Here is a 247,854-nt window from a genome sequence, read left to right as displayed (position 1 = left end):
TGGTTCCCCCTGCACGTGGCGGGCCATACCACAAGACTCGTGGGGGGGGGGGGGGGTGCTTTATGTTTGTGATCCACTTTATTATCTGCACAGAGGCCACTAACAAGACTGCTGTGGTCTTAGGTTGGCCCTCGCACTGTAAACGATGCTGCAGAACATTTCTCTGTGGCAAATGAACATGGCAAGAAGCGCCACAGAATTAGCAAGCTGTTCCCACAGTTTAATTGCGGTGAATTTGCACTTGGCGGGATGCCAGGTCTGATCTCTGGCTAAGCCGATTTTTGGTTGTCCAATGTTTGGACATGGTCCTGAAACAGATGGCATTTCAGAGGGGGATTTAGGGAAAAAAATGGAATAGGAACAGCATATTTTACGGACCAATGGGAGTTGAGACTGAGTAGTGAGGTGCATGCAGACGACTGAGGCATTCACGGAGGATACTTAAGCCCTACACGCCCCAGACGAGATACACTGTTTGTCTGGAGAACTCTCATTTTAAATTTCCAAACAACTTTATACTTCAATTCTTGGCTGTTTATTTTTTAAGGACTGGAGTGAACCAACCAAGTGAGTCAACCAAGCCAGCCTGTGCACTTCTGTGACTGGAATTATTTAAATTCAGGGACAGCCTATGTCACTGATCACAGAGCAACCAGACTTCGGTTGTGTCCTCCCTCACTGGAAGCCCTCCCAGTGTGTTATTTGCAAAGACGGTCAGTGGTTCGAGAGTCCTACCTTCAAATAAGGACAAAGGTAGGAACAGAATTCACTGCGCTGGAGGTAGTGAGGGAGCATTCGGGCTTTGTCCACAGGAAGTGGCTGTATCCGCCACATGTTGCCAGCTATTTTGCAAAGGATAAGAACATTAGCATTTGTTTAACATTTAGCCAGCCTCCACAGTGAACACATGACCCACCGGCAAGGTCAGTGTTTGGGCGAGGGTGACGGAGTAATAATGAAGCTAAAATATGTTAACGGACAAGAAAGTATGAATGTATGCAAAGAGATGGAGGGCACCAAACAAAGGCAAAAACCAGTGCAGTATGATAGATTATGTGACATACAGCTGTCCAATAACATATTACTAGCTCGCTGTTGCCACAGAACACCACCATTTCAAACTCAAAGATGTTAATTTGATTTCTTTTACCAAGCCTATCATATCATGAAGACTTTTCCACTGGGCGAAGCCCTGCACGGTAAGATCAGTACTGTGATGGGGCATGTGTCAGGCTTCCTTTCTTCATACCGCTTCTGTTAAGATGGACCATTTCTTCCCACAGAGCATAAATAAATGCCGCCATCTTTCTAAAATCTCTCATGATCTTACAGTTCTTGCAGCTAAATATAACATTTTTGCTTTTACTATACTCGTGAGCTACATATTACGTATCTTGACACATCATCCAGCTAATAGTAATAATAATGATTCATGAGCTTTAAAAATTCAAAATCTTTATACACTCAGAGAGTAGTAGGAATATTTAAAGGACATGTGTAATTTGTCTTACTTTAAGACAAATTGCACATGTACAATGGCTATTTGGTATTTTGAACAGAAATACAATTTAACTGCATGATTTATGACTTAAGTAAAACATGTAACTACACCACATCCTGCGGGAAACACTTGTCTACATCCCCACTCTCCGGCTCACGCAGGAGTGTGAATTCTGATTAGGCGCAGGCTGAAGAGTACGTCAACAACAAACAGTGACACTCCTCTACAGGTTTAAACAGGCCCGAGATCTAGTTAGGAAGGATTGATGTCAGGTTCAGAGAACAGAGACAGAGTCACATGCAGTAAAACAGAGGTAAGCTGTGGTCAAAAGAACAGGCAGAAGTCAAAGGCAGGGGTCATACAATAAGTAAACAAATCCAACAGAGAACAGACATGAGAGTAATCCAAATATGCAGGCAGTAAAAAACACCAGGAGAAACATACAACAATAAACAACAGCTCAGAAGCGTAAAGCAGGCAAACGAGACTTTGCAAAGACTAACTGAAACATGTAGGGCTTATATAGGGAAACACATTAGGGAAAACAAGACACAGGGACTTATGTGTAACTTAGTCCACAGTAGACGGTGTCCTTACAGAAGGCTATATGGTACATTACTATGATGAAAACACTTTATGATGTGCTCTTGCTACATTTAGTTTGCCTGAACCCCATATTTGATACATGAAAAGAGGTTGATGCCAGTTGGTCCAGTGTGGTTGTGGATTTACTATCAAAATACAGGCTACAGGTCAGAAGAGACTGAAAGCAGGGTCGACCAAATATGTTTAATTAGTCAGACAGTACAGTAAGTTGAAAGTCTGATTAAAAGTGTGTATGCAACTATGAGATGGTGAAATGTTTCCAGGGCCATAACCAGGAAGAAAATTTTAAGGAGGTCCATACTGGAGAAATGCAACCCACTCTATGTCACATTAAATAATTAACAACACTTCTTATACTGCATGTTCTAATCACCTGTAGGTTTTGCACTTTTCCATGTTCTTATTTTTACCATAATTCTACTTTTGAACATGAAATGCAAAATTACGTAGGCCTACCTATATTTAATTTACAGTTCAAAAATTTCCCATCATTCCAATAAACTGTATTTTTACATAAACTGTGTTATATTGCATGTATTTAGTTCAGAATGTATTTGAGTAGATTTGATTCATTGGTTTATTTAACTTATTTTTTGCTTATCAAATTATTTTAGATTGGTATTACACAATGAAGCGTAAACTAAATAAATCTCTAGTTTCACAATGGTTTTAGTTTATACTATTTTTAAGCTGGGTTATTTATCCTACCTCTCTAAATTTACACAATAAATAAATGTACACAATATTTACAATATTTTTGAAAGTAGTCCGATCACAAAGATAGTAGCAACAATGAAAATAGTGGGTTGTTAAAAAAAAATCTTATATACTAGCCTGTTTCTAGTTTGGCAGCTAAGTACAACATACAAATGCATGGCAATTGAAGTCCAGGTAAGCCCCCAGCTACCAGCCACCAGGTCAGCAGCGAACCAATCATGTCATCGCTAATTGGGAGGATTTGCTGTTTCCACATTCAGTTTCCTAACTGTAGTTATGTAGGCAGGGAAAAAAACACAGAGTGCTGAACCTCAGTGCCTTCATAGCTAGTTACGCCCATAACTGTATCATTGAGTCAGGTCACGTGACTGTCACATTCCTGGGACACTCTGCTTAGCCTAATTCTGCTCAGCCTTTGGAAACAACACATGGAACCTTTGACTCAGAACGACCCTGTTGTAGTGCGCGGAGACGGGGAGTGGTTTTGGAGAACATGGCTGAGATTTTCATGAGACAGGAGTCAAATGACAGACAGGCAGTCTGCTGCTGCATAGTTCTGCTGCTGAGATTCTCCTTAATGAACTCCAAGACAGCCATCTTCGTTTCTGAGCAGCCTGGGTTTGCTGGACTATAAGTGTGTGAGAATATGAATACGCACAGCAGTATGTTTTCAGCATAACATTCCATTAACATTACTCCAGCACAACATTTAACATTTATTACCCAAATAAGAGACATCAGTTATAGTTATATAGTTATAACTATGTAGAGTTATAATTATAGTTATAAATTATAGTTCCTCTCTATGTCATGAGTGTAAGTTTTTTGTTTTTTTTCTGAACTGCACTTCCCGCATTTTGTATATGCAGTCCAGACTTATATCAAACATGGTGAGCTTAGATAAGATTTGCTGCCCTCAGGATTCACTGACCCAGCAGATTCTCTATTGAGCTGAGGCCTCTAAGTACAATAATGGGAAATATATTTGTTCCCTGTCTGGTTATCAGGAGTAACCTGATTCCATTAGCAGTTTTCAGTATGCTATAAGGTGTAACACTATAAAGCATCTTGATGGCGTAAACATTTTTTAATCCACCGCATTTGGTTAAATTACTGCCTTGTTGGCGAGAAAAACACTGAACAGACGACGTAGATGTCTGAGTATGGAAGTTTAGGAGAAAATGTCTGGATGTTATTATAGGTTAAACAACAGCACTCACCCTCTTCAGCTGTGAGTTCATTAGCAGCAGCCATGACAGGCGAGCTGGACCTGCTGCATATTCAAACAAAGCCTGGCTACTTATGAAGCAAATAAACGCCAGCTCCCATTTATTATCGGCCGGCAGAGTGGCAGTCATTTCGAGCTAATATTGCGGTTGCCAAAAGAGCTGCAGTCTGGGACTCTGAGAGATTTCTCTCCTTTTTCCCAGCTCAGCACAGCAGTTCGTCTGTTAGGCTGCAGTCACAATAATCACAGTCCAGCGACTGATTGAAGAGGAACAGCGAGAATCAGCACTGATGAAACGATCACCGAGCATGTGGCCTTGCATTATATCCTAAGGCAGGCACTATCTAGCAGATATGGCTCCGCTGGTATTAATCCAGGATCTTGAGAGGTGATGGTGAGGGCAAGGTCTGTTAACCTAATACTCAAGCACCGCCACCAATTCAGACTCTCATTAGAAGAAACAGAGCTTCGATATTGCGGCTCCACCAATCTCCAAGTGGGCAATTAATTAAAAAAACCGTGACAGACATGTTCTAAGGGACACGGTGAGTGGTAGGCTACAGCTGTGCACCCATGGCCAACTGTGCAGAGAAGCCTCCGGAAAGCAGGATTTGTAACTCCAGAATTTATAGTTTTAGACTTAATAAATAAGTTATATACAGTTTCAGTTTTCATTTGGACTTTTGCTCAATAAAAGTACATAGAGCTGCCAACCTGTCACAGTCCCCCGGTCGCCTGCCGGGATGGGGTGTACACACCTCAGCCAGACCAGGACCGGACCACTTGCCTCCCCCGCTCGCAATCACCTGACAGGAGACACCTGCGTCTCATTAACCCCGCGCACTATTTGCGCTCCCGCGGGTTCGGAGGGACAGCGCCGCACATTAGCGGTCAGGACCACGATCGTCTACCGGTGTAACGCTGCTCCGATCCTGGAGACCACCTAGACTCATCGTCACTACTTTAATGGTAAATGGAAAATAAAGAACATGTTAGTGCAACTTCACCTCTCGCTTCCTCCATGCTGCCCGCGTCACACAAACATGCTGCCTCCAAAGATTCGACCGCTCTGCTCAGGCCAAACGTTTACATGGAATCATACACATTTTCAAGAGTCAATCAGAATAAGTCTGACATTAAACACGTCCACTTACTGCTGTTATCACATTAAACCCATTTTTTGGTTGAGCAACAAAATTAAATAAGCACATTAATGTTCATATACACACATTGCTCTTGCTTTTACCATAGTAGCAACAATATTTACTTGATTTATTCTGATATTTACTGTATATTTTTAACAGGCTGACATTTACAGTTCTATGTATTTTTGGCTTTATGCAGTTTTTGTAGCCTGTATCTAGGCTTCCTCACTGGCACCCTTAAACTGAAAATAGTGGAAGGCCACCAGAGACTCTGCAGTCATTGTTCATTGCCTGTAGAAGTGGCTATTCCCAGGCACAGAAGAATATAGGGAAGCACCGGATGACATGTTCACAATGAGGATTTATCCTCCTTTTCCCTTGCACACATACATACATAATATGGAACCCGAGAGGCATTTTAACTGGAATTGTTAGCGGCAAATGGTGCAAGTATCCCCCACCCTCTCCCCTTTCTCCGAATCTGGATAATCAAACTTAACGCATTCGTTCTCAAACAGCATCTGACACTGTATTGTCTTCTTGCCCCACTCTCCCAAAGCCCTGAGGATTCGGGGCCTCAGTCAGTGCCTGTGTGGCGAAATATGAGCCCAGTCAAGGGCCTGGCGTGTTGTAAAGACCCTGGAAATGTGCACGGTCAGAGCTTCTGCTCCTCACACAGGACAATAGTGCTGTCTTGTCCCACAGTGGTGCATTTCCTCAGTGCCCATTCTCTTCCTCCCAAACGTCAGTTATGGAAGAGGACACAGAGGAGCTTGGAGATTCATCCCCGCATACAGAGGCACATTAGTGCACTGCTGCAGCAGGCTTTGATTCCCCTCTCACTGCCCTCTCCCATGTCTGTGTTTGAGGCATAGAACATACTATACACATATACCTGCAGGCACGTGTGCTGACCTTTTGGCTTTTGTGGGGCAAGAACCACTGAAACAACTGGCCTGAGGCAATTCGCACCACCACGGGAGTCTGATTTACTCACACTTCATTTCAACAGCCAAACAACCAGGATGTTAATTACTTAATAATTACTCACTAAGTCTGGATGTGTTTCACCTCTGGAGAAAAATACATTTGAAATAATATGGTTAGCCATGGGGGTTCTGAGGCCCTGGGACCTACCTCAGCCAAAGCAATGCTTTCACTGGATCTTCTCTGTGATCCACAGTTTGAAGGTGCTGGGACCAAGGCTAACATGGCTTTCACAATTACATTTACAGCCTTTGCTAGACATTCATATCCAGAGCATCTTACATGTTCATAATGGTACCTGTTCTCCCTGGCAGTCAAACCCAGTATTCCCTGGAATGATTAGTACCTTGTATTACCTGTTCAAATAGGTGAGGTATACAGTAAGGTAAGCAAAATCAAGCTTTTTGCAACTTTTTTGTGATACAATGCTATTTCAGTGCTGCCCTAAAAAGTTCCAATTACCTATTAAACTTATTTTCTTTCGACTACTTAATGGATTTCTCATGAATATAGTTATTCATTATCTTATTTGCATGTGCAAATAACTCTCTGCCTAGAGTTGCCACCTTTTCAACAAGCCAAAACCAGACATTCCTGTTCCATTAGATTGCCTACTAATGTGAGTTCCACCTGCCCTTTGAATTTGACTTTGCCTCATGACTACTGATTGGCCGAAAATTTCCAGTGGGAGGGGGAAAGGACAAGTGACACACAAACTGATCAGGTATGACTGCGTTACCTGCAAGTCACACCTGGACAACCAGGTGACAACCGGCCGAGCGGCAATGCAAGCTCTGTCCAAATATGCTTACTGAAATGTGGGAGACTGCACATGATTCTTGGGAAACACTAAGCACATTTTCACACCAATATCACGAAAGACACAAAAACTGAAGGAAAAGAGGCAAACAAAACAGAAATAAATCAGCTATCAAATCCCCAAGCTTCACATGTGAGGATCTCTGAAGTTCTAAGTGCTAGCCATGTGATGTCAGGTTGACTTCCACAGATGATCATGGAGGACAAATCCGAAAAGTTATTTTTACTTGAACAATCACCATCAGTGTAGCCATGACTCACAGCCTTTGCGTGTACTGCAGCAACAGACGTTGAACAGCTTGACATCTCTCAGTGCAGCTCTCAACATGCTGTAATTTATCAGGTAGGGTAGTGGCTGTACTTGTCCTGCTGATTTATTTAGATCTCCACATGCCCCCATTCAAAAACCAGAGGCTTGACATAATCGCATGATTTTGCTGATAAGACATGTTCTATCCAGAAAATAATTGTGTAATCTGAGCTGAAATGTGATAAAGTGTGGCCTACGTTCTTTATGAGTTTAATCGTGGGGCTGATTCAGTTCATCTCGGTCAAAAATAAGAGACATCAACATATGATCCACCATGCAATGTGTGTTTACCTCACACTAATGCTAACATTAGCTCGGTTCAGAAACAGGAAGTGTTATGTTTTGTTATCTTTTGATTACTGCAGGGGAATTAGTGCAGGTCAGTAACTCGCTAGTAGCAATTCAACTTTAATGAGCCATTCAGAACCTCACAAGCAAGCTGCTGGCTTTTGCTACCATGATGTTTTTAAAGGGGAATTCCATTTGAAATGTACCACTTAATGTGAATTCTTCAGTAATTAATCATGTCAATATGAATTCTAAAAATTGTGGCACTGACATTTTGCTATATAGCATCCAACAATTTCATAAACATTATGGAAGAAATAAATGTGTAATTACCGTGTGGTGCTCAGTGTTATTCTAATGAACCTTAATGTGATTTTGTTGCTTTGGCATACCTTATGTAAGAATCCATTTAGAAATTAAATGTCATTTCACATTCCTGGAGCTATTAACCTTTCATATATTAAAAAGAAAACACCTACAATAATAAGTAGCGCAACAAGGTTCTTATCAGTCTAGAAACCATCTGGTGTTTCATATCTAAGGTTTCATATAGCATATTGAGATTTATGACCATTTAGTCTTTCACAAACATTGGATAAGACTTTTCAAACAGGTACAACACAGAAATCGTCAGGAATAATCTACAGTGTACCATTTACATCCTCTCAGAAAGGTCATTAGTCCCTTAAACAAAGGCACAAATGGTAAGTTGCTCTTCTACAGTGTTTGTGGATGAGTTAATATGATGAAATTGGACAACCTCAGTCTGAAACAGATCAGTGGTGACTGGAAATGTCAACATGATTTGGGCATAACTGCTGTGGTAAGTGGCCCTCAGTTATCTGCAAATCCATGTTTCAATCTTAGCGTTGATACCTGAAATGGAATCATTAAAAAATCATTAAATACCCATGGAAACATGTAGTGAATGTGGTTAAAAAAAAAAGAAGAAAAAAAAAGATCAATGCCTGTGGTGATGTTGATTGCTTCCTATCAGGCCAGGAGTACATGATGAGCCGAGTCTCAGTCTACGCCCCGGAGGGTTAAAAGCTGAGGTAGAAAAGGTTGTTGGTCATATGGAACCCGAAGCACAGTACAGAGGAGAAGAAGCTGTCTCTGCCTGGGATGATGACACGGCTAAGCTTACAGCAACTCTGCATGACCACATGCTGCTGCAATGTCCTACTGTTACACACACAGCTTAAGAGGGGGCAGACAGGGGGAGAAACACACACACACACACACACACACACACATACACACACTGATCCGCATAAAATACTTCAGGGCAAAAACACTGCTGTTTAATTGGAGGCAGATATGATGATGGATGATGGCATGAGAGGGTTATGGAAAAGTGTAAGAAAGTACAACTCCAACTTCAACTCCCACCTGTAAGTAACATTGAGGGCAGGACTCCCACACAGTAACATTGAGGACAGGATAACATGAATTTAATTTATCTTTTAGTAATCTAAATTTTTTTTTTTTATGTATGTATGTATGTATGTATGTAATGTATACAATTGGGGATAATTATAATTTATTTTGAAAAAAATCAAAACTGGTTACTCCCACCCAGCTGTGTAAACATGTGCACAGTACAACAATGTCTTTACATTGTCCAGCTAGTCTTGTATCAAAGAGTGCTAAATAAAATTCTACTCTTTAACCAACTCTTAAACCAACTCTTTTTCCCATCTGTGAGCCCCAGGAATGATGTTGGTTCACCAGCATGTCCTAGGAAGGCTTAGATATGGTTGATGTGATTGATATTGCTTCAGTCTTTCTTGGGAATCATGTTACACCGACTCCTCTGTATTTAGTGAACAAGTCTTGAGTTGACGTGAGTCCTCTCAGTGTAAAATTAATGCTCCTTGTCTAATTGATTCTGCCTTTAAGGGATATCTTGGCAGGCATCTTCACACAGTCTGCTGTCTGCTGCTCCCCCACTAACACTACAGGGAATTATTCTCCACCTGGCACAGAGAGCATCTGGGTCAGAGATCCGCTCTCAATTTAAGCCACTTTCTTCACCTCCTGGACGAGAGAGATGACTACCGCGCATCTCAGCAGTCAGCCGAAAGCAGCATGCAGAGCTGAAAGGGGAAGCAGGCTCAACAGACCCTGAAGCATAGGCAGAGGGTCCCCCTGCCACACCTCAGTCCTCGCAGGCACCAGCCACTAGAGATTCTCCAGCACTGCAATCGAAGCTTTTTTATGCAGAGTGGCAGGTTAAGCAGGTAGAACGTAGACAGCCACCCGAGAGCAGTTCCAGTTCGTTTGTCTTTTTTTGCTGCTCGTTTGGAATGCTGGTCTTCAGAGAGCTTTTAGCTCTGGCTGAGTTGAAGTTAGAGGATGACATGAGTCAGCAAATTTACATTTACATTTCTGGCATTTAGCAGACGCTCTTATCCAGAGCGACTTACAAAAGTGCTTTGTCATTTACTAATAGAATATATCCAAGTACAGTAGGTTAGAATCAAACATACCAATGAACTAGAATACTGTAGAATACAGGGATGAATGCTGATACCTAGAAGTGCAAAATACATAAGGTCTATCTTAAACAATGATAAGTGCGATAAACAATAAGTGCTAGAGTTTGTTAAACAACAAACACTACCCTACAATAAGTACTAAATTAGTCAGTCAATAAGGGAGCAGTGTCAGTTGTCTTTTAAATATTCTGCAAATAGATGGGTCTTCAGTCTGCGTTGGAAGACTGCAAGGGACTCTGCTGTCTGGACAGCAAGTGGGAGTTCATTCCACCATCTTGGAACCAGGACAGAAAATAGTCTCGATGCTTGTCGTCCATGAGACCTTAAGCAAGGTATTTCAAGCCGAGCCGTATTTGAGGTTCGAAGTACTCGAGGTACAGATCGGGCTTTGACCATTGACCTCGTGTATGAAGGGGCTGGTCCATTTTTGGATTTGTAGGCAAGCATCAAGGTTTTAAATCTGATGCGTGCAGCTACAGGGAGCCAATGAAGGGAGCACAGCAGTGGGGGACTCAGGGAGGGGTCAAGGTAAACTCTGGGGTCGAGGCAAACTTTGGATTATGCTCATGCATAATAGTGGCCCAAAAATGGGTCGGCAAAAGAGATTGCTCTCACACACATAACCTTCCTAGAACTAGGAACAGACATGTGCTACATACAGAGAACGAAGGTTTGCCCTGAAAGATGCTTTTTTTTTAATGACAATGTTTTACCTATAGCCTATTGTAGACTGTGCGGTCTGAAGATTTCATTAATAGTGGGAAGCCGATATGAATGAGCATTATGTCACTGTAGCTTTGGGACTGTGTGGAAGCTGAATGAGAGGAAGGAAAGAGGAAACAGGCGCGGTGAAGTGGAAGTAAAGGTGAACTTGCTTATCTCATTGTTACGACAAGCACGAAATAAAAAGGACAGTACGAACAAGGCTATTGGAGGTTAGAACACACCAACAGTTTTAAGTGTCATTGGCAATAACAGCGGTTTCCATGAAGCCACTGACTCTTGGTCCATGCACATCAAACTATGAACGACATTGATGACATACCTCCAGCTATGTGTGTCATGATTGTTGCTGTGAAATCATATGGTGTTGCATTAAAAGTTGTTTTATTCAACAACAGCATTTGAAGCCTGTAGGAACTCAGAAATAGGAACAAATACAGAGCCGCTGGGGAGATTGGAGGAAGGTGCAGTCAGCGAAGAGAGAGACGAGTGGGCCGGTTGTGGGAGAAGCAGTCACTTAGCACACACACACACACACACACACACACACACACACACACACACACACACACACACACACACACACACACACACACACACACACACACACACACACACACACACACACACACACTCATAACTGCCATGCATGCCAAGGTTAGGGGGTTAATGTGTTGCCATGGAAACTGAAACACTGGAGCCGTGAGAGTGAGATTTGCCTTTCTTTCTTTTTTGCAACAAGATGAGGGGGACAGATAAGTAAAGTAAACCACAAAAGATGTGGACACAATGGGACTTACCGTTTTGTGCATCCATTTAGGCTAGATTGTCAGCTTCCTGACCATTACTCTTTGTAGACAGTAGGCAGGAAAATGGCATGATTACAGTGTTAGGACACTTCACCCTAGCCAGAACTGGGCATAAGCTGGTCAATGCCCACACACTAAATCTCCATGCCCATTTATTCAAAGTGTGAATGGGACAATTTTTCAGTAATGTGTATATCATAAAAAAATTATTCCCACAAAGTCTTAAGCACAACTGGGAGAGGTCATAAAAAATGTATAAACAAGGTTAATAAAGAAAAATATATATCCTGTGTTTGGTTCATCGCAGTATCAGGAATGTCCAGTTGCTATTCAGTGGTGCAGTAGCCTCTGAGTCACACTACTGGCTATATTGAAGGGAAAACAGACACCACGGCTCTGAGTAGTACTCAGAACGCAAGCACATACAGAAACACATGAGTCTAAAGCGGCAATACAAGGATGTCATAGCCTCAGGGGTCCAGTGGAACATATGAGTCTTGGCAGGGGTCCATATGAGTCAAATGCAATCTGGTGAGTTTGGTATAGAGAATGGTATCCATGCATGAATCACATATGGAAAGGCAACAGGACAGACCCAAGCAGAAAGCTGTGCATCTAAAATATTCCTCATGTACAGGGAGTGCTGAGTAAGCCTTATAAAACTGACAAAGATGCACATGAAGACATGCATCTGTAATATGTCTTGGCTTATAAAATGTCAAACTAGACCAAACAAAAATAAACTCACTTTATTTTTCACTTTACTAGTTAGAACATAGTATTAAATGTAAAATTTACATTTAATGAATTCATATGAAAATTCCTGTCAAATTCAAAGGTTATAATCCATTACACTGGCAAACATAGGAAACTGAAGGATATTTCATATGTGGTATATCTGATATGATCATATAACATTACTGTTTTAGCAAACATTTGGGAATGAGTTAAAATACTCCAAATATGAATGTAGAAATTATTTCTTGTGACCCAATTTATTCTGTACTAAACTGTCATGAAACTTTAAAGTTTATAAAGTATAATATTAGAAAAGTTGCACAAAGGTAAAATGTTAGCTGATAACACAGTGTTCCAAGAGGAACATGAGAGGCAAGTCAATGAATATGGTAAGAAATGAAAAAGAAAATTCTACCACCTAGTGGCTGATTTTAGGTGTCCTTCAATAATACCAGAAATTCTCAGCCTGGCTGGCACACCAAAGCACACAGCACAACAACAAACCCTTTGTAGTTTCAGTGAGCAGCAAAACCAGCTTGTGCCAAAATAGGGCTCACACAAAGACTCCTATGCTATTCACAGAGAATGAAGGGCCACTCACAATTCATTATTGTTCACCATGGATACAGTACCCAAAGAATTAGATCAGAGCAGGCCCCACTAGGATGTCAACTGCTAAAAGCAGAGTGAGAGAGAGTGTGTGTGTGTGTGTGTGTGTGTGTGTGAGAGAGAGACTTGCTTCCTGCACACAGAAAACAAACATTTACATTTATGGAAGTTAGCTGATGCTTTTATCCAAAGCAAATTACAATTATGTCTGAATACCTCTTGAGCAATTGAGGGTTAAGGGCCTTGCTCAGGGGCCCAAAAGTGGCAACTTGGCGGTGGTGGGGCTTGAATTGGCGACCTTCCAAAAACAAGTGGGGTACCTTAACCACTGATCTAATAACTGGACGTGCAGATCTTCAGGCCGCAATATTAGAATCCTGGATAGAGGGAACAAAATAGAATACCCATTACGAGGCATACTGCACATTAAAAGGATTCATTAAATGGTTCACCCTAAAGAAGTACTGAACCTAGACCAGCATGAGCACTTACCCTGAGCAGAACCACCAACAGGGAGATCAGCAGGGCCAGAGCCAGCAAGGAGGAGACGACAGCCCAGGCGCGAAGAGCCTGATCACAGCTCCCTGATCGGCTGCGCAGGAAAAACATGGATGTGCGCAGGCGGGACGGGGTCATGGGAGGGTAGCGGGCCATGTTCAGCCTCTCCATGGCCAGCGACTTGATGAGGCAAGCACGGTGATGGCTCAGCTGGTCAAAGGTGTGCTTCCCATGGTATCTACCTACCCCACTGTTCCCTGCCAGAGAGAGAGAGGGAAGCAGTGATAGAGACACTGGCTTAGTGCATTTATGAGTAAGAAATAAGATTAGAAATTATTGCATGCTTAATATAAAGGAGTCTAAGTGTTCAGGCACTTCTACAACTTATAGTTTGCAGAAAAAAACGTGTTTACAGATCAAGGCAATTTCAAAGGGGATTGCCTACCTACTCCCCCAAAGGGTAAAGCATTAATGGTGTAGTGCACCATGACATCATTAACCAACACTCCTCCACTGGTTGTCTCATTCAGCATTCTCCTGACCACCTCCGCAGAAAGAAAATTGATCAAAGGTTACTTGAGCAAATTATTTCTAGCAGAAATGAAAGAGGAATGCCATGGACCGCTCTGAACAATACCTTCTTATTAGAAGAGAAGACATATAGAGCCAATGGCTTTGGCCTCTCGTTGATAAAGCGTATGACCTCATTGACATCACCGGCAGTGACTATCGGCAGCACGGGTCCAAAGATCTCTTCCTGCATTATCCTGGCATGCGGCAAAACATCCTTCAGGATGGTCGGTGCTGGGAGGGGGCAAGAAGCGCACGTTATAGCACACAGCCTTTGTGAATATGTAACACCGACCAAATTATCAAACAAACGTCAACATTTCCAGAGAAACTGACTGAGCCTGTGTTTCATGTTTCTTTCCAAACCACTTTAATCCCTTACTGATATAACACTGCGATTTATCGCTTTCTCCTCCAACAGCCACGGTGCATCCCTCTATTAGGGCCAGCAAACGGTCAAAGTGATGCTGGTTGATAATGCGTCCATAATCTGGAGAGGTTTTAGGGTCTTCCCCGTAGAACTCCTGCAGAGAGTACAGACACTGGATCATATGCAATCTGTATACTTGATATATTATTCCCAAAATAAGGTACCAGTGTGGTTCTTGAACAAAATGGCAGAGAACAGACCAGCAATGTCTGACGAATCTCTTCAATCACTCTATGCTGAATGTTGGGATGACAGAGAATGTAGTCTGGAGCGATGCATGTCTGACCACAGTTAGCAAACTTCCCCCAGGTAATTCGACTGGAGCAGGAAAAATGCATCCGATATAAAGCCAATGTGCAATGCGCACTCTCACCATTTTATAAAGGACCAGTTCAAGCTGTAACTTAGAAGCTGCCAAACTTGTAAACGATGCCTTACCGACAAGCAACCGCAATGTCACAGTCTTTATCTATGTAACAGGGGCTCTTCCCTCCCAGCTCCAGAGTCACAGGTGCGAGGTGCCGTGCAGCTGCTTCCATAACCAGTTTTCCCACCGTGCTGTTCCCCGTGTAGAAGATGTGGTCAAAACGCTGCTTCAGCAGCTCCTGGGTCTCAGGAACTCCTCCAGTCACCACAGGGTACATCTCCTGAAGCATCCAAATAACTGTCACACTAGGGTACATATTGAGTGGCCTCCCTCGTCATGGCCTCTGGCTAGATGTTACTCCTTAATGGTGCTGGACAGTCTCCCCTTTCCCCAACCCTAATGTATTCATCCTAACAGCCCAGCTCTGATCACGCACCGTATCCAAATACTGAGGAAGCAGTTCTTTCAGTAGACTGGCTGAGCTTTTGCTCACTTCTGAGGGCTTCACCACAGCTGCATTACCTTACGGAACAGATGCAGGAGTCAGCGTGAACACCGGCAGAGAACACCAAGAGCTGCATTCTGACACACATCAGATCACGAGGGGATTTATAACTACCACCTGACTTTAATCAGACCAAAACAATGCTCATGAATAAAGTACAATGAGCTTAGAAATACAATGCTTTTTGGAAACTGGACACAGTTCTGGTTAAAAAAAAAAAAAAGTCAGATTCTTTACTGAATTCTTGAATATAAACTGGATTTTTACAGAAGAAAGCAGGTAAGGCAGTGTACCTGCTGCAATGGCTCCAACCAGGGGTCGCAAAGTGAGGGACCACGGATAGTTCCAGGCTCCTATGATCAACACTACACCCAGAGGTTCTGCTTTAATATAAACATCGTCTGTTATGGTGAGCAGGGTCTTCTTCACAGGTTGAGGAGCCATCCAGTCAGCAAGGTTGCGTTCAGCTAGTTTGATATCATTTTCAATGCCAATCAGCTCAAAAATTGGTGTATCAAACTCACTCTGCAAAAAGTTAGCATATCACATACATATAGTAAATTCCTAATATAATACATATTGTGAAGAATGTGAATTATTATTATTATTGTTGTTGTAACACACAGAAATTCCTCACAGCTTTATTCGAAAAGATATTGCAGTTCACATAAGCGACTAAACTCGCATGACAGGAGTCATTTCTGTCTGAACGATCCCGTCGCGTAATGGAGTGATGGTGAAGATTACCCTACTGATGTCTCGCTTGAGAGCAGATACGATCTCGGCTTGGCGTTCACGGATCAGCCTGAGTAAAGCGCTCAGCTGCTGCTTTCTGTACTGCAGGGGCCTGGACCTCCCTGAATTGAAGGCTCTACGAGCGCCGTCCACCGCTTGCTTCTCCATTTCTTCTGTACTTAAACGTCAAATATTTCGTGTCCTGCGGAAAAACAAAAAACAAAAACACTGCGCGCCTCCTGCTGGTTGTAGGTGGAAAGCTGCTCTGCTTTTAGCGCAGTTACGGAAAATCTAAAGAAATGGGTCCTATAGCTTTATTAAACATATCTTTTAGAGGTCTAATGCACCAAAAATGTTTCTAAAATCATATATGCGTTAAATACTATGTAGAACAGCAAAGTCAATTTTATGAATTATGGAAAGTTACAACACCTCTGTTATGAAAACCAAAAAAGTAGTTATTTTCAGTTAAATCCACTATATAAAGATCGCTTTCCTGGCTATTGATGACAAGACTTCCTTTTTTGACTTTCATAACGTGGAGAAATATTAAATATTTTCAAATGGCAAAATATCACAAATGGCTAATCAGTTCAATATTATGTATTTTTGAAGTGCAATTGAAAACACAAACCAAATTGTTATCAAATCACTCCATTTTCTTGAAGAACACTTTCCCACGTATTCAAGATATTACTATCAAACCTTTGTACTGTAGGTGTTTGGAATCATAGGATACCATTCATGTAAAACGTCTATTCGTTTCTGTACATGCCACATTGAAGTTCTATTGAATAAATATAAATCACTCAATTATATTCTTGAAATACACTTTCTCGCGTTGTCGTATGGCTTTCAGTTATTTTATTCTATGGGAATTTGGAGTGATAGGATTGCAAAATCATGTAAATATCTTTTCTGTATAGATCACTTTTGACGATCTACAAATTAAACAATGCAAATTATTATAAAAACGACTCAATATCATGAATTCTTTTTCGTGTACTCATGATACGACTAAGTGATTTTTTTCTTTAGGAAGAGTAATAGGATTTCACATTAGGGTAAAATATATATCCGGTTTTATGTCAATATGTTACAAAATAAAGTCGTCAAATGATGAAATCACTCCAATATATTCTTGAACATTGTTATGTGTTTTAATACGGCATTTTAAAACGTACCACAATGAACTGATTAGCCATTTGCAGAATTTTAGCCACCTGATTTCTCCACATTCTCGCAGTATAAACACAAAGAAATCTCACCAGGAACAGCTAGGAAAGTGATCTTTTAAAAGTGGATCTAACTAAAAATAAATCGTTTCTTTTTCCTATAACAGAGTGGCATGAACTTCCAATATAGAATTTCCTCGTCTACGACGCCTATTGGATTTAACGCATATTTTCTTTCATATGGTGTTTTGTGCATCAGACCTGCTTAAGACATGTTTAAGATGCAGAATATAGATCTCCGCACTAAAAGCGGTACCAGCTTTCCCCCCTTACGCCATTTCACAAACGGGCCAACGTAATATTTGATGTAGACGCGCACTGTTGGCATCGATAGCGCAACCGATCTATTTCAAAGTACAGGTATAGTCCGAGGTACATCTCGCTCAAAGGTCAAATATAGATGCACCTTCTTAAATAATTTACGTTATGCATTACGTTTACTTTGTCGTGTCGGCTAGATCTCATCAAGCAAGGCTCTAATCATAACGAACAGTTTACATAACTCCTCAGTTACTTACTTGTGTTCGAGAAGCTGAAGCCAGCACCGTGAGAGATCGTAACAGCCAAAGGCAACCTCGCAGCTCCGCCAGGACGGTTCAATGGAGCTATTTATTGTAAAGTTTAGGGTGGTGCATCTGTGACAACGCATTTACATCAGGAAATTATTAATGAATAAGACAGCCTGCGAGAGGGGTATTGCTTTTGTTTCAAAAACTTTAATAATCCTTCAATCTCTCGTGACAAATTGCATACTCAATTTTTTAATTCTCCTACAAAAAAAGTAAAAACCATAGAAATCCAGGCATGCGTAATGATGGTTTAAAGTTCCACAGTTGTTTCTTTATATTGTCGTTTGCACAAGTATTATTTAGAATCACATCAATCTCACCTTATTAATGGTACAGAAGTGTTTTCTGTGTAAAAACCCCTGCATTTTATTTGGCCTTCAATACCCTCATTGAAAACCACATTTAATCATTTATAACCTATAATGGAACATAGTAATTCCTTCTTGTAGTGCCATAACATTTTCAGCTGCACCTTATCAGCTAAAAAGATAAAAAAGTGTAACAGGACTATTACGTGAATCCAACGATAAAGGTGACAAACTACCAGAAGACCCATGGACAAGAGTTTCACTGCCTGCTTTCAGCTGCCTTATCGCAAGAATCTCTGCAAAGCACACAATACTTAGTTAGCTCACATAATACAAGGCCAACTATATTCACCACATACCCACAAACATCAATGCAACAAGTAGTAGCATTTCTCCAGTTTAAAGAGGAAACGTTTCTCATTACAGGTTGGCAAGTAAGCAATGACGACTCATCCAACCCACCCTGCCCCCTTGTAATTACTGCATGAGTGAGCTGGACATGAGAGAGAAAACTACCCATGCCTAGATAGTAATTTTCTTACTGTTCAGTCTACTGTGTTTAATTAGCAGGGGGAAAGAGGAGCCTTGGTCAGCCCTTTAAGAATGACAGAGACTCATTGTGAACATTTTCTCATGTGTCCGCTCATTGTGCAGGTTATTTTCTTGAAAGAAAGAAAAAAAAAAAAAGGCGCAGATAACCTATACTAGTGGTGAACCTTTCTGATATTAAGTGCAAAACAAGGGGGGTCTCAAGCAAATATCTCCTAACTAACATTAGTGTCCACAAATGGTAAATCGAGGATCAAATGTAACCTCATTAGACTATTAGCTACTTTTCCCCACAAACACTTAACTCATTTGTAACTGGAATGCAACAGCTTGCCTGTTTTGGAAGAACCCAAAAGAAAGTATTGTGAGTGGGGAGTGCTCACCTGCACCACGAATGCCGCGAGCATGATGAGCGTGGTGGCCTGCACCAGGTGCCGCACGCGGCCCAGACTGACTTGCTTGAGGAGGAGGAGGCGGGCCAAGCGCAGCTTCTCCGCCGTGTGGGGAGGGTAGCGCATGCCATTCAGCTGCTCCATGCCTAGCCTTTTGATGAGGCAGCTGCGCAAGTGACTCAGCTGATCGAACGTGCTTTTGCCATGGTAACAACCCATGCCACTGTTCCCTGTTTGGGGGGGTGGGGGGCACAGAGTTGACGACTATGACAGTAAAGGACTCCTGACTGTTTTGACAAGGAGTCAAACGCGTCATGGTCACACATGCTTACCAACACCACCAAAAGGCAAGTCACTGATGGTATAGTGAATAAGACAGTCATTGGCCAGCAGTGCTCCACTGGACGTCTCTGATATCATCTGCTTGATTACCTGTGAGAGAATACAATGAGAATACAGAGAGAATACAGAGAATACCTTATTACTGGAAGAGAATACATAAAGTGCTAAAGGCTTCTCTCGCTCATTGATAAACTGGATGGCTTCATTCACTCCCTTTATTGGGACGATGGGCAACACAGGCCCAAAGATCTCCTCTTGCATCACCTTTGATTCTGGAGTTACATCCCTCAATACAGTTGGAGCTGATGCACAAAAAATAAATCCATAAGACAAACTTGGCAGTGGTTTGTTAAAGCCTCAGTCAGAGTAAAAAAAAAAAAACAACAAAAAACAAAAAAAAAACAAAAAAAAAAAACAAAAAAAAAAACATACCAATGTAGCATTGGGATTCATCATTTTCTCCCCCTATAGCCACTGTGCTACCCTCAAACAGAGCAATTATCCTCTTGAAATGACGTTGGTTGATAATACGTCCATAGTCTATAAAGGTCTTGGGGTCATCTGTATAAAATTCCTGTTGATTGGAATAAAGAAAAGTTTCAGATGGAATGTGGAAAAGAAGATCTCATATTCCATAAGCAAAACAACCCAAAACATTCACAAACCTTAATGGATTTTCTAATCTCCTCCACCACTTTATCTTGTATGCTGGGCTCACAGAGAATGTAGTCAGGTGAAATGCAGGTCTGTCCACAGTTAATATACTTCCCCCATGTAATGCGGCTGAGGCATCAAAAACAAGAGAACAATAGCACCTTTGAAGTCAACACATGCAATAGTCTACATTGTGTTCCTGCAATGAACCTAATACTTTTCCTTTAATGCAGAAAGAAGGAATGAATGGCGCAATAGAAGCTGAGTGCGTTTACACCCATCGGCCTCTTGGTAAAGACAGACCTTCTCATAAAACCTGGAGCCCAGTGATACAGTTCCAGATTATTGGACTGTGATTAGCGTGATAACGCAGAGACCATGAGAAGCTCACCGGCAGGCGATTTCTAGGTCACAGTCTTTATCTATGTAACAGGGGTTCTTCCCTCCCAGCTCCAGAGTCACAGGTGTGAGGTGCCGTGCAGCTGCTTCCATAACCAGTTTTCCCACCATGCTGTTCCCCGTGTAGAAGATGTGGTCAAAACGCTGCTTCAGCAGCTCCTGGGTCTCAGGAACTCCTCCAGTCACCACAGGGTACATCTCCTGAAAGCATGAACAGATATTTCAGTACAATCAAGTAACCATGTGCTTGGATTCCCAGCATGTGTGTGCAAAAAATGGACTCAATGTCAGAAACTGGAGATGGTAGTGACAATTTAGTAGTGTAAACTGTCTTGATCTAGCAGATAGCAGTGAAGCCAATTCAAGTTTTACTGGGTCCAAGTAGAGAGGCAAGAGCTCCAGGACTTTGGCTGTGTGACAGCTGACTTCTGATGGCTTCACTACCACTGCATTTCCTACAGAAAAAAAATACAATAAAATAAAAATAAACATACGTTACAAGATGAGACTAGAAATACATGACTGTATAAATTGCAAATTGTCTCTCATATACTTATAGCAAACTTCTACAACATTAGCACCATTCTGCAGCTGGTAATTTTAAAGAATTTCCTAATCTGATATGCAGGTAGTAGAATGCTACATTAGCATATTTATTCATTTTATCCGTCCAACTGGCAGAGTTGATGGAGATTTGTGTTTTACCTGCAGCAATAGCCCCTACAAGTGGCTGAAGGGTAACTGTTATCGGATAATTCCAAGCTCCAATGATGAGCACAACACCAAGGGGTTCTGGCTGAATGTACACCTCATCTGAGATAGTGAGAAGGTTTTTAGCCACAGGACGAGGGGCCATCCAAACTGACAGGTTGGCGATGGCCATGTTGATCTCTCCCTCAAGGCCAAGGAGCTCATAGAGCAGTGTTCCATTCTCACTCTACTTATAAACAAAAGAAAAGAGTAGTGGGCCACAATGTTGTCTTTCCTGTGCAGGACCAGGGTCAAAACCCCATCTCAGGAAGTGTTCTGTCATACCAATAAAAGTCCTTGACCGAAACGCCTAAGCACTACATATGCCTACCTCTGTAACATACCTGAAATTGTAAGTAGCTCTGTATAAGAGCATCTGCCAAATGCATAAATTGTAGCTCAACAGAAACCTTTTGTGAACCGATTTCTCTTAATCAAGTAAAGTGAAATTCACCTTGTGAAGGTCCTTTTTGAGAGCATCAGTGATGTCTTTCTGTTTTTCCGTGATGAATCTTTGTAGGTTTTTCAGCTGCTGGACTCTAAAATCGATGGGTTTAGACCTCCCAGTTTGGAAGGCCTTCCTGGCCTGCAGAGCGACCAATGGCAGCTGCTCTAGAGGCATTCTTGCTTGGCAGGAGCTGTAAATGACCGTAATGAGGGAGTGAAAGATATTTGTCTAAGAGCAGAGGCCACATATTACCACTGTTGGAAGAACACGCAGAAGATAACTGGCGCTAGCCAATTAACAAGCTTTTTACACACACCTCTTGTGCTAATGTCTGTAATTCCTGATTTTTAGGCAGCACACAACAGAAAATCTCTGAGGTTCGTAAGCATACACATTAGCTCCATTTTGTTTTAGGTTCGTGTGTACATTTCTTTGGTCGCACTTGTTATAACTTATGTTAAATACCACGTTGTACACTGAATTCAGCAGCTATATAGCTAGGTTGTTCCAGGAATTAACTACACTGTATTGAGGCCAAAAACTGCAAAATAACTTGATTTTAGCAACCGAATGCTGCTTCACTGGCTGGTGTAACAAGCAACTTACCTTGCAACTTAACTTGTGTTAAGATACTAAAATACAGAATGTAGTTACGTAATGCAGCTAATTAGCTAGCCATATTCTTAAGCAGCTACTAAATGCAAGTTTTCCTCGATTTCCACCGGTGGCTGGAGACTTAAGTAATATGTAACACAGTGCCACCTACTGTCTATTAATGTAAAAATGGTAGTTGGACATTTTACAATTTTTTTTTAAAAGATTATGTAATAATAAATAAATAAATGTGTTTATATATATATATATATATATATATATATATATATATATATATATATATATATATATATATATATATATATATATATAAAATTTGTTAAACACAGCTTAATAAACGATAAGTGATTTTAAAAACCTTTTGATGAATTTAGGATACAATTAATAGTCTCGCAAAGAATTGCAAATGTTGGCTTTATTATAAGATTATTATACGATTTTAGAAATGTCTGCTTATATTTTAAATGTATTTATTTTCGGAAGTTTAAATGATAACTAGTGAGTTTTGGTGCTGGGCGTATGAAACATACTATGTAACGCTCCGACACAATTACGCTACTCGATTACAATTCTTCGTGAAACTGTTCGATGCACGATAAAATTGAATCATGATTCATCTCATAATTCTATTAAAAATACCGCGAATACACAAATTCTGCTGGAGGAACACTTCACATACTATCGAAATATAGACAATAAAACTCAGCGTATTTTTAAATTTGAAAATTGGCAATTCCACGCTGGCTATAAAATGAGCGCATATTTCATTGAATATTAATAACAATTCCTAACAATAAAAAGCCAATTGAATCGCCAGTTTCAGATCAGGCCACCGTGACGCATTCAGGCACTTTTACAATCCTAATAACAAGAAGGTGGAATTTGCAACCTCGCACTCTGCGTACTAGTTCAGTTCTGTTTGTTCCGTTATTCTAGGTATTGTACTCACTTCACAGTCTGCTTGACTTTGGCTTTCATACACAACCAGTCTTTAAGCGAATAAATACAGTAAATGCCTACTCTACATGCAGATTTACTAAGGCGGTTAAACTCCACCGATGTTGAATATAATTTAATTGAGAGTATGTTTTAACAGGATTTTAACCGCTATTTCTGTGAGGTCTGTGCACTTATGCCTACTGTAACAAAATGATAAATGACTTGATTTTGACTTTTTGGCTAGATTCACGTAGAGAAACAGTGCTTCGTGAAACTAATAGATCCAGACAGACTAACTGACACGGTCAATGCATGTTTCAGTAGACATAGTAGCCAACAGCTTAGTGGTTGTTTGGAAGACTGTGTTGTTCCAGTACCAAACACTAACCAACACTTATTTAATCGTTTTATCTTACTATCTTAATTTAAATCGAATTTAACATTTCAAACATTTTCATAGATACGAACTGTTAGTGTAGTATGAACATTCATCAACAGGGGGTGAGATTGAGCCAGTTGCGTGTTTCATTACTTTATTTAATTAATGTCCCCTGATAACGGGCAGTCTCATTGTCATGCGTTCATTCCTTCAGTACTTTCCTAGTTTTTATTTACCTATTATGGCCTGTTATGTTCTGCTATATATTTTCTTGTTATCGCCGCAACAACCTCTTACAACTTGATAGACTTTATTGTCATTGTGTAGTACAATAATTCCCCGCCGAGACTACAATAAATTACAGTTACGAATAAAATATAGTAATGAAAAGCACTTTTTCAGAATAGCCCATTGGAATTTTAATACAGGCTGATGTAATGATAAGCGCACATGAAAGCAGACTATACACTGATACGCATAAATATATAAAATATCACTAATACTACTTCCATATAGTCTTTGTTTTACGATATACTGGGACTATCCTTTGTAGCGGAGGGAGACGCAAATAGATATGCGGAGGCACACACATCTTCAGGGGATGCTCATGTTGTAGAGCATTACACTTACAAGACGTCTGTGTTAAAAACGGATCGGTGGAGGATCTCTGGCACATTGTTCAACAAAAAGACAATGGAGTATCATTTCTTTTAACTTGTAGCGATATTTTCTAAGGAGCAAAAGCACTTGCTTATATGAGGATAACACTGACATTGAGCTGAGACACCTAACGAGGAAAAACGGCCAGTACAGTATGTGAGCTGTAGAAACGATAACTCACCTAGTCTAGCTGGACATCTTCATGGATCTTAAAAATAGCGCATATCTTGGAACTGTCAAGGATTCCAACAACAATCGATGGAGCAACTTCACATTGTGACATCATAGCTAGCGTCGTAATTCACATGGCGTCATAGCTAGTATGTTAATCGTTTGTACACTGTATGTTGCTTTCAGAACTGAGTACACTGTCATAAGACTGGAAACCTGACTTGCTTGCTATATATATAGTATATTTAATTGCCTCTTGCTCTCTTTTGAGCAGACTTACTTTACTAGGCATTCCTAAGAGTGTTGCATTTTACACCGTGTGTTTTTATGTTGTCCTTTTTGACGTTCAGCGAATACTAGCTAGCATGGGCAACACTCGCTGCGCTTCGTTATTGATTCAGCTGCACACCGAAGGCAGCAGAGGGTTTGGCAACTTGGCCGATACCTGCTTTGTCCTGCTGAACTGACATCATGTTGCTTGTCAGTCTAGAATTTATTTACACGATTGGTTCCATCGGAAATAGGGTGCAGTGTGAAGGGGTTAGCAAACAGGGTTGCTAGCTAGCTTGCTAACTAGGTCAGAACATGACAGGTCAGGAAACTAGCTAGCTAGCGCTAACGACACTACAGCCGTATTGCTGCTGCAGTGTGTGCTCTAGCGGTTTAGCTGATTTAACTAGGGGAGCTAGCGATACTAATTTAAATTAGCAAGCCATCTACCTTGCTTAGAATCCCACAAAGAAGTCTTGTTAGTAGTGGCTATTGTTAAGGACGACTTGGGGATTTATTATTTAATTTAAAATAAAAGCAACAGCCCACCGCTGTACTATTATTATTATTATTATTATTATTATTATTATTATTATTACTGTTGAACATAACTCGACTATCTCGAGTTAGCTGGAGTCTTGGGAATGAGCAGCTTTTCAGCAGTCTGCCTTTTGGTTTAGCCAGTTACAGAGCTAGCTAGCCAGTTTGAAACCTCCGTCCCCCCACAAACGTGAACGACCTCGACGTCGGTTACGGTCCAAGTCTCACTGGACACCCAAGACATGGAGACCGTGGGAGACTTTGAATACAGCCGAAAAGACCTGGTTGGACATGGAGCCTTCGCAGTTGTCTTCAAGGGAAGACATAAGAAGGTAAACGAAGTCGTACACTTCTTCACAGGTCTTGCGATGGTCTGTTTTCTCTCCAGGCTCTGCAGTGACAGGGCATCTGTTTACTGATGCATTTTGTAAATCTGGGTCATTGGGGTTTTTTTTTCGTTTGTTTTTTTTTTTTTTTTTTTTTTGGAAAGAGCATTATTTTTAATAAACACGCTTCTATAGATATTATTAATAAATTGCATATTGTGTGATTTAGCAAAATATTGTTTTTCGGCAGTGGTAGCTATGGTTTTATGAAACCAGTATAAGATATATAGAAGAACGAGTTACTCATTCATAAAACGGACTCTGTGTAAAAGCCGTCTGACGTAAGTGGGACAGTCATGTCTCCCGGCAGCGTTTGGGTCTTGAATAAATGGGTGGAGGAACATTTTATTATATATTTATTATATTAATTTTGCCAGCATTTCTTTTAAATTAATTATGCTGCAGATCTCTATATTTGTGAATGCTTCATTGATGAAGAAAACAGCGGTTTCGAGTAAATCCACGTTTTGTCAATCTGCGCTAGATGAGGATTATAGATGTCATAACGGACATAAATTGTTTGGATTTGTTGCTTTTTTCTGTCCATTCATGCAATCACTGTTATACAGTATGGTCTACATTATTGCAATGTCTGTGTATTTAGTGGTGTAGATTTCACTAGACACTTTGAGCTCCTTGAAGGCTGAATTACACTATAACCCATAGTTTGCTGTGGACCTTTCATGGATCAGCCATAACATTAAGACCACCTACACAATGTTGTGTACATCTCCCTTGGACTGCCAGAACAGCTCTGACCCATCATGCTTGGGACTCCACAAGACCTCTGAAGGCATCCTGTGGTGTAGCAGCAAAACCTTTTAAATCCTATAAGTTGCGAGGTGGGGCCTCTATGGATCAAGCTTGGTTTTCCAGCACATCCCACAGATCCTCTATTGGATTGAGACCTATGGAATTGGAAGCCTTGTCAGCTTCTTGAACTTGGGGTCATGTTCCTCATCAATTCCTGAACAACTTTCACAGTATGACAGAGTGCATTATCCAGCTGATGAGATCACTGTAGGCAGGGAATACCATTGCCATGAAGGGGTGTACTTGGCCTTCAGCAATGTTTAGGTAAGGTGGTACATGTCAAAGTAAGATCCCCATGAATGCCAGGACCCAAGGTTTCCCAGTAGAACCTTGCCCAGAGCATCACACTGCCTCTGCCAGCTTACCTTCTTCCTATAGTGTGTACTGTTGTCATCTCTTACCCAGGACAAAGACACACTCACCCCCACCATCCACATGATGTAAAGAAAATGTGATTGATCAGACCAAGCCACCCTCTGCCGTTGCTCCATGGTTCAGTTCTGATGCCCATTGTAGGTGCTCTCAGCAGTGTTCAGGGGTCAGCATGGGCACTCTGACCAGTCTGTCGTTACATACACCGAGAGCTGCGATACACTGGGTGGTCTGACACCTTTGTGTCAAAGTTATATAGTGAAGGATGAGTATAGCAACCACACCGCAGTCTCAAAGCTGGGTCTTTCAGGTGGCAAATGTGTGCTCTGACCACCAGACCAAAGAACCAGTTCGCTGGCACAGCATCCAGAACCTTCCTGAGTGACGGTCTCCATCTCAAGCCAACAATAACATTGCCAGCAAATTGTGCTACAGTAGCTCTTCTGTGGGATCAGACCATATGGCTAGCCTTCTCTTCCTTTGCACATCAATGAGCCTTGGTTACTCATAACTCTGTTTGCAGTGCACCAGTTGTCCTTCCTTGGACCACTTTTGGTAGGGACTAACCACTGCATACCAGGAACACCCACTGTTTGAGATACTCTGACCCCAACGCAAAGCCATCATGATTTGGCCCTTGTCAGTATAGCTCAGATCCTTGTGCTCACCTGTTTTTTTCTGCTTTCTGCACATCAGCTTTAATAACTGACTGTTCATATGCTGCCTAATATATCCCACCCCTTGACAGGTCTCATTGTAATGAGATAATCGGTGTTATACACTTCACCTGTCAGTGATTTTAGTGTTGAGGCTGATTAGTGTACTGTGCGTGGAAAAAACAGTGCTGTAACATGTGGACCAATAAACTAGCAAGTACATTTTCTATAAATATAAAAAATTCTGCTGAATAAATGCCACAATATAACTGTCACTTAAGTGTATACAAAAGGCATGAATGACTAGTGATATAATTACAGAGACTGTTATTACTGTTTAGGAGGTTCAGTTCCAAATGCAATTACACCACAATTCCACAAGCTCCACCACACTTTGCTGTGATAAGTTTTTCAGCATCTGCCAAATTGTTAGTTATCAAAAAAGGGAGAATCCTGACATAGAGAACATGCAGAACATCCAGAATAGAGAACATGGCCAGTCACACCCTTAAAGACCCCCCAGCCACAGATACCAAAAGGCACCGCTGGAGTTCAGTTGAGCTCTTGAGGGGACAGCTCATCTCTGCAGACGCGGCACTTCTACTGGGCAAGCTTCTCAGTTCTAATACACATCCCATTTTTGTGAGTTGGGGCAGAAAAGCTGAACAGAGGCAGGGGCAAAATGGTTAATGTGGACAAGCAGGGCAGAAGCACAGTGCTGAGAAAGATTCTGAGCTGAAATTAGCATTGATCAGCCTTTTATAGATTACCCTTTTGCTGTATGGAAGATGCTGTTTCAGTTTGATTCAGTGCCGGGCCAAGAAAGAAACGAATTGAGCGTAAATTGTCATGAATCATCAAACCTTTGGACTGCAAAATTAATTTAGATTTTTGCCACCCAAGCACAGCTGTGGTAGTAGCACAGTAGTCAAGTGTTTTACTTTTTATATGTTTTAGAGAGAAAATGTCCCCTGTAATGGATCCCTTTATACATTTAGTTAACTAAATATATGGAATACCTATATCATCACATGGCTGATCGATTTTCTCAGCTACCTGTAGGTTGTTTGTTGAAGTGCCGATGTAATGCATACAGGTTTGCTCTGGTCATAAGGTAGGCTAATGTCACAGTTGTTTTTCCACGAAGGTTTGGCTGGACATGCAGAAAAGCTCTTCTCTCTGGGATAGTCATTGGCTGAAAAGGGGTCACTCTGCAATCACATGGTCTTTCTGCATTGCTCTAAGCATGCTTGCTGAACTGACTTTTACTCAGACAAATAGAGTGATGCTGTAGGAAAATATTCTATTAACCCAGACTTATGTGAAACGTGCCTCCTATTTGTAGATTTCCATTCAGGTAGTCATCTGTCATAGTCACACAACTGCATGTCATTTGTTCATTGAACAGCTTCAAGCTGTTAGTTATTTCGTCATTGGTCATTCACCCTGACTAAATGTCTCCCGGTGGCTAAAATATCTTCATCACAATGAGTTTAATACTGTTTCCTCTGCCAGGTCAGGAGCTCAGAAGGGATATTCTATTCCTAAATCAAATGTAAGCTTGTAGAATTCCTTTCTGCACTGGTAAGCTAAAACAGACCTCATTAAAGGATCTGTAATTGTCGTTGTGCTAAAAGCTTTACAGGAAACAATAACTAGCCTGTGCTGATGACAGATTAAAAACTGAATCTTGTTCAGTGCATGTTATGACCTTTCTCTGTCTTCACCATCTGCATACTATAGAGATGCAGTCAACCGTGTCTCTCTTTTCATGTCAATCCATTATCAGAAGACCGACTGGGAGGTTGCTATCAAAAGCATTAACAAGAAGAACCTCTCCAAGTCCCAGATTCTGCTTGGGAAGGAAATCAAAATTCTGAAGGTGAGTCATTTGTCAGAGTTTAAGGATACTATGAAAGAGCTAAACCAGACATAAGCAGAACTGCATCTGGAGAGTTTTTTCCAGACAGCTCTTCAGACTATCTGTTTATTTCTTCTATTTAGGAACTGCAGCATGAGAACATAGTGGCGCTCTATGATGTCCAGGTAAGCTAGCATTGACTGCGCACTTCTGGACAGAAGGTGGCTGCCAAGTTCCAGAATGCCCCTTGCTAAATGTTCTGTTTCCTCACTGACTTTGAAAAGACTTGTGCAGAGACTGTGCCTGGTGAATAACCTTTAACCAAGAGACAAGCTTTGCTGTTACATAAGACTGTCTCTCACATGATATTGCATGACATTTAGCCTTAATTATTTCATAATTTGAATGATGTCATTGGATAGATCATACATGTTGTGTTGTTGTTATACAAACTCTAAACAATGAAGAAACGTTCGTCCGTGACACTATTGCACATTACCAATGAAGGCAGCTTATATAAGGAAATAAGATTTAACGGTACAAATCTGACGGCAAATGGCAGAGGTCCGCCAATTCGGTTAGCTAGCTAAGCCCTTTTCCCTCTCAGTTTCCTGACTACCTCCTTCTCCCTGAAATACCGCCCTTCCACACCCAGGAGTGGTTTGAATTCTGTGGTCTAGAGCAGCCCAGCTGTGGGTCACCCTGCTGGCTTTGAGCCTCAGCTGGGAGGTCAGCTCATGCTCTGTCTTTGCACTGAAGTCTACAGCGGGATGAATGAGTGGATTCTGAGAGGTGGGCCGTCCGCCATTCCAGCAGTGTGGGCTTGATGGCGCTCATCCTGATCCAGGAGCGTGTCTACTGTACTTTTTTGTGTTTTGAGGAGAAAAATAGACCTACATTTGGATGCGCTGGGGAGAGCAGTTGTTGAACGTTGAATATACTGCTCTTCCCACATAGTGTGCCTTCCTGTCCTTATATAACATGCCCACCTCATCCCCATGGTGCTGACAGGGCCCTTTAAGATGCCAAGTTCCTCCTTTAATGTGACCTGCTTCAGTGAGCCCTTGCTGTTTCCCACTCCATAACTCACCAGCCCCAGCAAGGATGCTTTCCTCTTGTCACTGAAATGGTGTCTTTGTGGGACGTTTTCTCATAGCCATGCGTCTGTGATTCAGAGAAGACTCCTCAGCTGTCTCTGCGCCAATTTCACCTGGCACCACAGCTGATGTGGCCCTGAGCATTGTTCACCTAAGGCCAGATCTTGCGTCTGTGGAAGAAGAAACTTGATTGTGATGTGGCTAACACGGCTGCGTGATTTGCCTATTTCTGTCCCAGTTGGCTGGTTTAGTGTTTTTTTTGTTTTTGTTTTTGTTTTTTTTCTTCTGTTTTCAAAATGGAGAAGTGGGCGAATGCGATGTTCTGTGGCAGCTGATCAGTGTTTGTGGTGACACCATGTGCTGCCACTAAACCAAGGTGCCATAAACACATACTTGACAACTGGATCTGTTTGCCACTAAAAGAGCAGTGTGCCTGGAGACCAATATTCTCTGTGAATGATCAGCACAAGTAGCTAAAAGCTTGCCATGAATAGGCTGCAAACACTCCAAAGAAAAGTTACTGATATCTGTTTGTCAGCGTTTAGAAAGGCTCTGGGGGCTGCCTGGAAACCCCTGCCATGTGCAACCTTTGTTTGTATGATTGCTGGTTCTAAATGATTAGCGTCATTGTACTTTATTTATGTTCTCAAGCACAACTTGGATTTGTGTGGTGTTTTAGATTTTAAGATTTCACGTACGACGCATACTCAAGAGCACATGGACAATGGGATCGTTATTTGGGTCCTTTTGTTTCTCTGCCAGATCTCTATGTAGCGTGGAGGAGCGCAGCCTTCTTGGCCAGAGTGCTCCTCTGAGCCTGGGTTACGGCAGGTTCGTGGCCGCCTCTCACTGGGAGACGTTAACGGGATCCAGTGTTTCCTGCTGCCACAGCTGCATTAATGGCGATGGCGGGCTGGGAGGGCTTGGTCTTTAGAGCACCCAGCTGTGTGTGAGGGAGGACTTAGATCTCGCCATGCACCTCGCTAATGGAAGCCATTAAGAGCACAACCGCAGACGCTGACGTCATCGCATTTCAGTGAGGAAAAAGTGTGAATGAGGGCTAACAGCATGGGGCTTTCTTTAGTGCAGACAAAGCCCAGTGCATAAGGAAGCGCATTTTCATCTGGTCTGGTGATTGGAGAGCTAATGGAACTGTATTATTATTTCTTTTCTTTTCTGATTGGAGTTGCTCATTGAACCTGTCTGCCTTGCAGTTTTAATTCTAGGCTTGCACTGAGAGCTGTACAATTCCTGCCCAAGCTCGGTGTAGACTGCAAGAGGCTTCAATCTCTGTAATAATAGAATGGTGATTCCTATTTTGAGCTTGCATTTTCGTCTGATAGAGCAGTTAGTGTTCAGCTGTATTTTTCTGGCCTAGCACAACATGTTGGGCGATGGAACGCAGACCTCATGAGCACATGGTGGGGGGCTCACGAGCAGCTTCCTGCTGTAGAACGCAGTGTCTCAGCTGTGAGGGGCTTTGTGCTGTTATTTTTCTCCAGTTCTTGGAAGAGAGTGGGAGGGGCTTGCATGAAGAAACAGGCTTTGAACATGAAGAGTCCAGAGCTGGGAAGGAGGAGCTGGAGCTTTTCAGGAACTTTTCTCTGGTTTCCAGAACCTCGTGGCTTTAACCCAGGGGGTGCAAGCCCAGAGGAGTTCTCTCTCGAAAGCAAATGTGCTACACAGTCAACACCCACTCAGATGTCTATCTGGTTGTGTAGTTTTTGTCTTTTTATTATCTGAGCTCACAAGCCCTGTGTGTTTTGCTTATCACATATTTCCTTACCTGGAGCCCCTGAAAAACCACATAGGTTGTATGTGTGTTTACATGGTTTGGTTTGAAGTGTATATGGATGTGTTTGTGTATTCATGTATGACGTGTGTGAGTGTGTGTGCCTGTAAGTGAATGTTCTCATAGATTATAAAGATCTTTGTTTGCTGGTTGTGGGTGGTGTTCCCTCTAACAATGTCATGTGACTCGATGCTTATATGCTGAGCTCAAAGGTTTCTCCCTTTCTCACAGTCTGAAAATGCAGTCATTTACATCCTCACTGTCAACAACATACCAATGAAACAACATTCTATTGTCTCGAGAGGGCTTTGAGGCACAGTTTCCATGCACTTCATGGAATGGTTTGAATTACTCTACGTATTCTAAATGGCCCATTTAAAGTCATGTGTGTCTGTTTACTTTCAGTGGTAAATACTGAGTTAGTATATGAGGGCTTGTTTGCATGCCAAGAAAATGCTTTTTATATATTTATTTTGGTTTTTATGTCATGCAGATCAATCCTGTGTGTGTGTGTGTGTGTGTGTGTGTGTGTGTGTACTTGTATAGAAATATAATTTAAAAAAAAACTGTAAAAGAAACTCTGCCTTTACAAAAAAAAAACATCTACAAATGCATATTTAATGTTTTTACTGTGATAAGGTCTAGGCTTAATACTAAACCAACTAAACTAGATTAGGGTTAGGTATAGAATTTGGTATTTACAACTCATTTATTTACAACTCGAAGTATTTATAAAAATGTCAGAAGTTATTCTGAATGTTTCCTAAAGGATTATGTTAGGATTATTTCGTATGTTTTGATATCACAAACCTGTCACTGTATTATACACATTATTATACACATTCTAGGTTTAGATATTGCAGGGGTTCTAATAATAGAGGTAAGTCTATTACCAGTGCTGCTCTAATTTCTCACCATACATCATTATGTAAACACCAGATACACCTCAGGTGGAAGGAGGATTATGTACATGACACAGCACCTGCTTCCGTTTGTTGGTTTGTTTGTTTGTTTGTAGGTTTTTTTTCCCAGCCCACACTCGGTTAACAGGTCTGCTACGGCATCTCACATCCAGGCTTGTGTGTATGTGTGTGTATGTGTGTGTATGTGTGTATGTGTGTGTATGTGTGTATGTGTGTATGTGTGTATGTGTGTATGTGTGTATGTGTAGTGTGTGTGTGTGTGTATGTGTGTGTGTATGTGTGTGTATGTGTGTGTATGTGTGTGTATGTGTGTGTATGTGTGTGTATGTGTGTGTATGTGTGTTGGGGGAGGGAGAGAGAGAGAGCTCTGAAGGCTCTTGGCAAACGCACTGCTCGAGATAGCCAGAATGTGCTGTTGCTCAGTGACGTTGTCATGACGCCACACCTCCCTCCCAAGCTGGTGTCCAGCGGGACTGCCGTTCCGGTTGCTCCCTTAGAGGCTGGCCCATGTTCCCCCTCACACTCAGCTCCAGCTGGGGGGTTTACTAACTCATCCGCTCTACCAGCACGAGGTCCGTGAGCTGACCTGAGCCAGGGCTGAGCCCCTGACGCCGGGGCCTGGCGGCGGAGTCATTACCAGAGAATAATGAAGGCTTGTTCGCATGCCGCTGGAATGAATAATGGGTTCTAAAGGTGCAGCTGACATCGCTGACTGGCCAAATGAGTAGCCTCAAGCTCAGCTTTCTGTATGCAAATTCTACTGAGAAAACCATCTTACATGAGGGAGTCAGTGAGACAGGAGTCAGCAGAGCTAGTAGGGCCACTGCACTGTCGACTGTCCTTGCAACACACGTTCCTGCAAATTCAGTTACAACACACAAAATGGCCATGCTTTGTAATGGACTGATCCAGAGTGTGAGTGAAAACCTGATAGTGGATCACACAGGCACTGAGGACCTTTTAAGTAGCGAGACAGCTACTTAAAAGAGAGTTTATGCCCATCTATCCTTTCTGATATAGTCCAGGATCTTTTGTTTACATACATGTTACCTGCTGTGTTTGGCCAGTGTCCACCATTTGAACTTGTAAACACTAACAGATATGACTTTGTCCAGTGGGTGTTTACCAGTTAATACATGCAAACCTTGACATAGGCTGCATGGGTATGTGTCTGAAAGGCTTGTATGTAATTGCAGGTAGCACTGTAGCACATGCCTTGAGTTCTACATTCCTTGTCTAAAAAGCAGAAAGTTCTAGTTATAATTTATGATCCAATTAAGCATCTGTAGCAGAAAGTGCAGCCAAATATTTAGATGTCTAATACATTTATGTATCATGTTAGTAATGAGGGATAAAAGTGAAATCTGTACTCTCTGGTATGTCCGATTCATTTGAAAAATGTAATAAGAGTTGGTCATTTAAGGTTGTTGATATGGGAGGTGCTTTGTGTTGACCACAGGGTATGGTGAGAACGCAGTTTGCTGTAGTTGTCTTACAGCTAGCTGGTTGGGAATTGCGCTATATGTGTTTGAGCTCAGAAAGACGGGTCTTTTAAGTAGTGGCCATTCCACAGTGGTGAAACAATGCCATATTTCTTTAAAATTGGTTTTATGATGGCTGCATGGACAGATTGTGTATTTTTGCCCATGGCAAAACCTCTGGCCTTAGGTACTTGGATCTTAAACTTGTTCTCAAATCTGTAGAGTAAGAGGCACTGAGAGTGTGCTTATTGCAATAAAATGCCTTGTGTTCACTGGAGTCCTATTCCTCCACTCACATTGCATCCATGTGACATGTGCCTGGGCAAAGGTAAATGGTATGTTGTTTGAAATGAGAGGTGTAAAGTGCCGTCTTCTGTTTTCTTCTAGGAAACACCTAATTTTGTGTTCCTGGTAATGGAGGTGAGTACACGATGTGCATCGTCATTAGCAGACGCCCACCCCGGCTCTCTCTCTCCCTCTCTCTCTCCTCCTTCCCAACTCTTTCCTTCTCCCCCCCCCCCTCTCTCTCACTCACTCTCAGTCTCTGTTTCCCCTCTGTCCTTGATGTTCATATCAAGCATGGTCACATGACCCAGTGTATAGAGGCTCTGTACCATATTGCTCAACACTAGAATGATCGACAAAAGAACAAACTCTTAACCTCAAGTGGCCAAACTCAAAATACCATTTCGGGGAAGCCTGCTCACAAAAACAATTTCAACAGCTTGTGTATCAGCTCTTCTTGTTTACAAGAGCTGTGTGGGAATGACGTGAGAACTTGGATGACTGTTTGAGTGTTTGGTTGCACTTAGTGTATTTGGGGAAGAGACCCTCCACACGTCACCTTGTTTTTGTAATCAGCACTGTCCACAGGAGCATAATGACTACAGCTGTGGTTGGCTCCACCCAAAGTTCTTGAACAAGTGTCTAATTACCCAGGATTTTGCAGACCAGAATGAACTCACTCATGTAATGCTGACAGTACAGTGCTGTCCAAGGATGTTTGGCAAGAATCATCTGACCAGTGCGTCATGTAATTATCAAAGGGCCTAACTGAGGTCGTGCGTGCGTGTGCATGTGTGTGTGAGTGAAGGAAGTTACACTTATATAGCACCTTTCTAAGAGCCCACGGATGTGTTACAGTCAACACACAGCTTTCACATCCAGTCAACACACCAGTGAGAAGCAGTACCCAATCGCTTACAGCGTACTCTCAACTAGAAACCACAGCCCCCTGGGGGACTGCGTAAGGTATAGGAAGAGGAGAGAGGATAACAGCCGGGACGGAGCACTATCCATCACTGGGCATAGAGGCATATAGTCATTCACACACTCACTTATACCACACACACACGCACGCTGGACCATTTTTAGGGTCACCAGTTTTTACCTATAACCACCAAACCACTGTGCTGCCCACTGGAACTCACTGGAAACCTTATAGCAGTGCAGTTGTGCCACTAAGAAGACAGTGTGCTGGTCCTTTATTCCTCGCGTTCAGCGCTTCCTGTAATAAGGAGATTAGCTATCCAAGAAAGGAGGCTGGACAGCTGTAACACTGCATCACTTCGTCAGATTAATTGAAGATCTTATTGTCATCCATGCTTCATATTACCCACAGTGCCTCATTCTCATGTCCTTGCAAACCTTGCCTTTCTGCACTCGTTTATGCGACCTTGCATAAGATACATTTAGATTTTAGGATTTAAATGAATATTTTTGTGTGTCCTGCTGCAGTATTGCAATGGAGGGGATCTGGCAGACTATTTACAAGGTAAGATCTTAAAAAAATAATCTGAAACCTTTACCACATGATATTGAGTGTAGACCCTAGACACTTCTCAGTTTAACTTCAGGGAGTGGTGGGGGTGGCAATTGGAAAAAAAGCTTGACTCTCATTAATGTGATCTAATAACACGCGGCTGAGCAGTGCTGACGTCTGACCCAGCTCTGCGGTGTCTGTGGTGAACCCCAGCTTCCAGTCCCAATCTCTGCCTCATACCTCCATGATGACGCTTAGCTCTGATCACAGAGATACTAAATGTTAATTTAGTATCTTAGTGATCAGAGGCGGCTGCTGTTGCCATGTGACCAGGGTGACATTCGCTTGGCTTACTGTCTCAAAGGGGCCATGGTGTGGTTACTTTTTGATGCTGTACATTGTGGCTTAGGCCTCTTTCAGAATGTTCTTGTCTGTGTGGCGGGTGTGTGGGTGTGTGGGTGTGGGTATGTGTGGGTATGTGTGGGTGTGAGGGGGGGTGTATGCGTGTGAGGGTTTGTGTGTGTGTTGGAGCACGTACTGACGTGCTGACTGAACTCTAGCCACTTCTGCTGTGGAGCTGTTCTTAGAGTTGTACACAGGTGAACTCTCCCACGCTGGTTGGCTCAGAGCAGTCAGCCTCAGTCTCTCAAATGCCCCACTCACTAATTATGCAATTGTTCCACTGTTATACATTGTCTACAGTGCTGCGTCTTGAGGCGCACTGCAGGGACATGTACATGTCTGACACTGGGGCTCTGGAATTCTTATTAGACCCACTGAGGGCAAATCGCATTGTTTACAGTCCGGGGTGGGGGGGAGCGATCTGCTTAACAGCTCAGTGGATTAGTGATGTTTTGTTGTAACAGGACCCCGAGTGGTGTCATGCTGCATAAGACCCTGCAGCAGATTCATATTTTAAAATCTGCACCTAATAATAGAGTTATAGCAGATTTGAAAATATTGTCTTGAATTAGTGGAGTGTGACATAAACCAGCTCCACTAATGTCTCTTGTGCAGCAAATGAATCAACATAATTTTGACCCATTAGTGCAAATGTCACCAAATGTCAGGGGACATGGGGCCCATGATCTGTAGCTGTAGTGTGCCTTCATCTGGGGAATGGTGTCAGCTGCTGAGCAAGGGAGTGGGTATTATAGTATGTGAACAAACCGTGACTTTTTCTGACCATCTCTCAGCAATAGTGCTCTCTGCTGTTTGCCTGTGCCATTCTAGCCAAAGGCACCCTGCGCGAGGACACCCTACGCGTGTTTCTGCAGCAGATCGCGGCTGCCATGCACGTCCTCCACAGCAAGGGGATCATCCACCGCGACCTCAAGCCCCAGAACATCCTCCTGTCCTACACCGGCCACAAGAAGTCCAGCATCAGCGGCATCCGCGTTAAAATCGGTAATCAGACCCAGGCAGCAAATGCTGCCAGGGTCACACTGTGCATCTTTACAAGCTGTAATAATGCTCAAAAATAACAGCTCACATTTATCGTGCATGGGACCCTCGTGTGAGCGGAAGAGCCTTCTTATTACGTAAATCTGCAGGTCTATTCAGTGCCATGGTGCTATTTCTGGCTCTCGTGCCTGTTACGCAGACTTCGCATTGTCTCTGCGGTCTCGCTCTCCATCGCGGGTCAGCCAATAGCGGCAACTTGCTATTATTACCGCAGCCGTACTGATGGGAGCTTTCTGTGTCCTGCAGCTGACTTTGGCTTCGCCAGGTACCTCCAGAGTAACATGATGGCAGCCACGCTGTGTGGCTCACCCATGTACATGGTGAGTGGCCGGAGGTTTTGCGCTGCTGCTCGTGTTGGTCCGTGTTGGCCCTTCTGCCTCCTGAGCTGAGCCCTGCTCTGCTCCTCCACAGGCCCCAGAAGTGATCATGTCCCAGAACTACGATGCCAAAGCAGACCTGTGGAGCATCGGGACTGTTGTGTACCAGTGCCTCGTGGGAAAGCCTCCCTTTCAGGTCAGGCTCTGTTTAAAGGTGTTTGCCAGCCAAATGCTTCTCTCCAGCAAATGTATTCCCCGCCATTTGCATTAGGAATGTCTGTAGTGTTGGTGTTTCTCCTGTCAGAGAAGATTAGTTTTTTTTGTTGTTGTTGTTGTTGTTGTTTGGTGGTAGATGAAGATTGGGATTGTTCTGTAGTAAAATAGCTCTGCCAATCACCTTGTTTTAATCTTAGAAATATTATTATGAAAATAAGACTTTACACCATAGGTGTGGTAACAATGTAATAAAAATAATGATGTAATAACAACAACAACAACAACAATAATAATAATAATAGCATTTATAACAATATAATTCATCAGGCTACAGCTATCTAGTTGAGCAGTATGTGGTTGTAGAAGTACTTTCATGAGCGTCGTTCTCTCCACAGGCCAACAGTCCTCAGGACCTGAGGATGTTCTATGAGAAAAACAAAACCCTGCTACCAAAGTAAGAACGTGCTTCCTCCACAGTGGCGTTCTGCGGCAGAAACATGTTCACCAGCCCTCAGTGCTGTAGTGTAATCCGCCCTCCGTTTACCTTTTCTCGACCTTACGTTGACCTTACGACTAACGCATGCGTCCTTTTCCCAGCATCCCGAGGGAGACATCGGCCCAGCTCACGGAGCTGTTGCTCGGCCTGTTGCAGCGGAACCAGAAGGACCGCATGGACTTTGGTGAGTGCGGCCCGCCCCGCCCTCACCTCGCCCTTGCACCAATCGCTTCGTGACGAAGGCCCAGAGTGTCCCAGGGTGGTTTGCCTGGACGGAGCTTGTGTGCTTCAGTGTGATCGTGTTTGTTTAACTCTCCCCTGCTGTCTGTGCTTCTCGCAGACGCCTTCTTCAGCCATCCCTTCTTGGAGCAAACATCGTCGATGAAGAAATGTGAGAGCAGTGGTTATGCACTAGTCACACTTCACCTTAGAGCCTGGCTGGCCCCAGTGTGCTGAACGAGCGACTGTCCGTTCTTTTCTTACCCAGCGTGCCCGGTTCCAGTGCCCACCTGCCCTGGCTCTGTCTCAGACAGCACCTGTGGCAGCTCGCCATCCTGCCGCTACGTCTCTTCTCCAGTGAGTTTGTCACGCGTGTCCGGATTAACGCCGGCTCTTTTCCCCACCCTGCGCCGTGCCACCATCATGGCAGGCGAGCAGGGAGGTGATTTATTATCGCTGCTGGCCACTTGAGTCCCGTTGGCGCATTCCCCCTGATCTCCCTGCTTTCTCTCCATCCCGCTGCCGTGCCCAGTCGCTGCCTGAAGATGGGCTCTCCTCCCCACCCCTCGGGCCGCCCAACTACCTGCAGCTGTCCAAGGAGTCCGGCGGCAGCACCAGCAGTAAGAACTCCTCCTGTGACACGGACGACTTTGTGCTGGTGCCACACCTGTCTGGGGAGCAGTCCTGTGAGTGAGACCTGTGTTTTAGAGGGTGTGTGTGTGTGTGTGTGTGTGTGTGTGTGTGTGTGTGTGTGTGTGTGTGTGTGTGTGTGTGTGTGTGTGTGTGTGTGTGTGTGTGTGTGTGTGTGTGTGTGTGTGGCGAGTTACTCACTCCTGTGTTCTCCTTAGATGACCTGCCCTTGGGGGCCCCGGGCCGCAGGTCGTCCAGCGAGTTTCTGCTGTGTGGAGGGTGAGTACAGCGTCACCGCACCGTGCACATGGCAGCACATCACAGTCCAACACCCAAACCAACATGGAGTAACGCTTAACACTTGAAAACGTCGCACAACCTCTTATCTGTGCAGAGTCAGATTGCTGGTTACACACACACACACACACACACAATATGTACATGTGTAGAATATGAAATGATCTGTTTGACTGGACCATACCTGTGAGCTGTATGCATGTTGGATGGGTTTGCTGGTGATGAAGTCAGCTGAGATGTTTGCAGCACGCACCCGAACAGCAGCTATCTGATAATGAAGGTGAATGAGAGGAGATTCCATTATGGGAACATGACCTGGCGTGATGCGTCTGCTATTTCTGCACTGAAGTTAACTGGCGTGGCCAGGCTGTGGTGTGAATCTGTGTGTGTGTGTGTGTGTGTGTGTGTGTGTGTGTGTGTGTGTGTGTGTGTGTGTGTGTGTGTGTGTGTGTGTGTTTTCACACTGTTCGGTCATAAGATAGCAGCCATGAGGAATGAGGAAAAACATCCCTTGTCAAACTCATTTGTGAGTGTATTGAAGAAAGCATGTAGTGTTGTTGCTGAAGCTGTCATAGTAATTTGGTAAAATATTGTTTCATGAATTCTAACTAACAATAAAAATTTGGGATTTTGAATTGCACACTTTTTACATTGAGTACTGTTTTCTTTTTTTGACAAGAAAGTGCTGTAACTCTTAGCTCCGCCCTCTTATTTTTGCACATTAGTGATATTTTATGAACTTCTTTGTGTGCTGCGTCTGAGTGTGTTCCATGCTGGCACTGTAGAAATGGGGCCACCAGCTCAGTCACTTCCTCCTCTATTTCCTCTTCTGCACGGGCATGAAGGTTAAATACATTCAGCCTACTGTCATGTCCCTTCCGTCTACTCTGAAACACACACACACACGACACACACACACACACACGCACACACACACACACACGCTTGTCTTTGCTGCTGTTGGTGTTCTCTGAATCCTGCTCCATCACTTCCTCTGTTTGAGTGGTGGGTTCCCAGTGCTCTGTGCTGAGTTTCCCAACATGTTTGTGTGTGAGCTCTGATGCAACATGTTGGGTGGGTGCCAGCTCTTCCAGGAGAGAGGCACACTTTTTTTGGAGCTCTGGAACACGGCTTCCCACGCCATTCCCATGAAGCGGACCCTGCAGTGCTTTGTATTTGCTCTATGGGGGTACTGGGAAGAGGGGCAGAGTCCTGACCTGCCACATGCCCACGGGCTGCATGTTACCTGCACTACAGAACCGCACACATATGCCCTGTGTGATTGATTGATTAACTTTAATTATTTAGATTTTAATCTTTTCTGGGTCTGTATTCCAGTTACAATGCTATGTAAAATTTGGTTAGTGTGTGGGGTGGGCTTTGACGTTCTTAAGACCAGAACTGTTTTTCCTTATGGGACATTTTTTGCATGTTGTGCTGTGCCATGCTGATCCAACTCTGGATGAAGACAAAGGAAGCCTCTCTGTTTCCTTCAGCTGGGCGTCCTCGTGTGGATCACGTGTGTGTGTGTGTGTGGGGGGCTTGCTTTGGTTCTTCCTTCCAGAACCTCCCCCACTCTGCAGTGTAATACACAATACCTAAAGCTCCAAGTCTTAACGCTCAACCCTTTTCCTTGTGCCTCTTATAGTTCACCCTTCCCCCAAAGAGACCTGTAGCTGTTCACATTTATGCCTCATGTAGATGACCCGGTCATGACATTTTTGCAAAAACATTTTGTTCCCTGTTAAAAAAAGAAAAAAATGCAAATGAGCTGTGGTTATTTGTTTATTTATTTATTTTCTCTCCTCGTGTGACTATTGGAAGTGGGAGGCCCCAGCACGTGTTGTTGGCCTGAGGTTCAGCCCACATTGTCACTGAGTCAGCCCCTAGCCCCTCCTTCCTTCCCAGTGATTGGCTGGAGCTACATGTGTTTACACTTTTCCTCTTCCCTCTGCTGCTTGGCCAGGCCCCTTATACAGGAAAAAGGCTTTCTTATACTGTATTTGCCGTGGTTTGCAAACAAAGAACTCGGCTCTCAGCTCAGTCAAATTTATCCTAGTTTTTTTGTTTTTTGTGTCTGTGTGTGTATAAATATATATTTAGAAACATGGCTTTTGAAAGAGGAGGGATCTCTTGTTGTTGGATATGTTTTTGGAACTTGTTAGTGTTTGGAAACTGCTAGTGTTTGGCTGACACCATGGTTCAGCTTGTGCATCAGCAAGCCAAGTGGATGACGCCGCTCTTCCCCGCCGTTCCCAGGGCTCCTCAGCCGCCCTCGGGCCAGACCCCGATGGTATCCCCACGGGCAGAGACCACCCCCATCCCTGTGCCCACGCAGGTCCGCAACTACCAGCGCATGAAGCAGAACCTGTCCAGCAGCCCAACCGCCACGGTCTGCGGTTCACCCAGGTAAGAGACGTCGTGTCTGGGAGGAGTCTGCACTAGTGTGACGTAACCTGACAAAGCGATTGCCTTATTAACTGCCATAGATTTGTCCTGCTGGGTTCCTTTGATGACTCACTCATTTTGTCAGCCAAACAATTCTATACACACTCTGCTGTGCTCAGTTGTGTCTGTGTGTCTGTGTGTGTGTATAGAGTTTGCAGCCACCCCAGTGTAACAGGAACGGGGGTCGGGGCGGATAGAAGTAGCAAAAAATGCCAAGTCATCTCAAATAAATGGAGGAAGACTAAGATCTGCAGCTTTTGTGTTTGTGACAACTGCCCCAGCATGGGGCTGATGGGCTTTAGGCAAGGACCTTTTGTCTGCTTTGCCTCTGCTATCTGCCCATCAGGCCCAGCCCAGCCCACTAGTTAATGGCCTTAGCCTCATTCCCTTGCCTTGGTTCTGGGCCTCAAACAAGGATTACACCCCTCACCTCATCCTGCGAGTGGCCCGGATGACAAATAATCCGCAAGCCCTCGATGCTAGTGGCTAGAGAGCAGTGCTAGCCAGCCTGCACGTTGCCACACAAGACTGGCAAGAGTCTCATTTGTTTTCTAGCACTAGAAGGCGTGAAATGGTGATCTGTCCCTACACTTAACAAGCCCTAACCGGAGAGATTACTGGTGCATGGGTGTTTCTGTTGGATGGAGTTGTCATGTAGGAGTGCAAGTGTTTTCATATTAAGTAAATGGTAAATGATGCCAGAGTAAAGTCACCTGACTAATGTGAGCCACTGCTCATCATCCTTCTGTTTGTGATTGTGTCTGTGTGTGTGTGTGTGTGTGTGTGTGTGTGTGTGTCTGTCTGTATGTACGCATGTACCGATTGTAATGGTGAAATCGTCTCATGTCGTTGGCCTGCAGGTCGGGTACGGTGCGCCGCTCCAACACCAGTCCTATGGGATTCCCTAAAGTGTCCTCCGTCTCCCCCAGCCCTGCAGACGCTGCCCACACGGTGGGCCGAAGGCTCTCCACAGGCAGTTCTCGTCCCTACTCACCTTCTCCTCTGGGTAAGAACTCTCTCTCTCTCGCGCTCTCTCTCGCTTTATTGACCCCTTGTTCCACTCTTGTTCTGTCCCTGAACATTATCTTTTCTTTCTCTCTTCCACTGAAGTGTTAATCAATGAGGTTACCACGGAGTTGTGCACCATCAACGATGGGGGGCTGTTTGTTAGTTTGAAGTGTGGATCATGTTGTGACATGTCTCTCTGTCTGTGTGTGTGTGTTTTGTCCAGTGGGTACCATTCCTGAACAGCTTGGTCACTGCTGCTGTGGACATCTGCACAGCCACGAGGCTCGCAGCCGAAGCTCATCTGGCGGTGAGTGGAGTGGAAGGTTTGTGTGTGTCACATGAGCATGGCATTTTTAATAGCTCTTTCCCCAAGTCTGTTACCATTCCCATGAGTCTTTGTGTTTCCTCTGGGTAACAGTGTTCCTCTTCCAAGGGGTTGGTCTCCATAGTAACCCCGCTTACAAACGAGAGACTGCTTTTAATGATAGCCTGCAGTGTTTAGACTGCCGGTGTGGCTCCTACAGCAGCAGGATGTTCCACTTAGTCATAACATGACATCGTGTGACCTGGAAGCATCCATCTTCCACCAGTTTCTGCAACTCCTATTCCTGTTCTCTATTACCAACAGCCTGTGTGACACTCTGCCACTTTATAGCAAGGCTCATGACCTATGCACACTGCAATACTGGCATTAGTTCCTTCTCAACTTAACAGTTAACATGAGGAACTTAAGCCACTCACTCTGTGGGTCTTCTGTTTCAGTGTTACTGGCAGGTCACTGAAGTGTAGACCTCTTAGCTGGACTGCGGTGCCATCTAGTGGGCACAGCATGCATACACATGGATTTTATGCTCCGGCCATGACCAGAGAGATGCACTTATAGCTGTTTTAATTGATGGTATACTTTTTTCAAATTTTTGCAAGACTTCAGCCCTTTGAATATCACGTGCTCCACGCAGACTTTCCCTCTGTTTACATGCATGTTTAGCACTTGGCCTTCCCTCCACGGTGTTGCATGCACACATTAAATAATTGTTAGGCTGGGACAGCTGTCACCTTTTCTACATTCGCAAGTGTGGATCATGATATGGTAATTTTTAGTAATGATATAGAAAATTTTCAATGCTAATTGCAAAGCCCATGTCCACCACTTTTCAAAATAAACTATTTAGTGAGCACTGTCAGTATATAAACAGTATATTTGTAGAATCCTAAAAAAAAGACAAATCCAAATCTTTTAGTATAGCCTTAACATTGAGTGACAAAAATAAAGACATTTGGAAAAAGATTGGTGGTGATAAACTTTAAAGTCTACAGACATGCCTGAGTGTTGTTTGTTTTGACAGGTTCCCCTGTGCCCTCCTCTCAGTTGCTGGGAGCCCGTCTGCAGAGTGCACCCGTCCTGACTGACATCTACCAGAACAAACAGAAGCTGCACAAACAACTCTCTGACCCTGTGCAGCCCTCCACGTTGGCCTATCCCCCTTCCCACTCGCCACAGCTCAGTCGCCCTGGCAACCTAGGCACCTCCCCCACCAAACACCTGGGCTCCTCTCCTCGCAGCTCTGATTGGCTGCAGAAATCCCCCCTGCCCACCATCATTGGCTCACCCACCAAAGTAGGCTTTGTGAGTCGGATCAGAGTAGCGAACTGGTTGTGTATGTTATATGGCACTAGGAGAGGATCATGCTTTGGCTTGTGGCTTCTTTACAGGCGACCGCCCCCTTTAAAATCCCCAAAACCCAGGCCTCATGCAACCTGATGGCCTTGGCCTCTCAGCAGGGGATGGTTGACAGCCCCACTCCCAGCAAGACGCTGACAGACGCCCGCAATGTCTGCACCCACCACTGCTCGCCGTATGGCGGCGGACGCTACTTCGCGCCCGAGACCAGCAAAACCACCTTCGGCAGGTAATGCAATATCAGATTCATGCAGTTTCTGTCCTGAAGTTACATAGAGCTTAGCTTAGTGAATCCTTCAGGCGACCCCCTTGTTAACGGCAGTGATGATGTTATCCCTCAGGTCTGTAAGCACAGGTCGGCTGTCCGAGCAGCCTGTGAGGATTGCACTGGGAGGCCAGCAATACCAGGGCAGCACGGACAGCCTCAACACAGAAAGACCTATGGACACAGGTAACTTGGCACTCCTGTTATAGACATGTGTCTGACTGGGTTTTATTGCTGTCATATAATTGAAACAACGTCGGTGGAAAATAAGGGCTTATCTGTGCAGTTGCACATGGTTGTTGTTTTTTTTTTTGTTTTTGTTTTTTTTTTTACTGTTGTGTTGTTCTGTTGTTGTGTCTTAAACACCACTTGAGGCTCCCTGATTGGCTTTTGGTGCGTGCTTGATTGGCCATGGCTGTGAGTGACCCCCGTGTTGTGTGTGTGTGTGTGTGTGTGTGTGTGTGTGTGTGTGTGTGTGTGTGTGTGTGTGTGTGTGTGTGTGTGTGTGTGTGTGTGTGTGTGTGTGTGTGTGTGTGTGTGTGTGTGTGTGTGTGTGTGTGACTCTGCGTGCACGCATGCCTCCCCCTAGCCCCAGCAGGGACGTGTGGTTTGGCAGTGGGGGGGGCGAGTCCCCGTACCGTAGTGTTCACGGTGGGCTCGCCCCCCAAGAGCAGCACCCCTCCCACCTGCAGCAACCTGGGCACACGCCCACGCACCACCTCAGGTGAGGGCTTCACCTTGCTCTCCTCTCCTGACCCCGCCCCTCCTCAACCAGCAGATCTGTAAAAAAGACGCAGCCCTCCCCTGATTGGCTTTGATGCAGCACATCCACAGAAGTCCTGCCTGCTGTATGGCTGACAAAAGCCCCTCCAATCAAGCCGCTCACCCAGTGCAAGTTGACTAGCTGCTGAAACTTCAGTGTGTGTGTGTGTGTGTGTGTGTGTGTGTGTGTGTGTGTGTGTGTGTGTGTGTTTCTGCAGTGGGCTCCAACAGCTCGGCCGGCTCGCTGTGCTCCACCAGTGGGAAGGTGTATGTGGGCTCTCCTCCGAGCATGGCTATTGGCAGCTCCCCTCCCGGGGCTGAAGCGGCGCCAAGCAGTCTGCGCTACGTCCCCTACGGCACCTCCCCTCCCAGCCTGGATGGCTTCATCACGTTCGAGGCCCCTGAGCTACCCGAGGAGACACTGATGGAGGTGAGCGGGCTGATGAGCTCCAGTCAGCGCAGCGCAGGAGGAAGCAAAACCAGTTCAGTAGACAGGAAAGCCGCTCGTTTAGAGGATTAGCACCGGACGACTTAAGCAGGTGCAGAGCCGAACATGCAAGTTGATCCATGAAATCGATCCATCCAATCGGAGTGAAGCAGGGAGGACAGGGTGACCTTAATGTGTGCTTATGGCTGTGTGTATTCTGTATATATATATATATATATATATATATATATATATATATATATATATATATATATGTATATGTATATGTATGTGTATATATATATATATATATATATATATATATATATATATATATATATATATATATATATATATATATATATATATGTATGTGTGTGTGTGGGTGTGTGTGTGGGTGGGTGTGGGTGGGTGTGGGTGGGTGTGTGTGTGTGTGTGTGTGGGTGTGTGTGTGGGTGTGTGTGTGGGTGTGTGGGTGTGTGTGTGTGTGTGTGCCTTCACAGCGAGAGCACACGGACACGCTGATGCACCTGCGTATGATGCTGTCCTTCACGGACTGCGTGCTGGAGATGGCCTCCTTGCGGGCAGGAGGGGCCGATCTAGGGGCATCCGTTGCTTCTCTCTACCCCCCTCAGGAGAGCGTGGTGGTGGACCAAATCAGCCAGCTCAGCAAAGGGTGGGGGTAAGGCACCCTCCCCCGCCCACGCCCAGATTCAGACTGCACATAGTGCAGGCAAGCATGCTGCTGTTTGTACATACTCATGCACACCGCTCCATGTCGCCCTCTGCAGGCAGGTGGAGCAGCTGGTATTGTACATGAAGGCTGCCCAGCTGCTGGCTTCCTCTCTGCACTTGGCCAAAGCCCAGATCAAATCTGCCAAGCTCAACCCATCCACCGCTGTCAAGCAAGGTGAGCATCTGCATTCACCACACCTCCCGCGATAGAGTGTGTAGCTCAGTGGTTAAGGTCCTTGACTTGTAATCAGAAGGTTGCTGGTTCAACCCACCACTGCCACGCTGCTACTGTTGGGCCCCTGAGCAAGACCCTTAACCCTCAATCGCTCAAGATGTACTCAGTCGTAATTGTTGCTTTGGATGAAAGCGTCAGCTAAAGGCGGTAAATGTAAATGATATGGGCTATACACAACCGTTCTTCTCCTCATCGCTGGCCCTGTCACCACCGTAGTGGTGAAGAACCTGAATGAGCGCTACAAGAGCTGCATCTCTCTGTGCCGCCGGCTCACGGACAAGCTGAACCACTTCTTCTCAGACAAGCAGCGCTTTGTGGATGAGATCAACAGCGTGACTGCTGAGAAGCTCATATACAACCATGCCGTGGAGATGGTGAGTTGCAGAGACAGGGTGTGACGTGTGTCTGTGTAAAGGGCCTAAGAGGCCTGCATCTGTGTGACTGCGTGTGTCTGAATGCGCGTGGGTGTGTCCGGGTGCGTGCGTGGCTAACAGGTGCAGGCAGCAGCCTTGGATGAAATGTTCCAGCAGACAGAGGACATTGCATACCGCTACAGTAAAGCTGCCGTTTTGTTGGAGGGTCTCAGCAAGATCCTGCAAGACCCGGTAGACATCGAGAACGTCACCAAGTGTGAGTGTCCCTCCAGCATCACTCTCCCCTGGTGCTCAGAGAAGCACTAGAGGTGGAAGGCGAGCACTTGCTGTACTTGTAATTTTTTTAAGCCGGGGCTACACTACGCAACTTTTACACTGAATTTAACCCCAGGTTTCACTCTCAGACTAAAGACTCGCTGAGTCTGGTCCTCAGTTGTTGGGTCACTCAGAGTGAGGGATCGAGTAATATGTGAGGGGATGATTTTTTTTTTATATTTTTTTTTTGCCTCTTGATTGCACTTCAGAGCAATCAGAGTATATCAAACGTTTGATTAAAAAAAAAAAAAAATGTTTTTACCCGACTGAGCGTAACCAGTAGTAATGTGTATACTGGTCTGCAATTGGTCTCGTCAATAGCCAATGAAAATTGAGCATAAGTAAACACAGATAAAGCAAAACAGCCATGTGTTCATGCTTGTAATGGAGCTCTGGAGTGGAGGACAGCACGAGTGCCTGTACATCGTCTGTACAGACCAGGCTGACTCGTGTCTTCTCACCCAAAGGCGTTTTTCTTGTATTTTCATTTTGGGTGGCACAGTGACTGCAGCATGCTGTTGTACCTCCATACCTCCAACATCACTTTTCTCTTTTGTCCTCTCCATGCCTTTAATGTGTGTGTGTGTGTGTGTGTGTGTGTGTGTGTGTGTGTGTGTGTGTGTGTGTGTGTGTGTCTGCAGATAAGGCGAGTGTGGACCGCAGGATCTCTGCATTGTGCTACTGCACCGTCACACTGTACGAGTAGAAGCTCTGCCCACCCCACCCACACCCACCTCCATCACTCTTCTACAGTTCTGTAGCAGTCAAAGCACCTTCCATAAAAAACAACAACAAAACACCCACAGAAAGTATTTTCTTTCTATAACAGACAAATGTTTGAGAGATGTGCACAAATTTACTACCAAAGAATAAATGCTACTTTGATTGAGCTTTGATTGTGGAGCAGGTATGCATTGGAGAGAGCAGGTCTGTCTGTCGCAGTGGAAGGAGTTGTCTGTCTGTCGCAGTGGAGAGAGCTGGCTGTCTGTCACTTGTTTTTACAGTTTCCTTCAGCCCACTGCACAACATGGGTGAACTCCAAGCATCAAGGAACCTTCAACTCTTTCCTGTTTTTACACTGAGTTGGGCTCAGTACACAGCAACATTGTAATGCAAATCAGCGTTTTTTTTCTGCAAGCCCTTGTTTTTATACTGTATGCTATGATGCTGTTGCAATTATTTATTTGTTTTAGACAGATAATCTGATGTGATGTAATGATAGGATCATGATTTTCATGCTAAATGACAGCTTGAGAGATATTTGGACTGTAATTATTGTAACAGTGAAGCCACACCACGATTAATATGTGCACATGTGTACACATACAAACACTCTCACACACAACACCAAATACACTTGTACACGATTCACTCAGATCCTCTCAAAAGTCTTTAGCATGGTAGCCTGAGATTTATGATGTAATCAACTTTTGACTTTTGAAACAAATGCACTTTACTGACACAAAAATAGAGAGGACTTGTCCTGGAACGCTCTGGAATGGGAAATCTGTGAGGAAAGACAAAGAAGAGGGCAGGGAGGCAGAAAAAACAAACTGAGGGCGCCACTAACCGTGGACGTCCTCTGCCTCTCGCTCCCACCCCTTCATTGTGCAACCTTTGAATCTGGCCTGCAGTGTCTCCACGTGGGACTGGTCCCCCAAAGCTTGGCTTGCTGCCTGCAGGAAGGACTGATGAGGACAGACATGGTAGCACATGGACGAACGCCGGCGTGGCGGTGAAGAGCACCTCTTAGCTCGCTCTCTGTGATCATGTGATCAGGGTCATTGCAGGCTGAGCAGTCGGCCGCAAGGTTCATCGACAATAACGCTCAAAATACTTGAGTAGTCACTTGTGTTTTCATTTGATTAGTCAATACTGAAACAAGCTTTTTTAAACGTTCATATTAATACTGTAGCTATATAAACCGAGTGCTTGCATCGTGTAAATATTTGTATGTGCATGTGTAGCTTTTCCCTTTCCCTGAATGGATGCATTTGAACTTGTGGCGCGTCAGGCGACAGGAGCCGAGGCCATGGAGTGTCTTGCCACTCGCTCCAACTGCACAAGTCTTTATTTTCTACCAGAGTTGTTTGATACTTGCCACTACTGCCACAAGTCTCCACTCAAAACCTTGCCAGACCCTCAAAGACAACAGAGAACTCGGAGCCAGTTTTATGTATGGCAGCTCTGAATTCCCAACAACTGAGTTGTATAAAGTAAATTCAGTGCAGGTCATGGATGAGAAGCAGAAGTGGTGCAAGAGAGGAGCTTCCGGGACTCCACCTGTGGCCTCCACCTGCGTCCGCTGTATCTTCCAGCAGCCACTGGGTTTGGGACTGTGGTTTTTGACACACCACTAAAGGTGCCACAGAGGCCAGTTTGAGGATACTGAGTACCTGAAAGCAGTACAGCAGTGATCTATAGCACTGATGTTGAGAGACCTGATCCAGTAATCTACTTTACAATAAGTTGTTTTTTTTTCTTCATTTCCCCCTTTAATTCCTTTAATTCTGCATCAGACTGATGCATATGTCTGGAGTCTATAGACACCCCCCCCCCTCGCCTGGCTCTGAGAACTGTACCAAGGATGCGTTGTTGGAATGAATTTGGACTAAAGTAGGAATTATCCCTGTTCTACCTGTGGACGTTAGAATGGATTTGCCTTGTTCTTAGAACCTTTCCACCACTGAGTGCGCCTGTCGGATACGATTCAGCTAGCGCAGCCGATGTAAAGCTCCTGTATTTTCAATGACACATTTTAATTGATGTTTTATCAAGGGCACGTCTGGGTGTTCTGTCTGGAACTTTACAAATACAGCCTTTGTTTATTAAACGGGTTCATTTGAGCCACGTATTCTCTCTCCCTTTTTGTATTGTATGACAAATTAATTCTGATTTTTACATGGACTGCTAATATTTTGTTATACCTTGGACTCATCACAGTATATATCATGCTAATGTCTAATAACACCAGTAAATCAGTGAGGTAAACTGCTGTTTCTGATGTTTGTGTTTAGTCTCACAAGGTGCTCAAAATGAAACCGGTAGCAAAATTTTCACATTACTGTCTGTCTTAACAGTTCAGTTACATAGATAATTCACAAACTGGTGAACACAAAAGTAAAATAAAATATTTATTGCATTTAACATACTCTGGGATTTTATAAATACATTTTTCCAGTTTATTTATCCATTGAGTTTTTGTTAATTAGAATAAAGCAGTCGCCTGCAGGAGGAGGACAGTAAGAGGCTGACGTTAGGGCTAGAATAGGTGACCACGCTCAGGTCCCATTGCTTCACTGACAACACATTTGCTTCACAAGCTGTAGCAGTTCACTGACTTGACTGTAGTCTCTCTTATTGTTTAAGACATGGTACCTGTAAGCACATTTGTCCAGGATCTTCTGAAGAGCCTCACCGCCCTTCCTAATGTTTTTAATGTTTCTGCCCCTCAGCACATTGCCCCAAGTGAAGAGCACGATTGTGCTCTTCCACACAGGTCCGAGCACACTCGTGTATTCCTCGGCCGCCTGGCGGTCTCTGTTACTGAACTCATCTACTGGGATGACCAGGAGGAAGGCCTGATGTCCACCTGGACAAAGCATCGTACTGCGCAGAAGCTCCCGTCTCACCCTCTTCGCGTTGGCCAAACCAAAAATGCTCCAGCCAGGGGTGTCCACCACTACCAGTCTCACGCCATCCACCCAGCCATGTTGTTTTAAACACACACTGGTCTTCTCCCCAGCCTGAATGTCCTTTCCGAGGATAGTATTTCACACCAAGGTCTTCCCAGCATTTCACCTGCCTAGCAACACGAGTGTCAGTAAAGAGACTCTTTGGTTTCCACCTGAGAGTTAAAAATGTTTGGAGTGAAGATTTCTAATCACCTTAAATCTGAAGATGACTGTAAAACACATAATACCCCAACTTTAGTGCTCCTAGTTTTTCCTAGTCTTCAGTGTACACACTGCTAAATAACTTCATGAGAAGCAGCCACGCTTACCACATGCCATTGAGCTTTTACCATGAATTTGCCTAGGGCTTTCCTAAACACTTCTTTTTCTTTTCCAGTCTTCCGTGCAATACATTCTTCCTACTTCTCCAGCTACACCTACTGATAAGTAACCATTCCCTGTATATATGGTTTCCAAGTTCATTTCTCAGCAACTTCCTTGGAACCTATGATTGTCTTGTAAGTCAATTAGATTGATGTTACTTTGTGGAAATGTAACCTCCATAAAGACAGATCAGTTTAAGTAATGGAAAAATTGTCAGCATGATTTAAATGATTGAATATGTGTGCAGGGACGTGTGGACACCTCTTGGCTTTCGCAAGGCTTAAGCTACAGTGATAATGATCAGTAAGAACATTATTGCTCAAACAATGTTCTTTTAACATGACTATTGAACCACAATGCAAAAGGCAGTGCATCATTTTGATTCAGAATTCTACATAAACACCAAGACACAAAGAATGGTAGTTTGTCTAAAATTTATTATTTTATATATACTTTGATTGCCACTGTTGACAAGTGACTCATCATATTTTCACCTGTAAGCATAAATAGTATCCATTCAATTTCTCCTGTTAAACTGAAAACAGTAACGGGTCATTTTCAGCACCACTGTATATTACATTCTCTATATTGCATCATATATAAAAATATACAGATATAGTGTTTTTTCAAAACATTTTTCTGATGTTCAATGGCATGAAATTGAGGATAAACCAATCCGCCTTCTCTGGGACTATTTTGGTAATTATAGTCATCTGAAGTGAACTGTCCTCTCATTCACAGCATTTAAAGTATCAGATATCAGTAGCAGCCACTCTGAATTATATATTAAAAAAAACACCCACAAACGCCTCCATGCCATAGCTACTCGGTCCTTCCACAGACCCCTCTGACCCTCCCACTTCTCGGGAGGTCCGAGGGCAGGACACAGAGGAGACTGGCCAGGAGAGATTGACAGGTGAAAGAACCACTAAACATTAGCATGGGAGAGGTAAGTAGTGCAGGGGTGGAACAGAGGCATGTCAACTAGTGTGTGAATCGCAGGTAAGGGGTTGTTCTCTCAATGCCCCAGCAGGGGGAGCCTTATACCAGTTCAACTCCCAAAGTGCAGCGATACATTTAAAAAAAAAAAACAAGAAAAAAAATGGTAAGGAAAAAAGTCTTTATACTGAGGCGATCTTAAAGAAGGCGGCTCTGTTGGGCCAGAGTTCTGCTGCGGTGCATAGCAAGGAGCTTCTGATATGGAGCCAAGAGGATTTTATTGCCTGACAGTGTCTCCCCAGGAGCTGCCCTTTGGGTACACACTCACACACAGACGCACACGGTCACCACACCTTGTGCTCCCCGCTAGAAATGAACTGGACCTGGCGTCAGAGTTCCGGTGAGGACGTTACGTTGTAGTTCTCCCAGGTGTCCAGCAGGGTCGACAAGCTCCTCGTCTGTCAGGAGCCTCCTGCAAGCCACGCAGCCTCAGAGGCCAACTCGCTCGTAGAAGAGCACATACGCGTCACTGCTGCGCACCTGGCTGGAGGACATTGGCGTTACTCTGCAGGAAGACGGAGGTTCACGTCAGGTATTGTCCTCGCCTGAATTTTTGTGCTGCTGCATTCCCACCTGTGGTTCAGGTGCAGTAAGTCATTACTGCCATAAATAGAGATAAATGCCATTTGTGGTGATAAAGATAATGATGTTGTCATTATGGGATTTGCGCAAAAAGGCGAAAGTGAAGGGGGAGGACCCACACCGAGGGGAGCAGTGAAGGACGCGGCGTGTTGACGCTTCTAAAGACGAGACAGCGGTTTTCTTGGGGAGAGAGTGAGTAGGAGAGGGGTCAGAGAACAAGAGCGAGGGAGGGAGCAGCACGCAGAGGGGAAAAAAAAACAAAACGGCTGAAGGTAAGCTGCTGAAAAGTGGTGACACCCAGCTCAGGGGCCGCGGTGAAGAGCGCGTTCCTGGGGCAGATTCTACGCCATGTGCTTGCAGCGGGAGGCTGAATTTTGGGAGACAAGCCCTGATATGTGGGGTGTAGTCATTAAACAGTGGGTAAAAGTTGCGCTAGGGCACTCACAGGCACTTTCGTAGCCACGGGGCAGCATAGGCTGTGGGTTTAGACTGAAAAAGGAAACGAGTACCTGGAGTCATTATACGTGTACCATTCTCCAGAGGCAGGGTTGCAGCAGTACGCTGTGTAGTGCCCTCCCATTGTTGTGCCTGAGTGATTGGACACTGCATACAGATTATAGACTGCACTACCTAGAAATAAGGACAGAAACAGAGGATTCAAAAGACACCTTATGCTTCACAGCACTGAGAATAGAGGATTTTTTGGGGCATTTTTAATGCAGTTTTTTGCTCTTATTCTTTCCTGTGTTATGTTGCCTATTCATTGTCTGCACTTTCTGTGTTTTTTTGTGCGTGTACAGAACTATGAATACAAGCATGATTATCTTTTGGGGTGACAATAACACATTTTGATTTGACCTGTCTTATTTGTGAATATAACGTAGGATAGGACTAACTACTTCTGTCCGAGGCAAACTCCCTGAGGTCCAGGTCCTTCAATGGGAAGCTGACAAAAGTGGACAGCTTGCTGGATCTGACTCGAGCTTCTGAGAAGCGTTTCAGATCTGCACGAGTGAATCAAGGAAAGACACAGTTCTATCCATAGACGGCAGCCATTGGTAAAAACTCCAATCTCAAGCAACCTGACGAAGACCTTGAACTCCATTCACATATGTGTGCTGGTTAAACTTGATCAGTTCTCCTAATCCTAAAATATTAAAACATTCAAACCCAGGAGATAAGAAAGGATACGCAGCACTAAGATTTTGGGGAACCTTTGAATTGTGAACTTCTTTGTACATCTTCTTCTGGCTTTACACCTGTAACACGTCTAGGGGGAAGGAGACAGACACAACCTTTTGGCACACTGGTACTCTTCCCATGTAGCAAAGAACTGTTTAACACAAAACACGCAGCAGAAGCAGGGCTGAGCAAGCATGGCTCAACCAGTTTCTATTTCTCACCGGTTTCTCATCTCCATCCAGAACATCCTCTTTAGTGAAGAGACGCATGCAGTCCATTAGACTGACCTCCCCGTACCCCTTCTGAGCACAGCACACAGAGTCAAACACCACCGCTCAATGTACCACATGCATGCTGCAAAGAATGTGTGTGTGTGCGGGGGGGCTGTCTAAGATGAACTGACCTTGGCGATTGGTAAGGAAAGATCCCAGAAGGGATCGAACACAGTGGAACAGTAGCCACAGTCGGTACAAGTCAAGGAGCTCTTCAGCTGCCCTACAAACAAATCTAAACACGCATAAATGTACATCAGAAAAACCCAGCAGGTACGGCATTAGGTAACAAAACATTTATTTGAAATCAAACTAATTTGTAAAACCATTTTGTTTGCACCTGTTTTAAGGAGTACAAGCTATAGACAATGCACTCATTTACATATTCAAGAGCTCAGAAATATTTTCTTGCTTTGCTTGTACAGACATACCTACGATTTTGCTGTCCTCCCTTTCTAGGTACTTGCTCCACATCTTTTTCCCTTTCTCCTCATCTCTGTGGGGACAGAACGCAGTGTGTCAGCACAACATGCTCCTAAGGCAGCGCTCACAATCTGGCATGTTGTCCACTAGAAACACAGCCGAGTTATGAGCACAGGGCTGCTGGTCGGTGCCATCTGCCCTCCGGCCCCCCTGCAGGACCTGGTCGGCCCAGCTCTAGAGTCGCTGAGCCGGAGTCAGACCCACCAGTCAAACACTCAGACACTTACGCTAAATGGTCAAAGTCCTCTGTGGTTGCCCGAGGCCGAACAGTAACCCTGTTCACCTCGTTGTGTAGGCCATCCAGCAGGAAACGCAGAAACTCCTGGGCATCCTGTTGGCTGGGGTAATGGAGAGAGTGTTTCTTTCAGCACAGGTGGAGCAACAGCAGGGAGCCGAACAGCAGCACAGCTAGCGCGCAGACATGGTCACTAAACTTACTTATAGCCCACAAATCTTGGGGCATATCTCTGGATCTGTGTTTTGAACTCGGATGGGCTGATGGCTTCGCTGCCAGACGATGACCACATGGTTTGAATGAGCTTGGCAAATTCTAGAATGGCAGGGACAGAGAAAAGCTGTAAGTCGGCCCAAACAAGGCTCGCGTTTATTTAAAGAGAGTTAGAGCTCAACAAACACAAACAAACAAACAAATGTATAGCAGCCGGGTTTCTTGTGCGATTGCCCTTACCCTCCATGAGTGCAGTGTTTGTGCGATTGTTGTTCTTGAGGTCTCGGCGGTGGGAGTTGTGTAGACAGTAGTCTCGCAGGCTTTGCGTGTTGCTAAGACACTGGAGGATGGAATTCATAAAGCACTGCAGAGAAAGAAAGGAGCAGGAGGGAGGTCTTCACAAACCACCACATGCTGTCATTATGCATCATAACAGGCAGAAAGGGCAGGGTCTGTTCCCCTGCTCCACAGGCCGGCTCCCCAAGATCAGCACTGCCAGGAAGGACGCCCGCGCACAACTAGTTCAGCATGCACCGTGTAGCGGTTTATTTTTGGACCGCATGATTACTGTTGCCTGGCAAAAGCTAACTGAATGTTCCAAGTGAGAAGATAGGATGACAAATAATCTCATGGAATGGAGAGATCAAAAGGAATGTGAGAGCGATATCAAAGGTTCTGAGAAGCTGCTGGATTTCCCACAGCCAGAGGATGAAGGATATGACAGTATGAAATGATTCTGTGTCCGACTCACTGTGTTCAGCACACGGTTGATGACCAAAGCAAACTGGGTATGGCAGCACTTTGCTTTGCTCATGCATGACATCAAGCAGAATAGTTATGTATGACTAATTCAGTCTCTTTATGGGACCGATTTTAATAAACTACACCATAGTTCATCAAGGCTGCCACTGATGTGACTGTGTAAAAAATCTGCAGCTTGCAGCAGACTCACTGTGTTTCCCAGGTTCTTCAGTCCCACCAGGCCTTGGGCACTCTTGGAGTTCTGAAAAAGCATAAAAGACAAACCATTAGTTTGGACCAACAGCAAATCCATACCCTGAAAACTGAGAAACAACAGCAGTTGTGTGTGTGTGTGTGTGTGTGTGTGTGTGTATGTGTGTGCACATATGCGTTTATTAATCTTTCTGTGTGGAAACTAAAAATCACCCTTACGTGTTTCTAAATTGCATGGAGGATGGGTTAGACAGAAGCCAGACATTAAAGAAGCAGACAGACTAGACACTTGACACGGTGTTGTTTTTCCGGAGCGCTGAAGCACAGGAGATGAAACGCGATCTGCTATGAGCCACAGCTCAACCAAGCAGCAGGAAGGCCGTGCTGTGCTCAGCAGGCCTCACCTAGATGCCAGCCACGGCAGCCAAGCACGCGGGCACCCGTGGGCCTCACAGCTTCCAACATAGTGCTGCCGGATGCCTGGGAACAGCTGCCTTATATCAACTACTCATACACTTGCCATCTGTCGCCTTTTCCAACAACAACAACAGCAGCTTAATTAACAGACGATTATGGAAATGATGTAAAAACATTAGGAGTTTCAGTGCATGGATACACGTGGAAGCTTTTGTGGTTTCGGTATGTGACAGTCCATGGAGCAGCTGTATGAGGGCTAACATCATTCTGCCCTCATAATACTATCAGTAGAAATCTTCTTGTTGTGCCCTGCCATCTCAAGAGCAAGCACGCTAGCTAGGTTCGTCATACACGGCTGAGTAATATCGCCAATACCAAAAATAGCATCCTCTTAGATGGGCCATCCGCTCATTGGCTGAACCAGCGTAGCCGTGGCACAGCTGATCCTGTATCAGCAGTGGGTTGCTGGGAGCCCTCCAGACGGCCTCAGCTGAGCGACTGTATTTTTACAGCCATAACCTGAAATAACATATGATCCTCCACCATGTTCCACAGCAGATGCCACTGTATGGAACATAAAGGAATGCTTTGTACTGTATTGCGGCTTCTGTTACCATGTCTACTATTACCACGTCAATTTCTGACAGAGATCCATATCTACTATATTGTAAAGTACAGTGGAACATATGTGGGAACTGCCTTGAAGACTAGTGGCCTTTTATTTGTTCAACCCTTCTGGGGGTGAAGCACAAAATTACACAACAGGTGTTAAAGCAACCCTAAATACCCTAAAACTTTGAGACTGTGTACTTGCGCCTTATGTGCAGACGACTGGATATATTTGAGAAATACCGGTTTCAAACAATATTAGCAACAAGTAAAAAAAACAAAAAAAAAACAAGAAATGGAATGGAATGGAAAAAAAAAGGAATAACAAGAAATTGGTTAGAAATCATTACAACAACTACCAAAAGAATTTCATGATGTGGTTAAAACCATCTTTGATATGGATAAACTCATGTTTATCTTAAACGTACAGGCTGAAAATTTGCATAAGTACTGGACAAACTGATTTGAGTACATGACATTGAACAAGGTGGACTGCCAATGGATTAAGGTATATAAATATAAATGTCAACTATGAAATGTGCAATTTCCTATTATGTCCTTTTTTCCCTTTTCTTGTTTTTGTATGTTTCACTCAAACTGTAGTTTTGCTCCACCCTACCATCATCATAGTAGTCACAATCTCCTCAGAAATCTTCAGGACAGCAAATCTTGTCTGTCATGTCCAAGTTATGCATGCCTAAGATCATATGTTTTGCTGACTAAAAGGACCAACCCTAAATTAACCTGTCAGAAAAACACCATAACATAGTCGCAAACGGACACCTTGCTGTTTCACTGCTCTCTTACTCCGCTTGACTGCTGGTGAGGAGGGAAGCAGGTCATGGTATCAGTGCCATCCGTAATACAGAGGTGAGGGAGACTAATCGTGCTGTTGGAGGGCCACTGCTCCCTGGCTCCATGCTCTGACCCACAGATACAGATCAAAAGATTAAATGAACTCTTGCAACCTACAGGCCTCCATCCACTGAGCCATAGTGCAGCTTTGGTTCAGGTATGTCATCAGGTGGTTACTTAAATATCAAGATATACAGTTATGCACGTCAACAACTCTCAGGTTGCTGCTGCGAGTCATTTTCAAGCATAGAATTTCAAGTTGCTTGTTCTGCTGCCTCAACACAAAAACACAAAACCAGAACCAAAAAAAGTGAAAACCAAACGAACAGGAATGTTCACTGGTATCTCTGATTTGGTTGAGATTTCCTAGCTCATAGACTTGTCACCCTGGCAGTAGGAACATACTGTTAATCCAGAGTAGACACAAAAGTGTTCCAGGATGTCAGAACAACACCGGATTATTATACTTGTGTTAAGTTATACCTCCATGTTTCATATTCATGATTTATTTTCCTATATATGCATTACTTTCTCCTAAACTGTGCTTTCCTGAACCAACAGCCAACACAGCACCACAGAGTCAGAAAACTGCTGAACAACATGATTACAAGGATACCTGAAAAATTCAACATTCCCTCATGGAGAGAGACCCTTTCTCCCCTGCAGTATGCTTGACTGCAAACGGGACTTCTCAGATTTAATGTAAAATATAGCTGAGGCTCACCTGCATTTGAAAGCATCACTTAGACCAGTGTACCCATTAGAAGCCCAGTAATGTAATTTCTAAGAGTTTCTTTATTCCATTGCCTAAAAAGAATTGCCACTTCCATGCTCAGCCTCTCATTTACTAGCAGTCTGGTTCCTGGCATGACTGGGTAAAAGATAGCTGTACACAACCACCCTGCTGCACAAACTCCACAGTGAGCTGGCAGAACATTTGTAGGTGCTGGAGAATGCCGTGTCCTCCATTTCCTGTTTTATCCAGTGGCTAATAAACAAGTTGGCGGGTTTGCTGCTCACACTCATTAGCTAACTGACACTCTGCCATCAGTGCCAGAGGCCAGGGGCCAGGGGCACTGGAGGCCAGCAAATAGTAAATAGGCTGGAGGGAAAGTCACAGGGACAACGCTGCTTTTAGAGGTTATTTGCAATACTTGTTTAAATAAACAAAGAAATAAACTAATATTTGTAAAACAATCTATAAAGATGTAATACCGAAAATTGAAATGAAATGAATAAAAAAAACTACATAAGAAGATTAGGCTGTATCCATGAGGCCTTAAAGTTCTAAAGCCCAAACAGAAAAGTACAAAACAGGAGTTAAAATACAACTTAGTCATCTCTCAGCGATGGGAGAGGCACTCCTGATACATTTAATAACAGATGATACTTCGTGATTTGACTAACACAAAATCTTCCAAGTAGCTTCCAAAGCAGGTTTTCATGTGATACCCATTAATTATCATTGCAGTCATATCACAACCAGCCTGAATCTGACAAAATTCCGCTACTTTGTCGGGCTCAAAAAAAACAACAACACAGCAAGTACACAAGTACTGGATCCATGGAGTATTACAACGATGACCATTCAGCAAGGAAACATGGCCAGCAGCTGGGAGCATGATACGAGGGGCGGGGTGGACAGAGACAGCTCTTGCGATTTCTGGGCATTACATAATGCTAGACAAGTGCACAAAATTACTTACATGCTATGAGTCATTTAACTTAAGCGGTAATATGAATCGTATACTCTGCTGTGTGGTTCGATTAACTCCCTTCATGTTGGAGCCCCACGTTTTTGACAGGGCATTTTAAACCGTGACCTCTGATGACCCCAACGTTCAATCTCAACTTTTCCCCTTTCCTGTTTTAGCCTACATAGTAGGCTGTAAACTGAAGATCGATTTCACATTGAAAAGACTGACATACCATGTAATCGGTCTCATCAACAAATAGAAAAGAGTGTGACTGTTTCTGGTTATTAAATAACCAGCTTGTTATTAATGATCTCCGACAACCAAGAGAGCGCTTACTGAAGATGGATTCACGCAACCTCCGTTATATGTTGTGAGATTCACCATGCGTCCATTCGCTAAATCAATGTTCTTTTGTACTCCCAGTCATTGTGAGCTGTACTTTAATGACATGAAAAATTCAATCTCGTTTTCCTACCCTGGCTTGGTTAATCAGAAGCCCCATGAAAGTGGAGACCAAAAGCGATCCTGACATGGCTGAGGTTTTTCGCCGCGTATCCTGCTTCAGAAATGAATACGAAGTCGCCGACTCCTCGGGGATGGTAACTGGGTACGACTGTCGTATGCTCGGCATAACGAATTATCTCCGTTAATTAACTTCTACCGACCGCAGAGCGATTTTATCTAAGATTGAACACTCTCTTTTCTTCCTTTCAAAATGTTTGGATTGTATTCAGAAATCCCATCGTCTCCTGGGTTTCACACAACCTGTGGCAGGACACTTCAGTAAACGGGTGTTTCAGGACAACACAGCCCTCGCTGCCATACCGGTCTACGATCACTCCAAAACAATTCGCCGAAAAATAAACGGTAAAGAAAACGCGAGGGGCAGCAAAAAAAGAAAAAGAAAAAAAGTCTGTCATATGTCAGCGCAGATGAGTAACTCAAGGTTGCACGATTCAAGCTGGGAGCCGGTTGCAGTGCGTTTTAGTAGGACACTCAGCGCGCAGGCGTCAGACACAGCACCCTCTTCAAACGCCCACGCCAACAAGACGGGACTCAAATAAAGAGCGACGGTCAAAGACATTACAGAAATGTTTGTGGAAGTCTGTACAAGTTGGCTAAAAAATGACAAAAACGTGAATATCGTGCGTATCCTAACATATAAACGATACCAATCTGTCGGCACTAGCCCTCCTCACTATCAGGACAATAACCAATAACGCAAATGACTGTAAACTGACATTCATCTAAATGGATCTATCAAAGTTACTGGGCTAAATTTGGCGAAAAAGCGGATTGTTAGACAATCTCCTGGGAACCACCTAAACGATATAATTATACTTGAGTATGCGTGTTAGTAGTAATAAAGGCGATGAAAGTGGGCCAGTGCGTCTGATTATCAGGTCTGGGGGTGTAAAGGAGACCTCAGCTCTTGAGAATGGTTCTAACTTTGCCGTGAAATAGTCAGGAAAGGGCAAAATAAAGTCGCACAGTCCTTCATCTCACTCACAGAGGTGGCACGCTTTGACCCTTTCATAGTTAATCTACACATCTGAAATTGGGATGATAGGGACAGAGGCTGAAAGACCAACACTGCTAGTCAGCTCTGGCTAGTCTCTTCAGTCTCCAAGCACACAAAAACAGCAACAACAAACACCAACACATTAGAACTAATAAGATAAAACACATTTCCTATAGCATGAATAGACTAAAGCAAATGAAGAGCAGGCACAGTTGTACTGGAAAATCATTTGTTTTGCTGGCATAATGCAAAGGCAGGATGCAGTTTAGGATCAAGAAGACAGGTCTCTTTCTTCAATGGAGAAAAATAGGCTGTAGAATTATCATATTGGCCGGTAACGGACAGTGCATCACAGCATGACAGAAAGGTTAAATCCAGGCAGTTTAGTATTCTCTAGACCACTTTAATTTAGTTCAGTGAGGCATCACTGCCTGACACAGAACCACGCTAACAAAACACTGCTCCATTCATGTTCAAATGATTTAAGTTATGTGACAAGACCTAGTAATGTGCATGTCATATACTGTAACCACAAACCTCAGCTAAATAACAGTAGTGGGTATATGTGAGGTAAGTCTGTTGGTGGCCCTGTCTCGATGACGAGGAGCATCCTGTTACTAATAGTCTTATGACTGTCTAAGTACAAAACAAACAGCTCAAGGTGTATTTGTGCATGTGTGTTTTGTATGTTTGTTTTTACACAGTCCTCAGCCACTACTGCCACTATTCACTGAAAAAGTAACATCTCCCAAAACCAACAGCATTCACACAACAACATAACTGCTGCTACCAAACATTTGCCAACCACTGCCACTGGATAACTAGACACTACCTATGTACCATCTATGTACTTACAAACTATAGTATTCTTATAAAGCCATATAGTCTTTTAGAACTAAATGCAGTTGGTTCTCTGAGAGTGCTTTTTACACTTATGACTTGACATTCTGTTTCTCTGCAGAAAGAAAACTCACTCTTCTCGTCCACTGCCCCCAACATACCATAAAAGAGAACAACATGTTCACAACTGTCGTCACCTCTGAGTACCACTGATATCACTAATAGCCAGGTGCCAAGAACAGACATTTGACATCTTGACTGAGATGTCAAGAAAGCTACACAAAGTTTTTTTTCCCGTCAGAGAACTCAAGGACCTTGAAGCAGACATTAAAAGCTGTAGGATGACTGGTGAGATTGTGATATCGGTGTAAAATTAAAGAAGTACCACTTTCTTTTCATCTGCATGCCAAGCTCAGAACGATGGCAGTTTGGCAGAGCAAATGCATTAATACTCTTTGCACACACACACACACACACACACACACACACACACACAATTGCTCCAATACTAGCTCAGACACTCAAACTACTGGAATTCCGCAAAGGATGCTGTTACTGGGAACGTGGCATTTGGTTCTTGTATCTGCAGTTCTCTTGAATTTGAATGATGCAACCCTTCTTTCAGATGTCAAGGGGCAGGGTCGCCACTTCATAGCTGTACAATCACATAATGCATTTCATATGAAATCATTGAAAATGAGGCATCCAGTCTTTGATGTTGCACCAAATGCTCTCCCCAGTGCAAACTATTCATCTTAGGTCCTCTCTGGTTCTATACAGTAATCACTCCCTGTTCTATCACTTGTCTTCATCTCTGTGTACCGACCTGGTTCAGTGCCATATAAATAGCCTGAATACAATCAGTCCAGGATATTCAGAGTATTAGCAGGAGAATTAAAGTAAGTTGATTAGTGCAGTCAGGCATGCACTGTTTAAATGATTGGTTTATGAAATTCCCAGATGTGCAGACTAAATCTGTTCAATCCAGACAATTCATTTTAAAGTCAGACAGACATTGCTCCAAATTTAGACACTGATCCAACAGTTTCCTGTGTTGACAAGCCAGGCATTTAATAGCAAGAATTACAATTAATTACCAATGTACAATAGCAAAGGTATTGGTAGTTCTGTTAGTAATGCTGATTTAAAGTAAAATTCTATTGGGTTGGCAAGAATTTGGCAACTACTCCATGAGGACTGCGAGATGAAGACATGAAGACATCTATCGAGATGCTGGTGCAACATTGCAACATTCTTTCCACATGGATCAATCAAATTACAAAGACACTCAGCATTATCCCATCATTCCTAATTGAAGATATAATCAAACTGACCGATGTGATTTCAGGAACCAATGAATCATGTATAAAATAATTCCTGTCCCTTGACAATACCACGGACTTGACCGATTTTAATTAGTATATCTACACAACAGTGCCCTCCATGAAGCACAAGAACACATAACCTCTGTAATTACCCATGTGAAGCAGCTAACGCTGCATCAAGCAAGCACCCACCACAGTGACTGTACTCTGAGAATTCCTGGGAGTCTTACCGGCAAGTCCCTGAGCGGCGAGCTGCAGCGGCCGCTGGAGGCTGGGAAGCGACTTCCGCTGCTGCTGCCCCTCAGGCTGTTGCTGCTCAGGGCCTCCTGCGTGGAGCTGCGTGACAGCCCGTAAGCTGAGCGCGTGCCGGTGGTGCTGTAGCAGGACTCGGCCATCTCGCTGGCCCGACTCCTGTAGGAGGGCTTCAGGCCACTGCTGCCACCGCTGCTGGAGGTCTCGGTCAGGCCGAGTGAGGCCAGGTCACGCGTCAGGTCGCTCTGGCTCACCGATTTGCGGCGGCTGAGTGAGATGTTGGCGGAGGAGGTGGGTGATGTGGACAGGTAGCTCGTGGGCGTCGGCGTGTAGCTGTAGCTGGAGTAGCCTGAGCCCCCATTGAGGCCTGAGCTGTAGCCCTTGACAGGCGTGCGGCTCAGGCTCTCACTGCGCCGGCTACCCAGCAGGTCAGTGCGTGGGACGGGACGACCCCGTTCTGGCTCTGATGAGGCACTGTAGTTCCGGGTGCGGCTGGCGCTTGAGCTCAGGTAGCTGGAGGAGGAGTAGCCCGACGTGGCTGCCTTGTAGGGGAGCTTGTCCCGGTCGTAGGAGCTGAGCGTGGGTGTGAAGGAGGAGCCGTATGAGCTATAGTGGCTGGTATAGGAAGAGCCAGCGTAGCGCTTAGCCGTGGAGGAGACGCGAGACATGCTGGAAGTTCAGCCGGAGGCAAGACGGTGGCAGGCCGCATGGACTGCAAACGAAAAGAGCAGCAAGTTGTCTGAGGTTATCAAGTGTGAACACAGCAGCACAACAAAAAGTCCTGGTCACCAATTTTTCTGTTTCTCAAAGTAGACAAAACTGAATTTCTCATGCATATCTTTCCAATGGGAAACTATGCAATCACCATTTGTGAATATTGGATGAGTACTGTGCTCTTAAATCCTTAAAGCATTGTTGACCAGTAGCCCAGGACTCTCTTTCAAACACAACTCTCATTACACATATAGGTATGCAAGTGTGGCAACTCTGGCTGCACCAAGCTGCTGCAGTAACTGCCTCCTACATGCTTTTGTGGAGGTCTCATCTGCTGGTATGCCCTGGGCTGTGTGCTGCTGACCCTGCTGTTTATGTGTAATGTGAGAGTCTCCTGAGTAGAGCTGCATGTTAAGGTGGCACAGTTCATTCTCATGGAGAGACAGGCTCTTGTTCACAAGGCAGAGCAGCAACTGAATAAATAAAGGTATCTGGTGTTGTCCATCCGTGTTGGGTTCTGTGGGAAGGCTCCCATTCTCTCTCTCTCTCTCTCTCTCTCTCTCTCTCTCTCTCTCTCTCTCTCTCTCTCTCTCTCTCTCTCTCTCTCTCTCTCTCTCTCTCTCTCTCTCTCTCTCTCTCTCTCTCTCTGTGTGAGTGCAGTGCACAGAGGCATCAATAATTCAGCATATGGATCTGGGGTAGGCAGCATGCTGGAGGCAGTCCAAAGCACATGGCACACCATGACTGCTCACATACACACTTAATACACACATGAACCCTTAAGGCTGTTGTCTAACTTGTTCCTTTGGTGTCCTTTGCAAAGTAAACAAAAATGTATCAACATCATTGAGCATTTTGCAGTTGGTTGAGTATTTGTTGGTAAGCAAAACTAGCCTAAACAGGTCCACACACAAATTGCTTTTCCTTTTTGTTATACTTTCTGCCAAGAAAAAAAAATGGTCTGGCTACTTCTAATGGTTTTAGGCTATGTCCAATCATTTCTGTACACTGTGCAGAAAATATACAGAATCAAATAATTTATGCTCAAACAGTACTAAATCAGCTGACCACACAACAGTTGATAAATATACCTTTGAAGAAGTCAATGCCAAACAAATTGTGGAACTTGAGAAATGTTGGGTTTTAGATATGTACTTCTGCCCTTACACCTGAAAGTGTTGAAAGAGCATTAAGAGGGGTGATAAGCGCTATGGCGCTATGGAGTTGTGTGTGGACCAGGGCTGAGTGAGGAGAGTGCCTCTGATCTTGGCTGACGTTGGAAGTGCACGCCAGGCATGTGAGAAACAGACATGGCCTAACAAGGACTTGCAGGCAGTGACATTTTGCAAAATAAGAACATGTTGCACTTGGATATTGCAAATAATGATACTGAAAAATGTCATACTGGTAACCGAAACTGTCAGCCCCTATTTTGAGGTCTCATAGATGGGTGTGTCTTTGTTAAAAAAACAAAACAAAAAAGATCCACAAAAACATTGGTTGCAGATTCAACAGTATAGTCTACTTTTATATAATCATACTTAAAAGTATTTATGCTTTAAATATGATACTAATACCAAACACATTCACAACACAGGGACGTCACTGTCCCACATGGTGCTTTTCGCAACGTAAACAATGCTCGTGGTCAGCATGTTGAATGCTTAAGGCAGAGTTTGGGGACAGCTATATTTACCTTGAAATGTGAGCAGATAAGAGCTCTACCATGATGGCCATAGTGAAGCCTGAGCCCTTTCTTCTGACCAGTGGGTCGATTGACTCGCCTCTCAGCTAAACTCAGCCCGCCCAAGTAAACTGACAGCACTCCATCTAATATCACACAACTTAGAATGCAGTTTGTAGCATCTTCTAGCACTAATGGTAAAGCCTTCACTGTAGCTGGTAAAATTAGATGAGTTTCACTATGTATTTAAAATGGTCCAACATGACAAACACAGTAATTCATGTGTGCCTACATATGGCTCATTAAACTAAACTAGAAATACATTTTATAGTTGACCTCTTATTATGGAGGCTATTATTATGGAGAATGTAGTTCAAACAGCCAGAAAAATGTAAGCATTCCAGGCTAAAAACACAATCAGACACAACTTCGACAGGTAGGTTGGTTTTGTTTCAACACTACTACATCCATTTGAGTGGCTTTTTGTTGTTGCTGTTGTTGTTTCTTTTAATTTAAGATGACAAGTGTTCAGAAAGGTGCTGCAATGCTCCACATTCCTTGTGCATGCGATCAGTGGTTCCCTCTCAGTGCCATGTACATGGTGTGCACTCTGGGAGAAGACAGGTGTTAGGTTGTTGGGTACCTGCTCCAAGCAAATCTGTTCTCTCAGATCCAGCTGTTGGAAAAAAAAAATTGTGGCAGCTTCTCACATCTCACATTTGCATCTCATTGCTCAACCCTGAGGAAATAGACAAAGACAGGTGGGTTATAATGGACAGCTATGATGCCATGATCACATTTACCCCAGATGAACAGGAATGTCAAAATATTAATGGATGTAAATATTTGATCAGTAACATCTGAAAATCCAGGCCTTTTCAAGACTATATAACATTTGTAATTTGGAACACTAAGAGGTACAAGTCTTTTGTACCCTTAATAAAGTTACTATAAAGGATATAATAAAAGGAGACTTTCAATTCTAAATAAAGGACAAGGCTTAAAAACCCTTATCTTAGGTTAAAAACCCTAATAACAAAACAAACACAGCCTATTCCAAATGTCTATAATTTGTTCTCTGTGAACTTAAAACATGACCAAAGAGTTAGGATCAGTCCTAGGATATTTCACACATATTGCTCAAAAATTAGGCAATGCATTCACAACACAGCCAAGGACTCCATTACAAAGCAGCAGTAAAATCCAGGGTTACCTCCATAGCCCAAATTAACACACAAGTGATTATCTTAAAAGATCTCTTCAGTTACCTTAAAAAGGGAACTTAAAAAGCATAGCCCAGGCAAAAAAAAAAAAAATAATAATAAAAAATAAACACATACATAAAAAATGAAAGGGTAAAGCATAAAGTTAGGAAAGTGGAGGTGAAGCTCACCAGTGATATTTTCAGCAGCTAGACAGTGTGCTTGCTTAGGAAGTTGTGGCCCCTGAGTGAGAAGACCAGGGAGGAATTGTATAAGCAGAGAGATCCAGAATGCCAGAGATCATGTTACTGGGACGGTAAATATAGCTATTGCCTATGACCTCGGTTGGTCATTCAACACTTAGTGGCGTTCCAATTTGCTCTTAAAGGACTAGCATTAATGCTTTTATGGGCAGGTGGGCAGTGTACTAGTGTGTTTTCAGCCAACTCATTTGAATGACTGTAAAATGGCAACTATTCTTTGATGGTTTATCTTGGTATCACCTACGTGTTCAGCCCTGATAGTCTACCTCCATACCCATGATGTACAAGTCATATATGACCTAATCGCTTGCATGATGAAGGTGGGAGAGGGAGTCTGCATAATGGTGTGATCTCATGTATAATTAATGCATAATCAATGTCCTGTTGGCTTGTGTTAGCTATTTGCGTGGGTTTTGTGAGACTGCACATATTATCTTGGAAAAAATATTGCGTATTGGAATTAAAGTTAAATATTTGGTTTGTAAATGTATTCCAGATATTACACGCTAGTTTTTTTTTTTTTACTACCCAAGATATTGGGAGCTGAAGATCAAGGTGTGATGCCGTGCAGGCACGCTAGATGCCCGGCAATCACACAAAGTTGTAAAAGCTTAATAGCTTTGCAAGAGTCTTAAGCAGAGAACGTCATATGCAATGTCATCTGTAAATTCATTAATGCCACTGACCTGCCCCGCAGATAAAATCCATTAGGTTAAATTTTGTGGTGCTTTAAGTTCGACTCATAAACTCTTAAAAAACTATCGTCTAGTTTGCGTCCATTGAATAGTGTGGACACACATTGATAGGTAGCTATCCATCTAGCTAGCTAGCTAACTAGCTAGCTGCTTACAGTTGTCGAAAGGTGAAGTTAGCCATCTAATATCTTTACTTTAATAACAGCCAGCCAATGGCCATAAAATAGAAAGCATTAAACAAATTATGGCGTCAAAATGGCAATTGTGGGTAAGGAGAAAAGGGAGAATTTGATAGCGAATAATTTTCAGAATCACGGGAAGCGCGAAGAATGTGCAGTAGGGAAATAGCGTAGCATTACTCACCACAGAGTGTAATGCATCATTCTCTTGTGGTCCCTCAGAGAAAGCTTCCCGAATTACTACTAAGCCATTTTGGGCTCCTTTAATCACCATGCAACTCAAGCAATATTACTAGGGATTACACACAACCCAATATGTACTAATGCGATATGCAGCTATTTTCTGCGCCGTTACCTTTCTACAATTCCGAGCTATTCGGATAACGGTCCTCTCACTTTAACTGTGACGTCACACACCCGTCCTATCAGTTCATTGGTTCGTTTCTTTCACATAACGTCACTTGGTGTCTCCGCCCACGCTGTCACCTTGGTGACGGAAATAAACACTTCATTGTCGCGTGTGGTGGCGCTTAACTATTGGAGGTTTTTCTTTATGTATGTATGTATGTATGTACGCACATTTTTTGCACAGCTGGTGAAGGACCTGTGTTTGAAGTGTCGTTTCTCTGGAAACCTTCTGCGCTATGCTGTATATGTAGATGGCAGTGGTAACTCAGTGGTTAAAGTACTTGACTTGTAATTGGAAGGTTGCTAATTCAAGCCCCACTGCTGCCAAGTTGCCACTGTTGGGCCCCTAAACAAGAACCTTAACCCTCAAATGCTCAGGTTGTACTCAGTCATAATTGTAAGTTGCACTGGATAAAAGTGTCACATAACTGGATAACCCACACACAATGACATACCTTCTTATGAGAAAACAAATACCCTTGTTGCAAACACACCTCAGATATTTGTTTATTTTCCTTTCACCTTCAAGACAATTCATTCAGCTACCAGAGAAACAATAACTTGTGAGTTGCCGAAAATAGACTGATTTCCAATTATTTGTGCAAAAACACTGCCCTATCCCTTAACACATGCAGTTGGATGAGTCATTTGGTAAAAGCAAATACAAAATGGTCACATTTGTTACAGTTTGGGCTTAGCTGAAATTGAGAGTGTTTTTTTTCTGGTTTTTTAATTTTTGTTGGTTTTTTTTTTGTTTGTTTGTTTCATGCTAACAGTGAGTAAATGCATTCAGCAAGTGTGAGTCTGTCCCTTTTGGCGCAAGGTAATAGGTAACACCCTTCGCAAGGTTCTAGATGATACCCATCACAATATAAATTAGTCTCACAATTCAGTAGAAAATGAAGACTTCTTTTGTAGGTTTAAAAAAGGGGATGGGGGGGCAGGGAATAGAAGGGTGGCAATATAAGGTACCCAATGCAAAGTTTCCGGACATGCAGCTCTAAAATTCTAAAGAAAACTACGCCAGGAAAACAAACACATAAATAAATTCAGTATTAACAAAATTAATTTTAAAACATAAGATCCAGCCATCAACACAAAGTTACAAAAACAAATCAATGACTGTACTTTTTACAAGTGTCCAGGTAATAAAAATAAACAACACCTGAGTACAAATGTAATCAATTACTGTAATTAACAAAATAACTAAACAAAATAAGTAAAACATCAATATAAATTAAATTAAATAACAAAAACATTTTCAATGTTTAACTCCGTTTACAATATTAAAAATAACACATAACCCTCTACAAACAAACATTTTCCTTCATTCATTTCTGGGTGTGGAAATAACTTAGTAATTTCATCAACTACTGCCAACTATACAGTTAAGTAAGCTGAATTTTTTTCAGTGGCACTACCTTTTGTGGGTGCTGAGTATAAAAGTTAACATCCACAAAGTTAAAAGCAGTCGGAACTGCTTTCTGACTGCTTTAATACTTAAGGTATTAAGGAAAAGCTGACAACCCTGTACACATACTTATCTTTAATCATCAACCAGCACCCTTTTAGATCTCTACAGTCATTTTAGTATGACCATGATCATCAGCCCCCCCAATACTTACAAGATACAATTTCAAGATCAAAAGGTCCTCACTAACCTAAGCACTTTTCCCCCATCAAAAGCAAGCTTTATAATATTAATCATTGCTCTCATTCATATTATATATATATATATATATATATATATATATATCACACACACATACATACATACATATACATTATTTATATGTGTATATATATGTGTGTGTGCCCCTTGATTAAATATACTACAGAAAATTAGCTTTTTTCCTTTATATATGGGACATTATTTACATTACACTCATAATTTCTATTCTCAGGGATAATAAATGTTTATATGTATTCACCCTAGTATCTCTTGTCTTTTTGCAATAATCTATGAGAAAAAAAACTAACAATATATCACTAATTACTTTGTTATTATTAAACATGATTTGGACACTGCCCTCTTATTAAAAATAAAAAAACACATCAAAACAATAGGAAAGTAAAAACTGGACACTGATACAGTTACACACTTCATTTTATAGCTACATAATTCACTTCACTGTACTACTGTGCCCCAGTATTTAAAATGCATCTCTTGTAGCGGAGAAATTCCTTATGCTGTTTTGCCTCCTTAATGCATTTTGCTAGCTCTTCCTGAGTTTTCAACTGGTAAAACTACCATCCCACATACACAAATCCCACAAGCGCATCTAGCCCAGCATAGAGCATTGTTCTAGTTGGCATAGTTATTGTCACAAAATATACATCATAAAAGCTATTAAATCAGGATGTAATGTATGTATGACCTATGTTTTCATCTTTTGGCTTGATGGTAAATATGTCAGAGTGAATGCTAAGAAACCAGGAGTACAAATTTTGTCTTTTTAGTCCTTAGTGATTTCTGCTTTGGTCCAGACCATGGGAGACCGTGCTACAAATATAAATGTGACCTTGCAAGTATTTTTTTTTTCACAATACATCATAATGTACTGAAGAATACTGTATGCCTACCAAAAACCACATGTAGATGGTCAAATATAGGAGCAGGGAAAGTCTTCATTGAAACTAGCAAACAGTGGTCCCACATAGTAAAACCAGGGGGAGTCATCTGGTCTGAGGCAGACAACTTACTTCAGTACTTAACTTAAATGACTAGATCTAAACCTTAATCTGTTAAATCCTATACTGTGTTTACTGAAATTATCCCAACATGAGATACTACTGATAAAGTTGTATAAGATACTATTGGTAAAAGCCGTCTAATACCCAAACACTGCTAGGTTTTGATTGTGAAAAACTACTGATTATTTTGCACTCAAAGTGAGCACTGTGTCCATTTCTAATCAGCGCTTCACCTAAAACTGATCACAGCATCTTCCCAATCTTTCTCTTTCAATAAATAATGAAGAATTATTAGTGGAACATGTTCTAGGATCAGGTTAACATCAACATGATAATACTCTGGAAAAAAAAAGGGGAGAAAAAATTATATGAAATAGACTAAATGACTTTGCACCAGTGGCTGTATAAAGAAAACAAGATTTACAAAAAAAAAAGGTTAAAAAAACCCCAAAACACCAATAGGATACAATAAAAAAAGAGAACTGAGGAATCCACATGAAATGGCACTAAGCATTAGTGTTTGACAAATCTGAGGACTGATTAATTAGTCATGTGGATGGACCTTCAGGTCATGCTGTCATATATGTCCTAAACATGGCATTTTACTTAGTACAAATAGCTGCTCAGAAACATTACTAAAAAACAAAATATATCTTTACAGCTTTAAACATATGGCCAAAGAACAAATTAGTAGTGTCCAACTAGTCCTCAATCAATAAGGAAAGGAAGAAAAGTAAGGAAAATTAGCTATCAATTGACTGGGCTTGTTAATAAACAAAGAAGAGGATGCATAAGAATACATGTGAGGCAGAATCCAAACTCCACTGTATGTTTCACTGCACACTGGGAAGTTTGATTTGCTTATTATTATTTCAACTAATTCTTCATTTACTACATACAGTGTAGTATGTGCCAATCTTACACCTTACACCTTCAGATTCACTGATAATAAAAACTATAAGATGTATTAATATTAAACATGTTTTGGCCAATATTTACTTTAAGCATAAATGTGAATGGGAACAGACTGAATTTGATTAAACAAGCACCTCTCACATAGCAGCATGGTCCTCTCCAAAGCACGATCACATCTGCTCTAAATATAATATTACCAGAATCAAATCATAAGTGATATTGATGGTTTAAGCAACTGTTGTTCCAATTCTCTTATGATCATACTTATTGCCAACCCTAACAACTAGGGTAAACTAATTAGCCTTTTCTTCATGCAACATCTGAACATTAATAAATAAACAAAAGGACACATTCAGTTCCACCATGTCCAACATTGTTCAGCATTGTTTTAAAAAACAAACACACAAACAAACGTAAGCATGTAAGGCCAGCATTGCCCCTCCATAAGATGTCAGATGAGGCCTGAGAGTCTTTTGCAAGGAAGGCTGACATTCACCGACGTACACCATTAGCAAATTCAGCACTCACCTGTTCCGACGTGAACGGAACATGTTTTCCATACCTGCACTTTTTGGACTGCCATAGCTCTTGTGCTTTCATCTTGAAGAGGCAGGCATTATTGACAGTTAGTGGCAAACCTCATTCAAGGGAATAGTCAACAAAAACAAGAAAAGCCATTTATATACACTACGGAAACAAGTGCAGGGTCACGCACATTGAGGTGTGTGTGTATGTGGGTTGATCATGTAGTAATGTGTCCAGTGACAGGCCCTTTAAAACATAAGTAGTCTCTTCAGAATCCAAGCCAGTCTGACAAGCTTAGATGCCCCCACCCTTTTCATATTTTGCACACACTGTGAAGCCTATGTAGTGCCATTTCAGAGAGGGTTCTTTTACTCCAGTCCTGGCACCCGTGGTTAGTCATTTGGTCTTGGGCACCACTAGGATTCCGTCACCATCTCGGATGCTGTACGAATGGAGGGCGCGCGTGTTATACTTCATCTCCTCGGGCCCGAAGGCTGAGCACATGTCCTTGTCAATGTAATAGAGGCGCATGTTGCTCGCAGAGAGCCGCACCACTGCCTTCAGCTGCTTCTTCAGCTCCGCCACCGTCTGGTCGAGGCGGATGCTCACCTGCTCCACGCGCTCCTCGCAGTGCACCTCCACCCTGGCATAACAGCGCGGACGTAGATCGATCTCAGCCAGTGGTGCCAGCTTCCCATATTTGGTCACCAGACAGTGGTATCTTTCATAAACGGAAAAAAAGAGACTTCATAAGTGTCTATTCTTGCCGACTTGAAAAACGTGTGAAGTGCTAAACTAGAACAAGCTACGCAAATGCCCCAAAGTGCACTCCTCTAACAATATCTGAAAGCATTGCAACATTTTTTAAAAACACCCTTACAAAGCAAAGCATGACAAAAGTTCATGTTTCCTTTGTGATAAAACTGTCCCTGTTGGTTATGGGCCTCCTGTTTGTCCTGAAGGTACCTGTGGGGCAGCTCTTCTTCAGAGTGGTCCAGATGGTAGCGGATGAAGAACCTCTCGGCGTCCTCGCGCTCTCCTTCCGTCACCACGCTCCCGTTCAGGCAGGTCACCGACGGCAATCTGGGGGGGCAGCAGGAGACAGCTGGGGCTGGTTTTTTTTTTTTGGATGTCCTTGAGGAAAACGTGAGCTTCTGTGAGCTGGGAGGGGGACAGGGAGACACTCACTGTGCGATGAGGAGGCTGCGCCGCTCCGTGTTGGTATAGGTCTGCAGCAGAGGGATTCCCTGCAGCCGCACCTCCTCCATCTTGGGGAGGAAGGTTAATCTCTCAATGTCCTCCCAGCGATTAAGGCCTACACACATACGTACACAGGAAAAAATAACGCAGGCCGATTCATTTTTGGTTGTAGGTTAAACTGACTAGACAAAGTTAAGATATTTAACAATACCACTTTCTTAAAAATTAATTTAAATAAAATAATTATACAGATTCTCTACTGCAGATTTGCAGAGCCAATGTCTTACTCCTGCACAGCTGTAAATGACAGTGGGTCCCCAGGACCGAAGCCAAGAACCCAGAAATAAAAAAGCGGCACTCTTGCCTGAGTTGTGTAGATTGATGCTGCGCAAGTTGGGAAAGAGGCGGCAGAGGGTGTCTCCGGAGTCCAGGATGGAGCCCAGGTTGTTGTTAGCCATGACAAGGGTGTCTAGAGAGGGGAACATAGAGCCAAACTTGCGCACCTCGTTCCAGTCATGGAGATTGTTGTCTGTGATGTGCAGTAGCCGCAGCGAAGGGCAAGGTGTGGCAGAGGCCATCACAGTGTTGTACTCATTAAGGCACAGGAACAGCTCCTCCAGTCTGAAGTAATATGAATGTGCATAAATATGCATAAATATGGTGAGCCGAGCTACATGTGAACCACTGGTATAAAACAAAAAAGACTCAGGTGAGAATTTTTTGCACCAATTTTCATTGCAGAGTTTCAAGATCAATAGCTACTGAGTCAGTAAGCAGGATTTAAGTGATAGTAATAACTATAAGATTACATAAATAAGGTTAAATAATAATTAAATATGCCCATATCTCTTGAATATATCTGTGTGAAAGATAATTACCTTTAGACTCTATGAGAACCCTCAAGACTCTACTTAATTCAGCTCTTCTATAGCGCTGAGTCAAAATATTGAAATTAAAATGTTTTTTGAATGGGAGAATTAATCAAAGCAGAAGGTATACATGTCTAATAAAATTATTCTTTGTTCCCTAAGGCCAAACTACAGCACTAATTCATTCAAATGATAATATTGCTGATTGTCCTGTCTGTGGAAATAATATATCATGCACTTCATATTCCTTGCTAGAATGCAGACTGCAGCTAAACCAGATAAGGTATTATCCTGTAGAACTAGTGGGCCATCACAAAAAAAGCCATATATTTTCACAAACTATCAAGATCTATTTATAATTAACACACAGAGCTCTTCAGCTGTCTAAGTGTTATTTTCATTCATATTTCTGTGCAACAAATTGATGAACACCTTCCTAAAAGCAATATGAAACACAAAATGTACCTGCGAGGTACACCCTACCAACAATACAGCAAGGTATAACAGATTATACTGTGATCACTATAATCTAATATTTGTTTGACCAAACAGACCAATTATTTTAAAGCTATAACACTGTTCTCAGAATGTAGTGTTCCAAGAGTTTAGGATACATAAAGTAAATTTTACTTGATTTCAGCTCAGTTCTCATCTAAATTTACAATAATCAGTATGACATCACAGGTCTTGAGGGCATGTCAAGGCCAGCTATACTTAAGTGCAGTGTTCACTTTCCCCTCAATCTCCATATCAGATGATACAGTTTGTGGTCACCGAAATCCTGCCATATCAGAAACGCCATGGTGATCTTACTCAGGCATCTCGCGCGTGAAGGTGTGCACAATGTCCCAGGACACCTGAGTGTTGTTGAGGACGAAACGGCGCACTCTGGAGAAAGCCTCAGCCCACTCCGGCTCTAATGATGCCTCGCTCAGCGGGTTGGAGCTCAGGTTCAGGAAGTCGAGGTTTGGAATGTTCCTAACGATCTTGCTGATCTGGAAAGAGTTGGAGGGCAGAGTGTTCATATGTGGTGTGTGAAATCGTTATTGTGAAAGAGAAAAAGAATGGTATAATCATGACTTGTAATGTTAGAACGAGAGGACACTCACTTCGTGCCAGTCCTGGAGTTTGTTATGAGACAAGTCCAGCTCGACCACATGAGCACAGAAAGCAGCAATCTCTCCTTCATCTCCTGCTTGACTGATTCCACAGGCATTCAAAACTAGCACACTAGGCAGGTTGAGTCGGTCTGGGAGGTAAACAAACAAACAACATGAATAATAATGTGAATCCTAATTCACTTGGTTTAGGATACTAATAAAACTACAAAGCAACACAATAATGGTGAGGCTTTTTTTTCTTTTCTTCTTTTTCAGTTCTCTGACTACACAGTTTTTATTAGACTATTTCTTGTTCAGATATGAACCTTACCTTTCATTGGAGATCCCTGGGGGCCAGATGGTACAACCACCCCCAAGCCTGGGCCTCGGCGACACGGGAAGTTCTCTGGACTGTACTTCTCACTGATCACCTGCATGAATGTGCGGCCTTCTCCCTCAGGTGCCTCCATGGCCCTGTCCCACGCACCCAGTCCAGCTGCTGCTCCCCAGAAGCAGGAGGACCAAAAGAGCAGCTGTTAATCAGAACTGAAGTCTGAGACAGTACAGCGGTGCTCAAGTGCTGTGTTTTTCTCAGCTGTTCTCTCAACAGTGGCACCAGTAGGTCATTTTGTAAAGAGTGTATTTTACCTGAAGCTAAACCAAAAAGCTCAGGGCAAATGGTCTGCTTAAACGTTCCTAAAGTAAAATGACTGAGATATTATGAAGCACTTAGACCTAACTGCAATGCTTAGTTTCAACAGTAATCTATCATACCAGGAATCAGACATATATGAAAGAATTCTACCTGCTGTTTATGACCACAGAACTTCCTCTACCCTGAAATTCAGTGTGGACCTATGTGGCAGTTAGCGCAAAAGAACCTGAAAACAGATCAAAGAATTTAAAAGGAGGCTCTAGCTCACCTTGACGTTATTGGACACTTGCAGAGTCGTGAAAGTCTTGTGAAGAGCCACTCAGCCTGCCTTTCCTTATAGAGGTCACAGAGGAGGAACAACAGAGATAAACACCATATAAGGGGGAGGCCAAGTCAGTGCAAACAACCAGGAGTTTTCAAGGTGGGCTTCATAACCATCCTGTATTTACTCCCCTGAAAAGTTCTGTTCTGCAAAACACCCCAGGTGCAATAGTAACTTCTTGTAGACCTTTGTTTGTGAGAAAACAAAGGCTGGTATCCTCAACAAAATGTTGTCATGGAAATGCATGCATTTGCATTCACACTGAAAGAGGAAGGTTGGGAATGGAGGAAGAGCGTTTCTTGGTCAGTTTGCAACTTTCTTATTGTTGATTTTTTAAAATTTGTCTCCAAAGAAACATTTAAATGTTAAGCCTGTCATCATTGTCAAATTACATTACAAAGAAGGTGATAAAAGAAAAAGAAAAAAACACCCCTGAAATCAAATTTTTTAAGAAATCAAATATTTTGAAATATTCCGGGTGCATTCATTTCGCAAATACCGTGCACTGTAGCGAAGACTAGCCAACATACATTTTCGTCCTCTGCTTAAACTAAGAGTCATTACCACATTAAGGTTACTAAGCTATACAGCTCCAAGGGTCACTGCAATGGCATTTCGAAATTTCAAACCTGACGAGGATTCCCAGCGCCAGCATTGCAATTAACAAGTCATATATATATATATATATATATATATATATATATATATATATATATATATATATATATATATATATATATATAAAATCGCGAAATGTTAAAGATAACATTTGATTAAACTCTAATTAATGTTGTTTCCATGGAAAAAAAAACACCCGCAAAGCAAGCTAGCAAAGCTAGTAAAGCGATAACGACTGAGACGAGAGCTAAATAAAATAACTTGGTATAGTATACTAGCAAGCTATGACAAAAGGCCAATGAAACTGACTATCATTGCATGGACCGTCTTGACAACCAGAGCATGTGCATCTGAATAATCAAGCTATCTGTGGATACCCATCTTACCAAGGAAAACGATGTGCCTGAATTATGCTTTTGAATCAGAGCACGTAGCTAGCTAGCTACCCTAGCTAACTGAGCTTTTTACACTGAATGTCATGCACATCAGAAAGGCTGGGTCATTGGTTTAACGTCACCGAATAATAAACACTCATGTCAAGTGATTCAAAGGGCTACAAAACATTGTAAAAGAACATTCACTTTTAGCGTTGTCCCGTTCCCCTTCCGTCTTGTTATTGTTGTCTTAGCTGTCACATCGACCGACTTGTGTAGGAAGTGACGTATTTCATAAGACGCACACTGCGATTGTATTTTTTTCCCCCGCCAGTAAATTTGCGTTCAACAGTAGCAGCAAAGGAAAGACGAAACACATTAGACGAACTTCGGAGTATATATGAAGTTTTTTTTATTATGTTTAGAAGGTATGTAAATGATGATGTTTTCACAGAATGGTAAAAAAACAAACAAACAAACAAAAAAACAACTTAAATCTGTACTTTTACCTTTAGGTATAGAGTCATAGAGGGAAATTCACGGAGGCTATTACAGCACCAATTAACAGTAGAGTGAAAGTAATTCTAGAAATAGTAAAACACGCTCCTTCAGTAAAAATTATACACATATAATTAAAGAATATAAAGTAAATACGACCGTATATACACAAGTCCTTTATTATTTGATTTGAAATTTAACATAAGCATTTCCTGTCCTCCAACAGTCAGTTTGTAGGAATGAGTGCAGTCTCTGGGCCTGACTGCTAAATTTGCTCGCATTATTGGCAGATTCTAATTTTCTTAAACAGCCTTCTATTTCAAAAGGGAAAAAACGCAAATATATCTTAACATGGATCAACCAGATGATATGTGGTCTGTGCCAAGTCTATGAAGCTGAATCTGTAAAATAGCAATGTAAAGTATATATACAGATACACAAGAAGAAGATTTTATTTCAAATGTATATCTGCCAGGAACATCTTGCAATGGTCTCTCCTAGTACAGTATCTTGTTGGTCTTGTTTCACAAACTGGTGACTGTCTCCACCTGCTGACTGCACAGATACTTTGCTGGAGCCATCTGAGCGGAACACTTTGGTAGAGTACAGAGCCAGAGCCTGGAGGGCCACCACTGTGTCCTGATCCAAACACAAAAACAACCATTTATACATTTTCAACACAGTATTGATTTGTGCTCTGTGTATTCAGGCCCGGTAAATACATAAAGAGTTAGAAGGAAAGCTATACTTTATACCTGGGTGGAGGAGAAGCCTCCATAGGGATTCTGCTGTCTCACCAGCCAGCTGACGATCCTGTTGGCGTAGCCCAAGTCAGCAGCAGAGAGCTGATCTGTAGTGAGAACAGCGAGCAGCACGTAGGAGCTGATCTCCACTGCTAAGGAGTCCGAGTCACCTGATGCTGACTGAAACTAGTGAAGGAGTCATCTAACTAATACAACTATACAAGGACATCCAAAACATTTTAAAATTCCAGTGCTATTTAAAATGATTGTCTTATCATAAGATATTTTTGTGATTATTTTAGGTTTAGTTAAAATTAATCACAAAGAGACTGGGTCTAAGTAAACTTTCTGTAGGCAGTCACTATCAACACTTAGAACATAGACCAATACATCCACATCGACACTCTTTATACTAATACATCAGGCAATCTAAATATGTAGTAAGTTAGCAAGCAATATCATAAATTCGTTCCGTTATTGAATATGAGTATTAGTCCACTGCATTCTAACATATTCTTAAAAATGTTTGTGTTTATTTTAAATAACCTTCTCATAATCACAATAAACCTAAATCAGTCTTGTTTAATTTCAAGCCACCACAATGTTAAACATGCAAGACACTGCCTAGCACGTGGTCCCATCCCATTACCAGGTCCAACTGTACTAAGTGTGTCATCTTGATCTTGATATTCAGTAGTCTTTGGTATCTTTTTACAGAATGAGACAGCGACTCCACAAAGAACTGCTAAAAAGCTGAAAGAAGTACATGATTTTCTCTTGATGATGCATTCAACATTTGTGGATTTGTTTGGTGACGGGAAATGGCTGAATACTGTGTCATACCTGACTGAGATTTTTCCAATCTAAATTACCTGAAACTAAAACTTCAAGGCCAGGACGGCCTTTTCAAACATTGCAAAGAAATTTCCAGAAGGCAATAAAAATGCCAACTGCAAATCAGCCCCTATCTTTCTACATGTTTCCCAGCATGAATTGAAGAAACTTGTGTTTGAGTAAACCTTTTGTCTGTGTTACTCCTTTGTTACCTTGTCATGTCTCATGTTTGTACATGCCTTTACTCAGGTGGCGTGTGTTGGATATTAGCAGCCACACCACCTAGGGGTTATGTTATTATGTTGTCTGTATTTAAGCCTGTTTAGGCTCTGGCGCTGTACTCCACCAAAGTACACAACTACATTTTGTGAATATAAAACAATTACAGAAATGGAAAAGAAAAAAAAAAACAATGCCTTTTTTGGCACCAGTTTAAAACCTAAAACCCTAATGGCTTCAGAGTTGTCGTTGTGACTGTGTGGGTAACTGTACCTGATGTCTCTTACTTCATTTTGCAGATGGCCCTTTTTTACAACATCCCCACACCTGATGAAACCAGCACACTGCGCATCATGGCTAAAACTGAGAGAAATTTCACCAAATCATTCAGTGGGGGTTCAGGTCTGGAGATTGGGCTGGCCATGATAGGGTCTTGATCTGGTGGTCTCTTCACACTTTGATTGACATGGGTGTGTGACATGGAGCATTGTCCTGTTGAAAAAAAACAATCATCAGAGTTGGGGAACATTGTCAGAGCAGAAGGAAACAAGTTTTCTTCCAGCAAAATTTTGTAAGAGTCTTGATTCATGTGTCCTTCACAAAGACAAATCTGCCCGATTCCAGCCTTGCTGAAACACCCCAGATCATCACTGATCCTGCACCAAATTTCACAGTAGGTGCAAGATACCGTCTAACCGTTACATGACCAGGTGTTGGACAAAGCTGAAAATTGCACTCATCAGAGAAGATGACTTTACTCCAGTCCTCTACAGGCTAATCCTTATGGTCTTTCGCAAACTTCAGTCTGGCTCTTCTTTGCTTCTCAATGATGAAGGGCCTTTTTTCCTAGGTTTGCATGACCTCAGCCCTGCCTCCAGAAGCCTGTTTCAATCTGTCCTCGCTTTGCAATTCTCCCCAGCTGCTGCAAGCCATTCTTTTTGTAGGTCACATGACTCATCTTACAGTTGTTAAGTGACATTTGAATGAGGTGGCGATCATCACGGTCAGTAGTCGTTTTTGACCTCTGCCAGTCTGTAGCTGTTGTTGTCCCATGTGTTTGCTGCTTGACCTTGTTATTATGAACTGTAGTTTTTGAAATTTTCAAGATAGAAGCAACCTGATGCTTACTGTATCCCTCTGCTAGTAAAGCTACACTTGAACCCTTCTTTTCCTCATTAAGAACCTTTCTTTTCAACTCTTTTGGCATGGTCTGTAGCTGTATTTTGACTACACTTACTTTTTGGGTAGTCCTAGCACTGCTTTTCTCATTCAGCTGGTTCTATAACAAGAGAATAGTGATGACAGCAGCAGTGGTTTTTATACTGTTGCTCGTTAGAATAGGACTTTGTTAAGGTGATCACCTATTCAGCATCACATTAAGTACCATTAGTTGTGTCTGTGAAGGAATTCAACAAACACTTGAATGGAATGACTGCTTTACATGTGGAGATGCTGATTTAAGAAAAGATTAGAGTGGTCTTATTTTTATCCAGAGATGTATATGTGTGTGTGGCAATTATGATATGATAAAGATATATAGAAAGATATGAAGAAGATTCCATTGTATACTGATTAAAGATGTAGAAGTAGATGTAAGGTTTCTGGAGAACACTCAATTCACTATCTGGGGTGTTTGTTACAGGTTCCAAGAAATGCTCCTACGAATTATCAAGTACAAGAATTATCCAAGAATTATCAAGAACAGTCATCAAGTCAAAAACCTGAAGTTAGCTGTGATCAAAGCTTATGATTGCTACCAAACAAGTAAGATTTTATTGATGTGTTCAAAATGTTATATTGTATTTGTTTTTATGTTGTATAAGATCATATTAAAATATGAACTCAAATCAGTATTTCAAATAAAACATTGTGTTCTAATTAAATGTAATGTGACTTTTCTGCTAAAATATGCTGTTTCTTATCCTCTTCTCAAGTTTTGGCATCAGTCTGATATGAGGACAGGACCACTTAACAAATGATTAACCAAGAAGAATGAATATGAGAATTGAACCAAGTGAGGCAACTGGTTTCAGTGGGCAGAGCTGAAGCCAATTGTATCTCTTCCTAATCAGCCTCTCAGTTAATGGACACTGGAAATGTATAAGACTTGTGAAGGCATGTGGATTGTGCAGATATCTGGCGTGCATGCACATTACTGTTCTGTTTGTAGTAGCTACTTTACAAAACGTAACCAATGACAGAGCTAAAGTAAACTGAATAGGTCAAATATTGTGAAACTGCACTAGTGATCATACCCATTAACTGTATGTGGTCAATGTACTTTGATTCTCATGGCAAACCAAACTAGCACTTTAGATTATTGGAGAACTCCTAAATGTCTCTTTTAAATCACAGCGTTATGGAAACATTATTTGTATTGCTGGGTAAAAATGGTTGTTTTAAAGCTATGAAGTGATTGTGAAGATTGTTAATCAAGTGATAGAATTTCCAGTCTACAGAGGAGAACAGGGGCTACAACACAATTCTCTTCTGGTCCTCCCATGTCTAAAAGATCACATCTGGGGGCCTGACAATATTCACAAGTTCATATTTCTGCCCAGGACTGGGCTCATCTGTCTATCCCACCAATTCAACATAGGAAAGAATCAACAGCCAGCAGTTCCTATCTAATGATGTAACAACTGACATTTTTCATGTCTGCACAAATATGTCATTTTCAACAAAGAATATCTGGTTTATGCTGCCATTAACAAACACAAAGTCTGTAATCCTGTGCAGATTCTTTAACCTTTGCACAAGAATTTGGTTGTCAATGAAAAAAAAATCTGAAAAGCCCAAATTCTCTGGTCTACACTGAAATATCCCACTTGGTACTGGAGATCCAATGACAACAGTCCTTGGTTTAATGCATGGAACTTGTATCTTGTAATTATAAATGTTTCAGTCTAATTAGTAATTACGTTTACACTGGCGTTGCACTCTGTTGTATAGTCAAGTATAAATTATGAATTTGCACAACAAACTTTATAAGTTTGTATTGCTAATACAGTCTTGAGCATTCTCTGCTTGGTAAGGTAGGCTCTGGGTTTGTACATTACTATTTGTTTGGCTTAGTCAGTTTCAGTCTTGTCTTTGTGATAATTACTATTTGATCATTACAGCTGTGATTTCAGGAGACTTAGGGCCTGATAACACCTCCCTCTGTAACTGGATCCTGAACCACAGTCAGTCCAGATCAGGAGCAGCATCTCCAGAACCATCTTACTGAGCACTGGGGTCCCCAGTTCACTTTTTCCACTGTAAAGAGAGCTCAGTTGAGAACAGCGGCAGGAATCTGGGAATTCTGCTAGCCTTCTCAACATTCCTGTTTGGTAATGCTCTACAATACCTTATACTGTTTCCTATATGTATAAATGGAATGATGGTAGCCATGTGACCTGTCATGGTATGGTCCAGGGGAGAGAATAAACACAATATACACAATAAATCCAAATATAAAGCTATCTCTAAAAGGCACAGCAAAACTGTCTCTTTTTCATTTCCCCTGGGGTTAGACAAAGTAAGGACAGTAAGGAACACACCCAAACTTATCACGACTGCCATACATGAGCAAATTGAAAAGCTGTCAGAACCACATAAGGTATGCATACACAACATACACAGCATAATGCTGGTAGCTGGTATATATATCAATACAGCGTCCATAGGACATAGGACAAATAAAACAAATTATGCAGCTTCACTGATGAGCCAAAAATAAAAAAATAAAATTTGCAAACAAACATTTAGAACAGACATTTTTTTGTTTGTTTTTAGGTACATGGCTGTATTATGCCATCACCTTCCAATGTTCTGAACTTTAAGACTTCCAGCACACAATAGTAAATATTAAATCAAATCAAATGAATCAATGGCTATCATGTTTTTTTGGTCTTTAATAATGTGTATAGTCCCAAATAAGTGAAGTATTTGCACAACATGGTGTCCCCAAGCTGAGCATAACCTTGGATAAATCAACGGTAATAACTCGTCGAGCCCAAGAACTGTCTAAACTCTTTCATATTCTTTGGGGTTCTGAATTCCATTACAACACTCACCTTGGACGGGTCTGACAGAATACCCTCAGGTTTGACAAGGTAGCCTAGAAAGAGGAGCTCACTGAGGCAAAACTGACAGTTTGAGAGACAAGCCAGCAGACTGGAGCCGGGTAAGGATTTCGCTGAGGTTTCTCAAATGCTGCTTGAACGTTGGTGAAGTAACAACAATAATGTTAAGATAAACTGCATTAATTTTGGAAGAGAGGCCAGTGAGGACTGTATTCATGAGCCTCTGAAAAGTTGCTGGGCCATTGCTTAAACTACTTTGAACTTGTATAGCCCACAGTTTTGGTCCTTGAATTTTCTTCTACTGCCACCTGCCAGTAGCTGTGTGCTAGGTCAATAGTAGAGATAAATTGTCTCTGAGCTAGGAAGTCTAGCAATTCATCAATCCATAATTGGCCTTGCTCATCACATTGGTCTGGCTTTCTGACTCTTCCCCCTGTTCTTAGATGTCATAAAACCTAAAGATTGGAATGCAGGAAGCTCTTACCAGCCTGGTTATACTTCAAGGAACTGTGACCATAAATTCCATCAGACTCAAACCCTTACCAGAACAACCAACTTTTCACATCCCACAGAGATATGTTCACAAATATATATTTTTCTTTTCGAAACAGATTCACAAAATAGCAACTTGCCATCTAACCTACTATGATGTCAAATGGTAATCAGCCAGTAATCTATGGCTATTTTAATAAAATTTTCAAACTGTAATGTTTGCTGATATTTGGTGTCTATTGTTTGATTATTTTGTTCATTACCTTATTCTTAATGCAAACAAGTTGTTAACCGCTCCTGATTGTGTTTACTAGACATATTATGCGAACCAAGTAGACAAAATATATTAGTCAGTAGTTTGTATCTTCTAGAAAATAGAAAAGGAATTAAGGTGATTATCCAATTGTTCCACCCATCCTAGGGTGCGCTGTTGAGCCAGCAACACTGCGGAAAATGGACACTCTCTCTTAAAGTTATCCAGGCGGTTTGATGGAAGAAGGACATTCTCTCTCAGTGCCACCCAGGCGGTTCGAGTCATAAGAACAGGCATTTCCCTTTTTCCGTTACTATATAAACACGACTGTTTATATATCAAAATTAGCTCAGTAACTCTTTCCTCCCGTCTGCGATGCAGCCACATCAATCCTATAATTAGTTCTCTTTCCGACAGTTTCCCCTTGTCATGGTACAGCCTCCTCCTCCTAGACGTCTCCGTGTGTGTGTGTGTGGCCACGCTCTCCCCGTGTATCACACCTGTTCCTTGTTTTATGTCGTTACTGTGCGTGCATATGAGGTCTTGTTTTGATGGTTGTTGTTCGATGTTTCACCTTACGTCAGCCTGTGAACGATGTTGTCTTCGGTGTGTGTGAATAAACAGATCACTGTGTTCAACACGGTTCGTTCCTGCTTATTCTCCCGCGTCACACCCCTTTTCTTCTGAGTCTTTTTGTTAAACTTTTAGTCATATCCTTTCACAGTCTCATTTGAGCAATAAGATTCCTTTATTGGGCTTTGATTGGTTGATCAGGAGATTGCCTAGCTGGTCATTCCCACAGGTTACTTGAAACAATTCTCTTTTCTTTTTTCCCCCTCTTATTAGCCGAGTTAGCCACCTTGGTCCACCATGAATCATTCAGGTAATTTTGGCTTGGTTACATTGTTAAATTTGTTAATTATAGTGATTCTAGTAAACTCAATACCTCCGGTTATTAGTAGAATCTTGGTTAATGATTTGTCACGGAATGCTCCCCACACGAGTCATATGGTATGGTCCGCCGCGTTCAGGGGACTTTACGTTTGTTGCCACGCCCTCCATGATGGCACTCACCTGCATGGGGTTAACGTTGAGTGTACGTCTGTTCATTGAAACTCCTGTCGGTGTGGGCCTCACGGTTGGTTAATGTTACTATTGGTGTAGAATGTTAGAGTCAATGAGTGTGTAGCCACTGTTAATGTAACCCAGCGTTTTATGTCATTTTATGTTGTCATTGTTACTGTTTATACTGTTTTTGTATTCCTGTCTATTAGTGTTATTATGTGTGAGTACCACGAGTGTCCTTTATGTTTTATGTTATTAAATGTTTCACAGCACCAAGGGCATCTGTGTGTCCTGCTCAACGCCCTGTGGCTCTCGAGCCGTGACATGATTGTTATGTGCATATTTCCTGTCTCTGCTTATTCAATAAACATATCTTAGTTATTACATCTGTGAGTCAAGAGAGACATTCTGATATTTGGTAGATGAGAAATAATCATGTATCATGAGTTGAGACTGAACGATCATTAATAAATTAGTTAAAATGAATAACTTTTCCCTGTTAATCAGGGTGATGCACCAATCAACCCTTTTAACTGTGATTGACACTTTATTAAAGGGTTAAAACCGCTACATATACATATTCAAGAGGAGATGTATAACTTTGGAATTACCTGTAAAGTTTAAAGTTTGTACAGGTCAAACACGTCACTGACTGTGCATTATTTTATAAGTAAACAGTCTGAAGTATAGCTCTTACTGCTTATGACCATTGCCATGATTTCACCCTCAGAGTTATGATTCTTATTTGATACATATTAATAAACATTTTTCAAAACACTGGTGTGTTGCATCAATATTAGAACTAATTGCTGGCACTAACTGTGGAATGCTTTTTAGTACAATAAAATACTGTAAAACCCTTTTGGTGTCATTTATATAGCTCATTGTATAAAGGTATTTTAATAATGCAGAAGTGTTGTGGTATTAAAACAAATATTTAGGCAATTTTTTTTTTACTGATGTTAAAGCAGAGGCAGTTGTCCAGTTTGCCTTCTACTATAAGGAGCAGAAAATATCTCACCTATTCAACAAAAATAACTGTCTTGGAAGATTAGCTGAATGAAAATATGACAACAGCGACTTAAAAATGTCTTCACACAATATTCTACACATTGCTCACCACGCCAATACAATAATACATTTATGCATATGTCAATAACAAAGGACATAACATAGCCTGTGGTTGTCCATATTTTAATACCTTAATCCCATTATGAACATTCAAAATTTATACTGACTATATTGTAGTCATGAGTCATATTTTAAGTTGTTTATACATCATTGAATATCCACTGAAATTGTTTTAGTGTATACTAATGTTTCATGATCATGTAATATGCGGCTATGTTTCATGCTGTCTATCAATCAGTTCATGCATTATTAAAGTTTAAAAAAATGTTATAGACCTTATTTTGTTTGCATTCCATTCTGTCTATTTCTAATGACTCTGTCTGGAAAACAGTCACTAATAGGACCTGCATGCAGTGTAGCTAAAATGTTTTGCTTAAAGTTAATCGTTAATAAGATTATGAGTCCAAATATTTATAGAGGACATTCTTTGGCTAAACATCACTTTAAAAAGGTAGGCAAACCCCAGCCTGGTGTCAGTGGCTGTACTACACCATGGATATCAATGGAATTCACATAAGTAAAAGGCTATTGTTAGCCTGCCTCCTCTTTAGCACTGTCTATGGACAAACCTCAGGACCGTAAGTAATTCTGATAGTAGTCTGGAGGTAAAAGTGAATAGCCTTTTAAGTGTGTCATATTGTAATATATTCACATCGTGTGTAGGTAGACAGACTTTAGTTTCAAACCATATAAAACCCAATATTGCATATTTCATGCTAATGGAACTTAACAAACTTTTAGAATCTAAATATAAATAACAATATTTTATTGTCTACATTTTTTCTGAACACATTGATTAAAAAAAAAAGAGATTACATTCCTTAGATGTCACTCTGATTAAGATTGACTTAAAGTTAACAGATACCCGTTTAACACAAAATGGTTATTTATGATTGAAATGCAGCTAACATTTTCACCAACTATTTGATATATGTAATTTGCAGTATTTTATGTAGTAACTCCAGATATGTGTACTGTGGCACTGAATGATTCTTTTTTACTTTAAATTGAATGATTTTAAATTAAATGACTTGTGGCTTTTTTAAAAATAATGATTTTTGCAGATTTCTCTGCCCAGTAAGCAACAGTTAGATGGTAAGAGAGATTACAAAACTATGACATTGATCACTTATTGCACAGAAGATTGTAGGTCAGTTTACAGTTTCGCAATAGTAATATTGATCACTTACAAAGTTGCTGAGTTCTCTTACAACTCAGAGTTGCAGTAATGTTACTTTTTCATCTCTTAATTGTTTTTAATCAACTGATTACAAACTCAAAATATTAATTTTGTCTGTAGATTTTTCATGGTGACATTTCCTGCAGTGATAGAGTCTGGCTCTGAGGCGAAACTCTGTGCGAGTCTCCTGAGGCCTAATGAGACTCTACAAATGACCATTTACCTGATTCACAACAATCACAGCAGAACACTTGTAGAGGAGACAGTAGAGGAAGAGTTTCATCGCTGCTCCCAATTCAAGGTCAGAAACCAGTAAGATAATTTATTTTTCCTACAGCTGTTATTGTTGATTGAAGTCTAGGGCAACATATGTCTTTATCTCTACAGGCTCCAGAGGTTGATGGCCAGTCTCTGCAGGAGATCAAAGTACAAGTGAAAGGTGAAAGTTTTGAGATGACAGAGAAAAGCAGAGTCCTGTTTAAATCCTACAACACTCTAACATTTATTCAGACTGATAAGCCAATCTACAATCCTGGCCAAACAGGTAATTCATCCTTCCTGTAATATGTGTCACTATTTCCAGTTCATGTATATGATTTATATGGAAATGCTACTGAATATACAGTTCAGAACATTTCTGTACCATTTGACTCTCACAGTGAATTTCCGACTTGTCACCATGGATTCAAATTTTGTCCCCTTTCAACAAAAGGTAAAAGGAGTCTGTGTCATGATCAGTCCCTTCCATCTTCCGTGTCCCATGTTTTCCCTGTCTTGTGTTTTTTAGTTCTGTAAATCTAAAATCTAAATCTAGTGCAGTAAATCATTACAATCAGAATGGCAGATTAAGTAATTTGCTGTATAATGGATTTCCATGTAATTACATCTTTAGTTTTTAGTGTGTTACATAATGTCACAGTAGGTATGTTGATAGTGTTTGAAGGTGTGATGATTCTTAATCAAAATGACAAAATACTGATGCACAGTCCTACTCTCTACAGTATAGCACTGTGACACTAGAGGTAAGATGATGTTATCACATACTAATTACATATATACTTCTATAATTATAATTATATTTTCATTTGAATGTGTTAAATTAGATTAAATATCAATAGATTTTTTCTTTCGTGGAACCAAACAGGATAATAATAATAACAGGATCGGTCAGTGGACAAATGTGTCCTCCTCAGGCCTGATACTGCAGCTTTCTCATAAGCTGAATTCGGAGGCTCCTCAGGGCTTGTATAAGTTGAAGGCCAACATTGGTAACAGGCTGGCCGAATATCATTTTAAAGTGAAAAAGTATGGTAAGTGACAATATTAGTGCAGTATTTTGTTTATGTATGCAATTAACATTATTGATATATATGTTATTACTCTTATAACAAATTGCATTTGCCTTCCAGTTTTACCCAAATTTGAGGTTACAGTAAAAGCACCAAAAGAACAAAGTGTTGGTGAAGAGGAACTGAAGCTAGAGATTTGTGGAAAGTAAGTGCCTCAATCTCTCCTAGGGCTTCACTTACTAGAGCATCAGAAATACTTTCCTTTTATTATTGCTATTTACATATAACCTTTCTCATACACAAGAACATACCATCGAGAAGCAGCAGCCAATTTTGCACACAACATACTCTCAACCAGAAACCACAGTCCCCTACAAGATTGAACAGGCTACACATACAGGAGAGTTTTAGTGTATCAAATCAACCTTACCATTATGTTTTTGGAATGTGGGAGGAAACACACACAGAGAACATGGCATCTCTACCCAGATAGGGACTCAAACCCAATGCCCTACTACAGAGAGGCAAACGTGCTAACCACCAAGCCAACATGCTTCCTTGTATACCTGAAGGACTCCCTGGAATCTTCCACAGTTACACACACACACACACACACGCACACACACGCACACACTGTAAGGGTAGGCAACAGGCAAAGGCCCCCTCTGGCCACCAGAGGGGGGCCTCGAGTCAACCACGCTATTAATCAGGGTAGATGCCCAACAGCTGGGCTAGATCGATAAAAGTCCAGTGACCCAGTCATTCACTGCTGGGTCTTTGCTAAAGTTTTGAGCCAAGTGCCTAGTTGGTAACTTCAGGTATTGAGGTCTGTGAGTCCTTGTGCCCCATTTTATTTCTTCCCTGTGAGGGTATTGGTGTTTTTACACGTCATTTCCCCCCTTGAGTCTATCTCTCTCCTGAGGCTTGCCTTAGCCATTAAAGTTCCTCCCCATTTTCTGGTTTTGTTTGGGAAGTTTTAGTTTGTTTTTTTCCAGTGCATCAGGGTTGCAATTCTTCCGATAGCATCCTTTGTTCTCCCCTTTTCCATGCTCTGCATGGTGTTTAGTTTTTGCTTTTGTTTTACCTGATCCAATATCTAACTTTTTCTGCACATGGGCTCACCATCATTAGAGCATGGTTGCTCACCCAGTAGGTTGTTGGTGTCATCATATAGCTGACCTTGGTTCAAGCCCACCTTAGACTACCTGTCTCTCTCATACACACTTCTGAAATATATTGTGACTTCTCTGCACTCTTTACTGTACATTTTAAAGGTACACATATGGACAACCAGTCTCTGGCAAAACACTGCTGCAGGTGTGCCGGTCATTCAGGAGGTATACTTATTATAAGGATGTCCCTATGGTTTCACCATGTCTGACTCAAACAGTAGAGGTGTGTATGCTATAATGCATTGAAGGTCATTTTGTCTCTCGCTAATGAAATAGTTCTGATAAAACATTCAAATATTTGTTTGTGGTATTTGTTTTTGGGATTTTCCCCACAGCTCAGTAGGACTGGTTGTGCCTTTCCCTCCTTCAATATATCAACGTTCATGAATCCTGAAATGGAAAGTAATTTACAAGATTCTCTTGGTGTTACTGCCACAGTGACAGAGGAAGGCACAGGTGAGCCATAAACAGATCACTGAGTCAAGAGGAAATGTGTTTTAGAGCAGTCAAAGGATTCACCCTAGTCATGCTAGTTCAGATCCTCACAATGCCACATATTCTGTTGCTGGGACTCCAGGAGAGTATAACTGGCCTGCTCTCTGGGTGGGAAGGTTGGCTTTGTTCCTCTCTCCCTTTATTGGTTTATCATGTGATGATAGCAAATATGGGCATCTGTTAGCTCACATCTACATAATGGTGTAGTTACTGTGTCTGGAGTCATGTGCCTGGGAGGAACAATTTGTGACAATGTTTTCCTCAGCCCTCCTCTCCTTGGTGGATGTTTTTCATGTAATAATAATTTCTTGTGAATTGCCAACCCAGCTAGTACATAGGAACTGGCTAATATGGAAGAAAATTGGGTAAATTGGTAAAGATCTCTATGCACCCCTGTTTTCTTTTCCTCAGTTTGGACAGAGCACTCTCAACCATTTCACTGCGAGTTATACTGTTTATGACTATGTATGTGACGAATAAACCGAACTTGAAGATTATATAGAAGATATCATGAATATTTAGCAATTCTCATTTTGCTTAATATTTTCTAGCAATTTCCATGGTAAAGTCTGAACGTATACAGCTCACTTTTCAAATTGGTAAGGTTGAGTTTCTTGATTTACCAAAAACCTTTGAACGAGGGACAGCTGTAGAGGGAAAGGTAAGATTTTTTTTATTTCAAACCTCAATTATGTCCATTATATTGACTAATTTTCCATGTTTTCAGATTTTGATACCAGAATGTGAAAAACAATGTCTTTTTCAATGGTCAACAGATCAAACTTACAAATTTCACTGGAAAAGTCATTCCCAACAAGATGGTATATCTTCTTACTGGCGAAAGGAGGTCTCCAAAACTGCTTCTTAATCTCACTACAGACATGAACGGAATGGCAAACTTCTCAATTAATGCCCCTGATGACACTGAAACACAGATGACTCTGTTTGTATGTTATGTTGACCTGACTTCTCAACACAATATGAAATCACAGAATGTATTGCCTTGCATTTAAATGTTATTGTTCTATTCTCATCTAGGCAAATGTCATTCCAAAAATCCAATCCAACACGTACAAAACACCCCATTTTACAACCAGTGAAGCCCATATACAACTGTTCCAACCTGTCACACCTTACAGTCCAGTATACAGTGAACTGTTACTAGAAAGTTTAAACGAACCACTAATATGTGGTAGAGAAGTTTCCATTACTATTAAGTATTATATTGTTGGGGAAACCAATGAGATTTTCAGCACTGATATTATATACATGGTAAGTACATGCAGAAATATTATATGTGTAATTAAAACATTGGCCATGTGATTTACTCTATTCCAACAACTATGAATGAAATGCAGAGTTTTACAGTATCATTTGTTTTGCCATTACAGGTCTTATCTAAAGGAGCAATAGTTCATCATGGCTATGAGAAAATTGAAGTGAAAGACTCCAGTCAGATGAGAGAGGGAAAACTCTCATTTAAACTGCCTATTGGTGCTGAAGTAGCCCCTGTGGTGCAGGTTCTGGCATACTGTGTACTGCCCAGTGAGAACATCATTGCTGCCAGCAAAAATTTTGATGTGGAAAAATGTTTCAAAAACAAGGTAAAATATTTTTTTGTTTTTAGCTACAAGATCATTTAGTGTCCTTGTTCATCTGTGAAAAATCTAAAACTTTTTTTTTTTTCCATTGTGGGTTTCCATCAGGTGTCTCTGCAGTTCTCTCCCTCCCGGGCAGTTCCTGGGGAGGAGAACACTCTCCAGCTCTCAGCTCTGCCTGGTTCACTGTGTGGCCTCAGCGCAGTAGATCAGAGTGTGTTCATCATGGAGCCCGGAGATCGCCTGAACACTGACAAGGTGACGTTCAAATTTGCTGAAAATTATCTACAAGTTAGTGGTGTCTTAAAATCCCACTACTGCATCTATGGTGTAACGATTCTGCCGGCCAGAATGCCGAAGGGCGTGGAGCAGGACGCACAGACTCTCTCGATAAAGTGATACATTTATTAACATCACATACGAATAGCGGTGGTACTCACACACAACATTAGTGACAGACATAATGTACACATTTAAATAAACACAGACTACATACGAGTGTTAACATACAGCAGCAAACTAACAATAACCAACACAATACACACACCAACAGAAGTTTAAATAGACAAAGAAACGGGACGTTAAACCCCGTACAGGTGCGTGCAATTCTGGAGGGCGTGGTTACACGCGGGGTGAACCCACGTGATCGGGGGGGGGTCATAATTGGGTCATTTAATGAGTTAATGAGTCAAAACATAAAATTTGTTGCAAGTAAGCTAAGGCTACTGCGTACTGAATTTACTTCATAACACTAGAGATCTTTCCTGTTACTGTAGTTTTTTTCCCCACTAGTTTCTTTATTCAATTAAGCTTTTCAAGCTTGAGTTTTATTAGGTCAGATTCTGTTTAGCTTGCAGTTGTTAGTTAGCTGTCGTAAGTTAGTTAGCTAGAGAAAGTCTGAAAGTGACTTTCAGCAATTTTAAAAGGCTATATCTCTGGTCATCCTTGTAAAAGGCTGATTAACCACAGTGGGATATGATTGCTAAATACACTTCAAAAAACTCATTTTAACGATCAGTAGCTTTAGAAATATTTGTATTTCAACTACTTAATGATCTTGCAGTTTAGAGAATCTAGTGACATCTGGGAGAGAAAACTATGTATGACAAAATGTATCAGATTATAAATGTCTTTATTTATCACAGTGTGTGATTAAAAGCGTTTTTTTTTTCAAAACACCATTATTTTTCCATAGAGAAAACGGGTGGCTCGCAATGCCAGTAGGAGGCCACCAGAGGGAGGCCATGAACAGGAGCTAATCAGGGCTTGTTAGTCAGATCTCTGACAGGTGGCCTCACCCTATGTAACAGCTTCGTAAAGGGCGCTCTGTGAAGCCTTGATGTGTGACTCTCTGTGCTATGCTTGCTGGTAACTGATATGGTATTAGGCAGTGGTCCTCTCTTGACTCTCTGACCTGGTTTCTGAGAGACTGTTTTCTCGCTCTGTGTCTCTGGTTGTTTTTCCTGGGGAGAGTGCTCTCCTCTGTCAGTTGTCAGTTTGTTTACCTGTTTTGTCTGTCTGTCTAATGCACCTCTTCTGTAGTGTGATGATGATTAAAATAGAGGTCCTTGACCAGGATAGGCACAGGTTAAATGCCTGGACTGGGCTAGTCAATTGTGCCCTACTCCAGTTTGCACCAAGCCCACCCCTTCTCTTTTTCTGAGTTTCTTTCTCTTCCCAGGGGTGTAGAGGGCAGAGTAGTGCACTCTAGTGCCCCCACTCTGTCAGATCTATCTTCTTTCCTGTAGTGATTTCATCTTTTGAATGGCTTATGCTACTTTTGTTCACTCCCCTTCCTTGCACCACCTCATCTGCACTTTGGTCCATCTAGGAGGCCCCTCTCTCCTACAGTACCCACCAGGGACACAGTCTGGCAGGGTGCATCACCTCTGATCACCCTGACAGCCTTGCTGCCCTTTAGACCCTGAGTTCCTAATATGGATCTTACACCTACTGGATGACGCAGTCTATTATAAATAATATAATAATGACATATTAAATTATATCTACCCCAGGTCTTTCGTTTGTTACCAGTGACAGCAGTAAAAGATTACATGTATGGTGTCGAAGATGAGATGGAGTGCTTGCATGTGCGCCCTCGACGACAGACTCGAGGCGATCATGTTTACAATACTTTTAAGGTAACCTTGACTGGCGTAATTAGTTTGGTATTAATGTTAATAAACTAGATAAGTGAAAAAATAATAAAAGCATTTTCTATAATGCTTGAATGGGTTTGTATTAAAGTGAATTAATATCATTGGAAACTTTAATGATCAGATACATAATTCTTTTGACAATGTATATTTGATTATGACATCACTTTGACAGAGTGTGGGGATAAAGATGGCAAGTAATTTGGCAATTAGACATCCATCATGTTTGATGTACAAAGGCATACAATATCATCGCGGCTTTCATTACGGTAATTAAATTTTTTTTTCCATGACAGTCATAAATTATTGCTTAGTAAACAGTTGGATTTTGCTTTTATTTAATTATATCTTTACTCTGTCCGCTGTGGAGAACTCAGTAACTGTCTTAGCCAGTGAGGCAGCAGAGACATGGTCGAGTGTCACCTGCAAGCCACTGAGTGAGTGAAAATAAACAAGCAGGGCTATTGCTTTATGTGTTGCACCTATGGATGAGTCTTTGGGCATATCAATCATAACTGGAGTTCCTGAGTCTGCAGCAAATTCTCCTGACCCAGTGAATAGAGGCAAGAATGCCTTGAACATACTGAATTTCATTTTTGCTATTTTAACGTCTCTCCTCCTGGTGTTTGTGAGGTGTAGAACACACTTGGGTTTTTACCCTTATAGTAATTCAAATTGATAACCCTATCAAGGCTTGGGGGAACTGTCGCATGTATCATCTAATGGTGATTCCTAGCAACCTTGTGTACAAACTTACGAAGCAAATTTTTCAGGGTTCAATTGTTCAAGCAGGCCATCTGTGTTCGGATGATAGATACTGGTTTGAATCAATGCAAATATCTCAATTACATACCTAGTTGTGTGTCAGTCACAATATCTTTTGGGACTTTGCTTGGACACAGATGAATAATTTTAGATCTGTTTTAGACCTGAATTTTAAAATGACTTGTTTTTCTGGAAACCTTTTGAACTTGACTACAGTTTTGAATATCTCTTCATGTTTTACTTCACTACATATGCAGGTGAAACCCACATGGCAATAAATCAATTAGCCTACCTTTATCTTGCTATATGGGTCATTGATGAATCTCGACCAGCCTCTTGCTTGCTACACACAATTTCTTCAAGTATTTGATACCATGACATAAACTGATAGTAACAGATGAGAAACCACACTTACAGAATCCAAAATAGAAATGATGTACATTGCGATATGTAAATGTCAAAATTATATCCAGATACCATCCTGCCACAAAATGCATGTTACTGCAAGATGTAAATGTGGTCTGTGAGCGAAAAAATATCAATTGCATAATATATGCTAATTTATTATTATTTCAGTAAGATACCGCCAAAGAAGTAATGGGATTCAAACAATGCTACGGATTCGAGAACACCGTGTCAACTTAGCAGGTGCAGCAACAGGTGTTTCAGCGCCTGTTGAAACAGTTCGCAAATTCTTCCCAGAAACCTGGATATGGCAACTTGTTGAAGTTGGGTTCGTGAATTAGCATATTAATTCATGGAATTCATTTTCCTTTGTGTATTAACATATTTTCACTATGGTATTCATTTTTGTATAGACACCATACTTTTTGTGTTTTCATAGCTTTATATTCCATATAAGTTTGCATATGGCACATTGTAATACATTGAATACAACATGTTCATGATTTTCTTTTCCAACAGGGACTCTGGATCAGCACAGGTTCCGGTCACTGTCCCTGACACCATCACCACATGGGAGACGGAGGCTTTCTGCCTGTCCCCCCAAGGTCTGGGACTTGCTCCTCCTGCTGAGCTCACTGTCTTCCAGCCCTTCTTCCTGGAGCTCTCACTGCCCTACTCCATCATCAGGGGAGAGATCTTTGAGCTCAAGGCCACTGTGTTCAACTACCTCCCCAAATGCATTATGGTACTGAATGGTCAAGAATTTTATCTTTCCCATTTTATCTTGCATTAAATATGCACAGTAAACCAATCCCCTGTGCTCCTCATACAGGTTAAAGTAACTCCAGCCCCCTCCACACACTACACTCTGAAAGCCTCCTCTGATGGCCAGTATTCATCCTGTTTGTGTGCAAGTGGTAGGAAGACCTTCAAGTGGACTCTGACTCCATCTGTGCTTGGTGAGTTTAATTCTTCTCAAGTTTGCATGATATCACCTTTTATTATATAACAGCAATACATTTCTACCACAATTTATGTGTTACAGGAGTCATGAATGTGACAGTCAGTGCAGAGGCTGAACAGTCCCAGACTGTGTGTGACAATGAGATTGTGAGCGTGCCAGAGAGAGGCCGTATTGATACAGTTACACGAAGCCTGATTGTACAGGTTGGTACCTGGAAAATATAATTAAAAGGTGAAAAATAAGTGTATAAGCTTAAAGTCAATGGTATTAGTTCTGTAAAATAAATAATAAATCACTATTTTCTCATGTAGGCTGAAGGAACTGAAAAAACCAAATGCCAGAGCTGGTTGCTTTGTCCACAAGGTTAGTCTTGCACATATTGGAATCAATGATTTACATCCCTCATCTACTTTACTACAGACATTAATGTATTAGAAACACCTCTAATCAAGTTAAACTGAATCTGAAATTCCACAAACATTCATGTTAAATCTGTAAACATTCTTGCATTCGCATGGCAAAATGATAAACATAAAGTCCAAATAGTCTTTAGGGAAAGACTTTAGAGGTTCACATTTGGAACAGTAGGCTAATTCTCCACTAAACACTAAGTTAAGCATTTCTAATAGGGTGGTTAGGAGATAGTTGTGCTGTGCCCACTGATGAATCAATATTTATTTGAACTTGTGCATAATTAGTGCATAAATTCACTGCCTGCTAAAGACCACCTTTTACCACCTGGCTGACAGGGAGCAGTGTTTCAGAGGAGCTGGAGCTCACTCTTCCTGAAGATGTAGTAGAGGGATCAGCAAGAGCTTCTGTTTCAGTGCTTGGTAAGACACAAATCTCAGGTGTATATGAAGAATTTTGTAACTTTAAAGTGAATTTGACTGATCCCCTATATAAACTATATAAATACACATAATTTTATAAAATAATGATTTTGAAGAAAAATAAAATGGATTTTATTGTGGGACCAGAAGCTTATATTTGATGTCAGAAAGAAGATAAAACGGTGTTCATTTCTGACCTCTTCTGCCTATGTCAATACTTTATTCCCATCTTTCTGAAGCATATCTGAGGTTATATATATAAATATATTTGAATATGTCTGTTAAATTTAAGACTGTTACTATTAAAAGTAAAATGAATAAGTAAAAGAAAATTAAATATTAAAAGACTATATTGTAATTATAGCAAGTACCCAAAAACACATTAGGATCCAATTGTGAGAGGTTTTATTTTAGAAACACAGGCTACAAATGCACTGCATGCAATTCATAGAAACTCAGAGGTTAAGGCCAGTGGGTGAGGCTTTTAATGAGGGCGTACCAATCAAGGGTCATACCAGGAAGGCTGAGTCCGGGAGGATTCCGAGGGTTAGGCTGGAGATGAGGTCTGGAAGGTAAGCACAGGTCAGTGCCCAGGGCAGGAGGGCAAGCGAGCGAGAAGGAGAGAGAGAGAGAAATGCTTGGTATGCTTCATTAGGACAGCAATACTTTGCAAAGAAGAAGAGGAAAGTATTCGCTCTCATGAGAAAAAAACCCTATGACTCAATAGAATAAAGCGACCATTGTTGTTATTTAACAAATGGTAGTCAGCTGAATGATAGAGGTAAGGTAAACATAATCAGACTGATCTCAGATAAACCTAGAACCCACATGGTTGGGATGCTTTTCAGAAACCCAAATCGTGTGCTAGGAACCATCTTGTATAATTAATTATGATTATTATATTATTTATATTATTATTGTATATATTATTATTATGTTATTATATTATAATGGATGATGAAAGCAGTTTCATTGTTACAAAGAGCTTGTCTTACATCATCAGAGGTGATGTGAAGCACAGCAGATAGCCCTCACAGTCGTCTGCAAACAAATCATGCTCACACTTCAGTCCACATGTCCTAGCGGCTCTGCACAATGAAATAAAAAAACAAATGTAATTGACAACATGGACATAACAATAGGTGGACTTTGAGTGCTACCTAGAACTATGAAACAGTTATGGCACATGAGATCACCAATGAGTAGGAAATGGTGATTTTCATGCTTCTGACTCTGTGTCTTTTCAAGTGACACACAGCTATACAGCTGAGGTGTAAAAATCGACTTATTTGGAGTGGGCGCTGGGTGGTGTAGTCACAACGTTGCTGCTGTTATGGACAATATACACATTATGTGGGTGAATGTGACAGGGCTACCACTAAACAAAGTGTTTTCCCAGACTAGCTGCTGGCTTTAGCTTAAACTTAAAGTGCAGCACATGTCAGTTTGGGACAACTAAAGCCAGGGCCAAGATTAAAAATTTTTACAAAATGTTTAAAATCCCAAAGGATCTTGAAAATGTGAGACTCCACACACAATACAGACTGTATTTGGTTGTTCATCAGTCCCCAGATTTTATTTCCCTAAATAAAATACTGTACACATTTTTGAGATTGTTTACAAGCAAGGGTTCTGACGATTGGGTTCAACTGTCCAAATCATTTTCCAACACTGCATTTTACCTGAATGAATCTTGATTTACATGAGAATCGCTATTCACATTAGAGAATCACATTTTGTATTTAGAGTGCCAAGAGATCAATGTGAAAGTGGGAGACCTCTTGCGACTGTCAGGTGGATCAAATCATTCTGATTTTCAGGATGATTATCACGTGATGTAGGCCTAGCCTAAGATGCACACAGCATTCTTCCACCAAAGTGCCATAGCCACCAGCAAACCTGCTGAACCTAGCACATGGCACTGTTCAAGTGGCATAAAGACAATGCTCAATTGTATCTGTTATTCTCAACCCTGGCCAAAGCATACCAGTCAAAATTACCTGCAAATCTTTTCAACAGCAGGACACACTCTGAATGCGCAAAGATCAAATTTTATGCCTGAAAGTATGAAAAATATATTCATATTTAAAAATAAACAAGCCTGTCAATGTTAATAAATAAAGACTAATGTGGTTTAATTTGTTTGCAGCTTCATACAGACAAGAAAAATGTACAAATGCTGGAAGGGTGCTGGATTGCTTATAAACTGCATGTTTTTTGGTATGGAAGCACATCATTTACTTAATTAGACTATTTTTGTTTGGTGTGCAGGAGACATACTGGGACTTGCCCTAAAAAACATTGATGGACTACTTAGGATGCCGTATGGCTGTGGAGAACAAAACATTGCTCTCCTCTCCCCCAATATCTACATTCTTCAGTATCTAGAGAACACTGGCCAGCTCACGGCAGCTATCCGTGAGAGGGCGACTGAGTTCCTTAAGAGCGGTGAGAGAGTCTTCATAAAGGAGGTGTTTGAGGTGACACTAACCACCCTTAGATGATTCTGGATGGAAAAAAAAAAAACAGGATAAAAAATAATTCTCTTTCACACAGGATACCAGAGGCAACTGAACTACAAGCATTACAGTGGTGCATATAGCACATTTGGTACAGGACATGGAAATACATGGTGAGACTCCTACATTAAATCATCACGCATACAGCTAGTGCAGAAATTTATTCAAGATCCTCTGCATTCCTTCAAATAAGACTTTTTCTGTCTGCCGATTGTTTCAGACCAGAAGCTATTTTACAAAGACACTTTTGAACATGATACAAATATCTCCCTCAGGTTAACTGCTTTTGTCTTGAGGACTTTTGGCCAAGCACAGCGTTACATCTTTATTGATCCCCAAAATATTAACAGTGCAAAGCAATGGCTAATAGGTAAACAGAGACCAGATGGCTGTTTTTTGAAAAAGGGGAGACTGTTCAACAACAGAATGAAGGTATGTGATTAGTTGTGACTGGAATAGTGCACAATACATGTTTCTGAGGAAATTAAGATAATCTGTATCTATATTGAGTAACAATCCAATATATTTTAGGGTGGCGTAAATGATCATATAACTATGACAGCATACATCACAGCATCAATGCTTGAATTGGGAAATACAGTAAAGGTAAGTGCACCAACAGACCAGTGTAAGTTCCACATACATTTCCTATATTCATATGTAATAAAATTGCTTTGGGAAACAGAGCAAAATTATTCGTTAGGATGTATTAATATTTAGACAGTATATTCACTTAGAACATATTTCAATTAGAAAGTATATTCAATGTGATACTCTTTTGCTGCTTTGTTGCTGTTTTGTTGTGGCAGTTCTAGACCCTTTGATCAGGGGTGTGGGTGGTGGAGGGGAATTGGGGCCCAGTTACTGTCTACCTCTATATCTTACTGTTACTATCAGTTAGTCTACCTTTCTACCTTACTGTTACTATCAGTTACTGTCTACCTCTATATCTTACTGTTACTATCAGTTACTGTCTACCTTTCTACCTTACTGTTACTATCAGTTACTGTCTACCTTTCTACCTTACTGTTACTATCAGTTACTGTCTACCTCTATATTGTACTGTTACTATCAGTTACTGTCTCCCTTTATACCATACTGTTCTCCAAACATTCTCCAAGTCAGCTTGCTCAATGCATTGTGGATAATAAAAGGTAAAAGTTATTCAACATTTTATTTTTTTTATGCCATCTTACATGACTATTAGAATTATTGTATAACTAAATACTAGAACTAAAGTGGAATGCTTAGACAATCTAGGCAGAACATTTTACTCACCTTTATTTATTCTTCGCTTCTCCCTTTATATATATATATATATATATATATATATATATATATATATATATATATATATATATAACACACACACACACACAGTTGGGCTCATAAGTTTACATACCCTGGCAGAATAATGATACTACAACAACTTTTCTTTTATTCATGTTTAGTGGTTGGGTCAAGCCATTTATTATCAAACAATTGTTTTTGCCCTTTTAAAAATCATAATGACAACAGAAACTGCCCAAATGACCCTGATCAAACGTTTACATACCCTGGAAGTTTTGGCATCATAACATACACACAAGTTGACACACCCATTTTTAAATGGCTACTAAAGGTAACCATCCTCACCTGTGATATGTCTGCTTGTCAATCAGTGTGTGTGTATAAAGAGTCAGTAAGTTACTGGGCTCCTGACAGACCCCTGCACGAGACATGGGGAAAGCAAACGAATTATCAAAGGATCTGTGGGAGAAGATGGTTGAACTTTATAAAACCGGAAAAGAATATAAAAAAATATCCAAGGAATTGAGTGCCAATCAGCAGTGTTCAAACTCTAATTGAGAAGTGGAAAATGAGGGATTCTGTTGAAACCAAGTCAAAGTCAGATGGACCAACAAAACCTTCACCTACAACTGCCAGGAAAATTGTTCAGGATGCAAAGAAAAACCCACAAATAACGTCAGCTGACATACAGGACTCTGGACAAAAAAAAAAAAAGTGGTGTGGCTGTTTTAGGATCTACAATAAGGAGGCACTTGAAGATGGGCTACATGGTCGAGTCGCCAGAAGAAAGCCCTTACTACACCAATGCCACAAAGCAGCCTACATACAATATGCCAAACAGCATAGGGACAAGCCTCAGCTTTTTGGCCTCAATTATAAACGCTACATTTGGAGAGGCGTCAACAAGGCCTATGATGAAAAATACACCATCCCTACACGGAGGTGGATCGCTGATGTTTTGGGGATGTGTGAGCTACACAGGCACAGGGAACTTAGTTAAAATTGATGGCAGGATGAATGCAGCATTTTGAGAGAATACTGGAGGAAAATACTGAAGTTGTTACTGAAGTATTATCATTATTATTATTTTCTGAAAAATATTTTAAAAAATCACACATTCTGCCAGGGTATGTAAACGTATGAGCACAAGTGTGTGTGTGTGTGTGTGTGTGTGTGTGTGTGTGTATAATATATATAAATGCTTTCTGATTTATGAAAGCAGCTCAGTACATCACCTCACAAGGTCTGAGTAATTTACTGTTTTGTCATTGTTGTACAGAACTACAGTTATCTACACACATGGGTCAAATCACAATATCATTTGTAAATGGTCAGTGAGAATTCCCCAGGTTGGCAGATTATTTTTCATTACATAAATTGCCTTCTGATTTGATTTCTGAATGAATGTAGCTTATGAGAAAACACTGTATTTTTCTACACCCTAATTAACATTTTGGGTGGCACAGTAGTGTAGTGGCACTGCTGTCTCAGTCTTGGGGTCCTGGGTTTGATTCCTGGCCTGTCTGTGTGGGTTCCCTCCCATGCTCCAAAGATGTGTGTTAGTTTTATTGGCGACTCTAAATTGGCCTGGAGTGAGTGACTGTGTGCATGCTCTGTGATGGATTTGTGCTCTGTCTAGGGTTGGTTCCCACCATGTGCTCCTGGAATAGACTCTATGACCCTGAATTGGTTTAGAAGATGAAATAATAATTGGTAGTTTGGTTGCAGGATCCTGCAGTGAGTGGAGGGTTGAGATGCTTAAAGTCCACTATTGGTAACCTGACAAACACCTACACAACCGCCCTGTTGGCTTACGCTTTCAGTCTGGCTGGAGAGAATGACACACGAAATCAGCTGCTAAAAGAGCTGGAGAGTGTTTCCATTTCAGGAGGTATGTAATGAATTATGGATGTCTCTCCAGAGTCAGTTATTCATTTGATCAGAGGTTCTCAACCAATTAACTGAATTATTTATGCATCTACATATTTTTAAGTGAACTATAGTTAAATATGTAGTTATTTCTACAAATGGACGATGTAGCTGAGGCTCAGTTTAATCTCTATTTATACTCTATACAAATTCTATTTTACCAAACATTTTATGCTTATGTATCATTAAACATTCTGGTTAATGAAGACCAAGGTGTATTCAACATTGGGGGGAAAAAGTGTTGAGAGAATTCTTTGCGTGGGCTCCCTTTTAGATTTGCCAAGATGATCCTAAGAAAGCTAAATGTAAACTTAAACTTTACAATCAATGTACTTATCACAGTTCAATATCCAGTCTTAAATACAGGGTTGGTTATTTATTGTTTGTTGAATCCTTTATCAGGGCATGCCTAGAGTCATTAGAATAATTTGTCAAAATTACAGCATAAAATATTTCATTTGATTTTTGGCTATATTTTTATTTGTTGGGTTATGGTTTTCCTTTTCCTTTTCTAATTTCCTTGTCTAAGCAAGCTTATTTGTGCACTTTTAATTACAGATGGTCGCCTTCATTGGTCTCAGTCAGCATCAGGTGATTCGGACTCCTTAGCAGTGGAGATCAGCTCCTACGTGCTGCTCGCTGTTCTCACTACAGATCAGCTCTCTACTGCTGACTTGGGCTACGCTAACAGGATCGTCAGCTGGCTGGTGAGACAGCAGAATCCCTATGGAGGCTTTTCGTCCACCCAGGTATAAAGTACAGCTTTCCTTCTAACTCTTTATGCATTTACTGGGTCTGAATACACAGAGCACAAATCAACACTGTGTTGAAAATGTATAAATGGTTGTTTTTGTGTTTGGATCAGGACACAGTGGTAGCCCTCCAGGCTCTGGCTCTGTACTCCACCAAAGTGTTCAGCTCAGATGGCTCCAGCACAGTAACTGTGCAGTCAGCAGGTGGAGACAGTCACCAGTTTGATGTCCACCAAAACAACAAATTACTGTACCAGGAGAAACCTCTGCAGGATGTTTCTGGCAAATACAGCATTGAAGTAAAAGGATCCACCTGTGTGTCAGTGCAGGTCAGTGTGTCTGTATGTCCTGGTCCTACATTGGGGATTTTTAAAAAATCTAGCATTTACTAAGATTTCAGTGTCTGTTTTCAGAGGAAATAGCTTTTTCTGGATCTTATTGCAATTTATTAATAAATAAATTGAGATTTGTGCTGTGCATCAAATACTGTTTACCTATAGTGGTTGATAGACTTGAAACATCACAGCAATTCTGAAGCAAACAAAAGATGACAACCTCGCAACATTATGCCACAACACAATTGCATTTTGTGAATATTAAACCATTCCAGGGAAGACAAAAACAAAGGCATCAGTTTAAAACCTAAAACTCAAACTGCTTCACAGTTGTGAATATGTGGGTATCTGTACCTGATATCTCTTACCTTATTTTTCAGATGGCCCTTTTCTACAACATCCCCACACCTGCTGAAACCAGCACACTTGGCGTCAAGGCTAAGACTGAGGGAAATTGCACAAAATCATTTGGACGCATGCTCTCTGTTAACTTTACTGTCACGTGAGAATGGATTTGTAATAAAAGTAATCTAATAAGGAAATTGTGCAACAATAACATTGATAGTTTTACATGTGGTTGGTGGGTAACAGATTCTATGGTAAATGTAAAGTAAATGAATATGTATGGTTAATAAATATATTTATTACTTTTTAGTTTAGTAAGTTAATCTGGATAAGAGCATCTGCTAAATGCTCTAAAATTATATATTCAATCACCTCTTTATTTATTGCAGTTTAAATGCAACATAACTGCAAAGATTGTGAATTATGTGTCTAATGTTGAACTGCCTATAATCTGGGATGGGTGCAAAAACAATTCATTTTTTGTCATCTGAATAAATCTGATTATCCTTTTATGATACCATCCCTGTACTGACACTGATAATTGTTTAATATTTTTTGCCACAAATGAAGTTAGTGACTAGCTTTGTTCCCTCCAGATACAATGGGGCGTTGTCAAGCACCAACATGGTCATAGTAGATATAAAGCTCTTATCTGGGTTCACAGCAGCTCCTGGTGAAGTAAGTATCAGTGGTGTTAACATTTATTTTTATACTTGTTCAGTTCCTTTATGTTCATCCATTAGAAGGAAGTAATTATATTCTTCTCTTAGCTAAAATATAGACCACTTGTGGAACGGGTTGATGCCAAAGATGACCATGTTATCATGTATATAAAGGAGGTGAGAGAAAATCAGAATACAATAATCATTAACTGAGCCATATATATAATTTTATACATATAATTTTATATATGTGTGTGTCGTATAAAGATATGAAGATTCCATTGTATTGTGATTAAAGATGTAGAGGTAGAGATAAAGTTTCTGAACACTCAATTCACTGTGTGGTGTTTGTAACAGGTTCCAAGAAATGTTTCTATGAATTATGAACTACATATAGAACAAGTGCTTCAAGTTAAAAATCTCAAGCCAGCTGTGATCAAAGTTTATGATTACTACCAAACAAGTAAGATTTTGTTGATGTGATCAAAATATGTTGTATTTCTGTGACCTGTATTACTGATTTGAAACAATTCTTTCCTCCAGGTGACCAGTCTGAGACGGAGTATTCCTACCCGTGTGCATGAGCTCTCAGATCTACAGCCTCATAGTGTCAGGCTTAAGACCCACGAATCTTTGACTCATGGATCTTTTGATAAATGCTGATTTTATTTTCTTTAATCAGGAACAACCAAATAAGATCATATTAAAATAAATATGAACTCAAATCAGTTTTTCAAATCAGCTCTTGTTTTCTAATCAGATGTAAATTGACTTTTCTGATAAAATACGTTGTTTCTTATCCTCTTCTCAAGTTTTGGCATCAAGTTTGATATGAGGACAGGACCACTTTACAAATGATTAACCATGATGAATGAATATAAGAATTCAACCAAATGAGGCAACCAATTTTAGTGAGCAGAGCTGAAGCCAATTATCACTTCCTAATCAGCGTCTCAGTTAATGGACACTGGAAATGTACAAGACTCGTGAAAGCACGTGGATTGTGCAGATATCTGGTGTGCCTGCACAATACTGTTCTGTTTGCAGTAGCTACCTTGCAAAATGTAATCAATGCCTGTAAGTGGTCAATGTACTTTGATTCCACATAGCAAACCAAACTGGCACTTTAGACTATTGGAGAACTTCTAAATGTCTCTTTTAAATGACAGCTTTATGGAAACATTATTTGTATTGCTGTTGTTTTGAAGCTATGAAGTGATTGTGAAGATTGTTAATCAAGTGATAGAATGTCCAGTCTACAGAGGAGGACAGGGGCCACAACACAATTCTCTTCTGATCCTCCCATGACTAAAAGATCACATCTGGGGCCCTGACAACATTCACAAGTTCATATTCCTGCCCAGGACTGGGCTCATCTGTCTATCCCACCAATCCAACATAGGAAAGAATCAACAGCCAGCAGTTCCCATCTAATGATGAAACAACTGACATTTTTCATGTTTGCACAAATATGCCATTTTTAACAAAGGATATCTGGTTTATGCCGCCATTAACAAACACAAAGCCTGTAATCATGTGCAGATTCTTCAACCTTTGCACAAGAATTTGGCTGTCAATGAAAGAAAAGAAAATCTGAAAAGCCCAAATTCTCTGGTCTACTTCGAAATACCCAACTTGGTTATGAAGATCCAATGACAACAGTCCTTGGTTTAATGCATGAAACTAGTATCTTGTAATTATAAATGTTTTAGTCTAATTAGTAATTACGTTTACACTGGCGTTGCACTCTGTTGTATAGTCAAGTATAAATTATGGATTTGCACAACAAACTTTATAAGTTTGTATTGCTAATACAGTCTTGAGCGTTCTCTGCTTGGTAAGGTAGGCTCTGGGTTTTTACATTACTATTTGTTTGGCTTAGTCAGTTTCAGTCTTGTCTTTGTGATAATTACTATTTGATCATTACAGCTGTGATTTCAGGAGACTTAGGGCCTGATAACACCTCCCTCTGTAACTGGATCCTGAACCACAGTCAGTCCAGATCAGGAGCACCATCTCCAGAACCATCTTACTGAGCACTGGGGTCCCCAGTTCACTTTTTCCACTGTAAAGAGAGCTCAGTTGAGAACAACAGCAGGAATCTGGGGATTCTGCTAGCCTTCTCAACATTCCTGTTTGGTAATGCTCTACAATACTTTATACTGTTTCCTATATGTATAAATGGAATGATGGTAGCCATGTGACCTGTCATGGTATGGTCCAGGGGAGAGAATAAACACAATATACACAATAAATCCAAATATAAAACTATCTCTAAAAGGCACAGCAAAACTGTGTCTTTTTCATTTCCCCTGGGGTTAGACAAAGTAAGGACAGTAAGGAACACACCCAAACTTATCACGACTGCCATACATGAGCAAATTGAAAAGCTGTCAGAACCACATAAGGTATGCATACACAAAATACACAGCATAATGCTGGTAGCTGGTATATATATCAATACAGTGCCCATAGGACATAGGACAAATAAAACAAATTATGCAGCTTCACTTGTGAGCCAAAAAAAAATAAATAAATACAATTTGCAAACAAACATTTAGAACAGACATTTTTTTGTTTGTTTTTAGGTACACGGCAGTATTATGCCATCACCTTCCAATGTTCTGAACTTTAAGACTTCCAGCACACAATAGTAAATATTAAATCAAATCAAATAAATCAAAGGCTATCTTTTTTTTTTTGGTCTTTAATAATGTGTATAGTCCCAAATAAGTGAAGTATTTGCACAACATGGTGTCCCCAAGCTGAGCATAACCTTGGATAAATCAACGGTAATAACTCGTCGAGCCCAAGAACTGTCTAAACTCTTTCATATTCTTTGGGGTTCTGAATTCCATTACAACACTCACCTTGGACGGGTCTGACAGAATACCCTCAGGTTTGACAAGGTAGCCTAGAAAGAGGAGCTCACTGAGGCAAAACTGACAGTTTGAGAGACAAGCCAGCAGACTGGAGCCGGGTAAGGATTTCGCTGAGGTTTCTCAAATGCTGCTTGAACGTTGGTGAAGTAACAACAATAATGTTAAGATAAACTGCATTAATTTTGGAAGAGAGGCCAGTGAGGACTGTATTCATGAGCCTCTGAAAAGTTGCTGGGCCATTGCTTAAACTACTTTGAACTTGTATAGCCCACAGTTTTGGTCCTTGAATTTTCTTCTACTGCCACCTGCCAGTAGCTGTGTGCTAGGTCAATAGTAGAGATAAATTATCTCTGAGCTAGGAAGTCTAGCAATTCATCAATCCATAATTGGCCTTGCTCATCACATTGGTCTGGCTTTCTGACTCTTCCCCCTGTTCTTAGATGTCATAAAACCTAAAGATTGGAATGCAGGAAGCTCTTACCAGCCTGGTTATACTTCAAGGAACTGTGACCATAAATTCCATCAGACTCAAACCCTTACCAGAACAACCAACTTTTCTCATCCCACAGAGATATGTTCACAAATATATATTTTTCTTTTCGAAACAGATTCACAAAATAGCAACTTGCCATCTAACCTACTATGATGTCAAATGGTAATCAGCCAGTAATCTATGGCTATTTTAATAAAATTTTCAAACTGTAATGTTTGCTGATATTTGGTGTCTATTGTTTGATTATTTTGTTCATTACCTTATTCTTAATGCAAACAAGTTGTTAACCGCTCCTGATTGTGTTTACTAGACATATTATGCGAACCAAGTAGACAAAATATATTAGTCAGTAGTTTGTATCTTCTAGAAAATAGAAAAGGAATTAAGGTGATTATCCAATTGTTCCACCCATCCTAGGGTGCGCTGTTGAGCCAGCAACACTGCGGAAAATGGACACTCTCTCTTAAAGTTATCCAGGCGGTTTGATGGAAGAAGGACATTCTCTCTCAGTGCCACCCAGGCGGTTCGAGTCATAAGAACAGGCATTTCCCTTTTTCCGTTACTATATAAACACGACTGTTTATATATCAAAATTAGCTCAGTAACTCTTTCCTCCCCTCTGCGATGCAGCCACATCAATCCTATAATTAGTTCTCTTTTCGACAGTTTCCCCTTGTCATGGTACAGCCTCCTCCTCCCAGACGTCTCCCTGTGTGTGTCTGTGTGTGTGTGTGTGTGTGTGTGTGTGTGTGTGTGTGTGTGTGTGTGTGTGTGTGGCCACGCTCTCCCCGTGTATTACACCTTTGTGTACTACACAGCTTTGTGTTCCATATAGGTTTGCATATGGCACATTGTAATACATTGAATACAGCATCATGTTCATGATTTTCTTTTCCAACAGGGACTCTGGATCAGCACAGGTTCCGGTCACTGTCCCTGACACCATCACCACATGGGAGACGGAGGCTTTCTGCCTGTCCCCCCAAGGTCTGGGACTTGCTCCTCCTGCTGAGCTCACTGTCTTCCAGCCCTTCTTCCTGGAGCTCTCACTGCCCTACTCCATCATCAGGGGAGAGATCTTTGAGCTCAAGGCCACTGTGTTCAACTACCTCCCCAAATGCATTATGGTACTGAATGGTCAAGAATTTTATCTTTCCCATTTTATCTTGCATTAAATATGCACAGTAAACCAATCCCCTGTGCTCCTCATACAGGTTAAAGTGACTCCAGCCCCCTCCACACACTACACTCTGAAAGCCTCCTCTGATGGCCAGTATTCATCCTGTTTGTGTGCAAGTGGTAGGAAGACCTTCAAGTGGACTCTGACTCCATCTGTGCTTGGTGAATTTAATTCTTCTCAAGTTTGCATGATATCATCTTTTATTATATAACACAGCAATACATTTCTTCCACATTTTTTGTGTTACAGGAGTCATGAATGTGACAATCAGTCCAGAGGCTAAACAGTCCCAGACTGTGTGTGACAATGAGATTGTGAGCGTGCCAGAGAGAGGCCGTATTGATACAGTTACACGAAGCCTGATTGTACAGGTAAAGATCACATCTGTTTGCTCACATTGAGATGTAAATCCTGGAGGCCTGACAACATTCACAAGTTCATATTTCTGCCCAGGCCTGTCCTCATCTGTCTATCCCAACAATCCAGCATAGGAAATAATCAACAGCCAGCAGTTCACGTCTAATGATCTAATGACTGACATTTTTCATGTCTGCACAAATATGCCATTTTCAACAAAGGATATCTCTTCTATTAAAATCATTACAAGCACCAAGTTCTTTGGTGATAATCTAGCACAAACTCCTCTCTCCTACCATCTGGGAAAAGGTGCCGAAGCATTCACGCCCTTACAGCCTGCCTTTGTGCCACGCTGCTGCCCAAAGCTAACAATGCGAACTCCACTACCCAGGATACCTAAGGCAGTCATGTGGCGAGCCAGCCACCAACCTCCACCAATCCCCAGTTACACAGACGACCCTCATCTCTGGATTATTAAATATTTATACCTTGTTTCTCATTATTTTCCTCTATATATATTCCTGTGCTTCCTCTTTGTGAGGGATTGCTGATATGCATGTTACTACTGAGAGTTTATTTTGTTCTAATAGTTCTCTGGTTCTGACATTGCTTGTTTTGTGAATTATGTCTGTTAGGATTTGACCCTCTGTTTTGTCTGTGGACAGAAGCCAACTCATAACCGAACTCTGCCTGCTCTGGTTTAAGTTGAAAAAACTCCCTGTAGGAATTGTGTGCTTTATTATGGTAATGATCCTGGAATGTTTAACAGTTACATCTCTGGATTATTCTCTTGTTAGTAATGTTATTTACCCTGACTCTACCCACTAGTGTCACGGAACGTTCCTTCCCCCACGAGTCACGTGGTATGGTCCACCGCGTGCAGGGGATTAATGTTAAATGTTAGTCTGTCTACATAAACCTCAGCCCGGGTTTGCTCCCCGTTGGTCATTGTCGCCCTGTAATGTTCAAACGTCTGTATTGCTGTCATACCCGTTTGTATCGTCTTTCGTTGCGTGTGTTATTCGTAAATGTTATATGTGAGTGCCACTGTTAATGTCTACGTTGTATGTTAAAAAACGTCACTGTCACCGTCGAGGCAGCCTGCGCGTTCTGTTCCACGCCCCGCGGCACTCAGTGTTGCAGTGAGCAACTGCGTGTTTCTGTTTCATTACACTGTGCAACGGTTTCTTCCCCCATTGCCATCAAACTCCTCAACTCGCAGTGACTGACAACAAATATGATCAAATACTGTTTTCCATTTAACAATACTCTGTTCTTAAATTAATGTACTGGCTGTCACCTCAGTGACTTCTGTATGTTATATCACAATATGGAACATCCTTAGCACACATAATTCTCACATGATCAAAAGTAACACTAACATAGACTCTGGTGAAGAGTTCAATACAAGAAAAATACACTATATACATTGCCCAGCTAGAAGGTGCAAAAAATAAAATAAAATAAAATAAAATAGATGCAAGGTTAAATTCAACATTCATCCCTGCGGATGTCAAGGTATCTAAATTATAAATACAAATCTTATTTTTTAAATTTATTTATTTTTTTGTATTAGATAATTAGGAATTGGCTTCTTTCTTCTTTTAAAGCTTTTATCTGTACAATGTGGAAATATATGTGAAAGTTCCTCATTACTCTTTGTCAACTCATACATTATGAATGAATAGATATTACAATGAGGCTATACTAATGATAAATAACAGAATTATAGCAGAGAGAGAATGAGAGTGAGGGAGAACAAAACCAAGAGTGATCTCCAAACCTCCAACTCCTCAGTCCAACAGCTTTGGCCCAGCTCCACTTAGCTCATTCAAACTCCACCTAGCTCAGAATTTCTTCAGTCTTATCTTGACCAAGAATAGGGTTTGCACATCATTGACTAAAGATAACGACATACCAGTAACAGCCCTCACTATAAAACATTAGGTATCACAGCTATACGAGCTCCCTCCTGGTAGAACACTGAAATACAGTCCTGAATAACAACTGACCCTTTGTGGTGGTGCAGGGCCAAAGTGACCACTGTGAGCAAATGTGGGGGTGAATGAGAATAGGACTTCATATACCAGTTTGCCCTAACACCTTAGTGGATGCTGAACTTCGGGATGTGCAGGATGTGATGTCATGCAGTTCTGATCTTGTTGGTAAAAGCAGTCAAGGGATTTCCTGTGGGCACTTGTCATTTTAAGGTACCAAATGAGACAATAATTCTGTTATAGTGCAAAGCTGAAGGTAATTCTTGGTGTGCAATTGAATACTTCAAGAATTGCTACTTCCTTTTATTTCTGAGTATAACCCTCAATGGTATGTCTCATCTTCTCTTATTTCAAATAGTAGAGAACATCTTGCACCAGTGAAAATATTCTGGCAGTCTGTCCATAGCAATAAAAAATACACACCTTACCAAATGAGTTTCAAAGGACAAAGAGGGCAATAGCACTTTTGTTAAATTTAAGGTATTGGAGTATAAGGTGAAGATACAAGTGTTAATAACAGTCATTGTTATTTGGGACAGAACATGACTCAGTCGTAGAATATAGTCATAGTAGACAAAAAGACAAAAATTACCAAGGCTCATATTTTTACATTTGTGTTTAGCAAGGAGGCATAGTAGCATGGACTGATCGAAGTCAAACCCTTTCAATGACTTGCCAATTCATACAATTATGTATATTGTAACACTTCTTACCCGGACCGACTAATTTACTAAGCTTGGTGGCTCAAGCCACACTCCGCTAAAACTAGTACACGTACGTTAGTTACATTATGGAGTTTACCTTATGAATGCGAGTTCGACGTAGATCGATTATACGACAGTGATGATAAATGAGCATTTGCGTTTAGCTAACTAGCGATTCTCATTAATGGCTCAGTTTGAAATTTCTAATGTTCGTTATTTAGCCTTAGCCTAAACTTAGGTTTCCCATTATGATGCAGCATCTTTCCAAACACGATTAACACTCAGTGTATTGAATTTTTTTTCAGTGTATGATTTAGCACTAGAAATTCACACAAGTCACCCACGCAGAAGAGAAGATAATGCATACAAGGCTAGAAACATGACCTGCCAAAAAACATTAGACCACTAAAGTAAATGCATTAGCTATCTTAGCTAAGACATTGGTTATTAGCAAAAGGGAGCACTGCTAATCAGGTCTCCTCATATTGATGCATAAAGAGATATTTAAAAATATCTCAACACATTCTTGGTAGTCATGCAAGCTACTACAAGTTCTCGTTGCTGAATTATTTGTGAGTCAAAGAAGGTTTTGGCCTTTTGTTTTGCCTTCATTAAATGCCACTCCTATGATTAAAAGTACAATATATATCAGTCCTTTTGCATGTGAGCAGGGGATATATCAGTCCTCTATCAGTCCTCCTGGGAAAGAGCATGGAATGAATCCCTTCTCATTCCAAATTCATGAGTGGGAGGTTTGAAGTTTGTACAGGTCAAACATGTCACTGACCGTGCGTTATTTTATAAGTAAACAGTCTAAAGTATAGCTCTTACTGCTTATGACCATTGCCATGATTTCACCCTCACAGATATAGGTCTTATTCTGTACATATTAATAAACGTATTTCAAAACACCATGTGCTTTAGCAAGATTTAAACACTGGTGTGTTACATCAGTATTAGATCTAATTGCTAGCATTACCTGGGGAATGCCTTTCAGTGCAATAAAATACTGTTAAACACTTTTGGTGTCATTTTTATAGCTTATCGTATAAAGGTATTTTATTAATGTAGAAGAGGTGTGGTATTAAAACAAAAAAAATGCCACTTTTTATTACTGATGTTAAAGAAGAGGCAGTTGTCCAGTTGCCTTCTACTATAAGGAGCAGAAAATATCTCACCTATTCAGAAAAAAAAAACTGTCTTGGAAGAGTGGCTGAATGAAAATATGGGAATAGCCACTTACACAATATTCTACACATTGCTTATAACACCTATACAATAATTTATGTATGTACATGTCAATAACAAAGGACAAAACATAGTTTATGGTTGTCTGTAGTTCAATACCTTAATCCCATTATGAACATTGATACTTTATACCGACTATTGTAGTCATGAGTCATGGTCTAAGTTGTTTATTATCATTGAATATCCACTGAAATTGTTATTCTGCATACTAATGTTTTCTGATCTTGTAATATGCAGCTCTGTTTCATGATGCCTATCAATCAATGGATTATTAAAATAAAAAAAAAAGTTCTTTTTAATGTTTATTTATTTATTTAATTTCATATGACTCTCTCTGAAAAACAATCAAGTATAGGACCAGGTTGCAGTGTAGCCAAAATGCATTGCTTAAAGAAGTTAATCATTAATAAGATGATGAGGCCAAATATTTATAGAGGACATTCTTTGGCTAAACATTTTTAAAACGTAGGCAAACCACACAGACTGGTGTCAGTGGCTACACTTCACCATGGATATCAGTAGAATTCACATAAGTAAAAGGCTATTGTTAGCCTGCCTCATCTTTTGCACTGTCTATGGACAAACCTCAGGACCGTAAGTAATTTTGATAGTAGTCTGGAGGTAAAAGTGAATAGCCTTTTAAGTGTGTCATTTTGCAATATATTCACATTGTGTGTAGGTAGACAGACTTTATTTTCAAACCATGTAAAACAGTAATGCATTTTGCATGCTAATGGAAATTATATGCAAACTGTTATATAGTATAAACATAAATAACCAGATGTTACTGGCAACATTTCTTTAAACACATTAATGAAAAAAATAATAAATTCAGATTACATTACTTAATTATTGTAATTCTTATTCAGTTTTGACTTAAAGTTAACAGATACCCATTTAACACATTTAACAATTTATAAATGGAATGCAGCTAACATTTTCACCAAATATTTGATATATGTAATTTGCAGTATTTTATGTAGTAGCTCCAGATATGTGTACTGTGGCACTGAATGATTCTTTTTTACTTTAAATTGAATGATTTTAAATTAAATGACTTGTGGCCTTTTTAAAAATAATGATTTTTGCAGATTTCTCTGCCCAGTAAGCAACAGTTAGATGGTAAGAGAGATTACAAAACTATGACATTGATCACTTATTGCACAGAAGATTGTAGGTCAGTTTACAGTTTTGCAATAGTAATATTGATCACTTACAAAGTTGCTGAGTTCTCTTACAACTCAGAGTTGCAGTAATGTTACTTTTTCATCTCTTAATTGTTTTTAATTGTTTTTAATCAACTGATTACAAACTCAAAATATTAATTTTGTCTGTAGATTTTTCATGGTGACATTTCCTGCAGTGATAGAGTCTGGCACTGAGGCGAAACTCTGTGCGAGTCTCCTGAGGCCTAATGAGACTCTACAAATGACCATTTACCTGATTCACAACAATCACAGCAGAACACTTGTAGAGGAGACAGTAGAGGAAGAGTTTCATCGCTGCTCCCAATTCAAGGTCAGAAACCAGCAAGATAATTTATTTTTCCTACAGCTGTTATTGTTGATTGAAGTCTAGGGCAACATATGTCTTTATCTCTACAGGCTCCAGAGGTTGATGGCCAGTCTCTGCAGGAGATCAAAGTACAAGTGAAAGGTGAAAGTTTTGAGATGACAGAGAAAAGCAGAGTCCTGTTTAAATCCTACAACACTCTAACATTTATTCAGACTGATAAGCCAATCTACAATCCTGGCCAAACAGGTAATTTATCATTCATGTAATATGTCTCAACCTTTCCAGTTCATGTATATGATTTATATGGAAATGCTACTGAATATACAGTTTAGACTATTTTTCTGTACCATTTGCCTCTCACAGTGAATTTCAGAGTTGTCACCATGGATTCTAATTTTGTCCCCCTTGAACAAAAGGTAAGAGGAGTTTCTGTGGCTGATTAATAAGACCAGAATAATCTTGCTGGGCTGCAAATGCAGTACATCACTATATTCCACAGATCCTGTTTTATGAATTTCCATCTAATCACATCTCTAGATTTTAATGTGTTAAATATGTGTTCATAATGTGGGATCTGGAAGTATTTTTATGTTTGATATTTTGATAGTTTCTTAATCAAAATGACAAAATACTGCAAAATGACAAAATAATGCACAGTCCTACTCTCCTCTACAGTACAGCACAGTGACACTAGAGGTAAGATGATATCACATATTAATTACACAGTATATGACAGTGATGTTGCAGTTCTTTAAATTATACTTTGCTTCCTTTATATTTTCATTTGATAAATCAGCTTAAATATCATTATTTTCTTTTGTTTTGTGGAACCAAACAGGATAATAATAATAACAGGATCGGTCAGTGGATAAATGTGTCTTCCTCAGGCCTGATACTGCAGCTTTCCCATAAGCTGAATTCTGAGGCTCCTCAGGGCTTGTATAAGTTGAAGGCCAACATTGGTAACAGGCTGACTGAACATCATTTTAAAGTGCAAAAGTATGGTAAGTGACAATACTATTAGAGAAGTTTTGTTGATTATGTCTGTAATTGACATAATTGATATATGTAATTAATCTTATAACAAACTGCATTTGCCTTCCAGTTTTACCCAAGTTTGAGATTACAGTAAAAGCACCAGAACAACAAAGTGTTGGTGAGGAGGAACTGAAGCTAGAGATTTGTGGAAAGTAAGTGACTGTCTCCAACCATCCTAGGGCTGCACTTACCAGAGCTTGTTTGCACCTCTGATGAAGGACCTCTGTCATCCACTACCATTTGAAATTTTTATTATCTCTTCTGCATCTTTACTACAGTAGACCACAGATACTCCTTGGAATCTTCTTCAATTACACTCTCCCTCTCTCTATCTATCTATCTATCTATCTATCTATCTATCTATCTATCTATCTATCTATCTATCTATCTATCTATCTATCTATCTATCTATCTATCTATCTATCTATCTATCTATCTATCTCACACACACATTTTAAATGTTCTGTGATTTCTGAAATTCTTACTGTACATTCTTAAAGGTACACATATGGACAACCAGTCTCTGGCAAAGCCCTGGTGCAGGTGTGCCGGTCATTCTGGACGTATACTTATTATGAAGATGTCCCTAAGATTTCACCTTGTCTGACTGAAACAGTGGAGGTGTGTATGTTATCATGCTTTGAAAAATACTCTCTCACTAATGAAATTCTTGTCAGCAAATATTCAAATATGTTGTTTGGATTTCCCCCACAGCTCAGCAGGACTGGTTGTGCCTTTCCCTCCTTCAATATATCAACATTCATGAATACTGAAATGGAAAGTAGTTTACAAGATTCTCTTGCTGTTTCTGCTACAGTGACAGAGGAAGGCACAGGTGAGCCATAAGCAGATCACTGAGTAAAATGATTGACATAAGATGAAATCTGTTTCAGAGCATTCTAAGGTTTCACCCTATTCATTCTAGTTTATGGCCTCACAATGCCACACATTCTGTTGCTGGGACTCCAGGAGAGTATAACTGGCCTGCTCTCTGGGTGGGAAGGATGGCTTTGTTTTTCTCTCCCTCTATTGTTTTATCATGTGATGGTAGCAAATCTGGGCATCTCTTAGCTCACATCTACATAATGGTGTAGTTACTGCACTCCTCCAGACATGCTCAGTGTTTCAATGACATTGTTTGGAAAAGATACTGTGGCTGGTGTCGTGTGCCTGGGAAGAACAATTTGTGATGTTTTCTTCAGCCCTCCTCTGCCTGGTGGATGTTTTTCAAGTAAATAGGGATGGGATCTATTTCTGGACAATTGCCAACCCAACTAGTACATGGGATTTGGCTAAACTGGAAGAAAACTGGTTGCACTTTAAACACTTACATTGCAACTTACATTGTGCTTAATTTTTTTCTAGCAATTTCCATGGTAAAGTCTGAAAATATACAGCTCACTTTTCAAATTGGTAAAGTTGAGTTCCTTGATTTACCAAAAACCTTTGAACGAGGGACAATTCTAGAGGGAAAAGTAAGATTTCTTTGATTTCAAACCTTCATTATGTCCATTATATTGTCTAATATTTTCTATGATTTTTAGATTTTGATACCAGAATTTGAAAAATTATGTCTTTTTCAATGGTCAACAGATAAAACTTACAAATTTCAGTGGAAGAGTCATTCCCAACAAGATGGTCTATCTTTTTACTGGTGATAGATGGTCACCAAAACTACTTCTTAATCTCACTACAGACGTGAATGGAGTGGCAAGCTTCTCAATTAATGCACCTAGTGACCCTGAAACACAGATGAATCTGTTTGTATGTTATGTTGACCTGAGTTCTCAAAACAATTTGAAATCAACAGAATGTGTTGTCTTGCATTTAAATGTTATTGTTCTATTCTCATCTAGGCAAGTGTCGTTCCAGAAATCCAATCCAACATGTACAAAACACCCCATTTTACAACCAGTGAAGCCCATATACAACTGTTCCAACCTGTCACACCTTACAGTCCAGTATACAGTGAACTGTTACTAGAAAGCTTAAACGAACCACTAATATGTGGTGCAGAAGTTTCCATTACTATTAAGTATTATATTGTTGGGGAAACCAATGAGATTTTCAGCACTGATATTATATACATGGTGAGTACATGCAGAAATATTATATGTGAAATTAAAACATTGGCTATGTGATTTACTCTATTCCAACAACTATGAATGAAATGCAGAGTTTTACAGTATCATTTGTTTTGCCATTACAGGTCTTATCTAAAGGAGCAATAGTTCATCATGGCTATGAGAAAATTGAAGTGAAAGACTCCAGTCAGATGAGAGAGGGAAAACTCTCATTTAAACTGCCTATTGGTGCTGAAGTAGCCCCTGTGGTGCAGGTTCTGGCATACTGTGTACTGCCCAGTGAGAACCTCATTGCTGCCAGCAAAAATTTTGATGTGGAAAAATGTTTCAAAAACAAGGTAAAATATTTTTTTGTTTTTAGCTCCAAGATCATTTAGTGTCCTTGTTCATCTGTGAAAAATCTAAAACTTTTTTTTTTTTCCATTGTGGGTTTCCATCAGGTGTCTCTGCAGTTCTCTCCCTCCCGGGCAGTTCCTGGGGAGGAGAACACTCTCCAGCTCTCAGCTCTGCCTGGTTCACTGTGTGGCCTCAGCGCAGTAGATCAGAGTGTGTTCATCATGGAGCCCGGAGATCGCCTGAACACTGACAAGGTGAAGTTCAAATGTGCTGGAAATTATCTACAAGTTACTGGTGTCTTAAAATCCCAGTACTGCATCTATGGTGTAACGATTCTGCCGGCCAGAATGCCGAAGGGCGTGGAGCAGGACGCACAGACTCTCTCGATAAAGTGATACATTTATTAACATCACATACGAATAGCGGTGGCACTCACACACAACATTAGTGACAGACATAATATACACATTTAAATAAACACAGACTACATACGAGTGTTAACATACAGCAGCAGACTAACAATAACCAACACAATACACACACCAACAGAGGTTTAAATAGACAAAGAAACGGGACGTTAAACCCCGTACAGGCGCGTGCAATTCTGGAGGGCGTGGTTACACGCGGGGTGAACCCACGTGATCGGGGGGGGGGGGGGGTCATAATTGGGTCATTTAATGAGTTAATGAGTCAAAACATAAAATTTGTTGCAAGTAAGCTAAGGCTACTGCGTACTGAATTTACTTCATAACACTAGAGATCTTTCCTGTTACTGTAGTTTTTTTCCCCACTAGTTTCTTTATTCAATTAAGCTTTTCAAGCTTGAGTTTTATTAGGTCAGATTCTGTTTAGCTTGCAGTTGTTAGTTAGCTGTCGTAAGTTAGTTAGCTAGAGAAAGTCTGAAAGTGACTTTCAGCAATTTTAAAAGGCTATATCTCTGGTCATCCTTGTAAAAGGCTGATTAACCACAGTGGGATATGATTGCTAAATACACTTCAAAAAACTCATTTTAACGATCAGTAGCTTTAGAAATATTTGTATTTCAACTACTTAATGATCTTGCAGTTTAGAGAATCTAGTGACATCTGGGAGAGAAAACTATGTATGACAAAATGTATCAGATTATAAATGTCTTTATTTATCACAGCGTGTGATTAAAAGCGTTTTTTTCAAAACACCATTATTTTTCCATAGAGAAAACGGGTGGCTCGCAATGCCAGTAGGAGGCCACCAGAGGGAGGCCATGAACAGGAGCTAATCAGGGCTTGTTAGCCAGATCTCCGACAGGTGGCCTCACCCTATGTAACAGCTTCGTAAAGGGCGCTCTGTGAAGCCTTGATGTGTGACTCTCTGTGCTATGCTTGCTGGTAACTGATATGGTATTAGGCAGTGGTCCTCTCTTGACTCTCTGACCTGGTTTCTGAGAGACTGTTTTCTCGCTCTGTGTCTCTGGTTGTTTTTCCTGGGGAGAGTGCTCTCCTCTGTCAGTTGTCAGTTTGTTTACCTGTTTTGTCGGTCTGTCTAATGCACCTCTTCTGTAGTGTGATGATTAAAATAGAGGTCCTTGACCAGGGTAGGCACAGGTTAAATGCCTGGACTGGGCTAGTCAATTGTGCCCTACTCCAGTTTGCACCAAGCCCACCCCTTCTCTTTTTCTGAGTTTCTTTCTCTTCCCAGGGGTGTAGAGGGCAGAGTAGTGCGCTCTAGTGCCCCCACTCTGTCAGTTCTATCTTCTTTCCTGTAGTGATTTCATCTTTTGAATGGCTTATGCTACTTTTGTTCACTCCCCTTCCTTGCACCACCTCATCTGCACTTTGGTCCATCTAGGAGGCCCCTCTCTCCTACAGTACCCACCAGGGACACAGTCTGTCAGGGTGCATCACCTCTGATCACCCTGACAGCCTTGCTGCCCAGTTACAGAAAAGCCCTTTAGACCCTGAGTTCCTAATATGGATCTTACACCTACTGGATGACACAGTCTATTATAAATAATATAATAATGACATATTAAATTATATCTACCCCAGGTCTTTCGTTTGTTACCAGTGACAGCAGTAAAAGATTACATGTATGGTGTCGAAGATGAGATGGAGTGCTTGCATGTGCGCCCTCGACGACAGACTCGAGGCGATCATGTTTACAATACTTTTAAGGTAACCTTGACTGGCGTAATTAGTTTGGTATTAATGTTAATAAACTAGATAAGTGAAAAAATAATAAAAGCATTCTCTATAATGCTTGAATGGGTTTGTATTAAAGTGAATTAATATCATTGGAAACTTTAATGATCAGATACATAATTCTTTTGACAATGTATATTTGATTATGACATCACTTTGACAGAGTGTGGGGATAAAGATGGCAAGTAATTTGGCAATTAGACATCCATCCTGTTTGATGTACAAAGGCATACAATATCATCAGAACTTTTATTACGGTAATTAAAAACATTTTCCATGATATATTCATGAATTATTGCTTAGTATACAGTGGGATTTTGCTTTTATTTAATTATATCTTTACTCTGTCCACTGTGGAGATCTCAGTAACTGTCTTAGCCAGTGAGGCAGCAGAGACATGGTCGAGTGTCACCCGCGAGCCACTGAGTGAGTGAGAATAAACGAGCAGGGTTATTGCTTTATGTGTTGCACCTATGGGTGTGTCTGTGGTCAAATATCTCAAAACTGTTTGAGTCTGCAGTTTTTGAGTCTGCATGACAAGAATGACAAGAAAGTGGTGCCTTGGTCAGTTAGAATGCTTTTTGGGATTCCAACTCAGGAAATATAAAAAGTAGCAGTGCTTCTGGATCTTGTGTTACACTTGGCACCAAAACTAACAAAGTGGTAACCCTGTACAATCTGGTCTATGGCCCAAAGAGCTCCACAACAATTCTGTCAATTAATCAGTTTACTAATTCATTAGTTATTGAGAGGACTTTGCTTGCACAGCTGCAAATACAAGCACTTTGTTTGCACAGCTGATAAATGACCTCTAAAATTAATTGTTTCTCTGGAAACATGTAGCTGAAACCCATATGGCAATAAATTGATTAGTCTGTTCATTTCTCTTGCTATATGGCTCATAGCTGAAGCTTGACCAACCTACTTGCTACAGACAATTTCTTCAAGTATTTGATACCATGAAATAAACTGATAGTAATAGGTGAGAAACCACACTTACAGAACCCAGAATGGAAAAGTAAATGATGTACAGTGCAATATGCATTTTTTGTATGTGAAAATACTATTGGTTCTCTATCAGGTTACACTGGATACACATTTTAATGAAGGATGAATGTAAAAAGTATATCCAGATACCATCCATACAAAGTGTATGTTACTGCAAGATGTAAACGTGGTTTATGGGTGAAAGAAATTCATTGTGATCTGTATTATATATCTAATAGTTTTTGCTCTTACTGTTTTTCAGTACCACACAGGGGAGTTGGATTTGGAATGAGTCATCCTATGGCATTAAATCAAGTCAGTTATGACTCAGCACCTGGCTTAGCACCTGTTGAAACAGTTCGCAAATTCTTCCCAGAAACCTGGATATGGAAACTTGTTGAAGTTGGGTTCGTGAATTAGCATATTAATTCATTTTCCTTTGTGTATTAACATATTTTCACTATGGTATTCATTTTTGTATAGACACCATACTTTTTGTGTTTTCATAGCTTTGTGTTCCATATAGGTTTGCATATGGCACATTGTAATACATTGAATACAACATGTTCATGATTTTCTTTTCCAACAGGGACTCTGGATCAGCACAGGTTCCGGTCACTGTCCCTGACACCATCACCACATGGGAGACGGAGGCTTTCTGCCTGTCCCCCCAAGGTCTGGGACTTGCTCCTCCTGCTGAGCTCACTGTCTTCCAGCCCTTCTTCCTGGAGCTCTCACTGCCCTACTCCATCATCAGGGGAGAGATCTTTGAGCTCAAGGCCACTGTGTTCAACTACCTCCCCAAATGCATTATGGTACTGAATGGTCAAGAATTTTATCTTTCCCATTTTATCTTGCATTAAATATGCACAGTAAACCAATCCCCTGTGCTCCTCATACAGGTTAAAGTGACTCCAGCCCCCTCCACACACTACACTCTGAAAGCCTCCTCTGATGGCCAGTATTCATCCTGTTTGTGTGCAAGTGGTAGGAAGACCTTCAAGTGGACTCTGACTCCATCTGTGCTTGGTGAGTTTAATTCTTCTCAAGTTATTATATAACACAGCAATACATTTCTTCCACATTGTTTTGTGTTACAGGAGTCATGAATGTGACAGTCAGTGCAGAGGCTGAACAGTCCCAGACTGTGTGTGACAATGAGATTGTGAGCGTGCCAGAGAGAGGCCGTATTGATACAGTCACGCGAAACCTGATTGTACAGGTTGGTACCTGGAAAATACCTACCAGAAGGCTTACAAGAAAAAAAAGTATATGGTTAGCAAACTTATGGTTATGCTTATTTTTGCTGTGATTTAATGTGATAACTTTTTCTTTTAGGCTGAAGGAACTGAAAAGATGAAGAGCCACAGCTGGCTGCTGTGTCCACAGGGTTAGTCGGGCACACATTCTAACCCCTGATTTACATCTTTATTGTTCTCACTGATCTTAACTTGATGCATATACTATGTTGCCCTATAAAGATGGTACTAACCGTTATATCTCTTGTTGACAGGGGACAGTGTTTCAGAGGAGCTGGAATTGAGCATCCCTGAAGATGTAGTAGAGGGATCAGCGAAGGCTTCTGTTTCAGTGCTTGGTAAACCACACATTAAATTAAAAATTAGCTCCTTAAAGCTAGATTTTTTTTAAGACACCACAATACAAATGTACTTTCTCACCATAATTTCTTTTTTAGTGTGGGAGGAATATAAACTGACCATATCATTAGTTAATGTCACTCTTATATGGCTGCAGTCAGTGACACAGATATATAAAAACCTCAGTAACAATTTCCTGAATCACTTACACTGCTGTGTTCAGAGTTGTCCATCATCTAAATAATATCTGGCCAGCAGTGGTTATTTAATAAGAACACACCATGAATGGACAAAGCAGAAAGTAGCTGACAATCTGTGCACTGCAATACACAGACTACTAAGTGCACCTAATAAAGCAGCTGGTTACATAGCATATCTTTAATAAACAAAGTAGTGAGTGTATGTGTAATGTTCTCCAGAAAATTGATCTAAGTTATTTGGGATGTATTTTCTTATTTATTGGTTGACCCTGATGTTAAATAGCTTACCACAGAAAACACGACTATTTTAGGATTTGTTTATTTGCTGTATGATTCAGCCTAAAACATGAACAATTAGATGTTTAATTTATTTGTATAAGTTTAAAGGGTATGAGCAGCGAATATTATGAGTAGGGAAAATCTAAAAAAAGCAAACAAAATCAAGTTGCACAGTCTTTCTGCAAACAGACTTTTATGGCTGAAGAAGCTACTCTGTAAGATTGTAGTGCATGCATTGTGCAGCAATCTAACACAGAGAGAACTCGCAGGCATACGACTGGAATAACTCTGATGATACATTCCTTTTTGACATTCCCCACGGAGTATCAGATACATTGATACATACTATGATACATTCAATGTCAGTGAGACTTCAAAACATCAAAGATATGAAACATCGGCTTGTGATACACCTTATTTGGTGTAACTCTTATGCTTGTAGAGTGATATGGACAAGAACAACATTGTTTACTCATAATAACTTTGGTTTGCAGGGGACATACTGGGACGTGCACTAAAAAACATTGATGGACTACTTAGGATGCCATATGGCTGTGGAGAACAAAACATTGCTCTCCTCTCCCCCAATATCTACATTCTTCAGTACCTACAGAACACTGGCCAGCTCACTGCAGCTATTCGTGAGAGGGCAACTGAGTTCCTTAAGAGCGGTGAGAGAGTCTTTATAAAGGAGGTGTTCAAGGTGACACAAACCACCCTTAGATGATTCTGGATGAAAAAAAAAAAAAAACAGGATCATTTTTTTTTTCCCCACTCAGGATACCAGAGGCAACTGAACTACAAGCATTTTGATGGTGCATATAGCACATTTGGCAGGGGAGAAGGGAACACATGGTGAGAAAATCATGACACACTGATGGTACTCAAATGATTAGAAAACCTAACCCTTCCTCAAGTTACTACTTTTCAGTGATGGTAAATGTATAAGCTATCATACAATCCTATGGAACAGAATCTGAATATTGGTAATTCTCCCTAGGTTAACTGCTTTTGTCTTGAGGACTTTTGGCCAAGCACAAAATTACATCTTTATTGATCCAGAAAATATTGACAGTGCAAAGACATGGTTGATAAAAAAGCAGAGACCAGATGGCTGTTTTATCAGGCAGGGCAGATTGTTCAACAACAGAATGAAGGTATGTGATTAGGTACCAGGACAGTGAATGTACCAGATTTCATAGTAAAAAAAAGTTAATTGATTTTTGTTGTATTTGAGTAATTTTACAGTGTTTTGTAGGGCGGTGTAAATGATGATGTAACCATGACTGCATATATCACTGCATCATTGTTTGAACTGGGAGCTGAAGTCATGGTAAGGGTATTAATAATCAGTATGAATTACAGCTCAATATTCACATGGAACTAAACTTTGATAGAGAGGCTGGGCAAAGTTATTAATGATATATAGTTGTAACAACTAGAGGGTGCTGAATGCAGTGCTCATTTTGTCATCTTTTCTGCTGCGGCACTTAATTCATCACTTCATAGTCTGGAAAGTTTAAGTTATCTAATATTTAAAGACATTAACTGCGTTAATAAAATGTCAGAATGTAAGTGATTTGAGGATAATATTATTTGAGCATAGGGAGTCAGAGTCAGTCATTCAGTGAGTCATTCAATTATCCATTCACATGTGTGTTGTTAAATCATTGCATCCTCTCTGGGAATAGCACTAATTTCAAAAGTTAGGTGATTTTTATCTCATTTTTGTCACCTTCACTCTAATTGATATTTTGGTTGCAGGATCCTGCAGTGAGTGGAGGGTTGAGATGCTTAAAGTCCACTATTGGTAACCTGACAAACACCTACACAACTGCCCTGTTGGCTTACGCTTTCAGCGTGGCTGGAGAGAACGACGCTCGAGATCAGATGCTAAAAGAGCTGGACAGTGTTGCCATTTCAGGAGGTATGGAATGAATTATAGCTGTCTCTCCAGAGTCATCTACATATGCATCTACATATTTAAGTAAATTGTAGTTATTTATGCAAATGGAAGTCAGATGAAGCTGAGTGTTACTTTGTGCTCCATTCTATTTTACCAAACATTTTTGCATTGATGAATCAATTAACATATTGGTTGATGAAGACCAAGGTGCATTAAACATTGAGAAAAAAGTATTGAGAAATTTCTCTATGTGGCCTCCATTTGAGATTTGCCAAGATGATCCTAAGAAAGTTAAATGTAAACTTAAAGAACTCAGCCAGTTTATTTAATATTTCATTTGATTTTGGGCTATATTTTGTTCGTAGTGTTAATTTCCTTGTCTAAGCAAGCTTATTTGTGCACTTTTAATTACAGATGGTCGCCTTCACTGGTCTCAGTCAGCGTTAGATGACTCGGACTCCTTAGCAGTGGAGATCAGCTCCTACGTGCTGCTCGCTGTTCTCACTACAGATCAGCTCTCTACTGCTGACTTGGGCTACGCCAACAGGATCGTCAGCTGGCTGGTGAGACAGCAGAATCCCTATGGAGGCTTCTCCTCCACCCAGGTATAAAGTACAGCTTTCCTTCTAACTCTTTATGCATTTACTGGGTCTGAATACAGAGAGCACAAATCAACACTGTGTTGTGTTATATAAATGGTTGTTTTTGTGTTTGGATCAGGACACAGTGGTGGCCCTCCAGGCTCTGGCTCTGTACTCCACCAAAGTGTTCAGCTCAGATGGCTCCAGCACAGTAACTGTGCAGTCAGCAGGTGGAGACAGTCACAAGTTTGATGTCCACCAGAACAACAAGTTATTGTACCAAGAGAAACCTCTGCAGGATGTTCCTGGCAAATACAGCATTGAAGTAAAAGGATCCACCTGTGTGTCAGTGCAGGTCAGTCTTGTCTGTCTTTCCTGGTACCACATTGGGGATTTAAAACACAGCAATTCATGCAGAATTTATTTCAAAATAGCTCCTTAAATGTTAAATTGCAAACAATACATTTTTTTGCTGTTAAAACATCTGTAACAAAAACATACACCAAAACTGTCCTGTTTAAGTGAAATTGAAACTCATGCACCTCATGGGAAATTGCTGTTGTGATTGCATGAGTAACTGTATGTGACGTTTCTTACCACATCTTGCAGATGGCCCTTTTTTACAACATCCCCACACCTACTGAAACCAGCACACTGAGCGTCAAGGCTAAGACTGAAGGAAATTGCACAAAATCATTTGGAAACATTCTCTCTGTTAACTTCACTGTCACGTAAGAATGGATTGTAATAAACGGTTTTGATTAATAGGCGTAAATTGGAAATTCGTATTCTGATCATTTATTCTCTTATTTTCTTTCGACATGCTACTGTGTACTAATAATGATACTAGATAATAATATTTAGTAGTATTTGGCCTTAAATTAAGTTAGTGACTAGCTCTTTTTTCCCTTCAGATATAATGGGACATTAGCCAGCACCAACATGGTCATAGTGGATATAAAGCTCTTGTCAGGGTTCACAGCAGATCCCAATGAAGTAAGTAGCAGTGATGTTACTAACATTCCATATTTAAATTCCTATATTTTCTTAATTACTGTATGCTGTTCATGTGTTCACAAGTGTAAATAACAGTGAATGATCAGATTTTTATTCTTAGCTAAAATATAGCCCATTTGTGGAAAGGGTTGATTCCAAAGATGACCATGTTATCGTGTATTTGAAAGAGGTGAGAGGAAGTCCCAACCATTAATCCTTATATATATATATAATAAATGTTTGAGAAGGGCAGATTGAAGAAGATTATTGCATATCCACAATGACAGACATGAATAATTGCTAACAGCAAATCAAAAAGCTCTAAAAACAACCGAGATATCATGTTGATTTTTATAAATGAATGTCTGCTCTGTCTGTAACAGGTATTAAGGAATACTCCTATGAATTATGAACTGCATATAAAACAGGTGCTCCCAGTAAAGAATCTCAAGCCAGCTGTTATCAAAGTTTATGATTACTACCAAACAAGTAAGATGTTTGTGATAATATTGTTACTTTAAAGTTGTTATACATATACTTTCTTTGTATTTCTGCAATTGTATTATTAATTTTTAAAAACTCTTTCACTCAGATGACCAATCTGAGACGGAGTACTCCTCCCACTGTGCATAAACTGCAATCAAATCTGCAACTTCATGATACAAGATACAGAAAAGATGACATTTGCTATGTCCTTATTTTATTTTCCTTAATCTAGCCCACCTAATATGGACAAATGAATGTCAATTTTTCAAAAATAAACATGATCCTAAAGCAACATATCAAGTTTTGTTCTCAACAGTTATATAAGGCATTTTATGCTGAAGTATGCTCTCTCTCATCTTCAATTCTAAAACCATCTGATTTGATTATTTGACATATCAAGTTGATTACTTAACAAGTTATAACATTATATAAAAACTGAATCAAGTAATGCATTATTGGCAGTATTAGGACAAATCTGAATTGGTCACACAGTGCATACTGAAGATGCACAAGACTGCATAGGTATGTAACACTGCAGACCCCCCAAATTAAGCCTCTGTTGAGTCTGAACTAATTATTACATATAGCCTTTTGTGAACATATGGCAGCAGAGCGGCACATCATAGTGAAAACATGTTTTAAACTGGATGGATGTGTTAAAAATCAGACTGACCAATCAGAGCACTGTTGCTATCACATTCCAAAGGTAAGGGCATCATGGGGGTAGAATGGCAAGTTACATTCTTACTATAAAAATATAGAGGTTAAAAATTATATGGAAGACCATAGCAGAAAGCTAGTCTATCACTGATGACAATGGCTCATTCAAAGTCACCCAGATTGCCCAATTTTCCCATTTTTATGTGAACTCACATGGAAACTGATTTTATGTTGCACTCTGAGGTCAGATGTCTAATTTCCTTAAAGGGAAGCTCAAATCTGCAAGACCAGGTGTCTCTAATACAGTGACCATTCAGTTTATGTAGACTTTTACATACTTAGAAAGTAAGAAAGACCACCTGATAGCCTACCATGGACAATTTTTGTGTTGGAAGAAGATAGCAGCCATTATGGCAGTAGATTAACTACACAAGTTAGGGTAACATTAACTGATAATGATTTCTCTTATCTGATAGGATGATGGCAGAAGCACATTGTAATGAAATGAACACTCACACCCCAATACATATCAAAGGACATGACTTTGAAATGAATAATTCTATAGTATATGTACTTTGAACGTGTAAATAAAATGTTGCAAAACTGGAAATAAAAACAAAATTGTCTAATGTGTATTTGGTAATATCTGAAATGTTTTTTGCAAGACAAATCTAGGGCAACATTTAAAATGTTGATTTGCCTCTCTGTTTACATAGAGTGATTGCTGCACTGTTAATAGTGTGTCAGATGAGCAGATGATGACATTTGTGCCCTGAGTTGCAGGCCGTATAGAATACAATAAGGCTGTACTGCAGAAGAGAAATATCTGCGCTGGGGGAATCAGCTGCACTGTGTCTACAGCAGCTGCAAGTGTAAAGGCAAGAATTAAAGAAGGACAGGCCTGCTAGAGGAAGCATAGCAATAATCGTTTTGTGGTAAGCCAAAAGCCCAAACAGCAGTGCAAAGTAATCATGTGCCGGAGTTACTATGGGGTTATCTGAAGTAGTTCATGGCTCCTTTGTTCAAGACAAAGTAAAATGAAGAGTTGGAACCAGGCAACACAAATAAATGTAACAAATGAATTTGAAATCATAATGAGCAGCTTCACTGAAGAAAGGGATCCACACTGGTTGAACAATATTAGATAAGCAGGCCCCCTAGTGGCACAGCAGAAAGCATTTGCACAGTCATTGGGAGTTTGATAGTTTAAGCCCCAATGATGCCACAGCCATGAATGCTTCGGAAACCAGGCCAGATGTTTGCAACTGATAAAGATGAAGGTCAAAATAGTGTTAAAATAGGTATGTGTTTCACTGAGAAGAAAAATATTAGTAAAAATGGCAGGCATGAAGGGTCTGCCTCTGTTGCCCTCATAATAATAATAATCATAAAGCCTGTTAATCGTAATAGTCCTAAAAACTGTTCTTTGTCCACACAACCACTCTTTAGCCCTTACATTCACACTTTCCCTATCAGGCACCCGGTGTCCATATGTTCCCTACCCCTGATCTGTGTTTCCCCCTCTTCCACTCCACCATCAATTTCTCTCTTTCTCTCCCTGTCTGTCTCCTCCACTTCACTGGTCTTGATAAGAAAGGAAATGAGAAGAGGGTCTTGGTGCAACCATGTAGTCCTTTTTTAGTTTAGCTGCAACGGCCACACTGGATTTTTTAAAGATGTATTTATCATGTTCTGCTGCCAAACTTACCTTGTGTCCTCCAACATGTACACAACTTGGAGTCCATTAATAATATTTGCTACTGCTTTATCTACATTTTATTTACATTTTTATTCTCATATGTTACTGCTCTTTGTCATTCACACAAGGGCATTTCATAGTACACTGTAGTGAGTCAGTTGTAGTCTACTTACTGATTTGAAATCATTGCAGTGAGATCATTTAGAACATTGATCTTAAATATTTATAATGATCTACGTGTTTCAAACAGCATCTTCAGCATCACATTGTTTATTATTTCAAGGAATATTAAACATAAATAATTTTACTTGTGTGATGTAGGTTTCTTTTTCCAGAATCTGGTCTTTAAGGTGTAACAATGATTACATGTTTAAATGTTATATTGTAAGTTTGCATACAGTATGATGTAGTCACAATAACCTCAAGTCAGAGAGGGAAATTGCATCAGAGAGATGGAACGTAAGATTGAACGGAAATCTTCAGATCCCCGACTCCGAACAAGCGCTACCACAACCATAAACTCAACCATTTCTGCGGCTACAGACACTGCCAGCCATATCATAGCACTGAAAATAATCCATAGCACTTAGCTTTTTATATGTATATACCAAAATAATATACCTTTTTGGTAATTTATTGAATATTTAAAGAAACATTCCGTTCCAGGGAGCAAAATGCTTCGTTTGCGGCAATCACAGGGGACATCAACTGGCAAGGTTTTCTATGTAGTACTGCTGGTATTCGCGGGTAAGTGAAAACTACCAAAATGCCTCCCTAAAAAGGTAAGATTTGTCGTTGCGCCCTGCGGTTTTGAGTTTTCGTGTCCTGTGGTCGGTGTGTCTGTGTGTATATGCACGCGCGCGCGCGCGAGCATTGGGCGTATAATGAGATCCTGTGCAAAATGATCTGCTGCGTAGGACGCACCGGAATCAACCTTCGATTATTAGCGTTTATTTTGTACCACTTTAGTGGACTAACCAACACATTAACATTGAGTACGTCAGCACGTTTCTCCGTCGTATCGTTCGCCCGTTCCTCTGTGCGGGACTAACAACTATTCTGCGTGTAATGGCCTACGTTTGATGAACAACTATGTCGGACACCATAACGTCACCGTCTGTGTGGGCTGTCTTTCTATTCTGTTTACTCTGATACATTCTGTGTGCCTCTTACTAGTTCAAAGACATCCAGTGTACAAAAAAGGTGTTAAAATGTCAATTTATTCTTTAGGATTTCCTAGTATCACTACATCACTTTAACCAATTCCAATGTAATGTTCTCTGTAATTGCCTGTTAAATTGCTCAGATTATTACTGTTTTCAGTTTTGCCCACGGATTATTTTTTTTAAAGTAGGATCATCTGGACGGCACAAGGCTACTATTAAGTTGGGAGACTACTAACAGCAAAATGTTCTAACCTTTTAGTGTTTACCTTCAGATTTAAGACAGGTCACAGCCTAAAAAATATGTTCTGTGTCAGGCTTTGCTCAGTAAAGAGTAACGAACTCTATTACGTCATCCTGTTCTACTCCAATCAAGACTAGCTCTGGGAGATTTCCTAAGTGATGGGTGATGTAAGGTTATTTAAAAAATAACCTACCCTTTTAATGCTGTAAAGGCCGATTTTATTAGATTCTATTGCACCAATTGTATTTTCTTTGAAGTCCACTAGAGGGAGCATGGAACAGCTTCGTTCCCATCCTGGAGCTTCCCTGGCGCTAACAGATTAAGGAAAAATTCTAATAAAGACTATACCTTCCCCTTCTCCTGTAGTGGTAGTCATTTTGTACCTTGGCAAAATGTCAACAATGAAAAGATTTTCCATCTACAACCTTAGTGGAAGATATAAAAACACAAGCCACGCCTTATGGCAAAATCCTGCTCTGGACACTATCCAAATTAACTAACACTATGTGCATTTAAGAAATTTAAGGAAGTGTTAAATAAGATGAAAATTCTGGGTTGTAATATTAATGTCTTCTGCAGGACTGTGATAAAAAAGACACCAATATATGTTTCTCAGACAGCCAGTATTGTAGCCTCAATTAAAGAACATTGTAGTGTAGTTTGTTAGCCAGAGAGGGCATCTTGCCATCCTTTTCAAAGAATGAACCCTCTTTGAAGGACTCTAACCATTTGTTTTTTTTTTTGGGGGGGGGTTTCCAAAGACTAGGAAGCCTAATAAATTGTATCAAAATAGTTGTGGGTCTACCTCGGTTCAGGGACACTGCCAGCCACCTGCAGTCATAGTTATGTATGATATATCCATTTAATGGACTAATCCCCTCTGGGTCAAGGTATCTTATACCACTCATCCGTCAGTGGTTTCATCAGTAATAAATCAGTGTGACATTACTTGCTGCCTCTGTGCATTGGGTAAAAGTTATATTACTGTGATCTAGGATCTTGTGCTGTAGTTAGTGTGACATCAGCACGTGTTTGGTACTCACCTGGAGCTTCTTATTTACCTTTTACTTTGAGATTATGAAGAGTCTGGAGACACTGAGAGGAAGGGAGGCATGGAGTCTCTCTGATCTGTAGGATGCTTCAGAAATCAGGCCAGATATTTGCAAGTGATAACAATAAAGGTCAAAATGAAGTGTTAAAGAAATGAAATATTGAACAAATATAGAAGAAATTAAACAAACAAACAAAATAAAATCGGTAAGCATGCAGAGATATGCACCTATAAATGTTTAGTTCTTGAGTGTTCCAGATTTATAGTCAATTATTAGTCAAGGAAACAGGAATTTTCAGCTTCAATTTGACCAGTTTGAACAAACTAATAAAGTGACTCAGGAGAAGACTGTGGGAATGGCTAGTACTGAGGGAACTGCACTAAATATACTTGAAGGTGAAAGGGTGGGTGGTGTTACACGGACATGCTGCTGCTATTGGGCAGCACACCCAGCAGAGTGTTGACTTTGCACTTGTGAACATATGGGTTTATGAGAGCATGTGCCTATGTGAATGCAGGCTCTTATAAAAACAGCACAGGAGGTGATGTCATTAGGTTACATGTGAACTGCAGATTTCTATTGCATGTGAACTGCAGATTTATCTTTCTATTAAGAGACAGAACAGAAAAAAGAAGCAATGTCTGTATGTGTGTGTGTGTGTGTGTGTGTGTGTGTGTGTCTGTATGTGTGCGTGTTTGTGTGTGTGTGCATACATGTGTGTATTTGTATGTGTGTGTCCATGACAGGTGCACATTGAGAGGTGTACACTGAGAAAGGACTTTTTACATTTTTTTGAGGGAGTGGCTTGGCGGCGTCTGGGGAGACCCCCCCCACACACACACACAGAGGGGGGGGGGAATGAGAAGAGAGAGTAAAGAAATGTGGAGAGAAAGAGAGATAGCATAAGGGTGCGATAGAAGGGAGATTTATAGGAGAGAAGGGAGAGAGAGAGCAATAGAGAGGAGAATGCAGATATAGAGAGAGGTAGAGACAGGGAGAGAAATAGAGAGAGAGAGAGAGAATGGAGAGAATTAGAGAGGAGAAGGGAGGGAGATGACGGAGCTGCTGCTGGTCCTGCAGGGAAAAGCTTGGCTAATGAAGAATAACTGCAGCAGCAGTGGGACGCCGTCCCATAAAAGAGCTCACTGCAGAGTTATGTAGTGCTGCAGAGCTAGGAACCACTGGATTATCATAACACAACAAACACACACACACACACACACACACACACACACACACACACACACACACACAGAGTTTATATTGTAAATTGCACACTCAAATAGTCTGTTATAAATGTTAATTAATAAACTGTCTATGTGTGTTTATTAATAAGTCCACGTGTTTAGAAAGACTCCAGAAAGCCTTAGTCTTAACACTGACAATGAAAGAGAGAGAGAGAGAGGGGGGGGGGGAGAGGCAGAGATAAAGATAGAGAAGTGATAGAGAGAGAGTGAGATTAAAAGTTAATTTGGCATTTACATAATAGCATCAACATTACATCTACATGAAATGTACCCAGAGCAAAACTCTGGTGTGTGTGCATGCATGTGTATGTGTCATAACATAACATAACAGCATAGCAGTTATGTGTCTGCACTGTAAGGAGTATTGCCCAAGCTCCGGTGTCTATGCTTGGAAAGTGTCTACTGTAATGCAGATATACTGCAGGATGGGGTGTGGCTTTGCATACAGTACAAAGACTTCAGCACTGAGCTATTTCCACTGCTGGTTTTTGGTTTTGTTTCACAGAAAATAGTAGAAAGAGTGAGTCAACCAGTCATAATAATAACTTATTTACTTTATGACCTTAAAGTTACCCTATCTAGTTATATATATATATATATATATATATATATATATATATATATATATATATATATATATATATATATATATTTATATATATATATATAAATAATGCTTTTTAATGCATATTAGCTACTTGCTAATGACATATCACCATCTTTTTTAAGATGTTTATGGCTTACAACTGTTTGAGGTATCAAGACACTGTAATTATTTTGTGTCACTAGGAAATGAATAATAGCTTTCATGAAACCTAAAATAATTTTGCATTACCCAAATGCAGGAAAAGCACTTCAATACTGTCAATGACCTTGTGTGCATTTTTAATTACTGTTCTAATAGCACTTTATGGTGTATAATGACAAGATCATTACTGATGGCATCGATTGAGATTTGCTTACTTCTCTTACAGCATCATCTGTCTCTGCCATGGATGTAGTTGTGGCCCAGCGGATCAATGCCCTGAATGGCACCATGGTCAAGATCTCCTGCACCTTCACTTCCTGCTATCGAATTGATACCAGCAAGTTTTCTATGAACTGGACCTACAAGGAGAGTGAAAACGACACAGAGGAGATGGTAAGATCAATGGTGATCAATAGTGATCAGATCAATGGTGATCAGATTAATAGCAATCAGTGACGATCAGATTAATGGCCATTTGAATTCTATATCTTTTCTGTATATTGTGTATGTGTGTGCAACTAGGAAGAATTGGAAAACTCAGACAGGACCTTGTGATTTATTTAGGCCAGAAGGTTCTGATACTGTGTTACAGGACGAAGAGAGAGCATGCTTTTGACTCATGCAATGAATGAATTCCTACTGTATACTGTCTGTTCTCTTTTTCTAGTTTATGACCTTTAAGAACAAAGTAACATCTATGTGGACAGACCGTTTTGGGGGCCGAGTAAAGTTCGCCGGGAACCTGGACAAAAATGACCTGTCCATCACCATCTCAGATGTGCAGCTGGAAGATGAGGGAATCTATAACTGCTATGTGCGCAATCCTCCCGATCGTATTCAGGGGCATGGTATCATCCAGCTGCATGTAGTCCCTGAGTGTAAGTATATATCAGACCAGCAGGAAAGCAAAAACACAGCATTGACCCTATGTCTTCATAGAGTGAATGTAGCTCAAAATTGTGAATCCCCATGGATTACAAAAAGGCTGGTGGAAATGTGATAAGACACCTGTCCCCAAAACAAACAAATCAACAACTGCATTTTCTAAAACCAGCTGAAAACATATTTGAGGACAGTACATGTATGGTCCTTAAATTATAGTAAAGGGGAAAGTGTAGCATTTAGATTTTTTTGTATCCTGTGGAAATCCTGTGGAAATCAAGTTTTGTTTTGAGCGATACCCTTCAAATAATTGAGATAAAGTACATACATCAAGCATTAAACTCATTTTTGTATTTTGTATTTAAATGATTTGATTTCATAAATACCACTCACATTTTCCTAGCCATGTTTTTCCTGATCAAATCTCATCACCATAATACGGTCACTAGCAGCTGGTGTCTGGCCGACTGTACTGCACGTGTGTGTGTGTGTGGTTCCGCCTCTAGTGCCTCCGCCACGGGACTCCACTATCGCCGTGGCGATCGGAGCTTCCATTGGAGGCATGCTCGCGCTGGTCATCCTGTCCATGGTCGTGGTGAAATGCGTGCGTAGGCACAAGAAACAGGAGCTCATCTCTGATGAACAGAAGATGGAGGAGGATGGCAAAACCGATGGAGAAGCTGGAACGGAAGAGGGCACCAAGTGAGAACCGTTTCCGTTCCTTTCTCCCTTCCCATAGTGCACTACACAATGCACTTGTGTCTCGAGTACTTTACTGCACTGTTCAGCAGTAAATAGTATATATACCTTTCCATAAATCATTGTATACTGGGAGTTTCATATACTTGAATCACTTACTGCCTGTTGTCAGCAAATTCAGAATCATGCATGAGATGAATTTGCATTTCATGTTGACAATGTTGGAGACAGAGAACACTGGATTAGTTTAGATATCGATCTGTTTACTTTTTGTCAATGAAAAGAATATTACACTATTCACTGATGTCACACCACAATGGAGGTATTCCAGTTTCGTTACAATAGCATTATAAAATTTTGTATGAATATAAACAGGTCAACCTGGTAGCAAAATGCTTGAGGGTGCCAAGTATAGCTTCACCTTTTTATATTTGTTTTCACTGAAACAGACAACTCTAACCTTGCTGCTTGACCTGGAAAGCCTAAAGTGTGGTGGAGCCCCGACCCCCACATTCTGGTAAAACATTACATACCACTCCTCCTTCTCCAGAGCCATCTTATGCCTTTAACATTGTTCTCTTTCATTTTCTAACATCCTCATTGTTTTGAACTGTTAAGGGGATAGTGGTAATGAATTCTTTAACTGTCCTTGACTATTACTTATGTAGCCCACTGTCAGGATCTTTAATATATTTGTTTAATGTAAGATATGAGAATCTCTAAAAAACTGGAGTTATTTAAAAAAACATGAGTTATTTGTGCTGATTGAGAGGAGCAATACATTTTTTAAGGCAGAAATAGATTTGTACAATGAATCAGACCACTTAAGTAACTCCATTTAAAGTAACTCTCCTCATCTTTTTCTTCCAAGATCAAATGACTACTAATGATTGTGGCTTTTATATAATTAAGTTAGTAGAGAAGTACCCCTTCACGCCAACACACACACACACACACACACACACACACACACACACACACACACACACACACACACACACACACACACACACACACACACACGGGCGCAGACTCACAAATACGTTTGCACACATTCCAATGTAGATACAACGCAGTATATATGAAAAAATGGTATCTAAGTGTTATACTATCTTTATATTACATGTATTATCTAAGTATTTGTTTAGTAATACTGATAACACATTGCTTGATTTTTGTTTTACAACATTTTGTATTTTACCTTCAATTAAATATTATAATAAATGAACATTATAATGAGTATTATACAAATAAATAATGCAATGCAGTAATGTTATGTGTAATGTAATTTGTTAAAATTTATTTCAAGTATGACAACAAGAAAAGGAAAATCTGAAAGTTTCAGTGTTGTCAAAATGGCTTTTAGATACAAGGGCTAAATGAAGATGAAGGTGAACTACAAAAGGCTGTAAAGAAAAATCAATTTATAGTTTACAAAACATTCAAGGATGAGATCTTAGATCTTCCCTTGGCAGATGGAACATGCCAATGGCATAAATCATTTTAATTATCCTCTTTCAATCTGATTTTTTCCTACAACTCTTGCAGACATATATGTACCCTGCCTGAAAACGTATATTGAAGTTTGCTGAAACCATCGTCGTTTGACTGCATCGTTTCTGTGGGACTTGCTTCTCTTGCCCAGCCAAGAAATGTGTCCTATTTAGACAAGCTCAGCCACTGCCCACCCTGGGTCTGTGCACCCTTGCCCCAGTGCAGATCACCACACTTACCACACTTCCACTAATGACAGTACTGTTTACAACACTAAAGAAGGTAGTGATCCAAAAGCTATTTCTGGGACCCACTTGTTTTTGTAACAATTTTATTTTGTGTCCTCCAACTACTGCCAAAGCATTTACTGTCTGATATTGTCAGAGATTATCATGAGCACATCTGTATTATTTCTTCAGTCACGGATTATTGACAAGGCAGAAGCACACTGTCCCTACTGCTGCCAAAATGTTACAAGACTGCTAAGATGTTTTCTGTATACCACTACTGTATTTATTTGTTTTTGCTGACTGGTGTGGGAAACATCCTAAACATTCCCTGTGTGGGTGTGTGCGTGTGTGTGTGTCTGTGTGACTGAGCGTGGGCCTAGTTTTCATGCTATACTTGTGAGCATGATATGTACTCACAAGTATGGTATACTTCCAAAAAAAACCTTGTTTGCCTGTTTTTACCACCCCAACAAATTCTGCTCTTTCCTTTGGTTACACTGAGCAGAACAGGAATGCTTTTAGCAGCAGCACATTTAACTTTAGAAATCAATTTCCTTACTTAGAAATAAAAAATAACATGCTCTGTTACAGTGACCTCAAACAATATTTGCATAACACATGCACTCACACACACACACACACACTCACACACTCACACACACACACACACACACACACACACACACACACACACACACACACACACACACACACACACACACACACACACACACTGACTGAACAATTAGCAACATACACAAGCAACAAGGAAAAGAGCCTGACAATTAAATATAATGATAATTCAGGGAACAGCGTTGAAACGAAAATATTTCTTTCATATTCTAATATTTATAAAAGAAAATCTGCTGAGGAGTTATTGCTTATATTACTGAGACACCTCACATGTAACAGGTTTAAATGTGTTGTATGTAGAGTCCAACAGTATTATATGATCTTATTTCATTAGTACTTTCAGTTTGTAAAAACAGTAGCAGTAGTGTGAATTTCTAATATATTAAATATGCAACAGTTAATTAAATAAGGCTGCATCAATTTAAAGTATTAAATAACAAATAATCAGATTTTAAACAAGAACTGACTGTGACATTTAAAAGTGAAAAAAAACCCAACAATGCATGAAAGCAGTAGTAGTATTTACATGTGCATAGTATAACTTAAAAGCGTAAGTATACATCACTTATTATGATGATGACATATGAATATCTCCATTAACTTATTCAAACTATGAAGTTAATAGTTAATTAACTATAAAGTTCAGTACATTAGCAATTATCATTGTAGCTTATCAATATAAGGATGTTGGAATGATCCTGTTTGGCTATAAGATTATGTGTGTTGAGCTGTGTCCTCAGTACGAATGGGTTGGATTTCCCAGATCTGCAAGTTTTGATATAAGAAACATAATAAACTGGATCTGCATACCATTTACAGAGCTACAGAAATGTAACAAGTTATCTCATGTTTGGCACTTCACAAATAGTTTACCCATGTTCCTAAACTACAGCTAACTTCCCCATGACTTCAGCTAACTTCTTGTTTATACTTGTTCATAATATTAACAATACAAACATTCAGCAATACCGAAAATGTTATGTTGGTTCAGGTGAAATGTAAAAGTAAATGTGACTTAAATATTGTTAGCTACTTATTATGTCAAAAATGGCTAATTGGCTATAAAATTGTATTTTATCAAACTGCAAATGAGTATTTAATTGATCAGTGATTAGCTGTAGTAGCATCTTAGGCTTCCATAAACTAATAACTCAAAACTCTACCCTCTAGTTGCTCCACTGAGCAGGTAAGAGTTTAAAGCTTGTAAGCAGAATTTAGTAGATGCAAAATATGTTTAATTAGCCTTTTGTAAAATTTGGATTTTGATATTGATTCAAACGTTTTGAATGGCAATGTTGTGAATGAAGGGCCACTTGCACTTTAGTAAAAGCAAGAAAGAAGCTCTTAGTTTTAGATAAGCAAGTAAACGGTACCAAAGAATGATATTAGTTAAAAAATTGATATGAACTTATTTTTGTTTATCCCATTCAGGACTATATAAATGATTTCTGTTCAATGGCTACTTAATACCCAGAGTCTACTATTTCTGCTACATAAATAAATAAAATGTAAGTAGACTAAGAATATTTTCCTACATAATTAATTGAATTACATTCAAATAAAGAAATCATTAAGCAAAAAAAAAAAAAAAAAAATTATTCACCCTTATTCTTCCCAAAGTTAAAAGTGGAATTGTACCAGAAAGCAAAAGGTTATGTGACAGATAGTATTGTTCCATGTTGAAGTTAAACTTGTAAACAGCCCATTCCTGCTATTTTACAAAATCCATCATTTAAAAACAACATTTCTTATCTTGCCAATGTTATTTTGGGTGAATGTATGAAGATCTGACTATGTGTTTGCACAAAAGATTAATTGTGAGATAGATTTCAGTTGCTTGTTAGCTATATTAGCTCCTGTAGCTACAGTGCAAAACTAAAGACACATACGTTAGACAAACAGGCATGGGCTGATCGACTATATTTGGAGTAAGGGGAAAACTTTTTTTTTTCTTGAAATCTTACTATAAAAGATTGGCACTGGATTAGTTGGCATTTACATGTTGAGGATATCAAAATAATGCATTTAATTTGTCAGGCATGGTGTACAATTTTGAAGAAATGCAACTTTAAGATTTTGGTCACATTGGTGAACATGAACTCTCTTTCAGTTCTTCAGCCACTGGGATTGTGTGGGAGATTTCTAAAGCCTTTCTAAAGCCCTGGTCACCCATTACAGTATAGCTCTGAGGGCTTTGGCTTACCATGAGAAGAGCCAGTCTATGATTCAGCCCTGGACCTTGCATGTCGTGTCCTGCTGTTGCTGAGTTTGGTTGGTCTTATCACTCCCCAGTGAATGTATTGAGGCTGCACCTACTGAAATATACTTTCTTACATGTTTCATTTCTTTATTTGCTTGATGTTGAGTTTACTGTTTTTGATAATTAATCATTTAGACTATACTTAGACTATTACACAGTGTACTTTACTGTTGAGACTAGATGTTTTGTAATGTTTAAGCACTGTTAGTAGTAGTTTTGTCATAATTATGTAGTCAATGGGCTTTTTGGGTATTTATTTTAATGCAGTGTTCTTTTGAATGTGGGTGCCTGGAATATGACGGAGTTGTGCAATATTTAGTTGTTTTCAGCTGTTTAATATAAAATGGAATACAAATGGCTTCAGACAAATATCATGATTTTGTGTTAGTCTTATCATGCAATACATGAAATACCCATAATACAATTCCTTAGGCATTTAAGGAATGAGCATTTAATATACATTTTTGCAAAAATATTGGAAATGCCATATTTTCTAAATGTATTTATTTATTTGTTATGAATTTGCCAAGTCATACAGGTACAGGTATGTATTTTGCCACAGAGGCAAAGTGTGCAGTACAGCGCGCAACATACAATAATTTTGGTCCTTAGCAACAGTATAGTTATCTTAAAGAAGTATGTATATTAATTTTAATTGACACCATTTATGTGTTTATTTCTAACAGCTGGACCAATTTTATGAATTGCTCTGATGAACTCTGTTAAATGATCCTGGGAAAAATCACAGTGCAACATGAAGGTTTTACAATAACAGCTCTGATGTTTGACTGCGTGCAGTTCAGAGAGAAAACTCTGACTCTATTGATAGTTAATCCACATCCTCTGTCAGAAAAAGGACAACTATCATATGTTAAATTTACAGTGCACATGTGATACATAGCTGAAATAAGATAATATGTTAAAAGACCTTATATATTTATATACCTTATCTAATGCATGATTTTGTTTGTAATGTTCACATGATATTTTTCAGTAGTCATCTGAATGGGAAATGAAGCATCCTCTATGGATATGGTATGAAATGAGATTATGTTAATATGTTTAAAGTGCATTGCATAGCCCTGAATAACTTTGAACAGAATGAAAGGATACTGTCAGGTGAACAACAGATTTGAAATATACACACTCAGGCATGAGATTGTTTAATTAAGTTGGGTAATAGATTGTAAAGAGATTTTGCACTAGTGGAATATATGTACTGTGGAGAGTAATTAAATAAAATAGTGTAAAAATGTAAACAGACATATGCAATGCTTGTCTATCCTTGCTCAAACACTCTCTCTCTCTCTTTCTCTCTCTCTCTCTCTCTCTCTCTCTCTCTCTCTCTCTCACACACACACACACACACACACAGACACACTTCTATATCTTGCAGTATAGTATTCAAGGTTTACAATGAAACATGTTTAGGAGAGAGTTTCTTCATCAGCTATGCATGCAAAGTGTGAAATGAAGCATTTTGATAACACATCATATGAAGGACCTCAGTCTGAAATATCCTGTTTCTCTGTACACCTCAGGTACTACACTGCATTCTCTCTCTCTCTCTCTCTCTCTCTCTCTCTCTCTCTCTCTCTCTCTCTCTCTCTCTCTTAAAACCTGGCTAAAAGGTTTTGTATGGAAATCACATATCCATATTCAGTTACAAAATATTCTCATGAAGTAATAGTAATGTGGAAAGGTGCTGTATTTGGGGCAGAGGGGATGATAAACAGGCATTGCAGAGCTACTGCAAGGAGATCAGCCCATGCTGCCACAGAAACCACTACCCAGATGTAACCAAGCACCTCTCATACATATCAGTACACAAGCACCCTGACAATCCACAGTCACCATGTCTACTAGGATAAAAGCAATGCTATGTTAGTCATTTTATTAGGAGAACAATGTCAAGAAAGAGGTCAGGCAGAATTCTAACCCACCAACACAATAGGTCATACTGTCTAGGCCACTTCAATGCATTATCTGAGTACTCTACTGAGTTACAGAAGTGTGTCTTAGATAAATTCCAAAAGAGTTTCAGAGCTGACTCACTCTCCAGCTCCATGTGCTCTGTTTTAGCAGCTGCCACATCCAATGCTGACTCAGCAAAACAGGTATCATCTGCAGTGCAGTCTGCAAGGTCATCCAAATGGAAGCACTCTACTGCAGTGTGCAACAGCAGAGTGGATGGGTTTTTATGTACATTATCTATGCTCTCATATCTATAAATAACAAATCAACAAAACACCTCACTTGGTCTTTTAATGTATGTGTGTGTGTGTGTGTGTGTGTGTGTGTGTGCATGAGCATATGTACATGTGTATTGGTTGGGGAGCATGTTCCGCATATTTATTTTTAGAGATTTTAGAACACATTAAAAATTACTTGATTTTATTCCACATTGGTACCTTTGGACTCAGTAACCTACACTGCACTTAGTAAAACATTATTACTTTGCACTGTGAGTGACCCAGTTGCAATGTAAATGGCTTAGTGTATCAGTGCTGGAAAATGAAACTTCTTTAGACTTTAGACTCACTTATAAATACAAATAAAATGATTTACATTCTTTGCATGGTTTTTGAGATTTGTACAAGTTTAAAACAAAACTATTCACTGTTTTTTAATTAATGTATGTTTTTCCAGAGTAATTCAGCTCAATGACTAGTTAGACCAGTAGAAAGAAAGATTAATTATTGTTTAGAGTGTCACTATTAAATTTTTTCATGGTTTTTAATACATTCTTCATGTTGATCACTTCCATATATATATATATATATATATATATATATATATATATATATATATATATATATATATATATATATATATAACAAGTTTTTTGTGTGGATAACTCAGATGGAAGTTAAGTTTTATTGAAACCACTTTAAGAAGTTATATAAATAATTAAAAGAGATTTGAAGTCACTTTATTAGCCATTGTATTCACTTTTGAGTACATGCGTTTAGCTGGTATCTATTGCTATATAACACACACAGAAAATTATGACAAAGATATGAAAAAAGACAGAAAAAGGTTTTACTTACTTTTTGAATCCAGAGCATTTGTTGATTTTAGTGGCAATGAAATGCAAACTGGTATTTGTTTAGTACAAATGATTTCCTTTGAAATATAGTTATACCTTAAAATCTTCAAATGTATCTGCAGAAGGTGAGTGCTATGTCCAGTTCCATCAGGCCTTGTGCTGTATGCTTTCTTTATTCAGAAAGAGATGGAGAGAGAGAGAATGAGAAAGAGAGAAGCAGAGAGGGAGGGGAGGCTCCCTGGGGTAGTAAGGGTCCTGAGCAATACTCTGAGAAACGTAACACTGGGCTTACATGGGGTGGGGTGGTACAGAGAGGAATAGAATAAGAGGATGACTGAAAGAATTCTGAGGTCAGTATTAGACACTTGAAATTCAGACATGCCTCTCAAGACCACATTGCGCAGCTTTCTCTTTCTCCTCTGTCCCTCAATCCAGCGGGCTCTTTGTCCCTCTGTCTCTTAGTCCTGCTGTCTCTCTGTCCATTTGTCTCCTAGTCCTGCAGTCTCTCAGTCCTTCTGTCTCTCTGTCTCTATATCCCTCTGTCTCTTAGTCCCTCTATCAGCTCTACTGTCTCTCTGTCCCTCTGTCTCTCAGCCCTACTGTCTCTCTGTCCCTCTGTCTCTCAGTCCTGCTGTCTCTCTGTTCCTCTGTCTCTCAGTCCTGCTGTCTCTGTTTCTCCATCCTTCTCCATCCTCCTGCAGTCTTCAACACTTCTTGTTTCTCAGCGTTTCCTCCACCCTGCCTTCCTCTGGCTTTGAGTTCTGCTTCATCATCCTCTTTGTGGCAGTGCAGAGAAGCCCAGCTGTGCTGCTCCCCTTTACCGCTGGTCCTCCCTCTTTATGAAATGTGCCCTGATGCCTTTTCTTCCAGAGGCTTTTGCTCCAGAGGGAAAAAAAGTAATCCTTGCTTGTAAAATTTCGGAATTCCAGAAACAGTAAATCCATACAAGTATAAGTTTGTCTTATGCTCCCTGTCTGTTTATTCTTCTTTTGGAGTTTAGAAGTCCCTGTTCCAAACTGCTCCTCCTACCCCGTATCGCTCCCCAAACTCACACTCACTTGGCACTGTCCAGGCAGCTCTCCACCTTCCTCAGTAATTCTGTTGCATCCCTCCATCTGCCTCCCTCTAATTCATCTCTTTATCCCCCACCTTTTCTCACTCTGCCTCTCTCTATCAGTTCTAAACCTTCATGTATGGTTATCTCTCTTGCTTTACAGATTGCATTACAGGGGTGGCTGTGTGATCTGGAAGGATGTGTGTGTGTGTGTGTGTGTGTGTGTGTGTGTGTGTGTGTGTGTGTGTGTGTGTGTGTGTGTGTGTGTGTGTGTGTGTGTGTTTCGGTGTGGAGACAGCTGATATAGAATGCCATTCTATAAATCATCATGCTTCAGTACGTCACACACAATGTCATCTTTTTATTATAAACTAACAGATAAAGACATTAATTTTTTCCTGACATTATCCAATAGAAATGCAAGGTATGTAGGGTATAATCACACACACACACACACACACACACACACACACACACACACACACACACACACACACACACACACCAGCATTTCTGACAGAACTGGGTTTCAGACATGCACCTACTCTTTGGCATGTACTGTATCTGTGCCATGTGAGGTGTACGTTGTTGAGCGCTTTTGTCTTCACATTTATTGCTGCACACTCTGCAGGGTTTCTGCAGTCCTACCGCAGATCTGCTTTCATTCAGGGACTGCATTATGCTTCAACCCAGCACACAGCTGCTCTCTCATCTGAGTCTAAAGGTCACTTGATCACTGCCAACTGTGCCGAAAAAAAAAAGCTGCCCTCTGACCTGGAAGCACATTGTGATTATTCATTTGGACCAAAAATTTTAAAGTCATATTTTGGTTATTCAAATCTGGTGCAGCTGGTGTTGGGCTAATAATACAATGTTGGCTGTAAAATATATCATGTTCTCTTAGTATGATATGATTTGCAATTCTCTGTTTGGAGGAACTGTGGCAGCTGATTTATGTGGGGCCCTCCATAGGCTTGGGTCCAATCACCTTCTATTGCAGGAACCAGATGGCTCCCCCAGAGGACCAGAAAAGACTTGTATCACAGAACTTAACACCTCCACTGGCCTGCTCCACAGCCTGTAACCATCCCCCCCGAGAGGGAGGGTAGCAGGTGGCTTTAAAATGGGACAAGAGCTTGCTGAGGATGACATTGACCAAGAGATGTGTGTGTGTGTGTGTGTGTGTGTGTGTGTGTGTGTGTATATATATATATATATATATATATATATATATATATATATATATATATATATATATATATATATATATATATATATATATAATATCTAGAGTAGGTAAGGTATGGTCTATCTATCTATGCACACACACACACACACACACACACACACATACACACACACACACACACACACACACACACACACACACACACACACACACACACACACACATATATATATATATATGTATGTATGTATTTATAAAAGATTCCAGCAGGGAATGCTGCGATTAAACATGTAGACATATTTAAAATGCATCTATAATGCAAAATGCAGCGTTATAGACATAGCACTCCATAAATGATAGGAATAATAGTATACAGAAATACAGAAACATGTCCACATAACAGTCCAGAAACATACCCACATAGCAATGATTATGACATGTGATGTTTTGCTTGAAACTTGATCTGCTCCTACTCTCTGTGGTCCTTCCTGCTGACCAAACAGACTGATCTAAAACTTTCACCAAAGGAAATTCCTGCCTTTGCCCTCTACATACGGTATCCTCTGTAACATGATGAAACATAGTCAGTTGGAACAGAATTAAAAGACACTAACAAACAGTAATAGAACTGCAAGCTTTTAGACAAAAGTTCAGATGGTACAGTCAGCGTGTGGGATGATGAAGAGGATGAGAGTGAGAGAGCTCTGGTGTGTGGCAGCCTGTGCAGTAGTGTTTATGATCCTCCCCAGATGTGATCAAGCTAAAAGACGCCCCTCCCCCCCCAGCCTCTGCTGTAGCTCCCACTGCACACATACACACACACTGGCTGCCTCCACCCGGTCTCCACCTACTCTGCCTGCCGATCACACACATGCAGACTTACTGAACGAGAAGACCAAGAAGACCTCTCTATCTCTCCTACAGAGTGGGGTTTGCGCTGTGCGGCTGCTGCCTCCAGAGGAATGAAGGCAGTGTCTCCACATGCTGCATGTTTTAGCAGATCTACTCTACTGCAGGTAAGTGCTAGCCTCTGAATTGTGGGGCAAAGAGGTTCTTTATACTCTTTCTCGCTCTGTCCTGATATTTACAAAGAGGAGTCACAAACGCAGTGTTCCTCCTCCTTTCTCTCTTTCTCTCCCTCCCTCTGCCACTCTCTTTCTTTCTCTTGGGGTCCCACTGCAAAGGAGGAGACAGAAAAGAGAGGCACTCCCTGCTGGACTTATCTGGCTGAGAATTCCAGGACTCCCCCCCCTCCTTTTCTTTCTTCTTTCACTCTTCTGTGCTGAGTCCCACCTCCCTCCCCCTCCTCTCTACTGTCTCGACCCAGAGCCCTCCGCACCAGCTCGGACAAGCGCCCATTTGAGGACCAAGCTAAGGTGAAAGCAGGCAGACACACAGAGGGAACCAGACAGATCAGCAGTGCTGCAAAACGTACAAGGAGAGCAGCAGCCATGGAAGCACAGAGGAATAGCAGATCATTCCTGCACAGGTGTGCCAGGTCTGGGGATGCAGTCCATGCCAGTGTGGTCATCACACTTCTGGTTGGTAAGTCTATCACTTTGCTTTCTAGTGTCATTCCTGTCTTCTAGTGTCTCTCTTTACCTCTCTTAATCTCATTCCCTCTCTATCTGGCTATTCCCCTTCTCGTCTGAGCTGGGCTTGTTGCTGTGCTTGTTGCTGTGCTTTCTGCCTTGCAAAAGTAGGAAAGCTATTAAGGCTGGGGGGACATGTTTAGACTGGGGGACTGGGGGACTGGGGGTGGGACCATGTTTAGACTGGGGGGGACATGTTTAGACTGGGGGACTGGGGGACTGAGGGTGGGACCATGTTTAGACTGGGGGGGACATGTTTAGACTGGGGGACTGGGGGACTGGGGGTGGGACCATGTTTAGACTGGGGGACTGGGGGTGGGACCATGTTTAGACTGGGGGTACATATTTAGACTGGGGGACTGGGGGACTGGGGGTGGGACCATGTTTAGACTGGGGGACTGGGGGTGGGAACATGTTTAGACTGGGGGGACATGTTTAGACTGGGGGACTGGGGGTGGGACCATGTTTAGACTGGGGGGACATGTTTAGACTGGGAGGGGAGGCATGTTCAGACTGGGGGACATGTTGACTTGTTTACTTGCTGCTCTGAGATTGTGTTAGAGGGCTCAGGTTTCCCTCCATATCCGGAAAGGGTGTGAAGTCCAGCACTAACCGGTCCCAAACAGAGAGAAAGAGAGTGACAGAGATTGAGAGATAGAGAGGATCATAATCTGTCCAGTAAGGTGCAAGTCACTCGGGTCTGTAGGTTGTATATACTGTACATATGAAGAAAATCATTCTGTTGTTAAATAATCATTTTAAATTTAGAAACAGTATATATTTAATAAACAATTCTCTTCATATCTGTCATCATGAATTCATTTATTGATGTTGTCCATAGCAATATTACCAGCTCCTGCAAAGTTAAATAACCTCAGTAGCACAAACAATAGCTTATACGTAAATTCAGCATTAGAAGAGATACTTGTCCATTTCTTATATCATTGCATGATGTCAGTGGAAACTTGAACATCTTGTAAAATAGCATGAAAAGTGATCCATTATATTAGGTGAGACTGTGGGGGATTTGATTTGCATGGCTTTACCACCAGTGAAGATCAATATCATTTTATGTAAAGTAGTTAGAAGATAATTATAATAATATGAATAATGGCACTTTACAGTATATACCATTATTCTGTGATACACTCTTATATGATACTAGTGTTTACTACACTTTAGAGGCAGAAAATAATATTCACCATGAAACAGAACCCAGTAGGAGCTAAAGTGTCTTTATTGCTAAGTGCCTACTGCTCATTGTTACGCTTGAATCTAGTCTTTACGATGTATTCATCAGTGCAAACAGGCACTCTTTTAATGCAGCAAAGCACTGCAGCAGTTCATCTTGGCCTGCTGTAAGCCTTCAGTACTCCTCTGGGTTTGTTGCTTTTTAAGCAAACAAACTCTTGAATACCCTTCACTTCACTTCTGTGACACACACACACACACACACACACACACACACACACACACACACACACACACACACACACACACACACGGAAACACACATCATATACATATAAACACACTACCCATGCTTCATGTATTGTGAAGGTGAACTTGAGGTTGTTAAAGTAGGACATTCTTTTCTCCTTCCATAGCTTGGAGTCAAAGAATTAATACAGAGGCTGTGATTGGTCTCCCAGTGGACAGAGGGAAGAGTAATGTATAGTGATGTGTTCAGGCACTGGACCAGAAGTGAGTCCACACTAAGCAGCACAGTGCCCTACTGCCACAGTATTAATACTGTAATACCACATACATTGGAGCTGAACTTCCTGAAGGATGTCCAGCAAACACCCTGAATATTTAGCATATCAGGAACCTCAGTGATGCAAAAGTATTTATGACATACTTTGTGGCTACAAACATAATCAAATGTTCTGGGACAAAGAAGCTTTTCTTATATTCTGGGTACAAATGCATGAAGGATTAAAGGCAAAAAGACAAATATGAGTTTACTAGTATGATATTATGCTATTTGTGATTATTTGTCAATTTATTTATTTATTTTTTTGTGCTTGTCCTAAGTGTGGTAGAAGTGAAGTTGTTAGAGACGTTATTAGCACATCTTGGACTTTAATATAATAGCTCTACTGTGATGCAAAAACATTTAGATAAATCTGAATATAGTCCAGGCAGTTCATATCATGAGTGACTGCTGTTAATTATCAGTTAATCAGTTAATTAGGTATTTAACACTTTTACATAATCACAGACATTGGATTAATCCTAATTTATATCACAAAAACTATCATTTAAGTAGTAGTTAATAATAATAATAATAATAATAATAATAATAATAATGATAACAACAACAACAACAACAATAATAATGATAATAATAATTGTGATAATAATTGTGTGTGTGTGTGTGTGTGTGTGTGTGTGTGTGTTGGTTGAGGAGTATATGAGGAGAGGGGGGTAGGCATTGTTGTGCTGTGTGGGGCAGTAAAGTGCATTCTTGGTAGTAAAAGTGCATTGCAACAGACTACATAGAACAAAAACAAAGCATTAGGCAATTAAATTTTATCAGCACAAAGCAAGACACAAATCACTACTGACAAAAAAGAAAGCCCTAGAAACATTGGTGTATAAATATCATTCAAAAGTGGCACATAGGTTTCTCACAGCAGCATCATTAAACAGCAAAATTTCATTAAATAAAGTAAAATGTAAAAAAAATAAGGTAAGAGAAATTAAGAGACAAGACAAGATAAAAGAAGGTGACTTGGTTGGTAATTAGAATGTGTAGATGTGGGCTATGCTGGGGCTTTATGTATAAAGTATTGGAAGCTTGACCTCTGATGTCTTTCACACCTCTGTGCTTAAAGCTCAACACAGGTGGAGGGTTAGTGTTGGAGTCCTGCCCCAGCATGTGTGCCACAATCTTAGCAGCAGCGCTGAGTGCTGACATCATCGTCTGCATGAGTGGGATTTGCTGGTACTAATGCAGATAGTCAGATTCTGGTTCTGGAGGAGAGAGTTTGCATTTTCAAATTCATCTCAATAAGCCATCGAAGGGCTAATCAGGGTGTGTTGGGAGTGAGAATAGCACTAAACTCTGCAGTGCTGTGGTACTCTCTGGTCTGAGTTTGATACAAATTTTTCACAATATATATTATGAGAAATATTGTATAGAGTATAACAATTACTGCAAGGAGACTTCCTTTCTCAGTGGTGGGTTATGTCTTTTGTTGTTGAAGAGTAGGACACTTTGTTCTTGGATGAGTAGTGTTGCTAGATCCTTGGTCAGAATCACTGGATTATCACTGATACACGCACTCTCTCTCTCTGTCTCTCTCTCTCTCTCTCTCCCTCTCTCTAACACACACACATACACACACACACACACACACACACACACACACACACACACACACACACACACACACACACACACACACACACACACAGATATGCACACATGCACACCATCTACACAGTTCATATACTGAATCTCCTGCCCACACCAGATTTGTCAGTGGTGTACATGGCCAGGGGTGTGTTTGTTTTGCAGTATGTGACATTCTTTGGAACTCACAGTGATGCTGTGTAATCATATTACAATAGATCACTACATTATGCATTACAGGAATTATGTGCACCAATCCTTCCCCAGTGCTCTTAGCAAAAGGCCCATAAGATTATTCCATTCAACTATTCGATTCCTTTCAGCTCATAAGTAAGCTTGGTTATTACCATGGCAAGGTCTGAGATAATAGGTACAGTAGATGAATGTTAACTGATGACCGGAATATAGAAAATGGGGGAGTTTCTCAGTGGTGTAACTCCTATGTAGAGTGCCTGACAGACTAAAATAAGAGTTCTTATTTTTTGCTTAATTGTTTTGGTTTTGTTACTTTAATTTTATATGCATAAAAGTTTTTTTCTTTTTGTTATTTTCTATAACTTTATTGTACTTATAGATTTTTAGTTAGGAAATAGGAAAAGGTAAGGCAGAGTGAAATACTGAGATGGAGGGCAACAAGAGTAGAAAAGCAGGAAAAAGGCTCGAAAGGCTTAATACACAAACACACAAGACCTGGCAGAACTTTGGTGTGAAGGAACTGGACCTCTGGTGGCCAGAAGGGGATCACTGACAGGACAGAACGTGTGTGTGTGTGTGTGTGTGTGTGTGTGTGTGTGTGTGTGTGTGTGTGTGTGTGTGTGTCAGTGCCACAGAAGTGAAGTTAAAGCTAAGAAGTATGAACTCATAAATAAAAGCTGATGACCTCATAATCCCCATTTATCACCATTACAATAAGGGAAACCATTTTACCTGATTCTTTACTTCAATCACAAGACAACCAATTTTAGAATAATTTGATTTACTTAATTATATCAGCATTTAGTTGTACCCCCCCCCCCCCACCACCACCACTATACATATGCTTGTTGAGCAGTGGATTCTTAGTGTGTTGGAAACTCTGGAAATCAATCAAACCTCATGCAGAAGAAAACAGCTGAATGCTTTATTAATACCTTTGTACCTTTGTGCACGAGGGACTCAGTCTCACTCACAGAGCACCTGAGAGGAAAGGAGCCCCTAAACATGTCACATACATATTCCTCTTCATCCTTGTGGTTTCACTGCCTGCCTTTGCTGTTCGTCAAGCACTACCTTCATCTTGAAAACACAATATAATTCTCATTAGTATGTATACTTCTCCAACTTTCCTAGTAGAGTAAATATAACAGAGATGCCTAAAGCAAAACATCAACAGTAAAAATGCATTCTTGCTTTCAACTATTATGTCACAACCACAGTAGAAACTATAGCTGAGGCTGTTTTCGTAGTTAGTTCCCATTTCTGCCTATCTACACTGAATTCTAAAACTTTGTTTAAGGTACCATTATGTCAGCTATTGGCACCACTATCACTATAGTGAGCAAAAGCCCTAAGCCCACGCCACCCTGGTCCCCTGAAGGGATGCCAGGGTGCAAACCTATTCAGCTTTCATGTTTGTCTCTAAGTTGAACACCATTCCTTGTAGAATGTGGAGACTGAAATCCCTGTTGTCCTGGGGCTGCAGGTAAATTATATTTATGAACAGGTAAATTATGCTGGTGGTTTGCTAGCTAGTGTAACTGACTTTTGCGTAGATGTGTATGTGCAGTGAATATCACTTCAGGTTTACTGTAGGGCAGAGTGAGGTGGTAAAAAGGAAAAAAAAAAAAAGAACATTCATTATTCATTTTTCACCCCTTACTACTGTGTCTGTGTGCAGGGCAGTGGTTGAGGTGCTTGACCTTGCTTTGTTTTCTCACAATAGGAGAATGGACAGAAACAACTGTGGATTTTTAAATCATGAAGTGGCTCCTTCCTGTGACTTATGCCTTCCTTAAATAAGAAGATTATCTATTCAGATGTAAGATGTTTTAGGAATCAAACGTGGAAAGAGTAAAATGGCAGTAGGGAGATCAAAGTAAATATAGATAAAATTATACTTTACATTAAATACATTAAATACTGATAGATTAATGTACTAAGTGTTGCGAGCATTTGAGTGGTTTTTTATTAAAATATGATCTCTGCATTTTAGAGAAAAACTGAAAAATTAATAACTTGTAACTGGCCATTTTGACTGATAAGTGAATACATAGAAGGGTGCTCTCTGATTTTGCATGCGATTATATATGGTAATATATTGCTTGGTCTATTTGTACAATCACACAGCAGCTCTTTCATATTTTCGGTGTTTTTATATGCTTCCGCTCAGACTTTCTGCCACTCACTTAGCATAATTGTCGTGAGTCACTGTCTTGTGCATACATTCTATACCTATAACTCGCATCTGTGAATGTCAGTGTAAGTTATCCATGCTGTTGTGTAATGTGTCAGAATTGCATTTCATCACTATTAATTATTATTTTATTCTGCAGCATTGTACTCTCAAATCCAGAGATCCAGTGTTTTTTTTTAAGTTAGACTAGTCATTTTCAGTTGCATTGCAGTGCTCTCAAAAATTATTGTGTATCAAAAATTATACAATGTTACAAATATTTTTGAGGACCTCTATAAACAAAAATTAAAGTATAAATATGAATGAATGTTTTTTTCTTAGCAACATGTGCATTATTGAAGGCTGGATGAGCTTCAAATTACATCAACTGGATAATGTCTACCTTATAAACATTGTAGTACATCAGATATGAACAGATAAATCATCAGGACTGGTGAGTGTTTTGATATTTCCTACAAACGGGTCAAAATTGACACATAAAAACTGAGCTTTCAAAAAGGGAACAAAGCTGTGGCCTCAGTTGGCTTTGTATTTGCTCACATCATTGTTATTATCATCAGTATTATTATTAACAATTAATAACATTGGTTTACTTATTTATTATTTGCATGTCAAGGAGTTAAATATTCAAGTATTGAGTTTTACCTCAGTTACATTGTTTCGTTGACCCAATGCTCCTCCTACCCAAGGCAAGTGATTTGCTATCACAGTCACATTTTTACTTGCCCTGGGCATTCAGGCAATCATTGTGGAAGTCTACTGACTGAGATGAAAATACTGATGGCAGAAAAAACCCCAGAGAATCAAGGGTTAGCTTCAGCCAATTAGCATGACAATTGAACTGACATAGGAACTGAATCTGAATCTATAGTTACATGTTATTTTATATTTGAACCATTAATAAATGTGCAGTTATATTGCAACAAACTTTTCCTTTATTTGCAAAATACATTTACATTCAGTAACACATAAACACAAAGTCTTTCACAATAGTCCCTTTTCCTAAATATAGCATGAAATTTATACCACTGTAAGCATTTTGAAGTTCCACCAGTAAATGTATTTCTACAGATTCAATCACACACTGTGAAAAAGTAGTTTCTTTTTTTAAAAAAGGTGTTGAAGATTTGAGTAAATGAACATTGTACTTTTACAGCATCATGTAGATGCTGTTATCTAGAGCAACCTAAAAAGAGTGTGCATTGGTTATACATTCAAAATCTCCTTAGCTAGCACAAATAGGTTAGAATCCAAAAATGCCCTTAACGAGATGCTGCTAAAATCAAGTGTCAGTGCTGAACCCTATAATGAAAAATACAATACAATGCTACAAAATTCAAGGCACATGACACATGCATGACACATGCATCCAATCACCACATCTTTTCAAGCTGCAGCTCATGCAACATCATGGGGCAGAGTAACACACTCTGAGGATAGCAGTACCCACCCCCTTCCGATGTCTGAGATCACAGATCCCCTTAACTGGCCAATGCCACTTGTAACTGACAGGGGAGAGTGAGTATGCCATTCTTCCCAGCCAATTTTACTCTCTTAGGCTCCCAGTCACAGATGGCTATGGCATCATCAGGGATCAAACTCTCAGTGATATGCCAAACATTTTTGTGTGGCACCACTCAGAGCCCAGAAGTAAGTATTTTGATAAAAGGATTTGGCAAGATACAGTAATCCAGTCTGCATTTTGTAGGAATGGAAAGATGTCCTCTTAATGCTGCAGGATCACATGACAGTTTATCAGTGTACTGTTTTGCGCACCTTTATAGATTGTTATTAGACAAAAATAGCAGTTGTCTTTTTCTACAACAAATTTGTCAACAAGAGAATTGCAGATCTATAGTCGTGGGAATTTAGAAAAGGACCACTGTGAAGTTGTGGACATCAATACTTCTGTAGTAGACATGCGAGAGTTTTGCTATGCATTCTTCTACATTTCATGGCTTTAACACCAGTTTAGCCAGATTTAGGACTGGCTGCCTTTCCTGGCATGTCGTCTACCATAAACTGTGCCCCTGCTATAACTTTCATTCTTTTGACAACCTTAAAAGGCTTTTATTTGAGAGCAGTATGCAGTACATCTGCATATGCCATGGAAGTAATAGTAATGTAGGCAGATTAAGAGGAAATGTATTTCCTGGTATGCTTTATAGAGAACTTTCTTTTTGTTGAAACAAATATGAAATATACATTTAGAAATATCATGTAATACATACACGTCATGGCTTTAAAACAGGTCTACTCTAGGCAGATTTAAGTGGTATATATTTTATGGCAAGTTGTTTGCTTTAAAATTATTTAAATGCTTTAAAATTGCCAAATTACCTCTTAAATCTGCCTAGACTCATTTTAAAGCCATGAAGTGTATGTATTAAATGCTATTCCTCTTTGATTAAGGTGACCCAAACACAATTTAAAACCAGTTCAGATAGATTAACAGGGGTTGCTTTTCCTGGCATGTGGTCTACCATTCACTGCACCCCCGTTGTAATATTTATTGTGTTGACCAATGTATTAAATATTTTTTAGCAATATAAGTTTGAACAAACAAGAGTTTGCTGCATATATTTGGTACATCTATAACAATATAGCCAGATCTAGTAAAGAATGTGATTTCTAGCAAATAGTCTTTTAACTTTTTGTTAGTTTTTTTTAAACACAAAATGCTTTTATTAAGATACATTTTGAATAGATATATGTAGTTGGTAATGCACCCTGAAAGAAAATATATTTCAACTTTTTGTTGAGAAACTATGAAATAGTTTTAGCATTACACATTTGAGAACAGCATTTTATACATGTGTGGTGCTAATGGCTGTAATACCAGTCTTCTCAATGTCTGTGGCTGCTTTCTGTTGTGATGTGCCTCTGTGAGAGCACGCAACAAGGTCAGGAGGTTATAAGAGCTCAGGCCTCTGAGCCCTCATCCACTCATTCATTATCTACCCCTCCCCCCCTCTCTCCTCTAACAAACTACATTGTAATGGAATAATGGAATTACCAGTAATGTATGTACATTTTTTCTTTATTATGTATGAGACACTGTAGTTTAGATGATCTGTTTTATTTCCACTGTGGCTCCACTGTAAACGATGCGTGTTTTCCTTTATTGCTGATTGAAACATGATATTATATATATATATATATATATACACACACACACACACACACACACACACACACACACACACACACACACACACAAAGGTGTAAGGTGAACATACAAAGGAGATGACTATAAATACAAAGGTGATGACTCCAATAAGCTCTAAAATGAGCTCTCTCAGGTCTGGAGTGGTCTCACTGATGAGTAAGTATATTATAATGGACTGCCATCCATCTCTGGTAGTGAGCGTAAAGGAATCAATAGCAGTGAGAAAGAAGGCCCATGACCTTGAGGATGATGCTGATGGTTAGAGCCTGGAACTCTGCCAGTTAATGGTTAACAGGCTCTGTTCAAATTAGGCAGCCTATTGTTCTTGACTCACCTAGACCTTTGGTCTCTAAACTGTGTGTTCCAAAATCAATATGCTTAACACCACTCCTGACTTTTACTAGGGATATTGTTTAATTTCTGAGTAAACAGCCCAGCATTTTACTATGTTAATACATTTTAAACATACTTGAAATAGCATTATCGGTGTGTATGGAAAAAGGTGACATCAGTAAGAGGACTGAAGATTCATCAAGGAAAGAGTAGGTGCTTGGATGAGGAAGTACAAGCACCCTGCGTTGAACAATACTTGCTACTGAGTTGTTCATATTCATTTGGCTGAAATCCAGTGGCAGGTTACATTCAAAAGATGTCAGTACCTCTGCTACTATGGAGGAGTATTTTGGCACATGTACACAGGAAGGTGAAAGGGAAGGAACTGATGTTAGCCAGAGAGCTCCTGCTAAGTGACTGAGGGTTAAAGAATTAAAGAAAGAAAAAGGAATTTGGAACAAAGTAAAAATGGCTAGGTGCAGCAGAGAAAGTAGCATGGAGCAGTTTTATTGATGACTTGAAAGGTACAGTGGCTGATTTGAAGGGAAGAGAGGAGAGTTAACTGATAAGCTTAGTTAAGGTTATTTATGATTATGGAATAGAACAACTGGAGATGGGTAGGTGAGGAGGAAAGAGGGTATTAATACATTGCAGAAAGTTTGCTGGTAGTATTGAGAGCAGAGGAAAAGAAAGAAGGAGAAGAAAAAGCCGTGATCATGTTGGGGGAGGCTAAAACCTGGAAAGAAGAACTTCGAGGGGCATTTCTATAGTGTGTATTGTGATAAAGATAAGGCGACGGAGCTGGAGCTGCCAGCATACGTTCCACCAGTGGGTGACAGAGTGGCAAATGGATTTTAACTCACTTAAATGGAGTGAAGTACATGACGTGGTTTCTGCACCAGGACATAATGAGGTTCTGTACTGTGTGTATAAAAGCACACCTGGTGTTTTGAAGTTTTTATTGAAGATCATGGTTGTAATATAGAAGAAAGGAGTTATCCCAAAGGAGTGGTAAAGAGCAGGGAGTATTCTTTTTCCACAAGAGATGGACGGTGTAGGTTGTGCAGTTTCCACCTATAAGCCTTCCTGAAGGGATTTCTTTAGTGTGATCGCTCAGAGATTTGACTATATGCGAAAGTAAATAAGTTAATTGATGCATCAGTGCAAAAACAGGGATCTCAGGGTGGCTGTGCTCTTTCATTATTAGCATTTCTGATGGTAATAGAGGTGATAATTATGGCCTGTGTGGGTTGTAGGTGGGGAGAGGCTGCAGGATGGTATTCAGCTCCATCCATTCAGAATGTACAAGGATGACATAATAATGCTGACAACTACTCTGCTATGTATCTGGTAGTTGCTAGAGAAGTTAAATGATAATCTTGCATGGGAAAGGATGAAAGTTAAACTCAGTAAGTCTAGAGGCTTGTCAGCTCAGAAAGGAAAATTTGTGCAAGAACGTTTCTGATTGATACCTCTTATAATGGAAAAAGCCAGTTAAGAATTTAGGTGCATGATGTAGTGCAGCACTGAGCAATAAAGAACAAGTTGTGCGGCCGAAGAAGGAGATGATAAAGGCTACTAATAGCACAGATGAATCCTTTTTCATAGGTGAATTGAAATTGTGGTGTCTACAGTGTGGCTTCACACATCATATTAGTTGGTCACTGAAGCTGTGTTATTGATGTTATGATTATTGTGGTGGAGAGGCTAGAGTGGTTTATGAATAAGGCTATGATGAAGTGACTAGGACTGTCATGCTGTTTAAGTACTGTGGCTTTGGATGGCTGCTGATGAGTTTAATTAAGAAATGTAAATGTTTTAAATTGATAAGGAAAGTCATGAGATTTAGTTAGGAGTTTGCATAGGGCAGGGGCAAAGGGGAAGGGCAGGACTTGAGTCAGGTGATTTCTTTAAATTGTGTAGTAAGGCAACATCACAAGAATGAAAGCAAATGAATACTAATTTTATTCATGAGCAGGAAGAGGAAGCGTATTGCACAAAGCAGCCTTGCAGGGGAAACAAGGATAAAGGCTTAGTAGGGAGCTTTTAGACAAGCTGGTGAGAGTTATGGGCAATGGATGTAAGTTTCGTTACATTTTTGCTTGGAGTGACTTATGATGCCTTCCCAACTTTGCAAAACCTTGGACGGTGGGTAGGAGAAGATTCTGGTTGTAAATTATGTGTGGGGGCTGGGATATTGAAGGGTTGCAGGGATGCTACACATCATGAGGCATAATTGGGTGCTTAGCTTCTTAGAATGTTTATATGAAAACAAGCATAAAGAGGTTAATTGATTGCCCATAAGTGTCAGTAGTAGAGCAATTAGGTTTGTGCGTGAAGGGAGCGGGACAGCAAATGCAAGGTGTAAATATCAGTAGATGGTCTGAATTATTAATATTGGGTGGGTTGAATTATTATATAAATAGAAAGCTACAGTTCCCAGAGTGTATATCGTTAACTACACTGAGGTTGGATAGGGAGTTACTCACAAAGTAAATGAATGGTTTATTTATTTCACAGCATTGAGCTGACACTTTTATTCAAAGCAACTTACAATTACGACTGAGTACAAATTGAGGGTGAAGGGCCCAATCATGGCAAACTGGCTGTGGGGGGGCTTGAACCAGCATCTTTCCACTTACAAGTCAAGACTCTTAACCACTGAGCTAGCACAGCTTGTACAGTGCACTGGTACATAGCTAACAACTCCATTCAAGGATGCAGCTGATGAAGCTTAAGAAAGGAAAAAGCTGAAATATGCAGACTTGGTGACTGAGGTCAGGTGTGTGTTAGGCTAACACAGACAAGCGCTAGTGGGATTTGTAGCTAAGTTTGCCACATCCTTGATTGTGGAATTTGGTTTTAGAGTCTGTATGCAAAGGGTAGCTGTGAAGAAATCAGAAGTCGCTGAAAGTGCTAGTCATCAGCAATAGATGAAGAGAGCAGTCTCTCTCTCTCTCTCTCTCAGACACACATACACACACACACACAATGTAAATTTCCCATATTTGGAGGTAAAAAATACTTTCTACTCCACTTGACAATTGTGGAATAAATACAAATATGCGATTTCTTTCTTTATATTACATATTTATACTGTATACAATCTGTTTCTGTGTTTTAAAATGTGATTCAGGAATGAATGCTGAATTGAGCTATGCGTGTGTGTGTGTGTGTGTGTGTGTGTGTGTGTGTGTGTGTGTGTGTGTGTGTGTGTGTGTGTGTGTGTGTGTGTGTGTGTGTGTAAGTGGCTTTGGGCACCAGAAATGTGCCGAGCTATACCCATCTCAATCAGCAAGGGATGAACTAAACACATTCCAAGCTCCAAGAACAGGTCAGTAAAACTGTCTAACAGATTTAGTTCATACGAAGCTGCACTAAACTCAAAGTACATATCTAAGAGCTGTATGTACCAAAGGTGAAATTAATGGCATCTCAGAGGTTAATCTGACCCAATACATGAGTCCTATCTGCCATATCTGCATTCTTCTAGCCGACCAGCTGACTCCGGTAAACTAGATTATTTGAATCTTTCAATGGTAAATGAGTTATCCAAACAATTAGGGGCAAACCTAGTGGCAAATATATAAAAAATTAAAGTGAGTTAAGAAAATTAGAGCAAGACACTTCAAAATACATAAGGATGTCCACCTTTAGAGTGTGTGATAGGGTATTTAAGATCATGCATCTCCTTCAGCTGCTCAGTGTTCACCCTTAAAATCAACCTTCTTTGTTGCATACATGTATTCATTATTATAAAGTTAATTTAGATTTTAAATATGTCATTTTGCTTAGCATCAAATGTACATCAGAGAAGGAATATAGTCTTCCATGACAACATCTCTTGTATATGACTAATGCCATGTAAACACATGAATGTATCTTTATACCTCTTGAGCGACCTTTTGAGCTACCTCAAAAGCTACAAAGCATCCAGTGTGTAAGGATACATTCACTATTGCTGATTGAAATGTTTAACTTAATTATGATGTGCATGAGTTAGGTTTATATGCACATCAGAAACAAATAATGAAAGTTTGTGTGTGTACACAAAGATCTGTAATACTTTTAATACCGCTCTGCCCACCATGGCAGTCACAGAGTCAGTCTGCACTGTGTACATTGGTTTTAGGAAACAGTTTACAAATACATGCAACATCTTGTTTGAATCTTGGTTTTGTGCTTAGTTGTGCCTCATTGTGTCTCCATACCTTATCCTACCATTTACTTTATTGGCATGTATAGTATTGTGTGGCCAAAATTACACCAATTAGCCATAACATTAAAACCACCTGTCTAATGTTATGTAGGTCCCCTTCCTACCAATAAAACAACTCTGATCTGGTATGGACCTCTTAAGATGTCCTGTGTTGTCTGGCAGCAAGATGTTAGCAGCAGATGCTTTAAGTGTTGCTTTAAGTACAGCCTCCATGGATTGTTCTTCCAGCACATTTCCCAGATGCTTTATTGGACTAAGCTCTGGGGAATTTAGAGGCCAAGCCTTGATCTCTTTGTCATTTTCCTTAAACCATTAGTGAAGAGTTTTTGAAGTGTGACAGGGCAGGGTCCATTACATTTATATTTATGGCATTTGGCAGATGCTCTTTTCCAGAGCAACTTATCAACAGATGCTCTTATCCAAAAGTGCTTTGTCATCTACTTACGGAATGCATCCTAGCTAGTACAATAGGTTAGAATCCAATACTAACCTAAGATGCTGCTATATGCATTATTCTGCTGAAAGTGGCCACTAGCATTAGGGAATACCATTGCCATGAAGAGGCCACTTGGGCTGCAACAATGTTTAGGTAGGTGGTACATGTCAAAGCAACATACATAAAGGCCAGGATCCAAAGCTTCCCGGCTGAAACATTGCCCAGAGAATCTTACTGCATCCGCCGACTTGCCTTCTACACAAACTGCCCCTTGATGGCGTCTCTTTCGTAGTCTTCTGGAAAGGTTTTCGATAAGAGTGTAATGTGTCTGTATATATTTCTCTGCACTCAGTCAAAACAGCATGTGTGAGATTAAGCACTAATGTTAGACCAAAAAGCTGGATTGCAATCGACGTTCAAGTTCAAGTTCATCCCAAAGGTGTTCAGTGGGCTGTGGTCAGGGCTCTGGGCAGGCCACTGGAATTCCTTCACACCATACCTGTCAAACCATGTCTTTATAAACTGTTCTTTGTGCCCAGGGACACAGTCATGCTGAAACAGAAAAGGGCTTTCCCGAAACTGATGCCACAGTGTTGGAGACATATAAAATAACCAAGGAAATCCCAATGTGATCTCAATGTTTGGTAGCAAGGCATTTTTTAACTAATTGGTATCAGCTTTATCAGCTTTCACAAGGCGTTAGTAATGGAGCTGTGTTAAATAATACTAATTTGATACTGACCCAGTTTGTGTGAAATGCAGCAAATATGAAAAAAGCAATGGATGGTACCAAGCATGGGCCGCATTGTGCATATGCTTCAGCTGTTGGGTCTGCTTTCTCAGCAGTGATTATATTATTCCTTTTGAGTGTTCTAGTTTTACTACTGAAAAGCTGCACCAAGTGGAATTTATATGCGCTATTTATATAGACGTCTTTTGTTGACTTTGTTATTTTGCAAAAATTAAAAAATTAACATTAAGCAACAGCTTGGATACAGGAACTTTTTTAATGCACTACAGAGCTATTCAATTGTCAACCATATACATTGGATTGATTTTGATAAGTGTAATGCACTTGAAGTATGCACTACACAATAGTATTATCTAGAAAAATACAAGTATCAGATCGTGACTTGATATCAGAAGATACTCAGTACTACATGACTCAGATTGGATTGGTGGCAAAAAAAAACCTTGATCGGGACGTTTCTCAAAATATCAATGCCCTAGCACTGACATTACTCATCACTGGAACCAAGGGGCTCAGACCATTATCCCCCTTATCCAAGTTTTACTGATGACACTGTGCATTCTGATTAGTAGCTAGCCTTCTCCTAGCATCACTTCTGATAGTGTGATTCATTACTCCAGGGAAAACATTTCCTCTCTTTCAGAGTCCAGTGTCGGCATGCTTCACATCACTCCAGCATAGTGCATAGTGACCTTAGGCTTGTGTGCTGCTACTCAGCCATGGACACACGTTGTATGGCGCTCCTGATACACAGTTGTTATGGTATTGTTGTTTCCATATAGGATTGGTGACTTTATGTGTCATGTGTGTCAGCACTCAGTGGCCCTGCCCTGTGAATTTTTGTGGTCTACAACTTTGTTGATGAGCTGTGTATTGTTCCTATATACTTCTGTTTCACAAGCACTTAGAGTTGACCAGCGCAGATCCATCAGAGCAGGAATTTGAGAAAAACTGACTTGTGGCATCCTATTACAGTGCCACGTTTAAAGTCACCAACTTCTTTAGAATAACCCATTTTACCCATCTATTATCAATAAGTGTAGCTGAAACAATAGGTGTAGCTGAAAGCATGCGGAGAAGTGTCCACAAACTTTAGGCCATATAGCAAGCCTACTATTACTGTGTGTAGTATATATTGCTGTCTTTTGTCTTGTTTGATTTTATACATTTTGAAATGTTTTGTTACGAGTTGTTTAATGTCTTTCACTGAGATGTGAGGAAAAGCTTATTACACAGGACATAATGACAAAAAGTCTATTCATTTCAGCTGAGTTGAACTGAGGTTACACTGAAAAAGCAATTCAGTACCTGTTTATGAATGTAAAAAAATAATCATAATAATAATGTTGTGGCCCTCCGATACCTTTTATTTAGTACCATCACAGCACTAATTATGCTAATTATGCTATGCTAAATGTATATACTCTCTCTCTCTCTCTCTCTCTCTCTCTCTCTCTCTCTCTCTCTCTCTCTCTCTCTCTCTCTCTCTCTCTCTCTTGCTCTCTCTCCATCTTTCAGGGGTATGGTGTGCACAGGCTTTGGAGGTATCAGTGGGGAAGGTTCATTTTGTTGAGGTGATGAACGGAAGCTCTGTGCTTTTACCCTGCACATACAGTAGCTGTATTGGCATTAAGAACTTGTACTTCAACTGGCAATACAATGACAATGGCACAATGGTTAAGGTGAGACATTCTTTAGTATCATATAATTTTTGTCAGAGCCCTCACAATTTCACATGCATTACATGAAAGCCATCACATAAATGCTCTTGTTAAAGATAAGGGCTGCTCAGATATCTGAAAACATCCTTTAAATTCAGATTTCAAATGTAATTTATTCATTGACAGTGTGGTACTTTCACAGCATCAAATCAAACAAGAACTGCTATGATATTTCTCCATAATTAGTAAGGAAGGTGAAAACATCCTTTAAATTCAGATTTCAAATGCAATTTATTCATTGACAGTATGGTACTTTGAAAGCATCAAATCAAACAAGAACTGCTATGATGTTTCTCCATAATTAGTAAGGAAGCTCTCTACAACAGATTTGTGAAGCTGTGATCCCAACTGAGCTTGTGGAGCCCAATGTGAAGATCTATCATGAGCGGGTGGAATTTGTGGGCTCCAGTAAGGAGAGTAACATCTCCATTCTGCTGTGGAACGTCACATTTGAGGATGAGGGCGAGTATACCTGCTTTGCCCGTAATCCCAAAGAGAAGGACCGAAACCACAGTGCTATATTTACCCTCATCGTGGTGGATCAGTGTAAGTCTTCCATATACACTGGCTAATTTCAAGGTTTAAAGGAAAAGTTCAGAGAAAAATGCTAACAGTGCTATCAATGAATGAAAGTAAATAGTCACACCTCAAAATCCTGAATTCTGAACTAACACTTACTCATTGATTTATCCAGTAAGACACTTGGGATGTTGCTGTACACCAGTTGGGGGTGGGGTGGGGTGGGGTGGGGGGGATTACAGAGGACATCCAGTGGGAGCAACTACACTGAACACTGAACACTTCAATGTTCTTAGTAGTCACTTTTTGGGCCAGTAGGCACTGAAAACATGGTTGTGGTCAGAGAATGTTGAGGCTGGTGATGGTGTCAGGCAAGGTCTGTGCAGAAGTAGGAATCTGAGACTTGATTTGGGATCTGGACCTGGGTTGGGCTGGAATGGCCTATATCCACATCAGAGGCTGAATGGGTGCTTCATCTAACCAGTGATTGGTGGGATCAGACAGCCCAAGTATATGACTAGACTTTATGAAAAGACTTGAGTCAAATTCTTTATGGCCACATTGGCATAGGTTCAACAGTAAAGGCTGCTGATTCTCTGGGGACTAACAGTTACATGGGGAACTCTGGAACTGGAGCCACAGAAAGCCAGAACAGGCAAGGGCAGAAAATTGTGACACACATTATGCTACAAATTATATTATGGCTATTAACTTCCATTCATTTTTAGCCATGCAAGAATGTTCATTTATGCTTCTCCTTTATGTCCAGCCCAAACTATTGTGAGATTTTTCAATGACCTTCTTCTTAAAATAGCAACAAGTTGGTTAGCTGTACTAACCAATGAGGAAATATCTCTACAAGGAGGCAGTCCTCTCTGGCAACTGTTTTGTACATGCATGCGGCACATAGAAGAGAAAGCTGAGGTTAAGAGGAACCTTTGAGGAAAGGTTTGGTTGGAAGACATGGGGTTGAGGGGAGAGGGTGGACTCTTTCAGTCATTAAGTCTATTCGAAGTTAGTAGGAACTGTAACATTGCTTAGAATAGCTTTATTTTGAAACTGAAAATTATGAGTTAGTTATGTGCTAAAAACCATGGGCTAAATTTTTGTAGTGTTATTCCTCATGTTTGTATTTTAGTTTCTCTGCTCTTAAATGTTGTTTAAAGCAAAAAGTAAAAATTTGGTCTCGTTTCTCTTCTTTTCTGTTGTGATCTTGACCACCAGTGAGGGAAGTTGACAACACCCTGACTATCATCATTGTATCTGTGATTGGAGGAGTCATAGGTTTGGTCATTATAATCATGGTGATAAAGGCAGTGGTCGTCCACATTCTCAACAAGGCCCAAGAGAAAAAGTAAGTAATACTAATATTTTTGCTCATTTAAACTGATGCACATACAGTACAGTTTGTAATATTCGGGCAGCAATGCAACTGGCAAGTATTTTTAAGCAACTTTCATGTGCATATATTTCAGAATACTGTCATATATGTGTGAAATGGTTTTGTGTGAAAAGACGATCTTGCCCATATGTGTCCTTAAGCACAGTAAGGTAGTATTTCTGCATTGTTACTATACAACACTTACACTGTAAAACACTGACACTGTTAAATAGTCATTTGTATCATATGTCTTAGGCAATAGAAACAGAAAGGTTAAGATGTTACAAGATGTATCTTACAAGATGTAGCTTATATTGAAAAAATGTTTAAGCGCCAAAGCAGTTTTTATTAAATGAAAATGTGACCATTGAATATACTTTGTAAATTGTTCATTAAAGCCCTTTAAGTTCATACAAAATGTCTGGACTGGAAAATGACAGACAACGTGCCGAGCTGAATACAGCAATTTAGCTTTACTGTCCATATATGTTCAAATATTTCCACATGTTCTACCAAAAATGTCATATGCCAACTACAGATTGGAGACAAAATAAAGAAAAAGCCTGATCTTGTGAACCATACAGTGAGAGCTCTAGTAGATATTAGAATGCACCACATAGCCACCAAACCTCATCAATATGGAAGGGTAAGAATTCAGGTATTTCCTTTAATTTCTCACATTATGTATGAGAATGAATGCAGTTAGTTTTATGGTCATTTTTGCTGTGGGTAACATATTGCTGTCCTGAGGAAGGAAGGTTGGAGATTCCCTGCTCTTATCTGCTGGTGTAACGATTGCCCGAGTGCTGCAGGGCACAGAACAGGATGCACAGACTCCCTCGACTTTGTGAAACATTTAATAACATAGAATGTAAAAGACAGTAGTGGCCCTCACAAATAGCATTAACAATGAACATAAACACACTTGATGCTAAGGATAAAGACTGTAACATTAACACAGGCTAGACAAACATGTGGGGGGATGCGTTCCATGACAGCTGGCTTCAACTTGACACTCCCTTGTTGCTCTCACCTGCTCTCACTGACTGCCAACCTAGGCCTTCATTTGGCCACAAAAAGAAAAAAAATCACATCTACCTGCCCCTGTCTTTTCATACTTAGTGTTTCCTTATGGTGGCTGGGAAGACCACTGTACTGTCTGCCAATTTGGCATGTCAGCAATGCCAAACACAAAAACGCATATATTGAATAACATTAGTGTTAGTATTTGCTATTGTTTGGTAACTTGCTTGCTAGCTGGGTGACTATTGTTAGCTAGCTTTTTTTTCAACAAAGAGCATGCAGCTTGCTAGTGTAATAGCAATTTAATCTCAACAATCCCTCCTTTAATTAGTTATGTATTTTTTGCTGAACCTTTTTATTGACTGGTGTGTCTTAATGTTAAAGTAAAGCTAGTTAAAATAATGGCAACTAACATCCAGTAACAGCTTCCTAATATTAGACAAACAGACGTTCTGCATCAGCAGGTAAATGTTCATTCAAATATTAGGTAATGTGTTGAATCATTCGTAATCTACCATGAGGTTTGCGTGGTTGATGATAAAACTATTTTGATGGCCTGTCACATTAGTCTGGCAACTCTCAGTTTGTGTGTGCACTGCAGCTGGTCTCAGGAAAGAAAACACTTTTAACATGGATTTCGCAGTGACATCAAACAAATGTGATGTTTTTTTGTGAATCTTTCCAAATTTAGCCAGTGAATTGCTCTGAAGCAATAAATGTCAGAACAGGAGCACTTCTGGGGCCAATCAGATTTCAACTGGGGCCAAAGGCCCCTGTGGCCCTGCCTGTGTATTTGCCTCTGTGGACAGCTGAGATGAAGATTTGGTGCGTTTATGATGTAAAGTGTGCTTATGATGTAAATTGTACTGTCTGATCTGTGGGACATGGTGAAAGTAGTATTAGTCTGGGGATATGAACAGCCAGGATCAGTATCAGGATGAGTTCTAAAGAGTAGAGAAGCATCTTAACTTTTGAATGGTGCTTCAGCTAAGGCAGCAATGAAGTTTTTCAAGGTCAGCGAGTGAAATGTTGCCTGGACAACATCCCACTGACCATGAATTGCTGAAGACAAGGCATAAAGCAAGCAGAAACTGGTTGCATTACAGACTTGGCAGGGTGTCAGCAAGGAAGAAATCTGAGTGACTGCTGACATGAGTGGGGTGCACAGGCTTTAGTTATTAGGGCTTGCCAACCCAGTATCTATACAGTCTATACATGAGAATTTCTGATTTGTCATTTACCTTCGATCACTTGAAATAACAGGATGGGTGAGTGGGTTGGGAGCGGCAAAAAACTGGTAGGAAATAAAAACCCTTAAATTACCCTTAAACTGGACCCCAGCTCCGTAATGGCTGCACAGTGTATAATATGCTTGATTTTTCCCTAAATTCATTTTTTAAACAATGCAGTATATTGCTGAGTCATTGGAGCTGGATCTGTAACCACAGTTTTGAGTTCTTTAAGTGGTATACAAATCCTTCTGCCTTTTTTCCAAAGAGCACAGATGATTCTTGGCCAAATATAGTCTGCCTCAGGCACTCATAGGTTAGTTATGGCAGTGCAAAGTGTATTATGGGCCAGAATTGTATTATTATGGCTTTTGGACTCTGGATCAGACATGGCTCAAATCCAGCCATACATCAGCCATACATCATTTTTGAGTGGCATTTAAATGTTAAACCAAAAGTAGTCAAATATCTATATTTAGTTGATATTGACATTGGACCAACCAAGCAACAAAAATACACCATCACTTCTGTTCTTCAACTCTGCATTTGTATCTCAAAGCAGCTTTGAATGTTTGATCTTTCACGTGAGAGGTACATTCACTGGGGAACAGGTCTTTACCCAACGAAGACTAATAATGGACTGCATTTTGCCTTTTATCTATTTACATATTTATTTGTATTGTTTGTTTCTATTTACTTTTTATCTCATCTGTTTTGTATTACAAAAAAGTCAGACAAAAAGCCTGAAAGTGGTCAATATCGTGACATTATCATCATGGGTTACAGACTTGTGGAAACTGCTCAAGATCACAAAATTACTTAATGGAAATGTTTAAATGAATTTTCATTAGTTGTCTGCTTAACTTCCCAGACAGCAAATGAAGTGAAGGCCCAGTGCTAGGCCACACTTCTTCCTACCAGCCTACATACAACAGTGGAATGATGGAAATGATTTCATCAAACCACAACTTAAACTCAGATTAACCATAACTCAGGTATAATTTAGGCCAAAAATCAGATACATCTCAGCCTTTATTAAGCCATGTAGTAGTAATCTTTATTATATCATTTTTGTGCCACAATTCTGCATGTTCAAGCAGATTCCCGTGTGTTGTACCACAGTGTTACAGATGAGCATTGCTGGGTTTTAAAGTTAAAGCAAGGAAAATGCTGCAAACTAATCTAATTAGGTTTGTCCACTGCAAGATCTTGGGCCGTTTTGGAGGGACCAGAGACGCAGGGGCGGGAGGGCTGAGGATGTATAGTTTGGTGGCGGCTGTGACGTGTTTGGTGACTTGTTGTGTAGTGCCACAGAATCAGGTGACTCACTAGTTTTTTTTTTCCACTGTACCACCAGAAGCAATGTATTTCCTAATGTTCATTTTGTAATGGATTATTAATGGTTATTATTAAAGATTATTAATGCTACATGTCGGCTAGATAAAAACAGAGGCAAACTCAGAATGTGATCAAGTCACAAAGCAAGTGAATATTTTTGAAATGAAAACAAATCACAGCAAAATCTATTTTATAAAAGCCTATTTTATAAAAGGAAAGGAAATGGACTTTAGAAATGGACATCCACTGTTATTTCAGTAGCAAAAAACTGACAAGTAAACAATTACTGTTGGGTGCTATTTCTTATTTAAAATCGGGAGGTATCTCACAAATAATACAACAGGACGCTATCTCTATAATTAATTAAACAATACTTTATCAGGTATTTTGAAGTGATACTTTTTTGTTGTTGTTGTTGTTATTGTAATTGTTGTTTATTTAGTTTACAAGTCATCAAGTTAGACTGTTTAACCTGAAACAACTTGGTCACAGAATTCTTTTTATCCAGTCAAATTATTTATCTCGTTTCCTGCACTGCATGGCACATCAATTAGAGAGAGGAAGAACAGAATTAGCTCCAGATAGCTAGGTTATTCTTATCCTAAAGATAAGAATATATGTTAAGAATATATGCTAAGTTATATGTTGTCACAGGTTACAGTAAGTGAATTCGTCAAGTGATTGTTTATTTTCTTTAGAGACTGATGGTAAATGCAGAAAGCATGCAGAGGAGGGCTGCTTTCAACTTCCGGTTTCACGCTAATGATCATTTTGTATCCTAACAGCAAGAAGAAGTTTTAAAAACACCAGGGTTACATTTTCAGGTATCAAAAGAGATAAGTGCTGTTGCACACCATACAGCCTGCATCCTCCCAAAAAAAGCTAATTATTTATATTTTATAAATCCGCAAATCTGTAAAGCTCCATTCAGGTCCAGGAGCAGAGTTATTAAGTGGCAATCTAGTTAGCTCTATGAAACCTCTTACCTACCCAAGCTTCTTAATGAGTTAAAGTAAGCTTGTTATTGTTTGCATATTAAACAGCTAGCTTGCTAATGTATCCTAACTGTTTAAGAGTTTGTTCTACAGTTGTAGTTAGATACCAGCTAATGTTTGTAGCTACCGTTAGCAATTGCTAATAGTTAACTTTGTAAATTAGTTCAAATAAATAAAATTACAATAAAATAGGGCATGGTTACCTTTTGAGAGTAATCTGTTTTGGAGTTAAGCTGATATAGGAATAGATGTATTCAGGTGATTCTGATTAACTTCAGTTAAGATAAAGTCTAGTTACCGTTGATACTACCAGTTTTGGCAAGTAACAGCATCACCCGATAGGTAAACCAAAATTTTATTTAGCCCATCATGTCTGTTAATTTCAAAATTATACTAATTAGAGCCACCTTGATTGACTTTGTAAATGGTTGTATAAAAGAATACTTTCATCAGGTTATCAAATAGCAACAACAAAAAAGTAATTGTCACTGTTCCAAAATAAATTACAAACAGATTTAAAGTATACTTTGATTTTGAACATAAAAATGTAAAGACAAGTAATGAACTTTACAGATGTAATAATGTGATATTTTTGCCTTGACTTATGGTTGGTAGGGTTTGATATTTCATGTCAAAGTTGCAAGATTATACTGAGAACATACCTTGACGAAGGCTGAGTTGTGGCTGTGATCTGGCCCAAATCATATTTAGAATCAATCTTAATAAACACTGAGATTTGGCTCCAATTATCTCGGAGTTGCAGTTTAATTTTGATTTAATTGGAGCTCTGTTCTGGAACCCAGTTTTAGACAAAATTATTCCAGGACAGTATATGGCCAAGCTGTAGTGTGAGCCAAATTTGGGACATCACTCATTTGCTATTTGTTTCAAAGGGAGCATGGGGGTTATAAAATCATGCAGAGAATTAAAGGATCTATTTTTTTAAAATTTGTATATATGATTATGTTAGAATTTCATAAACGCTCCTTGAATTATTTTTTTTTTCAGTCGGCTTGTGTAAGGTGTAAAAATGCTACAAATTAATGTTTCAATCATACAGGAAATCAGCAATCAAATGGTGAGAGACACTGTTACCTTTTCTAGTCACTTACATTAATGTCTCCTTATTTCTTTCTTCCTTGCAGTAAAGAGTGCCTCGTGAGTTCTTCAGGGAATGACAACACAGAAAATGGCCTTTCTGGTTCCAAAGCAGAAACCAAAGCATCACCAAAGGCATGAAAAGAGTGTGCATGTGAACAAATGTGTATATATATATATATATATATATATATATACACACACACACAAACACACACACACACACACACATACATACTGAGTGCATACAGAAAAAGCTATATCAATGGACTGGTTTTATTTTATTGTCTTATTGCAAATAACAAATGAAATGTGAAAATATTCAAATATATTTTAAATAGTGCTTGGCATTTAGCAAAAATAATAGTTGGGCTGGATTATACACCTTTTACCAGTGTTTATTTTAAAATATATTTTTAAAAAGTCCCACCGAGACCTGCAATTTGCTGTTTTACCTTCAGAATGCTACTCATGCATGTAATGTACTCTGCTCTGTTTGTGACACACAAATTATATGCACTGCCATTATCAGCAAACTGCCACACTACTAAATTAAACAGCACAAGAAATAAGTGATGTTTAAGACAAATTTTGAGAAAACACCAACACTGCATTCCAAAAGTTCCTATGCCTGCTTCTTCAGAGGCAAAATAAAGTCAAACTTCTCTGGAAGTAATAGAAAAAAGGTTTCTGTGAGATAAATTCACATAAAGTCAAAGGTGCCTCTGGAATAGAATTTATACCACAAATTTAAACCGTTTTAAAGTATGTGGCCCAGGTATCATCCAGACATCCTGGTCTGCATATGTGGCTCAAGCAGAGAAGAGCAACACGAGTACATACCATGTGATCTGTCCAGTATTATGTAATAAGGTTCTACAAATGATTAATATTGCTTTATTCATAGAGAGAACATTTAAGGGAGATCCAGCCCAGCATTTATTTTCTTGTTTTTTTGTTTTTTGCTTGTTTGTTTTTAGACCAGAGGGGTGAAACAAAAGCCATCCACTCCACAGTTAGAGCTTTTCCCTGCTGTGTCAAGTTCACACTATTCATGACTGATATTAGCTGATCAGTTTAAAATAGGTATGGTAAAGGAGGAGAAACTGTTTCAGTACATGAATGTCTAGGACAGTACAGTCTGACATCCCGCTTAGATAAAACACAGGTGCCTGCAAACGCTTCTAACTCCTCTTTGCTTCTGAGGAGCTTTTAACTGCTATGAAAAAAAAGCTTCTTATAAAGATAACTGTTTAGCATACAAAGAAAAAACATCTCCCTGCAAAAAATGAGAATGATCCTTTCTGATGCTGCTTTTAACATATTAATCAATACATTGAAAAAAGGAGCATGTGAATAATTGTCTACATGTACTGTTTAATGCTCATGCCAAGCTGAGTCTTCATTCAGCCTTCTCCATATGTCCAGGCTCAGAACATGGCTCAGTCTTACAGGATTTGTTATTTACAGTGTCACATCCTAAAATTAGCCTAATGTACTGTTTCCCAATCATGATCTTAGTGTACTTCTGTAATGGACATTTTAGAGCTTTTCCCCCTCTAAAAAAATCCATTTCAAATGAAGAAAAAGCTGATCAGTTGTATTAGATGTGCTGGAGAAGGAAACACATTAAAACACCCAGTACATGGATGCTGACGTGAGAGAATTGGGTTAGAGCCCCTAGTACAGTGTAAACCTGGTACCTGCTGCTGCTTTAATAGGCATAGAACATTAAAAATATTATAAAATTAGAACACTAGAACATTAGAAAATTAAAAGCTTAGAAATGGACCAGTGAGTGAAGCAGCTCCAAGTTCCCTGAATTTACTTCCTCCCGCAATTAATTAGTTAATTCATTCATCAAAACAACCTACAAGAGCTGATCAGATTTTTGGTTGTAGCATTTTGTGAACAGTTATTTGTCCTGTGATTCCAAATCAAAGCAACTTTTTGAAACCTCTTCAAAATACTCAGTGCCAAACAACAAACTGAGCCACCCAAGATGTGTCGGTGGTTCTAAATGTTCGAACTGGAGGGCACACAAGTAAACATTGCTCTCACAGTCACCAGTAATGAAAAAATAAAAATTGCAAACAATATAAATGTAGTATGAAGTATGCAAATGTAGTATAAAATTAATAATAAATGAGCACACCTGGAGCACTGTAATTAAATTAGTTAAAGTCTATTTTTAAAAAGTATATTTAAACAAGATTAATTGTATAGGTACATTTACTTTTAAATGAAATAACTGTTAACTTTAAAATAAAAATAGTTATTGATGGTTTTAAATTGATGCTTATTGCTCTTATCTAGTCTGATTCTAATTAAGAAGATTTTATTAACATTCTAATTTAACTTTTATAAGCTCCACCCCTTATAAACCCTAGGCATTAGTGTGTACTGGGAAGGCCTCATGCCTAAGGATACATTGTTCATCCTGACAAGCTAGGGCCCCATGGTACTTTCTTACAAGGTTCTACCTTACAGGCTAATACCCCAGGTACTACATTACAAGGTTCTACCTTACAGGCTCGTGCTCCAGGGTACTACCTTACAGGCTAATGCCCCAGGGTACTACCCTTCAGTGTATTACTTTACAGGGTAATTGTCACATTGCTGCTGGCCTGAGTGCTGATAGGCATGGAGCAGGACGCACAGACTCCCTCGAGTAAAACATTTATTAACGTAAAACACGAACAATAACGGTAGCACTCACACATGACATTAGCGACAGACATAACGATAGATTTAACTATACACAGGTTACATAACATTGAACAATGGATATACAAACGTTTAAACAGACTTCAGCAAACAATGACCAACATAGTGCATACACCAGCAGAGGTTTAAATAGACACAACGGTAACCCTATGCAGGTGCATGCATTTACGGAGGGCGTAGTTACAAATAGGGTGAACCCCCTTGCACGCTCCGTGCCATACCACGTGACTTGGGGGGCGGGGGGGGGGGGGGTGGCATCCCATGAGAGTAATGCTGTACTTTTTGTTTCTCAAGATGTACCCTGAGATTTATGTTGATAATTTGGGGCACTTTACTCATGTAAATATAGATTGCACTGCACAGAATGTAACTATAGGGTATATGTAACTTTAGGATGTATTGCAGACATTCTGAATGTCATGGAATAACTAGGATGAATCTTACATTGAGATGCAGAGCAGAACTCCTTTTAATAGTCTCACAGTATCACATTATGCTGTCCAGCCATCTCTCTAAAGTGCACATATATAACTGTCTTCCATTACACTTGAATGCCTATCAGAATTCAGTTCAGGGGCTCTGGTGGTCTCAGTTGTTTGAGATGCTGCAGACAGAGCAGTTTTCAAGCCTCAGTCCATCGTAATGATTTATCATGTGCTCAGTTTTGACGGTGAATGGGTTTCGTTCTCTTTTTTGTCAAACTGAAGCATGTGGACAGAAGACTATAGATATATGCTTTACCTCATGTCTTATAAGATGACAGCAATAACTGCAGAATGTTAATTCATAGATTGCAAACACTACGAAACATGTTTGTGCTGTACTGTTTCAGCACAACCTGCAAGTGATTTGGTGCCGTTCTGTTTGTCCAATGCAGTCATGTGCAATGTCTTATATAAAACCTTTATATTGACTTAGTTGGCATTAACCATCCCTGCTGTTGATGGCTTCAAAACTATGTGGAAACTCTGAAGGAAGAAAGACGATACTTATCAGTCTTTTTGTCTGTCTCTGTCTCTCTCTCTTCCCCTCTCTCGTCTTATCCGTCTCTCTCTGTCTCTCCTTTTCTTTTCATTTTACCTAATTTGCTCTCTGTGTGGGCAGGGGAACTCTAGTTCATTCTAAGTTCACCTATTGCAAAAACATCAGAATCATGATACTTTTGGTACCATCTCAATTGCCATACCCAATTAGAAACTACAAAATCAACTCAAAATCGTATGGCGTGAATATGGATGAAAAATTAATGCATATTGTTTTGGAAAAAAAAACCCCGAGACTATAGTAGAGATTGCCATGTATCTTCACTACTAAACCCTTTTGTTGTTGTTGCTCTTGTTATTTATTTTATTGTTTAAGTATGCCTAGGCATTAATATGCTTAATATAACATCATATTACATGATACAATTTCTAAAGTGAATCAATTAAGCATGTTTTAGCAATTATAGGCTTAGCATAACATCAGGTAACAGGATAAAATTCCATAATAAGCAAATTCTAAAAAGTTTTTTTTTTCTTCCAAAAAAGCAATAGTGTTAAAAGATATTTGAGTGCCTGCATGTCTGAAATCCATGCTGATGTATTCCAGCATTTATGTCCTTAACTGAAAGTACTTTTTTAAACAGTTATTTTATTATTGTGCTTAAACCACATAATTTTCTCAGAACAATGTCCAGTGTCCTTGATATACATTATGGTGTAGCTGTTTGCATAGTTTGCTCTTTCTGAGCTCCACTGATTATGTCCTATGTCCTATTTGCACCTTGTGTGGCTAGGTACTCTGGGCTCAACTGTTTATGTCTGGTCAGCGACTGCGCTAGAGGCAGCCTGCATAGCTGCAGTACTTCAATGTGCAGCACTGCTGTCACATGTGTCTCAGTTCTGCATCACAGAAGCAATTCTGTAGTCAACAGACTGACTGTCTCACTGGCTCATAGGCATATGGGGTTGACATATTTTAAATCTATCCAAATGCTTTTCATTTGGATCAGCCTGTCTTGGAACTAAGCATGATAATGATTTTATTGTGTTTTTGTCATAGAAGAAATGTGGTCTTTCAAGTGGCCCAAACTCTCTGGAAAACAAGAGCCTTGGAATACATTATGAGACAACATTATGTTGTAATACTTAGACCTAGTACGACACAAAATCTAACTTGCATTTTTTAATGTGTAACGTATTAGTGCAAGAATGTATTATTCTTTTCTTCTAATATCCTCGCCAGATGTGATCAGTTCTTCAGCAAAACAAACTGAGACTAGTTGATGGGATTTTACTGGCTGAGCAGCTCCTTCTCACACTGCCAAGCCGCCAGAATGTGAGCTCTGCTCAGCCCGCCACACATTCCACATCAGAGAGCACTACCACCCCCTGCCGTCTATATAGTTGTACTGCAGTCCCAATATGAAGCCCAGTAGTTGTACAGCAGTTCCAGGATGAATTTATTATGGCTTAAACCAATTATCATACACAGTAGCATCAAATAAAGGTAGTAGATGACACGGTTTTAAAATTTTAACAACATGTTATTCACATGTATTCATTTTACACTTTAATAATAGCTTTTCAGTGCTGGAACAAAATTGTATGCATGATACTACAGCTTTTCCCTTATGGCACAGGTCATCTGTTGAGTCCGAAAAAGGGTCCACCCTCTACTAGAGCCTCTGAGCAAGAATGTCTGTGTGGGAAACACTGGCACAATGGCTTAACCACAAGTCCTGTCTTTCTTGTCTTTGAGCCCTTGAAAGTGCTTTACTAGAAAGTTAGTGTGCAACCCGCGCTCCTTCTTAAGAGCTTTCTCTGTAACTGACCTTCATGCTCTCTAACCCCCATGACTATGCACCAGTTAGTTACTGTAAAATCAATAAAAACAATAAACTACAAAAGAAATAAAGGTTTGCATAATAAAAACAATCTTGTTTAATCTTGTCTGTTATTGTATACTAAAGAAAAAAAAGCTGATACACACCCAAAATGCACTAGTGCATATATATATAAAAAAAACCCCAGTAAACATAAATGTGAAGACCACAATGTCATGAGATCTTTATAAAATGTGTCTACATCACTGCAAGTTGTTTTAGTGGCCTCCTGTTTGCAGTCAAATGATTTCATGTAATAAATATCTGTAGAAGTATCAGCATGTTTACTTGGCTGCCCAAAGGCTATGGCAAACTGTTGCTACAGAGAATAGCATGGCACAAAGACTTAAGTATTGCACTACTTTGGGTTTAACAAATTAGGCCACTACTGCAATCTACTAAGTTAGATCCCTGAGACATTACATTGACACATAAAAGGTACTTGGACACATTCTTAAATCCCAAGTGCATACATGCAACTACCACAAACCTTTAGGATTATTGTCCTTATTATGCACTGAGAGCAATCTTAGGAAATAGATTGCATAGATTGCACTGCACTGATATGTATGCGTTTTCCACTGAGTGAGATGGCATCCTCTTGCTTTGGCTCAAGAGTTTTGCTGGAAGAAAACGGAACAGGAACAGTTAGTTTATTTTCATAGTTATTGTCCTAGAACTGAACGATTGGATGCCAAAGTTAAAGTCTTTAGGTTCAACCTGGTAACATCATCATGTTACTTATTTTGTCACTTTTAAAAGCAAACTTAAAACATTTGTTGGTAATGGGAGAGCAAATTTGTATGAATAATAGTCATTTTTACAATAACAAGATATATCTTTCTTTGATAATTAAGCAAGAGACATATCCACCCAGTTACAGTTTCCTAAAGTTTTAACACAAAGACAGACCCAAGACATTAAAATGTATCTAATGTATCTATTGCAACTTTTTCTGGACTATATTTAAGAATTCAAGTAAGATTGTTTACAGACAATAATTTTCTCTCTCCACATTGTTACAACATACATCAGTTAGCCAAAACATTAAAGCCATCTGTCTAATATTGTGTAGGACCCCATCATGCAGCCAAAACAGGTATGACCCATTGAGGCATGGACTCCACATGACCTCTGAAGGTGTCCTGTTAGCACCAGACCCTTTAACTCCTTTAAGTTGTGAGGTGGGCCTCCATGGATTAATTTTTATCTAGTACATCCCACAGATGCTTGATTGGATTTAGATCTTGGGAATTTGAAGGCCAAGTCAACAGCTTGAACCCTTGGTCATGTTCCTCAAACAATTTTTACAATGTGGCAGGATACATTATCTTGCTGAAAGAGGCCACTGACATTAGGAAATACTGTTTCCATAAAGGGGTGTACTTGATCTGCATCAATGTTTAGGTAGGTTGTACATGTCAAAATAACATCCACATAATGCCAGGATCCAAGGTTTCCCAGCAGAATATTTCCCAGAGGATCTCACTGCCTCAGCTTGCCATCTTCCCAAAGTACAACCTGGTGCCACCTCTTCCGCTGGTAGGTGATACACACACCCTGCCATCCACATGATGTAAAAAAAGAATACGATTCATCAGACCAGGCCACCTTCTCCCATTGATCCAGGGTCCAGTTCTGATGCTCATTTGCCCATTGTAAGTGCTTTGGGTGGTGTACAGGAGTCAGCGTGGGTACTCTGACCAGTCTGAAGCTATGCAGCCCCATATGTGTCCCATATGCAACTTCAAAAACTGTTCACCTGCTGCCTAATATATCCCACCCCTTGACAAGTGCGATTGTAATGTCATAGTCAATGTTTATTCACTTCACCTGTCAGTGATTTTAACGTTATGGCTAACTGGCAGGCCGATAGGCAGAACTGCGATAGAAACATATTAAAGCATACCTGCATGACAGAGTACACCCAGTTGAGCATCTGTCCGACATTCGAGTAAACGCCAGGATAGCCTGTTTTAGCACAGCCCACCCCCCAGCTCACCACACCCACCAACATCCATTCACTATTAAAGTACACCAGAGGACCACCACTATCCCCCTGAGAAATAAAGAAACAAAATGAAAATGGAGAGAGAGAAATAAGGAAAAGGGGTGAGAGTCAATGGAAGGACATTAGAGTACATAACAACACAGAATGGTAATCATTTGCACAATCTAAAATATCCAGAATATCAGACTGAATGTTCCAACCCAATAACTTGCAATTCTATGACAATGTATGGCAATCAAATTGAATTGAATTATATACCTGGCATGCATCCACTTTACCCTGGAGGTACCCAGCACAAAGCATCCTGGAAGTGAGGCTTGCACCGTATATTGCAGAACACTGAGCTTCGTCAATGAGAGGGATTTTGGCCTTCTGCAGAGTTGAGGCTGGCTGCCCTGCATGAGAGAGACAAATAGATGAGAGAGGTGAATGTGGGAAATACCACAGGAGAGACTCACTGAGGATAGGTGGTGCACAAATACCATCAAGTTTAGAATGAATACTCAAAGTCATCACACAAAGAAAATGAATATGACAACAAATAGTACATAGAGTGAAATTGCCTAGGACAAATAAAACAGTGATTTTTAACTTTTTCAAAAAATGAAAGTGAAATGAAGTGAAAAATACTGTTACAATACCGTTCTCCTGCAGAGTACCCCAGCCAGTCACTACCAGTGGGGCTCCTCCTCTGAGTCCCAGATCATAAGTTGTGAGGCACACTGGTCTCACCGAGACTAAAGGGAATTACACCACAGTCAGAGAAATTATTTATATTTGCTACAGATGGTGAAGTCCACAGATAGATTGCAGAAAAAAGATCCTAGATCATAGACCAAAGATCAGAAACTGTAGATCTTAGAGCTTAAGTCATAGACTATAAATCATAGCTTACAGCTCATAGATCCCAGACCAAAGATCATACATCCTAAATCATATATCATATCATACACCATATATAATAGACTATAAACCATAGATCCTAGATCATTAACTATAGATAGTAGACTATAGATCAGGGGTATTTGAGTCATCGATACCAGAGGGGCCAACCAGTGACACTAATAGTTCTGTCAACCACCAGCAATTACAAAAAGTTTGGATTTGGATTTGAGAGTAGATTTGAACAGGTCACTCTTTTTCAATGCTTTAACAAGGTATTTAAGCTTGCTGTGAAATAAAGCTTAAGTTTAATATATGGTTTTAGACTGGGGTATAACCTTTTCAAAAAATTAGCCAAGCAATTTTCTAGCATTGTAAAACTCATGACTATTTGGTGTCTTTGTGTGTGTGTGTGTATGCATGTGAATACAAGTAACTTCTAGCGTACCTCCCATTGTGACTGGTTTACTGAGTCTCATCATGGCCAGGTCATAGTCACTGACGTCTGCATTGTAGTCTCCATTCACAATGATCTTGTTCACAGAGTAGCCTCCCAGAGAGCCCATGTATGTCCTGCCTGCCAACACCCACCATCTGCTCACCTCCCTGTTCCTACTGCCCAAGAGGCCAAATGTGCATTACTGTGATGGTCTATGGCATTTACATGATTATGTTGAACTAATAAATAGGATCCATTAAAATGATAGGTAACATAATATGAAGACATGAAGATTGAGAACACAATATTCTTTTGCAAACTTTTATGGCTAAGCTTTCATTCTTATGAACTTAATTATTTTAGGATAATTCTCACAAAATGTACAACTCAGAAACGCAGTAGCCTATATAATTTTCACAAATGTATTTATTTATTTACATATTTATAAGTGAGAGAGTATAGTGTAGATCGAAGCCTGGCCCCTTTACATTTTCTGCGAAAATTTCCCTATTACACATAGATGCTTGTACATTTTATGTTTAGGCCAGGTGGTGAGTTTTTTTGTGTTCAGGTGGTTGTCACGGAATGCTCCTCCCCCCACAAATCACGTGGTACGGCCTGTTGCATGCAGGGGGATCCATATGTGTACTGTTTTGTAACCACACCCTGCGGCACTCGGGCCAATAGCATTACAGTGGTGAGCATTTATCCTGTTCCATGATCCAATGTGTTTGTGGCAGAACCTTTTTATGTTCACTTAAATGTGAACTCTACATTGTGTAGTTAGTGCTGATGTTAGACTCACTGCCTGATGTGAGAAATCGGATGTGAGGATCGTCAAAGTATGCAAGTAAATACCATTCAGATCTATTCTCCTAGTCTATTCTCCTGACTCATCATTGATGAATTTCCAGCTGGGTCTCTCCACAGTTGTGGATAATAATGACGGGTATAATTGGTCATTCCAACATAAAATTACTTAAGTGTTGTGATGAAGGTCATAAAACTGAAACCTTATCAATAGAAGTTTTGCTAAATGATCTCGTGTGCCGATATCCTACTTTTCTTAATATGCAGTATTTATTAACTATTTGTAAATTGGCACTTCAGAGTATATGGCAGCTAAATTCTTGTATTTGTAATATTCTGTGGGACCCAGTTGTGCAAAATGTATGTGTTACTGCTATTCTAGCAGTAAACAGTAATAGTTTCAACACTAAGAGCTATCACACCAAGGCAGATGTGTGCATGAGAGAAAGGCTGATGCCCTCACCCAGAGAAGCAGTGGGCCGCAGTGATGACCCAGGTTGGGGACACGAGGGAGCCTCCACACAGGTGCTGGCCACTCCACTGTAGGCTCACCTGCCATGGCCAGTTCTCGATTGCCGCATCCTGTCCCCCAACAATCCGGCTCGCTGGTGCCTCTGGGCCACAGTCTACAGACAAAAAGACATTGAATTATTAGACCCTTACTCAGGTACAAGACAAAAACGGTCTTGAAGTGCCATTTCCATTCATTTTTGCGGGTTTGTTTTTTTGCCAGCAGAGGTCAGGTTTTTGTTCTTTCTATCCTCCGTCATGCAATTCATTTAGGAAACTAGACTAAACCAAGGTGTTTACATGAATCGTATATAAAAGTATTCTAATAGTGTTTACATGAATCATATATAAAAGTATTCTAGTAGTAGGACTAGTACTACTACTACTACTACTACTACTACTACTACTAATAATAATAATAAGATTATTATCATTGTCTTCATTATCATCTTCATAATAACAATAATAATAATAATAATAGGATTATTATCATTGTCTTCATTATTATCATTGTCTTCATAATATTACTACTACTAATATTATTATTATTATTATTATTATTATTATTATGAAGATAATGATTTTATTATTATTATTATTATTATGAAGACAATGATAATAATCCTATTATTATTAACAATAATAATCTTTTACATTGCACATTTAATTTTGAGTCTAAATTCTCCAAGTAATTTACAAACAAAACATAAAGTACATTTATTAAATAATGAATATTCATGAAATTTAAATGCACATTGTGCAGGTAAGAGTCTCCCTATAGTGCCAGTCACCACAAAAACATTATCTTCTGCGCCGTCTGACTGTTTAGAAATCACAGTGAGAAAAACAACCTTAAACTGTACCTACCAAAGCAAGATGCATTTAACAGCAAGATTAAGAAACAACCAATAGAAAAGCAAGCTAGCAAGATAAATTACTGATAGATTACATGACGTTATCAAGTATGCTATCATCATACTCAAGCAGTTTAGAATGTATTTCAGTGTTGTTCTGGCAGTAAATCTTCATATATTAGTACAGGTGATAAACAGAAAAAAAAAAAAAAAAACAGTAGAAAATTTATTTTTTCAACATTTTGTCACACCCTGGGCTACACACAGCAGCGCGCACACATGCACACTCGCTTCTCTCCCTCACTTCCAGTCACCCACCTATGAAGTAATCATCACTTGTACATACCCCTCCTCTCCTTTTCTATTCAAGTCCCACAGGTACCTCCATTCCTTTCCTTTGACCCTTTCTGGTCCATGGAAGCCTGTGACAGTGCTGGTGAAGGCTGCCATCAGAGACTTTGCTCATTCTGAACATTTCATGGTCTTTGTTTTATTTAGTTTAAGAAAACATTAGATAACTGCACTTGAGCTTTGGCCCATGTGTGGAGTTTTCACACATTTTTGTCTGATGAGGAGAACTTAAGTATTTCTGCATGCATCCTCCACATATTATACCTACACATGCATCTGTTTGATAGTCAAAAATATGCTAGGAATTGTTTTAGAAAATGTTTTGAATTGTTAGAATTGTTTTGAATCTTATGTCTAAGATTCAACCCAACAATGAAATAAATTAAAAACCTATAGAGTAACAGGTTTAGAGGAACACGGGACGTATGAGCCTTGTGGTATGTGCAAATTTGTATTTTACACGCTATGTAGGATTAGAAACGGATTTCAGTTTGACTAACTGAAAATGAATTTAACTTCAAATATAAAGGCATATGTTTAATATCTTATGACACAATACAGATACAACTTGCTTGAAATGATCAGGTGTAAACTGGGTCTGATAAAACTTTTAAAAGCAATTGAGTAACCTACCTGAGCAGGTCAAAGTGATGACTGAACCTGAACTGCATGTATTCCTACAGGAGACAAAGATGTGGGAGGCTCATTTTCAAAAGATCATCTCTACACTGAGTTGTTTATTTGTGTAAAGGTTAACTGCTCTAGTAGCAAACCACAAAAAATGAACATCAGGTAAAGTGCTAGATATGACTCCTTCACATAAGGATCTTTAGTGTAAAGAAGTACCACTAGATATGATTCATCATGTAACAACTATGATTCCCATAAATCATTTGTTGGTGCATTTCTTTGTCTCTTTGTGAATATAACATGTTTATACAGACAAAAGTGACTAAGACAATAGTTTAATCTCAACTTAAATATCCCAACATGGTAGCAAAAGGTAAAAAGGTATATGTTCAAGTTGGGGTAAAATTAACCAAAGTATGAGTACTGACTTTTTGGTGACATTGGACTGAATTGTGTGCGTGCTGACTGGTTCCACCTCATAGAAAAACATCTTCAGTTCTGGTGGCAGGTCATTCACTAAGACTGTACTGTAAGAAGGATTACTAAAGAGAAAGAAAGACAAAAAGACATTGCAAAATGTTTCATTAATAATAATAGTTTTGCACGTCTTCCTGAATATTTTGGACCTGCAGAGTTGTAGGATCTTTCTGCTCACGCTGTGTATCCTAGCTGCTGACAGGCCACCTGAGTGTGTTGTTGAGTCCAGCCCTCTGCACACACACTTCTCCACCTGTTTTCATCAGCACTGTATATCTGAAGCATGGAGAGATTTGAGACCAGCCGTACTGTGGAGACACAATTGGAAACATTCACTTGGACGGAAGAGAGCAGATACAGCTTTTGGTTATTCCTATGATGTCTGGTCCACCCCAAGTTGTTGAGTATAGTAATTTTATCAGTATGATGTACAGATAGATATTTTGTATAATAATAATATTTTAAAATATTAATGTTCTTTGACAACTGAAACCTAAAATATCAAGCAGTACCCAAATGAAAGGGTTTCTACGTGCTTTAAAAGTGTCATCAAAAGTGCCTCTGAAATTTTAATAATAAATCACATGACTATAATTTGAAAATTCAAGGAATAGCCAAATAAGTAAGTTTGGACAGAAGAACAGATGAGTAAAGAAAGACCAAAAGAGGAGCAAAGGAAAAGAAATGATTATACAGTAAATGAATTTTGATGTCTCTTGTATCTAAGAGTAAGATGTAATGTAAAAAAAAAAGAACAGAAGACTTTTAAATGAAAAGTCAAAAAGAGTTAAAGAAGGCATTCCAGATCAGTGAAGGTGTGAAGAATGGATATGTCATTTCTGCCACCACTGAAAACGTCCACAGTAGGTTTGGTGGTTTTAGCTTGAAATGTGTCAAAACATATGCACCTTGGAAGGGGAATTATATTTAGAAACTAGACACGCAGATGATTTTTGTTATGATGTAATGCCAGTGATATTTTTTGTTATTGCACATTGTATGCATGTGCTACAATGTGCATATGTATATCGTAACATTGCTTACCAGGAAATGTGGAATTGGTTACAAATTTAGACACACAATTAGACTCATCCTCTCCATCTGTGCAATCCGGTTTGCCATTGCAAGCATCAGCTATTGGAATGAATTTTAATGACTTGGAGCAGAAGAAGTATTTACTTTCAACCAGCTGCTTGACTAAAAAAAAGGAGAGAACAATGTTATGTAAAAAACGATTTTATTAATGCTAACAACCTGAGGCATCTCATGCTTTTACCAATTAAATAAATGACTGATCAAGATCAAACATGGGTGACATTGGGCCTATTTCACAAATCCATCTTAATGCTTGCCTTAGCTTAAATTTAATCTTATTGTTGAAAGAGGTTCAGCCAAGATCAAGTTCATTCTGAATGTGAAAAAGTAGTGAATGGTTCTCACTGAAATATGCAGCTACAGCCAGAATACCCAGAATAACTAGTACACAGAGGATGGTGATGAGGATCAATTTCCATGATTGTTTTTTCCTCTGTGGTTTCGTGTCTGTCATGGGCTTCCTGTGTTTCCCAGGCCTGTCCACAACTGAGAGAGAGAAACAATCAAGTCCAGTCATAGTGCCCTACCTGATTGCACATAGTCTTTGCCAAATAGATGATACAAGCTTTAGCCACCTTACACACTGACAGTTTTGTCCAAACCAGACTATGGTTGGCATACATTTATTAACCTAAAACCTTTTTGTGAACTCTATACCAATTCATGAGTTCATTTCCACATGATGGTCTGTACACTGTTCCAGTCAACCAGTGGTACAGTTTGCATAAGGGAAGTTGCAGCCTGTACAATGGCATATATTCAACCAGGAAGTAAAACAATGGAGCACATGCACTACTACATGTCAATATGAGTGACGCACAAATTCACTGATAAAGCACTCAACAGACTCATTTGCCTCATTGCACCCAAATGTATGCCTGTTTGGTAAAATGGCACATAGTGTGAAAACACATCAACAACCTGGGAGCAATGGCACTCACACTCAGCAAACTTCCCCATTGAGAGAAAATAATTTCCATCATACCCAATAACAAAAAGCTTTCATGACAAACTTGACAAATGACACTTTACCTCGTTTTGCTGGATTTAGGGGTGTTGTACTCTCTTCAGCAAGCTCGATATTAGTCTGTATATGAGAAGAATGTAGCTGAATAATTTTTTTTATCAGAGCCTAATTACCATTAACAAGGAATAACAGCTAATAAATAATTAATTAATATTTAAATGCATCAAATTATTGTATATATGTCATTGTCATATGACAATTGTGACTTGACAATGATGGTCAGCATAGGTTTCAATCAATGATGAGTCTCTAAAGAATGTGCACAAAATAACAATTTGTAATAAAAAGTTTCCATTTCCCAGAAACCTCAGCATATTCCTGTAAGTCTACTTATGGCATGGAACAAAAAGAAAAAAAGAAAAACAAGCCATAACTACTGGATGTGCTTTTGTGTACACAAAGAGAGTTCAATGCTGTTTATAAAAGAGGCAAATAAAATATATAAATAAAATAAAAGAGGCAACTGATGAATATAAGACATATGACCCACTACTGACTCATTTGATTTTCATACAGCCACTATCCTATTTTTTCTTTTGATTATAAGGGTGTAATATGATATGCCAGGGCTCTCTGGTTAAATAGCTTGTTGTTCTAGTTTGTAGTTTCCATAGACTGCATGGCCGTTAAGTTTTGCTTGCAGGTTTTTCCTGCCAGCACTAATCAGAGTGCTTTTGTTAAGGGTGGAACCTGAATTTCATCTCAGACACCCCTCACCCCCACCTCGCACCCCTTTATTCTTGATGTTTCAGGAGAGTGGTCAGCTAATGTAGGTGTTTAAAGCACCATTAAGCTCTATGATCTTTCATTTTATACATGTCTGTCCCAAAACATCAACCCAGCATGTTCAGATATTTTGCCATGATTTCAGGGGATTTTAAACTGGCCGGCCTAGTTGATGTGCTATTGGCCATGCAGCATTATTTACGATAGTGTCAGCAGTCTGCTATGATACCTGAGACCCCTGGGAATCTCTGAATAAAGCACAGCATTTGATTGGTCTTCTTTGTCTGCAGAAACTTTCTTGGTTTATAGACACTTGCTATCTTGCAAACTAATCTGCTGCACATAATATTAGTCCACTTTGGGGTTTATAACCCTTAGTTAAAACCAATCTATCAGTAAATGGAAGACATGAAGTTCCTTGCATCTCTGGTTTATGTGCGTTTGACCAGTGTGCAAATGGTCCCTCACATTTAAGGGACTATAAAACATTGTTTTATTCTTGTTTTTTCCTCTTTCTCCTACATCACTTGGCTGTCTTATCTGAGACATTGTTGCCATAATGTAAAACATTATTAATCCTTCTTATGTTACAGGTAATAAATATGCTTGTTAAATTGCTTATAGCAAATCATTTGTGAATTTTGAGTTGCAAAAATGTTTTCATACTGGGCAAAGCGGAACCAAGTTTATTCATTACACCAATTCTCTTTGCTAATTGGCCAAATGTGGAACTTATTTAACTAGAGGCTTATATATAATGAGTCATAACTACCTCCACATTTATCCACTTACATACTAACTGGAGTTTGACTGGGCAACTTCTGATGAGCAGACCTTTCCCTATCTTAATATGCTGTGGTTTAACAAATATGACTTCAAATATGTGCTTGTCACCTTTACATTTTAGAATTATCTAGCCCAATCTAAATGTTATTCTATTTATCTTCAGGATACTTACCTTGGTAGCACCACTAAAGATATCTTCAGAATTTAAGTTGTTTATACCAAAGTATAAACTATCTAGAATTTGTTAACAATTTGCTGTCTAAGAAGTGCAGGTCTGTTCCTGTATGAGGATGTTATGAAGCTTTCTCTCAAAAATAGTCAGTGTCCAGACCTTTGACCATGAAGATTTGTTATCAAATCTGTGCCTGTATGCAGGCCTGTGTCAGTGTGTCTGTGATCCACTTAGAGGCACTGTGCTGCCCTCGTTGTCTGTCCAGGTCTCTCTCCAGTGCACCGGGAATTCCTACCTCATTCATGGACTACTCAGGACATACATTTCCATATACATATTTGCAATGGCCAGAGAGTTTGTAGAATTAACAATACCGTTTACCCGCACCAGAACAGCACATCCACCACAGAATGATATTATGCCGTCAACTCTACATATAGAATTTCAGATATTTGTTGTTTAGTTGTTTTCAGGTAAGCAGCAGACCTCTATTGTGAAAATTTCTGTATAAACAAGATTTTTATAAGAAATTATTGGAATACTTTTGTCATAGTACAATATTTCCCTCCACGTGGCCAAACTGACACAGGGCAACTGGCTAAAGAATGTGGCAGAACAGGTTCTGTGTTAGGTTTAGAGGTCTTAAGTATGTATGGGTGTGTGTGTGTTTGTACATGCGTGTCTACCATTTGAATGTTTTATACTCTGCGTAATACAAACTGACATAACCATTAAATACAACCTCACACCACCAGTAATAAGAAAATATTAATGTGTTTTAGGCTGAGAATTTGTTAGGCTTTTTAAAAGAAAACATTTTTGTAATATATGCAGTGAAGTACATTTAAATGATAAAAATCTCTCAAAATACAGGCTCAGTAGAATTTGTTTCTTATTATTATTTACTTGTTGAGCATTAAAAGGCAAAATGTGCAAAGATTCCAACTACAAAATAATGTGAGTAAAGGGTTTATATAAAGACTCAAAGATCATATTGTTTATGATCATACAATTTAATGAATTTAATGAACTATTAAACTTTTATGAGAGAATAGTTCTTTGAATGAAAATGAGATTAGGGCTAGGGTCAGTTAATTGGATTACTGTGTTTTGGGTTTGTGTTTATTTTTTTGTTTTGTTTTCAGTTAGGAAGATTGTTGAAATGTTCTTTAATAATGGAAATATATTATTTAAACACAGCTGCCAATTGTTTTAATTATTGTGAAATGGACTATACATACTTTATTTGGTTTTATTAAGAGTTCCACTGTGATGTGATCTGATACACGGTGATGTGACACTGACACTTTGGAATAGATGGGAGCTGAAAACATCCTTCATCAGATCCTACCTCTGAGGAAATCTATTTATTTAGAAAAAAAATGACTAACTATGTGAAGCACACTCCACTTCTCTAAACAAGAGTGGCTATTCCATGGCCTCAGATCTGTTTGTCCATGTGATACTGACACCTGGAATTTCAGCCTATAGTTAAAACAAATACTTCAAATAAAAAGGTAATGCCTCAGGAAAAGAAACGCCTTGAAAACAAGGTCTTCCAAAGTGCCACATAATTCTACAGGCACTATTTGCTATGCCAGATGCTTCATAGGCATGGCCATAATATGTGCATCACAAAACAAGAAGATTCTTTGAATTGAAAACTTCTATCTTCTTGGAACTGAAGCAGGTACTTAGAACTGGCCAGGTGAGTTTGAGTTTAAGGTTTTCATTGAGGTACAGGTCTCTTGCAAAACTACATGACAGTAGCTTTTCAGGTGTTAATGTCTCAGACATGACTTGGACTAGAAGAAAGAAATTCCTTTGGAATTGGAAATTAGTGTGGTCCAACATATCAATGATGTCGCAGTAGTGAAGCATCTGAATATATTCAGTGGATTAAATCAAGAGACTTAATTAACTGTGTAAATAAAATGTGTTTATAATCTGATAAATTCAGTTATTTTTTTTACTTCATAGTATCTAAATTCATGTCTGTAGATGTCAACCTGAAAAGTCACTGAACATGTAACAGGTATAATACATACCATCTGGGCATACTCAACAAACTGTTACAGACATACTGTTAACATTTTGTAACTGGATTTTTAAACTGGATTTAGGGTTGGGGCCAAGATTAGGTCCAGGGTGAGGGTTAGGTTTACGGTTTTGGGTTGAGATTATGGTTATGATTTGGGTTGATGTTAAGGTTTGTTGGGTTGATTTGAGGTCTGATCACTGGTTTCTGACCCTTGAACTTTTCCACTGTTCCTCGAACTGAGTAAGCTTTACTGAGATTGTATCCAAACTCACCTCTGATTCATTCATGACAATTTTACAGATGCTCTGTTGAGGGCTTATAAATTATCTATAAATGACAACCCAAAGTGTTATTGAAATTAGAATGCTTAAGTAGTCTGATTTAGAGGGCAACTATAATGAATAAATTGTGTAGGTGTAATAAACTGAGTTTATATTGTATATTACATGTAGAAACACATTGTTCAATATGTTAAATAGTAGTCTAAGTGGTAGCTTTCCATAGTAATTTTGACCTTGAAGCTGGTGATTGACTTTATGAAATCCTTATAATTTGGTATATTATAATAGTTCAAGTTTCATAGTTGTTTAGTTCAAGAAGACAACACAAAAGTCAAGTATGCAGATGTTGAGTAAATTATTCTAAACCAGGTTAAAAGACAAAAGTAATGGAAATAATTTCTTTGCTAATATTAATTTTCCTTTTGTTCTTTCTGTCTTCTTCTATGGCATAGTCTTTTACCATCCTGTTCTTTTTGTTTACTGACATGATTTATGTGGTTATTTATTTTTATTTAGTTTTATGTTGCTGTAGCTCTTAAATATACCTCTAAAAACCTGTAATTGTGCCCTTTCAAATTTCAGTTCATTTTCAGTTTACATTTTCTTTCAGAAAGAGATACAAATTCACTAATGGCTAACAAAAACAATAAGCACAATTTAAATCTCACTGTATGGTTATTTCATGTCCAAGCATGAAAATGTGCTAGTCCACCAACGCAATGCAAATTTTCAAATCTATAAAGTCTAAATTAAAAATCTAAAATATAACACAATTGACAAACGTGGATGTACTCTGTGAATTGAATCTATCCCCTTTTTCAACTCTCAGAGAGAATGCAGACTCACCCTCATGGCTGTACTGCTGCGCTGGCTTGTAGCACCGCCTGTGAATAGGAGCCTGTAGGTTTTGAGCAGGCCTCTCAGCTATGACTCTCAACCTCTCTACACACCTTTTACTCAGTGCCCGTCAACTTTGCTGTCCTGTTCTTCCTGTTCACTTGCTTTGGCTTGGTTTTGTATTTTCCGCTGGGAATTACTGCAGTGACTTGCATAGGACTCTAGAAACCTGCTTTCTTACAACTCCCTCATGTTTATTTTCTGAGAGGCCCAGCCCCCACTCTGATATGTTCACTAACGCAACAGGACACCTCTCTTCCTCTTTCACCTGGGTGTCTCCTCCTCCCACCTCACTCCCCCCCCCCCTCTGGGTGTAGTCATATCTGTCAGTTTCTGTTGCCAAAAGCTGACAATGCTCCATATGATACTGACTCAGAATGAATCATGTTTGAAGAATTGCCCTTCTTGCCATTCCTGACCTTAAAATAGAAACTCCAAGACCCAGATTTACTTTATTTAATTGCTTGCTATTTTTTGTGTGATCTGTTATTTGAGTTGTCATCCATTGCAGCCAAATGTATCGTGTTCAGATCCTAAAAACAAATTCACACATGCAACTTAATAAACTTTTAATTGTTTGTCAGAACAAACAAAAATCTCCAATCAATAAATCTTTAGTGGTAAAGGTGACCTATAAGAAATCAGAAAGTGAACCTCCAACATGCTCATCATGATGGAGCAAGGAAGTAGGATCAGGTAGCAGAATTCTCTTCTTTTTTTTTTTTTTTAAATCTCCAGCCATTGGTCAAGTAAATACTGAGTGACACTGAAACTTAGCGTAAGGGAAATGGGACTGTCACATTCCGGCACTGTTAGCATGTTCAGTCTTGTTAGTATCATAGTACAGTAGATCACTGCTGTTCACCATGATATGCAACACATGGGCAAGAAAACATCAGTCTCAAAGTATCCCACTGATAATGCCTTGGTTCTTCCCCATGCAAGCTCTTCACTGGACCAAGAAAACCCATGAGAGGTTACTTTGTGTTCTTTAAGTTGTCATTTAAATTATTTAGTTTATGAAACACAGTGATTCACATTTGCTTAATGTTGAGCATAATGAACAAAAAATAGGTGTGTGTGGGGGTGGGGTTCCATTAATAAATTCAAATGATAGCACTACATTGTGTTAAAACAACACTATTTTGAAAGTGTTAGTGCAGTTCTGTGGCTGAATAGAGTCTAAGGTGCTGTATAAACATTTTGATGATATTAACCACTTTATTCTATAGATGTAGTATGTTAGTAAATCAAGAATATACAGCTTATACAAAATATACAAAAGTAGAGGCTCTCAGTCCAGTCCTCATGGCCAGGTTTTTGTTCTGTTTCAGAGCCTCATACATCTTCAACCAAGTAAAGAATGGCTGCAACCTTCATTACCTGCCACTGGGAGCTGAAGCAGTATAAAAAAGTGAATGTGGAACATCTGCTCAAGTGAGTGCACTGCAGTTCTTGTTTACATTTTATTCCCCAGAAGTATAATGTACTGTATTGTTAATAGCTGAAGGTTTTCAAAAACAAAGTTAACTGTATTAGCATTTGGAATCGTGCATAGCAAGAGGACTGGCTTCTTTCAAGATCCACAGTATGGCCACTTAATGTGAGCAAGCTCAGTAAAAAGAGTAGTGGGCAGAAACTAAACACCACATGTACATTCATCTCCTCACCATTTCCTCAATCTGCAGAAGTGACTCAGAGGCCAAGGTGCATCCCAAAGCAAGGTATAGCAGAGAGGGGTGTTTCAGGAAGCCCTGCTGAAGTAAGTCAGCACTATTGCCTAATCATGAACTAACTCTTTGGCTGCTCTTTTCAAAATCTCAAAACCTTGCAGATTTTATTTTGGATGGCAACCTCACAAAATTGACCTTTCCTGTTTGCTGGAATAACAAATGGATGGTTTGAGCGAGGATCAGATCCTAAATATGTTTCTGACCCATGGAAGGAAATGGTGTTTTTGGAACAAAAATGTATGATGTTTTGATACATTTGAGATCATAACTGTCTGAATGTAAGGACATGATGCAGCCTCTACCTGTTCTGACCTCTGCATGGGCTGTCAGCTTTCAGAACTTCCAACATGCTAATTAGCTTTATATGCCTCCAGTCTACCCAATATATAATTTGTCTCATTCTTTGAGAATTTGAGGTATAGTTTTATAATATTAGGTATTTTGTAATAAGACGATTAGTTTCTTCCTGATTCTGTCCTGTCTCTATATACCTGCCTGGATTACTTCAGTCTGGAATAAAAACTCCTCATACATGTGATATACTGGTGCTAGCAGAGAGTTAATCAGTTTCTGCATTTATGTTGTTATTATATTTAGATTTGTCATTAAATGTTTTCAGTAGTCCTAAATATTTAAGGTTAAAAAACTGAATAGAAAACATGCAAGCAGCTACAAAACAGCATGGGAAAGTTGATGGATTTGGGACAGCTGTGGCAAGACCTTTGAATAACTACTTTAATTTGCCTCTCAAATTTGTCCAGTATTGAGGAAGGGAGAAATCAAGCACCCAGCGGTAACAATGCTTGCGACTTCAGCAACAACAAATCTTGTGAAATCAGCAGAAATGATTGCTCTTGTGGGCATTCCAAATAGATCTACCTGGAATAGCTTTTCTGTTTAACAATTATCTGTGTTAAATTACAAGTTCACTAAGAACTGCTCTACAGTGTCATGCTATGCGTTCTCTCATCATATTGTCATTTAATACTGATGTAGAATTAGTTTAACAAGACTGATGTACTGTACATATATGTTTTGTTGGGGTTGTAATGATAATATAGCTCTTACTCACTACTGGGCCGAAACTGAACTTTAAATACTTAATCTGATATCTGCACCGTTAGGCATCTTCCACCACCAGTTCTGTAGCATGAAATCAGAATGCTCACACAAGCAATGAATGATCAAGAGAGACAAAGAGGAGTGCATCTTTAACTCCCAAACTTCCAACCATGAGGTAAAATTTCAGACCGTTACAGTGCTTAGAACTCTGCTGTCCAACCCTACTTTTCCTCAAGGACACATTTTTGATATTTACCAACTCAAATGTCCAATCTTTGATAAAGCTTATCAAATCTCATACAATGAGCTATGGCAGAAAATTTGATATAGGACAATAACATTTCAGTTAAATTTATCACTTGAATGTATTTAATTAGAATAAATTTCAGAGATATTTTAACCTCACCGAAAAAAAACTCTAACCAAGTGAGGAAATGGAATGACTTAGAAAAGTCTTTTTTTTTTTTGTAATTAAGCAGTAGATTAAGTACTGTAGAATCAGAATTTATTACTTACTTTTGTTAAGGATATCCTTGTCATCTGAAGTCTGGCGAGAGTTATATCCTTTCCTCTTTTCCACACTCCTTTCCCTTGGCTCTATGCATTTGTGTTCTGTTAGAACCCAGTTGCCCTGACCTGATTCAACTCAGCTGTTTAAATATTCCCCTCCCTCTCACATTCATTTCTCATTTGCTGACATATGCCAGAGTTGCTGACTCCATACTGATTGGTCACGTGTTCTTTTATGAGGACTGTGGAATTTGAAATCAGGAAATGATAGGAGGAAAATGGGAAATGGAGTGAATTATTTTGTTCTGAAATGTAATTAACATATATAACAATGCTTCAGAAATGTGATTTTGCATTAATTAGTGTGCAGTCAGTGAGGGTAAATGGAAATGTAAGTTTTCTATGATGGGGGCATGTATGGGATGAGTGTGCAAGTGCACATTTGATTTTTAACAATCAACTTGCTGTGTGAAGCCAACTATTATATTCTGTGTAGGAAATGAGGGCCAGGTTTTAGAAAAGATCAAAAGTTGTAGGCAGAGTTGCAGAATTTAAAATTTTATTACAGAGGCTGTTTGGACTACTAGAGGTTCTGTTTTTGTTTTGCAGCAATGCAAGTTTTAGTTTTCCATTCCACTATTTTATGCTCTACATTTGATGTTTACCTCTTTTGTCTCCAAAACAAGCATTTGGTTGTTTCAAGTACACAAGTATTTATATCTCATGGCATATGGGACAAAGAACCTTTATATCTCACTAATAATTTGCCCACATAGGTATGCTCACCTATAATTAAAAACATGCAATGTCCAGAGACACCCAAAGCAGCATCTCAGTACAATTTGTTTTATTAGAGCTATTTTGTACTTTGACAGCTTTCTTACATGGAAACTGGACTTTGAAGCTTCACCTCAGCCAAGAATAGCACCATAAAGTAGAAAGGCAATCATTGAGGCCAAGTTAGTATTACTATTGAACCATATAGTATACAGTATTCATTTAGTATTAAACCTGTATATTATATACATTAATATATATATATATATATATATATATATATATATATATATATATATATATATATATATATATATATATATATATAAATAAATGAATCAGGGGCTAACCCCCCCCCCCCCAGGAGAATTTCTTTAAAAAAACGAAAAGAAACATCTCTTATTAGTTTGCTGTAACGTTACAGTACCATATGTTCATCAGTCATCAGGGTTCCACTGCCAGCTTAATGGTATTTTCACTAGCATGTCAATGTAATTTCATTTCGGACAATTGTAACAGATGTCCAAACTATGCATTTTCTACACTTTTTTGTTGGAGTTACACAGAGATCCTCTGCCTCACACACAGCGCTACACAAAGCGATTGAGATTTTAGCAAAAACAATTCAGAGCGATCAGGAAAGGTGTCACAGATAGCCGAGACATTAAATCTTTCATGCTCAAATTCTGTTTCTGGTTTCAGGGTTGTTGTACGGCAGCAGCACCTCTCCAAGGTCCTAGTGCCTTCCGCAGTACCTCGTGAATTTTGAGACACAGCGCAGTTGAAGACGGAATTAATCAGAACTTGACGATTTGAACCAATACATGCTTATTCTCAGCTTCCTCCAAAATATTAGTAACATGCGTGCATTGTATTATAAGACTACCAACCTAAACAGGGAGTTCCTTTCTAACTTTTCTGTAACTCTCTTGCATAATGCAATTCTAATTTGCAACAATGAAGTACCGCACGAGTCCAGTACTGTTTTTGAATAAGAACCATTAGGCAGACACAAAGAATGGTTCACACAGAACATTTCCGTGGGGTTCAGGTTCTTTTCTTCCCCTTCAATGAGCAGGTAGGGACAAAATGAAGATTAAGTGTCCCATGATGCTAAAGTGCACCTGATCCTGACTGACCTTGTTTACCCAACAAGCATACAAATAGTTGTTAATAGTACTGTACTGCATGACTGCCTTTGTGCTGTGCAGGACTGATGATATCTGATATATAACAAACGGTGTATGAAATCAACAATAAATGATCATACCTGAAGCACTCAAATTATATTTGTCACACTTCAAGCCACACCCAGCCAAACACTCACACATAGCCAATCTTCATCACCCACCCACTCAGACACTTTCATCCCATCAATCACCTACCAATCACATCACTCATTTACTTCCATTTTCCAATAACCCGCTTATTGATCATTGCATTCACCTGTACATTGTTTTACCTCCCTTATTTAAGCGCACAGATGCAGCCAGTTGGTGCTTTTTAAAGTGGTTTTCTTACAAAACCAAAAGGCTCTGTGACTTCTCAGTCATCTCCTTGTCAAATTCCTGTATCTTGTTTTGTTACATTTTGTCCTCAGCCTGCTTCTCTTGCTACTTCATCAAAATGTCAGTTAGGTAAATTGTGTCTTTAAAAATGTATTTAATCACAAGTTTAATCTTCCAGGCAAATCAAAGGGGCTGAAGTTGGACACAACTAGCGACATTCCTCCTGGACATGTATGTAAATTGTTTGACTGACAGACTTTGCATGACTAATTGAGTAGGTAAATCTTTATCATTTAGGGGCAAATAAAGTAATGTTTTCAGTGGACACCCCCCAATGGAGTTTGATACCTACTTTGGCTGAGTGCCACTGCTAATAAGTCTCCTTGAAAACAAATTAACCGGGAAGTAAACAAGGACACAGAAAGGATTACCATGGAGACAGGACACTAGGAGCCAATTGTGAGTGAATCCACTCCAGTGTTATGTTCACCAATGTAACTTCAAGAAGTGGTGTTTCTTGAAGCTTGACTAATACACCTTTAAATTCCTGTCTCAGCCTTCCAGTCGGTGCTTATATATTTTTCACACTTTGGCTTTCTACCAGAGGCCTGGGGTATGAGGGTGCAGCTCAATATTTTTGCTGTTCCTACGATTGTGCTCTTCTAGATTGAGACTGATGTCATTTTTGGGATCAGTTGTACTACTCCTCCAGTTTAAAGGTCACAGCCCTATGTACCCATATCACCTTATTAACCTTCCAAATGCTCTTTATTTCTTCTTTCAGTTCCTTGTTATTTTTTCAACTTCCCATATTCCTTCTTTTGGGTGTTTCCATCATATGGGATTGCCACATCTATTACCATTGCTGTTTACTGAATCTTATCACAATGTCTGGTTGGCTTGCCATGACTTATTTTTCTTTTTGGATCTAGAGGTCCCACAGGATCTTAACCTTGTTCTTTACAGCTCTCTTTGGTTCCTCCCATTTGGACTTGCGTGTGTCCAGATTAAATGCCTTGCATATGTTCCTATATATATGAACCCTGACGCTTGGTTGTCGCTCAGTGTATGCTTTCCCTGCCAGCATCTTGTATCCTGCTACTAGGTGCTGGATTATCTCAGAGCTGTGATATGCCCCCGCTTTGATCAAACTAGTGCTTAGTGCTTGAACTTAGTACTTAGTGCTACCATGATTTGTGCCTCTGTGCTGTCCTTCAGGCCGCCTTGGTAGGTTTCTCTTATCAGCCAGCTTTAACATCATTTACTGGTACATTATATGAAGGGGCTGTTTCTGCCATGGCACCTCACCTGCTTAGTGACCACATCCTCCAGCTGTCGGAAGTACTCCATCACCTCATCCTTGGGAGCCACTGCTTGGACATATTCACAGATGTTCCATGCCTCACAATGGACAGTGGATCTCATGCCTTTTATAGTTCCTGTGCAACTGACTCTGAGGACCTGCCTTTTCCTAGTCAACCACTCATCTCCAGGCTGAATGACATTCCTGTGTCCTTGGTATAGATCCCAGTCAGGTGAAGAAGTAAAAATGGATTAAAATGATCCCTTTTTAATCTTGGCAAACAGTTGATGTCATCCATGTGCAGGAGGTTGCTGATAGTTCTGCTCCTGTACCTGTACCCGTTCTTATTGATTATCTGGCCAAGAGGATTATGCAGAACAGCAGTGGGGACAGAGCAGGTCCTTGAAACAGACCACACTTTAATGATCAATTGCCTCCGAATTGACCTAGTGTTATCCTTCAGTGTTCCACTGAGATCTAGATGAAGGCTCTTAAGGTTGTATTGACTTTAGCTACTTTAGTACAATTTGTTAGCAGCTGGTTCATTTGTTTTGCTAGTTGGCCCATACAGTGCTATTAGATTTTTTTTTAGAGTAGGCATGGATCATGTCAGTCAGGTGCTGCCTAGGTCCATGTTTCTACCCAATATTGGACATCTGCTATTATAATGCTGACTAGTTCCTGCTCTGGGAAAATGTGGTACTCTGCACTGAGATCTCTTAACCACTAAGCCATGGTGTTGTGATTCATTCTCCCACATGGCCTTCTAGTACTGCTCCGTTTCTGAGAGTATACTTTGGATTGGCATTTTCTCATTTGTGTATCTCTGCAATCTGGATGCTAGTGTGTTTAACCTTTGCTTAGCAGACTCCAGAGTCTCACATTTGGGCTGACAATTTTATTTTTTCTCTATGCACTTTGACTTTTATAGCCTTCTGGAGATCTGTCAGTTTGCTGACAGTCTTTCTTTCTTGCAATCTCTCTCTCTCAATAATATGTTAATTATTTGAGAAAGTGTAACATATTGTAAGAATGTATTACTTTTCTTCTAATCCTTGCCAGATGTGATCAGTTCTTCAGCAAAACAAACTGAGACTAGTTGATGGGATTTTACTGCCTGAGCAGCTCCTTCTCTCACTGCCAAGCCGCCAGAATGTGAGCTCTGCTCAGCCCGCCACACATTCCACATCAGAGCACTACCACCCCCTGCCGTCTATATAGTTGTACTGCAGTCTCAAGATGAAGCTCTAATTTATTATGGATTAATGTTGTTGAAAGCAATAGCATCAACGTTTTTGCAACGTTATTCACGTGTATTAATGTTACACTTAACTTTTTTCATGATTTATAGTACATTGACATATCAATTTCCCCACATGTGCAAAACAACATAGATAACTTAAGACATATATTACAAACTTAAGATAAATATTAATTTAACATCATTAAAAACAAAAACCAATGACAAACAGAATATGGCATAAAAGATGCTTCAGGAATGAATAGACTGTTATATCCAGACCAAGCTCTTTTGTCTATTCATTCATAATTTATGGTACCTGCGTTCATGCAGTAAAAACATAGACCTGCATTCTTTAAAAAAAAGGACAGACTGATACACATTAAGTAATCCTGAATTCACTAGTGCACATACAAACCTGAATGTGAGGACCACAACACAGTGTCATGACATCACTGTAAAAATGCAATGCATTGCACTGCAATTTGTTTGTGCTCCTCCTGTTTCTCATCAAAAGATTTCATCTTAAATACTTTCATTGTATTAGAAAAATAAGAATTGTGGAATTGGTACACTTACTGTCCAAAGGCTATTAGAAAAGGTAACTGTTTATCCAGAGACTTAAATATTGCAATACTTTGGGTTTAACAAATTAGGCCACTTTTAGGCCACAACCGCAATCTTTCAGTTAGATCCCTCAGAAGATACACTGACACACAGAGGATATATGGACAAATGCTTAAATGCCAAGTGCATACAAGCAGCTCCTACAAACCTTTAGAGAATAATTGTCCTTATTTTACACTGAGAGCAATCTTGGGAAATAGATTACACTGCACTGTGTTCCGCCGAGTGAGATGGCATCCTCTAGCTTTGGCTCAAGAGTTCTGCTGGAAAGAAAAGGGGACAAGAAAAGTTAGTCTATTTTTTGTGGTTTCTGTTGTGGCACAGAATGATTTGATAAGGTTTTCAGGTTTTACTTGGTATTAAACATGACCATGTTACTTAGTTTGTCACTTACAAAAGAAAAACTTTTTTTTTTTTGGTTATGTGATAGCAAATTTGTATAAATATTAATTATTGCCATAGCAAGATGTATCGTTCCTTTGATAATTAGAGACATATTCACCCAGTTCCAGTTTTCTAATGTTTCAGTAAAGACAAGACATTAAAAATGTTGACTAATCTGGACTAAAAGAAACTGTTTGTGTATAGACCACGAAAAGTTTGTCTGCATCCACATTATTATAGTATATACAGTATATTATCAATTTGAATAATCATTATATGAAACCAAACTGCTATAGAGACATTAAAGCATACCTGCATGACAGAGTACACCCAGTTGAGCATCTGTTCAACATTCGAGTAAACGCCAGGATAGCCTGTTTTAGCACAGCCCACCCCCCAGCTCACCACGCCCACCAACATCCATTCACCATTAAAGTACACCAGAGGACCACCACTATCCCCCTGAGAAATAGAGAGAGAGAGAGAAAGAAAGAAACAATGATAAGGATGAGAGTCAATGGAATGACTGATTTAGTCTACATGTCACCACAGAATGGTAATACTTTGCACAATCTAAAATACCAAAAATAATCAGACTGAATGTTCCAACCCAATAATTTGCTATGGAAAGGAAAGAAAATATATATAATGGGAATAAAATTGAATTATATACCTTGCACGAATCCACTTTACCCTGAAGGTACCCAGCACAAAGCATCCTGCGAGTGAGGCTTGCACCGTATATTGCAGAACACTGAGCTTGGTCAATGAGAGGAATATTGGCCCTCTGCAGAGTTGAGGCTGGCTGGCCTGCATGAGAGAGAAAAATAGATGAGAGAGGGGAACGTGGGAAATACCATAGGAGAGACTCACTGAGGATAGGTGGTGCACAAATACCATCAAGTTTAGAATGAATACTCAAAGTCATCACACAAAGAAAATGAATATGAGAACACATAGTACACAGAGTGAAATTGTCTAATACAACAAATAAAACAGTGATTTTTCACTTTTTCAAAAAAGGAAAACATCAGTAAATAAAGTGAAGCTGGTACTAAAATACTGCTATAATACCGTCCACCTGCAGAGTACCCCAGCCAGTCACTACCAGTGGCGCTCCTCCTCTGAGTCCCAGATCATGCTTTGTGAGGCACACTGGTCTCACCGAGACTAAAGGGAATTAACAGTGAGAAAAATGATTTATGTTTGTTATAGATGGTGAAGTCCACAGATCACACACAATAGAGCATAGACTCTAGATCATAGATTGTAGATGATAAATCTTAGATTCTAAATATTACAGTACACTATATAGATCATAGTCCATGGAATATAGATATTAAATCATAGACTATAGATTATAGAGCTTAAGCAATAGATTCTAAATGGTGGCTCTTACATCATAGACCATAGTTCATAGATCCTAGATCATAGACAACAGATCATAGATCAGGGAAATATGAGAACTTGTGGAACTATACATTTTCCACTCTTGCTTTACCTGGAATACGGATGTGATGCCGAAGTGGTCAACCAGTGACACCAGTTACTGTGTGTGTGTGTGTGTGTGTGTGTGTGTTTGCAAGTGAATCAAGACCAGTAACTTCTAGCTTACCTCCCAGAGTGGCTGGTTTACTGAGTCTCATCATGGCCAGGTCATAGTCACTGACTTCTGCATTGTAGTCTCCATTCACGATGATCTTGTCTACAGAGTAGCCTCCCAGAGAGCCCATGTATGTCCTGCCTGCCAACACCCACCATCTGCTCACCTCCCTGTTCCTGCTCCCCAAGAGTCCAAAGGTGACATTTATAACTGTTATGTTGAACTAATAGATAGGAACCATTAAAATGAGTGGATGAGAATGTACATTGATGGCTGGCCCCTTTAAATTTGCAGTAACAAATTCTATAATCCCACCTAGATGCATGTTTTATGCTTAAGCATGTATATATAAGTATTTACTGTAGATGCTTAGCAATACCAGTTTTGCTAAAGGATCCTATGTGCAGATGCCCTACTTTCCTTATTATACAGTGTTTATTAACTGTTTGTTAGCACGTCAGGGTATGTGGGGTCTTAATTCTTGGATTTTGAGTGTTTTGAGGGTCTTGATGAAAAGATAGATTAACCACATAGCATACAAAGGCAGATGTGTGCATGAGAGAAAGGCTGATGCCCTCACCCAGAGAAGCAGTGGGCCGCAGTGATGACCCAGGTTGGGGACACGAGGGAGCCTCCACACAGGTGCTGGCCACTCCACTGTAGGCTCACCTGCCATGGCCAGTTCTCGATGAGTGTATCCTGGCCCCCAACGATCCGGTTCCCCGGGGCCTCCGGACCACAGTCTACAGTCAGAAAGACCCCTCGAATCCTCAGACCCTTATTCGGGCACCAGACATAAACCGATTTTCAATTACCTTAACATACATTATGTTATCCTTTCGCCTTTACAGTTTGGTTTTGTTGCCATTAGAGATCAGGATTTTGCTCGTTATAACTCCCATAACACACTTTGTCCTATAATCAAGAACCAACAAATGAAACCAAATAAAGGTGTTTACATGAATTGCATAAAAAGTAGACTATTCATAACATTTACAAGCATAGTAGTATCAGTAATAATAATAATAATAATAATAATAATAATAATGGCAATGTTGTTATAGTTGTTAATAACAACAATACTAAGAAGAATAATAACCCTTATTTATGTAGCATGTTATTTTGATGTAATATAATTGCTAGCGCCTTCCACATGGATGAGCTCAGCCATGCGGCCCATTGTTTGTTTTTGTTCTCACACTTTCACATGCGTTGTGTTTTGCTTTTGTCTTCACAACCACACAGGTGTTTCGTGTACTCCCATCACTTAGCCGTGACACCTGTGCTTTGATTTTCCCCCAATAAAATCCATTCAGTTGTAACCCTTGATTGTTGGTCCTTGTTTAGATGTCACCATCATTGTTATCATTATGTTTGTATTTACTTTTGCTTTTTCATTAAACCACTCCTATTCATGTCTGTGTCCAGTTATACATTTAATGAAATAACCAAAGAATGTAGAAAATAAAATATAATAAAATAAAGTAAATAACAGTCCCACTAAACTTTTTAGGCTAAACAAAACAAGTGAGTCTTTACTCTGAATTATCCACAGCCAGTTTAAGAAACAGCCAATAGACAAGCAAGCTTGCTAGTTAAATTACTGATAGATTACATGCAGAGGTTATCGGAGATGCTATCATCATATGCGTACAGTATATTTGTATACTTATCACGTAAATGTGATGTCACTGCACACAGTGAGTGTTGTATTTTATATTTTGAAACACAACTGACTTTTCACTTGCTGCATAATAAAATAATCCAACCCCTTGAAAGATGCTATTGTAATGAGAGAGTAAATAGAATTCACTTCACCTGTCAGTGGTTTAAAAATTAAGGTGGATCAGAGTGTACACCACAAATGGTCAAAATCTATTTTTTCCATTATTTTTAAAAGCAATTTTAGTAGCCTACCTGAGCAGGTTAAGGTGACAACTGAACCTGAACTGCATGTATTCCTGCAAGAGAGGAAGAATGTTGTGACTCACATGACATTCCCTGGAGGCTCATATTCAAAAGATCATCTCTACATGGAGTTGTTTTTTGTGTAAAAGTTAACACAACTGATACTAAATTGCAAAAAAAGAACATCAGGTAAAGTGCTAGATATGACTCTGGACTATTCACATATTTAGTGTAAATAGTAAACCAGACAAAAAAAGTACACCACAAGGCTTGATTCATCATGTATCATTAACTATGATTCCCACTAATTGTTTGTTGGTGCATTTCTTGTCTCTTTGTCAATATAACATGTTTATACAGAAAAAAAGTGACAGACAATAAAATCAAAACTTAAATGTCCCAACATGGTAGCAAAAGGTAAAAAGGTATATGTTCAAGTTGGGGTAAAATTAACCAAAGCATGAGTACTGACTTTTTGGTGACATTGGACTGAATTGTGTGTGTGCTGACTGATTCCACCCCATAGAAAAACATCTTCAGTTCTGGTGACAGGTCATCCACTAAGACTGTACTGTAAGAAGGATTACTAAAGAGAAAGAAAGACAGAAAGACATTGCAAAATGTTTCATTAATAATAATAGTTTTGCATGTCTTTTTAAAATTATTTTGCCGCTTTAGAGCTGTAGGATCTTTCTGCTCACGCTGTGTATCCTAGCTGCTGACAGGCCACCTGAGTGTGTTGTTGAGTCCAGCCCTCTGCACACACACTTCTCCACCTGTTTTCATCAGCACTGTATATCTGAAGCATGGAGAGATTTGAGACCAGCCGTACTGTGGAGACACATTGGGAAAGTGGTTAGTTGGATGGAAGAAAGCAGCTGAGAAGTTATACATTTACGTTTATGGCATTTGGCAGACGTGCTTATCCAGAACGACTTACAAAAGTGCTTTTTGTCATTTACTCATAGAATAAATCCTAGCCAGTACAGTAGGTTAGAGTCCAAGATACCAATGAACGAGACTGCTGTTGAAATACAGGGATCAATGCTGATGCCTAGAAGTGCAAAATACATAATCTTTATCTCAGACAGCAATCAGTGCAATAAATAATGCCCTACAATAAGTACAAGAGTTTTGGTTAGTCAACATAGAAGCAGGATCAGTGGTCATTTAAATATTCCACAAATAGATGGGTCTTCAGTCTGAATTTGAAGACTGCAAGGGACTCTGCTGTCTGGACAGCAAAAGGAAATTCGTTCAGAAACCAGGACAGAGAAACCAGGACAAAGAATAATCTCGATGTTTGTCTTTCATGAGATTTGAATCATGGTATTTCAAGCTGAGCTTGATGTTCGAAGCACTCAAGGTAGGGATTGGGCTTTGATCACTGACATCATATATGAAGGGGCTGGTCCATTTCTGGCTTTGTAGGCAAGCATCAAGGTTTTAAATCTGATGTGGGCAGCTACTGGAAGCCAATGAAGGGAGCACAGCAGTGGAGTGATGTGTAAACCTATGAAGATTGAAGACCTGCTACTGCATTCTGCACAAGTTGTAGAGGTCTGATGGCTTTTAGAAGAAGACTGGAAAGTAGCGAGTTGTCTATGTTATAGTCTAGTTATATTACAACTCTTTGCTATTTCTATGATGTAATGGCCTGCTCAGATGTCTGCTCAGCTCCAATGACTTTTAATAGTAATAGTAATTTAATATTAGTATAGCTCAGATCGAAGTGCAGATTTTGTTTAATAATTTAAATATTAACATGGAATTTGAAGGTTGTATCCTAAACATTCAAGGAGTATCTAAATGAAAGAGTTTCTATAGGAGTATGGAGGAATAAAAGAAACGATGATCATCATCAGGAAAAGAGATGCAAGTGCTTGTTTGTTCTAAAAAGCACAAGAACTTTAGGTATGGGACAAAGGTTTCTGGAACGTTTGGCAGTTCTATCTTAAAAATTGTAGGAGAAATAATGTTTTCTTACAAGGAAAGAATACTAAACAGAAATAACCTCATGCAGATTTGGCAAGGGCACTTAATGATACTTTATCATTTGTTTTGAGAACTATATTTGGATCCTAAAAGTTGACATGATGTGAAATTAGACATGATCTAGATGATTTTTGTGATGACTTGCTAGTGCCGTTGTTTGTTATCGCATATTGTATTCATGTAATTGCATGTACCTGTGCTAATGTGTGCAGATTTATGTTGTAAAACGTCTTACCAGGAAAAGTGGAATTGGCTACAAATTCAGACACACATGTAGACTCATCCTCTCCACCTGTGCAATCTGGTTTGCCATTGCAGGCTTGGTCTAGTGGAATGAACTTCAATGACTTGTAGCAGAAGAAGTATTTACTTTTAATCAGCTGCTCGACTAAATCATGACAAAGAAAAAGATGAGAGGACAATGTTATGTAAAAAAAAGATTTTATTACAACAAATTAACTGAAGAATTTACATCTCATGCTTATATAAATATTAATTTGATAATTATTAATTTGATAATATTAATTTGAATTACAATAAATAAATGATTGTTCAAGATTGTACATGGGTGGTGTTGGCCCTATTTCACAAATCCATCTTAACGTTGGCCTTAGATTAAATTCAATCTTATTTTTGAAAGAGGTTCGGCCAAAATAAAGTTCATTCTGAATGTGAAAAAGTAGTGAATGGTTCTCACTGAAATATGCAGCTACAGCCAGAATACCCAGAATAACTAGTACACAGAGGATGGTGATGAGGATCAATTTCCATGATTGTTTTTTCCTCTGTGGTTTCGTGTCTGTCATGGGCTTCCTGTGTTTCCCAGGCCTGTCCACAACTGAGAGAGAGAAACAATCAAGTCCAGTCATAGTGCCCTACCTGATTGCACATAGTCTTTGCCAGATTGATGATCTTAACCTTGAAGTTTTAGCCACCTTTCATACATTTCAGTTTCATCCAAAACAGAGCATGGTTTTGTTATCAAGGTCTGCTCCACTGTCCAGGTCTGTGCTATTATGTCTGTGATCCACTTAGAGACTGAGGCATTGGCACTGTGCTGCCCTCGATGTCTGTCCAGATCTCTCTCCAATGCACTGGGAATTCCTGCCTCATTCATGGACTACTGAGTGTAATGCTCAGTACATACTTATTTCTACATGCAAATTTCCAGTGGTCAGATATTTTTTAGAATTATTGAGAATTAACAAAACTGTTTACCCCCACCGGAACATTTGCTTTTGTAGAGCATGTACCACAGATTGATATTATGCTTTCATCCCTATGTATAAAATTTCAGATATATGTGGATGTTAGTCATTTTCTCCCCTTAAGATGTAAGTTTCCAATTAAAGTTAAGAAGTCCTAATATGCTTTCTAATGAAATGGCAGTTTCCCCCACTTGGCTGTTTTTACCGTACATGACCTGGGCAAACTGACGCAGGACAATGTGGCAGAACAAGTTCTGTGCAATGTGTCATACTGCATACGTAACTGTCATAAGTCATAATGCATATACATTGTATTTATGTGTGTACATGTTACCGGGAAAAGTGGAGTGTGTGTGTGTGTGTGTGTGTGTGTATCCTACGAATGTTCTAGGTTATACAGGTAATACAAGCTAACAAAGCTTTCAGCCTGAAATGCCCATTTCATACAATGTCACACAACAACACATCATGGATTCGCCCTGCCTGGCGTTGCAGTTACCACGGCGATGCCTCCACATGCTCCTTGTTTTGGTTTTTGGCTTCGTTTGCTCTGCCCCTTGTTTAGGTTTCTGTGTCAGTGACTCTGTTCCCACTTATTTCTTGTTATGCCCTTGTCAGTTTAAATATTTAAGTTATATTTAAGTTCCTTGTCGGTTCACATTTTTTAAAATTTATTTATTTATTTGTGTGTGTGTGTGTGTGTGTGTGTGTGTGTGTGTGTGTGTGTGTGTGAGGTATTCCATGATTTGCGTGTTCTCTGTTGTTCCTGTTCTGTTTCTTTCTGTTTATTATGCTTTATGTTTTCCTAGACTTTAGTTTTCTTACTACGCTGGCTCTAGTAATTATCGTTTCCCTGTTTCATTTTGCTATGCCTCATGTTTTATGTTCTTCAGTCTTTAATAAGACTCCCACAATTGAGTCCGATCCTCCGTCTCATTCCGTACCCAACCGTTACCCGTTACACAACAGTTCTAAGAAAATATATATGAATGACACATGATTATATGAATATATATATATATATATATATATATATATATATATATATATATATATATATATATATATATATATATGACTTAGATTGAAAATCTGATTCTTAGACTTAACATTTGTTTTTTATTATGTATGTACAAATTAAAGTTGGCCAAACAATGTTTTATTATTTTTATACTAAATTTATATTAAATTATACTATTTTGTCCAGAATATCTTAATAGTTATTTTTAACCTGTAAATGACAAATAGCTCATAATAAAAGTTATGCAAGAAATTTTAGCTCTGAATTAATACACCCTAACATTTTAATTGAACTGCTTTGTACTCTGATCACAACAATGAATTAAGAGCATCGATTTACACGTAATCTGATTAAAACTTTTAATGGTGCGCTTACTTCAGTGTCAGTAAGGATGACAATATGCTGGAGCATGATACAACAGATTAATTGTGATTTTATCATCTCTTAAAAATAGCAAGCTCAGCAAACTCTGTTTTTTGTACATATTACTTACTTGCTCTGTATTAAGAGGCAAAATATGCAAAGATTCCAATGACAAAAGTAGTGTGATTCAAGGGTTTACATAATAAAGCCACTCCCACTTTCATCCAAGCCCATCCCCCTTCAACCACGCCCATCCCCCCCCTCTGCCCCTTTCTTCCTACTCTCTGTCATCAGGCTTTCCATGTTCTCTCTAGTACAGGTATAATGGCCCAGACCCAGACCCAGCTGCCTGTGACTACCTGGCCATCATTTTGGACCTTGGCATCTAATTCAGAGATTCTGATTTCTATGACTACCAACCATCTTTTTTCTGCCTGCAGCAGTGGAACATCTCTACCTATGGAGGCCAGCTAGACCTGGAGTTGTATTGCTATGTGTCTGTGGGTCACGTGGCTCTCACCTGTGACCTGTGCCACTGGGTCTCACTTCGCCTCTGTTTACTTCTTGGTTAACCCCATTTCTTTTGCTCCCTACTGGTTTCCTTCTCATTCTGTACGTGGGGCAGGGAGCTTATTGGCCCCCCAAGTCTCACAAACAACTCCTCCAGCCCTGTAGAATGTGTGGAGTTACAGAATAACTGACATTTGGGAGAAAGCATGCCAGAAACTCTGCCGTGTTTTCTCTGTGTTTATACTTTCGAACTTTCCCATTCTTCTCTGTCATTTTTATCTATCTTCAGTGTCACTAAGAGACTCTCTTCTCTCACTTATGGAGGTTGCACACAAAATTCACTTGAACCCCCCCCCCTCCCCAATATATTAGTTACTCATTATATGTGCTACATGGTTAAAGTTACAAACTGTATCATAAAATATGCAATGCATGTGATTTCAGCAGCAGTAATGTTTGTATTCGCAGCAGTAATGAATGTAAAATTCTAAATAGACCTACTAGTATCTGCATTTTTCTCATCATATTGTCATATACAAGACTCTCTCAACAAAGCTCTCTCTCACATATAAAAGCTGAAATGATTATTTCAGGGTGAAAGCTGTGTTACCTTGCATTGTATTACTTGGAGTATACAGAACAGACACACATGCATGTGCACGCATGCACACACACACACACACACACACACACACACACACACACACACACACACTAAACAACTAAAGATGAACACTAGTATATGTGGCCTATAGGTGTCACCTTGACTGTGTCAAGTATAATGTTCAATGCATTTGCATCACAGTTGACAGAAAAAAAGTGATATTTGTAACGCGACTTTGAATTTGAGAAAGGCGCTATATAAATGCAACTAATAATAATAATAAATACAGACTTACTACAATATCCAGGTATTTCAAGGCATTTGTATCACAGTTGTCATAGAATTCATACATACTACAGTATCCAAGTATTTCAAAGCAATCTTTGAGAATGCATACCAAAATGACAGGCAGAACCTCTGATAGAATAAAATCTAAGTTACTACTCATCATAAAGCAATGCATTTTTAATTAGAATAAATTACAGAGATCACATTTTGACTAACTTCATCTGTAAAAAAGAGAAAATTGAATAACATATTTTTGTTATTAATCAACAGATTAAGCATTGTAAAACCAGAATATATTACTTTATAGCTATTACTTACTCTTGTTGTCTGTGAGGACTGGAGAGAGTTATATCCGTTCCTTTTTTCCACGCTCCTTTCCCTTGCCTCTATACTCTTTGTGTTCCGTTAGAACCCAATTGCCCTGACCTGATTCAACTCTGCTATTTAAATATTCCCCTCCTTCTCACATTCATTTCTCATTTGCTGACCTATGCCAGAGTTGCTGATAACAAACTGATTGTCACATGTTCCTCTTTTGAGGACTGTGGAATCTGATATAAGGAAATGCTTAGGAGGATAATAACACTGGAAAGTGGAGAGAACTGTGTTATCATGATTTTGTTCTCATATTTCACTTAATACACCGACAATGCTTCAGGAACAAGATTTTACTGTAATACTACACAATCGATGAGGATAAAGAAAAACATACCTGAGTTGTATTCCTGAGTTGTGATGAGTGTTCAAGTGTATATTCTATTTTTAATATAATGAACTTGTAGCATGAAGTCAACAATTAAGGTCTTTTTTGTAACAGGAATGTGGGCCAGGGTTTAAATAAACAATCAAATAATATTTAATATTGAAAACATGTGTGTAGTATAATGAAACAGGAAAATTGTAGCATAATGGATTACAAGCTATGCCCAGATAAACCTATTGTCACAATTTAAAAATACACTGAAGAGTGAAGATTTAGTACAAATATAAATCACTATAAATACTTCTAAATGTCCTCTAAAAGTACTGGTTGAGAGAAATTTAACTTGCATTCTCTGCACTGTATTACACCCTATGCTTGGTGTTTGCTTATTATGTCTTGAACATTATAAGAGAAAAAGCAAATATTTGGTTGGGAAAGAGTAGCATTTATAATGCCAGGCTTATGGGAAAAATAACTCTTATACCACATTATTAATTTGCCATAGTACTTATATTGACCTATAATGAATAAAACACACAATGTTCAGAGATACCCAAAGCAACATCTCATTACATCCCTTCTTTTTATTAGCTATATCAGACGTTGACAGGGAAATTGGACTTTGATGGTCTTGTTTATACACAACATACATTACATTACAAAGCTCACCTCTATCAGCAATAGCACCATAAAGCAAAAGTCAAATTTTAATTAGTATTTAATCATATCTAAATGTTCAAACCAGAACAAAACTGTATTTCCGCTTCATCCAAATTATTAGTAATAGACCTACATTGTATGATCACAGTACCAATCTTAACGTGAACAGGACCTTCCTTTCCAATGGTATTTAGAGGGGTACAAAACCATTTTGCAATACTTAAGAGTCATTGTTATCTCATGCTGTCATTAGTCCCTCCCAGCTTCCGTATTCCACGTTTTCCCTGTCTTCTGTTATTTTAGTTCTATACCATAGTTTCATTTTCTCTGCCCCTCGTTTCTACCTTGTTAAGTTCACGTATTTAAACCCTGTGGTGTGCTTGGTGTCGAGGCTGTTCATTCTGTAACAATGAGCGGTTAGGAGGCAGATGCATGTGCGGAGAAGAACGAGATTTATCATGGGCAAATTCAGAATCAGAGTTGTTGTAACAGTCCAGGCTCATAAAGCCAACACTGAGAGCATGGGGATACATAATTAAACAAACAAAACACACAAAGGCAAACAGGGGAAGCAGGCCATAATGAAGGCTAGGATAAACACAAAGGCACGGAGTACAAAGAAACACAACCATTTGCATAAATATGCATACACGGGCTTTCAAAAGTCTTCATCAAACGCATGGATTCAAAGAAACACAATGAACAGCCTTGACACCGGGCACACGACAGGGTTTAAATACATGAACTTAACAAGGTAGAAATGAGGGACAGGTGTGAGCAATCAAACGAGGGCCAGAACAAACGACATTATTGCATGGAACTAAAATAACAAGACAGGGAAAACATGGAACACGGAAGCTGGGAGGGATTAATCATGACAGTGGAAGCTGGGAGAGAGTAATCATGACACATCAATAAAGGACTTCTAATTTGCAGCAAACAATTAAGTACTGCTCAAGTCCATTACTATTTCTGAACTAACCCTGGTGGCAGGCACAAATGAAGAGAAAATGAAGAGAAATTTCCTTTGAGGTACCCTTCAATGTGCAATTAGGGACAAAGTGTAGATTAAGTGTCCTGACTGTCCACATTTACCGAGCAAGCAAACAAATAACAAATAGTTCTAAATAGTACTGTATATGACTAAAGGCTACATTTGTGTGGTATGGAACCTGATGTGATTTGATATACAACAAATATCAACTCCTTGGTCTTTGCGATATTGAGTGAACAAACTGTCACTCAATACCACGAAGACTGAGAAGTTGACCATCCCACTTCAGGAAGTCTTGGAATGATGAGTATTCTCCAATCTCCATTAATGTTGACAGAATGGAAAGAGTGCCCAGCTTCAGTTTCCTGGGCATTCACATCTCAGAAGATCTCACATGGTCCACTAACACAACTACACTGGTCAAGAAAGCACAGCAATGTTTCTCCTGAGGACATTGAAGAAAGCTTCTTTGCCCCAACAGCTGCTGGTGACCTACTGCTGTATCACAGAGGGCATCCTTACATACTGCATCTCTGTATGGTATCTTAGCTGTACAGCAGCTGCAAGGAAAGCTCTTCAGCAGGTCGTGTCCAGCACACAGATCATTACTGCGAAACTGCTCCCAGCCCTGGAGGACATCTACAGTTCACATTACTGTACACTATTTACTTAATCTTTGTCCATGTATCTTGCACCTTAAATTCTCTCATCCTCATTTCTAGGGATTAACACATTCATCCCACTGTGTTAATTATTATGACTCCTCTGGGCACTCTGGTTTCCTCCCACATTCTAATACCTTGCATGTGAGGTTGTTTGGCATCTCTAAATTAGCTGGTGTGAATATGGTGGTATGTGTGTGCATGTATGTGCCCTGTGATGGACTGGTGACTGTCCAAGGTTGGTTCTCTCATCCTGCCACAACCCTAAAATGTATTATGTGGTTTGGAAGATGAATGGAGGAATGTGTGAATGGTTTTATACCATTTATAAAAGGGAGACTTGAGACTAATCGTAAATTGTTAAGTAAAGAATCATCTTTTTTTTCAACTGCAGTTGTTTGAGGTGATTTTGGGAATATACCTAATAGCAGCAGATCAGCTGCTATCAGAGCTGAATATGTTTTAAAGAAATCCACTGGACAAAGTGTCAAGAAAGCACATAGAACATTTAAGTTCCCGAACTGTATTAAATTACCGTATAATAACATGGTTGTTATTGGTTGGTGATGGAGATAATATTCAGTCCTTATTTGACTGTAAGTTATTAATGGTAAGTACAATGTTTCCAATTTTATAATTGAAAAAAATCACTACATATTTCAGTGGAGAGGCGTTTGGTGGTTGATTGCTGTTGGGGGTTTGTTTGATTTTCTATCATAATAAATAAAAGGCATGTACTGTTGATGTTCCTGTCAGTTATATTAGAGAGATGAGACTGTCTAGCCCTAGGTTACGAGTAGAACGTCTGTTTATGTATGTAGAGGATTTAAAGTTTGTTTTTTCTCCGCTTAGTGTCGGCATTCATGCTCTGTTTGTAGGGACTTTCTTTTCAGCCCACTGCAGTTACAACCTGGAATCAATTTGTTTGTGCTACTTTCAGTAAGCTGTAAAGACATAATGTGGGAAAATCTGACCTAAAGGAAACTGAGAACTGTTACCAGAAACTGTTCAACATAAAAGGATATATGGTGTGACTGCGTGGAAAAACCTTCACCAGAGCTAATCAGTAACATTATATGCGCCATTGTTCAAATACGGGAACTGTACTACTTTTCTTCAGTGAATTAACATGCGATAGCCCTGCTTCCTAGTCACCGGTGAGTGAAACAGAAATCCAAATGCTTTTGTTATTGCACTCCAGAAGGCATATAGGACTTAAACAGATTTTTTGATAATCTTTTAAACCCACTTGAAACTTTATGCAATATCTGTACATTTCTTTAAACCACAGTAAACAACATTAATGTTACAGGTATTAAGCAGAGCCCAGGAGAACTGCTGTGGTGAGGCTGTTTACATTTACATTTATTGCATTTAGCTGACACAGTGGCAACAGTGGGGCTAGAACTAGCAAGCTTCTAATTACAAATCAAGTACTTTAACCACTGAGCTACCATTGCCCTGGTTCAGCTAATCAACAGCTTTTCTTTAAAGTAGTTTGTTACATTTTTACATTTAATTTTTCATCATGGATTACTTTAATGCATGTGGCATTGAGTTATATAATGGCTTGTTTGTTATCTGTATAGATCTGTAATGGGGCAGCAAGGCTGTCAGGGTATTCAGGGGTGAGGGACCCTGACAGACTGCGCCCTGGTGGATACGCTAGGAGAGAGGGACCACCTAGGTGGATCCAAGTGCAGATGATGTGGTGCAAGGAAGGGGAGTTGAGAGGTGGAGTAAGCCAACCAAAAGGTGAAATCACTACAGGAAAATGGATAGAACTGAAAGAGTTGGGGCACTAGAGCACACTGTTCTGCCCACTACACTCCTGGGAAGAGAAAGAAACTCAGAAGAAGAGAAGAGGATGGCTTTGTCTACACTAATCAAGGACCTCTATCCTAACTACCATTGCTACAGAGGAGGTGCATGGGGTATATAGACAAAACAACTGGTAGACAGACAAACTGGGGAACTCTTGCTAGAAAAAACAACAACAGCTGAAGCCACACAAAGAGAAGACTGTCCCTCAGAGAACAGGAAAGAAAGTCAACAGAGGACAACTGCCAAAGACAATACCAGATACCAACAAACTTAGCCCAATGTGTCACATGCCAGTGCTTCACAAAGAGTGGCCTTTATGAAGCTGTTATATAGGGTGAGGCCACCTGTGGGAGATCAGGCTAACAAGCCATGATTAGCTTCCAGATCGTGGCCTATCTCTGGTTACTGCGACTGGCATTGCAAGCCACCTGTTACAAGATGATTTTGTTTGGTAAATCTCAGATTAGTTTGTTTATCTGAAAATCATTAATTTACCCTAGCTGAGTAGAAGTAATTAAATACTGCAATACATAGTAGAGATATAGCCCTAGTATTTCCGCAAATATTCTTGTCGCTACTGTTTTTATAGATTGTAACGATATTGGTGTCTCGCCACTATTGTGGGAGGCTACCGACATATTAACACTATAGAGTGTAATTCTAATAGTATAAAACATTTGTTTTATATTAACACTATAGAGTGTAATTCTCTATACATTTGTTTTATACTATTAGAATTACACTCTATAGTGTTAATATGTCGGTAGCCTCCCACAATAGTGGCGAGACACCAATATCGTTACAATCTATAAAAACAGTAGCGACAAGAATATTTGCGGAAATACTAGGGCTATATCTCTATTATGTATTGCAGTAAAGGTCCTGGTTAAGATGATGTCTCAGAGGCTGATCAGCAACATCACAGAATCAATATTGCTTGAGTCACAATGCATGTTTAGGAAGAATAGGATCACAGTTGATATCTTCCCAGCATGGCAGCTCCAGGAAAAGTGCCGGGAGCAACACCAGGACCCGTTTATAGCCTTTGTTGAAAGCTATTGATACTTTTCAGAAAGGTTTTATGGTCCCTTGCCAAAATGAGTTGACTTCCCAAGTGACAAGAGAGGAGGGTTAGATATACACCTGTGTTTCAACCAGCTTCTCCACAAGGAAATTGAGTTAAAAAATGATATGGAACTTAAAGCGGCTACATTAATTCCCTGGAGCATTTCCTTATACACTGTTTCCAGCATATTTTGGATATTACTTGACAGGATCATGCACCTCTCTTTGAAATATTTGCAGGAACCAGATGCAGGCATATTGAGGCCAGGATCACCCAGCACTAACTAAGATGGCTGGAAAATGAAATAGGGATACCACCAAATTGGCTGCCTCATGGACATTAATATGGCCAGCTATATCTTAGTGAATGCTCAGCAGGAGAGGAAAAAGGAATAGTTTAAATCCATGCTAAAAACCTTCCACGCCTGGCAACAGCTCCATCAGGATGGGATCTGCATGGGAAAAGAAGAGGGCCAGGAGAAACGACCACAGTCACTCTTCATCACCTCTACTACTACATTCACATGCTTCATCTGCTGCAGGACTCGTACATACAGGATTAGACTTTTCAGCCATCAAAAAGCTCACCCATAAACAAGGAAGTGGACAACCAAAAGTAAATCAGTCCAGCAAGTTCTAAGCATATGCGTATCTTCAAGCATGCAGTTACATTTACCTCTGACATGCTTAATGAGAAGGTTAATCCTACCTGTTCAACCCAGAATTTAACTATCATAATATATGAAGTTGCTGCACACTAGGCAAGGCACTAAGTGAAGAGTTTAATGGATGCATGTATAGTGGAAGACAAAGCCAAAATACAAATGTGCTCCAGAAGGTCAAAAACACAACAGGCAGAGAGACATTAGGCAAAAGAAAATCAAAACGCAAAATCCAGCATTGTAGGTTAGCATGAGATAGCATACTTAGGTAGAAACAGACAAAAAAAGGAAACATTCAGAAATGCAGGAACCTAAGTAGGTGTAAGACCTCCCAAGGAACCAGAGTGACACAGGGGCTTAATAAAAAGATACTGATTAGAAAAAATGAATAAGGGAGAAGGGAGGCTAACATCCAGTACCCAGAGCTGGTGTGACATCTGTCTGTTCTAGCTATGGTTCATATATGCTGCTATCTAGTTATGCCCAAACAAGGATGGGTTTAATTTGCCATCTGGATCCTCCCAATGTATATTTCTTGGCAGAATCTTGCCGCTGTCACTGTTGGCTTGCTTGTCATGGGCTTGGCTAGAACAAACTTTTTATAGAGCTAAATTAGTAATATCTGAAACAAATTAAACCGTATCAAATGCACTGTAACTGAAAACGAGCAGAAAGGGTAACAGGGGAAACACCCAGATATGATGATCTCTTCCTGTTAGGAAGACCAGCCAGTCATGCAGTTAGTATGACATGAATGTGCACAGACAGTATAAACAGTAAAAGAACTCATTCAAATCCTGAATCCAATCTTTATCTTCGTTGCTTTATCATGACAATAGACTGATTTTTTTTCCTCCACTTTTATGTGTATTTATTGAAAAGACGTAACACAGAACCCACTGGTTCTCTAACAGCCCCAATTTCCCAGTAATACTTATTCTCTGACACTTGTTGGTTCTACGCTCCTTTTCATTCTTTAATATAGAACCAAAGCCAAGTTTTAAATAAGAAAATTAAATAAAAATGTAAAGGAATAATCAGTCATTTTATCACAATAAAGTAGCAAACAAAAAGTGATTATTTATTGTTTTAAATGTTTTTATATAAAGGGTATCTCACATGAGATTAAGAATCGGATTGCTTTGTAGTCCCCATGTTTATGCTTCAAAGAACTGGTCCTCCACATGAAGGTGGCCATGTTTAAAATATATTTACTACAGAATCTCTGTTACATCTACAAAATCTCTGTCACATCTCATAATGTGAAAAACACTGAAGATTGATTTATAGCTCATTTAAATAAAAAAATATATACTTGTAACCTGTATCCTGCTGGAAAATTTCTAGCACATTTAACAGGCTCTGAGTACAGACTTTTCCTAAAATGCCCTTGACTTTCTTTTTAAGGGGAAATGTTTATCTTAGGGAAGGTTTTTTCAGAACACTTTAACTTGCATCAGTCCACAGACACACAGGAACCTCTTCAACCATGATGTGAAGCTTTTTCTGCTTATTTCTTTTTGTTTATTTACTTGTTGCGCAAATAATGCTCAAATGGAGGCTATGGGACAAATTTCTAGTAAACAGAAGAAAATCAGAACTCTTACTCTTCCTTCACCCTAACATCAGTGGTTGTGAGTGTCTGATTTTTACGGGTCTGATTAAGGGTAAGCACCTAACACCTACACTTTAGCAATTACATCTACTTTTTCTGCTGTGAAACCCTACAATGGAAATAAGTCAGGGGTACACAATAGTTACATTTTTATACACCTTTCTGCATAAGTATTGAGAAAGCCATTTGTAATAGGTATGTCAAGCAGCAGAGGGCAGAAATATTCCACTTTTGTGTCAACTCTTTTGCCTAAACAAAGAGTGTAATTTTCACACATAGGAAACTTACAACTTCATGTTAATGAGAAAGAGCTGTGATGTGAAACCATTATATTATGACCGTTTGCTTTTGCTATTAAGAGGGCTATAACTGCCCCCAGAAAAGACATGGGAGAGACTCAGTAAGATTTAAAAGGTTGAACTGTTTAAAGGGATGTATTTTAAGGGATAAAAGCAGATTGAAAATAAAGTAAAGAGGGTGGACCAGTAAGTGTTGAAAAATGTCAATAATGAGGACAAACCTGTTTGGAAGATACCAAAATTATCTGTAGTCAACAGAGTCACGGATATAGAGAGAGAAGTGAAGGATTTCTAAAAGCTAATCGTATAAAAGTACATTTTATTCATTTATATATATATATATATATATATATATATATATATATATATATATATAGTTTTTCATTCATAAAAAACAAGTTTTCCACTCTCCTGTGCACTGGATGACAGGAAACTGCTGTTTCTTCACTGGGAAAAGATGGGTAAGAAAGAAATAAGAACATAGACAAAGACGCATTTTCAGAGCAAACAGGGCTTCATTTGAGATAATATCATTATGGCTACAAAATGTTTAAATGTCATTAATAGTGAATCAGTTTCATGGTAAAATTTCATGACAAGGTATAGGTCTTGAAGGGGCTACATTTTCAAAGTAAACCTTTCTCTGATAGCACCAAATACAGCATTTGCAGGTTAGTTATGACAAGTATATTGTGGGCCAAAACTGGCCCAGCTGTACTAGCAACATACCTTTGTCTTGACATTTGAACTCTGGGCCACATGTAGCCCAAATGCAGTTTACCATGTGAAATGTTCGATCTGCATTTCTTATTTGAGAAAACTGGACATTTAAATTGTATCTGTTTTCTGGCACCAGCATTCCATGGCAGTATGTGAGCCAGATAAATGTAGCTAGTATGTGTGGACCAACACAAAGCCATCACTCGTTTGCTTAGTTGCCTTGAACTCCATATATACAGACTGAAAGAATATATGTCTATTCATAATATTGTTGTTGATGTTTGGTTTAGCAGAAAATGTTTTTCTGCTAAAGAATTGAACTCAGAGTGATTAGCTGATTGCATCTTTCAGATACCAGATCATTATCAGTGTCTATTGGAATAGCTGTGGCATTCTCTATCCTTGGGTTGTTCCTATTGGTCTGTCTGCTACAGACCTTCTGGAAGAAGATCAAGAAATGCTGCATAAGAAAACGTGAGTCTTTAACCTAACATTGAGTCATTATCCATTAATTTATCTTACCGATGGCTGGGGAATAACATTATGCTACTGCTTTTGCATCTCCCTGTTGAAGAGCCCTCACTGAAAGATAAAATCTGCAAGTAAGTGATACGAAATTTTTAATTATGTATATGTGTGTGTGTGTGTGTGTGTGTGTGTGTGTGTGTGTGTGTGTGTGGGTGCAGTAGGGCCCAAATATGTGAGCCCAGTACTACCTACTATAGTAATATACACATACATTCACTCACTGGCTACTTTATTAGGAACACCATACCTTACTCAGTTTTTTTGTGGCATGGATTCCAAAGATGCTGGAAACATTCTTTTTATTCTTTGGTTCATGTTGCTCATGCTGCATCTCTCCTGTTGTACCACAACAATAAGGGGGAATCTATTGGATTCAGATCTGGCTATTAGGAAGGCTTCCTAAGCACCAATTTGAGACGTGCTGTGCTTAAGATGTTATCAAGTGGCCATATGACAAGTACATTGGACATAAAGAGTTACTCAGATATACTGGACCCGATGTAAAGGGTGCTCATTCCATGTTCTGAGATGCTTTTCTGCTCGCCACAGATGTAAAGTGGTTATCTATGGTAGCCTTCCTGTTAGCTTCAAACAATCTAGCCATTCTCATCTTAGCTCTCATCCACTAGGGATTTCCACCCACAGAACTCACTTTGTTTTGCTTTTGCACTACTCTGTATACTCTAGAGACTTTTGTATGTAAAATCTCAGGAGATCAACAGTTTCTGAAACATTCAAACAGCCCATCTGGCATCAGCAACTCTGCCATGGTCAAAGTCTCTCAGATCACATTTTTCTTTCATTCTGATATTTGAAGTTAACATTAGCTGAACCTCTTGATCTCCTTATGCTGCTGACACATGACATGCCACATTTGAATGAGCAGGTGTGCATGTGTTCTTAAAGTGTATAGGTATACACCTGGATTTCTGCATAAATGACTTGGATGTTTTTCTGTCATAATAAAAATAAAGAATAATAGTACATTGTGCTGGGTTTCTCAGATGATTTTAAAATATGTTGTGCGATTATGACAAAAAAAAGAAATTAAATAATAATAAATTTATATATATATATATATATATATATATATATATATATATATATATATATATCAGTGAGGGATCCATATAATTCCAAAGGCTTCATAAAAGTGATTTGTTACATTATCTATTATAATTATTGATCTACTAATTAAAGTTTCTTTATACTTGCAGAAAAGTGGGCTCGAAGAAGTCTAAACCTCCTTTCTCCATTAGCAGTATTATAGACAAAAAATGACATTAACAATGTCAAGCATATAAGTAATTTTAGGCATTTTCTCTCATGTTTAAAAGTTGTGTGTGTATAAATATATAAAATCAAGGTACCTTACCTGCAGGCTAAGTAGAATGGAAAGGCTGTTTCATGTTTCATTTCATTATGTGTGAACACATAGTTGTTCACATTTGTTCATATTCTTTTGCCTCTAAATTCTATCTGGCTATAGATTGTAGTGTTGGGTTTTATTTATATTTTCTTCTACTAAAATCTGGTTAGGTATCTATAAGTGGACATTTATTATTGTAGTTTTTAAGGTCACAAAATGTGGTTTGGGGCACTGGAACCATTGGATTCAGAGAATAGTGGTTTCCCTTATGTAGATAGCAGTTGAGCTAAAATAAGCTCTTTCTGTAGCTTAGCTCTGGGAGTCTGGCTCTGACCGCTCCACATCATATATGACTAGTTTTACAATGGATTAAAGTAAAGAAAAAATGTTGCATGCTAACATATATTAAATGTGTCCCCACAATTTAGTGGACATATAAAATAATGTATCAAACTACCTAAACACCAGATACATGCTAACAGAAATATGCATTAATATTTTGGGAATTTAATAAAAGCTATTGTTAACGAGTAGGTGTAGTTAGCACACATGCTTAGTAGTGGTACACCTGTGGTAGCTCACATAATTGTAAAAAACCCACTAACTAACATGAACTTCCTGTTTTCCTCACCTTTAGTCTGCAGTTAGGTTAATTAATTAGCATTAAAGGTTAAGGTAACTTAAATGTGAATGTTGAAGAATTTGTGAAGCTATGAATCAAATGTTTTTGGCATGATGATCATTTAACTTAGGGTTCTGAAGAACCTCAGTGTGGTTTAACCTTTAAAATGCTTAACTATTTATAAGAAATAGGAAATGATTTATGTCAGTAACTGGTATTGTCTAATGGACTGTACCGATAGATAATTGTTTCTTGTAAACTGCATTACTTAAAAAGACATGTTATCTTAAATCTAAAATAAATATGTTGATCATTGTTTTTGCATTTCTTCTGTAGTGTTTTTGTTTTTTTCATTTTATACTGAGTCAAACTAGCAGTACAAATAATGAGTTGTGTCAAATGTGTGGGTGGTCATGCTTTTAAAGAAACACATTACTAAGCATTACTAAATGTAGAGAGGACAGAAACCTGCTCTAAACCACAGAAACTCCACAGATGTGTTTTCTTTTAAGCTGTAGGTTTACCTTTCCTTTAATTGCCTCTTAAAATAAATGCTAACAGCCAATAAAACAAATATTCTTTGGACTATATAGTTTCTGCTATACCATCAAATTTGCCTAAACCCTCCATTTTTCAAATGAAATTCAAACTAAACCATGTTCTTTAATTGCCATATTCTTTAACTGAGTTTCAGTGATCTACTTCAGAAAACCCTAAGCAGAATGTGAATAGGTTTTCCAGTGGTGAGCCCAGCTAATGGCTGTTTGTACCCAAAGCAACACATACTTCTCGTGTGGGCAGCAGTGTTTAAAAACCAACACCATGGCTAAGCTTACAAATGTTGTTAGAGGAAGGAAGATATATATATATATATATATATAGATAGATAGATATAAACCACAGAAACTCCAGAGGTGTTTTCTATCAACTTGAACATCAATTTCTTTTAAATGGGACCTTAAAAATTACAGACATTACCCAATGAATTTTTTTTTTTTTTTTTGTCAGAGGCAGTTGTATGTGTTATAATTTTTTATAACTAGATTCTTTCTTTATTGTGCTATCTTGGTGTGTTATTGAAATTTCAATTGCACATGATCCTTCCTGTGAGTACAGAGAGGTTTTCCCCCTTTTTCATAACATATTCATTTTTAACTGTTCAGGGACCCATTTCCCAAAATTATTGTAGTTAAGATCATCGTAAATGAGAGAGTCTTTAATGTACTTAAAAAACATTATTTATTCATACTGGGAAAGATTTCTAGCAAATACTTAATTAATCCCATATGTAAAGAGGAACATGATCAAAATCTTTAGCTGAGAAATGTTGGGGCTGATTCAGAGAACATTAAAATAGACTTATGAGCAGAGGCCAAATATGTCATACAGCAGGAAGATAAATCTCTAGATAGTCCACAGAAAGTAAACAAAACTCTTTTAGTAGAGTGCTGGTTCTCCTTTTCAATAAAGTGCAGGCACAGACATTCATACAAAAAAGATTTGTATGAAATGTTTGTTTGATGTAATTATCTGTCATAAAAATTATGCTTTGTTGAAAAATTGGGACAGGTTAAGTGGGACATCCATTTATATGCAGTGGTGTTCTTCAAAGAATAAAGGAAATATCATAGGTTTTCAGTTACCACATAATCCACATTATGTGATTGCATCTTTTTATCTGCAGTTTAGTACATGGATAATGATTAATACAACAGGACGAAGTGAGTAATTTTGTCATGTGCACTTTCCAATCAAATCAAGGTGATTAAGAAAGGGAAAAACCGTCATCAGACAAGCTGTATAATGACAAAGCTACAGTGTCTATGCCCCTGCTGCTTGATGGCAAGGAACTGTAGGAACAGGAGTACTGAAATTCAATGGTGACTAAAAATTCATATATTTTTATTTTCTCTGTGTGTGTATTTTACATTCTCCTACAAAAATCATCATAAAAACATAAATCAATTTATGCATTATGTACATATCCAGAGCTTCAAGAAACTCAATCAGGAAGTCATTGTTAGTTTTTCTTGTGGAAGTCTACATAGAGAATGACCTCAGATAAGTATTATGCCCTTATCCTGCCTCTCCATCAAGACCATCTGCTGCCTTGAAGAACAACAAAAACACACAGTTTAGTGTTTACCCTCCTCTGACATGTGATTACTCTTATTAAGAAACTTGATAGTTAGTAGGTGAGTTGAACTAAGTACTGGCAACGCTTCATATTAGGATTCCCATTTTAGCATTATTTACATTAGCTAACATTAACAAACCATTGACCTGAGCATTAACAAACCAAATGTTATTGTTAACCAAGTAATTAGCACCATTACTGTATTTTTGTAACAGCGACATGAAGGTGGATTCCCTGGACTACAAAAAGATAGCAGTTCATGCAGAAGTACAAAAGAACACCTGGAACTGAGTGCCCTTACTGTTTCTTATGCCACATTCGCAGAGGGGATATTTTGTGAGGAAAGCATGATTGTCTGTGGTCCCACAGGGCATACCCATTATACACAGCTCTTCTCAACACCCCTTGCTTCCTCCCCCCGCCCCTACTCTAGGCCAGCATACATTTTGTTTTTTGTTTGTTTTAGTTACAGTGCAAATTTTAGTACCTATTGCATCCGCAACAAATGATAAAATTTCTCCTGATCTAATTTTTTTTTATAGTTAACAAGTTAACGGCTAGAGTAGTTAAGTTGCAAGCATGTTTGTTCAAGTCACTTGTTTGAGTTCATGACCTCCTACTTAGTTTCCAGAGGAAAACTAGATTTCACATTTTCAGTATGTTTTTAAACAGAGGTCACACACAAGCAGCTTCTGGAGAGGCGAATTCCACGTCATCAAGTGTGAAAGACAGAGCATCCATTGTAAAGAGCTGATTTTCTTCACAGTGCAGAAGCAAAGGACAGGACAAGAGCAATTCAGAACAATCCACTGTGCTCATATCTGACTGAGGGAACACTGACTGTGGGTCCTCCTCTATACCTAGAACATTTACTGTCTGGATAATACTATTTCTCAGGTAGGTGGAAATTCCAGAGGCACCTTCACCATTGTCACTGTCCAACTGGCTAAAATATGTCTTTGTTTGAGTCCCTGACTGACAACCTATGGATTTCCTAAATTTGCACCAGACACAGTGCTCATAGTCTGAACACGTACATGTGCCCTGACCAGACCTATATCCACCTGATGGAGCAGCCATGTTTGTGTCCATTTCACAGGGATCAGTTCTCTCATTTAGTATGTCCACGCTGGCAGGACTCTGACTCCTATATCCACCCCTGACCCCAACCCCAGACAACAGCTCAATGTCCTCCCTGTCTAGACAACCAGATGCTTCATGGGGAGCCAGTCCCAAACCACTGTCTTCCTTTCTCTCAGTTCTGTCTTGACGACTTCTCTCATCCAGAGAAAGAAGCTCCGCTGTGGCTGCACCAACATTTCCACTGCCCTCGGGTCCTTTCAGACTCCCACAGCCACTGTCCACTTGTGTGTCTCCCATCTGTCCACCAGTCGATGCATTGAGAGCAGAAGGGTGTGACAGTTCCATGCTCACTCCACTGTCCAAGCTTTCTCTCCTCTCTTTCTCTTCCTCAGTAACAGCATGCTTCTCTTCTGACATTTGCCTCTTTATCTCTGTTTTGTTGGCGATGAGTAACCATCCCTTGTCCGTCACCGTTTCTACTTTGTCCAGTCCTACAATCATGGGGCTCCAGCTGTGCACAACAGGTTTCTGAAGGAAAAGATACATATTTACATATACATATTAATAATACACCTCCCATGAATCGATTGTCATAATATCTAGCTGAAGTGTCAGAGTGTATAGATAGGCTTGGGAGCAGAAGTTTGTGTATCCCCTCCTTGGTCTGATTTCTAAGAAATGAGAAATGACTCTTTCAGTGCTCATAGGCATCTGAGATTAGCTTCACTTCTCACATGATCACAGATCACTTTGTTCTATTTTTTAATTATTATTTGTTTGTTTTTTTAAGGTTAATATGCTTTTAGCTTTGATAAAACCAAATGCATCTGAGTTGACTCACCAAAGAAGCAGGCATTTTCCCAGGACGTCTTATAAAACAGACAAAGATCATGAGGAAACCAGCACTGCCCAGAGCTCCAAGAAACGCAAAGTATATAATCAGTGTTGTATCTGAAAGGAAGGAGCAAAAATAATAATTGAGTTTATTTGTGCAGTATAGAATCAAGTTTCATGATTACAGATCTAACATTTGATTAAAATATAAAAAAAGCTGAATACAATTCAGCCATGTTCTTGGAATGCATAAATCGAAAACTACTGCAATTAAGTTTACCCAGTGGCAGCTGTATGCAGCTTTCTGAAGAGATGTTACTGGCATCAGTGGAGGCACTCTCCACCTTCACACGCACACAGTATACGTGCCAGGTTTGCAAGTAGTTGAACTTCATCTCACCATCATCACTGTCATCAGTTCTGATCAGTGTCTGTAACATGGAACAAATGAACAGGAACGCTTAACCAACCAGAACACACTGAATCAAATATGTGAAAATTAGACATATGTTCTAGGCTAAATGTGCATATGACTTTCTATGTTTGACGACAACAGTGTGGTCACTGATGATTATGCTCTAGTTCCGAACATACCTGGTTTTCCTGACCATCTGGCCACAGATATGCAGTATACTGCAGACCATAGGGGAAAATCTCGTAAAGCCATTGTTTCTTATGTACCTTGACTTGCACAGAGTGTGAGGTAGAAGACAGAGTAAAAGATGGAGCTAACAGTTGACCTATGACATGGAAATGAGATTTTCTGTTATTTCATTAGTAATTAAGAGTAAGATAATAGTATTAACACTGGAGATTAAGTTAATGCAAGGCGATCTGTATAATTTTATGAAATTGTTGTAAAATAAGGTTTTATATTATTGCATTATTAATTTCAGCAGAATTAGGGTACATTAATTACTTACTTCTTTTAATATTAATAAGTTTTTTGGTACTCCAGGAAAAATTTTTTTCGGGCATGAGTATTCCAACTCGGACCTGTAATTGTGCATTGTTCGTGATCATTCCAATATTGCATGTGGTTGTTTGAAGAAGACTACACTGTGGCACAATGATCCACTGTGCTGGATGAATTGTGTACCTGGGGGATAAAAAGGTTTGTCTATCAGTGTACAGGTACAATGAAGCAAACTACATAATAGGTATGAACTGTAAGAGCTATACTAGGTAAGAAAGGGTTACCGTCAGGCCTGTAGAGTAGAACAGCCACTGAAATAGTGTAAATGAGGATGAAAATAATGATTTCTTACTCAGACCACTGAACTTGGTAGAGCCAGCCGAGAGGGTTTGTCTGGGGTGGGTTCCAGGTCACCGTGACATTTCCCTCCACTATAATAATATTTGGTGATTTAATTTTTTCACCTGAGAAATAGATCAATTATTTACATGTGAAGAATGAAACTGGATTTTCTAAAAACTTTCCAAAAATTTCAGTTCCCTAAACAGAAGTGCAATCTCATAATTGAGCTTGCTAAAGCACAAGAAAATACACTGTGGTCAGGTGCCCCTCATAGTGTCGATTTACAAAACTCTAATTTTGTTGTAAAATATGTCAAATATGGACAGTTTTTGGTTATTGTAATGGAACATATAGTGCAACATGACAGAAGAGAGAAGGAGGAACCTCCTTTTACGTCACTGTAATTCCGGAAAATATAGATGACATTGTTTAGGTTTAGAAACTCATCTTTTACACATAGAAAGCAGATGATAGTTCCGTAATATTTTTAAATTGTTACTCCAGTAATTCCACCATGTAGAATTATTAAAATGATTTACTGAACACAATGAATATTAATATACTTGTTTAAGAAAACAAAGAAAGAAAAATAAAAAAGGAAGGAAAATAAAAAAATTAGGTCCTTTCTTTCTGTGTTAAAGTTTTCATACCTGATATGTAAAGCGTTAGTTGGAGTAATATGAGAAGCATTGAAATCCAGGGGTTCTTGTCCATGTTTCAGTTAGTATAATGGTCTCATATTGAACAGTACCAATTGCATCCAGTTCAAGATCGAAGTCCAAAAAAAGCCTGTCTTAAAAACATACAAGATAACTAAAACACATATTCCTCTTAATAAATCAGGCTTACTGTGAGAGTTGCTTCTGTTGTTCTATGTCCTCATATGTGACACTAACAGTCTGGCTCTACTTCTTCCCTAATGATGTATATGACAGTCACATGACTGTCCCTCGATTCTCACTGCAAACTCCCCTTGTGCTGATTCTCACTCGCTCTCTCTTTCACTCACGCCTACGCTACCACGTAGTCTCTTCCTGTTTTGCTTTTTGCTTCTCACTTCCTCAACCAGTTTTTTGCATGGTTTCTTTTAGATCAAGCCCAAGTTAAACAACTGAAATGAAGAAGGTTACTGACAAATTATGTGAAAGTTGAATTAACTAAAACATTTTTAGCTTGTCAGATTAAATGAGCTAAATGTCAGAATTTACAGGCATTTAATATATCATTGGTTTAAAAGGAACAAATGATTTCAAGATGTGATAAATGAACTGAGGTATGCTAATATTTCATATGAAAATACTTTTAGCTAATAATTTCCATAATTCCCATGACAGTAATTAACCATAAAATCAGTGAACTATTAGCAGCACACTTATAGTAATCAGACAAGTAACAGTTCAGCACAGAAGCATCCCCTTACCCAGAAATGGGTTTTTCTCATCCAGGTACTGTTGTCATTCTTTTCTAATAGGATATACAACAGTACCAAACAAGAATTCAGGCTCTACATGTAAAGCAGAAGAGAAAGAACTACATTGTGTGTGCATGTGTGTGTGTGTTTGTGTGTAGATACGTGAGTGCATGTGTGTATGTGTGTGTGTACTCATACATGTGTATGTGCAAGTGTGTGTATGCATGTGCAAATGTGTGTATGTGGCTGCAAGTGTGTGTACGTGTGGGTATGTAGGCTTGTGTGTCAGCATGTGTGTCTCCCTTTGTGTGTGTGTGTGTGTGTGTGTGTGTGTGTGTTTGTGTGTGTGCGTGTATGTGTATGCTGGTGTATATGTGGGTGCATGGGTGTGTATCTGTGTGTGTATTTGTGTGTGTGTGTTTGGGGGTGTTTGTGTGTTAGGATTTAAGAGGATGATTAAAGAAGAGTGTTTGTTTATGGAGATTTCACAAAACCTCAACTGAACAGTAATTCATATTTGTGTAGATGTGTTTAACTGTACATGTATATAAATGTGTGTGTATACGTGTGTGTACATGTGTATGTGTGTAAATGTGTAGGTGTGTACATGTGTATAAATGTGGGTGTGTGCATATCTGTAAATGTGTACATGTGTGTAAACGTGCAGATGTGTTTGTACATGTGTGTAAGTGTGCAGGTGTGTTTGTACACGTCATCGTCAACAACTCCTTATCTTCTGGATACGTGCCTACTGCATTCAAAACCGCCAGGGAGGTACCAATCCTCAAGAAGGCCACACTTGACAGCTCCAGTGTTACGAACTACAGTATAACTTCTCTCTTTCCTCTCAAAAGCCCTTGAACGAGCAGTTTATAATCAATTTTTTTTATTTTTCTCACCCTGAACCAGCTGCATGATCCCAATCAGTCTGGCTACAAACCAGCACATTCTTCAGAAACGGCCCTCATAGCGGTGACTGAGAAACTTCATGCTGCTAAAGCTGCCAAACAGTCATCTGTTTTGTTTCTTTTAGACCTTTCAGCAGCCTTTGACACAGTGAACCACAACATTCTTCTGTCTGTTCTCTCCAGGCTTCGTGTGACTGGCTCTGCTTGGAGATGGTTTCAGTCCTATCTGGAGGGACGGTCCTATCAGGTGACATGGAGAGGATCCATACATGGCATCCAAACCATGTAGACTCTCCACTGGTGTTCCACAAGGCTCAGTATTAGGCCCCCTTTTCTTGTATACTCATTCTGTTGGTGATATAATATCTTCTCATGGTTTCTCCTACCACTGCTATGCTGATGACACTCAGTTATTTTTTTCTTTTCCACCCTCTGACATGCAGGTCTCCAGATGTATCTCAGCATGCTTAAATGACATTGTGTCATGGATGACAGCCCACCACTTGTACATCCTGGGTACTCCCAACCCTTACCATGACCTCACTGTTTCCTTTGAGAACTCCCTGGTATCAGCATCTGAACCTGCCCGTAGCCTGGGCATAACTTTGGACAACCAGTTGTCGTTTTCAACTCATGTTTCTAATCTAACCTGGTCTTGCAGATTTCTCCTTTGTAACATACGAAGGATTCGACCCTTTCTCTCGCAGGAAGCTACCAGGTGCTTGTGCAGTCTCTTGTGATCTCAAAGCTAGGCTACTGCAACTCGCTACTTGCTGATCTTCCTCTAAGAGCCATCAAACCTCTACAACTTGACCAGAATGCAGCAGCACGACTGGTCTTCAATCTTCCGAAGTTCACACGTTACTCCACTGCTGCGCTCCCTTCATTGGCTCCCTGTAGCTGCATGCATCAGATTTAAAACCTTGATGCTTGCCTACAAAGCAAAAAATGGACCAGCCCCTTCATACATGAAGTCAATGGTCAAAGCCCGATCTGTACCTCAAGTACTTCGAACCTCAATTATGGCTCAGCTTGAAATATCTTGCTTCAGGTCTCATGGACAACAAGCATCGAGACTATTTTCTGTCCTGGCTCCAAGATGGTGGAATTAACTCCCATTTGCTGTCCGGACAGCAGAGTCCCTTGCAGTCTTCTAAGACCCATCTATTTGCAGAATATTTAAAGGACAACTGACACTGCTCCCATATTGACTGACTAAATTAATACTTATTGTAAGGTATTGTTTATGTTGTTTAACAAACTCTGGCACTTATTGTTTATAGCACTTATTGTTTAAGGTAGACTGTGGGTGTGCTTGTACATGTGTGTAAATGTGCTGGTGTGTTTGTACATCTGCGTAAATGTGCATATGTGTTTATATATGTGTGTAAATATGCATGTGTGTTTGCACATGTGTGTAAATTTGTGGGTGAGCATTTTCACTTCATTTCTTGCAGGTTTTGTTCTCTTTTATAATTCAGGCGTCAGCCTTTATGGTTAAAGAAGCAGATGGACTTAACTAACTTTCCCATACAGCAGCTTGCTGAAATACCCAAAGATTCATTTCCCTTTTATCTAGTCTGGTACAGTGTGTGTGGGTGAAGGGGGTGTTGCTAGACATTTGATATCTGCTAAAACCATGAAGTCCACCATATTGCTGCATAGGATGTTTTTTGCAGTACCATGCTTTAAGTGTATTTTCTCTAAACTATTTTTACTTGGATACTTATCAGATTAGGCAATGAAGAACCTTTGTATGTTGCTCTGAGTAAGTGAATCTTCTAGATGCCATAAATGCAAATGTAAATAGCTATCAGTCAGTTCTGAGGCCCTTCATGTATGTGATTGGGTTTGGCAGTGCTTTGCAGCACAGCGCAGCTGTGTAAGCCTGCAGAAACCTTGCACCCCTGCCTCAAAGTTCAGCCTCCTAAGAGTCATGATTTCGGCTCAACTCTGCAGCAAACGGAAATCTGCTTTCTCACTTCATTTGTGGACTTTTTTTCTCTCCAAAACTGTGATCTGTGGTTTTAGTGTGTTTTTAACAGAATGAGACAAAGTGTCATGCAATATTTGATTGATTTTGGCCTATTACCAACTTAGTACACTCAAAATAACTTTTATATCCAATGATAATTTAAAATGCAATGTTAAAAAAAAGGCTAGAAAAGAATGCAGAAGCAGAGGTCACACCCTTCCTAACTGGAGGACAATCACACATCTATCTATCTATCTATCTATCTATCTATCTATCTATCTATCTATCTATCTATCTATCTATCTATCTATCTATCTATCTAGAGTATTTCTGGCTGTTGCATCACATGAAAAACTTGTATGTAAATTAGTTTACTACATAACACTACACTGTAATTCAGGTTTGTCATCAGAAAGAATGTTTGTTTTTACAGTATGTTCATATTCACATAAGATACATAAAACAGCTAATCATCAGATAACACATATCTAATTGTATATCATATCTGGAGTCTTCAGAGGATTGTGAATTCTGACGTTGTGTGGTATACAACATAACCTTTTTCCAAATTTATTTCATACATTGAGGGTAGAGTTGTGCTACGAGTTGAAAGCAAAATGATCAAAGGTTAAAAGGTGAGACTTTATAGGAAAAATCCTGGCTTTGTCTTTTAATGGCATTCTGTTTAGATCATGCAGTATGGGTGTGGAGAATTCAGTAGTGCTAGTAACCATTTCTGGGTTTTTTTTTGCCTGACATGGAGCACAGTCTACATGGATGTGCCCATAGCACATCCATGTAGAGAAGGCTGCATGGAGCAGAGAGAAACAGCTCTTAGCTTAAAGTCATGGCTAAACGTTTTGAGACTAGACAAATTTTGGTTTTCTCAAAGTTTGCTGCTTCAGTTTTTATGGTGACAATTTGTATGAACTCTACATTGTGAAGAGTGATCAGATTAATTGCAATTAATTGCAATTAATTGCAAACACGGGTCCCGTGTTATGTTAACAGTGGGGCATCCTGAGACCATTCATGTGTGGGTTTTCTTCTCATCCAAGGGAGTGGGAGCAACTTCTCCCAACAATCCAGTAGGAACTTGGTGATGAAGAGTGCTTTTTCAGCATGACAGCGCACCATGTCACAAAGCAAAAATGATAACCAAGTGGTTCGGTGAACAAAGATTTTGGGTCCATGACCAGGAAACTCCTCAGATCTCAATCCCATTGAGAAGCTGTGGTCAGTCCTAAAAAAGGATGGACAAACAAAAACACAGAAACTGTGATCAACTCCAAGCACTAATTAGGCAAGAATGGATTGCCCTCAGTCAAGATTTTGCCCAGAAGCTGATATCCAGCATGCCAAGGCAAATCACAGAAGTCTTAAAAAAGAAGGGTCAACACTGTAAATATTAAGTCTTTGCTTAAACTGGATGTATATGTCAATTAAAACAATTAAAAAACTTATGAAATGCTTAGAATTGTACTTCACTGTACCATATACACATCTGACAAAAGGATCTAAAAAAAAACATGTGTAATGTTGCCGCTGATCCAAGTGCCAACAGGCGTGGAGCAGGACGCAAAGACTCCCTCAACAGTGACGTACATTTATTAACATAGAACACATACTATAACAATGGCACTCACACACAATATTAATGACGGACATCTCTATACATTTAACTGGACACAGGTTACACAACATTTAACAATGGCTACACAAATGTTTTAGCAGACCAGCAAACAATGACCAACACGATGCACACACTAGCAGAGGTTTAAATAGACACACAACGGTAACCCCGTGCAGGGGTGTGCAATCATGGAGGGTGTGGCTACAAATGACAGTGAACCTCCCTGCACGTGGCAGGCCGTATCACATGACTCGTAGGGGGTGGGGGGGTGGGGGGGCATGAGAGGGGGCGTGTCCCATGACACTGACACAGTAAACTTTGTTAAATACAAAATTTGTGTCAGTCTCAAAACGTTTGCCTATGACTGTACATTGTGCCCTCATTCTTTGCTGAGAGTGCCATGTAGTCAAGTCAAGCTGGTCCAAAATTATAGATTTTTGTTGTTGTCATGATTGGCCACCCTCCTGGCATCCATGTTTCCATGGTTTCCCTGTTGTGTATTTGTTTTCCTTCTTGTGATTCCATTCCTTAGTTTCGTTTTCTCTGCCCCTCATGATTTGCGCCTGTGTATTGTTTAGTGGCCATTAGAGCATGTATTTAAGCCCTGTGTTTTGTTTCGCATGTTGTCTGTTATTTTGGTTTGTGGGGTTTCTTGTAGATTTGATGTTGCTATTGTATTTGCTGTCTGTTACTTACCGGTATATTCCTGAATCCCATCTACTTCTGTGCAGTTAATATTTAGTTAATCAGCCTTTTAAACATTTCTCTGTTGATATATTTTCCTAGCCTTTTTTTAAAATTCATGTTTTGGTTTGCCTTAGTGTGTCCCTCATGATACACATCTGTTTTAGCCTCCATGTTAGCCTCCCATGTTGTTTGTTAATTCTCTCGCTCTTATAAAGAACTCCTGAATTTGCATCATGCCTCTTGCCTCATCCATGCTAATTGTTACAGAATAACCGACTGTAAAGCAAGGATACACCAGAAGGGCCTTGCTGAATTGCAACATGTTCCATCCTCATCAGTGCAGCCTTCACTCGAAGCTACGAGGGACACTGGCTTAGCACCAGGACAGGAGGTGGATTATCTTAAAGCTCTTCTTTCTACCCTTAAGGCTGGTTCTCCCTTCATTGATGGCAACTACTAGTGAGTATGATGGGGAGGACAATTCAGTTGGGAGATTTACTATTCGATGCCGCATATACTTTCAGAACCTGACCTGCCCTAATCTCCCAGAGATAGTCAAGGTAGTGAGAACATTTCTCAGGGGTAAAGCACTAGAGTGAGCTGAAGTTCAGAACTTGATTTTTTGGGGCATTACACAACACCCTCCAGACCTCACCATGCTCGGGCAAGCTCAGGCCACTTCTGTCGCACTTGGGGAGGCTCAGGCCATGCGGCAGCCCCACAGGACATGCCGTCAGCAGTAGCTATGCCTCATGACCTGCAGCTGACTGACACGATGCCTCCTGACCCGCTGTTTGCAGCAGGTGCACTCCAGGATCAGTCATCTGACCCTCCAGATCTGATGTCCGCAGCAGCCATGTCTATGGACCAGACTTCTGTAGCTCCTGCACTCTCAGACCTTCTGCCAGCTCAGGTCTCTGGTGTGGAGGATACTGCCCAGCCAGTTCCTGTACCCGGCATGAAAGATGCCACACAAGCTGATCCACTTCCTGTTCCTGGCGTGACGGATACCGCTAGGCCTGTCCCCACACCTCGCCCAGGCCTGTCACATGGGCTGCACCTCAAGGTTCTCCTGTGCCCATAAAGACTACTTCTCGTGGGCCTCCCATGATGTTCAGGACCCCTGAGGCCACCTCCCATAGCAGGCTAATGAATTGTGAGGCCTCTTTGTTGGCTCCCCAGACCCCTATTTTTCCTGTACTCTCAACCCTTAGGCGTTTCTCATTGGCTGCTTTGCCACCACCTATGTCTGTTCCTTCTGTCATGCCTGCCTCTGTAATATTGCCTGCTTCACTTCCTAGTTATATTTGAGTCCCTGTTAACATATCTAATAACATACTTATAGTGTTAATCCGTGTTTTGGTTCTGTGTCTTCTCCTTGTATCCCCTCCACCTGTGTCTACTCTTCAGCCAGGTTTGTCTCCTAAATCCACTCCTGATGCTGATCACACTCCAGTGCCGGTTCCTTACCTTGCCCCATGTTCAACTTCTTGTATTTTCTTAGATTCAGTTCCTGTGTCCACTCCCACAGTTACCCCAAGTTTCTGGTTCATATCCTGCTCCTGAGTCTGTTTCTGTGGTTGTCCCTGTTGCTGGTTCATGCTCAGCTCCCTTGTCTACATCTGAGTCTTTAGTGCCTTCTGTATTTGTTCCTGTAACCGCTCCTGTTCCCTCGGTTTCTGTGTCTGTTCCTTTGTCTGCTCCTGGTGAGTCTCCAGTTTCTGTATCTGCAGTCTCTTCTGCTCTGGTACCTGCTCTTCATCGTGTCCTGTGTTCGGCTCCCATTTCTGGCCTGTTTGTTCTTGTGTCTTGTCTGGGTTCTGTCCCTGTTCCACATTTTCCCTGTTCTGTTTCTGTCGGTGTTTATTCCTAGTCCTGTTTTTGGTTTTGATAGTTCTTGTTTTTGCGTGGCCCGGGGTTGCACTTTTTTTGGGGGGGGGGGAGGGTCATGATGTGTTGTGTCATGGTTTTCCTGTTGTGTCTTTGTTTTCCTTTACTTCCTTGTTGTGATTCTATTCCTTAGTTTTGTTTCCTCTGCCCCTCAAGACTTGTACCTGTGTCTTGTTTATTGTCCATTAGATCATGTACTTAAGCCCTGTGTTTCCCACGTTATCAGTTATTTTGGTTTGTAGGCTTTCGTGTAATTTAAAAGCAAAGTTGGTTACTGAGAGAGATAGGGAAAGGTAGAAAGCATGATTATTACACATGTATGTTACTGTACTAGTATTAATTATTCAAATAATCTTCCTCTATCTGTTATATTTGCGATAAGGTAGTCATTAAGTAATACATATATAAAGGTTAATATGCAGACACTAGGATAATAGGGTTAAGGCATGGATATAATAATTTCTTGACTGACTAAAATAACCAGACATTAGGAAAGGTAACATAAATAGAGAGAGAGAGAGAGAGAGAGAGAGAGAGAGAGAGCGCAAGAGAAGATTTCATAACAGTACAGCGATAATAGCTTATTTAGACTTCACCCCAAATTGAGCGTGTTGAACCTGTTATGTATATAACAATGCTGTACCATGGGTAGGTAAAGCAGGATGCACGGACGAGTCGCATTGAACAGAAACATACGTTTATTCTTATAATGACACTTAGATGTAGCTCTCAAGCTATCTGGGTCAAACACCAACAATCGTCACACATAAACAACAGACTTTTATACATGCATACTAATGACACAATAAGGATCAGGTGTGGAACACAGGGAGGGCATGGCCACATGGACAAACATACACACAGACAAACACACATGGGGAGACATTTGGGAGGAGGGGCCGTACCGTGACAAATGCATTGTTGGCCATACATGGTTAACCATTCCAGATGTTATAGTTTGTTATAGTCATTGAGCAGCGCTATGGATCCATTGTCCATACAATCCGTCGAAAATGCAAAACCTTGTTAAAAAGGAAAACAACAACAACGACAACAATTAAAAAGTTATATTCTGTATTCTGTATGACCATGGTCTCATTGCGATGCTTGTGAGAAGTCTAAGTATTGGTCTAAGTATTCCAGGTGAAGTCATCCATAAATTTCACCGGAAATGCTTTATGACGTTGTTGCCTCCCAGTACAGGGATGGGGTTGTAAAGTTTGGACCATGTGTCCTGGCGGGGTAATAAACTTTCCTTACAAAGTAGTGTGGAGACCTGATAAGGGAAGGGAGTACCCTTTTAGCAGAGCAAAAGGTGCTGTGATATTCAAACAAGGCCACTCAGAGTGGGTGTCATGAGCTGTCCCAGGGGTGAGGGTCCGGTTGCTCCACAGGGCAACGACTTGTATTCCAGAGCATCTTGATAAGGAGACTTTCTGTGAGGGGTGTTGGGGTACCTTAAGTTTAATTGCAGGAGCGGGCTGCAGCTTCCACTACATCTATACACACACACACACACACACACACACACACACACACACACACACACACAAACACAGACACAGACACACACACACTTATTATTATTATTATTATTATTATTATTATAAACAGTGTGCAGTTATAGTATAATACTATTATATGTAGCTACAGGAAAATATATATATTTAGAATAAACAGTATATATACATATATATGTGCTATATAATGATCAACAAAAAATCTAGTGCAGTATAAATTTGGAGAAAGAGGCTCTTGATTTATTGTATGAGGGGGGTGCTGGTTAGGAGGAGGACATGTGCCATCCACCACAGAGCTGACTTTCCTCACCAGCTTATTCAGTCTGTTAGCCTCTCCAGCCGTGATTCAATCACCTCAACACACCACAGCAATAAAGAGCGCACTGGCTACCATTGCTTTGATCATAGCAGGAGATAAAACAAAAAAACTGAATCTTTCTACAGTTTAAAGCTTGCATTGATGGATGACGCAGTCGAATGCACACCCTGACAGGGACTGACATGCACACCGAGGAGAGCAAAGGGACAGGCACATTTATGGTAACAGGGAGAGACACGGTGACAGAAACAGGTACAACACTACACGAATTAAACTGTCTGGGGAAGAGTGGGGGAACCCCAGCTGCCGGCTGCGTCAGATGCCAACCAGCCTGGGGAGGCGTGTTCATCGCCAGGTCGGTTGGCGGCGGCTCACCTGACCCTGCCGCCTGCGCATGGTGGAGAGTCCCGGCTGTGTTCCCTATTTGTGAGGCAGGCCCCTGTGCCGCTGTCCTCTTTCCTCCTGTGCTCCTGTGCGCCTGTGCTCTAGCAGTCACCAGAAGCTGCTTGACTGCTCCAGAGCACCTGGCCCTGGGCAGAGCCTTAGATGGAGCATTGGGTGCAGGGGGGCTCATCGTCCTCAGAGCTCGTGATGTCACTCGGAGGGGGAGGTTCCCCCCAGATACCCCCCAGAGCGCCTTGCCCTGGGTAGAGCTTTAGGTGGAGCCTTGGGTGCTGGGGTCTTGTCGTCCTCGGAGCTCATGACGTCGTCCACAGAAGGCGGTTCCTCCCTTGGTACCCCCTCCACCTCCATCACTGGGTCCTCCTCGCGATTGGACCCCCTGTCCGACTCCAGAGTGATATCACTGCACTCACTTCTCTCTCCATACTCTGCATAGCCTTGCGCAAAGTCCATATAGGACCCAGCGGACTCCGCACACCTCACTAAACACCTTTCAAACACCAACAACACGTACTACAACACAAGAGACATAAACACACACACACACACACACAAGGATTACACATAATACAGAACAGGTGGACAACACAAAAGGGCGCGGCAACATGGACGAACACACACACACACGCACACACCAAGACGTTTGAGGAGGGGGCGGGGCCATAACGTGACAACACCAAAGAAGATACAGATAATTTAATTTTTGTGATTTTCATTGGTTGACTGTATGCAAAATAAACAAACAAACAAAATGTGAGATATGATACTAAGGCAATTGAGTCAATAATTCATGTGATACAAGAGCATTATTCTCTTCATCTGTTTTACTAGCTCTCCACATATTTCTTATACATGCCAAAGCAACGCTTATCTCATGCTGATGACTGCTGATCTGTGGATCTCATGAGCGTAGATCGCATGACTGTAAATATAACGTCTGTGGTTTTTGTATGTGGCCTGGGATCTCGAGCTTTAAGTCCTTATAAAACACTTTTCAAGTTTCAGTACTTCCTTGCCACATCAGTCAGTGCTAAACACAGAATTTGTTTCAGTGTTCAACACACAAACAGCATCTAATATAACATTTGAACACTTCACATTCATTGATCCAGGAAAAAAAACAACAACAAACTGCATTTAAGATAAACTAATATAAATTAGCAAAGTTAGCTAAGCCAGTGCTGTTCAGTAGTGGAACATCAAAGGGTAAGTGCTGATATGACACGAAAATGACCTCTATAAAATGCTTTGCAACCTTTTACCAGAGAGAAGCAGATTAAAAAGGTACTGTGCTGAGTGAGAACTGGCAGCACATTAACACCACCTCTTCCCATCCCGCTGGTCTGTTTTGAGGTGGCAACTGAAAGTCTGAAACCAGAGGATGATGGTTCACTCCACTTTCTCTAACGGCTCTGTCTTATAAGGTTATACGATTATGCATCTGTACCGGACAAGCATGATAAAGGTCAACAGAAAATGTGTGAAAGTGTACCATACAATCTCTAGACACACTGCATTTCCTGCAGCAACAAAAAACTTCAGATTTACATAAGACTTCCCCTGTAAGAAGAGTTGCTGACGGTTGTGGGCAGGAGCTCAATCCATTGTAGCAGCGTTACTGAACCTTTTTAAAGACTAAACACTTCACTCTCAATCAGAAAAGGTCAGAGGGGGTAGAACAACTTTCCTCATCATGATGTCACCCCTAGCTCCTCTGGCTTTTAATGTTTAGGCTTAGATTATTCACTGTGCTCCACTCTACTAAGGTTCCAACTATATCTAACAATGCAAAATACTCCTACTCACTTACAAAGCCCTAAATAACCTTGCTCCTTCATACCTTTCTGATCTTCTCCTACCTTACAACCCTACTCACACTCTCAGATTTTCCTCATCCAGACGGCTTACTGTTCCATCCTACAACCTAAGTGGCTATGGTGATTGTGCTTTTCCTAGATGTGCTGCTTGACTATGGAACTCTCTACCCCTCTGGTTCAACAGACTGCAACTCTCTCTATATTCAAATCTAACCTTGAAAAAAATTTCCCCTGCCTATAATTCCCTTGCCTTCTTAAACACCCCTTTCATCAGCTCATGTGCATGTCCTGTAAGTGCTATCTGTAAATGTTATGTACACTGGGCATGTTTTCTTTTATGTCTATCAATGTCTTTTTACTGAGTATTGTATCTTTGGGTCCTTGAAAAGCACTACATAAATACAATGTATTATTATTATTACATCCTTGTGTGTTGTTCCATCGTCATTAGAGACCAGTTCCATTAAAGTTGTATCATATGCAAATTTGTATAACATGAAGAAATTTGAGTTGGATTTTTACACACACACACACACACACACACACACACACACACAATTAGTGTAGAAGAGGAGACAGAACATAAACCTGGTGGGGACCAGTACTAAGAGTGCAAGAGGTGGAAATCAGCAACAATTTTAACAGCTTGCTATTGTATTTGGACTAGTGGACTATATGCCTCTGAAGCTTAACAAAAAGCCTTGATGTTAAAATTAAATCTTAAATGTCTATCATAATGCTGGTCTAGTCCAACACTGGGAATGTTACGTCCCGAGTGCCGCAGGGCGAGGAACAGGACGAATAGACTCCATCAACATAGACAAACATTAATTGTCAGACACGTACAACATTGGCACTCACATGCAATGATAAACACAAACGTGAGCACTGACAATGTGAAAAACAGACCCCAACACGTTTAACAGAAATGACGTGAACAAACACTACACGACATGAACAAAGGCAATGACCGACAAAGATACACACACCAGCAGGGGTTTAAATACATACAGACAATCACACTCAACCATGTGCAGGAGTGTGTGAACAAGGGTGGCGTGGTTACAAACAAGACAAAGTGAAGTCTCACTGCACGCGGCGGGCCATACCACGTGACCAGTGGGAGTGAGAGCAGTCCGTGACAGAACCTCCCTCCAAGGTGCGCGGCTCCCGAACGCGTCCTTCTTGGGATTGTGAACCCCAGGCCGCCGTGTATACATGTACACAAACACAAACACATCAAACGGCAATGCCTGGCACCCACCCAACACAAGGCGGGCTGGTAGCCTTCACCCAAGGAGGTCATCGACATTTGAGGAGGAAAGGCAGAGTCCGTGCTTCTCCCAGGGCAGGCTGGAAAATACTCCTTGGCGGGTCCACTGGTTCTGAAGGCGCGGCTATGACGTCCAGCGGTGACCACCCCTTTGTAGGGACCCAGCCTAAACACACAACATACACCACAATGAACAGATGCGCCTGCACAAAAACAAAAAGGCGCTGAGACATACATACACACAATATGATTAAATACACACAATCACACTCAACCATGTGCTGGAGTGTGTGAACAAGGGTGGCAGGCCATACCACGTGACCAGTGGGACTGGGAGCAGTCCGTGACAGGGAAGACCACAACAAATCAGTCTTTCAAGGAATTTTATAATAACCTAAGTAAGAATTGCAGGCCTGAAGTCATTAATACCTTTTCAATGTTTCAGATCCACTTTCAACTAATGGGAGTTAGTAATGGGAAGTCATTGGTCATTAATAAATTGATTTTAAAATGAATTAATTAATTCATACTTTATAAATAAAAAAATATGCAGGTATATTTGAACTGACTTTCACCACAGAAAATTGTATGTGGATACTAAATATGCAAAACAACTAAATGCAGAGGCTGGTGAATTGCAAAGTTCGTAACGGCCCGAGTGCCGCAGGGCACGGAACAGGACGCATAGACTCCCTCGACTTTGACAGACGTTTAACATATAACGCATACGACGAAGGCACTCACACATAAAATAAACGTTAAACACAAATACACATCTAACTAGCACACATTACGTAACCGTTCACAACGATGACATGAACAACGACCAACAATGACGCACGCCCCAACACTGGTTTAAATACATACAGACACACAACACTAAATCGTGTGCAGGTGTGTGCTATCAAGGAGGGCGTGGTTACAAATAAGACGACGTGACTTCCACAGAACGCGGCGGCCCGTACCACGTGACCAGTGGAAAGGGGAGCGTTCCGTGACACAAAGTTCATTGCAACCGCAAAATCAAACTGCGAAACCCAAGCCCAGATCACCTTCCATTCGTGCAAGCTAGATGTGTCTGTAAGACCTCGAGTACACACAGGTGTACTCCAATACAGTAATGATGAGACTTGGAGAAGAGAGTATCCATATTTTGAAGATAATTTCTAAATTGATTTTAAATATATCATGAGTCCATGTTTCCATAAAATGTAAAACAAACAAACAAACAAAAAAGTTTCAAATGGAAAATACTTTTGCAGCCACTGTAGAACCCATCTGTATGTAAGGGTTACTGAATGCAGTTCTTTGTGGAACTCATGAAAACTTGGCATTATAATGACTATACAATTCTTTGCAAAAGAAATGCCATGCACTGCTCAGTGAAATAAATAATTTATTTATTTCATTATTTACTATTTTCATTATTTTCATTTATTTATTTATAATTTATTTATTTAGCCTGTCGTAGTGTAGAGAAGGTCATGGAGTTCTCAGTGAATGCTTGGCTTGATTTCCCTCTCTGTAGACTGCTCCCTGTTCTCAGTACTACAGATTAGGAGTGCCCACGCAAGCCCCCCGGCCCCCCATATATGAAGTGCTGGTCTATGGAGTTGCCAACACTCAACCCCAGCTAGAGCCCCCATAATAACCCAGTGCAGTATCTGTGGGTATGACATTGCTCAAGATACTCTGTCTGGCAGTCTGTGACTACACTAACTTGCCCTTTGTGGGTTCAAGACACAGCCAATGTGCTTTACTCACCTTTCACATGTAAATACATGCAAAATTACAGAGCAGACACCTCACATGTAAATACATGCATATGTTTGTGCATTAAATATGACACAAACATGGGCCTTATCTATAGTTTGTCCAATGGCATATTGGTTATGCTATCAGAGAATGATGTGACGTTTGAGTTGATCATTTCTTTGTCTGCAGCACCCTCTAGCAGAACGAGAAAGGAGTGTGCTCACTTTTCTCACATTTGCAGTGGAACAGGGGCTACTCTAATAGTGCTCTCTTTTCTCCCAGTGTTCATTTGGCAGGGAAATACCTCACCTGCATAATACAAGGTAGCTACATCGAAAAGCAACAATGAAATCTGGATAAAGCCATTGGATTCATGACGCTTGGAAAAAATAACAGGTAATTTTGAATCTGTTGACTAGGCGTGGGGTCAATTAAATTCAGGCTTGTTTGTTCTTTCTAATAATTCCAGCTGAATTTCAGAATTTTCACCACCTAAATAAAGTTACCTGTGTATGACATGCTACATTTTCTGTTAATTAAATTCTTTAAGCCAAAATTTTAAACCTTAAAGGTAATTTTAGTCTTATTTTTAGGATGAATAAAAGATGAATTCAAACCTAGTATATTCCATCATCTAAGAAACTCATATTCATGTACCTGATTTTTCACACCTCAAGACTTATATTTGTGTGAAGCACTTTGAATTACTACTGTGTATAAAAAGTCACATAATGTTTTCTTGCCTTATCATGCTTTGCCTTATAAATACATTCAGGTTGTGCTCATTTTCTGATATAAACATATCTCTGTCTCTTACTCTTTTCCTTTATTTTTGTCTCTCCCCATCTGTTTTTCTTTTTCTTCTCTTTGTGACAGTACATTATGACACCAGGCTGAAGAATGCATCTTTAATCATGGGTGGTGAAGAGGACAGTGGTAAATGTGTGCAGCAGTGGAGTGGCACAGAGCACGACTCCTGCTCCAATTCCACAGTGCAGTGTGATAGTGTCCAAGACTGTCAACAAGGCAGCAATGAGGCTGACTGTAGTAAACACACACACACACAGACGTTGACATACATATACACACACTCACCCCACACATGAATACACACAAATTAACTACATGACTAAGCATAAAATAACCTCTAACGTAATTATTCTTTTGTTATTTATTGTCCTATTTTTTTGGCCCAGTGAGGCTTGTTCAAGGTAGATTTCTGCAGGTCGGGATTGTCCAGAATGAACACTTCCTTCAATTGTGCTCTCAGGACAGGATCCAGATCTACTCTGACACTAAATGTGCTCAACTTGGCTTCAAACTATAAAACCTGCATTTAAAACAATATTAAAAACAAATACAAACACAAACTTCTGTCCACCTTCAGTATAGTCATGGAATACACAGATGTGACAAACAAAGACTGTAAGGTTTTCGCTTAATCACTGTATGCGCATAATCACTGTATTCATACATAAACAGGTCCTTTGCTTCAAATTCAGTGGAGAACAAGTTGCATACTGTCCTGACCTTGCACGGGAGACCATCTCACCTCATACAAGGCCTGGTCAATGTCATATAAGGACAGACACAGGCCACCACTGTTGTGCTGTTTCCTGTGTAGACTGTCAAATACACTCTACTCTGGAGTTCTGCTCTTACAGTGTTTCAGCGCTGATGGCCGCTGCCGCACCCCTGGATCTCCTGAACCCGCCGCTGGACGACACAGCCACGCCTCCAGACCCACCTGTTCCTGGAGTAGAAGAAGCCACTCCACAATTCCCTGTGCCTTGTGCCAGATTTGTCCCTGGGGTTTCCACTATTGACTCTCCTGTGCCCAAGAAGGCTGCCACACGTTCTCCGTGAGACACTTAAGACTCCTTCGGTGACACCTCTGCCCAGTTCCCAGTTCTGCTGTGCCTGCCCCCAGTTCTGCCCCTATGACTCCTTTGTCTGTGTCCCCAGTTCCAGCTTTGCCAGCTCCTTTTCATGCATTTATCCTCGTGCCTGTCCAGGTGTCAGTGCCTGTTTATGTAACCTCCATAAGATCTGTGACCCTGCCTTGTGGTGTTAGTGTATCCCTGCCCATTCCTGTTTCTGTAGCCGTGCCTGTTATACATTTTGTTCCTGTACCTGTAGCTGTTGTAGTCCAGATAATCTCCTCGGTCTTTACCTCTGCCACTGTCCCCATTTCCACACCTATACCCGAGCCTAACCCTTCTCCTCTTCTTTCCTCTCTGGTCTCTGTGCCCACATGTTGTTCCAACCATGTTTCCTGTTCGACTCCTTTGTCCCGTCCTGCCTCGTGTTCAGTTCCTCGTTCTGCCCCTACCCCTGTGCCTGGCGGGGGTCCCTGGTTGTGTGCCTTCCCCCGGACCTATCTCGAGTTCTCTGCCTTCTCCTGTTGCCCCAGTTTCTGTGTCTTCTTTGGGGTCTAATATTTCTTTATCTCATCTTGGTCCTGTCCCTCCTCCTCATCTTGCTTGTTTGGTTCCTGTGGGTGTCCCTTGTCCTTCTGCTTTTTCCCAGGTTACCCTGATTTGGTTGGTTCTGCACTTCGGGAGCTGCGCGTTAAGGGGGGGGGGGGGGTTCTGTCATGTTCGCGGACTGGAACTTCTCCTGTTTCCCTGGCTTCATGATCTCTTCCGTGTGTTCCAGTCCTTAGTTTATTTTTCTCCACCTCCTTGTTTGTTTTCAACACCCATCATTGCTTTTACCTGCTCCTTGTTTTTAGTCTTGTTAGCTTTGTATATTTAAACCGAGTCACTGCATCTTAGTTTTGTTGGTCATTTCTAATTTCATTTCTATGTATTTTTGATGTTCTGACTCTGCCTCGCTTATGGTTATGCTGTAAT

General features: G+C 39.9%; 14 protein-coding genes and 2 long non-coding RNA genes across 42 annotated transcripts; 8 read left to right on the top strand and 8 right to left on the bottom strand.

Moving 5' to 3' along the window:
- Nucleotides 1–12,367: 12,367 nt before the first annotated feature.
- On the bottom strand, nucleotides 12,368–17,975 carry LOC113569715 (aldehyde dehydrogenase family 3 member A2). 2 transcript variants are annotated; one of them, XM_026997708.3, is made up of 11 exons: nucleotides 17,840–17,975; nucleotides 16,099–16,288; nucleotides 15,645–15,876; nucleotides 15,283–15,368; nucleotides 14,918–15,126; nucleotides 14,680–14,797; nucleotides 14,432–14,573; nucleotides 14,117–14,283; nucleotides 13,925–14,024; nucleotides 13,474–13,736; nucleotides 12,368–13,358 (listed from the first exon to the last, which is right to left on the bottom strand). In XM_026997708.3, exons 2-11 carry the CDS (start codon nucleotides 16,252–16,254, stop codon nucleotides 13,338–13,340), a joined length of 1,494 nt encoding a protein of 497 aa, XP_026853509.2. In that variant the 5' UTR covers nucleotides 16,255–16,288; nucleotides 17,840–17,975; the 3' UTR covers nucleotides 12,368–13,337. The 2 variants fall into 2 exon arrangements, with proteins under 2 accessions (XP_026853509.2, XP_081556150.1); XM_081700024.1 differs by lacking the exon at nucleotides 17,840–17,975 and having other exon boundaries at nucleotides 15,989–16,124.
- Nucleotides 17,976–18,017: 42 nt separating this feature from the next.
- Nucleotides 18,018–24,626, bottom strand: aldh3a2a (aldehyde dehydrogenase 3 family, member A2a). 5 transcript variants are annotated; one of them, XM_026997710.3, is made up of 11 exons: nucleotides 24,507–24,626; nucleotides 21,739–21,922; nucleotides 21,240–21,471; nucleotides 20,907–20,989; nucleotides 20,527–20,735; nucleotides 20,147–20,264; nucleotides 19,914–20,055; nucleotides 19,617–19,783; nucleotides 19,472–19,571; nucleotides 19,131–19,369; nucleotides 18,018–18,494 (listed from the first exon to the last, which is right to left on the bottom strand). In XM_026997710.3, exons 2-11 carry the CDS (start codon nucleotides 21,904–21,906, stop codon nucleotides 18,480–18,482), a joined length of 1,473 nt encoding a protein of 490 aa, XP_026853511.2. In that variant the 5' UTR covers nucleotides 21,907–21,922; nucleotides 24,507–24,626; the 3' UTR covers nucleotides 18,018–18,479. The 5 variants fall into 5 exon arrangements, with proteins under 5 accessions (XP_026853511.2, XP_026853510.2, XP_081556153.1 ...); XM_026997709.3 differs by lacking the exon at nucleotides 24,507–24,626 and adding an exon at nucleotides 22,339–22,467; XM_081700027.1 differs by lacking the exon at nucleotides 24,507–24,626 and adding an exon at nucleotides 22,339–22,467 and having other exon boundaries at nucleotides 19,746–19,783.
- A 23-nt stretch (nucleotides 24,627–24,649) lies between these two features.
- On the top strand, nucleotides 24,650–51,334 carry ulk2 (unc-51 like autophagy activating kinase 2). 3 transcript variants are annotated; one of them, XM_081700018.1, is made up of 27 exons: nucleotides 24,650–25,638; nucleotides 29,323–29,415; nucleotides 29,538–29,579; nucleotides 35,075–35,107; nucleotides 36,425–36,461; nucleotides 37,683–37,856; nucleotides 38,160–38,233; nucleotides 38,325–38,426; nucleotides 38,842–38,900; nucleotides 39,044–39,126; nucleotides 39,283–39,333; nucleotides 39,430–39,518; nucleotides 39,694–39,847; nucleotides 40,010–40,070; nucleotides 42,348–42,497; nucleotides 43,397–43,542; nucleotides 43,768–43,851; nucleotides 44,891–45,162; nucleotides 45,258–45,454; nucleotides 45,567–45,676; nucleotides 46,080–46,214; nucleotides 46,471–46,682; nucleotides 47,183–47,361; nucleotides 47,471–47,589; nucleotides 47,866–48,023; nucleotides 48,144–48,279; nucleotides 48,980–51,334. In XM_081700018.1, the coding sequence occupies exons 1-27, from the start codon at nucleotides 25,549–25,551 to the stop codon at nucleotides 49,042–49,044; spliced, it is 3,105 nt and encodes a 1,034-aa protein (XP_081556144.1). In that variant the 5' UTR covers nucleotides 24,650–25,548; the 3' UTR covers nucleotides 49,045–51,334. The 3 variants fall into 3 exon arrangements, with proteins under 3 accessions (XP_081556144.1, XP_081556143.1, XP_081556145.1); XM_081700017.1 differs by having other exon boundaries at nucleotides 44,891–45,171; XM_081700019.1 differs by lacking the exon at nucleotides 46,080–46,214 and having other exon boundaries at nucleotides 44,891–45,171.
- A 1,479-nt stretch (nucleotides 51,335–52,813) lies between these two features.
- On the bottom strand, nucleotides 52,814–69,964 carry usp2a (ubiquitin specific peptidase 2a). Of its 9 annotated transcripts, none has more exons than XM_081700022.1 (15): nucleotides 69,755–69,964; nucleotides 68,625–68,676; nucleotides 67,875–67,970; nucleotides 64,812–65,545; nucleotides 57,315–57,365; nucleotides 56,603–56,726; nucleotides 56,353–56,464; nucleotides 56,142–56,252; nucleotides 55,863–55,927; nucleotides 55,563–55,666; nucleotides 55,381–55,458; nucleotides 55,169–55,247; nucleotides 54,874–54,981; nucleotides 54,487–54,607; nucleotides 52,814–53,900 (listed from the first exon to the last, which is right to left on the bottom strand). In XM_081700022.1, exons 4-15 carry the CDS (start codon nucleotides 65,499–65,501, stop codon nucleotides 53,825–53,827), a joined length of 1,719 nt encoding a protein of 572 aa, XP_081556148.1. In that variant the 5' UTR covers nucleotides 65,502–65,545; nucleotides 67,875–67,970; nucleotides 68,625–68,676; nucleotides 69,755–69,964; the 3' UTR covers nucleotides 52,814–53,824. The 9 variants fall into 9 exon arrangements, with proteins under 9 accessions (XP_081556148.1, XP_081556146.1, XP_026853502.2 ...); XM_081700020.1 differs by having other exon boundaries at nucleotides 55,381–55,461; nucleotides 67,244–67,970; nucleotides 69,755–69,963; XM_026997701.3 differs by having other exon boundaries at nucleotides 55,381–55,461; nucleotides 69,755–69,963.
- A 508-nt stretch (nucleotides 69,965–70,472) lies between these two features.
- Nucleotides 70,473–79,537, bottom strand: tbcela (tubulin folding cofactor E-like a). The gene is made up of 9 exons (XM_026997782.3): nucleotides 79,458–79,537; nucleotides 78,205–78,269; nucleotides 77,613–77,780; nucleotides 77,291–77,430; nucleotides 76,995–77,176; nucleotides 75,677–75,933; nucleotides 75,301–75,427; nucleotides 75,079–75,195; nucleotides 70,473–74,833 (listed from the first exon to the last, which is right to left on the bottom strand). The coding sequence occupies exons 3-9, from the start codon at nucleotides 77,749–77,751 to the stop codon at nucleotides 74,509–74,511; spliced, it is 1,287 nt and encodes a 428-aa protein (XP_026853583.2). The 5' UTR covers nucleotides 77,752–77,780; nucleotides 78,205–78,269; nucleotides 79,458–79,537; the 3' UTR covers nucleotides 70,473–74,508.
- On the top strand, nucleotides 78,507–87,255 carry LOC145651852 (uncharacterized). 2 transcript variants are annotated; one of them, XR_014117936.1, is made up of 5 exons: nucleotides 78,507–78,560; nucleotides 81,844–82,217; nucleotides 83,187–83,308; nucleotides 83,479–85,712; nucleotides 86,055–87,255. It is a non-coding gene; the product is annotated as an uncharacterized LOC145651852 (long non-coding RNA). The 2 variants fall into 2 exon arrangements; XR_014117937.1 differs by lacking the exons at nucleotides 78,507–78,560; nucleotides 86,055–87,255 and adding an exon at nucleotides 79,584–79,678 and having other exon boundaries at nucleotides 83,479–85,412.
- On the bottom strand, nucleotides 79,734–81,167 carry LOC113569772 (ovostatin-like). The gene is made up of 3 exons (XM_035533962.2): nucleotides 81,141–81,167; nucleotides 80,504–80,677; nucleotides 79,734–80,387 (listed from the first exon to the last, which is right to left on the bottom strand). The coding sequence occupies exons 1-3, from the start codon at nucleotides 81,165–81,167 to the stop codon at nucleotides 80,205–80,207; spliced, it is 384 nt and encodes a 127-aa protein (XP_035389855.1). The 3' UTR covers nucleotides 79,734–80,204.
- A 1,755-nt stretch (nucleotides 87,256–89,010) lies between the features above and the next one.
- Nucleotides 89,011–108,841, top strand: LOC113568738 (alpha-2-macroglobulin-like). Its single transcript, XM_035534180.2, has 34 exons — nucleotides 89,011–89,130; nucleotides 89,853–90,033; nucleotides 90,120–90,276; nucleotides 90,392–90,444; nucleotides 90,734–90,754; nucleotides 90,877–91,042; nucleotides 91,142–91,226; nucleotides 92,296–92,416; nucleotides 92,529–92,649; nucleotides 93,240–93,349; nucleotides 93,465–93,635; nucleotides 93,727–93,960; nucleotides 94,080–94,292; nucleotides 94,395–94,544; nucleotides 96,302–96,427; nucleotides 96,618–96,711; nucleotides 97,784–97,940; nucleotides 98,132–98,357; nucleotides 98,445–98,571; nucleotides 98,658–98,779; nucleotides 98,888–98,939; nucleotides 99,326–99,409; nucleotides 101,681–101,857; nucleotides 101,966–102,041; nucleotides 102,204–102,360; nucleotides 102,460–102,534; nucleotides 104,947–105,109; nucleotides 105,706–105,896; nucleotides 106,013–106,228; nucleotides 106,615–106,736; nucleotides 107,176–107,257; nucleotides 107,350–107,418; nucleotides 107,599–107,704; nucleotides 107,785–108,841. The coding sequence occupies exons 1-34, from the start codon at nucleotides 89,045–89,047 to the stop codon at nucleotides 107,823–107,825; spliced, it is 4,332 nt and encodes a 1,443-aa protein (XP_035390073.1). The 5' UTR covers nucleotides 89,011–89,044; the 3' UTR covers nucleotides 107,826–108,841.
- Nucleotides 108,842–111,491: 2,650 nt separating this feature from the next.
- LOC118242503 (pregnancy zone protein-like) lies at nucleotides 111,492–113,721 on the top strand. The gene is made up of 4 exons (XM_035533963.2): nucleotides 111,492–111,743; nucleotides 111,831–111,957; nucleotides 112,046–112,167; nucleotides 112,463–113,721. The coding sequence occupies exons 1-4, from the start codon at nucleotides 111,492–111,494 to the stop codon at nucleotides 112,520–112,522; spliced, it is 561 nt and encodes a 186-aa protein (XP_035389856.2). The 3' UTR covers nucleotides 112,523–113,721.
- A 2,858-nt stretch (nucleotides 113,722–116,579) lies between these two features.
- On the top strand, nucleotides 116,580–130,582 carry LOC113579452 (alpha-2-macroglobulin-like). Its single transcript, XM_035533988.2, has 34 exons — nucleotides 116,580–116,696; nucleotides 117,440–117,620; nucleotides 117,707–117,863; nucleotides 117,981–118,033; nucleotides 118,293–118,313; nucleotides 118,456–118,621; nucleotides 118,723–118,807; nucleotides 119,156–119,276; nucleotides 119,370–119,490; nucleotides 120,021–120,130; nucleotides 120,249–120,419; nucleotides 120,512–120,745; nucleotides 120,865–121,077; nucleotides 121,180–121,329; nucleotides 123,103–123,228; nucleotides 123,419–123,512; nucleotides 124,505–124,649; nucleotides 124,832–125,057; nucleotides 125,145–125,271; nucleotides 125,343–125,464; nucleotides 125,581–125,632; nucleotides 125,756–125,839; nucleotides 126,814–126,990; nucleotides 127,099–127,174; nucleotides 127,320–127,476; nucleotides 127,578–127,652; nucleotides 128,084–128,246; nucleotides 128,640–128,830; nucleotides 128,946–129,161; nucleotides 129,416–129,537; nucleotides 129,721–129,802; nucleotides 129,924–129,992; nucleotides 130,186–130,291; nucleotides 130,395–130,582. Exons 1-34 carry the CDS (start codon nucleotides 116,611–116,613, stop codon nucleotides 130,433–130,435), a joined length of 4,320 nt encoding a protein of 1,439 aa, XP_035389881.1. The 5' UTR covers nucleotides 116,580–116,610; the 3' UTR covers nucleotides 130,436–130,582.
- Nucleotides 130,583–133,116: 2,534 nt separating this feature from the next.
- scn2b (sodium channel, voltage-gated, type II, beta) lies at nucleotides 133,117–144,562 on the top strand. Of its 4 annotated transcripts, none has more exons than XM_081699719.1 (6): nucleotides 133,118–133,394; nucleotides 137,328–137,494; nucleotides 137,769–137,979; nucleotides 138,490–138,685; nucleotides 139,132–139,199; nucleotides 143,150–144,562. In XM_081699719.1, the coding sequence occupies exons 1-5, from the start codon at nucleotides 133,322–133,324 to the stop codon at nucleotides 139,139–139,141; spliced, it is 657 nt and encodes a 218-aa protein (XP_081555845.1). In that variant the 5' UTR covers nucleotides 133,118–133,321; the 3' UTR covers nucleotides 139,142–139,199; nucleotides 143,150–144,562. The 4 variants fall into 4 exon arrangements, with proteins under 4 accessions (XP_026869192.2, XP_081555845.1, XP_081555846.1 ...); XM_081699720.1 differs by lacking the exon at nucleotides 143,150–144,562 and adding an exon at nucleotides 140,231–141,140 and having other exon boundaries at nucleotides 133,118–133,429; XM_027013390.3 differs by lacking the exon at nucleotides 143,150–144,562 and adding an exon at nucleotides 140,231–141,140 and having other exon boundaries at nucleotides 133,119–133,394.
- Nucleotides 144,563–149,402: 4,840 nt separating this feature from the next.
- On the top strand, nucleotides 149,403–179,793 carry scn4ba (sodium channel, voltage-gated, type IV, beta a). 3 transcript variants are annotated; one of them, XM_035534510.2, is made up of 7 exons: nucleotides 149,403–149,607; nucleotides 149,919–150,136; nucleotides 166,363–166,526; nucleotides 166,892–167,111; nucleotides 168,309–168,438; nucleotides 174,196–174,283; nucleotides 178,653–179,793. In XM_035534510.2, exons 1-7 carry the CDS (start codon nucleotides 149,573–149,575, stop codon nucleotides 178,695–178,697), a joined length of 900 nt encoding a protein of 299 aa, XP_035390403.1. In that variant the 5' UTR covers nucleotides 149,403–149,572; the 3' UTR covers nucleotides 178,698–179,793. The 3 variants fall into 3 exon arrangements, with proteins under 3 accessions (XP_035390403.1, XP_035390404.1, XP_035390405.1); XM_035534511.2 differs by having other exon boundaries at nucleotides 149,404–149,607; nucleotides 179,102–179,793; XM_035534512.2 differs by having other exon boundaries at nucleotides 149,409–149,607; nucleotides 149,776–150,136.
- On the bottom strand, nucleotides 179,306–197,130 carry tmprss4a (transmembrane serine protease 4a). 3 transcript variants are annotated; one of them, XM_081699709.1, is made up of 13 exons: nucleotides 197,042–197,130; nucleotides 188,833–188,887; nucleotides 188,146–188,286; nucleotides 187,750–187,902; nucleotides 186,884–187,013; nucleotides 186,657–186,770; nucleotides 186,232–186,275; nucleotides 184,347–184,509; nucleotides 183,083–183,249; nucleotides 182,394–182,489; nucleotides 182,011–182,147; nucleotides 181,651–181,800; nucleotides 179,306–180,364 (listed from the first exon to the last, which is right to left on the bottom strand). In XM_081699709.1, exons 1-13 carry the CDS (start codon nucleotides 197,063–197,065, stop codon nucleotides 180,353–180,355), a joined length of 1,386 nt encoding a protein of 461 aa, XP_081555835.1. In that variant the 5' UTR covers nucleotides 197,066–197,130; the 3' UTR covers nucleotides 179,306–180,352. The 3 variants fall into 3 exon arrangements, with proteins under 3 accessions (XP_081555835.1, XP_081555836.1, XP_081555837.1); XM_081699710.1 differs by having other exon boundaries at nucleotides 183,083–183,246; nucleotides 197,042–197,129; XM_081699711.1 differs by lacking the exon at nucleotides 197,042–197,130 and adding an exon at nucleotides 193,680–193,928.
- A 4,550-nt stretch (nucleotides 197,131–201,680) lies between these two features.
- LOC113579443 (transmembrane protease serine 4-like) lies at nucleotides 201,681–212,790 on the bottom strand. 4 transcript variants are annotated; one of them, XR_014117899.1, is made up of 12 exons: nucleotides 212,693–212,790; nucleotides 209,078–209,218; nucleotides 208,616–208,768; nucleotides 207,087–207,216; nucleotides 206,858–206,971; nucleotides 206,395–206,438; nucleotides 205,058–205,220; nucleotides 204,490–204,653; nucleotides 203,956–204,044; nucleotides 203,548–203,684; nucleotides 203,187–203,336; nucleotides 201,681–202,753 (listed from the first exon to the last, which is right to left on the bottom strand). XR_014117899.1 is itself a non-coding variant. In XM_035533964.2 (12 exons), the coding sequence occupies exons 2-12, from the start codon at nucleotides 209,184–209,186 to the stop codon at nucleotides 202,742–202,744; spliced, it is 1,272 nt and encodes a 423-aa protein (XP_035389857.2). In that variant the 5' UTR covers nucleotides 209,187–209,218; nucleotides 212,693–212,790; the 3' UTR covers nucleotides 201,681–202,741. The 4 variants fall into 4 exon arrangements, 2 of the variants coding, with proteins under 2 accessions (XP_035389857.2, XP_081556272.1); XR_014117900.1 differs by having other exon boundaries at nucleotides 201,681–202,750; XM_035533964.2 differs by having other exon boundaries at nucleotides 203,949–204,044.
- An 8,442-nt stretch (nucleotides 212,791–221,232) lies between these two features.
- LOC113579440 (uncharacterized) lies at nucleotides 221,233–223,695 on the top strand. Its single transcript, XR_003410876.2, has 4 exons — nucleotides 221,233–221,319; nucleotides 221,930–222,052; nucleotides 222,153–222,180; nucleotides 223,324–223,695. It is a non-coding gene; the product is annotated as an uncharacterized LOC113579440 (long non-coding RNA).
- A 2,282-nt stretch (nucleotides 223,696–225,977) lies between these two features.
- Nucleotides 225,978–230,322, bottom strand: il10ra (interleukin 10 receptor, alpha). The gene is made up of 7 exons (XM_027013375.3): nucleotides 230,060–230,322; nucleotides 229,420–229,531; nucleotides 229,075–229,250; nucleotides 228,746–228,891; nucleotides 228,432–228,582; nucleotides 228,159–228,268; nucleotides 225,978–227,845 (listed from the first exon to the last, which is right to left on the bottom strand). Exons 1-7 carry the CDS (start codon nucleotides 230,121–230,123, stop codon nucleotides 226,910–226,912), a joined length of 1,695 nt encoding a protein of 564 aa, XP_026869176.2. The 5' UTR covers nucleotides 230,124–230,322; the 3' UTR covers nucleotides 225,978–226,909.
- Between the last annotated feature and the right edge of the window lie 17,532 nt (nucleotides 230,323–247,854).

Source organism: Electrophorus electricus, chromosome 17 (assembly GCF_041902795.1).
Source record: "Electrophorus electricus isolate QZ-2024a chromosome 17, ASM4190279v1, whole genome shotgun sequence".
Taxonomy (NCBI): domain Eukaryota; kingdom Metazoa; phylum Chordata; class Actinopteri; order Gymnotiformes; family Gymnotidae; genus Electrophorus; species Electrophorus electricus.
This window is presented reverse-complemented; position numbering and strand designations above follow the sequence as displayed.

Coding starts and splice junctions, on each gene's coding strand:
- LOC118242503 (XM_035533963.2), top strand. CDS start 111,492: ATGTTCATGATTTTCTTTTCCAACAGGGACTCTGGATCAGCACAGGTT. Junction 111,744..111,830: donor ACCTCCCCAAATGCATTATG/GTACTGAATGGT, acceptor CTCCTCATACAG/GTTAAAGTGACTCCAGCCCC. Junction 111,958..112,045: donor TCTGACTCCATCTGTGCTTG/GTGAATTTAATT, acceptor TTTGTGTTACAG/GAGTCATGAATGTGACAATC.
- LOC113568738 (XM_035534180.2), top strand. CDS start 89,045: ATGGATATCAATGGAATTCACATAAGTAAAAGGCTATTGTTAGCCTGC. Junction 92,417..92,528: donor GTCTGACTCAAACAGTAGAG/GTGTGTATGCTA, acceptor TTTTCCCCACAG/CTCAGTAGGACTGGTTGTGC. Junction 94,545..96,301: donor ATCGCCTGAACACTGACAAG/GTGACGTTCAAA, acceptor TATCTACCCCAG/GTCTTTCGTTTGTTACCAGT.
- tmprss4a (XM_081699709.1), bottom strand. CDS start 197,065: ATGACAAGGATATCCTTAACAAAA. Junction 186,771..186,883: donor CAGCAGCTAGGATACACAGC/GTGAGCAGAAAG, acceptor CTTTCTCTTTAG/TAATCCTTCTTACAGTACAG. Junction 183,250..184,346: donor GCGGCCCACTGCTTCTCTGG/GTGAGGGCATCA, acceptor CCTCTTGGGCAG/TAGGAACAGGGAGGTGAGCA.
- scn2b (XM_081699719.1), top strand. CDS start 133,322: ATGCTTCGTTTGCGGCAATCACAGGGGACATCAACTGGCAAGGTTTTC. Junction 133,395..137,327: donor AGTACTGCTGGTATTCGCGG/GTAAGTGAAAAC, acceptor CTTCTCTTACAG/CATCATCTGTCTCTGCCATG. Junction 137,495..137,768: donor AAAACGACACAGAGGAGATG/GTAAGATCAATG, acceptor CTCTTTTTCTAG/TTTATGACCTTTAAGAACAA.
- il10ra (XM_027013375.3), bottom strand. CDS start 230,123: ATGGACAAGAACCCCTGGATTTCAATGCTTCTCATATTACTCCAACTA. Junction 229,251..229,419: donor TACCAAGTTCAGTGGTCTGA/GTAAGAAATCAT, acceptor TTTATCCCCCAG/GTACACAATTCATCCAGCAC. Junction 228,583..228,745: donor CAGATGGTCAGGAAAACCAG/GTATGTTCGGAA, acceptor TCCATGTTACAG/ACACTGATCAGAACTGATGA.
- LOC113579443 (XM_035533964.2), bottom strand. CDS start 209,186: ATGACAGACACGAAACCACAGAGGAAAAAACAATCATGGAAATTGATC. Junction 206,972..207,086: donor CAGCAGCTAGGATACACAGC/GTGAGCAGAAAG, acceptor CTTTCTCTTTAG/TAATCCTTCTTACAGTACAG. Junction 203,337..203,547: donor GTAAAGTGGATTCGTGCAAG/GTATATAATTCA, acceptor TCTATTTCTCAG/GGGGATAGTGGTGGTCCTCT.
- scn4ba (XM_035534510.2), top strand. CDS start 149,573: ATGCTGCATGTTTTAGCAGATCTACTCTACTGCAG. Junction 167,112..168,308: donor CCTCATCGTGGTGGATCAGT/GTAAGTCTTCCA, acceptor CTTGACCACCAG/TGAGGGAAGTTGACAACACC. Junction 174,284..178,652: donor AAACCAAAGCATCACCAAAG/GCATGAAAAGAG, acceptor TTGTGTGGCTAG/GTACTCTGGGCTCAACTGTT.
- tbcela (XM_026997782.3), bottom strand. CDS start 77,751: ATGGAGGCACCTGAGGGAGAAGGCCGCACATTCATGCAGGTGATCAGT. Junction 77,177..77,290: donor AACTCCAGGACTGGCACGAA/GTGAGTGTCCTC, acceptor AACTCTTTCCAG/ATCAGCAAGATCGTTAGGAA. Junction 75,196..75,300: donor CGCAGCCTCCTCATCGCACA/GTGAGTGTCTCC, acceptor CTGCCCCCCCAG/ATTGCCGTCGGTGACCTGCC.
- LOC113569772 (XM_035533962.2), bottom strand. CDS start 81,167: ATGACACACTTAGTACAGTTGGACCTG. Junction 80,678..81,140: donor ACTTAGTACAGTTGGACCTG/GTAATGGGATGG, acceptor CTCCTTCACTAG/TTTCAGTCAGCATCAGGTGA. Junction 80,388..80,503: donor GAGGCTTCTCCTCCACCCAG/GTATAAAGTATA, acceptor TGTTTGGATCAG/GACACAGTGGTGGCCCTCCA.
- aldh3a2a (XM_026997710.3), bottom strand. CDS start 21,906: ATGCCTCTAGAGCAGCTGCCATTGGTCGCTCTGCAGGCCAGGAAGGCC. Junction 20,736..20,906: donor TGCCTCTCTACTTGGACCCA/GTAAAACTTGAA, acceptor TCATGCTTTCAG/GAGATGTACCCTGTGGTGAC. Junction 19,370..19,471: donor CTTGCCTTTTGGTGGTGTTG/GTAAGCATGTGT, acceptor CCCCCCAAACAG/GGAACAGTGGCATGGGTTGT.
- usp2a (XM_081700020.1), bottom strand. CDS start 65,501: ATGTCTCGCGTCTCCTCCACGGCTAAGCGCTACGCTGGCTCTTCCTAT. Junction 55,928..56,141: donor GAGGACTTTGACCATTTAGC/GTAAGTGTCTGA, acceptor CTGTCCCCACAG/AGATGAGGAGAAAGGGAAAA. Junction 55,248..55,380: donor TGGATGGAGATGAGAAACCG/GTGAGAAATAGA, acceptor CCTTCCCCCTAG/ACGTGTTACAGGTGTAAAGC.
- ulk2 (XM_081700017.1), top strand. CDS start 25,549: ATGGAGACCGTGGGAGACTTTGAATACAGCCGAAAAGACCTGGTTGGA. Junction 38,901..39,043: donor AACAAAACCCTGCTACCAAA/GTAAGAACGTGC, acceptor TCCTTTTCCCAG/CATCCCGAGGGAGACATCGG. Junction 45,455..45,566: donor AGCAAAACCACCTTCGGCAG/GTAATGCAATAT, acceptor GTTATCCCTCAG/GTCTGTAAGCACAGGTCGGC.
- LOC113569715 (XM_026997708.3), bottom strand. CDS start 16,254: ATGGAGAAGCAAGCGGTGGACGGCGCTCGTAGAGCCTTCAATTCAGGG. Junction 14,025..14,116: donor TCTTCTCTTCTAATAAGAAG/GTATTGTTCAGA, acceptor CTTTCTGCGGAG/GTGGTCAGGAGAATGCTGAA. Junction 13,359..13,473: donor TGTTGGTGGTTCTGCTCAGG/GTAAGTGCTCAT, acceptor CCCTCTATCCAG/GATTCTAATATTGCGGCCTG.
- LOC113579452 (XM_035533988.2), top strand. CDS start 116,611: ATGGATATCAGTAGAATTCACATAAGTAAAAGGCTATTGTTAGCCTGC. Junction 121,078..121,179: donor AAAAATGTTTCAAAAACAAG/GTAAAATATTTT, acceptor GGTTTCCATCAG/GTGTCTCTGCAGTTCTCTCC. Junction 129,803..129,923: donor TCACAGCAGATCCCAATGAA/GTAAGTAGCAGT, acceptor TTTTATTCTTAG/CTAAAATATAGCCCATTTGT.